At 45.0% G+C, this 226,950-nt stretch overlaps 6 protein-coding genes across 20 annotated transcripts; 3 read left to right on the forward strand and 3 right to left on the reverse strand.

Annotated features, from left to right (window-relative positions):
• Positions 1-6,696: 6,696 nt before the first annotated feature.
• PNPLA1 (patatin like domain 1, omega-hydroxyceramide transacylase) lies at positions 6,697-23,276 on the reverse strand. Its single transcript, XM_035123609.3, has 8 exons — positions 22,955-23,276; positions 13,515-13,747; positions 12,991-13,056; positions 10,990-11,199; positions 10,467-10,527; positions 9,214-9,450; positions 8,741-8,855; positions 6,697-7,494 (listed from the first exon to the last, which is right to left on the reverse strand). Exons 1-8 carry the CDS (start codon positions 23,154-23,156, stop codon positions 7,434-7,436), a joined length of 1,185 nt encoding a protein of 394 aa, XP_034979500.3. The 5' UTR covers positions 23,157-23,276; the 3' UTR covers positions 6,697-7,433.
• A 3,813-nt stretch (positions 23,277-27,089) lies between these two features.
• Positions 27,090-34,132, forward strand: RPL10A (ribosomal protein L10a). Its single transcript, XM_035123474.3, has 6 exons — positions 27,090-27,122; positions 29,377-29,448; positions 30,697-30,777; positions 31,185-31,333; positions 32,847-33,019; positions 33,932-34,132. The coding sequence occupies exons 1-6, from the start codon at positions 27,118-27,120 to the stop codon at positions 34,100-34,102; spliced, it is 651 nt and encodes a 216-aa protein (XP_034979365.1). The 5' UTR covers positions 27,090-27,117; the 3' UTR covers positions 34,103-34,132.
• A 140-nt stretch (positions 34,133-34,272) lies between these two features.
• On the forward strand, positions 34,273-63,490 carry LOC118088167 (uncharacterized). Of its 7 annotated transcripts, none has more exons than XM_060277004.2 (16): positions 34,273-42,743; positions 42,972-43,080; positions 43,466-43,527; positions 44,894-44,970; positions 45,365-45,461; positions 47,615-47,690; positions 48,760-48,787; positions 52,690-52,830; positions 53,910-54,041; positions 54,834-54,981; positions 56,153-56,202; positions 57,416-57,466; positions 60,887-60,984; positions 61,092-61,196; positions 62,180-62,302; positions 63,240-63,490. In XM_060277004.2, the coding sequence occupies exons 2-16, from the start codon at positions 43,055-43,057 to the stop codon at positions 63,397-63,399; spliced, it is 1,374 nt and encodes a 457-aa protein (XP_060132987.2). In that variant the 5' UTR covers positions 34,273-42,743; positions 42,972-43,054; the 3' UTR covers positions 63,400-63,490. The 7 variants fall into 7 exon arrangements, with proteins under 7 accessions (XP_060132987.2, XP_088529453.1, XP_088529454.1 ...); XM_088673327.1 differs by having other exon boundaries at positions 34,273-41,498; positions 42,131-43,080; XM_088673328.1 differs by having other exon boundaries at positions 34,273-41,498; positions 42,621-43,080.
• A 3,944-nt stretch (positions 63,491-67,434) lies between these two features.
• Positions 67,435-114,304, forward strand: MICAL1 (microtubule associated monooxygenase, calponin and LIM domain containing 1). Of its 4 annotated transcripts, none has more exons than XM_088673331.1 (24): positions 67,435-67,658; positions 84,585-84,879; positions 87,499-87,706; positions 88,687-88,803; positions 89,398-89,499; positions 91,064-91,219; positions 92,697-92,797; positions 93,006-93,263; positions 94,904-95,019; positions 95,677-95,803; positions 96,214-96,298; positions 99,365-99,512; positions 101,240-101,427; positions 101,692-101,801; positions 102,069-102,119; positions 103,564-103,738; positions 104,016-104,101; positions 104,289-104,931; positions 105,952-106,031; positions 107,504-107,605; positions 109,657-109,750; positions 109,878-109,974; positions 111,031-111,104; positions 112,887-114,304. In XM_088673331.1, the coding sequence occupies exons 2-24, from the start codon at positions 84,616-84,618 to the stop codon at positions 113,048-113,050; spliced, it is 3,546 nt and encodes a 1,181-aa protein (XP_088529457.1). In that variant the 5' UTR covers positions 67,435-67,658; positions 84,585-84,615; the 3' UTR covers positions 113,051-114,304. The 4 variants fall into 4 exon arrangements, with proteins under 4 accessions (XP_088529457.1, XP_034977330.1, XP_088529458.1 ...); XM_035121439.3 differs by lacking the exon at positions 67,435-67,658 and adding an exon at positions 68,072-68,312; XM_088673332.1 differs by lacking the exon at positions 67,435-67,658 and adding an exon at positions 70,156-70,322.
• Positions 114,305-114,969: 665 nt separating this feature from the next.
• SMPD2 (sphingomyelin phosphodiesterase 2) lies at positions 114,970-131,881 on the reverse strand. The gene is made up of 11 exons (XM_035121447.3): positions 131,729-131,881; positions 126,540-126,713; positions 124,989-125,085; positions 124,652-124,728; positions 123,342-123,435; positions 123,124-123,213; positions 121,075-121,157; positions 120,626-120,758; positions 119,717-119,821; positions 116,129-116,285; positions 114,970-115,780 (listed from the first exon to the last, which is right to left on the reverse strand). The coding sequence occupies exons 2-11, from the start codon at positions 126,587-126,589 to the stop codon at positions 115,437-115,439; spliced, it is 1,230 nt and encodes a 409-aa protein (XP_034977338.1). The 5' UTR covers positions 126,590-126,713; positions 131,729-131,881; the 3' UTR covers positions 114,970-115,436.
• A 4,966-nt stretch (positions 131,882-136,847) lies between these two features.
• On the reverse strand, positions 136,848-223,746 carry TEAD3 (TEA domain transcription factor 3). 6 transcript variants are annotated; one of them, XM_035124334.3, is made up of 15 exons: positions 223,564-223,746; positions 173,154-173,408; positions 157,803-157,867; positions 153,485-153,547; positions 153,293-153,355; positions 151,769-151,798; positions 150,222-150,233; positions 149,512-149,649; positions 148,672-148,715; positions 147,395-147,456; positions 145,753-145,886; positions 144,734-144,907; positions 143,424-143,564; positions 142,879-143,031; positions 136,848-141,492 (listed from the first exon to the last, which is right to left on the reverse strand). In XM_035124334.3, exons 2-15 carry the CDS (start codon positions 173,287-173,289, stop codon positions 141,379-141,381), a joined length of 1,329 nt encoding a protein of 442 aa, XP_034980225.1. In that variant the 5' UTR covers positions 173,290-173,408; positions 223,564-223,746; the 3' UTR covers positions 136,848-141,378. The 6 variants fall into 6 exon arrangements, with proteins under 6 accessions (XP_034980225.1, XP_034980228.1, XP_034980227.1 ...); XM_035124337.3 differs by lacking the exon at positions 153,485-153,547; XM_035124336.3 differs by lacking the exon at positions 153,293-153,355.
• Between the last annotated feature and the right edge of the window lie 3,204 nt (positions 223,747-226,950).

Consider the following 226,950-nt stretch of genomic DNA (forward strand, 5'->3'; position numbering starts at 1 on the left):
GTTGTTGTTGTTGTTGAGTTGTTTAGTCGTGTCCGACTCTTTGTGACCCCATGGACCAGAGCATGCCAGGCACTCCTGTCTTCCACTGCCTCCCGCAGTTTGGTCAGACTCATGTTGGTAGCTTTGAGAACACTGTCCAACCATCTCGTCCTCTGTCGACCCCTTCTCCTTGTGCCCTCAATCTTTCCCAGCATCAGGGTCTTTTCCAGGGAGTCTGCTCTTCTCATGAGGTGGCCAAAGTATTGGAGCCTCAGCTTCAGAATCTGTCCTTCCAGAGAGCACTCAGGGCTGATTTCCTTCAGAATGGATAGGTTTGATCTTCTTGCAGTCCATGGGACTCTCAAGAGTCTCCTCCAGCACCATAATTCAAAATCATCCAGCTCTCACTTCCATACATCACTACTGGGAAAACCATAGCTTTAACTATACGGACCTTTGTTGGCAAGGTGATGTCTCTGCTTTTTAAGATGCTGTCTAGGTTTGTCATTGCTTTTCTCCCAAGAAGCAGGCGTCTTTTAATTTTGTGACTGCTGTCACCATCTGCAGTGATCATGGAACCCAAGAATATAAAATCTCTCACTGCTTACAGGTATAGGAATCCTTAATCCTTATTCCATGCAGAGCCCCTCAGCCTATGACAGCTCTTCCATTATTTTCAGTTGAGAGACCTAATCCACATCTCTCCCTCTCCGACATGTCAATCATCCATGAAATGCAGCAGCTTGTCAGCGTTTGCCATTGGTTAGTTTGGGAGTCTCTCTACATTATATATTTTCATCTGAGCCCAAAACACTGACATAGCTGGGGGCCCTTTTGAAATAGCGTGTATGTGGCTTTCTCAGCAAATAACTAAATAAGTACATCTGAACAAATAATGCAAAAACCTAAATAAAAGTTTCCTCTGATCAAAATGCCAAATATCCTCTTAGCTTTTAAGGAAGACAAAATACAGTCCTAGCTTGGAGCCTCTCATTCATATCCTCTCTTCTTGTCAAACGGTTCTATTGTTTTCACTGAGGACCTTAGGGAGAGCTTTGAAGCGCTTGGCAAAATTCCCGATGCTTGTAATGGGTTATAGATTACAGTTTATTTAAAAATAGCACCAAGATCGTATTCGCTTTGGGACCAATAGCAATAGGGAAGCTCTTTAGCGCCTGATAGACACAGCCAAATAATAGTAACAATTATAACACCAATGTTATAGGGTCATGGATGTGTGCCCAACACCAATGTTATAGGGTCATGGATGTGTGCCCAAGTTTGTAGCTCTCTAGATGCTGTAGCATCACCTCTCCCATCACCCCTGACCATTGGCTGGAGCTGATAGGAGTTGCTGTCCAACAACATCTGGAAGGCCACAGGTTCTCCACTCCTTTCACCAGAGGTTTAAAACCTTTTTGAGTCCACAGCTCCTTTGACCAATTCCTTCTTTCTGCAGCTCCCCTGTGGGGAAATGCACTCTGAGCCCCAGAAGCCTGCTTGCCTGCCTGCCCAGTCTCCCACTTGTCTGACCATTCCCAACAGCAAGAGCTGATGGACAGGCTGGTTGGCCTCCCTCACCCACTTGCTTAGTTTCTCCAGCACCCCTTAGCTAGCCCCAGAGGCACCATTCACCTGGGGAGCTTGTAGCCAGCGATGCTGCAACAAACAGCCACGCAAACCTTTGGGAGGCAGGGACATGAGAGGGCATCTGAGGAGGGAGGGAGGGAGGGAGGGAGGGAGGGAGGGAGGGAGGGAGGGAGGGAGGGAAAGAGAGGCAGAGGCCTGCGGCATCCCTGACCACCATTCAAGGCACCCCAGGGTACCACGGCACACTGGTTGAAAACCACCACCTTACATAATCTCACTTTTCATTGGAGGCCATTCTTGCATTCTTTACATGATGATTATGTAATACATGTGTAAGAAGAAATTCAGTGTGTGCAATATTATAGACTGGACCTTTTGTTATAATCTATTAACATTATTTTGCAGTTTTTGTTGTGATGCCTCACATTTGGCATATAATCCAGTCTCTCCTTCTAAGTAAATCTAGGCTGTGCTGTCTTCTGACTCACCGATGATGACATAAACATTTATATATAGCTCTTTTGGAGTGTTCGGAGCACTTTATATGAATTAGCTCATTCATCTTCACAACTATCCTAAAATAAAAAAGGGTGAGTCCTATTATATGAATGTTGCTGGTGGAGCCTGAGCAAATGCTGACATGGCAAAGGCCAGCTAGTGATCTTGTGGCTGAGCTGGTTCACACTTCAAACCAATGCTTAACACAAACACATAAGGGTGCAGGTCTCCAGAAAAGAAACAGCATCCGTTGAGCTGCCTCCCTCCTCCAAACAACGCACAATCACTAAACCCAAGAGCAGACCTTGGTTACGGCTCATTATTTGTCTGGAGTTAGGCACACCAGAAGTCTGGGTTTGGATGTCACACCAAGTCAAACCATGGATTAGCTCACACCAGCAATCCAGTGGGAGGATTAGGAGAGGAGTACAACAGCCAATATCTCTTGCAGCTCATGCATTTGTTCAATTCTGCTGGTGAATCAGCCCACCACAGAGAGCAAGACAGAACACTCTGCTGATCAGCAGAGGAGCACAGAGTCCAATCCTGCCAGGACTCCTCACTTACTAGTCACCTTATGTCACAAATATGTCAGATAGTGGGCAGGTGGGTAGCCCCACCCACCTATCAAAGATGGCCATGAGGTGTGGAGAGATAAAGTTCTGGCCCACCAGACCAAAACGTTCCCACACCTTGCTCTCTATGATATTTTATGCAGGGAACTGTCATCGCTTCATTTGCTCTTGGGCAGGCATGGATCTTGATGGTAGCCTGTATGTTGACTGTCCTTCCCTGTGATTTTTTCCCAGATATTCCCTGGTTCTGGGATTCCCCCCCCCCGCCTCCTTGCAAAGTCTAAAGGGAAGTGGCTTACTTGGCCCCTCTGCTAGCAGAAGATCTTGGAACAGAACCAGGAAGCCATGCTTTCTCTCACAGGGGTGCCTGAAGTAACCACACTGTACTGCACAGTGGTATGTGTTGTTGGGATCCATTTCGACATTGCTGAACTAACTAACCATGTGGGCAGCTTCCCAGCAAAGAGCCGCCTGCCCTCTGCCACACAGTCCTAAGAAGAAGGGAAGGACTTTAGGCATCTTGAGAAGCTGCCAGCTGCATGAGGGACAGGATGGAAGAACCGGCAGCTGTTCCGTTCTGTCACTCTTCGATGTGATTGGAGGCCAAAGCTCTATTGTAGAGGGATCAAACGAATGTTTAAAAAACTTCCAGTCTTTTCATATGTGAATTCATACTGCGGAATAGGGTATCCTGCAGAACATGACATTGGATCCTGCCCTTCAGACACCTTGCATTTTATACTAAGCAATAGGCATGGATCTCACTGGAACTTGTTTTCTAGGGAACTGGGAGCAGGGTTGTGTTTTTAGGACTGGAGACACACCTCTCTGCCACTGGATCTGCACTGTAAAATTTATGAGCTCATAATTTGAAGAAAATTTAAACTATCTCCAATTTATAGAACTGATAAAGGGGACCAAATGGCTCTTCAAATTCTTCCACAAGACTGGAGCACCCACTTGAAATCTCCCTACAAATAAAGGCATCCAATCCAGACCACAATGTGTCACAAGAGAGGGAACATGGAACACAGCCAGCAGACAACATGCCCTCAATTGACTCAATCTTCAGAAGTGGTTGGGTACTTCTGGTGCCTTCCTCCCCAGGGCCATTTTCTATCAGGAGAGGTTCGTGGTTTTGCTGCTTTCTCATTTACTGTATGATTGAATAATACTGCAGATCCATTGGAAGGCCCTCCATTTTTTTTCCACGTGAGAAATAATGCAGAAAATGCAGACCACGTTTCGCTGAAAGTACGGGCAAGTGGGCATTAACAATGGCACAGTTCTTGTAAAATGGTTAAACTAATAGGATGGTGGAATGATTTCTCAACCAACCTTTGCCAACCTGGTGCCCTCCAGATATTCTGGACTAAAACTCCCATCAGCCCCAGCAAGCTATAGCAGGATTATTGGGGGGGGGGGGGCGGAAAATTTAAACCATAGTCTCTGGAGACATCTGCTGGATTAATGGAACATAGCAATTGTCAGGTAAATTGTGGGTAGTGATGGTGACCTAAGATTTTTTAAATGTAAATAATAATAATAATAATAATTTAGGCCTATGGTATGTTCCCACCCCTTACTTACCTTACTGTAATGTTACCAATATTTAAAATGAAATTGAAACCTGTGTTCTGGTGAACATTGACCATCAACTGCCAATATTGTCAATATTATATTGCTGAGCATACAGCAAGATGCCAGAGGCACAAAATTAAATTCCACTTCCCGTACCAAAATAGCTTCAGTAACCCTGATGGTGCTCACTAGTTTGATGCCAAACACAATATAATTGCTGTTTGTGGTTGTTTAGGGCCAAATTATACATTTTGAGGGAAACAATTAAGTTTCTGAACTCATTATTTCCTCATAACATTACAGGGACTGGAGCATTTATGGGGAGCAATTGGCAAATTTGTGTCCAAATTGGATACAAAATTGCCTCTTTTCCCAAGCAAAATACCCCCCTTTCAATACCTTTTTCTGTTTCCTCTTAACTGATTTTGCAATCTCCTCTGTACAGAAAAATAACAACCTTGAATCTGGAGTTTAGATCACAAACACACATGCAGGAAGCACCTTCATTTCACATTTGCCGGCCTTTCCAGATGCCCCCCATATCATCAAACTTCAAATTTCAAGGTGTGAAATGGCACTTGGAAAATGAGAACACCATACTTTAATTGGGGTACAGGCAGGTTCCAATGCACATTATGCTCCTGTGTGGACAAGCCTGGAGCATCATGCTTTGTGTGCCCTTTCCCCCATAATGGAACTTTTTCTCAACTGGCTTATTATTTCATTAGGAATTTAGGTTTTACAAGCTGGTTCCAGATGGGAGTTTATTACGAAATTGGCGCTGCTCATGCATACAACGGTGTGGTTTTTTTTCAGGCACCCACATGACATTATCAAAATTCCAGGCTGCATTTTTGAAAATCTAATCTGGATGTCCCCTTACTGTGAAAAATCAGTTAAGCAAAAAAAACAAAACAATCTGCTCTGTGTCTACCATCACTGTGAATGTGAGGCTGCCTTGAGTCCAACATTTCCAGCCATCGTTCACATGATGTTGCCCTCAACCAAAACCCACCCACCTTTTTTGTAGAGTTTATTTGGATTTCCCTATCCTGGGAAACACCAAAAGGAAAGCAAAATCCCACCATTGCTTGACTGCTAGGCAGGCTGCTCCTGTTTGCTTTTGTTAAGGGGATACCAGAAAGATCTATGTGACCTGTGGAAAGTGGGGGTGGGATGCAGAGTTTGTGTTTTCTCCCTTGTTTGGAGAGCGAAAGGAAAAGGAGGGTGTTCTTTCTTAAACCTGCTCACACCAAGCGGGTTTTGAATAACAGGTTAGGCTCTGTTGCATCATTAGCTCCTGGTATGGGTTGGTACAGTACTAGCTTTATCATGGTTCATTAAGCTCAAGTCCCATTTGAATGCAGCATATCATTAGCATGCATAAACCTGTTATTCTAACCATACCATATCTGCAAGGTTGTAAACCCCTTGAGTCATATGATGAGTATATTCTGCATAAATTCTCTGCAAGTTGGGAGTCAGGAGTTCATCCAGTTCAGTGTCGTCCGCACAGACTGGCAGCAGCTCCCTGTCAGTCCTATCTGCAGATGTCACTGTGGGTTGAAGCCGAGACTTTCTGCATGCAAAGCAAGTGGTCTAACCACTGAGCTACAGGGCCAGTCCCATTGAGCTAGAGCCCATATGCCTGGTCAGGCTGTTGGGCACCTAGGCTGGGGTTGTCTCCTTCAGAGTTACATATCTGACAATGGATGGAGACGCAGAGATGGGTCTTTCTTTCCAAGCCCCTCCAACTGTGATGCTCTCTGAACCAGAGAGAGATTGGATCTGGGTATCGCCTGCAGGCAAGGCCCATGTGCTGTGCTGCTGGGCTCTGGCACTCTGGAAGATGCTGCCATGTCAAGCCAGACAATAGCTCAGGGGCTGACAATGTACTATGGAAGGAGAAGGTTCCAGGTGCTGCTGGAGTGAAGTGGCCTCTGGGATGGGATGCTTGCAGGCCTCCAGGTGCTGCTAGACTGCTGGTCCCATCATCCCTGGCCATTGGTCTTTGTGACTGGGGCTGATGGAAGTTGTAGTCCAACAGCATCTAGAGGCCACCATGTTGGTTACACCTGCTCTAGGGTAGGAAAGATGCAAGGTGCAACTGTTGGCAGCTTTATTCCAGTGACAGCACACCCACTGCAAAAAAAATGCAAAATATAAGGACAATGTTTTAGGGACTGCCACTGCAGTAGCATTGTTTGGGCTCCCACCCCACAAGTCTGAGACCTTGGACCTAGTGGCAGATACTGGTGATCACCAACAAATTTGGAGGGAGTGGAGTTTGAGCCGCATGTGGATACCAGTTGCAGAGGACGCCCTCTTTATAGTTCTCCACCAGAACAGCCCATTACAGTCAGCCACTGGACCAGTTTGAATGTACTGCAAAACCATCAAAATATACTGCCATGTTTACGCTTTCTGGAGGTAGCACAGCAGCTAGCTCCTCAAAGAAGTTGCAAGAGAAACATCTGAGACACGGGAACATTTTAATGAATATTTAGAACACATGTGGGCAATAGACCAAGGTCTTGTCCGTCACTTTTACATTCTATGTCACTACTGCATGAGTTACTATATAGCACAGATTATAGTTTAAAGCAGCCTCCCCCAACCTGGTGCAATAAAAACCTTGAAAAACATAGAGTTTTGGGTGTCCCCCTTTGTTTTGTTTTCTGCACAGATTCTGTTTCTCTTTCTCTTTTTTGTTTGCATCTCACCATGTTTGGTGCACATATAGTTACCGTATGTACATTTTGAACTTTCAATAAAGATGTTACATGCACGAACACACACAAAAAGATCTGGCCTGCAGACTCACTCAAGGTTTTATGGGTTTTTCTAGCAGTTGCCTACAGAAATGAAAATATATATTTAGTTTTTTCTTCATGGCAGCACCTTGAATGATTTAGAATCAATACAACATGGGAAAGGGGGGTGGCCTGTCATTCTCTTGCCTCTGAGCCCATACATTGCTGAGCTTTGTGGTGTCAAGGACTATTTTATGCAGTTTGTAAAAATCGGGGAGGGGGAAACTATCACCCGCAGAATTTTGACAGGCAGCACACTTTCCATTCCTGAAGACAAAAGAGCTGGATGCTCTCTGCAGCAGTTTCAGATCCTTTCTGCCTTCTGTGAATCGTCTTTCATGCTTTAGAGAACAATATGCTTTGTTAATACTTTGTTCCGGTTGCATCTGACAAACCATCACTTAGACCTTTTGAACTGTCTTCCAAGCCAGCTGATCTCTTCCAAAACACGCCACAGCCTTTAGAAGAAAAGATACAGGATAAATCAAGGGAAAATTGGGAGCTAACACATTGCAAGCTTTGAGACTGGAGCCAGAGTCTGTCTATTTATAATATGACATTTGAAAACACCCTCATTTGAGGTACACACCTGCACCTACGATTCAAGACAAGATAAAAAAAGCTGAAGTTCTAAAGACCAAAGATAAAGAAGTTCTGTACTCACTAAGGATTTCCATTCTCGGGGTCCTGTACTAAAAGGCTTTGATCCCGGATATCAGGGGACCTTCCTACAGGGAACCTCCCCCCATCCTGTTGACCGGCTCTTCGCCTAGTGAGAGCAGCAGCAGTGGGTCAGGTGGGGGGAATGAGGAAGTTAGCTGTATGGAGGAGGCAAGGCTGAGTGATGTTGGAGAGCCTTTGCGCCGCCTTGACCAAGAGGTGGAGGGGAACAGGCAGCCCCTTCTGGCACCCGAATTGAGGTGCGCTACTAAACATAAGGTCGGGAGGAGGCGTTTCAGGGTGCCCAAGCTCTTATGTTGGTCACGCAACAGGAAATGTCCACTCCTGGATTCTGCGAGTGACCAGGAGGTCATGTTTTCTGCTATCTCTGCACTGTAAATACTATGCACAATAAAACCTTTAAAGACAAGTACGGACTTGGGCGTCCTTACTCAAGAGTAGCCGCAACAACACCCTTACACCACCTATATCTATCAGTTTGGGCCAGACTACATTCCGCATACAAATGCAGGAAAACCAATTTGGGAGAGGGTGACTGGGAGGTAGAGAAAGAGCAGGTGTGGAAAGGGTCAAGCACATGCCTGACCCTCCCACCCCTTCTCCACACATAGATTGACATTGTTCTAAATCTTATAAATTTCTTATAGAATTGCAGGCAGCCAAATATCAACAATTAAGAACCACCATTTCCTCTAGCCAATCAGAGGCTGTCTGCATGGCTGGGTTGGTTGGTTTTTTAAATAAACCATACTCTAGACCAGGCACCCCCAAACTGCGGCCCTCCAGATGTTTTGGCCTACAACTCCCATGATCCCTAGCTAACAGGACCAGTGGTCAGGGATGATGGGAATTGTAGTCCAAAACATCTGGAGGGCCGAAGTTTGGGGATGCCTGCCCTAGACAAAGAAATACCTAAGTATATTTCTGATCCAATCAACACAAAATTCACTCTTCTTGCTAAGTCATTGCTGAGACAATATTTTTTTTAATCCCATTCAAGAATCTCATCTAGGAAATCCTTACCTTTTACAGAAAGACCACGCCACTCTTGTAGAAAGTTTAATGGATGTAATTTGTTGCAATATGAATCTTGTTACCATACTTAGGAATTCGGGCGTTTTCTGCATTTGTAAGATAGCTGACGCCACATCCGATGGGGTATGAAAATAATAGTAATGAAATTAATGATTTATGGAAAAGAAAAATCAGATTACACACACAAATCTCCACAATATATTTCCCTAGCAGCAGCTATTAAAGGACTGGGGAAATCCAATTATCCAAGTAAGGGGGACATGGCAGAAATATATATAATGATACGTTGTGTGAAGACAGTGTATAGCATAATACTAGGACCTGGTGGTACAATATGTTCAATCTGCACTCTTCTATTTTGGTTTGGAAGAGTTTACTTGTTTTGATGGCTGTGTAAATTGTTTTACTTGCTTTTATAGTTGAACAATTGTACTATTGCAGTCTGCATCTGGGTTTCTTACCTTTTGAACAATGCAGGGACAGTTGTGGCAATAGTCTGCTGCCTGCTCTATGGACTGTACCATTCTTACAATTAGAGGGCTTGGAGAAGTCTTTGGGAACTGTCCTGATAGGTGTGCTGAGGACGTCCACCCTTGGTTGTTGGCAGGAAGCCGCTTCACCAGCACGGAACAACTCTTTTTTATTGAAGACACCAAGAAATTCAACTGTTTTGGCACGAGAGCAGATTTCAAAAATATCTGACAAGAAATAACCAAAGAAACAATCAAATACCTAACAAGAAATAATCAAATATGCAAAGGCATACAAATGGCGTTTTTAAGAACAGAAAAATATCTAAGGTGTTTACAAGCTTTATTGGCTATGCCCTTCCCACAGACACAGGTAAAAGTGAGAGCATATTGCTTATGAGACCAAATCTTCTTAAAATGCTAGAAGCAAACTCCAGAGTTACTTAGAACTCTTCTCCAGATGTAAGTCTTCAAAAGGAGGGAGTAACAGATGTTGCATAATGAGCAAAATCTGCTGATTTTGGGGTGGGGTGTGCAGAGTTGGTTGGTTGAGATTTTAAGGCACAGATAGTTACTCATAGGTGGCTATTATGATCAAAATGTCAGCCTGGATCCCCCCACAATTTAATTAGGATTTATGCAGAAAATGTGTTTTTTTTAAAAAACAAAACAAACAAAAACCCACCAAAACCCTCTCCAGCCAAGCAGTTGTCTGCTCTAGCTGAACGACCTGTTTGCAATATTAAGCCCCCATCTGGAAGCAGCCAGAGATAAGTGTTAAATGCTGTTAAGTCCATAATCGTCTTTCACACTTGTGTAGTTCACACTGCAGAAAAAGTTACAGTCCAGAATAAACAGAACAATCTCCTATGTATAGAAGAATAATACCCTATCATCTGGAGTCTAAATCGCACACCAGCTTCAATATGGGTTTCTCCTAGGCCAAGTGAAGAAAAGGGGGTGGTTTTATAGAGTCTGGACAGTGTACTCTTAATTCACTGTGCCTGTGAAAACAGAATAACGTTCCCCTCACATTAAAGCTGTGTTTGCAGTATAGAAATCTCTCCAGAAATATATAATGCTGTTTACTTGTGTTTAGAGGCACCACTTTGAGCTGAAGATTGGAGGGGCAGCGATGCAGCACATGCGTAATGTTGTCCCTGTGACATCACACGCGTGTCATCAGGAGGCGGCGCATTGTCAGGAGGAGACATGTAACACTTTATGAGCCATGTAGCACTTACTGTTTCTGTGCAAGAAGAGAAGGGCATCCAGATATCCTTGTGAATAAAAGTCATTCAAAACCTAGGAAAAGGCATGCAATGCGTCAAAATAATCTTGGACAAATTGGACTGTTCCAATTGTCAGTGCTGTAAGAGAAGCCTGGTGTTAAATGTAAGCACTAAATTTATTTAAATTGTATTTAAATGTTAAGAAATATTTATCGTATGTAAGTTGCATTCTTTGAAAGTGCCTCTTGGCATGGTTAAAAGTGCCCTTTTGAATTCATTCCCCGCCAGTGAAAAACCCTTTTAAAAAGCATTGCATCCAAATGTGGCAATTACTGTAGATCAAAGTCTGGCAATCTGAACACAAAACTTTTCATAAAATAAATGCTTGTACTCCAGTGACTCTTTGCTGGCATCCCCTCTCCCTTTCGCTGCTCTTCCCCACCCAATATTTGTAAGCCATTTCTTAATTCTACTCCCTCATCTTTCTTGACAGACTGATGGACAATATAATAACTAGACGATTGGGGGAACCTACCTGGCAGTTGGGTGGAAATATGGCATAGCTAATTCTGCACAAGTTCTCTATGGATATCTGAATGGTGCAGTTTGCGATATGAAAGCCGTAGAACATTGCTGGGCAGTTCCGAGGGCAGATGTCAGTCTCTCCTGTAAAAGGAGACACCGTGATGGCCGTCTCCAAGTCGGAACAAGGCTGCAAGTTAGTGAAACCTCCATCAACGTACCGCTGCAAGAAAGCAACAGGGATGTTTCAAGATAATTGTGTTAGGCGAATGCAGCACAGCTGAAACAGAATGACTGCTCGTTCGGACTGGCGTCAACCTCCCCAGGCTGGATACCAGGGGTCTCCACCTACCCCAGCCAATCCAGCCTGGAGAGGTGTTGCCAGGAGATTGGCCAGGTAAGGGGAGGGATCATGCAGCACACACAATAGAGGCGAATCTTACCTGAGAACCAGCAGTCGGCTTCAGAGCTTCTCCCACCCTCCACACCCTCATTCAAGTCTTATTTTGCAGGTTAACCTCTCTTTTCCGCAGGTACGCAGGCGCTGCTACATCAGGGCCGCTGTTGAAGGGGCGGAAAGGAATTTCCCTGCATTGGCAGGTTTTGCCTTTCCCGTAGCAATATGTCACAACTTTGGCGGTTTCAGGTCTTGGGCGGAATCCTAGTCTATTATCGTCCTAGGTGGGGGGGCATGGAGTGGTGTCCACACCCCCTTTGCGGCGGCAATACCAGGGTTGCCCCCCCTTAAAGGGGTCTTGAGGGGAGGAGGGGAGGTATTGTCCATGCGCCAAAGGGTTGTCATTGCTCTCCCCTCCAGCGGCGGCGAACGGGGGGCTCTCTGCTTGAACATATGTTCTCCAGAACCAGCCCAATCTCCACACATTCTGGATAACCCTGAAGTCTCCCAGATCTCCGGCTGGGGACTGGGAGGGAGAATGCCATATGCCTGAGCCAAGGTCTTCCTACATCTGAATCTTAATAAAGTTGTGGCCAATTTCAATCCCATAGCAAGTTGTCATTGAGTCATTATGCCGCTCGGGGGTTGCCTGGGATTTGGGGGACTCTGCCTGTCCGCGCAACTAGTACTTTGAAAGGCAACAGAAAAAAAAGCTGCATTCTAATACTGCTATTGTTGATTAAATTGCTTGGATCTCTAATAACAAGTCACCATCGGACTCTTTCTTTTGTTGTGAAATGTTTTTTGATGACTCAATAAAGGTTTTATTTTTTTTAAAAAAATGCTTGTGTTTTTACTTGAGTGGATAAAAATTGATTTTAAATTTATAGACCACCTGGTGGTTAAAAAAAAAGAAAAGAAAACCTCAAAGCGGTTAACAAAACGATAAAAGAAGAAAATGAAGATAAATTTGCAGCAGTAGTTTAAAGCGTGCAAAAAGTTAAAATAATAAAACAAGTTAAGATTCACATCCGCTTTCTAAGCTCCTTGTATAAAATTATGTAAACTGAAAGGCAATAGCTATTTATAGAATTCATATATCTGTGGTATACTTGAAGGCAAGGCTTTTTTGGGGTAAAAAGTTAGGTACTGGCTGGCACTCAAACCTTGCTGTGGGTTCCAGCACAAAGTGACTGCCATTACAACACAAAAGAAAAGAAGTAACCGTGCTTCGTACCAGGGAGTACCAGAACACAGAAATGCACTGCTGGAAGATCCACCTAGTTCTCAGTCAGTCTTCATGGTACAGTATAAGGACATTCTGCTGTTAGTATACCAAACATAGTTTGCATATTCTCCAACACCCAGGGGATGCAAACAGGGACACTTGTTTTTTAGGTCCCGAGCTCTTGCAGGAGCCAGCTGACTCACGCCAGAGCACTGGACCAAAAATCGGGACATTCCGAGATCTAACCAGAAGCCAGGATGGCTTCTGTAATTCTAGGATGTCCCACTTAAATCGGGACGGTTGAGCAGTATGGGTTTTTTGAGTGTATTAGACAGCATGAAAAGACAGAATAACCAGCCTTCCCTAGGATGGTGCGAAAATAAACTCACCACACCTCGGAAGGAGGGAGGGATGAAGCCAGCATAGATTGGGATAAAGCAGCTGCAAACCAATGCCTGTGGGAAGAGAAAGAACATCTCTGTGTTGTGGAGGCATTAGATGGATAGAAGCAATTCTATCATACTGTATTCTTCATTTAAAGGGACAAGCTGATGAACTTTAGTGGCTAAGCCAGAAAGTCCTTGAAATTCAAACCTTGATTCTGCTATGAACTCACAAGGTATTTTTATTATTACCTGCCCCTCACCCCATGGTCCCAAGGGTGGATCACAACAATTAAAACACTTTAACAATTAAACACTTTATTCATTACAGGATATTTGAGTGTTACACACACACACACACACACACACAATCAAGCAGTATATACATTTCATGAAATTATTATGTTTTAAAATCCATTTTATTACCTTGATGTTTATTTAAGTATTATTTTAATCTTAATTTCATCCCATACAAGTGGAACTGTGTAATTACTTTGAAAAACAAAAACAAAAAATGAACATGGATTCACCTGGATAAGCTCCTCTTTGGAACTGTACTCAGAAACCACAACATTTTGGCCATCTACCAAACGGGTGAGAGAAACATAAAGCCGCCCTGTGGCCATCTGGTGAGAGTTCTCAGGCAGAATTTGGTGCAGTCTTCTCTGCAGGATACGAAGCACACTGCAACCAGGGGCAAGGGGGCCAATTATGGGTTTCCTGGTATCTTGTGCAGCCCTATAGAAAAACCTTTTTACATCATCTGGCAGTGGAGAAAAAACAAGCATTTATTAGAAAATGGCTGACAGGATTACAAGAATCACCTGTTACTAAATTATGCTCTCAGTTGTTTATAAGAATAGTTATCCCCACATTCCCTCCCATTCTTGCTGTCTTGACAAATGCAGAGCTGGGACGAGGTATCTGCAGATATCACTTCCAGGTCTGCCCTTCTTCTGAACTGTTGAACTTAACACGATGGTGTTAAGGGATGAGGGAGATGGGTCGCGATTAGATATGAACTGCTGACTGAAGCCTACATATGAAAATCCATGTTTTTTAAAGCATGCTAAAACAATTAACAGGTAGCTGGAAGGGACAATTAATCATGCACATGCCACAGAAGCTAATTTGTGTTCCATGTGGATGAACAGAAATAATACAGAGTTCATTCACAAAACATTATAATGTTCCTTCATGTTCTCCCACAACCAGTATTCAGACATATACTGTCTCTGATACTGGAGGTTGTTGTTGTTGTTTAGTCGTTTAGTCGTGTCCGACTCTTCGTGACCCCATGGACCATAGCACGCCAGGCACTCCTGTCTTGCACTGCCTCCCGCAATTTGGTCAAACTCATGTTCGTAGCTTCGAGAACACTGTCCAACCATCTCGTCCTCTGTCGTCCCCTTCTCCTAGTGCCCTCAATCTTTCCCAACATCAGGGTCTTTTCCAAGGATTCTTCTCTTCTCATGAGGTGGCCAAAGTATTGGAGCCTGAGCTTCACGATCTGTCCTTCCAGGGAGCACTCAGGGCTGATTTCCTTAAGAATGGATAGGTTTGATCTTCTTGCAGTCCATGGGACTCTCAAGAGTCTCCTCCAGCACCATAATTCAAAAGCATCAATTCTTCGGCGATCAGCCTTCTTTATGGTCCAGCTCTCACTTCCATACATCACTACTGGGAAAACCATAGCTTTAACTATACGGACCTTTGTCGGCAAGGTGATGTCTCTGCTTTTTAAGATGCTGTCTAGGTTTGTCATTGCTTTTCTCCCAAGAAGCAGGCGTCTTTTAATTTCGTGACTGCTGTCACCATCTGCAGTGATCAAGGAGCCCAAGAAAGTAAAATCTCTCACTGCCTCCATTTCTTCCCCTTCTATTTGCCAGGAGGTGATGGGACCAGTGGCCATGATCTTGGTTTTTTTGATGTTGAGCTTCAGACCATATTTTGCGCTCTCCTCTTTCACCCTCATTAAAAGGTTCTTTAATTCCTCCTCACTTTCTGCCATCAAGGTTGTGTCATCTGCATATGACAGGTAACATCTTGTTATGAGTTTGATGAGTTTGTGGGTGCCTTGACTCCCCTAAATTGGTTTAATGGGTGTTGGAGTTTAAGCAGTGCTTGGAGTATTAAGGTAAAGGTAAAGGGACCCCTGACCATTAGGTCCAGTCGTGACCGACTCTGGGGTTGCGCGCTCATCTCGCATTATTGGCCGAGGGAGCCAGCGTATAGCTTCCAGGTCATGTGGCCAGCATGACAAAGCCGCTTCTGGCAAACCAGAGCAGCACACGGAAACGCCGTTTACCTTCCCGCTGTAGCGGTTCCTATTTATCTACTTGCACTTTGACATGCTTTCGAACTGCTAGGTTGGCAGGAGCTGGGACCAAGCAACAGGAGCTCACCCCGTCACAGGGATTCGAACCGCCGACCTTCTGATCAGCAAGCCCTAGGCTCAGTGGTTTAACCCACAGCGCCACCTGGGTCCCTGCTTGGAGTATTAAGCAGTATCAAAAAAACAGTTTTTCCATGCGCAAGAAATTGCCTGGGAGAAGATGAGCCATTAGCAGGGAACAAAGACAGGGAGATGGACTGTTAGCAAAGCCAAGCCTCTGTGCCTGCCAGCAAATGGGGAGAGCTCCTCCCTGAGCTCTGAGATAGTGAACAGAGACAGAGACAAAAGGAGAGCATTGGATTTAGGATTTGAGTGGACTGTGACATCATCAAGGGGAAAAGGTGTCAGGCTGTTAAACGCGGAAAGCTGAAGGCTGCAGCTATGGGAGAAACAGGACCCACTTGGGATATAAAGCTGGGAGCCCCTCCATCATAGGCTCAGGTTGTATATATGCATAAATAGACCATATATCATAAAGACTCATTCCCAAACGAAGCACAAACCCTGAGTAAGCGCCTGGAACCCCTGAAATCTCACACTGCTTGGAGACTGAAGTGATGTATAGGAATATATAGGCAACATGACCACTGGTAGCCTTAGTCTCCCTGAATTTGTCTAATCATAGGGTGGTGATCTGAAAACAGGCCTTTTCTGTTTTCCCCTGTGCTGTGGAATGCTCTTCCCTCTGCCATACGTGATGAAGCAACCGTTAGTTGCCACAGACATCTCGTGATAACTTTCCCTGGCCCATAAGAACGGACCCTGTTTTACATGTTCAAATCCTCTGGATTACCGCTTTATTTGCTTTCCTGTGCTTTTATATTGCTATTATACTGGTTTTAGGGTTTTTTTTGTTTTCGTTTGAATAATATATTGTTTGGATCTTTGAGATACTTTTTGAACTATTAAGCAGTTTATAAATGCTTTTAGATTAAGGGGAAAAAACACAAATGTTTGTCTTGTAACTGGTAAAGGCATAGAGCAGAGCTTTCCAAACTTTTCAAGCTGGTGACACACTTTTTGAACATGCATCATTTTGCCACACAGTAATTCAGTTTTGCATCACTTCATGACATGGTAATTCAGTTTATCTATCAAACTGGAGATTAAACGAGCCCTTTCCAGCCCCAGGAGGAGCGCAGGGAGCGTTCGTGTGACACACACTGCAGCCGACACACTAACGTGTCACGACACACAGTTTGAAAAGCTCTGGCATAGAGTGTCTGGCACAGTGTCCCAAAACTAAATGAACTCAACTACCGTATACACGTGTTTGATATTGTTTTCAATAAGCTTACATCACGCACAAACTTAGGCACTTCTGCATTTCTTTGCTGTAATAGCCCGAGGTGACCAAACTGGTTCAGCTCACATGCTATGTCTGGGAGTTGCTTTAGAAAGATGGAACATGTCGCCAGACAGATTAGATTGATCAAAAATACCTGTGTCCTAAGCGCACTGGGATCCCCAGGAATTAGAACAGTTAAAGATGTTAGAGTAGATATTAAGGGAAGGTGACTTAACGACTAACGCATAACAAGTTCATGTAGGGTCGTGATTTGGCTAAGCTTCAGTCACTGAAATACAGCTAGAAAAGCAAATTCTGAACTTTAAGTTCGGAGAGACGTTGACTTTTTTGTGGCCTGGGGTCAAAACTAAGGCTGCCATCTGCACTATACCATTCAAGCAGGAACATACCACTTGAAACTGTCATGACTTCCACCCAACAATCATGGGAGCTTTAGTTTTTAATGGCTCTGAGAGTTGTTAGGAGATGCAAGAAATTCGGCAAGGGAAGCTTTTCCTACGATGCTTAAAAACACCGGGATGGAGTGGGAGGTTGACAACCCTGCAAGCTGATCGACCATCTTCTAGTCCTGAAGGGGGTGATGATAGCCATTTGAATTGAACGCAGCTTATTGTGTCTTGCTGCATATTGAATATATCCCTGTATTATACCTGTACAAGCTCAGAGAGGGAACCAAGTAAAGGTTGATCTAGGAATCCCAAAGCAGGGCCTGGTTCACATACCAAACTGTTTCTAGCACCCCTTGCACCCTGCGTCATCCTTTGCCCATCTGCTTATTGTCCTCCCCGGCTATGCCAGAGGCCCCAATGATGTAAAAACCTTGAGAGGGGGGCATTTCATAGAACTAACAGAAAGACAGAGCAGCCTTGTAAAATGAAAACATTCCCCGGCAATGTAAAAAGGTAAACATCCCTGGCAAGGATCCTCTTATCAGAGGGAATGATGCTTTAGTTGCCGGAGACACGGAACTTACCCAAGGGCACCGGAGCCAGCCAGAGATATGAGTTCGACAGTAATTGACGACATGTATAGATGATGTGTGGGGGAGGATGCGCAGAGCACCAAGGTCCCCTATAGTCCTGTTTATGTTACCCTTGCCTTTGCGTCTATGTTTTGGACCCTTTGCGTCTATGTTTCTGACCCTTCCCTTTGTGTCTATGTTTTAGAACAAATTCCAAGGAAGGGAGGAAAGAGTCAGAAAAAGGTATAAGAACTGAGTTTGAAAAACCATTTTTTTGTACTTGCTTTGTGACTTCGTTCACCAAGTGCCTTTGCATGCAAATAAAGCCTTTCTCTTTCGAAGAGGAACCTCGGAGTCTTTATTGGCTGCTTCCTGTCATTCCTTACTGGGCGCAACGAAGGACCCGGCTAGTGCAGTAAGGCTGCAGTCCAAACACCCGTGTACAACTCATGGCTGGTGTCCCTTGATGAGTATAAGTATCCAGAAGGAAAAAATATGTGCCTGGCTGGGAGACCTGGGGCATGTAGTTGTTCATATAGCAAGGACTGGATTTTATCTATGTTTCATGGCAACTAACAGACATAAATGTCCCTTCGATTCATTAAATAAGCAAAAGAGTAAACTCTGAGAAGCTAGGGATGCTCATTAAAACATTGCAATGTAACTAGGAGCCTTTTTAAACTGAAGAGTGGGTCGAAAATACTTTTAAAAAACTAAATGGACAAATGCCAATACTCTGGGTCCTGGGTAAATAACAGACCCTCCAAGTGCCCCTATTTTCCAGGGATAGTCCCAGATTTACAGAAGCTGCTGTGGTTTCTGATTTGATCCCAAAATGTCCTGCTTTTCCTTAGGGTGTCTCTATTTTCATCAGAGAAATGTTGGAGGGCATTGAGTTATGTGAACCCCCTCCCCCGAGCCAAGGAGATAATGAACTATACAACCTTTGAAGACATCTGAAGGCAGCCCTGTATAGGGAAGGTTTTTAAATCTTTGATGTTTCGTTATGTTTTTACTGTATTTATGTTGGAAGCTGCTAAGAGTAGCTGGGGCAACCCAGTCAGATGGGCGGGGTATATAACAAACAACGACAACAACTTTTGTTATTGCATAGGACATCCATATTTTTATCGGATAAAGGTTGGAGGTTTAATAATAATAATTATTATAATAATTATATGATGAGACCTGAATCCCGACTGGAAGGGATCCAAATGATCTGCTTCTTCCAGGCGTGCCTGGAGTTGTTCAGCATGCCTGGCGTGCCTGGAGTTATTATAAAATATCTTATCTCTGGTTTATCAAAGCAGCTTACTTACTATAAGGGCAACTGAGATGAAACACAATGAAGGAAGATGTAACCCCATTTTGATCATATAGTTTGCCAATTCTGATCAGGCAACTCTGACTGTGCAGCTCAACACCAAGCTGGGTCCTGCAAATTCCCCAGATGCTCTCTCTCTCTCTCTTTTTGAAGATCCATTAGTGCCTTCTTGCCAAAGTGTAATGTAAACTTTAGACAGGATGCCCTGCTAGCTATCAGTAGCAGAGAAGGCTGGATGGCTGGCCTTGTCAGGAAGACAGAATGGGTCTTATCAGAAAATGATGTACTACCAGTTTGACGCACAGACCAGGCAAGACAGGAATTCAAGCCCCCACACTCAAGCCTGCTCAAGGCTGGTACCAGAGTCGCCCAGAGCTTTACATTGACAACATGTGTATGATAAGGTGCAGGACAGGAATCTTCCTGTATATGTAACCCTTGACCCCTTTGACTTGTACATTTACAGAGTGGATTCATGGGGAGGGGGTAGAGGAGCCCCAAAAGAGGATAAAAACCCCATGCAAACTGTCTCTTGTTGCTCTTGCTGTGAACTGATCATGCAGTGCCTTTCTGCTAGCAGAAATAAACTCTTTCTCTGAAGAGACCTCAGTGTCTTTTGACTCCTCCCTCCCTCCCCGGGAGCAACACGATGTTCCCCAGCCTTTTGGAGAAAGGCTACATCTCCAAAAGGCTACATTTCCTGGTGTATTGGCTGGGAACCAGCGTTCCCCGAGGCTGCAATTTCTGTGCAATGTTTGTGTTCTTGCCAAAGGATGTAGGCAGCTACACCTGCAGCAATTGCAAGTTAGTTGCCCTACTAGAAGACAAGGTTGCCCTACTGGAAGGCAAGGTCCAGCAGCTTCAGGCCCATGTATCCACGCTCCAGGGAATTAAAGAGCTGGAGCCTTCTTTGGATGCAGCAGAGCGCACTGTCTGCACCAAGGAGGAGACAGGGGACATCCCTGAGGAGGTCAGTTCCCCAACACAGGACCCAGACATCTGGAGGAACGTGACTCATAGAAGCAGAAGGCCCAGGGATCGCTCTGAGTGTTTAGAACTACACAATTGATTTGAAGTGCTCTCCCTTAACACGGAAGATGAGGAACAGACTCCATTTGAAGAGCTCTCCCTCATCACAGTTGATCAGGAATATGAAGACGAGCAGCAAAGTCAGTCCTCCGGGAATATGCAGGTAACCGTGGAAGGGACAGCACATGGAAGAATCCTGACCAAGCCTATGAAGAGGTGTGTAGTGTTGATAGGGGATTCCCTACTGAGGGGTACAGAAGCAGTGATCTGTGGGCCTGGCAAGAGAGGTGTGCTGTTTCCCCGGGGCCAAGATCAAAGATGTAACAGAACGGCTGCAAGGAATCATAAAACCCACTGATAAATACCCCTTCCTTTTGGTCCATGTGGGAACCAATGACACTGCAAGCCATAGCCTCCAGAAGATCAAAAGTGATTATGAGGCTCTGGGCAGAAAGTTGAAGCAATTAAATGCACAAATTGTCATCTCATCTGTCCTCCCAGTTGAACGACATGGCCCTGGGAGAGAGGGGAAAATAGGGGAAGTGAACAACTGGCTTCGCAAATGGTGCAAACAGGAACGGTTTGGATTCTTAGATCACGGTCTGCAGTTTCTTGAAGATGGACTTCTGGCTAGTGATGGGCTGCACCTCACAAAGGTTGGGAGGAATGTTTTTGCTATGAAAATCAAAAACCTCATCAGGAGGGCTTTAAACTGACTTATGTGGGGGAGGGAGACAGTGGTCCTGGAGGTAGGAGTCTATCAAGTGCTGAAGATGTTCATCCAAATGTCAAGGACCAAATGGAGCAAACAGCATGCAGACCTAGTGGTGGGAGGAAAATATCCTCAAATAAGAGACATGGGGGAATGATCAATGGTCTTCAATGTCTGTATACTAATGCACAGAGCATGGGAAATAAACAAGATGAACTTGAGCTCTTGGTACAGCAAACTAAATACGACATAATAGGCATCACTGAAACCTGGTGGGATGAGTCTCATGACTCGAATGTAGTAATAGAGGGATATAATCTATTTCAGAGAAATAGACCAAACAGGAAAGGGGGAGGAGTAGTGTTATATGTCAGGGATGTGTATAGTGTGAAGAGATCCAGGATTTAAAACTTCAAAGCCAAATTGAGAGTATCTGGGTCAAAATTAAGGGAGAGAAAAATAACAGTGATCTCATTGTGGGAGTTTACTATAAATCCCCAAGCCAAACTGAGGACACAGATGATGCCTTCCTGGAACAGATGACCAATCCTGGAGAGTAGTGACTAGTGGGGTGCCACAGGGTTCTGTCTTGGGCCCAATCTTATTCAACATCTTTATCAATGACTTGGATGATGGGCTTGAGGGCATCCTGAGCAAGTTTGCAGATGACACCAAATTGGGTGGGGTGGGGTAGCTAATACCCCAGAGGACAGGATCACACTTCAAAATGACCTTTACAGATTAGACAACTGGGCCAAAGCAAACAAGATGAATTTCAACAAGGAGAAATGTAAAGTACTACACTTGGGCAAAAAAATTGAAAGGTACAAATACAGGATGGGAGACACCTGGCTTGAGAGCAGTACATGTGAAAAGGATCTAGGAGTCTTGGTAGACCACAAACTTGACATGAGTCAGCAGTGTGATGCAGCAGCTAAACAAGCCAATGCAATTCTGGGCTGCATCAATAGGAGTATAGCATCTAGATCAAGGGAAGTAATAGTACCACTGTATTCTGCTCTGGTCAGACCTCACCTGGAGTACTGTGTTCAGTTCTGGGCACCACAGTTCAAGAAGGATGTTGAGAAGCTGGAACGTGTCCAGAAGAGGGCAACAAAAATGGTCAAAGGCCTGGAAACGATGCCTTATGAGGAACGGCTTAGGGAGCTGGGTATGTTTAGCCTGGAGAAGAGAAGGTTAAGGGGTGATATGATAGCCATGTTCAAATATATAAAAGGATGTCATATAGAGGAGGGAGAAAGGTTGTTTTCTGCTGCTCCAGAGAAGCGGACACGGAGCAATGGATTCAAACTACAAGAAAGAAGATTCCACCTAAACATTAGGAAGAACTTCCTGACAGTAAGAGCTGTTCGGCAGTGGAATTTGCTACCAAGGAGTGTGGTGGAGTCTCCTTCTTTGGAGGTCTTTAAGCAGAGGCTTGACAGCCATATGTCAAGAATGCTTTGATGGTGTTTCCTGCTCGGCAGGGGGTTGGACTGGATGGCCTTTGTGGTCTCTTCCAACTCTACGATTCTATTACGGAGGTCCGAGGCGTCACCACAAAGTCGGCGTTGGCGGCCCCAGTGCGCATCCTGCCTGTTTGTAGGAGGGACTGGCCACCCCGATAGTGAGTGGAGATGCTGCGGCGGCGGAGAGAAAGAGAGCAGCCACGCGGGACGCCCAGAGGGAAGGTACGCTCCAAAGGGACTTTGTAGGAGCTAAGAGGACTTGATCAAGTCTGAAATTATACCTGAGCACTCACAATTTTAGCTTTTTAAAAAAGATTCTTAAAGTATTCAGATACATGAATGCTCCTGAGTAAGAGAACAATATCGCAAAGTTAAAAGCTCTAGGTCAAACAGTTGGACAGATACCCTGGTGCAAATTGATCACAATATATTTTTCAGGGCTATCCAATCCCTCGAGTAGGTGTTCAGAAATCTGCAGTCAGTTAAAAGAACATGTTGGGATATCTGTTTAATAAATCATTCTACTGTATATCTATCAAAATTGGGTTTTTTTCTTGTTGGATATATTTGCATGGGAATCTGAGGTATTATTCCTGTCTTTATGTAACAGTGCACTCTCACAGCATTACCTCTATATGCTGCACTGAAAGAAGAAAGTTTGACTTCAACTTCCAAGTCCCACCCAATAAATTTCACAGTGAATTACCTAGTTAACAGACACAAATGCATATAAGTACATCTAGAACAAACCAAACCAATTCAAGTGCTTACCCAGATTAAGTTCACACACCACAGCTGCTGCTATGATTGAGCCAGATGATGCTCCATATATTTTTGGCGCAGACCTCAATATTCCAGGGGCTTGTTCCAAGAAGCCCCGGATCACACCTATTTCATAAACAGCAAGAAAACCACTAGCTCCAAAAGAAAATGAAAATGGGGCACCAGACATTCTTAAACCCACTTCAGCCATCTTCAGTAGAACATATCCAGAACTGTCAATCTCTTCTTATGCAAGCTCCCTTTTTATCTAAGCGTCATCAATGCAATCAGGAGAGAATGAGTAGGGCAAGATACCTAGTGCCCCACATACTGCTAGAAGAATGAGTCTTGCATCAAGTAGCCGGAGCTTGTCTTGCATTTCCTTTGCAGTCTCCACCCCACCCCACCCCCATTCCCCCCACCCCTGGATCATCTTCGAGAGTGTTTTTCTAAATTGGATTTTCTCACAATCTCTTCTTAGGAACAGCTCAATACTGAATGAGTAGAGATTTGAGCAAGGAACTCAGATGCAGTAGCTGTTGTCCAATGGATTACACAGAAGGCAGGGCTAGGTTATCTTTGGAAACTTAGTGAATTAACTCTGCACTTTATAATCTTGGAATAGTATTGTTATGAGTTTGGCGGGGGCTGGGATAGGCTGAACACCCTTCTAATTCCTGGATCCAGCAAATGCTAAAATCGAAGCAAGGATTAAAATTACTGAAAGGCTATTGCTTTCGTCTGTTTACTTGCCTGTATGCTAACTGAAAATTTAAAAAAACCATGCCTCAGATTAACCTCATTGGGGCAATCTTGAGTTACCAGTGGTGCAAAGGGAAGGATGAGCAGAAAGGTGAGTATCAATACTGTACAGTGGCACCTCGGTTTATGAACACAATTGGTTCTGGAAGTCTGTTCATAAACTGAAGCGTTCATAAACTGAAGCAAACTTTCCCATTGAAAGTAATGGAAAGTGGATTAATCCATTCCAGACGGGTCCGCGGAGTACTCAACCTGAAGCGTACTTAACCCGAAGCATGGGTGTAATTGGTTCCGGAAGTCTGTTCATAAACTGAAGCGTTCATAAACTGAAGCGAACTTTCCCATTGAAAGTAAATTAATCCGTTCCAGATGGGTCCGTGGCGTTCATAAACTGAAAATTCGTAAACCGGGGTGTTAATAAACCGAGGTTCCACTGCATTCTTATTCAAATTGTCCAGTGGCTTATAGAGTCAAATAGGAAGCTTATTCCCAGATTTCCCTACAGGTGAGCAGGAGTACTTCATTGGCTGTGGACTGTAAGGAGGATGTGGCGACAGCGAGGAGATATACCCAAAACCCACAGCAAGAACCTTTGCTATCCCACAGACCATCCCCTGCAGATGAGCTGGAATAGTTCCTTAGCTGAGATAACCAGAGGGGCTGAAAATCCTCATTCCAAAGAAAGACTTTTTCCACATTATTTTTTCACTACTATGCTTCTCAATTTAAAATCAATGGATTGTGATGCTCCCGCTGGAAAAAGTGCAGGGGGTCATTTATGAAGAATTTCTGCTGCCCACTGGAATCAAGAGCTGCAGGGGATAAGGCAACATCAGGAGCTTTTGCTGGATCTCAGCCCCTCTCACCCCCAGAGCAAACTCATTTAATGAATAGCTTAATTCATAATGTGACTTGGGCTTGACATAGTACAAAACTGTGTAATGTTGCGTTAAAATTCCATTAGATGTTCTTCCACAGTATTACTTACATATACACAGGGTTATTTTATGAAAAGATTGTTTTTCTCAGAATTAAACTGCTTGTTCTAGAACTATGTGGTTTGGGTTAAAAACTGTGAAGCCTTGATACGTCTCTCCTAGTTTCTGTAATATTTAATAAAGATTAGATCAGGCTTGGGGTTGTACTCATGCAGTGGGACTTCCATTTCATCTCCTCTCCCTGCATGCCCACAAATTCTGCTCCAGAGGGTCCCCCACCCCTTCCAAACTGATTTTGAGGCGGTGCCAGAGGGTGCTGAAGAGGACAGGAATATGAGGGAAATCTGTTGCACACATGGAGCTACGCCATTGGATGTGGCCAGGAGTATGATATTTTAAGACAGCTTAAAGAAGTTGTCTGATCACAATGGAAACTGGTGCTAAACAAACCAACATTCATTCTTTTTTCCGATTGCAAATAGCAGGGGCCTAACTCTTAAGGGAGATCACTGCAGGGGCAAAGGTTTAAGACTCTTGCTTCCCCCTCCCACAATACCACCTTCCATCTGGCTCGGGGCCCTTCCCCTGCCCCCCAACCAGTCATTTCTTAAACAATAAAAATTCTGCATTGCCAAAGTAAAGTGAAATCTTGCTTGGCCTTTATTTTCAATGCATATTGACAAGATAAATCACCATAAGGAAAGACTGATGTCAACAATCACACCGGTTTGTGCAGACATGTCACCTTCAAGTCCCCCTCCCAAGAAAAGACATGTTATGAGAACCCTATTCATGTGTGCTAAAAGTGGAGATGGAATGTGATGCACTGTATCTAGCATAATCATATAAAATTATTATCATTTTCTCTGTCTGCAACCTACACTTGTTTATATTGCTTACCTTAATTAATGTAATAGCATGGGCGTACCCAGGATCAAAACTAGGGGGGGGCAAGGGGAGGGGCCAAGGCACGGAAGGGGAGGGGCCACAAAGTGGGCGGGAACAGCGAACTCGCGCTCCGCCGGGCTGTGCCCCTCCCTAGCAGCAGGGCTGGTGGGCGGAGGCGGAGCCCAGCCCAGCGGAGCGCGAGTTCAGCGTTCCTGCCCGCCGCGCCGCGCTCTCTGGTTCCCCGCCGCGCTTGGCCTTGCCTGAGGGCGCGCCGGGGAGCTGGAGGGAGGGTGCGGCGCGGTGCGGCGGGAATGGCGAACTCGCGCTCCGCCGGGCTGTGCTCCGCCTCTGCCCACCAGCCCTGCTTCTAGAGTAGGGCAGCTGCCCTAACTTGCCGCATGGTGGGTACGCCCTTGGGTAATAGTATGATTTATAGTATAAGTTTGCTGCCTGTGAGTCTTGTGACAAAGCAACAAGACTAAAAGCTTTGGGATCCGGGATCCTGGTATTGGGCTTATTTATTTTATATAAAAAAATTTATATACTGCTATTTCATTTTTTAAAAAATCAAAGTGCTTGACAATAGGACATAAAACCAGACATTGACCCATTGAAATCAATGGACTTTCCACTTCATTAGATGTATGCATGTACAGTGTGTATATATCTAGATCCAACACGCACGCACATCAAAAGGTAAGGAGAGAAAATTTAAGTTACGAGGTTCCTGGGAAGCAAAGCCCATGCAAAATTGCAGACTTGACAAAATACAGATACCGGTAGCGAAACCTACAGCCGACCTGCCAGGAAATCCTTAATGATCCACCATGGTTTGTATCTCAAACCCGGAGCTGTGTCACCTCCTCTAGAGCAGGAGCGTGGACTTTAGGCTCGTTGGTTCCCCTTTGCTTCTCCTTAGTGCCCCTAGGCTCGCCAGTGGCAACCAAGTGTCAAACAGCGGCTCACAAAGTGGGAAGCGAAGGGTTCGTGCAAGGCACACATTGCCACTGTCTTCAGTCCCAGAACTGGAGCTCGCACACAAAAACCTATTCCTGTTTGTCCTCTTCCACCCGGTTTTCCTAATCTCGGCAGCCTAATTTAAGAAGGGAAACAAGATAAATAAATAAATAAAAATCCTCCCAGTAGCACCTTAGAGACCAACTAAATTTGCCATTGTCATTAAGAAGGGAAGAAGATGAAAGGCTTTGGACTGCGGCGCACTACAATCTTCTACGAATATCCCGATGCACTTTCTGCCTGCCCTACTATAATCTAAATTTCTCCAGCTCCTTGAATTTCCCGGTGCCAATGGCGGAGTGTAGGGCAGGTACTGTATTTTAATGACCGGCTCTTTATTTATAGCTCCTTGACTGCAAGGGACAACGAGCGCAAAATCCCAGCCTGTTCCGTACAGAAACTCCACCCGCGCCGAGCCCCACCCCCTTCCCTCCCTCCGCCCTCAAATGGCCGCGGCAGACGAACTCACGCGGTTAAACCAGGCGCGTGTCTCGCGAGACTTCCTGGACTAGTTCTGGCGGAAGCGGAAGGAGGCGTGTCTTTTCCTTCTTAGAGCGAGACGGCAAGATGAGGTGAGTTTGAATGCCGTTTCAGGCCTTTTGGTTATCCGTCGCCATCCGCGCTTTCAGGGCTGTGTTCGAAGGGCCGCCATGAGGCGGAGGTGGAAGGCGGTTCAGCGGGGCGAATATCGAGGAGGATGGGCTCTGGCACGAGAGGCGTTCGCGTAGGAGAGGCTCCCAGGGCGGAGTCGCAGGGATTCATGGCTGCCTTCGACGTGGCACCGTTCCGGCTCCTGTCAGAAAGTTAGAAGGGTTGTTTTTAGAGGCCCGTAGGTATTCCTACAGGCTGTCTAATCCGGACCTCTGAAACGCCCTAGAGGCTGAGGGTTGTAGGGCCGGCTTCCCTTCCAGGGCCTCGATGTTGGAAAGAAAGCCCCCCCCCTGCCAGAGTCTCCGAAAAAGGCCTGAGTCTGATGCGCTAACTTTCATTCCCCAACCCTGGATAAGGGGTGGGGGGAGTGTGCAGCACACATTGTAATACCAGTATGTGTTGTAATATGGGACCCATGTGGTGTCACATGCTCACATTCACAAGAGAAGGAATAATAAATCCCACCACCACAAAACGCAATACATGGATATACACATGGGCAACATAGGGTGTGGACTTTGGGGGAAAAACTTTTTCTTATGCCAGTTAGCCTAATTTGTGTATTTTGTGATGTTCTGGAGTGATCTAGTTTAGCCGGTTTATTTGAATTGTATTTTAGCAAACGAAACTTAATTTTTTAAGAGGGTTAATCATTAGCAACTGGTAGGAACGTACAACTTTGCGAAACCATTTATGAATCCACTCATGAATATACAAAATCGCCTTTTTCTGAAAATATTCTGCCCCCAATAACTTGCTTCGTCACTTGTAGCCTTCTGCATTTAGTTACATTAGTCCTAAAGCATTAACTGTAAAAGTAAAACCTATGTTAAGAGTGCATACTGATTTACACATTCTTTTTCATTGTCCTTTCAACTGTTGGTAGAACACATGGCCCAGCAGTTTTTGATAAGAAATGTTAGGAATGTGAGATTAAAGGAAGTGCTACATCAGAAGGCAAAAGTAACTCTTGAGAAACAGTACAGTATAAAGCAATCCTAAAGCTTGATATGAACCCCAAATATGCAGCCTGGTGGTTGAGAAAATTATACTTCCAAATACTTGCCATTTCTGTCTTTATGGAAGCCAGGAGGGGGAGGGGATCATAGCTCAAGTGAAAATGGTAAAGGTACAGAAGTCTAAGCAAAATATTTTAAAAAATCCTTCCAGTAGTACCTTAGAGACTACAGCAGACCAACACGGCTTCCTACCTGTACTGAAGTCTGTTCTTAGTCTTGGCACAGCTTTGAATACTTAGGTATTCAAGTTCTCTTATCTGTATTGTGTTAGCCATCCTCTATTTGTGGTTCAAGTTATTAATTCTATGGATTGATTAACTGGGAACACCTTGTTTCAAGGAATTTCTGCAACATTTCCTGTGCCCACCTTAGGCAAATGAGTGGCAAAATCTAGAACAGAGCTAAGTGATTATTGCTGATAGGTACCGTGTTTCTCATATTATAAGACATGTCTTATATTTATTTTTTCCTCAAAAAAAAACACTATGGCTTATTTTCAAGGGATGTCTTATTTTTTTCCTCCTCCTGCCGCGGCCAGCATTGCTGCTGCGCCTACCACTATGTCTTATTTTCGGGGTATGGCTTATATTCCTTGAATGCTTAAAAATCCTGCTATGTCTTATTTTATGGGTATGTCTTAAAATATGAGAAACGGGTAGATATATTGAACAGTGAGCACGCCAGAATGGCCACCCCCAAATTTCACAATTGCTGGGGAAAATGGTTCTCTAATTACTCACCTCAGCATGACCATTGGTCAGGGTGATGGGAGTTATTGTCCAACATCTAGATCGGGGGTTGGCAACGTGCGGCCCATGACCATTTTACCTGCCACCGAGCTGCCCACCCGGTGAGTTCCCCGCAAGCTGCGATAAACTGGTGCAGCTCAGAGACTCGCTGGGCGGCATCGGAAATTGCATCTACACAAGTGCAAATACTGGAAATCGCTTCTGCGCATGCCCATGGCTTCTGCGCAGACACAATTTCTGGCACCACACTGCACTGGTACGGCCCATGGACAGTCTCCGTGGGAGTGATCCGGCCCATGGCCGGTAAGCCTTGCCGACCCCTGATCTAGATGGCCACAGGTTTCTTATTGCCCTAGCCTAAATAAGCGTGTGCAACATGGTTACATTTTTTTCCCTTTCCTCTGCAGCAAAGTCTCCCGTGACACGCTCTACGAAGCCGTGAAGGAGGTCCTTCAAGGGAGTCAGGGGAAGACACGCAAGTAAGAAGTTTCCTGCACCACATCAAAAAATACTTCTGTCTGTGAGAGCCCAAGCAAGAAAGTGGTGGTTTAAATAGAACTTAGGTTGCAGAAGTTGCATTCTGGTGCATCCCCTCCCCTTTTCTTCTCAGCAGTAAATCCACAACTTCTATGGTTATGCAGAGGAGTCCCATTGAAATTCAGGGGCCTACGTTAGCCATGTTTCCAAACTAGGGAACATGGGGTGCTTTCTGCGCCTTTGGCAGAGAGGGCAATGCAATGTTTAGCAGATAGCTTGTACAATGGTCCTTTCTTCCCTTTCTGTTAACTGAGGAGTGAAAATATGACCTGAGAGCATGTGGCTGGGCAGTTCTGCAGCTGCTAGCATTTGGTTGGCAGCATTGTTGAATCTTGTTTGCATTAAAACTGGAAGGTGCTTCCCAGTGTCTTCTTGACAGTGTGAATAGAGGCTTGCAGCTGTCCAAGCACATGAGTTGTCCACTTTTCCTCTCTGAATCAAGAGGAAAGACACCTGCATAGCATGGAGTGGGGCATTTGGATAGCTGTTGAAATAAGGTAAATTTAGGGGAAGCAACACAAGCTGCTCCCTCAAGGAACTGTTTGCTAAATTTATAAGGACTAGAAACATTTTTGTTTATTTTGTATGTGTTCATGCGTATTGGTGGATCATACTATGAACAGCCACTCTTAAAATTTCTGTGGTTTGCACTGTCTTAGTTTTTGTTTGTTTTGTTTTTGTAAATAATTGTAAACTACACTTTCATAAGAACTATTATAAGGCAGTGTAGAACACGAAAACAAAATGTTACAATAATAACATCAGTAATAGCATGCCTAGAAAATGGTTTTTTAAAAAGTTCCATAGGCCTGATTAAAGTGTACAGTATTTAAAAGATTCCTGGCTCATGCACCTTCCAAGAGCAGTAGATTATTCCTTGGGTAGGAGCAAAAGAGAGTAGGAGTGCTATCTTTGCTTTTTCCCCTGACAGGAAAATGCAGCTAAAAACATACCCCGATGATATATTTGTACTGCTGGGTGAATCCAGGAGCAAGAATAAACAGTGCTGAATAATTGAGTAATCAACATGACATTGTTTCACCTAATAAAAACAGGAGTTTCTTGGTGATTGAACTGCAGAAGTTAGGAGAATATAAGTATCTTGCCCACCCACTTCTCAAATAGTACTTGGGTGTACAGTTTAATTCATCCGTTGCTTAACTGGTTTCTTTCTTTTCCTGTTTCTTTAGGTTCTTGGAGACTGTGGAGTTGCAGATCAGTCTGAAAAACTATGACCCACAAAAGGACAAGCGTTTTTCTGGCACTGTCAGGTTTGGCACTGTTCCTGTACCACCCAGCCTTCAGCCTGCACCCCTCTCCCTGTTACTTCAAGGCTCTTAATTCAGCCTACCTACTCTGCAGCATGTTGATTGAAAAGTACATGGCAGCTGGGTGCAATGCTGAATTGCCCGGGTAGTTCAGATCCCCCTGCTGCAAAGTGGGTGTGGCTGGACGGACCCCTACCCTGGGTCTTAAAACATGAGGGAAGGTGTGGTGAAGCTCTTCTGCTGATCCCACCGATCACTTTATGAAGCCAGATTAGACGCTGGTGGGCGAAGATGTTCTAGCTGGCTGTGGTAAGGCTTTTCAGCCATTGTGCAGTGCATCCCTTTAGCGTTTCATATCACTGGCAGTTGTGAGGTGGCTAATGGTTATGCTTCCTTTCCTCTTCCACCAGGCTCAAGTCTGCTCCACGGCCTAAATTCTCAATCTGTGTATTGGGGGACCAGCAGCACTGTGATGAGGCCAAAGCTGTTGACATCCCTCACATGGACATAGAGGCTCTGAAGAAACTCAATAAGAACAAGAAGCTTGTAAAGAAACTAGGTGAGCAAAATTGGAAAAGGGCAAAATTGGAAACATCAGCAAATAAGACTTAGCATGTAATGGTAACGGGACCCCTGACCATTAGGTCCAGTTGCGGATAACTCTGGTTGCGGCACTCATTTCGCTTCACTGGCCGAGGGAGCCGGCATATAGCTTCTGGGTCATGTGGCCAGCATGACTAAGCTGCTTCTGGCGAACCAGAGCAGCGCACGGAAACTCCGTTTACCTTCCCGCCAGAGCGTTACCTATTAATCTACTTGCACTTCGTGCTTTCGAACTGCTAGGTTGGCAGGAGCATGGACTGAGCAACGGGAGCTCACCCCATCACGGGGATTCGAACCACCGACCTTCTGATCGGCAAGCCCTAGGCTCTGTGGTTTAACCCACAGCACCACCCGCATCCATACTAAGACTTAGCATGTAGGAGTAACTAAATATAAGGCAGGGTTAAGATACCCTTGGTCTTTCAAGCAGAAAATTGCACCTAGGCAAAAATCTTCCCCCACCTATCATAAGAGTTGGAGGGTACCCCAAGGATCATCTAGTCCAACCCTCTGCAATGCAGGAATATGCAGCTGTCCCTTACGGAGATCAACCCCACAACCTTGGCATTCTCAGTGCTGTGCTCTAACCAACTGAACTATCTACATATTCTGGCTACCATCAGAGCGTGTCTTTTTTTTATCCAGTGCTGTCAATGCACAGATAAAATTCCACTTGTGCAGTGTTGTTGCTGCTGCTGTTGTCATACACCTCCATAATCTGTTCAGGTGGTTGGGAGAACTTGTGGGACAGAATTTGGAATTGTGCTGGGTCAGGAGAGGGTGATGAAGTCTTGTGCGAGCAAAAGTCTGCCAAGCAACATTGGATTTTTTTGTTTGGTAGTGCTCACTGTCGAAAGTGGGGAAACGATAAGAATGGGAGAAACAAACCATGGTCACAGTCTCCTACATAACATTAAAGCCAGCCAGCCACTCTATGCCTTGTTTTCCTAGAAAGTTAGGAGCAAAGCTGAGATAGTTCAAGCTCTGTGCACCAGCACACAGCTCTAACACACATGCCAACTTGCCTAATAACCACAGTTTGCAGCTAGCATTATGTGCAGACATGGCTATTTTGGGTAACTTGTGATTTCTGAGCATCTCATCTAACTGGTGCAGCAAGCATGCTCAGAAGTCTTCTTGTGCAAACAAAACTCCTTACAAAGGCCTTTGGATCAAAGGCTTTGTTTTCATGATCTGTAAATTAAACTTTGTCATACAGTTGAAAATGAACTAAAGAATATGGAACCCAAACTGCTTCTCTTGGGATCCTGTTGGATATGGTTAGGTTAGTTCTCGTTTTCTTCGTTTCAGGTTTTATTTAATCTCAGGTTTGAATTTCCCTTAAAAAGTAGGTGTATACAAGGAAAGTATCTCATTGGTGGTTTTTGAAGATGTCTGCTTTGCAGACTATTGAGGTGAGTCTCAGATGGTCTTGATGCCATGTGCTCATCCTTCTGTTTTTTTTACAGCCAAGAAGTATGATGCTTTCTTGGCCTCCGAGTCCCTGATCAAGCAGATTCCTCGAATCCTGGGGCCAGGACTGAACAAAGCTGGCAAGTTTCCTTCTCTCCTCACTCACAATGAGAACATGGTGGCAAAGATTGATGAGGTCAAATCTACAATAAAGTTTCAAATGAAAAAGGTAATTTTCTTTAATTGCTACTTTCTGATGTAGTACTGAAGCTAAAGAACTTGATACACCTCTTTACTTGACTGAATTTGGTTGCTTTTCCCTGGGTAAGGATTATTTACAGATGCACAAATCTGGCTTATGAATGGATGAATTTAGAGTACTATTGTACTCCTATAAGGCCCACAAAAAGTCAAAAATCCACAATACAGAAGGAGGCTTATTCCAGCTCAGTTCCTGATTGCACTGGCTCAGTCTCTCATTGTTAATTAGATTTATATTCCGCCCTTCTCAAAACTTCTCTGTCATCAAATTTAGTGGTAGCTGATGCAGGTTCCTTTTCCTGCTCAGTGGGGCAGGTGATTGGTGGTGGTTTTGCCTTTTTCATTTTGTGAGATTATTCTGCTCTTTTAGATGTAGCAACCATTTTGTGTTGTGTTATGCCCCTGTGGCAGCCATTTTGTGACTGGCCCACAGTGTTCTCTAGAGTTTATTCCCTAGTAACTATTTAGGAATTAATCTATACCCAACAGAACAGGGTAAGTACAGTGGTACCTTGGTTCTCGACTTAACCCATTCCAGGAGTCTATTTGACTCCCGAAACGGTTCGAAAACCAAGGCACTGCTTCTGATTGGCTGCAGGAGCTTCCTGCATTCAATTGGAAGCCGCGTTTGCGGTGTTCGGGAGCTGATTTGTTCAGGAGCCAAGCCGTTTGAGTACCAAGGTATCACTGTATTGGGACAACCCCCCCCCCCAAAAAAAAATTCTGCTCACTTGGGTGAGGGAGGCCTTGCCCTAAAACTTGTGACATTTGGGGTAACAAATTGAATGGATTTTTGGTATGCTTGTGTTTTCCCAAGCCCTAACCGCTTTTATCTTATTTTGTCAACTGAATGAGTAAATACTTTACTGTGTCCTCTCAGGTGCTCTGTCTGGCTGTGGCTGTTGGGCATGTGAAGATGACTGAGGATGAGTTAGTCTACAACATTCATCTGGCCATCAACTTCCTGGTCTCTTTGCTGAAGAAAAATTGGCAGAATGTGCGGGCCTTGTACATAAAGAGTACCATGGGGAAACCCCAGCGCCTTTACTGATGAAAATATAATTATTTTTGACTACCTTAACATGTGTGGATTTTTGCTTTATAAAAGTACCTGGAATCTCTGAATAGTTTTCTTTTTCTGTTAAGCAGAGATTCCCTTGCATGCTAACAGTGTTGGGAATGCACAGAACACTTGAAAAGGCCAAGGACTGGTAGCACACAGGTTCCTTTCCAGCACGAGAAATGTCAAGGGGTTTGTAGCTAGAGTTAAGAGGGCAGGTTGACCAAGCTTTCAGCCAAATGGGGCTGAGACATCACAGATTGTTCTATAAAAAAGCATAGGAGAAGGGGCCAAATATAATGGCCTTAAATGTGAGAAATATCTGTGGGGGTGCAGGGCTGCATGGAGAAACAACAAGACACAACAAATTAATAGTACCCCACTTGAACAGTTGATGAAGAACAGGTCAGTGGTTACAGAGTTGTAGTTACCGTATGTACTTGAGAAGGGTTTGATAATGCCTAGTAGTTCAGAGCTATGGAATTCAGGAACAGGAACAAAATAACAAGTGAATTGAGATGAAATTTCAAATCACTTTGAACTCTTGTAGGTTTTTTATTGGGGACTCCCATCAAAACATTTGAGCAATTGTTTCTTATTTGATTTATATACTGCCCTTAAAGATCTCAGGGTGGTTTACAGGGTAAGAATGGAATGTAAAAGCACAAATAGTTAAAACCATAACAACAAAATAAGGAACCCCCCCCCAAAAAAAATTAAACGCTGTAGAATGTTAATCAGCTAAAGGTGTGATAAAAGAGGAACCTTTTTGTCTGGCACCTAAAGATACATAATGAAGTCGCCAGACAAACCTCCATGGGGATAGAGTTTCAGGGAGCTGTTACATTAAAAGCCCATTCTTTGGTTGCCACCCTCCATGCCCCTGTGCTGTGGTGGATACACACAAAGAAGGACCTTTGATGATGAATGCAGAGTCTGGGTCGATTTATATGGTTAGAGGTGGTCCTTGAGGTATTGAGGTTCTGAGCCATTGGGAGTGGAGGCTGAAGGTGGGAAAGGAAGTTGTTTCTTAATGTGCCACTAACTGTCTCCACCACCCTATGGAGCATAGAGTATGGTATTTTGTTTCATCTTGCCATGATTAGTATGATACACTTACAAATTATTCCAAAAATTTGGTTTCCAGATTCTTAATCATCTTGGTTGCTTTCATCTGGACACTCCAATTGCTCAATATCCTTAAAATGTTTCCAGAAGAGGACATGCAGCCTGACCAGTGCAGAATAGAATGGAAATATTATACAGTACTAGTGAACTGGACAGTAGGTGATAACTGTCAATGGGATCTCAATGGGATACTCTGAGTAGACCCATTGAAACAAACTTGTTAATGGGTCTCCTCTTTTAACTTTGAATATTTTTAACTTTGAATATTTTATTTACAGTATTTTAGCCTGCTCTTCATTTTGAGTATTTTCCGTTTCAGAACGGAACAAAGTAATAATAAATGGGATACAAAAATTACAAAATCATATTGACTTGTCCAATAAACTAATTAGCACTTCTGTCATAAGATAAGCAAAACTACAATGACAAAAGTTAAAATTCATACTCTTTCTAAATAGGTAAAATGCAAATTCAGGACATTCAAATATGAAGCAACCAGCGGGCTTGGCAACAGTTCCAGCCTCATTCTTCACTTAGGGCAGCCCGCTGTGTGCCAGCAGCCCCTCACTGTGGCTTTAAAGCAACTTAACACCTTTCACTTTGTAAAAGAAAAAATAGTTTCAGAATCAGTTTAGAGTTTAAAATTGGCAAGATCTCTGCAAATAAATACTGCTTTGCAGGGTTACAATGACCCAGTAAGATAGTTTTCTGCTAATTGGAAGACACCCTGGCCTAGGCAGATTTCTACACAAATTTGTAGTACAGTGCAGTAACATTGCAAAAAATTCAAATTTGTAAAATGGGTGGGGATGTTTCTGGCTCCAAGGGTTCTGTGCATAGCTGCCAAGTTTTCCCTTTTCTCGCGAGGAAGCCTATTCAGCATAAGGGAAAATCCCTTTAAAAAGGGGATAACTTGGCAGCTATGGTTCTGTGTATACACGAAAATTGTGTATATTTGGCCTCCCTGCGAAGTGGGCCTAGCTTTATGTTGCTTTCGGTTATTTGCTCAAAGTCCCAACATATGTACATGCTATGGAACAGATGAAAATGCATTTGTACAGTACTGCAAAAATAAGTTTAGCAGACCTCAGCAAGACTGAAAATCTGATGGGTGTTTGGGGAATGCAGGTTCTACAAATACATAAAATTATTGTGTCATAACTACATCCTTTTAAATAACAGAGATTTGATGATATTATCAAGTCTTAGTTATTTCTATTATAAAATACTATGGATATATTTCACAATGCCGTCAGGTTTTTCTTAGAATTCAAACTGGCATTTGCAGATAGAAATATGAACTCAATGCACCTTTGTAGTTTGTGTTCAGATTCATGCCTATGTCGGAAGGGAGATTACACAAGGTCTACCTTTGAAAACAATCCCATATGATCAAATTTCATACTTGGCATCAAAGAATAAGTGAGATGACTTGTGGGTTTTCAATAACTTATGTCTATGGAGTCAAGAGGTCTATTGCCAAATTAGATTTCAAGAATAGGCTGGTGGAAACCTACACACTGTTATCATCTTTGGCTTCAGTTAGAATTGTTGCTGAGTACAACCTAGTTTATCAACAGAGCATGAAAATCTATTTCATCAACTTAAATAGGGTACCTATGAGGAAAGCTTATATACTTTTGAGGTTTCAGTTAATACTATTTTGTCATTTTGGATTAAAGAATTAGTCATATTTCATATAATCGGGCACCGTATAGAATGGGAAATGAAAGATTTATAATGTTTCGTTTTCCAGTACTGAAACAGAACATCAAGAACAAATTCATCCTTCAACTGGGGACGAAGATTGGGATAATATGCTGAAATTTAATAATCTTTTTTTCAAATAGCATCCAGGAAGTTCACCAACAAATGACAATTTTTGCATTGAATTATGACAAAACAAAAAATTACAGTTGCCCATATCCATGTACTTGAAATTGATCCAAAATGCAAATCCTAATCAGTTGTGTAATTAGGATGTTCAGTTTCATCTTGTCTTAATTTTAGCCTAATTGTATGACAGTCTTGTTACGGCTGAACAAAAAGAACATAAGAGCCTGCTGGATCATGGCAGTAGCCCACCTAGTCCAGCATCCTGTTCTCATAGAGGCCACCCAGGTGCCAGTGGGAAACCCACAAGCAGGATTCAAGCACAAGAGCCCCCTCCCCTCCTGTGGTTTTCAGCAACTGGCATTCAGAAGCATTGCTGTAACTCTGAAGGCAGAGTGTATAGCCACCATGGCTAGCAGCCATCAACAGCCCTCTCCATCAATTTGTCTAATCCAGGGGGTCCCAACAAAATTTTCTCGAGGACCCCTCATCGAGCCGCTATTGTGACAAGGACCCCCATTAATTGACTTACTTGCTTGAACATCAAATGCATTATCTTCCTCTTCATCTGTAGGCCTTTGTCATTTTAACGAACCACTTTTTAACCAACGATCCATTTTTAACTACGCGAACTGTAGCTTCCGCGAAAAACAACGCTTTGTTTACAAACACTACTGTTTCGCAAAGAGGCAGCGCGCGCCAGGGAGGGGAATGGAGAAGACAACGTACCTGCGCAGTAGCGCACAAATGAAGCCGACGCGCACAAAGCATCTTGGGGTGGTGAGCGTTTAGAATGCGCACACTGCCTCTTTGCAAAACAGTAGTGTTTGTAAGGCGCCACCTAACGGCATACAGCAGAACTACTGCCTCTATCTAATTCTAGTTTTGCGCTAGACTCTGTTCATGCAGGAAGCAGCCAAAACAAAAAATCTGTTATCATACGAAATATATTTAATATATTTTTTATTCTAATAGCATCTTGCGGACCCCTCTGGCATAGCTCGCGGGCCCCTGGGGGTCCGCGGACCACCTGTTGGGAACCACTGGTCTAATCCTTTTAGAGTCATCCAAGTTGCTGGCCTTTACTGCCTCCTGCGGGAGCAAATTCCATACTTTAACAATGCACTGTGTGGAAAAGTACTTCCTTTTATCTGTCTGAATCTTCCAACATTCGACTTCATTGGATTCCCTCGAGTTCTAGTGTTATGAGACAGAAGAGAAACTTCAGCTGTATACATTTCAATTATATATTGTGCCTACATGTAGAAATAAATTTGGGGAGCTGTGCCGATAGGGAAGGTGCAGAATCTGGAGATGACTATTAGAAACATCCTATTTCTTATTTGCGTAATGTCAAAACTGTACATTCCATGTGTTCTTGCTTTGCAGGCATAAAAGGGAGTAAGATGCAGAAGTTTCAGGGCAACCCAGCAGCCCCTTTTGCTGAGCTGCTTCAGCAGGGCACCTTCGCTTCTGATTTGACATGGTCTTGAGCGTGTGACATCAAGGAGCCGGTGAAGCTCCTTTCTGGCCAGTCAAACAATCTCTGCTTATCCTTATGCACAGGCATCACTGTAGCTTAAGTCTGATCAAAAGCAACAAAGCTGCTTTGAGAATGGATGGGGGAGGGATGAGGTTAGTTGGCAAGAGCAGCTATGTTGTGGATTAGTTCAGTGCTGGAGGTGGAGGGGTGGAAATTAGCCAGAAAGCAAGGCTGCCCTTAGCCACTTGGTTGCCTGAGGAAACGAGTTGACAGGGGTCAAGACTAGCTTGCTGGCTATGTAAAATGTGATGCTTGCAATTCAGTTTTTAGCAATTCTGTATTGAAAATAATTTACCATAAACCTTTCTCTTAAAAATCTGCCCATTTAATTGGGCACATTTTAAACTGGCTTATCTTAATTGAATTGATTAGTCAGTCACACACACGTTCTACAGTTCAGTGATGGAATGTCAAATTCTGGATGCAACATCTGTTGAGGGTTCATCATTACTTAGATCAGGCATCCCCAAACTGCAGCCCTCCAGATGTTTTGGCCTACAACTCCCATGATCCCTAGCTAACAGGACCAGTGGTCAGGGATGATGGGAATTGTAGTCCAAAACATCTGGAGGGCCGAAGTTTGGGGGTGCTTGACTTAGATAAACCCTGACTGGGCTTACCATGGACACAGCTACAGTTTCAATGTCTTGAATTATGCTGATGCAATTTCTGAAATGAAATGATACCCTTTCTGGAGGCAACAGTAGACTATTGGGCCCTCCCAGTTAGGTTAGTATCTGAGAGACTCTTTCAGTTCTTGTACAATTTGTTCTCCGACTGCAGTATGGCATTGGGGCAGGATTTTGCAGAAATCCAGGGTCCCACTTACTTAGCGGAATGAACAGGAGGGCCCCAAACATAGCAGGGCTGGCTTTACCCTTTCCAAGCAGAGACGTTGGAACTGAGACAGTCTCCTTGTCAGTCTGTAAGCTGCTCTAACATATGGCTAGAAAGAGCTGAAACCATGACAAGCACGCAGTGTTTACAAGGCTGCAGCCATCCGGCTTATAAACAAGGGGCTTCTCCAACGAACAGCAACAGCAGCAAAAGTGCATTCCAAAGACTGCAAGCTTGGCAAGAGGAAGTCTGCTTTGAAGGAGAAGCACTGCAGCCTGGTCTTCCTTAGCGGGCAGTTTTGTTTAGGGGCAGACTGTCCCTGTCTCTGTCCAGCTTAGGCTCTTGCACTGCATTCATCAACGTAGGGGAGGAGCACCCTCTTCAAAGGGATTTCCTTCGGTGCTCATGCTCAGTCTTTGCGGCTCAGCACTTGACAGTCCTTACATCCCTGTGTCCAGGTAGGTCCATTGTCCTTATATATTTGCTGCACAGGTGGGGAAACGAGCACAAAGGGGGAAAGGGTCAGAGAGCACTTGTGGCCATTTCACACTCTTAATCTGCCAGTGTCCCGGATCCCTTAATTTAACAGTAGATCATGTGCTTTGAAATGAGATGTGGGAGAGAAGAAATTTTAAAAAAGCATTACTCTGTCGAAAGGGCATGATGCAGTATTAATGAAAATATCATTGCCCAACCTGGTGCCCTCTGGATGTTTTGACCAAAGTTGTCATCCCCCAGACAGTGTGGCTGCTTTCAGACACTTTAGTAGACCTGGATGTGATCTAGGAGGCCAGCTGAGTGAGCCCAGACACACCCAGCTGTCTGGAAGAAGAGAAAATCCTAAACAAGAAAAACAATGGAGTGGATCAGGGTTGGGGAGAACCTGTGATGCTCCACATGTTGCTGGAATCCCTGACCATTGGCCATGTTGACTGAGGCTGATGGGAGTTGGACTCCAACAGCACTGGGTGGGGGTGGGGGCAAGAGATCTCTCTGTGTGTTATAGTTGTGGCAATGAGAAGAACGAATTGGTAGCAAGCAGGTGTTTCCTGCTTGGCAGGGGGTTGGACTAGATGGCCCTTGTGGTCTCTTCCAACTCTATGATTCTATGAATTTCCAAGGATAACTTTTGTTTAACTTGGATATCTGACATCTAGTTCTTTTACCCTCCAAACCAGAACTGGATGTCAAATAGATGTTGCCCTGTTCTCATGCTTTATTTTCCTCCTATTTCTTATGTGCTCTAATGGTTTACACATCTCTCTCATTTTAATTATTGTGTTTATCTTATGCAGTATTGCTTTATTGTACAACACATTGTGGACCATGCAGTCGAAATACTGTAAATAATAAGCCTCCGCTCTCAGCTCTCCTGAAGTCTCAGCATGTGGCCCTTAAGAGTAGATTCTCATGGCCAAATCCAGCCAGCTTTGCAAAAAAAAAAAAAAGCACCTGTTAAGTTTGTGGAGAATAACAATATCACTGCAGCCTGTGTCCATCTGATTTAGAGGTGGGGAGCCGACACATTAAACATGATTACTAGTATACAGGAAGATACCTGTTTTGAAGTGAACAATCTGATGGTGGAAATGACAAATATCTGACTTCCTACTTATCCCTTCTCTGTTGTCTTATGAGTTTGGAAGCTTTAATGTTCAATGTGGCTAAGGATCCTTAGATGGAAAAGAGCTAAAAGCGTTGCTAAGTCAAGCAATCCCTTCCTGCTTACTGCTTTTGGTCCTGGACTCCCGACTCTGTGCCCTTGGCCTGGATTAGAGTTGCTTTCTGTGGGAAAAGCTTCAGAGCGGGAGCTCCCAATAGCACCTGTGTTTTGCAGGGATGATAAACAGGCTGTGAGTAAAGAGCCATCATAGACAGGTGCTCAGGGGAGAAGAATGTCCCACTGGGCATGGCGGTGAAGGTGCTGGTGCAACAGCAGCGGCAGTGAAACCCCCTCCATAGCTTCCTCCCTCTCTCGCTCACGTTGCTGACAGCTGCTGCTTCAAAAGCCAACTTGGGATCTCCAAAAGGAAGAAGGGCCACAAGGTGAGAATGAGGCAACAGCTCTCCCTCTTTGCACACATTGAATTGTTGTTAGAGCAGTAGTCTCGAAAAGAGTCAAAACTGTTTGACTGGCTTCAACCAAAAAAAATATTTCACAAAACGCTGAGGCATGTATATTTCATGAGTGTGTTTATATGGTGGATTAGTTGCAGTGCGTAATTGCTCTTATATGGCTGCTCTGTCTGTGAATGCATGGCTGAGAGAGGCTTTTATGAAACCCAGCTCTGTCTAGGCATTCAGCCCTCCTGGTTTCCATTACATATTAGTAGTACATCTTGGGGGGGCGGGATACGTGTTTGACTGTGTATGTCATGGGTACAGCTCTGATTGTACATTCGCTTCATTATCTCTATGGTCTGGGGGCAGGGAGAGGATTAAGATGCTATTTGGCTCTATTGCCTTGTATTTTATGAGCTATTAAACCATGCAGTTTTAAGGAAGTGTGAAATGAGAATAACAATGAACGTGTGAGGGTGGACTCCTCCTTTACGAACCAAGATAAAACTTCCACCACAAGGCAGCCTTGTTGCCTCTCAACTGTGATATGTACTTATTGACCATCTCTTTCGGACATTTTATTTTTCATCTTCCAGTCTCTGTCTTTTTTTACCTAGGCATTCATTCACGTGTCTTCTGCGTTCATCTGTAAGGCCAGCCTTTTCACAAAACCCTCAGAGCTTAAAGGCTGTTGCAATGTTTCTCTCACATTCACAAACCTCCCAAAGTGTGTGCATGCAGCAGCTATTATGGTGAGCAACTTGAAGCAGCCTCCCATGCGATGGCAATTTTGTATGTATAATAAGCCCTCAAAGCTTGTCTACACACCAGCACTGAACTGAATTTGATTTGCCTGACAGCTAGTCTTAAGTGTCTGCTACACTGAATACATGTGACCATCAGTGTATGGGTGCTACTAGACCTAATATTTGACTAATTTACATTTCACCACTTGGTATAGCAAACATATATACCTGCTTTTCATGGTCACGACTTGTTTTTCTGTGACTTCCTTGTCTCTTCTAATGTGTTTCCTCACTTTCGTTTACTGCAAAACAGCATGGTAATGTGCCCAACTAAACTGTTTGTTTTCTACCTGCTTTGCAGTGTTTTGTTGTTGTTGGGTGGCTGGGACTTGCACAACTACAGATTTGCTGCCTGTCCATAAGACCAGAAAAGAAAACAATGGCTTTTACTTAGAACAACTCCTGGAGTGAGCGTTCTTCAGAGGTACTTGAGACTGAAATATTAAGCCTTCCCAGCAGATGGCCTGCTTTCTCCATCCTGGAACAAATTTCCATACCTCCTGGATTACAGTAGATAGTTACTTAACAGTAGCAGCCTGGAGACTGCAAGGCCCATTTGTCAATGTAGTTGAAATGTGATGAACACAAAACCTTTGCCAGAGGTTTGTGACTCATAGCTTTTTCTTTTCTTCTTCTGAAAATGCCTTTGCAGGGAGCTTCTTTGTCTAGTTTACCAGGGAGGGAGAGGTCACAACAAGGACTCTGCAGTCTTGGCTGCCAGCCACCTGGTCCAGGATGGCAAGTGGAGTGGTGCTGCAGAGGTAAAGATGCTGAGTCCATGCCAGCCAGGGTCCGTGGAGTAGGGGATGCTCAGAAGGGAGTGGGATGGTTGGGAAGCTGTGCCTGCAGCAGCAGCAGCAGCAGCAGCAGCAGCAGCAGCAGCAGCAGCAGCAGCAGCAGCAGCAGCAGCAGCACATTAAGCCAGATCACACTGCAGAAGGTGACCCAGCACCACGAAACTTTCCCTTTGACACATTACTGGCAATTGCTCCCAGGGTCTCCCTTCTGGAGTGGCAAAACTGATAGGATCTTGAAAGCCTGTGGCAGGGTGGGCAGAGAGAAGAGTTACTTGCCTGCTTGGATTGCACCTTCCTCTCCATGCTGGTGAGGCTCTGTGGTCATTAATCCAGCCTGTTTATCTTTCAGCAAAGAGCCGCTGATGCAGCATCGGGCAGAGCTGGATGGAAGCAGGCTGTCTTTGGATTCAGGTAAGGAAACAGAGAAAGCCTGGGGATGGAAGGAGGAATCGATTTCCCTGGGTAGGAGGAGGTGCTCTCTCACACACACACACTCACAAGGCAGTAGCCCGATGTGGTTTGTAAGCACTGCTCCAAATCCTGGAAGCTATGGCAGGATCTTCATTGCTGAGCAGCTGACTTAAAGGCTCACAACCCAACAGGATGGTGGGGTTAGTTGCACTTCTAGGAGGCAGCCCTCTGACAGCCGACCTCTTGCACAGGCTACACGCAAAGCAATGCTTTCTTATTGCATGGTTTATTGACTTGACTTTGAACAGCATCTCTGACGTCAGGTACTGATTCAATGCTCCATGAGCACCTCAGGCTCCTATTGGCCAGGGGAAAAGACAATGCAAACTCACTCTCACAGAATGGCATCCAGATATGGGTGCCACAATTTAAGGAGGATATTGATAAGCTGGAACGTGTGCAGAGAGGGGCAACCAAGATGATCAAGGGTCTGGAAACCAAGCCTTATGAGGAACAGTTGAAGGAGCTGGGTATGTTTAGCCTGGAAAAGAGACAGAGACAAGATATGATAGCCATCTTCAAATATCTAAAGGGGCTTTCACAAGCAAGCTTGTTTTCTCCTGCTCTGGAACCAATGGCTTCACGTTACAAGAAAGGAGATTCTGACTAAACATCAGGGAAATCTTTATGACAGTAAGAACTGTTTGACTGTGGAACAGACTCCCTTGGAAGGTGGACTGTCCTTCCTTGGAGGTTTTTAAGCAGAGGTTGGTGGCTATTTGTCATGGATGCTTTAGTCGAGGTTCCTTCATTGCAGGGGGTAGGAGTAGATGACCCTTGGGTGTACCTTCCAACTCAGTAATTCTATGATTCCAGGCCCCAGTTTCTGTTCTCTCTCTCCCATACCAACTACAATGGAGCCACCACTCCCTGGTCTTAGATCTTGGCTCACATGTCTAGTGTGCATTAACATTAAAATCCTTCCTCCCTTCCTTCCTTCCTTTCTGATATTGCATACACACAATACTTTTCGAGCTTTCTTTCCTGCAAAGAATTCTGAGCACTGTAATTTACCCCCCACAGAGCCACAATTCCCAGCAACCCTTAACAAACTACAGTGCCATTCTTTGGGGGGAGCGGGTGTATTTTGAATGTGCTTTAAAGGTATAGTGTCCTTGGGAGCCGCTAGCTATCTTGTTCCACCCTTGTTGTTCAAGGGACGGGGAGGTATACGTTGATGCCTCTGATTCTGTTGCTAGCGTTTGGTTTGGAGTTGACTGGGAAATATTCCATGCTGACTTCACTGACCCAGCACATTAGAAGCTGAGATGAGTACAAGTCTGACCTTTTGCCCTCCATTCTCTAGGAACAATGGCCAGTTCAGAAGGTGAATCAGAAAGGGTGATGGATGAGAGAAGGCATAGCTCTGATAGCACAAACCAGGTGAGCAGCACTAAGGGGACCACTTTACTTTTAGTTGACTTATTCTTAACAGGAAGTTCCCAAGTAGTGCCCATCTTAGGTGCTGATCAGCTCCAGAACTGCTTAGTTTCATACATAGCACTATGGGGCGTCCCCCTTCTCATAATCCAGCTGGAACCTGCCTTGTTCCACCCTAGCAAGACTTTCCCTTAAAAAGATGTTCCAGCGTGCTCTACATGGAAGGAGACATTTTCTTCTGCCTCTGCCCCTCACTACAACGGTCTCCACTGCATGAGCTTGGCATCACTGGGGTTCCTACCTGTGTCACTCCATCCCCTTCTAGGAGAGCCTAACCCAGCACCCCAGGCCTGTGTGTCCTCCTTTACACCTGCCTGCTGCTCTTTTCCTTTGGCAGCGTTGTGCTAGGAGACTCCAAGAGCAAGCACGCAAGGAGAGCACGAGGGGCAGGGAACCAACAGTGCACTTTGAAGATAGTGGTGAGAGTGATGAAGGTTGGTGAGTGCCATTGCTTTCCTCATTTGCTCTTCTCCTCTGGGAGTGTCCCCTTCCCTTCTCTCCCCCTCCTTTAGCTTTCTTTCCTTCTTTTAATGTTATTTATTGACATTTTCTAGACTCTCCCACCCACTTCCTTTTCTGCCATTCATTCTCTTTTGTTTTGCTTCTCCTCCCCACCCCCAATTTTTTTAAATTTGATTCTACAATTATAAAAATTTAATAACACACATCCATAGTTAAAAGATTCCTCCGAATCTCTGGACTTCCCACCTTTCTCTCCATGGGTTCTGTTGTTAATTTTTTTCTACTGCATCTTTTTCAGTAATCCATATTTTTTTAATAACTCCATTATCTCCATAGTACCTGTTACATTACAAGTGTTACTGCAATCCTGCTAATGGTTTCATCTGTTTACAGTGGTCTCCAAGATAAATTATATACTTCCCCCCATTCCTTATTAAAGTTTTGGCCTTCTTGGTTCCTGGGCTATCCGGGTCAATTTTGCCATTTCTGCATAGGCCAACAATAAATTTGCCATTCTTCTTTGGTAGGGACTTTATTTTCTTTCTTGTTTTGCTTCTCCCTTTTCTTTTCTTCTTTCTTTCTCTCCTTTGGTTTCCACTTTATTTATTTATTTATTTATTTATTTATTTATTACATTTATGTACCGCTTTTCCTCCAGAGAGCTCAAGGTTGGCATACATAGTTCTCCCCCACCCCCTCCATTTTATCATCACAACAACCCTGTGAGGTAGGTTAGACTGAGAGACTGCGACTGGCCCAAGATCACCCGGTGAGCTTCACAGCCAAGTAGGACAAGGATACCCCAGGTCCTGGTCTGACGCCCTAACCAGTACACCACACTGCCTCTCAGTTCTGTTTCTGTCTCCATCCATAAAATATCAACACATTCCTTTCTGAGCCCCAAGGAGATTACCTGGAGGAGTGTTTCTTCTGCTGCAGGTCACCAGGAACTCCCATTGATATGTTCCGCACAGGTCTTGTCCTGCCCTTCCTAGCTGCCCTGGTGAAACAGTTCCTCCCTCCCTTGTCTTTCTTCACCCTCAGCTGCTCGCCTTTGAATTCTTAAACTTCCTTGTTTGGTGTTTCCTGCTGAAAGTGACAGGCTGTTAGCAGCTAGAGCCTACCTTTGTTTTGTGTTGAATCCAGGGTTATGAGAAAATGTACACTGTTTTGCAAAAGTTAGCATATTTTGCTTGACTTCTAGGTTCAGGTGGCCCTTTCCATCATTTCCCCTATATGCTTCCCTTGTTTTTTGGTTGTTGTTTTTTTGTTTTTGTTTAAAACTGAGCAATAATAATCTGCGTTTGGAACTGCACCATTTAAAAAAAGTGTACTTGCTGCTCTCCCTCCTAATTTTATTGTCACAAAAATCCTGTACGGTAGGCTAGGCTGTGAGAGGCAATGCTTGGCGCAATTTGCCCAGGGAACTCCATAGCAAAGTGGAGATTTGAAGCCTGGCCTCCCAGGGCCTCGTTCCCCACTGTTTTATTTCCTGCTTTATTTTAGCTATGTCATTCTGTTTGTTTGTTTTTTCATGGCTGAAGAGCAATGGATGGGTGGTTTGCCTCTATCCTGAGTGGCAAAAATCTACATTGCAACTGGCCTTGATCTAGGCTATAAAGATCTTCACTATAAAGGCCTGGCAGTAGCTGGTATCTTGTAAATCTAGTGTTTGGGTGACCTGTAAATCAAGTGCTTTTGACTAACCTCCAACTCCGTATTAGCTTGCCTTGGGTTGGTGTTTTCTACTCAGAAACAGAATGATGTCATGGGGCTCCCATGGTGCCTTGATTTTCCTTGTCTGCAGGGCCGTCTTACCCATAGGCGCTAGGGGTGCGGCGGGGCACCCGGGTGCCGGGCTCTCAGGGGCGCCAGGTCGAGAGTCCGGGGCCCAAGAGTTGAGTCCAGGGAAGAGCCTGCCCGTTGGTTGGAGTGCTGCGGTGCGACTGAGCCAGCAAGGTGCTGAGGCGGCTGGCCGGCTCCGCCCTCCTGCGTGCCTGGGACTGGGCAACCTGGGGGGGACACCGGGCAGATCTTTGCATCCCAGCGCCGCATATGCTCAAGATAGCCCTGCTTGTCTGGCTCTGGTTTGACTCTGTTTCAAGGCTGATCTTTTGTTACCTAGACCCAGATCCCTCTGAAGATGTGCTGACTACCTCCGCAGTGGAACTTTCTGTGCTGCAAAGGCTGGGCTTGCATAGGTAGGAACCTTCCATGTATCTGTTTCTTGTGAGCACGAAGGGCTGAATGAAGCATGGCACCTATTCCAAGAAGGTGGCACGAAAATGATCTTGCAGTCAGATGGAAGCAAACAGCTGCATTTGGGATCATGTCGACCCAAGTAGACAATCTCGCAGGACATTGTAAAACCATGGGGAATCTTGCCATATTATTTCCCGACCGGTTTGCTTTGTATACCTTGGCACTGCAATCCCTTTGCCCTTCTTCTTGAACAGAAGTACTGTATTCCCATCTGGATCTCTTTGCTCAGACTTTTTGTAAATCAAGAGGATTAAGAATGCAACATGTTGTGGATGTCATGCAATTCTACTCAATATTGATCCAGAGCAGATTCCAATGTATAGTTAGCAGAGTAAAAACTTAAACACGTTGCAGGATTCCAAACAAACAAACAAACAAACAAACAAACAAACAAACAAATAGACCAGAGACAATTAATATTTCATCCAGCACAGCTTTACTGCAACTGAAGGCAAATGAGCATAATGGTCACAAATCCAATACATGCAGGATTGGCACTGTCCATAAGAAATCCAGTTGCAGCAGACTTAACTTAAACTTACAATAACTTATAATAAGTCTAAACCTTAACACCAAGCATACTATGTACAGAGCACCACACCAGAAGGAAAAGAGATAGAAAGAGAAAAGTGCAACCCAGGCTGCTTCTGGCCTTACTTTAATAGTCAGCATAACCTTGACAGAAAGAGATAAGAGAACTCAGCTTCTCTGAAGGAATAACCCAAACATCATGAACCTTCTGCTTGTTTCTTTCACACAGAGAACCCTCTTGAATTAAGTAGAATAGGAAAGATCACTACACATCAGATCAATACTTCCTGCACTAAGAAATGCAAACTGACAGTGGATTCCCCTCTCCCCACCCCTCAGTTAGTGAGCATTTAGCTTCTTGTACAATTTCAGATTTAGACAAAGGCTGTCCTGGTTGGAAACCACAGGTCCTCCAACCTGCTGTGCTGTCTGTGCCCTGCCAAATCTCTTATGGCTCTGCTTTCTCTTCCTTCGCAGGGTAGCTTTGACAGAGCAGGATGTGGAGGTGAGTTGAATGCTCTTGTCTCCACATGGCTTGATGTCTAGTATCACTTTTGAGTGCCACTTTGAATGAAATATTCTGAGGCTTACTTAGCGAGACCATCGTCAGAACAGCAAATGATCATAGCAATCAGCTTCAACCTCGCAGTTGATTTGGGGGACTTGCTTTCCAGCTGCTAGTTGGGCAGTGGCTCTGGCCATTGTGATGCTCTGACTATTCAGTCAATCAGGTTGTTATTCTTCGTAGCCCGTGGCCATAACATTATTAAATCGCAAAACAAACAAACAAGATAACCCAAGAGTGAGTTCGAACATCCATTCGTAGAACTGCAGATTGCCAAAACTTAAAATTTACCCAAATCATTTAGCTTTCAAAATTCCCTTGGCAATTTACACTGTTTTATATAGCTAAACTATACACAACAAATTTGTCTACGTTGGTCAGCAGCCTTCTAATTTTGAAATCATTTAACAATTCTGGAATGAACAGAGAACTCTGTTGGAACCAAGTTGATGGACTATGCCGGAATGGCAAAATTAACTGGGAAACTCAGAAATCAAGAAGAGAAGAACTTTAAAAAAGAATGGTGAAAGTTCATAATTTATTTACGAGACCATTGTAAGCAGGTTAAAACATTAGGAGGATTTTAAACACACTTGTAAAGTAATGGAAAGTATGGATAATTTGGAAGGATAAAAATTTGGATAAGTGTTGATATGGAGTTGTAAATATTACCATTTGGGACCCATGGAAGAGATGGGGGAAAGTCAGGAGATTCAGAGTAATTTTGATAGTTAGATCTTGAATTGTTATTTGTCGCATGTTTATATTTTTTTAAAAATCAAATGAATATATATAATAAAAAACAACCACAGATAAATCTGTTGGTATGTGAGGGGTGTGTGTGCAGTTCCACCCATCCTTGGGTGAGAGTCTTGGTGGGGCACAGCAAGCTGGGTGAGAGCCAGATTGCTTGGAGGAGCAGTACATCTGTGTGACTGATGGGTGGCTGTTTGTATTGTTATTCACATTGTTCTGTCCATGAATGGCTTCATTGTCTCCTTGGGTTTTTTCTATTCATTTTTGTTGAGTGGAAGGAGTGACTGGTGTTAGCGGGTCGGTGACTGAATGGGAGACATTACCGTGTTTCCCCTTTTTTAATACGTAGTCATAAAGTAAGCCATGGCAGGATTTCTAGGCATTTGCGAAACGTAAGACATACCCCGAAAATAAGACATACCTCGGAGAGGCTTGAGACCATGTGGGAGGGGGTGCATGAATTGAGCGCGTTGCCAGGCGAGCCGCGCTGGGAGCCTCCCCGCTCTTCCCAGGACTTTTTTCCACTCGGGCCGAGCGCCCGGACAGGGAAACCCCCCCGCGTCAGGAGCGCTGCTGGCCCTTTTCGCGCTGCCAGGGCAACGGACGGCGGCGGGAGCGCTGCTGGCCCCTTCCACACCTTTAGAGCGTCGTGGGCTGCATGGCCCAAGGGTGAGCGGCAACGGGAGGCCTGCGGGCCCTTCCGCGCCGCCGGGGCGATGGGTGGCGGCGGGAGCGCTGCTGGCCCCTTCCGCGCCTCTGGAGCGTCATGGGCTGCATGGCCCAAGGCTGAGCGGCAACGGGAGGCCTGCGGGCCCTTCCGCGCTGCCGGGGCGATGGGTGGCGGTGAGAGCGCAGCTGGCCCCTCCCGCGCCTCTGGAGCGTCGTGGGCTGCATGGCCCAAGGCTGAACAGTGACGGGAGGCCTGTGGGCCCTTTCGCGCTGCCGGGGCGACGGACGGCTTTTTTTCTAATCGCTTTTAAAAACAAGGCGCTGGACTGGAGGGACCTTTGGTTTGGTCCGCCTGGGCTCTTTCTGTTTAAGCGCGTGCCGGGAGAACAGTTCTTCAGAGAGGCTCTCCCGGCTTCCGCCTTGGGCTCTGTAGCACCACCTCCCACACAGAGGAAGCATGAGAAGCGCAGCTGCCGAGGGCCCCGCTGACCCCCGCAGAAGCCCTCACGCCCCTCCCTTAAAGCCATGTTGTGCCGGAGCAGCCCGGCAACGTCTCGCCCCGCTCCCAATCCGCCTTGCCACCCACGAGTGGGCCATTTCAGATTCCGCCCCACTCCCGCCCTGCCTCCTCAGCCGCTGTGCGACCTAACCCCCGCCAGCCAGCCAGCCAGCCAGCCGCCCAAGCCTGGCTCCTTGAAGGCTTTGCCTTAGCAAAATCCCTGCCTAGGCTGGAGCTGGGGGAGCCTCGCGCCATCGCTTCACACGCCCGCTCACGGCGAGCACCAAGCTCCCCCGGCGTGGAACCTGCCCGGTTCCCGCGTGCGCAGGTTCAGGCCGCGGCTTCGGCACTGAACGGACAGCGGCGGGAGCGCTGCTGGCCCCCTTCCGCCCCACCGGAATGTTGTGGGCTGCATGGCCTCGGCGCCCGCGGAGCACCCAGCAGCGGATAGACTTTCCTCCCTTCCTGTATTCCAAGAGCCAGTCTCTGCAAATTCCACCCTTCCTGCCTGCCTTATAAGACCAACGAGCAACAGAAGGTACCATAATAAAATAAAATAAAAACCTAATGAAAAATTAAGACATCCCCTGAAAATAAGACACCTTGTGCTTTTTTGAGGAAAAAAAGTTATAAGACGGTGTCTTAAAAAGGGGGAAACACGGTAGAGTGATTGGGTGGATGATGTGTTTGGGTGTATTGGTGGGAGCAAAAAGGGACAAGTGATACTGAATGAGTAATAGGTATTTATGATTTGTGCAGATGCAAGGCAGAATTTAAGTCTCACATGTAGTATTTTGCAAGTCAGGGTGTGCCTTGGTAAGAGGCAGGCTGGAGACGGAAGGGATCCCTGACTCTAAAGATGTTTTTAAATGTCTTTAGTTTTAGTGATTTTATTGTTTTATTGCATTGCACTGCAGTTTCTCCGTTTCATTGTTTGTTATATATATCACATTTATTGTTTTGTAAATCACTTAGAGACTGATTTCAGTATTAATTAATACAAATATTATATAATGCACAATGTTTTCAGTATGGCTGATGCTCTGACTAACCACCTGCTGCCCTTGGCAGAGAAAATCCCGCACAAATCTAAAGTTGTCCATAGAGCAAGTGTTAAGTTGATCAGCAGCTCATTGCACATAGTTGGTAAATCTCTACATTCACAACTGCTGATCATTCCCAATCCATTTGCAGCACATTCCAAGGGCTTTGCTAGAAAGTATAGCATGGGAAAATGCACTGTTCCCAATGTGACGTCGTTAAGTCACATTTTCCCAATAGTTAAATCACAATGTATTATTGCTGGGAAGGTGCAATACTTTCTTCAGTTATCAGGGCATGTCTTGAACAATTATGACTTTGAGATGTGCCTGGAAGATGGATTCGCAAGACTCTACAGGCACCTGCTTGATGGTCATGATGACACCAATAACAATGGGCCTCCCAAAGTCTTACTGTCTCCACCCAGTGCCCAGCCTGAATGTGTGTAGACATTAGACTAGAAACATGGCGCTCCAACCGGAGTTGACTGACCAGTCTCCAGGCACAGCCTTGAAGTGCTTCTTATCAGTTTAACTCACACAGAGAGATGTATACACAACTGGCAACCTGATTTGCCCTTCATCCACCCACCCCCCATTGGCTGTCGAGGTGAAACTGACAAGAGCCTGGAAACTTCAGGAACACATTTGCATAAAATTGAAACATTTAAGCAAACTATAGATGCGTGTTTCTGGAACTGGCCTTCCTTTTCTCACAAGCCAGGCCATAAACATTTCCCCTAAAATGTTTTGTTTTTGCAACTATGCTGGTGAGTTTCCTTTCCTTTTTTCTTTGTAAACCTATGCTTGCATTTGAATGCCGGCTGAGTTTCCTGAGAGTCGTTTGCTATGTTTTGACCTGCCCCCTTTCTTGGCAGGCAGCTTTTGCACACCTGGCTCTTGCCTTCCGCTGTGACGCGTTCACGCTGAGGCGGCGAGTGCAGGTGGAAGAGCGAGCAAGGAACACAGCTGAGGAGAATATTCAGCATGAGCTTGGGGAATGCCGGGCGATGCTGCAGGTCAGTGAAGCCATGTCCCAAGAACCCTTGGCTATTTGGACCATTCATTTGCTGCATTCCTCTTAAAGCATTGAGACTAAATTTGGCACGAAGGTTCCTGAGATCTTGGTGTTTTGATGCAGTTGGCTGCCATTTTGAATCAAGATGGTGGACTGAACCTTTCAAAGCTGCACTGATTATTTTTGTTTCTTAGAATTCTCAAGCAATGCTGGGTATGAGGCTGCTAGTCTGTTGCAAGGTACAAACAGGATCACTGTTCACTATAAACACTTTAGGGGATGTGGTGCTTTTTTTTGCATGTGTCATGCTGTCTTGCATCTATACAGTACACAGCACATAGTCCAGTGAGTGGTGCTGTCTCCTCCCCTTTACTGATCCTCATGGTCACCATATACCTCTTTTCTCAACATTTTTAAGTGGGTGTCCCTCACCATCATTCAGTGTGTCATTTAAAAATCATGTTACTTGCACTATTCCACCAGGGTGCAATTGCATAAATCTGAAAACTGCAAAGTTACTTCCGAATATGGTTGGGTGATAGCTGTCGGTAAGCAGCCTAAGTTAATTGCGCTTAGTTTCCGTTGAAATAAATGAGACTTGAGTAATGGTTAACTTGATCCCATGGATTTTTGATTGGGCCTAATTTCAACTATCTTCATTTCGATCCAGCTGTTCACAGAATATCACAGATATTCACAGAATATGAGGTCCTGCTGGAGGAAAAGGGGGAGGTGATTTTGATGGATTCCTTCTTCCCCCTGAAGACCCCATGGCCACCTCTCCACACTATTTTGGAGGTCCCCCAATCCTCCAGAGCTGTTTTTCCCCCAAGGGGGGCAACAACAGAGAGGAGGAATCAGCGAAAATCGGCTCCCTCTGCTTCCTCCAGCTGGAGCACCCTGTGAACAGAGATTGTCTAAACCAAACATCAAACTGCTGGTGAATATGTCTAATGTGTAATTAATGATCCATTGCTTGGGATTGCATTTTTTATCAGGTCTGGTGAAGAACCCAAGTTTGGAGTTAGGCTGATATTCCAGTTAATCCAATATTTTCCATCTTGTGTTTTATCTCTCCAGAAGCTGGATCAGGCCTGCCTGGACTCCAGGCACAAGGAATTGGTAGAACATTTGCGAAGCAGTCTTGCCGTCCTAGAAGGAGCAATTGAACGGGCAACGGGCGCAGCGGAGAAATTAGGATCTGTCCATCAGGTCAGTTACCAGGCTAGGTGGTCAACATAAGGCAAAGGACTGTGCACTCTTCTACAAATGTGTCTTTTTGCCAGTGTAGACCTGAGATTCACACTATCGGTTGTTTTAAAGATTTACCATAGGCATGAGGAAATCTCATTTAGCCCTAGATTCAATTTCCCTTCTAACCAACCTTCTTGGGCGCCACATGCCACTGCAAAAGTGGGCAGAACAATTGCTATAAATTTTACCTTTGTACAGCAGGCTAATTTCTGCAAACACTTGCACACCCCCACGACCCTCCATCCAGACAGGTAAGAGGTGTTTTCAGAGTTCAAGGACACATTCCAGCCAGGCAAAAACACTCAAGGAGATTGGGAAGCGGGGCTCATGAGGGATGGGACTAAGGAGGGAGTCTGGCCTGTGGAGAATTCTGAGGGCCAGATTGCGTTTGGCTTCTGGGCCTGAGCTCCGCCAACTTACTGTATCGAGATTTTGAAGCTCTTTTTATTAAAAGGACTCTTGTTGTTTTCTTTCAAAAGCTGATACAGCACAATGGCAAAGAGAATGTGCTCTGGAGGACCAGGAATCCCCCAGTTTAATCTGCTATTAACTCTATAGGTTATTAACTCTGTAGGCAATCCACCCCCTTGCACCCGAAGAACCTCCATGGCCAATCTGCAATACAGAAATAAGTAAGCCTGCAGCAATATCTCCAGGTCCCTTCCCAAGAGGATTGTGCTGGCTTTTGGTCTCTGAGCTACCTTGCCCCACTGCTTTGCCTTAAACCACCCCTTGCCATCTCTCCCACAGGAGGCCCGCATGAGCCGGGCCACAGAGGTGATGGTGCAGCACGTCGAGAACCTGAAAAGGCACCACGTGAGGGAGCACACGGAGCTGGAGGAGATGAAGAGGCTCATTCAGCAGAACTCTCGTAACCGGCAGCTGGCAGAAAACAGGGGTGAGTTGGGGCCCGCTTTCGTGCAAAGGGTGGCTGTGCGGTGCCTTGAGATGTAAACATAATGTGAACAAATGCTGATGTGCGGGCAGAAGGGGCATTAGCAGGAATAAGAAGACACCAGGCACTGGAGTCAGTACTCAGAAGCAAGTTGCATGGGGCTTTTTTGGGTGTTAAAATGGATTGTAGGTAACAGCACACTGGTGAAAAGCCAACACTTACAGTGCATCAATTCAGTTGAACTGCAAATACATGAGAGGTGATTCTAGAGAAACAAAACCAGCTCTTTGCTACTGCTGCCATGGAGGGTCCTTCCCTGGCAACTTGCATTACATGTACCAGTGAAGCCCTTTGAACTGACTTGAAGCTTCGTTCAGCTGCCAACAGAAGAAGCTGCCTTATACTGAATCAGACCATTGCTCCATCCAGCTCAGTATTCTCTACACCAACTGGCAGCATCTCCCCAGGGTTTTGGGTTAAGGTGTCTTCCAACCTGCCCTGCAGATGCCAGGATTGCACCTCAGACCATCTGCATGCAGGTGCTCCTATCCTATAGGGAAAATATGGGTGGGAAGTCTTCATACTTGACAGATATACTTAATTTTTTTTTACTAAGACCGTCTCCCCGAAAGATCTCCCAACCAGAACTAGGAACAAAAGACATACAGTTAAAGAACAGGGTGCCCTTGTGTACATTATGAGCCTAGGAATTTGTTTTCAGTATCTTGCAGTCCTGTCAAACAAAGTACTTTCCTAGTTGCCCTTTCTGTACTTAAGCAGTCTAATTTAAGGCGGGTGGTTTTTGTTGTTGTTGTTCAAAATATTTTCCATTATATTATGAAATCATAAATTATCCACATTATCCACAAATTATCCAAGTTACTGCAGATTATCTGCAAGTTGCTACTAAATTCCAATCTACCTTCTGCTCAAGTGTGTGTTAGAGCACAAAGCAGTTCAAGGCAGATGCAGGGATTGCCTTTATGAACATGGGAGGCCTTCCCATAGTCAGGCCATTGACCTCAATATTGTCTACACTGACCAGCAGCATCTCTCCAAGGTTTCTGACTGGAGACTTCCCCAGCTCTACCTGGAGATGCCAAGGGCAGAACCTGCGACAAAGCATGTGTCGTACCACTGAGCTACAACCCTTCCCCTGTTTTTGTCTCCCTAGACGATAGTGAGCAGAGACTGAAGCATCCTCCAATGCGAATGTTCCAGCAGGTAAAGTGGCAGGGTGGGTGGGGGGACTGTGTGCAGCTCCTCATGTGTTTCATGGAGCACAGGACCTGCCTTCTAGAAGCTGTGCTGCTGCTGCTGCTTTCCCTGAGATCATGCCAGTAGGCAAATGGGTCACTTTGGCCCTTCAAGTATTGTTCAGTTCCATGAATGGGCCCTTTTACAAATGAGCTCTTGAGCAGAGGTCTAGCTGCCCTAACCATACTAGCTAGTTACAGGTAGGTAGCCGTGTTGGTCTGAGTCGAAACAAAATAAAAAAATTCCTTCAGTAGCACCTTAAAGACCAACTAAGTTTTTATTTTGGTATGAGCTTTCGTGTACATGCACACTTCTTCAGGCACTTCTTCACTGAAACAGAAGTAACCAGACCCATATGTATATTCAGAGGGTCGGGGGGTGATGGGAATGGGTGATGGGCTGATAGGAGTGGTAAACCTGTTGATGACTGTTAACGACTGTTAATGACTGCAGTTGGTCTTGTGGGAAATAGCAAAGGCTGAGGTGCTAAGGAAAGCTTGAACATGTATAATGAGATAAGAATCCTATGTCTCTGTTCATGCCAGGTGTCTCCATTGTTTTAAGCTTGGTAATGAGTTGCAATTCAGCGACTTCTCTTTCCAGTCTGTTTCTGAAAATTTTCTGTAATAAAACAGCTGCTTTGAGATCTTGCATAGAATGTCCTGGGAGATTGAAGGGTTCTCCTACTGGTTTCTCTGTCTTGTGATTCCTGATGTCAGATTTATGTCCATTTATCCTTTGGCGTAGGGTTTCCTCCCTTTCATTGCCTACAGACAGCCACCCAATCTCAAACAACTCCTTACCCACAATAATACAACCACCAGACTTAACATGGACACTGGTACCAGAGCCTGCAATAAACCCAGATGCCAACTTTGCTGCCACATACACCCGGACAACACCATTACTGGCCTCAACAACATCCAACATACCATCTGAGGACTATTTAATTGCTCATCTTCTAACATTGTGTATGCCATCAAATGCCAACAGTGCCCTTCAGCTCTCTATATTGGACAAACAGGCCAAACCCTACGCCAAAGGACTTTCCCATATATTCAATAACCCAACATGCTACAAGTCTCTTTAATGAAAGCTGAACATTCAGGTAATATGCATTCTTCACAGGCCTCCCTGTAACTACTGCTCTGCTAATTAGGATTGTTCTTCTGTGTCCCAGGGATCAGCTCGCCGTAGAGTCAGCATTGCAGTTATTCCCAGGCAGCTGATGGTAAGGAAGCCCTCCCTCTATTTTTTGCAGTGAAGCTTTTTGCAGTGAAGGATATGCCTGATGCCTGATCTTTGTGGCTTGCTGGTTTGCAGTGCACCAAAACACAGTGACGTCCCACATGTGAACTGAATTGCCCATTAAGCATTCCAGACATGAATCTAATTCCACCCGGGCACATTCTGGAATTCTTCCATGAGTTTATTCAAATCTAAGTTGAGATCATTTTTGTATTGCCTGAAGGTAGAAAAGCAAGCTTTTACTAAGCCATGTTTATTAAAGCTTACCAGTATTGGAGTTCCGGTTCCGGTCGCAGGAATGGCTGACCCTTTTTCCATCTTTCCGACCTTCATAAGGAATTTGGCGGTTGCTAGGGGAGTAAATGGCAACCTCCCCACCTCTCCGGGGGTTACGGAGAGGGCCGCAGGCCCGCAGATGCCCCTAAACCCACCCCGACCTTTCAAGGGGCGGGGGGGCCAGGGCTGAAAGCACTTATGGAGGAGCGGAGCTCCCCGGACGCCGACCTGCGTAGCGGGATCTCCATGATCAAAGAAGATAATTGGGCTTAAATTCATGGACGTGCTTCAAAAAGGAAGGGCAGAAGCTCTGTTTATTGCCAAGGAATTTTCGCTGCTGAGCGTGAGGAGTGAGGGAGTATATCATCGGCAAGAAAGATTGATTGGGACGCCACGAGAAGGGAAGTGAGTCTTCTTTATTCTTTCATACACTCTACGAGTTATTTTATACCTTCCCGGACGTGATGTCCTGTTTGTTTGGAACAAATGAGAAATGGAACTTAACTGTGTGAGTTAGACTCTATAAAACTATTGATATGATATGGTTAGAAGCTGTAAAACTGTTGAAGAGAGGGCCCCCCCTCCAACTGGACAATCGGAGTGCGGCTGGAAGCGTTTGGATTTATGAGGTGTGACGCACTTGGAATTTGAACAGCGATCTGAAGTTAAGTTCAGCTATAGGGCAAGGAGAGCTATAAATCTGTTAAGAGTTTCTACATAATGTGACAGCTGTGCCTATGCCCGGAAAGCTGTAAATTTTACTATGATCGTCTGCAAAAAAAAACGTCGAGAAGAAAACGAAAGTGATCTGAGCTTTTCAAGATGGCGCTGTTTTGTGTTGAAAGACCTACGCAAGAAGAAAGCACTCCAGACAAAGAGGATTTATGGGGATTTAGGGGGAGGCCGGACTGATTAAAACTCACACAGGAGAATGAATATATGGGAAATCTCATTTGATGCTTATTTCAGCAGCGGTGGAAAAATCGGATGAATGGATGAAAGAAGAAAATATTTTAGTGACTGCAGGGGAAGATCGAGATTATCATGGATTATGAGTGACTATTTGGACTTTAGAATAAAGAGGGCAGTAAGCAGTTGCGAGAAAACCCCAATTTTTTGAAGCATGGGAACTCCAAAATTGTATATGATTTGGTATAATATTCGGTTTAATTGATATGGATTTGTATAATTTGGAATAATGGATGTGACATAGTTGTATTTTAATTGGAAAATTAATAAAAATAGATTGTAAAAAAAAAAATAAAGCTTACCAGTATTGAAGGCTGTGTAATTCCTAAGTGCCGTTGCAATGCATGATGGGAAATGATTCTGTTCATTTCCAGTCTGTTCTAATTCCAAGCAATGCACCCTTTAGGCCTGAAAGTGACCTGAAAACATGTTGGTAGTGATGATTCGGTATTTGTGTTCTTATTATCAAGTTATTATCAACATTGGTATGCGTCAATCCCATTCATTTTTTGGACATTATTTCCATAGTACCACATTCAAGACCAGCCTTGGGCTGCTCCAAGACGGGCATGTTTATGGAACATTTGTGCTGATTTGCTTGTGCAATATCTGCAATAGAATATGACGCTGACATCAAGTGGTAGTTATCCCACAGTTCCAGTGCTTTCCCCCGTCCCTTTTCTTACTGCATTTTTTGGGGGGTTTTAAGCACAAGAGCTCTGCATTGCAATGTACTCACTTTCACAGGGGTGAGTTATGAAGGTGTTTTTTTTATTCCATGAAGGACATATGCTGGCATCCACTTGAATGGGTGAGAGAGGTCAGTGCAAAAGTGCTGACAGTCTGGAAGCGAACTTGCTATAAGGATCCCAAGTTCTGTTCCGGGTGCAATATATGCTATTCTAACAAGCCTGGGACAACAAGGCACTATGCAGGAGTGGTGCTTTATTTCCTGTTGCTGCAAGTTTGCCTATTCTCCTTATCCACTGGCTGTGAAGCTGAACTGGAAGGCCTTCTTTACATTATCTTCTTCAGGATTAAGCAAAATCGCTATACATACACAAAGGAACTAGTGTCACCAAAAGGGACACAAGTTCAAGTCCCTGACTGGCAAAAACGAGAAAGAAGAAAATGCGCATCATGCTTTTGTCTGCTTTCCATGTCCATGTGAGTTCATGTGACTCACTTTTTATCTGACTCTTTGCTTCATGCGGCTTTTTGTTTTCATTAAAGTTAACAATCACTGGCAAAAGTGCTTTGTGCCAGCCTCTGAGGCTTCCAGTGAGCTACAGATTCCTAGCAGCGCTGTTAACCACAGGGAATCAGCAGACATGAGTCATCCCCTCCTCCTCAGATCCTGGGATTCAGAATGCCACATTTTGGAATTCCCTTTAGTTACTCAAGTTTTCAGGCTTTGAGGGCTAGGAGACTCCCGACTGCCAGTATTTTGCGGGAGGGTTTTTGAGTGCAAACTGGGAAATTATAGTTTCCACAATTAAAGTGGATTAAAGTGCTCTCACTCTAGTGCCGTAAATCCAGTTACAATTTTGCAGTTAGGAACGTGATGAGGAAATTAACTGAAAAGTGCGGAGTGAATAAATAACTAACAGGAAGATGTGTAAACACCCTGCAAGAAAATCAGGATGGATGCTTGTTGTTTTATAACCACCCCGCAAACAAATCAGAACAAATGCTCAATAAATATTGGATATAGTTTAATCCCTGTGTAAGCTTTGTGCAAGAGACCAGGGTTCAAATCCCTGCTGAACTTAGCAGGTGAACTTGGACTAGTCACAACCTCTCCGTCTAACCTACCTCACAGGGTTGTTGTGAGGATAAAACTGGGGGTGGGCGTGAGAACCATGTACGCCAACAGGAGCTCCTTGCAGGAAAGGTGGGATGTAAGGAAATAAAAATTAAAAAAAATATAATAAATAGGTTATCTGGAAAAGCTCTTAGTACTACCAAATCAAAGCTGTAGTTTCAGAATAGTGGAGTTACACACTGCTCACGCTCCATTATTCTGTTGATCCAGTTTTCGATGCTACCGAATTTTGTTACTTTCTTCCAAGTCCCCAGAAGAATTGATGCAAGTGGCTCAAGGCTTCCCAGCCTCTCTTCATCTTTTGCTCACAATTCTCCTTGATTCTTATTGCAGCACTTTCACAGCCCTGAAAATGAGCAGAGCTCTGAGGGGGAGGCAATTAAGTCAACGGCGGCGGAGGAGGAGGAGGTGGAGGAGGAGAACCCAGACAGGTAGGGATGGGTTGATGCAAGAGGCAAAGCTTGATTCAAGTGTGCGGAATAGTCTTGCTTGGTCGTTGGCATGTCCAGTGTGGCTATCTATCATTTCCTCCCCACAGACAATCGCACAATCTCCAGGAAGACTCTGCTGACAATTACTTTCTCCTGCATGCAGCATCTCCCAGGTTCTCCCAGCAGAGCATGGCAGGGACAACCAGAATCGAGTATGATGTATTATTATTATTATTATTTATTAATTTTGTGTACCACTTTTCCTCTGAAGATCACAGGGCGGTTCACAGCATAAAAATGCAAAATGAGAACACAAAATATGTAATGAAACAAGTACAAAGCAAAACCAATAACCCTTCCCCCCCTCCAACAAACACATTTAAAAGGCAATAGAATGCCTGGTGCCTAAAGTAATGAAGGTACTAGGCAAGCCTCCCTGGGGAGAGCATTCCACAAACGGAGCCACTGCAGAAAAGGCCTGTTCTTGTGTTGCTGCCCTCTGGGCTTCTTGTGGAGGAGGCACACGAAGAAGGGCATAACATGTTGTAGACAGAAGCCACTACACAGAAGGGAAAGCAGTGTGATCTCTCTGCCTCCTGGAGGGAGCACCTGGCCTCTTTAAATGAGAGCAGACACCTGAGTGATGAGGACATTAAACTATGAACTGAGACCCAGGGTTTGTTTCCCAGATAATATGTTTTGGCTATGCACTGTGCAGCAGGCATTTTGCTGCAAGTGCATTGCTGGTTTCTGCAGCAAATAGGCCCATGTTTTTAAATACCGGCATGCACACACCTGGGAGCTCCCAGCACATGTACACAGGTGCTGTGAGGATGGCACTTGTCAATCCACTCTATTTGATGAGAGAAACACTGGGTATTGCCATGTAAAGTGAAGCTGTTCTTTGTGTCAGGGGACATGCCAATTAGTCTCTCTCTGTATCAGGGCCCATCTCCAAAATGGCTCTCGGTCTTCTTTAATTACCTCCTTGGGAGGACAAATATATTTTAGGCTGAGTCAATCTGCTGTTGCAGAGATGGGGGCCCAAAGAAGCTGCTTGAGTGATAGAGAGACTCCATTTCTCTGAAGTTTCATCCAGCCTTACCAGAAATGTACTCCATTGCTGGCTGAGCTGTGAGCCTCTTTTTCTGGGGTGAGTTGACCACTGCAGGATCCTCACTGTCTTTCTTCTCAGGAGGGAGTCAGAACTTCGGTGCAGAAGCAACATCAGTAAGACTGCAGAGGAAGAACCCAAAGAGGAATCAGGCAACGAGGAACTAGATGAAGAATGTGAGGAACTGAGGGGAGAGACACTTCTGTAAGGGAACAATGCTTTCTATGCTTGCCATCCATAGGACTGTTCTAGCCCTTCTCCACGTGGGAAGTTTTCTTTGCAGTCTGAACGGAACTTTCTGTAATCCACAGTTCTGGTTGCCATGTCTCAAAGAAGAAAAGGGGGGAAAGGATATTGTAATGCTAGGAAAGGTGCTCTATTGAACTTGGGGTGTTCTATTGAAACAGATTGGCCAGAAATTTGGAGCATGACAAAGGGACATACTCTCCCTCACATCACAAAATTAGTTTATGGAATTTGTTGCCACTGGATGTGGTCATGGCCCCTCTCTTAGGTGGGTTTAAAAAGGGGATGAGACAAATTCATGGGTGAGAAATTCTATTAGTGGCTATTAGTCATGAGGACAAGATTCAGAGCCTCCCGATTCAGAAGCAGCATTGCCACCAAATGTCAGCTGCTGGGAATAATCTCAGGAATGGGCTTCTGTCTTCATGTGCTGCATGTGAACTTTACTGATGTATTTGGGTTGGCTACTGTGGGGAAACAGGATTCTAGTTTGGGTGGATCTAGCAGGTCTGTTCTGATGTATTTTCATTTCTGGGAATTCAGCATTCTGTGAGAAACTCAGGGTCCTATTTTTGTAAAAGAAATGTAAAATGTTTAGCCTTTATGACCATGGATTCAATAAATTACATGAAATCATACAAAAATGTGTGTAATTGTGCACATTCAGTATAGATCGCAGAATGCAGCTGTTTCAGGAGGGATGTATAAAGAATTTGTGTTTTTACATTTTACAGAATTTAGTGCTACCTTAGTGTTGTTAAACGTACACTCATTCTTATGAAGGCTACAAATAATGGAAGCCAGAGCTTACTGGGCCTAGCTTATGGCAGGGCATCAGATTGATAGCTGACTGATTGCACCAGGTGATTATTTTCTCTCTCTTTTTTCCTGGCAGGTGCAAAGGATCTAAAATGGAGCTTTGCAGAGCCTGGTTCTCTATGCCCACCTACTATTGGGTTTTGTTGTGGCTGTTTTTTCTGGGGGTTGCTTGCCTCATTCTGATCAGGATCCTGGAGCTGCAGAAACAATACCCATTTACAACCTCTGATTCTTAGAGTCACATAAGGAGCAGAATAACCATGCCAGGACTTTGCACCATCAAAATCCTGGACAGTTTACTTTTGAAAAATAAAAATAGAAAGGAGGCCCTGTTTCATGTGTGACCAGTGAACACTGCCTGGGATGTGGTTCTAACAGGCTGGCTGGTGTGAAAAGAGCTGGAGAAGTCTGCAGGCGGGACGTCATCTAAATCCGAGAGGTGATTTTAGCTGCTACTACTCCATTGGTGGCCTCTGCATAAGCCCAACGAGCCTAACAGTTGTCTAATAGAGATAATGCTTACAACTCTGCAGAGAACTCCAGCTAAGACATTTCTCCTGTCTTTGGAGGTTAAATATCCTTCAGAGTCCCTGTGAAGTGGCAGATATATTAGAGCATTAGGTTTGTATAGCGTTGTTCACACTGAGGTTCACCAGAGAGCAGTTTGGGACTATAGGGCTCAGACCGCCTTTGTATCTTGCTACAGTGGTACCTCGGGTTTATGAACACAATTGGTTCCAGAAGTCTGTTCATAAACTGAAGCGTTCATATACTGAAGCGAACTTTCCCATTGAAAGTAATGGAAAGTGGATTAATCCGTTCCAGACGGGTCCACAGAGTACTCAACCTGAAGCGTACTTAACCCGAATCATGGGTGTAATTTGTTCCGGAAGTCTGTTCATAAACTGAAGCGTTCATAAACTGAAGTGAACTTTCCCATTGAAAGTAATGGAAAGTGAATTAATCCGTTCCAGATGGGTCCGTGGCGTTCGTAAACCGAAAATTCGTAAACCGAGGTTCCACTGTACTTCATTTTAGCGCTGCTCAGTTGAAAATGAATCCCATATTTATGGCCTGGCTTGTGAAGTATGAATGAGAAATAGAAAATGGCTTCACTCAGGGCTGCTGACAGGGGTACTGGGGGTATGCATGTACCCCAAGCCAGCAGGGGCCACAGATTTTTAGCTTTCACTTTTTTAAAAAAAACATGGCTTTGGCCCTCAACAGACAGCACCATTGCTCAGGAGGCTTGTTCACTTAATCACTGTTGCTAAGTGACCGGAGGAAAGGAGGTTGACCACCCCCACCAGGGAAAACAAGCTCCTTGTTGCTGCTACTGCTGGCAGTAACGCTACGCCAAACCATGGTTTCTCTGTCAGTTGTGCAGCAGCAGGAGGAGGAGGAGAAGAGAGGAAGCAGCAAACTGCACTTGCACGCTTGTTTGTTCACTTAGCTCATGGTTAGGCTTACCATTATATGCAAACAAGGCACGTCAGCAGTTTTCCTGCCCTTTGTTTAAAAGGTTGCCCTCATGTTTTGTTTGCATTGCAACAGCAGCATGGTAGAAGCACATTGTTGCAAGCATGGCTCTGCGAGGCTACAAAACGTTTTTTAAAGAATCCGTCGTGAACTTAGATCGTTTTAGCCTCCAGATGGCCTTACCGGGGGACCCTCCTTAGATGATGTGTATTGCTTCAAAGTGTGATTTTTAAAAAGCCCTGTTGTGTTTGGGGAGCCCTCCTACTCCTGCTGTGAGTGGGGCTCTGAACTTCTGCTCCTGAATGTACCCAGACGTGAACACTGAAAAGGATTTGTTGTACCACGACAGCTGTTGCACGGTCGCAGTGCATACAGATGGGATGATGTGTGGCGCAGCATTTCTCTCCGCCAGCAGGTGGTGCCGATGAAGGGCATTGCTATGAGAAAGGGTATAAACTTCCTTATTCACTACCGCAATCCTAATCGTACTCATTTGAGAGTGTGCCCCATTGAATTCAGTGGGACTAACTTCTGAGTAAGCATGTAGACGGCAAGAAGGAAAGGAGAAGAGAGCACCTCTCCTCTGCCCGATAAATGCCATTGCGCCAATAAGGAAAAGACAATAAAATTGGATGGTGAAGCAAGTGCTCATCTTTTGTGAAGCACAGTGCCTCTCCCTCCCTTTGAAAGCCAAAACAAATCTGGATTTATTATCTAGGAACATGGGATGGAGAGGGGAAGTTGAAAGGATGCAAGGCAACCCTGTAAGAAGTCGCTTAATGTGACAGGTGATATTTACCTCAGGAAAGGATGCATGCAGAGGACAGGAAGAAACCCCCGGAGAGAGTCACATGACCTTTCAGGATCACTGACATGTGTCTCTCCTGCAAACACAACACACCTTCCTTCAGCTGCAATCTGGGGCTGTGGGTGGTGGAGGCTCAAAAGCATGACTCTGTTAAGAGACTCACTCTCTCTCTCTCTCTCTCTCTCTCTCTCTCACACACACACACACACACACACACACTACAGTATCAACAATGCTCACCAAGTTTTGTATACAGAGGGAATGATTATTACTCCACCCAGAACAGCCCAGTGCCCAAAGGTTGTGTGCCTCTTAGGAAACTCCTCCAACCAGCTCAGTACTGTCTACACTGACTGGCAGCAGCTTTCCAGGGTTTTTGGACATGGAACATTCCCAGCCCTACCAGGAGAGAAGCTTGGACCTTCTGCATACTAAGGTGCATACTAAGCAGATCCTCTTACCAGAGCTACAGCCCTTGAAAAGCAAAGTTAAGAGATTCAAAATATTTGAATATTTTGAAACTGAGAAAAAGAGATGATCACAGAATTGGAAAGGGATCCAAAGGGTCATCTAGTTCAACCCACTGCAATGCAGGAATTGCAGCTAAACAATCACAGAAGATCTGCCTGTACTTCTGGCCAGAGGGGTTTTCAGGTGCTGCAGTCTGAATTTGGCACACCTGGCAGCAACAAGGGCTAAGACAGTGGTTGTCAGACGTTTTTCTCTAGGCCACACTTTCAGAATGAAAATTTGCTCGTGCCACACTGAATTTTTTACTGGAAAACAAAAAGAAACAACTCCTAGTAGCTGAACATAGAACACAACAACTTTATAACATGTTCATGGGATATCCAGAAATTATAAAACAATGCAACTACATAATCATACTGCTACTGAATATAGCTACTGAATCATTACTAAAATATAATATTGATTGTCCTTGAATCTTCCTGCCACACTTGCCATCCTCTCCTGCCACATCCTCTGAGAGCCACTGGGCTAAAGGGACTGGTGCTGAGTGCTGTTAGTCCAACTGGCAGGTAGGGAGCTTAAAAGATTGTTGCAGGTGCTGACACAATTAAACAAAACAGGAACTGAAATATACAACCTTCAAGCTAGTTGGTACCTCTTCCCTCCTTCCTGTACTTCCCCTCTGCCTCTGGTCGGGCACTAAATCAGCTAGACAGGAAACCACCATCTAAATGCAGCCTTCAGGCAGAGAATGAGCAGATAACCAAGAGGAATGAGAAGCTGTGAGAATAGAGGGGCATTTGGAGCAAACAAAGTTGATGCTGAAAACGGCAGGAGACACAGGTGAACCTAAATACCACGTTAATTTCATGGGGTGCCTGTTCTTGTTGTAATGTTATGCACCGAATGTTCTTGTAGCACTATGCACCACAGCAGGGCCAGCCGTACCATGGCACCCCCATAGTTACCCTGCTGCCGTCAACTGCGGTGGAGGCCACTGCCATCGTTGAAATATTATTCAGCTGTCCTGTTGACTTATGTACCTGGAACAGTGAGGGCACAACCATGTCCTTGCCTCAGGCAGAAAATGACTTGAGCCAGCCCTGCACTACAGCAAACAGAGGTGCTTTAGGTGCTTTATTCTCTTTTCAAAGCCACTCATGATTATATATATATATATATAATTCTCTCTCTCTCTCTATATATATATATTCTAATTTGGGCTGGGTGAATCCACACTTGCTTATTAGCCCTCAACTTTCCTAGTGTCTTTTGATTGCGGCAACACAGCCAACACACTGTGCATGTTGTTTTCAGAGCATGTGTTTCACGGCGCAGGACTCACATGCGAACACCCAGGCCCTGCAATTCTCAAGCATCACTCACAGACGAGCAAAAGGCGGTGTGTGGTGAAATCGAGGTGGGCTGTAACTTCATGCGTGCCATCAACCAATCCAGTGGATCAGGACAGCATTTCCTGTGCGGCCACCACACGTGTGAATCAGCCCTAAGGAAAAGGCAAGAAGTAGCGCTTGAAGGAATTGCTTCCCTCCCTGCTCTCTGGGTCACAACTGACGCTGAATTTCTTGCCCCAGACCACCGGTCCCGGATAAAGTCGAAGGGCACAGGATGAAACACCCTCGCTGAAGCTAAGCCGATCTGGGATCCCGACGGTGCCTGCCCTGGAGGTCGTCTTGGGAGTCCTTTGCATGCTGGCTTGAGGACCGTGGAAGAAAGGTAGGATATTAAAAAACGTTGCACCGGCAGAGCGTTTGAGGGGCAGCTCGTTTCCGGTGGGAGGGAGCAGCGCGCATGGGTAACACGTGAGGCGAGTGGGCTTCACTTTTAACTCTACATGTGTGACGGCTGCACGGCATAATAATAATAATAATAATAATAATAATAATAATAATAATAATAATAATAGGAGGAGGATCGCACACCCAACTCCCTATGTGCTTTATGTCAGCATTTGTAAACGGATCCCACGCTAAGCATTCGCTCATTTATTTGTTTTTCAAAAAAATCCCAGGGACGGTCGTAATACCCTCGCTTTGGGATTATTATCTCCCTTGCTGCAGTCTTCTTTAGGTTGCTCAAGGTGTTTTTAAAGTGCCCGGGCAAGAAGCTCCGCCTCCGGGCTATGTGGCTCCTGCAGACTCGCAGCCCGAGCGCGCGATGCTGCCGTCCTCTCTCCTCCTCCGCCCTGCGGAGCCGAGGGAGCAGTTGAGCCGCGTTTTCCGATCCAGAAAGGCAGTGAAGGGAGGGGGGCAGTCTCTGCTGGGGAGGGGTGTCTCTTCCAGCAGCCTAAGCACAAGCCACTCCTAGCGGGGAGAAGCTGAGGAGCCCCGGCGACGGCGGAAGAAGCGGAGCGCAACCGGGAAGGAGGAGGTAAAGTGGGGACGGAGCCCAGGGGCGCCCTCGAACGGCAGCCGGGCTGTGTGCTCGGCAGCCCCAGAGACCGGCGCTATCGCTGCGCGCTTGGCTCAACCGACCGGGCAAGGCGGGCAGAAAGGAAGGAATTGCCGTGCGCCTCGGGTGCCAAGGCACGACGGGCCGGTCTAAACGCGAGTGTTCGTGGCAAGCAGCCGCGGCTCAGCCTTGGAAGGCGAGAGCCAATCCTGGGTGCCTCTGAGCATGTGCAGAGTGCGCGGCTGCCCTGTTCTCTTCTTCCTCCCTCCCCGGCCAGTCATAACTAGGCCCTCTTTGGGTATGCACTGAGCCGTGGGCGCTAAAGGTAGAGGATGCGGGAAACGGCTTTGAGAAGCGACCTTACGCATGGGACAAGGAGCTCAAAGGAGAGGGACGCCCCTGCGGTCGGAGCTTTGGGTAGGAGGGAGCCGCTTGCAGCTTAAAACTTTGATCTGGGAGGGGATCCCCGCCCCCTTGCCTTCCAAAGCAGCAGAGACTAACCAGGAGATAATAGGGCGCGGGAGTGTGGGGGAATCTTAGACCCTGGGCGCTCGGGAGAGGTACCCATCGCAATGGGGACGGGTAGGACTCCAGGCTGATAGTTGATGGGCGGTAGCCCAATAAAGGGTATAAATAAAGCCCAATAAAAGTGCGTGATCTGCGAGCTGCGCCCCAGCATTCTCTGCGACCTCGCAAGGGATCCTCTTGGATTCTGCGGTGTGGATGATTGAGGGCTTGGACCATCCCTGTTGGTTGGATTACGGGCTCGGCTTTCTAGACCACGTGCCTAGGGAATGGGAGGGGTTCTTTGAGAGCTCCAGCTGGCTTGTATGTTGTGTAAGATGACGTCTCTGTATCGCCTTACTTTTTACCACTGGTAGAAAGGGCTCGGTTCCTAGTTCTTTCAGTCCCGAAGTAATACTAAGAGTGCGAGTCTGCATTTGCAGCGATGGAGAACGGGCACTTTGCGCATCTCGTGTTAGTAGCGAGGCTGTTAATTCACACTGGCTTTCAAATTGACAAGTCTTACATTTTTTTATTCTACAAACTAGCAGTTGCCTCTAGCAAATTAACCCTTGCCCAACATCTTGCCTACACCTTTTGCCATCAGGGCAAATGGTATTAACTGCATCTCCACAACTGAAAAAGTTGTCAGCTGAATTTCTGCCTATCCTGTAGAAAGTTCATTCATCCTCAATTTGGAGATGAGTATAATTTAAAATTTTCCCAACAATGAGAGAAGATGCAACTATTGGGCTTCCCACCCTATTCCTTCATTGAACCTTGTGACCATCCTAAACCAAGACCTCCCACCCCTTTTGCCCCATTGCAAGTGTCTTAATTTGTGCAGGTAATGCGCATGTGCTATCTGCACCCTTTAGCACCTACGTGTGCTTGGCAGTCTTGATAACCATTGCAGCACCTTAACTACCGGTAACAGAGTTTACATTTCCTGGTTCTCATGCTTACTTCCTCCTTGGCTTAGGCAATTTTAATTGCTGAAACTAAGTTAAGCTTATCTTCCATCTCCTAGGTCAGGGGTCCCCAGACTTACCAGCGTTTGGGCTGGTTCCCACCGCGCCGATCGTGCGGCGGGCCGGAGGGCGAGGGAGCGCGCGCCCGTGTGCATGCGCATGGGCGCTTGCTGGCGCAGCGGCGCACTTCCCGGGTGGAAAAAGCGCCGAAAATCCATTGTGCGCATGCGCGTGGGCCTCCCCCGACCCGGAAGTGCACCAGAAATGACTTCTTCCGGGTCGGGAGAGGCCCATACGCATGCGCAGAAAGGATTTTCGGCGCTTTTTTCCCAACCCGGAAGAGCGCTGCCGCGCTGCGCGCCGTAAGAGCGGGCGGCAGCGGGCGGTGGGGGTCGTCGCGGGCCGGATTGGCAGGCTAATTGGGCCGCATCCGGCCCCCGGGCCGTAGTCTGGGGACCCCTGTCCTAGGTGCTTTGCTGAAAACAGGAAATGTTGCCCTCCTAGGTAGTGGAAGGTAAAGGGGGAAAGGACCATAAAACTTACTTCTGTGTTGTATACCTACTTGTAGCTGGTTAGGGATGCATGACTATGAAAAAGGAGATTGGTGTGTAAGGCAATAAGCAGAGAGAACTGCTTCTCTCTCTCTCTCTCTCTCTCTCTGTGTGTGTGTGTGTGTGTGTGTGTGTGTGCTGATAAAGTGCAATGCTGAAATATGAATGCAAATTGCAGATGCTGCTGGTTCCCAAGTAATAAGCCAGATTGGCCCCTTTCTTTTTTAGCAGCCAGGTGGCATGTCTTTTGTGCAGCAGATGTGCAGATGACAAAAAGGGATGGCTGTAGGGCTCTCTCTAGTTCTTACTCACATCACCTGTACCTCTAATTGTTTAACTGTCACAGCAGCCTAATTCTCTTGCAGGAAAAAAACAATTACCGTAAGTGCAACTCCTTGCTGACTCAAAAGGAAAATAGTATGTCTGTGTAGTCCTTGATGTTGTTCGTTACAATGCAGAGTGTAGCCCAGTTCCCTGGGGAGGCATATCATACAAGCCTGTCCCACGTTGCTGGCTTTTTCATTAAGGACAGAATGCGCATTAGAGTGGTCTTGAGGGTCTTTCACAGCAGAATTAAATAGCATGTGAAAAATGTACCATTCTGTCTTCTGGAGGAGAGCAAAAATCTAAAAGTTTGGTTCCAGATCTAGACTTCCAGGAATTCAGTCACTGAGCTTACTCAATTAAGTTGTAGATTGTTCTTTGGTTGAACCAGCAGCACTAGAAGCTTTCGGTGGTTCTTAACTCTAGATGTTGTCCTTTCTGAAAGCTTGCTACATTGTTTGTAAGTGTTTCTCTTTTGAGTTTATATTATGAGAATATATAACTGAATGCACTTCATTTCCATATAATAATTAAAAAGGAAGGAAGGCAGTGGAGGGGGTGGGGTGGGATGTGCTCACATGTCGCCCTAAACAAAGTGGCTTGTTTTCAACAACCCATAGTTAATGTTAACCTCAGTTTGCCAATTTAGACAAAGTGGCAAACTAATGTTTCTGAATTACTCCTGACTGTGCAGGAGTAGGGGGGGGGGGGAAGCATGCAAACACAAATCATGCTGCAGCTAGTTCAAGTTTGTGCATGTCACACTGAACTATGGTTTAGCAACATGGTTTGTGTGTGTACATCAGTTCTATTGTGACCAGATTGGCTCCCTAAATGAACTGGGAGGGAAACCCAGCAAAAGGTCAACATTTTTTGTCAGTTACTCTCTGGCAGGAAATATGAGGAAAAACCTAAAAGCTCAGAAAGTATGAGGGGTAGTTGAGGAAAGTTCAGAATGTTCTATTTGTTTCCCTTCAGCTCATGCCCTTTTAACTGTTGCAAGTCTCACGCAAAGCATGATTGCATAAGCAATAAGTATCCTAAGCCTGCCCTACTGGATAATCTGTGACATACAGACCAACCTGCTCCTCCAGCAACTTCTACCCTTCTTATTGTGACTTCAATATTCTGAAAGACTTTATTCTTCAGCAGTATACAAATCCAGTGTGCAGGGCTCATCAAGGCTTTTTAAAAATAAAAATAAAAAAGTGTCAAGTAACTTGCAGTGAAGCCCTGCCATTTCCTCAACTGCTTTCCAGTGTGTGTGCAAAAGCATCCTTTTGTTACCTACATCCACTGTTTTCTGCAGCATCAACACATTCTCCCAGGCTATTCTCCCTCCGCTTATCAACACATACTGTCCCATCGATAATGCTAAAAGGTTTACATTTCACATTATGGCTAAATTAAGTTGGTGTGATGCTTTCACTGATTGCATGGGAAATCCTTCAAGATCTTAAGTTTTACTTTCATCCAGCATGTGCTTATTTAAACCTTGCCCAACCTGGTGCCCTCCAGATGTTTGGGGCTACTGCTCCCACCAGCCCCAACCGGAATGGCTGCGCTGGCTGAGGCTGATCAGAGTTGTGGTCCAAAACATCTGGAGCCTCTCTTATTCCATCTGCATTAAGTTGTCATATTATGCCAGTTGACTTTCTTGGTGTGATCTACACATTGGCATTCATATATCTGACTGCGTATCATTCATGGAATGGGGTGAACATTACTAGTGTTATTGAATCGTGTGTACACTATGTTGGCATCTGTCTGCTGTCTTGAGGGACAATGGAGTGCTCTAGCAAAATGCTAGAGAATCACAGCACCTGCTGTGGCTGCAGAGACTGGGAACTTGTAACTGCTGCCTCTTGCCTTGTTTTTGCTGCATTAGCAGAGCTGAAGTGACCTTTCTGAGGTACCAGGTGTGAAGAGATGGAGAATGCATGATTCTGTGATCCTTGGAAATTACGGTACACAAATGCAGTGTCCCCCTCTCTTGGTATATTCCTTGATATTGCCAGCTTGATGCTCATTGCAGTCGCTGGGAATGTGAACACTTTTTAAAAAACTTAAAATAAAATAAGGCCATTGCTGCAGGGGGATAAGGTTGTGGGGACCATTTGCTTCATATTTCAATATTTGTAACAATTCATAAAGTGGTGTGGGCATGGGAGGAAGGGTTGTGTTGCTGGTCACTAATTATGACAAAAAAAAATCTAATGGGCATCAGTTGATATATGTGGAGCCACATTCCATTCTACTTGGTGTATTCATGAATAGCATGATTCCAGTCTGGGAAAGAATGCAATTTTCCTAAGTATAATTTGCTGAACAGAACACTAGGGAAATGTGATATTTGGAATTGCAATCTAGTGCAGAATGTCCGAAGCAAATGGTAGACAGGTGCAGTTTACAGTGCAAAGTCTCAGGCACCGTGCTGTGCCACCTCTTTTGTTTTGCTTCCGTTGCCCAAGGATTAATAATTAATTATGCCTTTTAGCACTCTTTTAAATGTCTTCCTAGGTCAGACCAGAATACTTTGCATTCAGATTGCTCCTAGCACCTCGGGGTTTGTTCCAGTATGGAAGTAACATTGCACAAAGGGTTTTCCAACCATTGTGAAATGGTTACTCCTCGTGCTTGCTTTTTTTTTTTTTGCAGCTTCCATGCAATATTATTGGCATCAAAATACCAGCCTGTATTGCGCACCCTGCTTTTAACCTGGATTTACCCTTGGGGAAGGGATCCAATATACTTTTTAAAAAACACCCAAACAACCCATCTGTAATAGCGGGAGAGGAGGAGGAGGAGTTTGAATTTGATATCCCGCTTTATCACTACCCGAAGGAGTCTCAAAGCAGCTAACAATCTCCTTTCCCTTCCTCCCCCACAACAAACACTCTGTGAGGTGGGTGAGACTGAGAGACTTCAGAGAAGTATGACTAGCCCAAGGTCACCCAGCAGCTGCATGTGGAGGAGCGGAGACGCGAACCCGGTTCCCCAGATTACGAGTCTACCACTCTTAACCACTACACCGCACAAGAGTATGTTTACTGTGTTATGTCCCCCACTCCTATCCCGAAGCACCCTAATTCTCCTTCACCTCACAGTCACATGGGTGTTTTGACATGTCTTATGGCCAGATCTTGTGAAATTGTCAATTGAAAGACTGATAATTGCTGTGATTCATGATGATGTCCTTGGTCTAGAGCAGGCATCCCCAAACTTCGGCCCTCAAGATGTTCTGGACTACATTTCCCATCATCCCTGACCACTGGTCCTGTTAGCTAGGGATCATGGGAGTTGTAGGCCAAAACATCTGGAGGGCCGAAGTTTGGGGATGCCTGGTCTAGAGTCAGTGGTCAATCTTCCATCATTCCCTCCTACCGCTCACCAGAGAAGTATATTGTCTGTGATGGTTACAATCACCAACCAAGGGCTGTAGATAAGGACTGCAGAACCTTGACAGTTGCTTTTTCTTCTTCAGATGTTAACATTTCGGGATGGAGAGAAAGTGCAAAAAAGGGGAAATGCTTCCCTCAATCTAGCTGCGCCTGCTTTCCTTAGAGTGAGGGCCTGATTTTTAATGTGCAAGATCTACACTGCTTCATAACATGGGTAAACTAAAGATGAAATATTTTGTAATACAGTCCCAGAACAAGTTTGTAATCTGTTAGATGGGGAATAAAGCTCAGGCAGGCTGGTAAACAAGTTTGGGTAGTGAATTTTTGAGTGATAACAGAGAGGAGGATTTGGATGTTTGTTTTTGCAAAAACTGAAATCAAGCTCTGCATAGGTTTAGTGAAGAAATGGTAGCTAAACTGAAGCTCAGTCCAGGCAAGACAGAGGTCCTGTTGGTGGTTTCTTCTGCCCTGGAAAGTGGTGTTCACCCCACTCCAGAGTGGGTTGCAATCCCCTGTAAAGCAGGGGTGAGGAACCTGTGGTCCTCCAGATGTTGATGGATGATAACTCCTGTCACCTCTGACCATTGTCCATGTTGGCTGGGGCTGCTGAAAGTTGGAGTCCAATAACACTGCAAGGGCCACAGCTTCCCTATCCCCTAATCTAGCAATCCTAGAGTGAGCAACGGGTGCTTAACATTTTTTTTTAAAGATGTTTCTTCGCCCTCTGGATTAACCAGCACTTTATACTTTATGAGCATCAAAAGGATTCCACTGTAAATAGGCCTTGGCATCATTATATCCATTCCCCAGGAAAAAACCCCTGTTGATATCTATTCTATGGGCATGTGTGGGGTTGCGTAGCTTCCTAGAATTGAGCGCTTGGTTCAAAAGAAGCTGATAACTCAGAACTGGTATTGCCACAGACTCTGTAACCTTTTATCTTAAACTCTGCTCCTCACCCAGTGCATTTGAAGCAGATTATTCCCCCCAAAGTGTTCTGGGAACTGTAGTTTGAAATGGATATTGGATAAGATAGCTGTGTGAGGCGTAAAGTTCCCAGAATTCTTTGGGGAAAATAATGTGCTTTAAATATATGGTGTATGTATACACAGCCTCTTATCCCTCTCCCACAATGTCCTGCACTAATTGCACAAAAATAAAAGCAGGTTAAAGGTAATGGTAAAGGGACTCCTGACCATTAGGTCCAGTCTTGACCGACTCTGGGGTTGCGGTGCTCATCTCGCGTTATTGGCCGAGCTTCCAGGTCATGTGGCCAGCATGACAAAGCCACTTCTGGCGAACCAGAGCAGCACACAGAAACGCCGTTTACCTTCCCGCTGTAGCGGTACCTATTTATCTACTTGCACTTTGACGTGCTTTCGAACTGCTAGGTTGGCAGGAGCTGGGACCGAACAACGGGAGCTCACCCCATTGCAGGGATTCAAACCACTGACCTTCTGATTGGCAAGCCCTAGGCTCAGTGGTTTAACCCACAGCCTAAAAGCAGGTTAGGGTTGGCTAAAGGAGAAACGACTTTTGAACTGGGCTGAAGTTAGCTTTTTGTAAGGCAGCCGAAATGAAAGATAGCCCAGTCTGCATCTTAGTGGTTTGCTGTTTTTTTTTTGTCTGTTGTAGATGTGAGTCACCACAACTGGGAGTGTAATCATGCCAGTTGTGTAATCACTCTTGATATGCAGGTTCTCTGATGAAATGTGTAGTAGCCGAGAGGTGCAGGGTCTGTTTATTTCTCTGTATAGCTGCTTTCGATTTTGTTTGTGTGTAATGGTGTTGTGTGCTTTTGAAAAGATAGGTTCCTTCTTTGGTTAAGGCAGTGGTTTGGGATTTGGAAGGTCATTGCTTCAATCCTCTCTTCCTGTCTGGAAGCAATTACTCAAGATCACTTAGCACGGATCACTTACTCCTTCAATCTTCTCTTGAACTTACACCTACAGAGGCTGAGGAGTCCAGTGTCAGGGCTTGTTCCTCCCCTGGGCAGTGCTTGCTTGTGGGTGAAGAGAGGGTTGTGAGTATGCAGTCTGGGGGTGGCAGTTTTTTTCTATCAGAATGGTTAATGCAAAGCACAGGGATGTGGGTGTGGAGTGACCATGAAGTTTCAAAATATTTGGAAGGATCTCAGAGTAGGGGTGTGACTTTCAGAGGTATTTAGTATGCAGAAGTTCAAAACAAATGCATGTGTTTGGCAGCCCTGGAAATCAAGCCTCACACAGTTTGCCTGGGGCTTTAGACAGTCCTATTCAACAGTGGTTGCAGGATGGAAGCATGATGAAGGCAAATATCTGCAGTGCTCTTTGTGTCTTCCTGCTTATGTGTGCAGTATTGACAAACAGATCGTTTTCAGGTCAGATTGCTGCTCCTGCAGTTTATTGCTCCAGTTGGGTCTCTTTGGAATACAGTGGTACTTTGGGTTACAAACACATCAAGTTACAAACACTTCGGGTTACTGACTCCGCTAACCTGGAAGTAGTACCTCGGGTTAAGAACTTCGCCCCAGGATGAGAACAGAAATCATGTGTCAGCAACACAGTGGCAGCAGGAGGCCCCATTAGCTAAAGTGGTGCCTCAGGTTAAGAACAGTTTCAGGTTAAGAATAGACCTCCAGAACGAATTAAGTTCTTAACCAGAGGTACCACTGTATATTGAATAGAGACAGAATCTGATAGACACAAATGGTATCTCCAGGCCTCCCTCTACACTTGCTTGATGCAGTCAGTGCTGCAGAGCCTTTAAACAAGCTATGCTGAGCATCCCTGTCTGAGGGCGCAAGCATTTCCTCATTGGTTAAGGAACCAGCTGGTTGCTTAGGATATTACATAAATAATCCTGAGGTGCAATTGGTTAATGTTCTTGAGTGTCTCCCTTGATTTCTGCCTTCATCTCTAAAGCAGGTTTTTCTATATCAGTGCTATTGGCGCAAGGGTGGGTGGGGCAATGGATTCTGAGATGTTCTTAGCACTGCCCAAGGCTTTTGCTTCAACACAATGTTGCATGCTGTGATGATCATATGATTACTGTCACTCCACTTCACCTGAGTAAATTTAATAACCTCATAATATTATTCAGCCTATGGTACCGTGTTTCCCACATTATAAGACACCGTCTTATATTTATTTCACTCAAGAAAATAAGCCTATGGCTTATTTTCGGGGGGTGTCTTTTTTTAAATTTATTGTTACTGTAAGTACGGTACCTCCTTACTGGGTCCTGCTGGCTCAGGGCTCGGGACGCGCAGCAAGCCACCTCCTGCTGCTGCCGGATCCCGGAGGCGGCCTGCTGGGTCTGGTTGGCCTGCATGGCCCAAAGCTGAGTGGCGGCAGGAGGTCCGCGGGTCCTTCCCTGCTGCCAGGGCGACGGCGGAAGCGCTGCTGGCCCCTTCCGCGCCGCCGGAGCGTCGGGGGCTGCATGGCCCGAAGCTGAGCCCCGTGCTGAGGCTGAGTGGCGGCGGGAGGCCCGTGGGTCCTTCTGCACCGCGGGGGCGATGGACGCCAGCGAGAGCACTGCTGGCTCCTTCCGCGCCACCGGAGTGTCGTGGGCTGCATGGCCCAAAGCTGAGCGGTGGTGGTAGGTCCGCGGGTCCATTCGCGCCGCCGGGATGACGGGGGGCGGGAGCACTGCTGGCCCCTTCCGCCGGATCAAGGAAGCGGCCTGCCGGGTCGGTGCCCAGCAGCGCCGCGCAGAGCACCAGATCGAGTAAGCGGCCTGCAGAGTCAGCGCCCAGCAGCCCCGTGCTGAATTGAGGAGGCGGTGCTCCGCGCGGCCGCTTACTCGATCTGGTGCTCCGCGCGGCGCTGCTGGGCACCGACCCGGCAGGCCGCTTCCTTGATCCGGCGGAAGGGGCCAGCAGTGCTCCCGCCGCCCGTCATCCCGGTGGCGCGAAAGGACCCGCGGACCTCCCAACACCGCTCAGCTTTGGGCCATGTAGCCCACGACACTCCGGCGGCGCGGAAGGAGCCAGCAGTGCTCTCGCCGGCGTCCGTCGCCCCGGCGGTGCAGAAGAACCCACGGGCCTCCCGCCGCCACTCAGCCTCAGGCCATGGAAACTGGCAGGGATGGGGAAGGGGGGAGTGCCTTCCCTCCTCCGCATCCCTCCGTGTAACTCTACCCTGCTCGGCGAGCGCTTGCACAATGCAGCCGCTGCTTCACCCGGGCCAAGTGCTGCTCGGCTCACACACAATAGCGCTCTCCTTTTCCCGCCGTGCCGGCCTGTGCAGTTGCAACGCGGCACAAGTTGCTCCCAGCGCGGCTTGCCTGGTGACACGCTCAATTCATGCACCCCCTCCCACCTGGTCTCAAGCCTCTCCGAGGCTCTAAAGGAACGCAACAAGGTATGGCTTATTTTCAGGGGGTGTCTTGTATTTCACAACTGCTTAAAAATCCTGCCCTGGCTTACTTTATGACTACGTATTAAAAAAGGGGAAACACGGTATATGCATGGAGAGCAGGACTATTGTTGCCTCCTGATATCTACACCTTCAGTGGACTATAGAAAGAAGAGCATAAGTGCTTATATATTACCTGTAGGGGAATTATGTGTGTTAGGGGTTCCTGATCAGGTGGCCAGCCTACGCATGTAGGTTATCCTGCCCTGTTGTATGTGTGGTTAATTGACTGAACAACTCTGTAGTTTGAGCCTCAGAAGTTCACCATATGATCACCATTGTTTACTGGGCTTGAAGTTCATTCATACAAGAAACTACAGACGTATTGCAACCCAGCGTATATCACTTGCTTTGTGCTTTTCAAAAAGTCTTTATATATATTGTCAAATGTTATTATCATGATTTATTAAATTTGTATACACTACCCTTCATCCGTGGGTCTCAGGGCGGTTCACACCACAAAACCACAATATAAAAAAATGCAAGATACATAACAAAAATAAGATAAAAAACCAAACCGATAATCTCCCCTCTCACGATACATTTGAAAGTATATTGGATGTTAGTCAGCCAAAGGCCTGGTTGAAGAGGAACGTTTTCACGTGGCGCCTGAAGGTGTATAATGAAAGCGACAGACGAGCGTCCCTGGGGAGAGCATGCCACAAACAGGGAGCCACTGCAGAAAAGGCCTGTTCTTGTGTTATCACCCTCCAGACCTCTTGTGGAGGAGGCACATGAAGGACCTCAGATGGGATGTCTGGTGATGGGATGTAGCCAACAAAGTTAGCGCAATAATTTCCACCTGTGCAATAGTACTTCCACTTCCTCTTCCTCTTTTCTCCTTATGCAACTCCTGTGCCCCTCTAAACAGATTTTTTTTGGCAGTGGTGGGGTGGGTTGCACAGGGAGTGGAGTGGGACAAGAAACTCTATTGCATAGGAGGAGGTCATTGCGCTAACAGGATGACTCCGTTAAATGCAACCAGATATCTTTCAATAAAAGTTTTTATGTGGATCTCAAATACTTCGCTGAGTTGAAACCTTAGGAAAGAGTCTCTGGGAAAGGGTCCTATATGCTGTTCAAACAACTGGCAAAGACAGTTACTGATTAAGCCTGGGCAGCATATCATTGTCATGATTCAAAGTCTTGAGGAAAACAAGCTTTACTGAAATCTTCACAAAAGTTTATGCTGTAAAATATTTCTTTGTCTTTAAGGAAACTTCCATTGTGCGTTTTCACTAACAAGGTCGCTCGTTTCACAAATTTGTTTCAAAATTTTGGTGGGTGTTTTTTCCCCACAGTCAGAGAAATTTATTGCATGGCGGTTGGGGTCTGGATCGCCAAGTGTTCAAAATGTGAGACGTATGCTTTCAAATTGCAAGTGTGTCAGAAGATGCTTAATCTTTAAGTTTCAAGGACTGAAAGGAGAGGGCATTGAAACAGCCCATACTTCCTTAGATAGCGAGTCTCCGGGCTAATATCCTGTTTACTAATACTTGGCACTGTTGGTTCCCTCCATACCCACCCCCCTGTGTAATTTACAAGTCAAATGTACCCAGACAGTTTCCTGCCTTACATGACTCTCACTGGGGAATGAGGAGGCCTTAATCATACATGGGTAGGGATTATAGTCTTGGTTTGTTCTTTGTGTTCACTGTCTAAAGAAAAACTTCCAGTTCTGGTTGATGTCAGCATAGGCTTATTGATCTTAAATGTTTGAAATGTAACAGTTAGCATTTTTTTAAATCTAATTTTTTGGGGGGTTGCTTCTAGGGTTAGCCTGTACCCTCATGCATACTTTTCCAGCAGTAAACACCACTGGGCCTACTTCTGAGTAAATCTTGCAGCACAGAGCACTTTTCAATGTTATACCGTATATTCAAATCCTCCTCCCCAACCATAGCCAAAGCATAACTCCTGCCAGAAGAAAATGATTGAAAGAGAGGAACTCATTGGGTTGCCAGACTCCTGTCTATTTCATGTCTAGAAGACAGAGCACAGAGGAAGTGGGAAGGAAGGCAGGAATGAATGATGTAATAATCCTCCCCTGCCCCCTTCATTTTGAGGGAATAACCGCGTGACACACTGGAGATCTGTAAAAGTGGTTCCCAGGACAAGCAGCATGCTTGACAAACTATGCAAACATTTGCATGTAATCAGGAAGTGTCAGTGAAATACACTTTCTTTGTATGTGTGCGTGTCCAGGGTTGGTATTCGTTTGTCTCAAGGGACAATGGAGTGCACCTCTAGGGGTGAGGTCAAACCACTACATTAGCAGCACTAAAGTGACCTCTTTGGGATGCAAGCCTGGGCAGTGGGTAGTTACTGGGATGCCCAGAAGACAACACACAGACACCCCGCATTGCTGATATGGTCCAAAGGAAAGCAGAGCAATATGTTTGGCACCAGCTTGGCTGCAGGAATTGCCAGAAGGAAGTGTACAAGTGTACAAATGCCTTAGGAACTCCACTCCGGATCTGTGTAGGGTTTACTGCTTAGTCTTCCAAAGATATCCCACAAGGCAGCAGAGGTTTAAGATCAGAGTCTTCCTTCCCCTAGTTGGGCTACCTGCCCTGGTTGGCGAGTCCCACCTGCACCTCACTTCACCCTACAGCACATGCAGAAACTGCCTTCTTGACTGTTGGACCCACTATGGGTTTCATCTGCTCAATCCACTGAAGGCTTTCTTCACATGCAGGGGAAATCCCTAAGTCACAGAGGGTTTGAGACCCATCGGCTACCCTCACCTAGTTTAGCCGGCCAGTTGAAGCCATTTCATGGGGTGTGGCCACTGCTGCATGCTGACAGCCTCTAGGAGTCACAGATCAGAACTGAGTGCAGGGTGAGGACCAAAGATGGACAAGGTACCCTAGAGGGAGCATTATGTGTTCCCCACACACCTCATGGCATTCTACCCCCCCAACACCCCATACATCCCAGGGTAAGGTAAAGGGACCCCTGACCATTAGGTCCAGTCGTGTCCGACTCTGGGGTTGTGGCGCTCATCTCGCATTATTGGCCGAGGGAGCCGGCATGCAGCTTCCAGGTCATGTGGCCAGCATGACAAAGCTGCTTCTGGCGAACCAGAGCAGCACTCGGAAATGCCGTTTACCTTCCCGCCGGAGCGGTAGGTATTTATCTACTTGCACTTTGACAATGTTTCAAACTGCTAGGTTGGCAGGAGCTGGGACCGAGCAACAGGAGCTCACCCCGCAATGGGGATTCGAACCGCCAACCTTCTGATCGGCAAGCCCTAGGCTCAGTGGTTTAACCCACAGCGCCACATCCCAGGGTAATGTGTGGTAAAGAGTAACTCTTGCATGTCCTCTCTGGGGAGAGGCCTGTGCATCTCATGTGGGGGAATTTTTTTGCACTAAATCAAATTATTTCCTTCATATATTTACCTAATGTAATCCAGAAAGAGAACATGTGTTTTCTTTGCCATACCATGAGAAATCAGACTGGGTTTGTTCTGGCTGAGTGCTATGATGCCACCAACCAACCTCCCCCTTTTTTGGTTCATGTGGGGCAACTCTGGAGATCTGTGAAAAAAGCAATGGGAGTCATGTTGGTTCCAAAATCCACAGTTGGGTAAAAGCATTCTAAGGACCAACAAAAATGTTACAAACTTTGTAGTGGACATAGCTTTCAAGCCCAGAGTCTTTGTACAGCTCAGCTGTTAACAATGAGCATAAAGATGTTTGTACAAGATGAAACATATATTAGAAAAAATGTACTGTATCTTAAGAGTTGGAAGGACTCACAAGCAGAGCAGGACATCCACTGCTACAACACCACTGATAGGTAACTGTCCAGCCTCTGCTTAAAAACCTTTAACTAATGAGAGTTCACCACCTTCTATGACATGAGATCTGCAACGTTTAATGTTTAACTAAATGCAGCCATGGAATATGTGAGTGCTAATTTGATTAGGGAAGAAGCACAGAGGTGAATATTTTTAACTTCTTATGCCTGCACTGTTTGCCTGATCTAAATTGCTCTCACACAGATGTGTGTGTGTGTGTGTGTGTGTGCGCGCACACACACACACACAGTTGCTATTTGTTCCATTCAGAGAAAAATACTGGCATGATACAAGTTCCTGTATCACACACACAGAGCAAATAGGTGTATTGGGGAGGTCAAGTTCAATCAGGAAAATATGGGGCAGATGGATTAAACACCTGCACCAAAACAACACTTCCTTGATCAAATTGGCTGCCCACTGACTTCATAGCTGCATTAAGTAAAAAAATAAATTAATGCCCTGGTGCTAAGAAGTCAGCATTCTAGGCAAGGAAAGCTGACTGATTTCAACGAAAGACAACTTTCTCCATGCAATGCATACCTGAAATGCATATGCAAAGCACTTGAAAGAAACTTCATTAGCAGAAGTTACACCTGTCAACTGTTTTATCATCCTTTCTGTGGGCAGAAGGCAAGAAGGAAATAGCTCTTTCTCCACGGTTAGTAAACAATTTATATATATACCAGTATATAATGAGATCTGTGTGCACATTGGCTTCCGCAAACCAGAAAGAAGTCACCTTTCTCTTTAGACACTGCAAGGAATTTCCCCAGCTTGTGCAGTCTTCTTTAGCAACAAATGTGGTTGAGTGGGCGCGCAGGAAGTTGCTAACCACGAAGCTGGGGAAAATTAGTACAGAACGCCGAGCAACACTGTGTTAGGAAACTTAGGGCTGTGGTTAGAAAAACGTGCAGGCTGCTTTGTAGTGCTTCCAAATTACAGCTGTATCATTGACAGCAGGTAAACACATCACTCCTCCTTCTCTTTGAATATGAATAAGCTGCAACTGCCTGTAACATTCTTCTTAGAAATATATAAACTCCTTTTTTGAAAATCAGTACACATGTGCAGATTAATCACCTCATCAGTTTCCTTGTTTGCTACAGTCTTTTATATTCCTGCCTTCTTTGCTAAAGTCTGTATATCTTGCATTCCAGAATTAATATTAAAAAAGTCAAAGAGCAGCCAAATCTTGTGTAACCTCCAGTCTTCTGTAGATCTGCTGTTTAGCACAAAGCAAGCCTGAATTAAGACTTTTCATGCATACTCTGTAGTCCAGACTTGGCGGGTGGGATGCAAATGGAATAAGGGGGAAAGGAAGTGGTTCCCCCCCCCCACTTCAGATAACTTCCCAGCTATTTATCTGGGCCCGACATGCATGAGTCAACTATGGTGTGCAACATTTTCACACTGTCTGTGAAAGGAGACAGACCTTTGCTTGGAGGTAGAGCCTGGATTTTTCCTAATGCTGTTGAGGGGGAAATGTGTGCCCTAACTGGGAATAATCACGTTTTTATGCTCTTTCCATTTTCTGTGTGAAATATGACTTATGACTTTTCAAATGCATAGATAGGTTTCTTTGGGATTTGATAGTCTGTATATACCTATCTGTATATACCTCCCTGCAGGAGGCAGTGGAAGACAGGAGTGCCTGGTCCATGGGGTCATGAAGAGTCGGACACGACTAAACGACAACAACAATATACCTATCACAGTTTAACATTATCTGACCTCTAGAGATGTTGTTATAACTCAGGGGTGGGGAACTTCTAGGTCGTGGGCCAATATTGGCTAGGTAGGGGGTCCAGTTTGGCCTGTGGGGCCATTTCCCCCAAATCACGCCCACTTGTAAATCAGCTGGTGTGCTCGCTATTTCTCTTGCATCTATTAAGTTGGGCCATGGAGTACAGGAAGATGGCCTGCCAGGCCAAAGAGTTCCCCCACCCCTAGAATAGCTCATACAAGATACATTGCCTCCAGACTTCTGCATCTGCTCATAGTGCATGCATAACTCTAATAAAGATGACTTTCTGTATTGAGATCTGCTCTCATGCCTAAGCCTCAGCATGTCTTGAGTTCAGACATAATCCTTCTCCTGAACAGGACCTATATATAAGGCTGCATATGGGTGTAAACAGATAGGTATGTTGCATTCCCCTCCATCTCCCAAGGGGGAACAGCTGGAAGCAATGAGTTATGTCTTGCTGTTAGGTGTTGCCTTGCAATGCCAAATTCCTGATCTCTCCAAAGAGCAGGAGCTGTCGATGCTTACCTGTTGCTTTCTTTCTTTTCCAGGCTTCTTCTTTGCCCCTGAGTTCCCAGGAGGATGAGCCGGCAGAATGGGGAGCAGTCCAATCTGTCTCATTCGCTCTTTGACACTTTTCTCCGTGCCAAGCAGTGCAAAGAGGTGCTGGGAAGTTTTGAGGCGCTTTGCAGACACCTGGGCCTGGAGCATACTGGCCAGCTCCAGTTCTATCACAAACTCAAGTCTTGTCTCAACTACTGGAGTGCCAAGGCTTTGTGGACCAAGCTAGACAAGAAGGCCGGGCACAAAGACTATGATCAGGGGACAGCATGCGCCAACACCAAGGTAAGGTGGCAGAACTGTGGTTGCTATGCTGCAGAGAATAGCCTACTTCAGGGTTGGGGGAACCTTTTCGGCCTGGCGGGCCACATCTTTATCTCCTCCACCCTGAGGGGCCAACTTTTGACAGGTCATTTGTGCTGTCCACCTGCCAATGTTTGCCCACTGGGGGAGATACTACACAAAGGAGGATTGAACCCTCTATGCATCAGCTGATGTGCCAGGAGTTCAGTCCTGTTTTTTGCAGCTGTGTCTCTACCTGAATCACACCTGATGTCACAAATGACATCAGATGTGGGGCAGGTGCAAGTGGTTTTAGAAAAATGGCCGTGTGGGCCAAATAGGAACACCTGGTGGACCAGGTTTGGTGCATGGTCTGAAGAATCTGCAGCCCTTGTCTACTTAATGGTCATCACATGAGATGCTGGACATTCCAGGCCTCTCCCCTGGTGGCCAATACCAAGGACCATCTTCCCATGTTTCCCAGATGCTGAAGCAGGCCTATTTCTTCAATGTGTGCTAAACATGTGTCCAGGACAGGTGATCATATCTGGCTTATTTTTTGTATTCCGTAGTTGCTGTACCTCTACCTCCAATTCCTGATTTGTTGCTATACGTAATGTAAACATTAGTTCTGCCTACTCCTACATGCATTGCTACAGTGTTTTATCATTGCTTCCTAGTTCTTCCTTTACAGAAGTAGATCATCTATTGTATTCCTGTTATCCTAAAAGATAACTCGCACTGATAATGGTTGGGTTTCCATTGATTTCCAAATGTGTAGGCAATTGTGCTCCTGAAGAACCCTTTCAAAGTTCACTTTAAACATTAAAACCAAGATTTAATTGCATCGTCACCAACAAACCGATCATCACAAGGCACATAAGCAAACGGAGATGACTCAGTATGGTTTCTTCGCAAAACCTCAAAACAACAAAACGTAAATTAAAATTAAAAGGAAAAATTGAGAAAGACAGTGTCGTGCAAATCTTTCAAAATATGTAAACACTTGGAATTGTGAAAGCTGAAGGAAAGAAAAAAAAGAGAAGAGAAGCCATTCCTTTATATATATTTTTATTTATTAAATTTCTATCCCACCCTTCCTCCCAAAGGAGCTCTGTTAAAAGATTCTGCCCATGAAACCCTGTAGCTCAGGAGAACCACCTTCCCAGCTTAACATCACACCCAGGGATGCCTAATATAATTGACAATCCAGCCATTTGAGAAATGCAGGGAGCCCTTGCGGTCGAGACTCCGACTGTTACCACACGTAAGAATGTGTTGCAGGGGGATTAAATGTTCTTTCCTTGTGCTAAATCATATGGCTAAGTAACCATGGGACAGAAAAGCCTGCTGAATGGTAAATTGGTACTTTGTATTGTTTCCTAATTGTCTTCCCTTGGGAGCGAGCTTCTGTTTCAGAAACACTTAACATCTTCCTTGCACTTAAGCAACAACAGGTTGTTGCTGGGAAAACATGACTCTTTGCTGAGCTTGTGGAGCTTTGGGAATGTGAAGTGCTGAACAGTCTGGACTGCGGTTGTTGAACATCGCCACTGATGATGAGTGACCCTTGGGCCCATGTCACTTTGTGACTCTCTACTCTGTCCAGGGCTGGCTCCAAGTTTGAAAGAACTGGAGACAAAGGGAACTCTGGAGGGCCTTGCTGGGCTTACTTAGTGGCAGCTCAAAGCATTGGATGGCAAGGGGCCCTGAGAAGCTCTCTGAGCCTTTGCTGGGCAGCTAGGCCTAGTAGTTGATTGAACTTCCCACAGTGCCCTGTCCTGGAACAAAGCTATGCCATCTTGTGGGAGATTGCAATGTTGTGGCTAGGAGCATAAGGCTGAATTTCTTTTTAAGGGAGGGGGAACACTGGCAGGAATGGGGTTGACCTTTGGCAGCTGCCAAGGATGCTTGGAGCAAGGGCTGTCTTCCTTCCAACCCCATGGATTCAAATTGTCTTTGAATGGAGGCTAAGCAGCGCAGCTTGAGGTGATTGCCAAGATAAGCCTTAAACCTATGCTCTGAGAGTAGGGCTCAGAAGTATGTAGCAGATCTCGGAATGCCCTGCAAAAATAATGTTTGGATCTGCAGTGACTTGTTGGGGTGTACAGGCAAGATGGGCAGCATCGGGCCTTAGGTGGTTTGAAGTGTCAACATCTGTTGCAAAAATCTTGGTGGATGGTTAAGAACTTCCTGTATGGCTGGATCTGTTGCAACAAAGCATGATTCAAATTCTGACTGTCCACTCATGTGATTGAACGGCTGCTTTGCTGATGGAGACTGAGACAAGTCACTCTGTGTGGGTTCGCCATACTTAAGTTCCTTGCTAAAACAGGTTTTTAAAAAAAAATCCATGAGGAAGCTGTTTATAGTAGTGACCACGGCAATGGCAAAAAGCAGTTAACTGCAGAGAGGCTCCTGGGTCTTCCTTTGTCTCTGAAATGTAGCATTGTCCCCGCCTGCTCTTTTGACATAATGCCAAGCTCACAGTCACTCTTATTGATGTCTGTTGCCTGCCTGTGCCCCAGAGGCTGCGGCCACGGCAGCTTCCAAGTGTAAGCACTGTCTCCTTTTATGGCACCACTTTATAAACTTACCACCCAGTGATAATTCTTTCTGCAGTGCCTGATTATTGGGGCAGGCCCTTGTGGCCTCCGCTCGGCGATTGAACTGGCCTTCCTTGGAGCCCACGTGGTGGTGGTGGAGAAGAGAGACTCCTTTTCCCGGAACAATGTGCTGCACCTTTGGCCTTTCAGCATCCAAGACCTGCGGGCTCTGGGAGCTAAGAAATTCTATGGCCACTTCTGCACAGGCTCCTTGGATCACATCAGTAAGTAATACAGAACGGACCAGGGCAGGGAAAGTATCTCCAACATCATGGAACCCTGGCGAGAAACCAGCATTGCCAGCAAAAGGGAGCTAGTAGTGGTGGGAGTGAGTACGATGGAATAATAATAATAATAATAATAATAATAATAATAATAATAATAATGGCTTGGTCTAGAAAATGTTTACTGAAAAAGTCATTTAAAAGTGCATTGAAAGGTCCAGCATCCCTATGTAAACTGAACATTTACTGCAAAATGTTGCATTTCTGCTTTCGAAAGGGCATTCTCAGGAATTGGTTCTTACTAGATAGCTCTAGTAAGGCTTTAATCTCAGGGTTGTGAGTTCGAGCCCCACATTGAGCAAAAAGATTCCTGCATTGCAGGGGGTTGGACTAGTTGACCCTCATGGTCCCTTCCAGTTCTATGATTCTATGGTGTGTCTCATAAGGAGGGATGTGTTTCACTGATGGAACTGCAATGGGTACCCAAATTAAACTGTACATCAAGAAAGTAACTGTATATCAAGGTGGCATCAATTTAGAAAGAACAGCATTGGATCAGTGTTTCAAATAAATTAATAAATTGTGTAAATAAATAAATTGGTCAAATTGCCAGTGTGGCAGAGGAATTAGCTGACTTTAACGATCATTCCTGTCTTTTGAGCTTTGCTTTCACTTCAACACTATTGGCTTATTGGAGTTTAGCTTGTTGCACACTCCTCCTCCCAGCCTGCTTCTAGAAAACGCTCCAAGGTGACATATTCAATAGCTCTTTGGGGCTCAGTATCCCTCTTGTTGAAGCTGGGGAAGCCCATGATTTTCCAACCCCATGACATGGAACAGGCTTCTTTCTGATATTGAAAGAACAGGTGGCTGGAAGGTGGAGCTGGGGTTGCCTGAGAGCAACTTTGAAATGGGCACAGATAGGCTTGTTTGTTTGTTTAATTGGACCAACTCTGCTAATCCTCTCCTCTGCCTTGCAGGCATCCGCCAGCTGCAGCTGATCCTGCTGAAAGTTGCCTTACTCTTGGGGGTTCAGGTTCACATCAATGTGCAGTTTAAGGGGCTCGTTCCACCTGCAGCAAATTCAGATGGACAAGGTAAGAACGACAAAAGTCCCAAGCCTTTGGAGTCCTTAAGGGCAATGCACCAATCCACACCCCTCCCACGCCACTTGTTTCTGCAGGCAAGAAGGTAGCTCAGAACATCACAGTGAAAAACTGTTTCATGGATGAGTTTGTTTTCTGTTCTGCCTCCACTTTCAAATGTTCATTTCCCCCTTACTTTGCCATAGAAGCAAAACCAGAAAGAAACCAAGCCATTAGACACACCCTGCAAAAAAAAATGCTCATGGTTCTCACATTACTCACAACACATGGCTCTGAGGCACGTCTTGGTCAAGCTGTTACATTTTCATGGGTGTCATCTTTTGACAAACGGCTATGGGTCCCTCCACAAAGGCAATCCCATCTCCAAAATTGTGAACAGATGCAGTTCTTGAGTTTCAGACCAGGACGTTATGGTGCCCTTAACACATTCCAAGACAGGATTGGGTTGCTTTTAAGACAGAGACCTGCAGCTTCTCCTGCTTTGTTCCTGCTTTCTTTATAAACATGGAAGTCTGGGGAAGGGTCTGGTGGATTTGGCAGACTTTGCAACAGGGATCCTGATGATTCCACCCTCTGTTATTGCAGTCAGTGGCTGGAGAGCAATCCTACATCCTCCTTCGTCTCTCCTGAACCAGTGTGAATTTGACGTTCTCATCTCTGCCGGCGGTGGCAGGTTTGTGCCAGAAGGTAAGCACAAAGGCCTTTGGTCAAAATTGTGGGAGAATTTACTTTGGTGTTTTTGGTGCTCCAGGTGTCTTCTCAACAGCTCCTTAGGCCTCTAATCACATCTCTCCTCAACACTTCAGGAAACTTGTGCCTCTGGCCTTGTGATGAGCAGGTTCCCCCCTTCCCCTCTACTGAGCACCTCCAGCAGATAGAATAAAGGGCAAAGCTACAAGTTTTCTAGGAACAAACAGGGCATCTCAGTGCAGATGCAGTCCAGTTTGTAGATATGGTGCCTAGCCAAGTGGAAGGCCAAAGCATTATTGCAGATTTGGGGGATGGTAGACACTTCCCCAAACCCCAGCTTTTATGACACTCAGAATTCAAGGGAACCCTGCTTTCCTATATTTTTGGTTATTTGGGGAAATGTTTGTACAGTATTAATATTTGCCCTGAAATCTGCAAGCTGAGTGAAGTAGAGTAAACTGAAATTGCCTCTTTTTGTGTGTGTTTAAATGGATGTACTGTTTTTCACTTCGTCAGTTGGGGAGTTAGCCTAGAGGCCATGAGTTTGACACTTAAGGTTTTGGATTCAGGTAGGTAGCCATGTTGGTCTGATGCAGTCAAAAAAAAAAAAAGTCCAGTAGCACCTTAGAGACCAACTAAGTTTGTTCTGGGTATAATCTTTTGTGTGCATGCAGGTATCTGAAGAAGTGTGCATGCACACGAAAGCTTATACTGTACCCAGAACAAACTTAGTTGGTCTCTGTGGTGCTACTGAACATTTTTTTAGTTATTATTTCGACTTAAGGTTTTGCTTTCATCTGCTCTGCTTCTCCTGATCTCTCCCAATACCAAATCAAGGGATCCTCAAGAGGGCTTTAGGTGCGTCGGCAAGAGCAGCTGCCCAGCCTACCACAACGCCAGCCATTGATAATTGCTTGGGTCATAAAAAAAAATCTGAAAGGCATCTTGCCTTGGGGCAGGAGAGGAGATGAAAAGCAAAGCAAAGGGAGAGGGAACATTCTCTGTAGATGCTTTGGCACCAGGAAGCTGGCTCTGGTGGTATCTTTTACTGGGGCTTGCCCAGACCATTTTCAGAGCTGACCTGCCACTCCACTCCAGTATTTCCTTGCCCCTCTCCTTTCATTTCCCACACCTTTATAGGAGTGCTGCAGTATTTTTCAAGCCCTGCCCACAATTCCCCAAACAGAGAGACCCAATTTGGTTTTCGTGAAATGCTGCCAGCATTTCAGATCGTAATAACTGAGTACAATTGCCATCCTGCCATGATGCTGAGCTTTCTCGCAACGTTCAATTAGAATTCCTCATGATGTATCCTTGAGAGCTGGTAAATACCATTGCAGCTCTTCAGAGATCTTGATATTCAATGGAGTTGGGGCTTGGCATTGGCTACTCCACTACTGACAATACAGTGGCTAGTCTGGACACTTTTGGGGTGTTACCATATTTCAGATGAGGGAGCAGGCCCCTTGTTCTGCTCTTCTATCCTTTCCCTAGTTCTTTCACGATCTGCCAACCCTTTCCTTTCCTTCAGGACTAGTGCTCTTTGTGTGTTTATCTCCAGGCTTTAAGCGGAAGGAGACCCGTGGGAAATTGGCCATTGGCATCACCACCAACTTCGTTAATCACCACAGCAGGGCTGAGGTGGAGGTGGCCGAGATCAGCGGAGTGGCTCGCATCTATAACCAGAAATTCTTCCAAAACCTCTACAACAAAACAGGTCTGGGGCAGATGTTTCTTACTACCTACATACAGTTAATGACACTTTCCCCTTGTGCCTTCAATAAAATCTATGTCATTCTGTAGTTTGCAGTGAGAGAAAACAGGGAAGCCCACACAACAAATGAAAAAGGGTCAACCTGTCTCAAATACCTTTTTGACCAGTCCTGGATCCTTGCCATTTTGGATACATTCCAATAGAAGCTGAATAAATTATGTAAATCTGCTTGTTTGGGTAGCTTAACAAATCAGGCTTTCTTGGCATGGGATTTTTGGCAGATAGAATATTTGTTTCCTCAAGTGCCAACTATATAAAGCTCTGTGAGCACAAAGGAATAGCTCTGTTGGATCAAACCAAAGACCTGCTTTTTCAAAAATCTTGCTTTTTTACAGTGGCCAAACAGATGCCTTTGGGAAGCCTGCACACCGATTCTGAGGGCAATGGCCGGCCTCCCCGACTGTGGTTCCCCAGCAATTAGTATTTAGAGACACGCTGCCTCGGGTCTTGAAAGCAACATGCAGTTGTGGCGGAATAGTGCCTGATGATGATTCCAGTTCATCATGGGTTAATCTATTACTCCCATTATAGGCAGGTGTTCCCTGGGAGGCGGAGCTAGATGACATTAAAAATGGCAGTTGGGAGTTGGCAGTTGAGAGTAGAGTGTCAGAGAGGGATGCAGGAGCTGTATTAACAAGTCTGTGTTATATAAAAAGAAGATATGTGCTTTTAAGAACCAAAGAAATTCATGTTTATAAGTTAAATAATAAAGTTAAATGTGCTTAAATGTTCACTGACTTGGCAGTGTCTCAGTACCTTCAGAGGTGTGACAAAGAGGAGAGAACAAAGCTTTCCTGTGGAAGAGGAAACTGTTTGCTTTTTCTCCTGTCATACAAAGGGCTGGTTAGCGAAGCCAAAGGAGCCACATAGTTGCCTAAGGGAGAGGCACCTTGTAGCAGTAGGGATCCCAGGGAGGGAGACCCCACTGGTGGCAATAGGTTTCGAACGCAGTGCCTGAGGTACTCTGGAGACGAGTCCAATTTGGACACTGGAGGTTTTTCTCCTGTTTGTAGAGAAGCACAGGGAGAGCCTCTGTTGTTAAAGCAGTGAGGGGTGGGAAACTGGGGATCCCTCACAGCAGCTATCATGACTAGTAACTATTGATAGGCTCCCATGAATTTAAAGCCATGTAAGCCATCTTACATGTATCCAATGTAGTACAAAGTACCATGTTACATCAGCAGAAAGCTTTCCTCTTGTGCAATGGAAATTCCCTCCTCTTCTCCCCGCTGTGTGCGTGTCCTGCGTCTTTTCCAAATCTACACCAGAGTGTTGGGGGAACCCCTGGAACAGATTTAGGGGCACAGGGGGAGGAGAGGGCGGAAGAACATTTCTTTGCCCAAGCAGAAGTCCTTGTACTGATGGAACCTTTGCGTAGCGCTAGGCCTTTAACCTTCTGCTTGTGTTTGAACAATTCTAGGCATTGACTTGGAAAACATTGTCTACTATAAAGACGACACTCACTACTTCGTCATGACAGCCAAGAAGCAGAGCCTGCTGAAAAAAGGAGTTATCTTAAATGTACGTATGGAGACAGAAGCTCCTGCAAGTACCATGTGGGAGGGGATGATGACCCCAAACCATCTTTTGAATTCACATGCTTTGGAGGTGAAAGATCCTGCCAGGCTGAGAGCTGATTGACACACCCATAATCTTGAACTCTGCAACATTCCAACAAGATTTGTTTACTATTGCTGTGGAAGATATCTTGGTCTCCATTCATTTCTAGGACAAGTCAGACGTAGAGAGCCTGCTGTCTCCAGAGAATGTGAACCAAGAAGCTCTTCTTGCTTATGCCAAGGAAGCTGCCAACTTCTCCACCAATTACCAGCTGCCTGATTTGCAGTTTGCACTGAACCACCGCAGCCGCCCAGATGTTGACATGTTCGACTTCACTTGCATGAGCCGCTCAGACAACGCAGCTCTGGTGCGTGACTGCAATGGCGCCAAGCTGCTCATTGGATTGGTGGGGGACTGCCTGGTGGAGGTAAGTGTCCCCATAATGAAACCACAACAAGCATATGGACAGAGTCCTTTTCACAATGGGAGTGTGGGTGTGGTGGTGGTGCTTCTCAACCATCCTCAGTTGCAGTTCTCATTCACTTATCTTCCCATGTGAGCTGACCTACTCGTTCAGAAAAATCACATGGCACACTGCCTTGAGATTAGTTACAGGTAGGTAGCCGTGTTGGTCTGCCGTAGTCGAAACAAAATAAAAACATTCCTTCCGGTAGCACCTTAGAGACCAACTAAGTTTGTTATTGGTATGAGCTTTCGTGTGCATGCACACTTCTTCAGATACACGGAAACAGAATGCCTTGAAATTGTACTGGTTCAGTGGGGAGCAGGTGGCGCTGTGGTCTAAACCACTGAGCCTCTTGGGCTTGCTGATTGGAAGGTCGGCTGTTCAAATCCGTGCAATGGGGTGAGCTCCTGTTGCTCTCTCCCAGCTTCTGCCAACCTAGCAGTTCGAAAGTATACTAGTGCAAGTATATAAATAGGTACCGCTGTGGCAGGAAGGTAAATGGCATTTCCATGCGCTCTGGCTTCCGTCACGGTGTTCCGTTGCACCAGAAGCAATTTAGTCATGCTGGCCACATGAGCTGGAAAGTTATCTGGGAACAAATGCTGTCTCCCTTGGCCTGAAGTGAGATGAGCATGCACCCCATAGTTGCCTTTGACTGAACTTAGCCGCCCAGGGGTCCTTTACCTTTTTTTTTTAACTGGTTCAGAACTGGAGAGTGTTTTGTTAAAAGCGCCCTTGTCTTTAAAAAAATTGCTGCCAGTTGGCAAATGTAGGCTTAAACAATTTGTGGGAAGTTTGTTGTTACTGTTTTACACAGGGGAGCATTCAAATATATAATCTCTTCACTGCTTTACTTTGGGATTTTTCTGACACTGTGACTCAGCTTTCATTCCCATTGATTTCTATGAGTATTTATAAACTTGCATTACAGTAAATAATGCTGTACCGATTAGAAAAACCACTTCCCTCTTCCATGTGAACCGCTGCAGAAAATGTGTTGAAAGTTGAAATGTTCTTTAAAGGATGGGAGCTAAGCAGCCTGCTATCTTGTTTTAAATCTGCATGTTTCTCAGACAGACTGTCTTTCACCTGGACTTAGCAGGGAGCAATGTTACTTGACTATCTGGGCCTGAAGGCAAATCTGTTTCTGGATTTTGTGAGGCTTGAGGTTAACCTTTGGCCGGGGACAATATGCACTGGATTTTTTTGTTAGTTTTTATTTTAATAATCCTGCCCTTCTGTTTGTCTAGCTTGGAGGGTTTATCCAACACCTGGGAAACCTGCTGTCTCTGATCTAGCACTTTATCCTTTGCACTAATTCACTTCACTATGCAGTCCCCTTTATTTGGCAAAACAGAGCCAGCCAGCTGACATTTGGTGTGAGTGGGGAGAGAGAGCCCCCTTAGTGCACACATTTGCCAAAACAACATGCCACTGTGAATTAACCATGACTTCCAGAATCATCCTGGAATCCCAATTTCCTGTTGCGTTTTTGATGCAGCTGAGCTACTGGCCAATGTCTGCTATATGTCATTGACTCATTTTGCTAAGAGACCCCAAAACATCTCTTTGTTCTCTCTCTCTCTCTTTTTCTTTCCCAGCCATTCTGGCCTTTGGGCACTGGTGTGGGCAGAGGGTTCCTGGCAGCTTTCGATGCTGCCTGGATGGTGAAAAGATGGGCCTCGGGGATGCCCCCTTTGGATGTGCTGGCTGAGAGGTGAGCACTCTGAGAAGGGGCATTCTCTGCCCACAGCGATGGTGGGGTGACTGGCGGCAGTGGTGGTATCTTGAAGTCTATAGATGTTTCAGGTTATGCGTTCAATGTAGGGAGGAGAGATATTGATACAGTAAGCCAGGACTGCCTATTTTGCCTAGAAGTAGTGCTCCAGAATCTTAACCATACATAGACAGTCTTTTCTGAAGGGGCTTCTGCTTCATGCTCTCTTGTCCACTCTTTTAAGAACTACCCTGGTAGCCATAAGACACCAGGAACTGCACATAGGCAAGTGAGCGAGCTGGTGGAGCCCATTTCTGTTCTACTGTCCAGCCTCAGGAAGTTTTCAGCATCATCTAGGAGACTGCAGGGCCGTGTGTAACTGACCTGGAGCATGGAATGGGGGACAGGAATGGGCGTAACTGTCTGATGTAGTGGGAATCTGAGAGCACAGGAGAACTTGTTGATGCTGCTCACGCCACAGACCCAGGCAAGGGGTGAGGAGGGAGTGCTGTGAAGATGAGAAGGGTGAGAGCATGTCGATCTTCCTCTTTTGCCTGAAGGCTCCTGAATGCTGAAGACTGTGAGTGCCATGTACACACAATGTGTTTTGGTGCTGAGGGATTAAGAGGGGGACATTCCTGCTTAATCTCCACACAGGGAGAGCATATATCAGCAGCTGTCGCAGACCTCACCTGACAACACCAACAAGAACATCAGTCAGTACAGCATAGATCCTACCACGCGGTACCGAAACATCAACCTCCAAGCCATCAAGGCCTCTCAGGTATCGCTATACATATAGGGGGGTGGAGAAGAACACAATATCTCCTCCTCTTCCTTGGGAGTTTTCTGGTTATTCTCTTTGCTCCATGCACTCTTCTTTGCAGCTTTTAAACACTGGCACCATGCCACATACATGTTCCGAAAGTAACAGAAATGTATAAGAACACTGGCATCCGCTGCAATAGGCCTTGGAGAAGAGACTCCCCAGCAAGACGTCCTTTTGTGCTGTTCTGGCACTGAAGGCTGTTCTTTGCTGAGTAATGGGGTGTGGTGTTTTTTTTCAAGCTGGTGCGATAAGGGCCACATAGGAATTGTTTGGGCAGCTGCAGTCCTGGGGGAATTAGCTGGGTCCTGTTCTGGATCCAAGCTGTGGTCAGTGATAGGAAATTAACTGGGTGCACCTGCTTTCAGGTTCGCAATCTGTATGTGACAGGAGAAATTGAAATGGATATGAAGAAAGGAAGAAGCCGTGGCAGCCCCGAGATAGTCGGCAAAGGCAAGTGTGGGTCACGTTCTCCCCTGGCTACTGGTTGCATGGATCCACCTGAAAACAAGTACCAGACCCCTCCACACTTGTTCATTCTCGCAGTTCTCTCTTTTTAGATGAATTGGATTTCTCTGCAGCAAAGAGCAGATCCTCCTCTTCTGTTTATCTACCCATATTACATCTCTGCTTGCTGTTCCTTCACTAGGGCTCTGCTTTACCCCCCCAAACAGCATATATTTGGGTCAATATTGCTGTCTCTCAGACTGGGATGTGGAATAGTGATCCCAAGCAATCACTCTAACAGACTGTTCCTGGTTCTCCATAGACAAGACAATGTTGCCTTTGCTAATAACAAAACAAATCAAGATTATGTGACAATGAAAGCTGAAAAGGGTGGCTTCTACGCATTAATAAAACGAAGCAATGTGCATATATTTAGCTGTTTTGCGAGTTCCACTTTTGCAAGTTATGGGCAAGGCACCATAACTGCCTCCTGCCCACCAGAAGTCCAGTTCTAGTAATCTATTCCAGACCCCTGCAATGTAGGAATCACATTGCATCGCATCAGGAATCCCTGACTGATGGTCATCCAACCTCTGTTTTAAAACCTCCACCACCTTCCAAGGTAGTCTGTTCCACTATTACCATCTTACCATCCAGACATTGCTGACACATTTTCAAACCTTCCTTTGCCTCCATAAAGGCTGGAAATGTCCTGTTTTGAAATAATGAGGCTTGAGATTCTGGAGATACTCAGTTCTGCATGTGCAGAATCAACACCACTCTGCACATAGATTAAACATAAAATTGGGAGAGACTCAGTTGAGTCTGGAACAGGAGACCCACTGCCTGCAGCATCCCAGACAGATGTTTGTCTGGCTTTGCTCAATGGTCTGTTATTTGCAAAATAGTCTCCGAAGCCAGGTTTTCTTAAGAGAGACAGGAATCAGTGTTAAGTTCATCATTAAGTTCATGCAGTGTTTTGGCATAATGCATAGAGTTCACAAGTCAATGCCAGCAGATTGTTACTAGTATATATAAGACCCTTTTCTTTTTTTTTTGCTGGGTTTTTGTTCTCTTCATTTTGGTATTTGTTGGAAGCCACCCAAAGTGGCGGGGTATAAATAATTAATAATAATAATTAATAATAATATTAATATAATAATAATAATAATAATAATAATTAATAATACTAAGCACACAGCATACACCTTAGGAACAGAGTAGCAGAATCCAGTTGTCTTAATAGGGTTGAGGAAACTTTGGTCTATTATAGTCAGCCAACCAGTTGACTCTGGACTCTAACTTGGTTAGCTCTGTGCAACATGGCTGGCTTGTCTTGGGGCTGGTTTGCCTCTTGGTTGGCGAGAAGCCCAGAACTAAGGCCTTGCCGTATTTTTGCTGCACTGCAGGCATGCCAAGGTCCCCTGGAGAAAGATGATCCAAATCTTTCCACAGTGAAATTCCCTTTTATTCTGGTGTAAACTTGGGTGTAAAAGCTTCTGCCTCCAACAAACTAACAATGCTGAAACATTTCTGCCTACTGTATAGGCACCCTCTGTTCAACTCCCAGGAGAAAAACACACATTCTCACTATCTCTTACTCCCAAACTATCACTTCTGTGTGTGGGGGGGGGATCCCCTGCTGCCCAGTTCTTAAACAATGGAGAGAGTGTTTCTCTATTACATTTTGCTCCAATTGTAGCATTTTCCTTTTCAGCTTTCTATGAAATAAACTAAAAATGCCACAGATCGCTCTGCATTTCCTGAACTGTTTTTCTGCCTTCTCTTATGTGTGTGTACATTTCTCTGTCCCTCTGGCTCTCCCTTCCCTCTTTAAATTACAGCTCTCTTGTTTCTTCTCTGTGTTTTCTCATATTTCCTCCCACACTGTCATAGTTTTCCATGACCCAGTCTGTTCCCCTTGGCCTTGCTCTGCTTATGGAATAGCCCTTGTGATGGTTAGCAAATAACTGTGTGTTTTGGGAGGTGGGGAGATCATGTGACTTGCCCGCTCACTGTCACCCTAGTTAGAAATAAAGTGCTAGCTACTAGGAAGACTTCTCTGATTCACTTCCACTCTGCTTTGAGGCTGTGCGTTGATGGATTCCAAGCTAAGGATGTTGTTACAAATGTATTGCATGCTGATGTGTAAATCAGTGGTGCAGATGATGGCAATGTGATTGTTGTGGGTTCCTGTGCGGCATCAGAGTAGGGTCAGTGGTGCCAGGCTAGCCCAGTGCTGTCCTGCTTTTAATGGAAGCAGTACAAAGTATACTTTGGTGGTTCTTCCTATCACAACAGAGCTGTGGTTTAGGCAAAGCAGTCGCATTTCATCAGCTTGAAAGCTGGCTGAAGCTCCCTATTTAGTTAGACTTGGAGTACAGCAATCTGCCCTAATTCTAAAGTAGCACATACACAGTCTCATCTCTGTTGGTAGCTATGTGTTAGGTTTTTTCCTTTTTCTGAGCTCTGATGGAGGAGGAAAAGTTCAGACAATAAACCCTGATATGCTGCCAGACTAGGTACATTCTGTGCATTACAGAAATCCTATAATCCAGGGGTTGAGAACCACTGGCCCACAGGCGAATCTTGGTCTGCCAGGGGGTCCAGTTGGACTCCTGTGGCCATTTCCCCTCCCAAACCATGCCCACTTGTCCATCATCTGATGTCACTGGGTGATGTCAGTGGTGGGAGGCGGTTTTCAATCCAGCTTGGTGTTGCTTCACAAGTGTAACCCAAGCAGGGAATGGATTGCTGGAGCTGCTCATCAGCTGGTGAGTGGAGGGTTCAGTCCTGCTGGGTGCTGCTTTGCCAACCCCTTTCCTGTGTGTCAGCTTGGCTAGATGGGTTGGACTGCCCACCTATCAAGTTACCTGATGCCATCGTGCCATCAGAAGATTAGAGTTGGCCCCTGGAGGAGGGGGTGGAAGAAGATTGGGCCGAAAGGTTCCCAATCCCTGCTTGTCACTAGGTACATCTTGGGAATTGGACCGAGTGGCTCTCTTTCATGTACTTGGTTTGCTCCTTCTCTCTCTCTCTTCTCGCCATCATCCTTCATTCATCCTTCTCCAGATTCCAACAGAGCCTATGAGGAGCTGCTTAGCTGGTGTCAAACTAATACAGCAAATTATCGTGGCATCAAGGTAGAAGACTTCACATCCTCCTGGAAAAGTGGCCTGGCCCTGTGTGCCCTCATACATCACTTCCGACCAGATCTTCTGTGAGTGAGCCTTGCGGGAGGGAGGGAATGCTTGTGGGCACAATAAAGGCAAATTGTATAAAGGCATAACAATTAGCCATTACTGTACCACTCAGGAAATGCTACTCCAGAGTGATTATACTGTCCATTTGTAGAAAAAAAATGTTTTAAATTGGTTGTGCAGGTCAACTTATTCTGTGGCTAGGTGCTTTTTTTCTAAATCACACACACTCACACTCAGCAAACTGTGTGTATCCCAAAGGTCTAAATTAAGGGCTAGTCCATATATGCCTGTACATCACTTTATTTCTTAATTCTTTATAACACAGCTGAGAGTGTGAACGGACTGCAGTGAAATGTATGTACGGTATTACGTACAAAGTGATATGCAGAGATTTGATCTGTGGTGGCCCATGCACACATGCAAGTTGCCATTTGATGCTGGAATAGCAGCTCTGTGTGTGAGCCACAGACCTAGTCAGCCTAGAGGTCTCCGTTACTGACCTGGTGATTTGCTCCCATTTTGGGAAGCTCAGCATCTATCCCCCACCCTGCCTCTAGAAATCGCCACATGGTGCTGCTGCCTTTGTGTTGCAAGTGGAACTCTCCCACTCTATATAGTTCTACTTCAGAAAAGGTCCCACAGGAGAGCCCACTGAGCTTCAGATGTCAGGGACAAGCTAGGCCAGGCATGGGAAGACCTTGTGGCCTGCAGGTAGCTTTTGCCCTGCTGGTCTAGATGTGTCTTAAGGTACCAATTCTCGAGCCTCTTCCCCGCAGCAACTATCCTTTCCTCCCTCCCTCTTACCAATCATGGAGAGGGCAGCCATAAATGTGGCTTAAAAATATGCCTCTGCTCATGTTTATGCTGCCAGAGAGCAGGGATGGGGAACCTCAGACCCAGAAGCCAAACACCTCTCTCCAGGTCTCTCCATCTTTCCCCACACGACACCTCCTCTTCACCTACACCTTTATTTTGCACCCTCCTTGAGTCCCTATGCCTGGCTGGGATGTGTCTTGAGATCCGATCAGGCCTCTCACTTACCTGGATGGAGGTCAGAGAGGGAGGTGCAGATGTGAAGAAACCAGCTACTGTACAAAGATATAATTTTCACTAATTGCTCTACCCACTTTTGCTGCTGGTCCCCCTGCCTGCCACTGCCATGGGATTGGGACATTCCACCCAGGCTGTGGGAAGGGAGTGTGGTCTTCAGTCTGAAAAAGGTGCGCCGCCCCACCCACAAAGCAGTCTCTGCATGTTTCTCAATTCCTAGAGGGTGTTTCAGGGGGTTAATGGCCACAAAGCCACGGACTCCCCAAACTGGGAGTCTGTTGCTTCACAGTCTTGCCAGGATGGCAGCAACATTTCATTTGCCTGTTTTTGGTGATCAAGAGAAGCAGGGAGTCTTCCTGTCCCTGCATAGTGAAATGAGATGGGAGCAAGGTTGTTAAAACAGGGGGTGGGAGGATTGCTGGCTGACACCCCATTACTGGAAGCAGTGCTGTGTGTGGTTTTCTTGTTTTGTTTAAAGTGAAACGGTAATTTGTGTGACTGCCTCCTGGTGCCCAGTAACGCACATGGCAGCCGTTTCACACAAGCACCTTGTCATGAGCTGGGAGTTGTGCTGCTATCGTTTTTAAAGAAACCGTCACCCACTTCACCTTCTGCTTCAGGTGTCTGGTTAAAGTTTCTCTCAGTCTGGGCTAAATCCTGTCAGTCACATTGGCTTTGTATCTTCCTTCTCCAGAGACGTCAACGCTCTGAACCAGAACGACCCCATTGGGAACCACCAGCTGGCCTTAGACGTGGCAGAGCAAGAGCTAGGGATCCCTCCGGTCCTCTCCAGCACTGAAATGGCTTCGATGTCCGAACCTCAGAGGCTTGGCTTGATCACCTACCTGAGCCAGTTTTATGACGCCTTTAAGAACTCTCCAGGTACAGAGTTCCAAGGAACCCCGTCCTGGGGATTCTCCTACAAGGGGAGCCTCACAAGGGGAGTGGGGAACCTTGTTTCCAGGCCTCTCTCCCTGGTCCTTGGGGGCTCTTCCCAGGCCATTCAAAGGTTCAATCTGCAGCAACTCCAGGGAGTTCGGGGAACCCTGGGAAGCTGCTGCCACAGTCATTGTAGGTAGTACTGAGCTAGATGGGCTAGTATCTGGCAGCTTCCCAAATTCCTAAACACTGCATTCTCTCCTCAAGAACCAGAAGAGAAAAGTTCGAAGCTTCTGTCGACACGTGGTACCAAGGGAGCTATCCTCTTCCTCAGCAAGCTTCAGAAAAGTCTCTCTCTCTCACGTAAACGTGCCCTGGTGAGTCTCTCTCCGCAGCCATTGCTAGCCCAACACCAGACATTCCCAGCAGTGTGTGTGTGTTTGCGGCTTTTGTGCTGGCTAGTGGCCCTTTGGCAGCTGGTATGATACCTTCCCAGATCACTCTAGCCCCCCCCCCAGTTTCAGATGTCCCTAGTAAGAAGCATAGGGTGGGGGGGGCAGTGGGGGTTACGTTTATTGCAGGAGCAAAGTGTCTTTGGCTTTCTGTCTTTTCTGCTGCTCCAAAGTCATACTTTTTGATTGCAGGAAAGCTCTGCAGTGGATGACCAAAGCAAAAAGACCAAGCAAGAGGCTGGGGTAAGTTCTGCTGTCATTGAACTTAGGGGGTTCATTGGTACTAGACAAGTTTTGGAGGATGTCATATATGACGATTCCACATGGAAGGCACTGGCTTGAAAAAATGACCATGAAATCTGCATGTGGATAATAGTATACCAAACGCCTGTGGAATTTCACTGCCTGCTGGGAAGCTTTAGCCATCTGCAGTTTCCCACTGCATTAATATATAGGGGGTGGGGGCGGACTCTTGAGTGCAGCATCTTCACACATTATGGTTACATTTTGGGTTTTATGTGAATTCCTACATGGAAATGCCTTTATTGCAGGAATCTGGTTATGTGTGAAGTTAACCTTAGATATGTCTGGGTCCAGAGTAGTGATGGGAATGGATATTCATTGCTTCTGAAAATTCATTGCTTCTGAAAAATTCCATTTTTAATCCAGTGTGTATTTCAGGGAGTTTCATTTAAGGAAACTCCATAACCCTCCTTATTCAAGTCATTGCTATTGAGACTGTAGATTTTCTGACCCTTTAACACATGATGGGAAATCCAGTGCATGCAGTTTATTGACTGCAACTGCCAGGTGACTAATATAACTTTAAGACTGCAGTTCAAAGACTGATCCCAAGGGTCAAATTCCACCTGTGAAAATTGGAACTCAAATGTCATTTGGGAAATCCCACCCTGCCTCAGTTCCAACTTGAACTTTGCTGTGGCCCATCACAAATTTATTTTTAAGTGCCCAAGGAAACATTGATTTCCTCTCTTTTCACACAAAACGTTGCACCAGAATTCTGGCTGGTAGGATACATTGGAGGCAAATAACAGTTGCAAGGAGGTTGGACGCTGCCTATGAAGGCTGACCACTTGCACACACTCAGGGTGGCTGCTAAATGTCCCTCCGTGTATCAGGATGCAGGCTGCTAGCTCTCATGCTGAAACAGCTGGTGGGCCTGGAAGAAGCCAGATGTCACTGGGCAACAACCAAGATTTTTATTGCATTCATCTGCTGCAGTTACATACTGGCAGAGAGCCTGGCAGCTCTCTTCTCTCGAGACTCAAGCCCTCCCTTTTATCTGACAGAAAGGAATGGCTTGCTGGACCTTGGAGCCATTGTCTTGTTGAGGCTGTTTTCTTGGAGGAAGGCATTGGAATGTAACATGTAATGCTGCCTGATATGTTACCTCACTCGGGATGGAGTGAGGTCATCACTAGATGTCGGAGGCAGAGAGGCCAGAGGGCTGTTACCATTACCAGGGTTGGGGGACCAACAGCTATCCCAGATGTTGTTGGATTACAGCTCCCTTCATCCCAGCCGGAGCTCAGGGATCATGAGAGTTGTAGTCCAACAACTTGTGGATATTTGTTAATGTGTCTCATTGGGTTGAACCATGCATTTTGAGACCAAAGCACAAGATGACTTGGAACGTGTGGTCCTAAAGGTGTTGGTCTTTTGGCAGAGCCCTGTCACCTCCTCTATGAGGAGCAGCGATGCCTGCTATTTCTGCGGAGATCGTGTGTACATCCTGGAGCGAGTCAGTGCAGAGGGATGCTTCTTCCACCGCGGCTGTTTCAAGTGTCACCGCTGCAAGACGACACTGCGCCTGGGGGACTACGCCTTCAATGAAGACGACGGTGAGTGGAGTTGAGAATAGGCAGTTGGTGAGCCTGAATGGCACAGCCGTCAGCGCAGACAGGGACATTGTTTGATTTCTCTGAAATCCAAACTGGCTGCCTTTCTTTGCATTGTGTCTCTACTTCCTGCAAGTGCATATCAAGATTCATTTGCGCCATTTGCTTTTATTCTCCTTGAGATATCTGAAATTGCCCTGGCAGTGATGTTTATTGGCAGGTCAGGTGAATGCAAGCAACATACCCTACCTGATTACGGCTATCTTGATTTTACTCCTAGGTAATTTCTACTGCATGCTGCACTGTCCTCCCTCCAAGGACATGACTACACCCAGCAGCACAACCTCTGTCAGAGTAGCACGTAAGGTGAGTGGGATGGATGTCTTTTCAGAATTGGAGGCATTTCGTGCTGACTAGCAAGGCCACTCCCTAGCTGATAATTAACCTAGCAACTCTGTCCAGGAGCATATTCCATGTTACTTCCTGTCACGCTCATGGGCAACAGCCCTGCAACTTGCTTGCTTGGAAAACTGGCTTTTTTTTGTCTCCCCAGGATTCCTCCAAACTCCTCATTCCTTCAGATAAAGGCATTCTGGACTTAGCTGCTGAGGACAATAAGATGGCAAAGGGTCCGTATCAACCAAGCCTGGATGAGAACCTGTTGTCTTTCGAAGATCAGCTGCCAACAGGTCAACCTACAGAACTTCATAAATCAGCTGCTGAAGCCCACAGCTTACTCCCAGCCAGAGTAAATGGAGGCTCTCGTACTATGAACTCATATTGGCATCCACATCGTCAGCCATTAGTGGAGGAGGACAAGACGTTGGGGGGCTCTGTTTCTGAGGCTGATTTAGCTTCAGAGGTTGTAGACAAAGGCAGAGATGGAAACAAGGCCAGTCCAAAAAGAGAGAGACTTGAACCAGATAATTGGACTGGCAGCCAGTCCCAAGAAGAGACACATGACAGCCTGGTGACAGGAATTCAAGGAACTGATATAGATCCTTTTCTTTCCGGAAAGGTGCCAACTGCTCAGAGCCCCAAACTAGAACAGAGGGAGTGTGAAAATCTCCCAAAGAAAAAGATTTGCTTGTCAGCCCTGGAAAAGCTTGAATTGTCCAGACTGAGTCCAATATCTGCCTCATTTCACTTTCCAGATATGAAAATAGAAGAACCGAGCTTCAGCACCATCTCAGAAGGTTGTTTTATTTATATATCATATGCCTTATCCCAAAAGTTTGGGGCAGACCATAAACATGGGATGAAACCTCAGCAAAACTGAACAACATCAGAGCCATTGAAATGGCTCCCCCACCTTTGATTTTAAACCTAAGCCTCAAAGGCCATGCTCAGTTGTCACCATGTGCTCTTCCCTGTACAGCTGCATATGGCTTCAGAGCTTCCTGAGTAGCATATCCTTTTGTGTGTGCTGCGAGATGTTTATCCTGCTCACATGGGATTTCTCCACCGTGCAATCCCATATTAAAACACATTATTCTTTGTGACGTTGAACATTTAGCTTGTTGCTTCTGAGACGGAAGCATTTGGGATGTTCAGCTCCTCTTAGCAGATCAGAGTTGCCTCCATTGTGGCCCAGAGAGCTGTTTACTCTGGTCCACTTCCATGGTAGTGTCTTCTAATAAACCCTCATCCTTTAAGATTAGAGTAGGTGGTGGCTGCGGCAGCATTCTCCATATTGCCTGCTTAATCCAACTCGCATAGCTTACCAGACCCATTTCTGTTCTTCGACATGTGTTAACCCTCCCATATTGTGCATTTCCTGTTATCTTTCTTAACCTCTGTCCTCTTTCTGGAGACCATAAAACAGGAAGCACGTGCCCTGCTCAATTAATGCTTCATAAATGTTTAAGGGCTATACTACCAGCATCCACTGGCCTCTATGGAGTAGTTTTGTTTTGGGTCTCAGACCACTGCAGTACTAACTGGTGATGAAGAATTTCATTGTTAGCAGCGTTGGGCCCAGATTTTGAATGGTGCAGAAGTAATTCCACCTTCACTGCCCATAGAAAAGAAGTGAACATAGCATCAATGTGCCGTCTTCTCCACTTCATTATATAAAACCAGTTCTTCTCTTAGATATCTCTAGCTATAAAAGATAGCTTCACTCCACCCCCAGACCCCAAATCACCCTTTAATTTATGGCGTCATTCCACAAGTCACTGGAATGAAATATTTTTCTCTTGTCCTTTTTTTGACAGATTCTCTGGAGATTGACAGTGACAGTGAAGAGGAGGAAGAGGAGGAAGAAGCAACAAGCCAAGATTTTGCAGCATATATTGTGAGTGTAGAAGCCCAAACTTCAATTCCACCACAGCAGACAAGCACAACTCAAGCCACTTTCAGGACCATTTTCATTTTCAGTAACTCAGGAGGGCTGTGTTATCATCATGACATCCAAACATAGCATAGCTGGGATAGCTCAGTTGGTAGAGCATGAGACTTTTAATCAGTGTCATGAGTTCGAACCATGTGTTGGGCAAAAGATTCCTGCATTGTAGGGGTTTGGACAAGATCACCCTTGTGGACCTTTCTAACTCTTTAATTCTCTGCTTTTAACAGCAGGAAAGCATTTTCTTTCGGTTTTTAACATAATCTCTTCAGCAAATCATGGGATTCCTCTCACCACCGCATCTCTCAGAACCCTTGGGTTAACTCCTTCTTTTTATCCCCCCCCCCAAAAAAATTCACTTTTCTCCCTCGTCGTAGCTCCTTTTTTGTTGTTTTCTGACTTAACAGGCTTATTTTCTCCCTTCTTTTTCTCTCTCTAGCCCAGGCATGCCCGAACTTCGGCCCTCCAGATGTTTTGGACTACAATTCCCATCTTCCCTGACCACTGGTCCTGTTAGCTAGGTATCATGGGAGCTGTAGGCCAAAACATCTGGAGGGCCGCAGTTTGGGGATGCCTGCTCTAGCCCATTATTTTTTGTGTTTATATATTTTTTAAAAAATCTGCATCCCATCATTTGGTCTTCTCCTATACTGTCACAAGTTTCTCCACATCTGTTACCCCCCTTTTCTCTTTCCTTACCCTACAGGTTTCTCTTTTCTTTTCCTTTTCTTCCCCAAACCCCTCCCATTGCCCCATCTCTTCCAACTCCCTGGCAACAGGCCACAAGTCTTTCACACTCCCAGCGCTTCACATCAACGAAGGGAGTCTCAGAAGTAGTTGGCCAAGTGGTGTGGCTGGTTGGAAGCTCCAGTAGGGGCCTTGTTATCCATGGAGCTTGTCCATATCCCCAATTTGAATGGGTGGTGCTAGGCCCTAAATTTATGACGCACGCCTGGAAAAGGACCACAGACGAATATTTGGAATTCCCCCCCAAGGGGGCTGCAATTGGCTTGTGGGTCTGTAAGAACAGCAGCAGATATCTGTACAGTATTCTGAAAGGATGGCTAACAAGAACCTCACAAAGCCCTGAAGACAACCCTCTCCATTGTGCATTCTGGGCATGGTCCTGTCTACTCAAGAGGTTTTGACTGGAGAGTGAGTCACTCTGTCAAGACTTAAGACTCTGAGCGTTAAGTTGATCTTGATTCTGTGATAACAATTCACTTGTCTTTTCCCCAGTAATGTCATACCAGGCACCTTGGGCTTGTGTATTTATTTTTGTATCTTCTTGTAAAGGGGTTGGGTCACTGTTGGCTATAGCTGGAAAGTATGCAGTAGTCTAGCCCTAAACTGTGGCTGCAGTTTAGATGGGCAGCGGCTTTTAAAAACATCTCATTTGATTCTTGTTTGTGTGGCTGCAGCATTTCCTGAGCTTAACTGAAGAACCTCAGTATCCAACGTGGAAGAAGACACTGATGCGGCGAGCCAAAGAGGCGCAAATGAAAAGGTTTTGCAAAGCGCAGGTAATACTTGCATGCTCCGCTGGTGGACGGGCGCTGATACTTTTACAGGGATCGTCCCAGTAAGGAACGGGGCTGCAGAAATTAAGGGTGGAACCTGCTATTTCACATCTCAGGCCCCGAGGACATTAGGTGTCTCCAGAGCATAGCTGCCAAGTTTTCCCTTTTCTCGCGAGGAAGCCTATTCAGCATAATGGAATTTCCCTTTAAAAAAGGGATAACTTGGCAGCTATGCTCCAGAGATTCTCACTGTTATTATAAACAGCTGCACACTTTATGTGGTAAATGTTTGCTTGCATATATCCAAGCTATACCACCATTTCCCAGAGAAAATTCATTGTGTAGACATCCAGCTGTTCCAGGAAGGGTTTCCAGTACATGAATGCTTAAAGATTCACTTGGGGTGGGGCTTATCCCTGTGATTTCCCTCCTCTCCTCCATCCAACCCCCCCGCTGCGTTATCCCTGTGACCCGTTCATTTTGCACACAATCATTCCCCCAATGTGCGTGTTCTGTAAAACTTTGCCCTATCCCAACCCTGACTCCCCTACCCACGTGTATTATGTGATATTCTACCCAAAGGCACGGCCCTGTAAAAGGCCCATATTCAGTTGATTCTATGCTGCGGCCTATTCGCCCCCCCCCATCCCCCACCTAGGCAGGCCCCTAAATCCACTCTGCCTAGTTTGCAAAGCAGAGGCAAGATACTGTGGAGAGGGCAGGTTTCATCCCTATGTCTCCCCCCACTCTGTTCTGACCCATTACCTATCCCTGCCCCCTATTCAGCCCCTGCATCCCCCCCAGGGGGCAATGTTGGGCCTTGTTGCTGCAAAAGGCCTGTTTTCAGTTGGTTGCTGTGGAATTTTGTGATGTCATCTGGTGGTGCGGCTTTGCAGGCAGCAGTGGGCAATCTGCCTTTCTATTGGATGCTGCTGGAGTCTTCAGAGCTTCTGCTGGTGATGTCTAATTTGGGCACCACTTTTTGTGTTTAATCATTATTTTAGGTATGAAAGGTTTGCTTTTTTGGAAAAAAAATTATGCCAGATCCCTCACTGATGGGCATGGAACGTTGTGGCCAAATTTGTTACATTACAGTTCAGCGGTTACGGAGAAGGCTGTGACCACTTTGGACCCTCTTCCTGTTCATTGAGATGTAAACTCTCACTTAGCTTCCCCCACTTTTCCTCTTGTACCCTAGTTGCTCCCACTGTTAAGGCCCCACCCCATATAAGTAGGTTAGGCTTCCTGAAACTGGAATGTGATGCACTTCAGAACACTGGGAGGATAACTCCCATGAGCCTCAGCCCCAGAAGATTGGACCAGGTTCTTAATTAATTAATTTTTATACTGTTTTACTGGTTTTTGTTGTCTTTTTTTTCACACCGCTTAGAGATGTCAAAATAGGGTCACAGTTTAGAAATGCTTTCAAATAATAAAACATCTCAAGCAGACCTGCTTGGGGAAGGCTGTATATAACTACAGTACTGTGTACAGAGTTGAAGCTCACAGGTGCAGGATGCTTGGGTTATGTGGAAATGTTGTGCTGCTTCCTATGCCAAAACACCTTCTGTGTGAAGCCCTAGGTTGACTATTTTGCCCATTCAACTAATGGTATACAGTATTTCAAAATTTAATTTATGTGAGCGTAATGAGGGCTGATGATAGTGATAAATCCTTTGTGAGTTATTTCACAACAGTTGAGAGGTTCTAAACTTTGCAAATATATAGAGAGCAAATGGTATGCACATATAAAGTTAATGGCAGAAATATTCAAGAGACTGTAAAATGACTAAATTACACTTATAGTACATCCCCCGTTTCAAGTGCAGGAGGGATTGGATCATGCCCTTAGATTTTTAATGATGTGACACACGGTCATTTTTTGCTTCAGACAATCATAAGCACTGCCAGGTTTTGCCAAAAATGTACTACTGCTCTATAAGAGTTCCTGCCAGTTATTCCGAGAAGCTATCCACACATGCTTGGGTTCCTCTTTCTTACACTTTGAAATGCTTTCTTCGTTTGACCAACTCTTTATTGCTTGGGCATTCCAGTCAATCCAGAGGCGGCTGGAAGAGATTGAAGTGACTTTCCGAGAGCTTGAAGAACAGGGAATAGAGCTGGAGCGATCTCTGCGGGAAGAGGGAGGTAAGAGTCTGGGCTTCCAGCAAGAGAGATGGGGGTAAGGCTGCAGCCTATGGATATAATACGTGCCCCCCCCCAATGATAATCTGCTGTAGTCCCAGGATAACTTCTTCCCTCCTTTATCCTCCAGGAACAGATGCTGAACTAAAACAATGGATGAACCAGCTGCTTTCCCTGGTCCAAAAGAAGAACAGCCTGATGTGCGAGGAGTCTGACCTCATGATTGCGTAAGAGACCCTGCCTCTCATAGTTGTTGAGACCTGGTACTCATGTCAGTTCTGATCACAGGGGAGTTGGCACAGTGCTGCTCCTTCCTGTGCTATCAGAGAAGGAGCTGGATGTGGTCCTCACAACAGCAGGAAACCCTTGAGTAACTGAATTTAGGTGTGCAGTATTGGGATCGCCTCCTCCCGTGTAGTGCTAAGTTTTTCACGATACTCCAGTGGCATTCTTCTGGTTCTTGCACTACCTTGAATGCCATTAACAACCCAACCTAGTTCAGAGTGCTGGAAGATGGTGTGTCAGACAGACAGCATGAATAGAACTGCTGTGGCAATCGGGGATGGGGAAGTGAGGTTAAGGGGCTTAGAGTTGCTCTTGGACTTAGTAGCAGATCTTAGTCCCCTAAGCTATTTCAAAAGTTGTTTTTGTCCCCTTTCCTTACTTTGTTTTAAACAGCTAGCTCGTTTGAAAGAAAACAAAAACCAGGCCCTCTAAAGCTAACACATACAGCTGGCAGAATGTGACATACACCAGCCTTTCATTGGACTACAGCTCCCATCATCCCTGGCCACACGAGCTGGGGCTGATGGGAGCTTGAGTCTAGCAACATCTGGGAGGGTGATGCAGACCAGCAGTGGGAATTCTGAGAATGAACCCATGGCAGCCTGTGGATGCAAAGTTGGCACTGGACCAGACCTTATGTTGAAAGTCTGCCATGTGTATATAGAAGAACTACTCCCCTGGTAATGTTCTGTAGATAGCCAATACTTCTGCAGTTTACAAAGGTCTTTCTATCTGAGAGAGAACAGGACCTTTCCCTGGGAAGCTCCAGTTAGACAAGGCAGACATGCCTTATTCATTACTACAGTAACTCATGCCCAATAGTCTGTTCTTAATGAGGCTTAAAGTATATGGATATTTGAGATGACAGTATACAGAGGAGTGTTACTAACAAAGGGAGAATCAATTGGAAGACTTCTCAAGAGTAGATCTTGTATACTATCATGAGCTTCTCAATTATGGATGACCAAAGTTCTCAGTTGTTATTTTTTACCCCATAGGGTGCAAGAGCTGAAACTAGAGGAACAGCAGTGCCAACTGGATCATGAGCTGCGCCAATACGATAATATGGATGGTAAGAGAGATTATAAGGGGTCCAGGTTTATACTGGGAAATGTAGAGAAACCCAAGAAATGCTTGCCAAGCTATTTTTTTGTAACTCCTGCCCAGTTAACTGGGAGCATGTTTTTATTCATTCACAGAATTGATTACTGTAAATCAACTGATTGAATGAGGGGAGGGAAAGGTCATTTATGATGGATACACGAAGCAGAAGCTTGCTACCCTGCTATTTACTACCGTGTTTCTCACATTTTAAGACACTGTCTTATATTTATTTTACTCAAGAAAATAAGCCTATGGCTTATTTTCGGGGGGTGTCTTTTTTTTTTTTACTAACCGGTAAGTTGCTGCTGCTGCTCAAGCACCGACAAAGCACCCAGCAGCACACGCCGCATGGAGCCCCGAGCCAGCGGGACCCGCTGAAGTGCCGACAAAGCTCCCGGCAGCGCTGCGCAGAGCGCCCTGAGCCGCAGGAGGAGCACTGTGGCTCTCGGCCTCTCTGCCGTCCCGTTCCTGTCTCCGCCACAGGCGCCACCTCCTCCTGCTCCCTCCCGGGGTGTCCCAGGCTTCGTCCGCTCGGCAGCGCTCCATGCAAAGCCAGGGGCAAGCGCAATTCCACCAGGAGGTTCCCTCCGCGGCACCTGTAGAGACCATAGAGGAAAGGCGCGCGGCAGACACACCACTTCCGTTACCCTCACCCACTCCTGCTGAGGCTCGGGGCGCTCTGTGACAAAGCGCCCGGCAGCGCCGCGCAGAGCGCCCCGAGCCACAGGATTCAAAGTGCTACAGAGCACTGCTGGGTCCCGCTGGCTTGGGGTGCTCCGCATGGCGCTGCTGGGCGCTTTGTCGTCGCTTCAGCAGGGCCCGCAGCACGCACTGCGTGGAGTCCCGAGCCAGCGGGACCCAGCAGTGCTCTGTAGCACTTTGAATCCTCCTCCTCCTGCTGCTGCTGCTCGGGGTGCTCTGTGTGGCGCTGCCGGGCGCTTTGTCGGCGCTTCAGCTGGTTCCCGCTGGCTCGGGGCGCCACACGGCGCGTGCTGCTGGGTGTTTTGGCGAGGCCCTCCAGAACTGCACTTACGGTAGCACTACGGCTTATTTTATAGGCACGACTTAAAATGTGAGAAACACGGTATATCTGATTCTCTTAGGGTCTAAGCTAGTTGGCAAAGGAACCCAAGTCTCTTGCATCAAGCGGAATTGTTTTAAGCACTCAGTTATGCCTGCTGTATTCTAGTTGAGCCAGTTAATCAGTTATCCAAGTAAATGAACTCTGGCATCTTATATGCACCTGCTTCTAACGGAAAACCTGCGTACCATTGCATAAAGCAGTGCATGCGATTCCTGCCCACCCCCTGCTAATTTAGCATGTTTAATTATTCAAACTTCGAACCAGCTCCTTTGTTCTCATGATCTGTTGTTAGGGTTAGATATTTTCATCCTGTGTATAGAATGTTTCTAAATACACACTGGTGATGGAGAAGATGGGGTATATGGATTAATTTGTCCTAAACGGAATGCAATTCTGGGAATGTAATAAGTGAAATCAGGCAGACAGCTTGTCTCCATTAACTGCTGAGAAGAATTAAATATACAGACGCTAAACAGGGATTTCATTCACAGCAGGGGTGAGGAGCCTGTGACTCTCCAGATTGTTGGGACTGCAATTCCTGGCCAATGGGCAGGGATAATTTGAGATGCAGTCATGTAATATCTGGATGACCGCAGGCTCCCTGTTTTCTATGCCATAGTAGTGACTGACTTGGGGCCACATTTTTTTGTGTGTGTGTTTTTAAAGAGACTTCAAAAACCTTAGAAGACCAGCTGAAAGAAAAAGAGATCTTGTCCCAGTTGCTGGAGGTTGTGAACCAGCGCAGTGCCCTAATCGAGATGCAGGAGGAGAAGCGCCTCAGTGAGCTTTACGAGCATGCGCCAGCATTCGGGGACCTTGGGAAGATTTGAGAGTTGGCTATATTGAAGCTTTTGTCTTTGTGCAGAAGCTAAATTTTAACACAAGTTCTGTTTTAACACGTATCTGCAGAGGACTGTGATCTTCAACAAAGATCTGTCTGAGGCGTCCCAGCAATAATGAAGGCCAAGGTGTTGGCTGCAGCTCTGTGCTAGAAGCATCAGGCAATTCAGTGAGTTCATTCATTAGCAGCCTAGGTCAGCTGCCTGGGTTGAGTCCCTTGCCCCCCCCCCTGCAGATTAGTGTTTGGTAGCTGAGGTGTAAGGAGAACAAGCCTGACCTTGAGTGTTTTTAAGTAGCAAGACTGGAAATATGGCAGTTTTTTATTTTATTCTTTTTGCCAATAAGTGATTTAATTATAGTGTGTCTTAAGATTGTCCTCCAAATTCTTCTTTACATTGGCTACAGGGAGACAATATGTACATGTAACTAACTATAGCTGCCTGCCTTCTCCCCTATGACAAAAGGCCTTGGCGTACCAGGACAGCTCCTCTTTCATGCCATTTCAGGCAGCTGCAATGTTTGCCCCTTGTGCTTCTCAAAGATCTAGACTTGTAGAGATGGGTAGTAAAGGGGGGGGCTGTTGGTGTGCAAGTGAGCATTTCGGCCTTCATCCAAGCTCCAGCAGGCCAATATTACTTGCACCTCCCACCCCAAAACTAGCTTGAGATATTTGAAGGGGCATAAGTGCTAAATAATTTAATATATAAACCAGGTGTAGGGAACTTGTGCTCCACCCAGTGTTGTTGTGAGTCCAACAACACCAGCAAGGCCTTTCTAATAAAAACTATAATAAACAGTTTACAGGGTATTACTAGGGAGGGGCACAGACCTGTCAGTTGAATGAGCAAGGCTGCATGCAGCCTGCCAGGAACTATAATAAAAAACAGTACGGCCGCTGGAGAAGTGTGATCCTGTCACAGTATCTGGATAGGTATATTTGCCACTCACACTGTACTTGCATGTGTAATGGATTGCCAGCTATAAAACCACACGGGTGTGGTCTGAATAGAGTATCCCAAAGCAATAAAAGCACAGCCACAAGACAAGAATTATGGGCGCTATCATCACCATAAACTGCTCCTGCAGCAAGCCCCTTTACAGAACAAGGGTCAGACCTCTGTGGCTAAGGAAATGGCTTCCTGTTAGAATCAGAAGGTTGCCATGCCTGAACTGCTGTTAAGCCACAGTTTTTTTTACAGGCTGTGTGCTCCTCTTTCAATAAAGATGCATGGAGTGAGCTAGAAGTGTTATCCTGTCTTTTCTCATCCCAGCTAATTTAACGCAAGGGGGGGGGGAAACCCCACAGGTATCTTCTGAAGTTTTCTTGGGCTCTACTAAACTTATGAGAAGACAACTGTGATGCCTGCCTTTCTCTCACTAAATGAGAATGACACATAATGAAAGATACGCAGGTAATGTGCCCAGATGGGAGACACCTGGATGAAAGCTGCTCTGAGCCCCTTTGGGGAAGAGTAGGCTACCAGTTAAGCTTATAAACAAACACTCACATGCTTAAAAAAGATGCTGTTCTAGGCTGGACATGATTACCTACATGCTTTCAGAGACCTGTCTGCTATCTGGGCTATTTGCATGCTGCCTCTCACAATGTTCTCAATGGAACTGTGGTTGACAACTACGTCTTCAGTAACACACCAAACACATTTCTGCCTGCTACATGAGAAGTACTTTTTGCCAGCTTGGCACAATGAAGGACTGCGGCAAGCCCTTTACCATCACTCCCCCCCCCCCCCCGGCTAAACTCCAAAGAAATGCAAACAACATTGATCTACTTCATAAGAGCTGCAGGAAGTATGATGTCAGTGAAAGGATTTTGGTACATTCAAGTGCTAAGCAAGCAATTAATAAAAAGGGTTTCAAGAAAAACCAGCAAATGCTACTTTCTGCTCTGTTGTATTTGAAGACTGATTTATTCTGTTTTCAATTCAAAAAGGAACTTTGTATAAACTAGAAACGCTATACACATTTTAACTCGTCTGCTCTACACCAGGCTTTTACAGTACTAATTCAGCCGCCCGACTTGGTTGGAACAGCGTGGTTTGGTTTGATAAATGCTGGTTTCTAAACAGCCACAGCTGAACCACATGCACTTGAACTGCTTTACTTTCAAAATTCCCTTCGGCACGAATCATACTTGTGCTAGAATCCCTTCAAGCAGAAGGTCAGAACTATTCGTAGAAAGTTTTATTGCCCTAGAATTAAGCTAAAAAAACAAACAAAACTTCTACGGCAATTTCTGCCACGTGCTTACAAACGACTAACTCTTAGAACCTGGCGGCAGGGAGGAACTTACGGCTCCTGGAAAAGCTTTCAGCACAGTCTCTTGGTCCCTGTTGGCGTTCCGGCAAGCGATAGGCCTCACCCAGAGCTCAGCTTGTCCTGGAGTGTCTGCAGCCCCACCCGCATCTGCTCCTCTGTCCCCTGCAGCACCTTCACCTCGATGGTGTGGAAGAGGTAGAGCGCAGCCGAGATGAGCAGCACCAACACCCCCAGCAGGCTGAGCAGCGAGAAGGAGAACTTGGGGAAGGGCTGCACGAGGGCTTCTCCAAACATGGAGCTCAGGCCCATGGTCGCCTGCATGAGCAGCAGCAGCATGGCCAGGATAGCCATGCGGCCACAGGAGTACTGCTGCCGCTCGGCCGAGTGCAGCCCTACCCGTACCTCCATACGGGCTTCGTTCAAGACGTCCACCAGCACCGGTTCTAGGAAGACAGACGGCAACAGAACTCAACCACAATGCGCGCTGAAGCAATAAAAGTCCTAACCTATTTGTGTCCATGCCCAGTCGGTGGTCTGGAGAGGCAGGCCAAGACTGCTACTTTATGCAGAGATACTGGCTTCTTGACTATGGTAGTGCATCCCTGCAGAGAAGCCAGGGGCCCTAGCACAATGGCCACACTCTTCTCTCCAGGGAGGTTAATGGGCGGGAATAGGCCTTGAAGGAGCACCACTGGGGATGGACCAGGCAGGCTTTGCCACCCCTCCCCACTACCCAAAGGCATGCGTGCTTGCTCCCTCCTGTGTCAAAGAAATGAAACTGGGGTACTCACCAACTCTAGGATGGTTTAGGTCTTTCCCCAACCCTCTCTTGTACACAGATAGTGTGGCTATGACAGCTTCATGGTCAGAATAAGGAATGTCCTTGTTGGGAGCTGTTCCAGTGGTTGTCTCATGGCGGTTGCATTTTACTTCATAGTGAGACAAACCCTAAAAGAAGGGACGTTAAGCAGGAGAGCAAGGTGCTTATTAGGCACATGGGTTTTAAATAAGTAAGTTTCCCAGAAATTCTAGGCTGTGGACTACAGGTGAAGAGGGTGGGAAACTATCTTCTTATTAGAGTCCTCTTTGAATGGCAGAAATAATTTGGAAGAGTCCTCAAGGATCAGCTAAAGAATTCCTATGTCTGTTCTATCATATGCTTATTTGACCATGTAACTCCAAGGAAAGCTATTCAGCAATGTCCTCGGGCAACTTGCTCCCATGGCTTGTTCTTTCAGCAAATTCATCTTAAATCTAAACTTTTGCCATTTAAAATCTATTGTCCTACATCTACAGTGTTGGCAACAGGCGCATTGTTGTTGTTATTATTATTATTTATTTATTTATACCCCACTCATCTGGCTGAGTTTCCCCTGCCACTCTGGGCGGCTTCCAACAAATACCAAAATACATTAAAATATCACAGATTAAAAACTTCCCTAAACAGGGCTGCCTTTAGGTGTTTTATAAATGTCAGGTAGTTGTTTATCTCCTTGACCTCCAATAGAAGGGTGTTCCACAGGGCGGGCGCCACTACCGAGAAGGCCCTCTGCCTGGTTCCCTGTAGCTTTGCTTCTCGCAGTGAGGGAACCGCCAGAAGGCCCTCGGTGCTGGATCTCAGTGTCCGGGCTGAACAATGGGGGTGGAGACGCTCCTTCAGGTATATAGGACCGAGGCCATTTAGGGCTTTAAAGGTCAGCACCAACACTTTGAATTGTGCTCGGAAACGTACTGGGAGCCAATGTAGGTCTCTTAGGACCGGTGTTATGTGGTCTCGGCAGCCGCTCCCAGTCACCAGTCTAGCTGCCACATTCTGGATTAATTGCAGTTTCCGGGTCACCTTCAAAGGTAGCCCCACGTAGAGCACATTGCAGTAGTCCAAGCGGGAAATAACTAGAGCATGAACCACTCCGGTGAGACAGTCTGTGGGCAGGAAGGGTCTCAGCCTGCGTGCCAGATGGAGCTGGTAGACAGCCACCCTGGACACAGAATTAACCTGTGCCTCCATGGACAGCTGCGAGTCCAAAATGACTCCTAGGCTGTGCACCGCGTCCTTCAGGGGCACAGTTACCCCATTGAGGACCAGGGAGTCCCCCCCACCGGCCCGCCCCGTCCCCCCAAAACAGTACTTCTGTCTTTTCAGGATTCAACCTCAATCTGTTAGCCACCACCCATCCTCCAACCGCCTCCAGGCACTCACACAGGACCTTCACCGCCTTCACTGGTTCTGATTTAAAAGATAGAGTTGGGTGTCATCCGCATACTGATGAACACCCAGCCCAAACCCCCTGATGATCTCTCCCAGCAGCTTCATATAGATGTTAAAAAGCATGGGGGAGAGGACGGAACCCTGAGGCACCCCACAAGTGAGAGCCCAGGGGTCTGAACACTCATCCCCCACCACCACTTTCTGAACACGGCCCAGGAGGAAGGAGCGGAACCACTGTATGACAGTCCCCCCAGCTCCCAACCCCTCTAGACGATCCAGAAGGATGTTATGGTTGATTCTATCAAAGGCTGCTGAGAGATCCAGCAGAACTAGGAAACAGCTCTCACCTTTGTCCCTAGCCTGCCGGAGAACATCAACCAGCGCGACCAAGGCAATTTCAGTCCCATGATGAGGCCTGAATCCCGATTGGAAGGGATCCAAATGGTCCGCTTCTTCCAGGCGTGCCTGGAGTTGCTCAGCAACCACTCGCTCAATCACCTTGCTCAAGAATGGTAGATTTGAGACTGGGCGATAGTTGGCCATATTTGCCGGGTCTAAAGATGTTTTTTTAAGAAGCGGTTTAATAACCGCCTCTTTCAGCGGGTCTGGGAAGACTCCCTGATAGAGGGAAGCATTTACCACCCCGAGGAGCCCATCGCCCAGCCCTTCCCGGCTCGCTTTTATTAGTCAGGATGGGCAAGGGTCAAGGAGACAGGTGGTCGGTTTCACTCGTCCAAGCAGCCTGTCCACATCCTCGGAGGTAACAGATTGAAATTGATCCCATGAAACATGACTAGACAGGGCTCAAGCACTCTCCCGCCCCAGCCCTGCTCCCACGGTGGAGTCTACCTCCCTCCGAATCTGAGCGACTTTATCTGCAAAAAGCATTGCAGGAGATATTGGGGCCCCTACCAGGCCCCGATGATGAAGGGGGTTTGGATAGATTGCGAACCACCTGGGACAGTCTCCTGCTGCTGTTTTCTGCAGATGCGATAGAAACGGTGAAGAAGGTCATTTTTGTCATCGCCATTGCCATTTGGTAGGCTCGAAGTTGAGCTCTAGCCCGTGTCCGGTCTGATTCAGAATAAGTTTTCCGCCACCGGCGCTCTAGCCGTCTCAGCGACTGTTTCATCGTCCTCAGCTCCGGGGGAAACCACGGGGCTGTCCGGGCTCCATGCAATTGGAGAGGGCGCTTCGGAGCCAGACAGCCAATAGCCCTGGTTAACTCCACATTCCAGTGGGCCACCAGGGAATCAGATGAAAGGCCATCGACATGGGATAAAACATCCCCTACCACTCTCTGGAAGCCAATTGAATCCATTAAGTAGCGGGGGCGGACCATCCGAATCGGTCCCACCTCCCTGCAGAGGGAAAGGGTTGCGTAGAAGTGCAGTTGCCATCAGCTTTGGGGTAAGATTTTGATACAGACTGAAGATTATTTTCAGGCTCAGCGTCAATCTGATTTTCTCATGGGTAATGGACGTGCTCAGTTCTTTTCACCTTTTCTCAATGCTGTGACCTTTAACCATCTTTGCTACCCTCTTCTGAATTCTCCCCAAAATCAACATAGGGCCATGGTTCTCACAAATGTCCACCTCAAACAGAGGAATTAGTTACCACTGTAGTTTCCCTCTTACAGGAAAGGCTGGGTATCTCGGGCAACTTTCCATGCCCCTGTGTTAGAGTAGGAAGGAGCAACAGCTGTGGTCCAAGTATTGCCCACATGTTTACAGAGTTCAGGAAGTGCAAGCTAATCTAACTCCCCAAATGCAGCAAGTCCTTGCAGAAGTGTGCTTAGTGCTTTGCTCATTTTGGTTCTAAAGCTTTAAGCTTATATCTTGAAAAGCCAGTCCCAACTGTTACAGGGAAAATGCCCAAAGACAACAACAGCAGGAAATCAAGCAAGTGAGTTCAACCTGGTGCCAAGAGGTTGCCTGAGGCCATACCAGTCTCTGAGCACATAGTTTTGGAGACTATTGGACAAAGAAGTCTCCAACAGCAACAGAAAACCAGTTCACTTGCCCAGTCCAGACTGAGGATACTGACAGGAGACAGACCTGTCGAGGTCGGAGGCTAGTGCCAAACCATATTTGACAGCCTTTATTGCTTAACTGCTTTCTGAACTCTGTACTGTCGCAGTCTGCTTTCTATGCCTTGAACTTGCACATACCTTATACAAAATGTAGTCAATACGAATCCCATGGGGATAGCACCGCAGTTCTTTCTTGCTTGTGAAGCAGTTGGTGGGCAAGAGTGTAGAGCCATCCTCACTACCCTAGGAGCAAGACCAGAGTCTGAATTCTCAGTTCTAAAGAAACCCATAGGTGGGGGAACATTTTCAGCCTGAGGGCTGCAATCCCTCCTGGCCAACACTTCAAGGGCCATATGCCAGTAGTGGGCGGGGCCAGGGACAAAAGCAGATGGAATACCTAATGCACATTTGCGTACTGTAGGCTTATTTCTACACACTCTCTCACATCATCTCTACCCAGACAAGCAATGTGCATTATCAGAGCTGAAGGACACATTCCAGCCACACACTTAAGTATGGCAGCACAGGCAGTGAGGGGTATGGCTTGGAGGGTCACTTCTGATCACTGGGCCTGGAGTTTCCCACCCTTCTAATAAAAGATACTAGAGCATCTGCAGCAAGCTGTGTTGTGGAAGAAGCTGCCAACTGAATCTGGCTGACAGTGCAGCCTGCAGAGCTCGGAGCTTTCAGGAAGGCAAGAGAAAGAGAGAGCCGTGTGGATGGAAGAGGCACCTTTAATCTGGTTGGTGTAACCCAGGCATCCCCAAACTGCGGCCCTCCAGATATTTTGGCCTACAACTTCCATGATCCCTAGCTAAGAGGACCAGTGGTCAGGGATGATGGGAATTGTAGTCCAAAACATCTGGAGGGCCGAAGTTTGGGGATGCCTGGTGTAACCTATCTCTTGACATTATTACCTGAACAAAGGTAAGGTTATAGTTTCCAGTCCCCAAGGGCAACTTTATTTTCCTTTTACTGAGTGACCAAAGGAGGGAGAAACACCTCTCCTTTCTGGACCATTTCATAGGGTGGTACCCAGAGACTCACCTCAACCTTCTCTGCGGCAATGAAGGAGTCCTGAAGGCCTACCCAACCTCGCAACAGCCTGATGCCCACGTCTTCTGGGTGCATGTTCAGATCCGCACCAAGCAGCACTACATCGGCTCCTTTTGAAGTATGCCTGGAAAGATGAGAAGATGCCACAGACTGAGAGGAAACAAGCAGCCCTCAATGATACTAGGATGTTTTTTTGTCATGAGAGATCTAAGCTGTGTTAGACACGAATTCTACCACACACTCAAAACCATGGCTGCATCCTCTCCCTCTATCCACCCATTCATTGTGTCGCTGGAGAGTTAGCATTAGATGGACTGTGTGTGTTCCAAGCCAGAGCTCTGAACTACTGCCAAGGAGGGAAACCAGCTAACAGAGAGAGGGACAAAGCGTGCACACACAAACCTCATGATAAAGATTTTTGGAGCCTCCCCATGACTTACTGTATAAACTGGGCAAGTTCCCAGGCCTGAACTACTCGGTGGGGCAGGTAAGCATCCTTCTCCCGACAGTACTCCGCATGGAGCTTGGGAGGAAGAAAACAAGACACACATGAAATTCACACTTGTATAGTAATATACGTGAAATCGTAAAGCAACAGCCTATGCACTCGCCTTGCTGCCCCACTTTAAAACTGATCGGGGAGCCTGTGGCAGAGATCAAAAGCAACAAGATAAGAATTCTTTAACAGACAGTGGGATTTCACAGTTTCAGAGACACACACAGATGATCCAAGACTTGTCAGCAAAGAGTACCATCTGGTACAGATATAACGCTAAGCTACTGTTTCACATTACTGGTATAAATCTTGGGCTTGTGTGCGCACTCTTCTTCTGCTCCAGCAAGATCACAAGTTCTTGCTTCCACTTTCAACTAACCATGCTAATGTTTGTTAAGCCCAAACATTGGAACTGTGGTTAATCTTCACATTGATTTAGAGAAACTAGACTACAGATTGAAGTTGAACTGAGTCCTTGGACCAGGGATGGGGAACCTGTGACTCCCACCGAATGTTGGTGGGCTACAGCTCTCACCGCCCCCGACTATTGTCTATTCTGGCTAGGGCTGGTGGAGTTCACCAGCATCAGGAGGGCTGCAGGTTCTCCAGCCCTGCTACATTTCAGACTTACCAGTGTTTGCCCAAGTAACTGAATAACAAGGAGCCACAGTTAGCTGAAAATAGAAGTGAAAGCTTCTATTTCCTCTTTGTGACTATGCCAGAGAAGAAGACGGGAGCTCGCGATTCCAAAGCTTATTCACATTAATGCCAACCACAGTTGTGTCCAAAATGCTGGTTCTGTGAATGGACGAACTACCGTGAAGTCCCTTGTTTCTGTTGGCAGGGTTTGTTATCTCCCAAAAGGTGCCCCAGAATAATATCCTCCGATTGTGTAACCCAGGCTTCACCAAAGGAATGATCTTGAAATGTCGTTATACTACAACTCCCAGCATGGCCAAGTTTAAGTAGACCTCAAAAATATTTCCACATGTAGCTTTCGGGCTTCAGCAGACTGGGCAACACTGACATTCCTGTGTTAGTACCAGGCTTGTTAAATCATACTGCTCATTAAGGCTGCCTCCTGTAGGAGTTTCTCTCACCCATTTCATTGTGCCGGCTTTCTATTCCTCCTCAATGCTAAGATAATTTAGAGATAGTCCCACAAGCAGAAGTTAGTTTATTGATCTTTGGGACTGCACTCACCGCTTTCCTGGCATTACATAGAAACTTTATTTGCATTAGCTACTAGCCAATAGCAATAAAATAAAATACAATATGCTGAGGATAAAGCTAAATGCTTAGCTATACAAAATACGTTCTAGAGGTTTACATCAATACAAATGGCAGAATTGATACATAATCCTTTAACCACTTAATCCTTTAACAGGTAGATTCTATTCATCTATCCTTTTTTAAAAGGTTGTGTGTGTTGTTGTTTTTTAAGAAGGTGCCACCCAAGAAAATAAAAAACCTTGGCTGTTCATGGACACCCCCTGCTGGCAAATAGGCTGTAAAAACAACCAGTATCACTTGTGAAGTCCAAGCCAGTACAGTCACACCTTGGAAGTCGAATGGAATCCATTCCGGAAGTCCATTTGACTTCCAAAACATTCAACAACCAAAGCACGGCTTCTGATTGGCTGCAGGAAGCTCCTGCAGCTACTTGGAAGCCACGGAAGCCCTGTCGGATGTTCAGCTTCCAAAAATAGTGCGCAAACCGGAACAGTCACTTCCGGTTTTGCAGTATTTGGGAGCCAAAACCTTCGAGAACTAAGCTGTTCGAAAACCAAGGTATAACTATAATCACAGGATTCATTCAGCAATCTAAGCAAATCGGAAGTGCTATCCTGTGTTCCTCATGTAAATCTTACTCACATCTAGAGACACAGACACACACACACACACTGATTATCTCTGTAATCTTGCTCCAGGAGCTGAATAAGTTTGTAACAAACAAATAAAAAACTACACCAAAATAAAGAAAACTGCTCACATGAGTCACATAGATGTTGAAAACAATCTCCTGTATCTTCAGGATCACAAGCCCCACCGATTTGCCACCAAACCAGTCTCCATGCTGGAACTGTACAGAGAAGAAAGTGGAAGGCAGTAGAAGAAACACAGGCAACGCTGGTCACAGTGAAAAGAGCCTTCGAAGAAAGGTGCTCCTTGGCACGTTCCCCACCCCCAAGCAAGGCATTGCCCACTCACCATGTAGGGGTAGCCATTCACAGAGTATTGGTACAGGAAGGTGTCCAGGATTTGGTATCTGGAGAAGATGCAGAGCCCACTGCCAATCACTCCACTGTGAAAGACACAGGCACCACAGGCGTCAGCTAGAGGCTCCCATCCTCCATTTGAAACCAATAGCTGGAGTTTCAAGGGGGCGAGACTTTACAGAAAAGGGCTGGCATTCGGGACTCCTCGGAATTATTCCTGGTTCTAGGGACGAAGTGAAGTCTTCTGACACCGTGACGGAGTCAAGACTGAAAAGGGATGCTGCCGTACCATTATTCGCTTCTGTAACAGCACGCAAGGTCAAGCCACAGGTGCTCACCAAAATGTACGTTTAAGAAGAGTTTAATGCCGTGTCTGCCAAAGAAGTGAACCATAAGGTTTGGGACGCATCTATAATCAAGTGGCCTGTACAAGGTCTTTAAAAGTCAGATTAACGAATGTCACAAAATTTTATTGAGTTTCCCCTGTGTTCCAAGCTGTGTCCCCTACAGATGAAGGTTGTTTTCACAGGTTGGTCTGCAGGTTGGTTTCACACCAGGTATATGCCAACATGCACCCAACCCATGCACCATGCTGCCCATGTAGCGATCCAGTGCGCAGCCATGGGCTCTGTTTCACAAACCAGCAGGATCTCTTATGTGATTCACATGCAAAAATGTGCACTGCGTCAGGAACTAAGGGATTCCAGCTGTATCTTGACCATTCCTCCTCTCGTCTAATGCAACACAGCTGGTAATCTAGTTAGCCGAGGACGGGGAGCAGAAACTCAGCTGCCTTCTCTCCATGTGACACAAGCAAGTCTCAGCACCCCGCTGCATCTACCCACTCCTTCAGTAAGCAGTTCTACCTGCAAGCTCATTGACCTCATTCTCAGAACAACGGAGCGTAAAGGTTCCTGGTGAAAGTGCATAGAAAGGACACAGCCTTAAAAATAGACCTGTGGGCTATTCAGTCAACATGCCACATCTGGAAGGCAAGGATTGCTAAGGGAACAAGGGCAATTAAAGAGCAATTATATGTCACAAGGGGTGAGGCTTCTGCACAAGCAACAAGGCACCTGTTTCCAAGAAAATATTATTCTGATCAGCAAAAGACCCAACTTATTCCAAGGCCTTTTATGCTAACCTGTCTGAGCTCTCAAGAAACTAAAGAGTGGAAATGATTTCCTACCAATGTCTGAGAGGGTCCTCTCTAAAAATCATATAAATTGCACATCTATGTAAAGTCAAGCCTATAATAAATGAGCTGAGCCATTGACAAGGACTATTCAAGCTACTTTTTACCTTTTAAAATAGTGGGAAGAAGGGTAGCGGGCAAACAGCTTCTTTTTCAGCTCCCAATAATCTTTCTCGCTCCACACCTGGAAAAGCAGAGAGGTTGTAGTCACAGTGACTGCAAACCAAAGAACAGAAGTGGGAATTGAATCAGTGGGCTAAGTTGAAGCTAGGCGTGGGGAGGGGGGGGGCTAATCCTTCCCCTCCCCTAGTATCCCTCCTCCCCGATTAATCATGTTTATCTAACACTGCAACAATGTATAGAGCTTCAAGATCTTGCCATGCTCTGCCCACAACCATCCAATATGCCAATACTAGATGCACTATAACAGATTTAAGTACTCACCTCCTGCAAGAGCGCCAAGTCATATCCCTCCTGGTTGAGGACATTGCCGATCAATTCAATGCGCTGCTGCCGTAGTTTGCTCAGGTAGCGAATGGCCCTGGAAGGGATAGGAAGGGAAGGAAACTGAGTGAAACATCAGGTTCCAACTAGGCTCACTGCTCATTTCAAGCTTAACCCTTCATTACTTACACCTGGTAAAGAAGGCAGTATCATACAAAGAGCCAATGGAAGCACTCCTCCCAATGCAAAAAGCACATCTGGAGGAGCAATTTTAATCAAGAGTACAGTAGGGAAGGAAATGGTTAAAACCCCTCTCATCATCGTGGCAAGCAGCCCTCCCACAGCAGCTGTTGCTGCCCATTAAGGAAAAGATATGCACATTAAATGCAAAGAAACATTGAATGCATTTATGTACAAGCAGCACTATAAGAAAAACTGGTCAGACATAAGACAGAGTCAGGCCTGGCTGTTTCATGCCCCCCAAATGAGGTCATAATGGGGTGGAAGATTCCTGGGGCAATACAAGGGACTATACATTCACAAGTGAAAAAAGGAATTAGCTGAAAGTTTTTCTCCATGACTTGCTAGCAGCTGCTTTGTTTGTTTTACTTGTTTTACATGGGAGAGAAATAAAACAGATGGCCTCCCTCCTCAATCCTGAAACAGGGCACAATAGACTCCATCACCTGATAATTCTACCACCTAATTATATTTATACATGAGCCTGTGCTGGAATTAGAAGGACATATGCCTGTTTTTGACTGGCTGAAATGTGTCACAGAAAAGTGATCACGTTTCTTTTTTGCCTGAATGGAGAAAAGAGAAAGAGAGAGAGAGAGAGAGAGAGAGAGAGAGAGAGAGAGAGAGAGAGAGAGAAAGAGAACGAGCATGTGCATGGTGGTGTAAAACGTCTGACTTTTGTGTGGCTAGAATGTAGGACACTGTACAAAATTGAGGGTCACATGCATTGTTCCATCTGTTTATTTTTCTGGCCTGCCCACTTGAGTATCTGCCCCACCCCCAAAATTTGACTGTTGGGGGGGGGGAATGCGACCCTCAGCATGAAAAAGATTCCCCTCTCTCTCCATTTAAGCACAGATGCATATTCAGCCAAATCACTTCATCATTGGCTTGGAAAAGAGCAGACACACAGAGAGATTTACAATACCCTGTTTTATTTACATAAAAAAGCCCAAGACACAAGAGCTTCATCATTTCCTCTCTGCAAACAGGGAAACAAACAGGTGAAGAATGTGTTTGCCTATGTTTTCTGAGGATCGTAACTCAGAAGACTCAGCGACTCCTTGATCAGAAAACATGAATGAACCTTCGCCAGTAGTCATGCAGATCAGAGCCAACCCTCACCTGCCTTAAACAAACACAAAAAAATGTTCTGAAGAAGTGTGCATGCACACGAAAGCTCATACCTATGACAAACTTAGTTGGTCTCTAAGGTGCTGCTGGAAGGAATTTTTTATTTTTAGTTTCAACTACGTCAGACCAACAGGGTTACCTACCTGCAACAAAAAATAGAGCAATGGGAAAACTCACCAGCAATTGAGGTCAAAGACACGCAGTTGCAACTGAGGGCCCTTATCCATCACAGTGGGGACAAGAAAATGCAGAGGTGGGTTCAAATGGGGCTCTGCTGCTGCTCTCACAATGCTGACAGGTTCTGCCTCCAGCTCTCCGGCAAGCAAGGTGTCAGACGTTGGCTTTGCTCCTCTGCCAGAAGAACAGGAAGTGTGACTGTAATATTGCAACTAAGACAAATGCGCTGGCAGCTAGAAAACAAGGACGGATGAAGCCTTGGTGGCGCTGATTCAACAAGCAGCACATGCTTTTGTGGACAAGGCCTATAATGCCTCTCTCTGCTAAAGCCCTTTGGGCAACATCATCTGAAAGTCCTTGATAGGAGGGAGAGGTGCAAAGATAAGATAAGACCAAAAGATTAGCAGAGTCCAAAGCATTAAACTGGGGACCCAGGTGGCGCTGTGGGCTAAACCACTGAGCCTAGGGCTTGCTGATCAGAAGGTCGGCAGTTCAAATCCCTGTGTCGGGGTGAGCTCCCGTTGCTTGGTCCCAGCTCCTGCCAACCTACCCTGTTTCTCATATTTTAAGGCATACGCATAAAATAAGCCATAGCAGGATTTTTAAGCATTCAAGGAATATAAGCCATACCCCGAAAATAAGACATAGTGATAAGCGCAGCAGCAATGCCGGCCACGGCAGGAGGAGGAGGAAAAAAATAAGACATCCCTTGAAAATAAGCCATAGTGTGTTTTTTTGAGGAAAAAATAAATATAAGACGTGTCTTATAATATGAGAAACACGGTAGCAGTTCGAAAGCACATCAAAATGCAAGTAGATAAATAGGAACCGCTACAGCGGGAAGGTAAACGGCGTTTCCATGTGCTGCTCTGGTTTGTCATAAGCTGCTTTGTCATGCTGGCCACATGACCTAGAAGCTCCCTTGGCCAATAATGCGAGATGAGCGTGCAACCCCAGAGTCGGTCACGACTGGACCTAATGGTCAGGGGTCCCTTTACCTTTACAAGCATTAAAGGGACACTCTCAGGTCAAGCAAGGACCATCTTTTGCATTTTTCAACCCTGAAAGCAGGAGTCTTTTGCTTCAGTGCTGTCACTGCCACCAAAACGTGCCAGTCCCTTGTCAGTGAGTGATAAGCATAAACAGACAGAAAGCACATGCATACAAACTTAGCTTTTCCAAGGAATCTGGGTGAAAGTTGGAACCGGCAGAATTAATCTGAATCTTGAAAAGCACATAGAACTGAAAGAATTGGGAAAGGGTGGCACTCTTCCAATTTCCTCTTTTAGCTCTGTGTACTTTTCGAGGGAGAAAAAGGTAACCACCCTCACCAAGGGAGGGGGGCGTGTGACTTCAGAAGCTATGCAGGTACCACTGCATGCCACACTGATGACTAACCTAACACACCACAGGGCTAGTCCTTAAAAAAAAATAAAAAAAGCATTATGAGTGATTCCACAGGCCTACCCACTTTTTAAAAATATCATGTGTTTACTCAGTAGATTCTAAAGCTCTTTCCTACTGGCAATCCCTCCGTGCAAAGTTCCAAGGACAAGAAGCCGTGTGCTCACAGGTCAATCACACCCAATCCAAGTCTCAGTTCTTGAATTTTCTTGAAGGATCTGTTTTCAACCATGCTGGAGAATTGGACACCCATGACCAAACCTATAGTATTTACTTATATCCCTCAATATCACAATTCCTCACAATCATTTATAAGGTTTTTACCAGTGCTTTTTATTCTAGAAAAATAGTTGCCAGTACTCACCGTGAAGTTCATACAGTAAGTGCCACACTTTTTAACCCAGAGAGAGGTATTGTGTACCCTGGAGTACCCCCTGAAAATAAGCACTGGTTTTTTACTGCCCTTGAGGCTAGGGATTTGTGTCTCATTGGATTGAATCAGACTCTCAGTATGGCTTGCCCAAGAACCCAGGAGGGAGTGTATGGCAAAGCAGTGGGGGTCTGCTCTCCAAACTCTGCTTCCACCCTGCCCTCAAACCATTCCCTCCCATCTTCTTTGAATGCATTGTCTTACACTTGTTCATCAGGTGGAATGAGCAAGAAAGGGAAAGTAGCTTTCTTGTGTTCACTGCCAAGATGAAATAAAATGGCTGTGGTAAATATTTTGAGTTTTCAACAATATACAGACAGCAAGAAATGACAACCACATGTTGAACATGCACTGCACATCCTCATTTACGCATGCTTTCGCCAAAAAACGGTGGCGAGTTAGTGACGCTGACTGGCCCTTGCTTCTGGCTAGTAGCTTTGATCTGCATTCTGTTTCCTGGTTTCTTCAAAGGGAAGAACAGCACAGTAGTACCTCGGTTTAAGAAGAGTCCGGTTTTAAGAATGATTTGGTTTACGAACTCTGCAAAACCGGAAAGCGTGTCTTGGTTTGAGAACTTTACCTTGGTCTAAGAATGGAATTTGAATGGTGGAAGTGCACCGGCGGCAGAAGGCCTCATTAGGGAAATCGTGCCTCGGTTTAAGAACAGTTTTGGTTTAAGTATTTCATTGCCTCTCAATGCTCAATAGTGAGTCAGGCAGCCTAACCCAATTTTCTCAGAAAGTACATGTATATTATAAATATGAGCACAAGCCAGTTTGCTTGACAGATTAGTTGTTTCTGGACTAGTAAACAGTCCTATCCTAGGATGGACCATCTATATGTCTCAATACTCCCTTGGAAAGAAACATGTAATCTGATTAAAAGGTTCACTCCTGTATACCTTCACGGCTAAATAAAGGTAAAGGGACCCCTGACCATTAGGTCCAGTCGTGACCGACTCTGGGGTTGCGCGCTCATCTCGCATTATTGGCCGAGGGAGCCGGCGTATAGCTTCCGGTCATGTGGCCAGCATGACAAAGCTGCTTCTGGCAAACCAGAGCAGCACATGGAAACGCCGTTTACCTTCCCGCTGTAGCGGTTCCTATTTATCTACTTGCATTTTGACGTGCTTTCGAACTGCTAGGTTGGCAGGAGCTGGGACCGAGCAACAGGAGCTCACCCCGTCACAGGGATTCGAACCGCCAACCTTCTGATCAGTAAGCCCTAGGCTCAGTGGTTTAACCACAGCGCCACCTGGGTCCCTTCACGGCTAAATACTCTTACATTAAAATACCATAATTTGAGAATTTCCTTTAAGTAAGGCTTGAGCAAATTGTAAAATACACATGTCAATCTATAATTCAATTTATGTGTAAGTACCTAGCTCCCAGAAAATATATTCATTGTGATCATACTGAGCCTGCCTTATCGCCAAGAGCTTTGGGAGTACAGCAGGCATCCCCAAACTGCGGCCCTCCAGATGTTTTGGCCTACAACTCCCATGATCCCTAGCTAACAGGACCAGTGGTCAGGGATGATGGGAATTGTAGTCCAAAACATCTGGAGGGCCAAAGTTTGGGAATGCCTGGAGTACAGTATAGCACTTCCATTGTGCTTCTTGGTGAAAATTTACTGCCTTTATTTCTTCAGTCTATAGCAAGGATGCTTTAATACACAGCAATGCCAAACTGCATAATGCAGGTGTCAGGATTACCACTGCATATCATTGCAAATGTTCATTGATTTCTCTGTTCAGCTACCACTCAGTCGGAAGCATGTGACTGCACTACAACTACTATTTGCTAGCTGTGCTGTGGAACTACGTACAATAGACCACAGCTTCTTCATGCATGCAATGACTTACACACAAATAAGGCTGTCATGTGCCTACCTCCCAGTGGTATTCATGTAATTCCTTACACAGTTTCCTTATAAGAAGCTGGCAACAAGGGAAGGAACACCAATTGAAACAAAAAAACCCAAACTGGAACAAAGAAAAGGGGAATGAGGGAGCACTGAAATGTCCACACTAGCACAGACCAGTATCAATATCTACAGGCACATAAATTAATTGCTAATAAGCTTTTTTCCTGATTCAAAATAATAAACGATATGGCATCCATTCAGCAACTTTTACATTCTTGGAATTTAGGGAGCAGTGTTTTAATTTATCTTAGCCTATACATTCAAGTTGTGGTTGCTGCATATTAAAAATACTGCAGAGCTGGAAAGGGTTCAGAAAAGGACAATGACATGGGGGTGGAGCAACTTCCATATGAAGGAAGGTTATAACATTTAGAGCTTTTGAGTAGAAGGTGAGGGACACAGCAAAATTATAACATTACTCATGAGTCTGGAGAAATAATATTTTATTCCTCTTTTAATAATACTATGTAACCCAGGCACATCCAATGGGGCTGAATAGTGAAACAAAATGAAGAACTACACATAGCCCATAGTTAAACTACAGAATGCAGTATCAGCCACTAATTTGAATGGCTTCCAAAAGGAGCCTAGGAAAATTAATGAAGCAGAAGGCCACTGACGACTACTAGGCATGATGGCCCTGTACTAACAAGGTGTAGCTATGACCAACGTTAGAAGAATTGGAGACAATATGAGAAACTAGAGTGTATGCACATATCTGTGAGATTATATCAGAGATTATGGGAGCTGTGCAAAGGCACCGAGAAGGCCACAGGTCCCCAACCTCTGTTCCGATTGCGGATAATGCAAATGAATAAAGTCGCATTAGCTGTCAAAGCATCCCAGGCTAAGAGAAGATTGCCTTAAAAACACATACTGTATATATATTTACTTGTATGCGTACACCCCCCGTTGTTTTCCCCTTTGGGGGGGCGGAGGAAGGAAGAACCCAAGGCGGCTGCAAAATACTAAGAGATTAAAAGTGGGGTGGGGGTGGGGGGGAGAACAAGCCCAGCAAAACAAATCCCTAAATCACACTAACACAATGTGGCAGCTTGAGATAAATTCTCCGGATTGCGATCCCTTCTCTTGGCCGGATTTCACCAAAGGAAAGGCGACTTGTCACTTTAGGATCTTTTCCCTTAAGCCCTATATAACCTTAGACGTCCCACGGGAAGGGGCCATAATTAATCGTGTCTTCCGGGCTTCGATCCCAAGTCGATCTCCGAGTGCAGCGGGAGTCTTCCAGCAGCGCACTTTATCGATCCACTATGTTAAATCATTGATCGCTCCGAGGCGAGAGTTGCCGGCTCAGGCACAGTTTCGGTTAAGGCAGAGCAAGGCAAGGCAAGGCTCGGCCGGAAAGAAGAAAAAGGGGCGCGCACCGGGGGTGGGGGGTTTGGGGGAGTCTTCGAGAGCCACTACTCACCTGGCGGGAGACGCTGTCTAGGCAGGCCGGCCGAGCCCCACTTCCCACTTGTTGCTTCCCTTCACTTCATTATTTGAGCGGAGACGTTGCCTAGCCGGCAGCAGCAGCAGCAGGAGCCGGATTCCCGCAAGGGCCAGCCTCGCCTCTAGCTGTAAGGCGCGCAGTGCATCCCGGGGTTTGTAGGCCTCCTTCCGCGCAGCAGCCTCAGCTTCAAGGCGCGCCTCCTGCCCTGCGAAACTACAAGTTCCAGGAGGTGGCGCTGTCGGTTCGGAAAGGAGACGCGTTTGCTCGCTCGCTAAGAGGGGGCTTTAAAAAAAAAGGGGGGGGGGACTGCAAGTACCGAAATGCTTTGGGGCGGCCGGTGTCCGCAACCTCTCTGCTGTCGGCAACTGTTGTGCTTTTTGAAGAACTTGCAGCAAAGTACGGTATTAAAAACTGCGCTGCCTCGGCGGAGAGCGGTTGCAATAGAATGAGATACGTATGAGAATGCACGGCAGAAAATGGCTGTGCTTGTAAGAGTGAGCGAGCGAGGGCGCATCTTCACTTGTCAATCATTAGAAGCCTGTTTTTGGAAATTAAACATAAAAAAGGCATTCCTTACTTGGTGGGTTGTTGTTTTTTAAAGCCCATTGTCTTTTCAGGCATTGCGATGGGGTGAGCTCCCGTTGTTCGGTCCCAGCTCCTGCCAACCTACCAGTTCAAAAGCACATCAAAGTGCAAGTAGATAAATAGGTACCGCTTTGGCGGGAAGGTAAATGGCGTTTCCGTGCACTGCTCTGGTTCACCAGAAGCGGCTTAGTCATGCTGGCCACATGATCATAGCTGTCAAGTTCTCCCTTTTTAGAAGGGAAATTCCCTTATGCTGAATAGGCTTCCTCGCGAGAATAGGGAAAACTTGACAGCTATGCACATGACCCGGAAGCTGTATGCCGGCTCCCTTGGTCACTAAAGCGAGATGAGCGCCACAACCCCCGAGTCGTTCGCGACTGGACCTAACGGTCAGGGGTCCCTTTACTTTTACCCCAAACTGTGCCTTAATAGAAGTTTACATAATTTTGTGACTTGAGAGGGTTGGAAAGCAGGCCCACTAGTGGGCCCTGAGGGTAGGAAGTTCAAGAGCCCCTGTGCAAGAGCATAACAACAACAAAAAAGAGTTTGTCACCCTGATTAGAAGAAATTCTGAGCATGGTCAGTTTCACATTTGAAACGTAAATCATAGTCCCATAGTGATTACAGGAGTAAATGGTGTTTGCTTCTGCTGCCTTGAATTAAATGCATTTGCATGGGAACTAGCACCATTTTGTTGTAGAAACATCGGAGTATATACCTGAAGTAAAAATCCTATATAATAATATCCATGTTGTCCCTGCGTCCAGTTGTCCCGTGTGTCCCTGGGTCACTGCGCATGTGCCCCAGGGATACAGGGATAGGACGGAGGGACAACGGCCAACCGCCGCTCCGCCAACCGCCGCTCCGAAGCCCAGTCTCATGCTGGAGGTGCGCGGCGAGGCGGCGGGGGAAAGAAGCGCTCCCCCCGGCAGCCTTGCCGCGCACCTCCGGCATGGGACGGCGCTTCCTCGGCCGAAGCGGCAGCCGAGGGAAGCCGGCTTTGGCTTGGCGGCGGCGGGAAGAAGAGGAGGAATTCCTCCTCTTTTTCCCGCCGCCGCCAAGCCAGTCCCCAAGCCGAAGTGCGGCGCGGCAGGGGCTTTTCGCTGTTTGACTTCCCGGAGTGAAGGGGGAGGCAAACGGCGAAAAGCACCCGCCGCGCCGCGCCGCACTTCGGAGCCGAAGTATGGCGTGTCGGGGTTTTTCGCTGTTTGCCTCCCCCTGGGGGGAAGGCAAACGGTGAGAAGCCCCCGCTGCGGGGTTGCCGGCTCTGTCGGGTGGGGGGGAGGGAGAAGCAGAAGATCTGATCGGTCTTCGGCTTCTCCCTTCCCCTGCCCAACAGAGCCGGCATTTGGCTCTGTCAGGTGGGGGAAGGGAGAAGCAGAGGATCGGATTGCTTCTCCCTCCCCCCACCCGACAGAGCCGGCAACCCCGGGATCTGTGCTTTCTGTCGGCGGTGGTGGGAGGGGAACGAACGGAGAGAAAGGGCTGCTTTCTCTCCGTTCGTTCCTCTCCCCTCACCACCAACAGAAAGGGCTGTCGGCGGCGGAGGGAGAGGAAGGAAGGAGGAGAAAGGGCTGCTTTCTCCTCCTTTGTTCCTGTCCCTCTGCCGCCGACAGCAAGGACAGGTCCGCGGCGAGGCGGGGGGGGGGGGGTGAGAAGCGCTCCTCCCCCCCGCCGCCTTGGCACGCAGCGCCGGCATGGGACGGAGTTTCGGAGAAGATCTCCCGCCCCCCCCCCTCGCCGCGCACCTCCCGCATGAGACGGGGCTTTGGAGACCTCCGAAGCTCCGTCCCATGCCGGCGCTGCACGAGAGCAGCGTTCTAGCGCCCGTTTCTAAACGGGCTGAATTCCACTAGTAGTAAAATAAGCACCTGTAATGACTAGCTGCCAAGTGGTTTCTAGCCGCAATTCAAAGTGCTGGTTTGGACCTTCAAAGCTTTACATGGCTCAGAAACACTACCTCGAGCACCACCTTTCCACATATGAACCTGCCCAGGGAAGTTCCTGCTGTTGAGCTCCAAGTATGCCCACCTCTCATCACCTGCCTGTTATCTTTCCTGGCCCTGACTTGGACCCTCAAACCCAGCCGTAATGGTACCACTGGAAGTACTCGCAAAATACATGGCTGGCAGGAATCCTCCTCGAAGAGATACTTCTCTTCTTGCTCTCACAAGAGAGAAGGCCCTTTCAAGACAATGTCTACTGAAAAAGGATGCTGCTTTCGACACAAACTATTTCTTTATTCCTGTGCCCATTTATGCAAAACCAAAATGCAGATGGGTGATGCAGATTTCTTGAAAACAATTAACAGCCTAGGTTCTGACCTGCCGCTGATATGTGATGAGTTTATGTGAGAAAGCATGAAAATTGTGAAAAGCTGAACCTGTCATGAGTGTCACAGCAAGCAAATGACCACACACATCAACACATGGCGGCTTCAACCTAATTTATGGCCGCTCTGTATTCTCTTTCTGGGAATACAGTATACACCTCATGAGAGTAGCTTCCACTGTGCATTCTTAGATGTCTTTTTTTATTTTTTATTTGCAAAGGTAAAGGTACCCCTGACCATTAGGTCCAGTCATAGACGACTCTGGGGTTGCGGTGCTCATCTCGCTCTATAGGCCGAGGGAGCCAGCGTTTGTCCACAGTCAGTTTCCGGGTCATGTGGCGAACCAGAACAGCGCAAGGAAACACCGTTTACCTTCCCGCCGGAGCGGTACCTATTTATCTACTTGCACTTGACGTGGGACCGGACGACGGGAGCTCACCCTGTTGCGGGGATTTGAACTGCCAACCTTCTGATCGGCATGCCCTAGGCTCTTCAGATGGTTCTATTTCCACTGTTTCTCCTCTATAAAAGAGTAAAATCTATGTGGATTTGCATTTAAGGCACCATTTTTGGATATGTGATTTTCTGAGTGTAGTATGTAACAGTGGAAAGAAGACATAGTTGGGTTGCTTGAAACCTAAGAATCCATATTCTTAATCTCTCTCTTTGCTGACACCTGTTTGTCACTCCCCCATACCAAGACCATTAGTACTGTTCACTGAGAGTTAATTCAAAGCAGCAGAGTTCATACTTTAGCTAGTCAGAGTGGCTGTTTTATTGTTCAAGGTGAACATAAACACTTGAATAAACCCTCATACCACCACTTTGGTCAAAGGGAGCAAACAGTAAAATTCAGACATTCCAACGGTGAAATTCCATGACACTGTCTGCATTCAAACCATGGTTTGGAGGATTAGGAACAAACCATATGTTTGAGTGCTCTCTTCTTCCCCACTTTCTTCTTCCCCTTTTGAGAACAGCTTCTGCATTACTCCCTGTTCTAATCAAACTATGGATTGCTATTATATCCAGCCTAAAATCTATGGTTTCAGCAAGCTTTAATAAACCAGGATCAAACTAGGTTACAATTCTAATTTGGATGGCTCACTCAAACTCTATAGTTGCACACAAGTGGCAAAATATGGCTTGATTAAACTACTGTACACCTGTGAGGCGAGGAAAGTAGTCAAGCCCACAGAGGATCATCCCAGTGCAACCAGTCACAATTGTAACTGCATACTTTGAAGCTAATAGGTATGTATTATTATCCAAACACATTTCTATTTATTTCAAATACCCACACAAACATACGTTTTGCAAAACATACATGGCTTCCATTTTGAGAAGGGGTAAACGAAGAACATATGAAGAACAGCTGTGAGCCTATCCCTCACACCTTTGCAACCTGCCAGATTCACTGGCTTATTTGTCTGTCAAAACTCTCCAGCTCAGCTGTGAGCATTGCAATTTCCCTTTGGGCAGCTGGCAGTTTTTAAATGTTTAAAACAAGACACATACACAAAACAGTGCAAATTGCTTTGGGGATTGGGAAAGCCTCTTGATGACTTCACGAAGTGCCAGTTCTGTAAGCTTTGGAAAAGATCAGTGTGTTTGGACTGAATACAGTAGTCTTGCTTCCAAACTGGGTTCAACATATTAACTCCCAAGTATGAAAGCCAGACCCGAAACCCTACCAGCCATAACTTCACAGCCACAAAGCAGACGTTAAACACGGTTATTACTTTTTTTTAAAACAGCTATTTACACAAATGAAGGCTGAATGCAATACAAAATCCCCCACTTGCCCAGTGAGATTGTAGACATATATAAATACACAGACCAGTGTGGATTATGGCCTGGTAAAACATTATGGACAAGAGGTGGAATTAAAAGCTGCACTCCTCTCATCATTCAATCTGGGCAAGCAATCAGCTTGCTAGGTGGAATGATACGCAGTTACAGTCTCCATGTGTGGAACTTTTCCTGACACTCCCCCCCCCAAAAAAATTTAGAAGACATGGGGGGAACACATGGGGATGAGAGTGCCAGTTGCACAAGTCCCTGTGGAGGACTTCTGCTGACAGCGGCTGATGACGTGGATCCAATTGCAGCTTCTTATTGCTGGTGCAATGCTCATGAACATACAAGAGAAAATAAAGGGAAGAATGCGAACAGGTGTTTGAGCCAACCCATGAACAAATAAGTTTAATAGTTTTCAGCAGACCATAGCTTTCTAGAAGCTCCACTGTCTCATCTACTTGAAGATGGACATACAGTAAACACAACAATATATGATACAACCCATCACAGCTGGATTAAAAAAAATACACAAAATATAATACATAAAAATGGTTTTACAATGTGGACTGACAGAGCTCTAAAAAGGTGACCATAACCCTGGTAAGCTTTACAAAGTCTTTAAAAAAATAAAACAGTACTTCATGTGAAATTCATAAATACATGGGATGTGGGGTGACATGAGACTTGGTGACTTGAGTTTTTGGGTACCAGTATTATGTCCAACTAAGAGAGATTCGTGAAGCTGGCATTTCTTTAGCCTTGCTGCCATTCTCTGAGGGACACCCAGATGGGCAGTGGTTTGTATTTGTGCTCATACTTGTGGCCAGCGTGCAGGGGATTCTAGAAGCAGGAAGGCTGGGGAATGGATCTAACTACATGTTGCACTGAAAGCAAGAATGGGATGGCACGAAAGGACTGAAAAGGGGAAAGATGAGAAATGTAACATAGTCCAGTTTTGGAGGAGGTTTATTCCAAAGACTCCAGCTGGGTTGAAGATTGTGGATAAAATACAAGAAACAGTTTTTCTATAAGGAAGTTGGGGTTTAGGCAAGACTAAGGCTCTGCTCCACTTCCCCCATGTTGTACACTGAAGTCTCTGCCCCAGGGGTTTATATATGCCCTCCCTTAAAAAAAGTATGTTTAGCAGAAAAGGGAAATCTATTGTACATAGGTTAAGGAGAACAGGGAAAGTTTTAGCCTTAATTCCCAGAGTTTTTGATCTAGGAATGAAAATAAACATGCTACATATAAACTAGCCAGCTCTCCTCTCCTTACAGATGCAAAGGCTCTGGCTGTAATCATAAGCAATTCAACATCCTGCCTCTTTTAACTCTACCTCCTCCCACTATAATAGCAATAACTGTTATTCAGTTCCAAGGATGCTGTACCTCTCCCCCCGCCCAATGCACAGGGGTCTCAGAAACGTACCTGAACTTCAAGCTGGCTTTCACAAACTAGCCAGTTCTTCCTAAGAGTAATAATACACCGGAGAAAGAGTTGTGGCACTAGAGAGACCAGTTTGCCCAAGACATCACATACAGAGATGCATGGGACCATCAGCTTTGCCAAGGGCGATGCAGTAGGATTATCACATTGGAGGCAGGGGATAGAAGAAGTGCTCACCTGAATTTAGATTACAACTGATTTTTAGAACTTTCTGCAGCTGTTGCTCATCCCCCAGGAATGCAACATGTGTTGCAAAGTAAGGCACTGTTCCTGAGCAATTTGTGACTTGCTGATCTACCAAACCAGTCTCCACGTACCATTCCCATTACCACCTCAGGGGTCCCACATAACACACAGAGGAGTGTTCATTTCAACATTCTAGTGGAGTTTTCCAGAAGTTCTTGGGTGGCATCAATTCAAAACACTTCACAGGAAAAAAAATCATTATATTAATTAAAAATGTCCTTCAAAAAGCTGGGAAACAATTCTGTCAGTTGTTCTCATGGTGTCACCTCTCAGCTGCATGTTGTACTCAAAAGGCAGTCCGAAGGCTCCTGGGAACATTCTTAGCCTGCGTCAGCCAGACTTAAGTTTGGGTTAGCCAATGCCTTTGTCCTTTATCCACAGTCGAAACATGGGTGCTAAATCAACAATGCAGTGGTGATACAGGCCAGGCCTGAAGGAGAGGCCCCAAGTCAGTTATGAAAAGCTAGACATCAAGACTTTACGAGGCATCTCCATTACATTATCTCCTACCTTCTAAGACAGACAACAGAGAAGGGTGGAGCTCTAAAAAAACCTGACCCTTACGTTCCAATGAAAGGCACCCAGTACTTCAGCATCACCACAATCTGCTTTTAGCAGAATTTTTTTGCCCACAGCCAACACACCCTGAATTCCTAGCTCCCTTCCACTGTCTCTTTGGGAATCTCATTGCACAAATCTTGATACCACTATGAAAATGATCCTGGTGGTGAAATTTCTTCTTACAAATTGGGTCTGGTCCTACCATTAGATAGAGTGAAATGGTCTCCTCAGGCAGCTGTGTTGATGTCTCATGGAAATGGCAGAAACATGTGAAATTACCAGGGGTGGGAAGATGCACCTGTGGGATTTTCTGCCTCAGGTGCCAAAATAACTCAACCAGCCTTAAGAACTATGCACTGAGGGTGGGGGGAGCATTTGCTGCTCAGCCTCAGAGAGCAAAATGTCTTGAGCCAACCTCCATTTAAAGCTATAGTCAAATACCCCAAGCATTAAAAAAATGTAATTGCAAACTCAAGTCTGTGCCTTCCAATTTCCTCGTAGAAGTGGAAACCTCAAATTCTCTCCTTGCTTGCAAATGGCTTTTCTTTTTCTTTTGCATTGTATTGCACCTTTTTCCAATGTTTTGAGGCTTCTCCATAGGAATCTCACCAGGCCCATGGCAGCATAGGGTGGAGATTAGTCTGTCTAAGTGGGTGGAGTAAGAGTATACCAGACCATAGCTGCCAAGTTTTCCCTTTTCTCGCGAGGAAGCCTATTCAGCATAAGGGAAAATCCCTTTAAAAAAGGGATAACTTGGCAGCTATGTACCAGACTAAAGAAAGGATGGAGCAGCAAGGAGAATTTTTTTGAAAAAGAAAATCAACCAACTTAAAAGCAAACAAATCACCATGTAGCCAGGGAAAAGCTGAAGGACAAAACAGAAAAAGTTCAATGGTAAAAAATAAAGGAAGGAAGGCACAAACATTACATTCTGTTAGTTCCTCTATTATTTAAAACTACAAACTAGCATTTAGACAAAGTATAGCTGAAACCTATGGGCCTGAGCCCCGGAGGTGCCATGTACAGTGAGGTTACTGATATCTTGGCACTGTTCATGTAACAGGATTCCTATAAGCACCAATTTAAATCATAAGCCCACTGTCTTAGTCTCCAAGCTTAAGGTATTGGGGCTCATGTTTATACTTAAACCCTACACAGAAACTTTCTTCAGCATTTCCAACAGCAAACAGTACAGCTTTCAAATGAAGAGGGATTCTGTATGACATTATTGTACTTTGTTTCATCTTTCAGCACCTCCTTGGGTTTAGGCTGCCAGAATACGCAATTTACGCTTTGGTGTTGTTGGTTTTTTTAAGCAGCCTCCACAAAGATATCCTAGGTGGGAAGTACATAATCCAGAGGAAAGATTTGCATCGTGATATTTAGATCATGCCCTTTCCTGGATGACTACCACAGATGAACAGAGAAGCAGAAGGGAAATTAATACCTTACCAGAACAATGCCCAGGCAGCAAGAACTTTGGTCTAAGCTTATCTCATGCTGTTTTTGACATGGCAGATGTAATAATAACAACAACAACAATAATGCTCCATCGAGAGCTGGTTAAAAATCCCATACAAATTCAGATTTCCCCCCCAAGTAACTCAACCTTAGCCAGCCCTAATATTTTTCCAGTCATCTCTTTGCTCAACTAGGGTCAGCCTGCTTATCTGCAACCCTATGATTGCAAATCTATGATTTCCTGAATTGCTCTCCTCCAGCTGAGCAGCCCTCCTTCCTCTTAATACATACTCTAACCTTTTAACATCCCACAGACAGATATCTTTAAGTCTCTCCATTCCTTGTTGGCACGCGCGCGCACACACACACACACGATCCTGCAACCCTACTCCTGTCTATTATCCAAACATCTGGCACATGGATGTAAAATCACCACATTCCTGCCATAATCAACTCCTGGCGCCCTCCCACCACCACCACATCCTGCAATAGAAAATGCCCAGGAAAATGTTGGAACAAAATCGTTTTCTTGCAATTAACCCATGGGTGGCATGTGTGCCACATGACGCAAGCTGCCAATTTCCTGTGCTGGCTCTGCACGCAGCCTGGGTCAAAGAGATGGAAGAAAACTCTTCATCTTTTTTGTCGGTGTCTCGAACAGAGTGGGATCGGTCAAATAAACAAGGCAGCATCTGATTCCCCATCCCTTCCCAGAACAGACATCCTTAGCAGCCCTCACAGAACGCTTTTCTCTAAATGAAACCACCCAGGTTTTGAGGACAAATTGGCACGGGATATATAGGCACATCCAGGTATTAAGAAGTAGTTGGCAGTCTTGTTTCACTAGATGCTGTTCTAGTGTTGTGTGACGGGAGAGATATCCAGAGGTACCAGGCCTTGGCGCCAATGTCTCCTGAAATACTGATGACCGAGCCCCCAGGAACAGTCCTCCTTGATACAGCTCTCCTTCTGCTATATGCTTTCCTGTCACGCTTTTCTTTTTTTTCTTTTTTAAAAAATTGTTCCTAAGTAGAAAACATCTGTGATTGTTATACAGTCTTTTTGGCATTGCTTTGTGTGTGTGTTGTGTGTTCATTTTTCAAAAGACTTGCGTCAAGGCATCCTATTCGGGTGGCTTCTCTGACAAGACGTCTTCTCTTCTTCCTCAAATTGCCCGGTCACCCCAAAGGGGCCTCTAGTCTTTGACCAACTTGTACACATGATGCTGGGCTCCGTGCTCGCTGGTGGATACCTCAAAAACAAAGGCTATGCAGAGCAAGGTTTCCTGGGTATCTCTGTTCGTAACAACCTGAGGGAGGAAGAACACACACATACCGTGAGATACGGGAAGATGGACTGGGAAAGTCAGACATTGAGACCAGAGAAATGGCATAGTTTTTTAAAGCTGGGTTCCAATAGTAAGAGCTCTCATATTGTATTTTGTACTCAGGTACAGAAGCCGAGTACTTTATTTCTTTCGAAAACTACTGTATCCCACTCTTCAGCGGAAAAGGGAGTCCCAGAGTGGAGTGGCTTGCACATCACCATCTAAAGAGTCATGACACAAAATGAGATTTGAGAGGGAGGTGGAAATTACAACAGCTGCAAAGAGCACGCTTGTTTCAAAAGCCACCGTCTCTTTTAAAATATGGAAGCAGAAGATTGAGCCTTTCCCTATTGCAATTTAAATATACGCATCACAATCAACAAACATAATACAGATGCAGTTATCACCCAAGTACAAAATAAAGTATGAGAAATTGCTCCCCCTTTCAACATGTGTGTTTATTATTTCGATCCTCTTTACTTTCACCATCTATCCACTTGATTTCAGTAGGACTTATTTGCTGAATTACAAAATCTCAAAAATCGAAGTCACAATTCTAAAGATAGTGGTGATTTAAGATTTAAGTGGTAACTTTTAACACATTGCCTATAACCTGCCAAGTGGTGAAGATAACTTTACCTGAAGATAACTTCTGTACCTGAGAATGAACCTAAGACACTGGTAAAATTAAGCTCCTCTCTACTTGCGAGGATGAGACAGATGCCCACCTGACCAAATAAAAATATTTTGAAGGGGGGGATTAAGGACTGCAAAAAGTTACTCAACTGAGCCAACACATATAATGGATGGCAGGACAGCACGTTAAATGAGGAACAGACTACATGAGCTTGTCCTTGCCAAAGGATCTCACATGTGCTGAACAAAATATTTTCCTCATAAGAAATGTCTTCATGACAAGCCATCGCCTTCTTCTGACATTGAAAGGCAGAACAAAAAGCAACAGGAGGAAAGGAATGCAATTGTTATTTTGGTTGGATCCTTGTTATTGGCAACCATCTGTCTTGGGGGACAATGGAAGAGTGTGCCTAAAGTCAAACCATTGGAGAGATACAGCGCCTGCTTCTAGCTGTAGGGGCGAAGATAGGTTTTATTACAAGTAGGGCAGATGAAGGTGTCTGCTTTTGCTGCTACAGGCCCAGATTTAGTCATTCTTACGGGTAAACTCATTGAAATCAATGGACTAACTTGTAAAATTTATTTCAATGGGTTTTTACGCCAAGTATGACCAATTTTGAAACTATCCAGTTTGTTTCTTCAGCCATGAAAAGCCTACTATGAACATCTAGACAGAAGTTACTCCTTGCACCAGCTGGAAAGGATTCAGGATAGAAGGAAAGTGTTATTTACCTGCAGGATGGTGAAATTCTCCAGGACGCTGTTCATCATGTATTTTTCTGGGAGGTGTTTCAGTTTATGGATAAAGTTGATCATATACTCGCACATGGGGGACCGATGGATTCGGTACACACACCGTCCGTTCTCCATCCGGGCAAATTCCGTCTGCAGAAAAAGCATCAATAAGGTATAGACCCTAACAAAGAAGCCACTGAAGGTGCAATAATATGGGAGAGATTTATTTATTTATTATTGTTTATAGAATGGCATTCAAGCATGGTGTAGAACTGGGTAGGTGGCACACCTTAATTATCCTTAATTAAGCAGCAGGGGAAAGGGAAGAGAGGACTATATTGACATTCTGATAATGCATACATTGCTACTTATTACACGTGTGGACTGTTAGCACTTAAAGAGTCTCAAAGCACTTTCCCTTTGGGCTGTACGTTCTTCCCAAGAACTTAACTTCCAGTCCCACATTAACTGCTATGTTCTTCACCCACTCTGCAACATTCCCTTCCTGCTGGTACCACACCCAAAGGAAGCGCAGGACTCACCTCCACCTTCTCGACTACTTGCTTTCCGAAGGAGCACACTTTAGTGGAGACTGTGATGGTCATGTTTTCTGCACTGCTATACTGACTGCTTACACCATAGAAAGCACCAGGACCATCCTGAATGGTGCTGTTCAGATCCGCCTAGAGCAAGGGCAGGAAGGAGGTGTTATAAATCAAATACGGATTGTGGCTTTCTGCTTGGGGTGTGGAGGTCTCCGACCCAAGAGTTACGGGATGCATTCACTGAGGGGAGTGAAGATGCCAACAGAGAAGTGTATTCATGGTGATATTGCTAATTATTGACATAAGTATTTAAAAATAGCAAGCTGCTTTCTAACCCTTATCTCATTCATCCTCACTGCCACTCTTTGCTGTTATGCCTATTTTGTAGATGGAGAATGGAGGTTCACCGTGACTCGGCCAAAGTCCACAGCTGAGCTGGAATTTGAAATGAAGTCTCACAAGCATTCCATGCTGGACTACATTGGCTTACGTATTTTTAGCTAAGGGCCGAGAAGACGAACTGAAAGTGCTTAGTGTGGGACTACAACAGCTTTTAAGATTTGGCGGCAGGGGAGAGTGACAGCTTTTAGGCAATATTAAGTCACAGTTCCAAAGGAGGCTCAAACCAGGCTGAATGCCACAGAGTGGCATTAAAAATGCAGATGGTAGAGCAAAGCCAATATAAAACACCTGCTGGTATTGCAGTATGTGCTATGGGAGTCAAGCTTGCTTAGCATATAGGTAAAGGTAAAGGGACCCCTAACCATTAGGTCCAGTCGCGGACGACTCTGGGGTTGCGGTGCTCATCTCACTTTACTGGCCGAGGGAGCCGGCGTACAGCTTCCAGGTCATATGGCCAGCATGACAAAGCCGCTTCTAGCGAACCAGAGCAGCGCACGGAAACACCGTTTACCTTCCCACTGTAGCGGTACCTATTTACATGCACTTTGACGTGCTTTCGAACTGCTAGGTTGGCAGGAGCAGGGACCGAACAACGAGAGCTCACCCCATAGTGGGAATTCAAACTGCCAACCTTCTGATCGGCAAGCCCTAGGCTCTGTGGTTTAGACCACAGTGCCACCAGGCAAAACCACATCAAACATGTGACTGCCTACTGCTGTGTGGAGAATCTGAAGCCAGAAAGCATTCCCCCTCCTATTGTCAAACAACATTCACATTCAGATAGGAGAATAACGTAACCATGATCCTCTGGTCTAATTTCCTTAGCCGCGTTGTCCGATGAAGAAGTGCCCAATAATGGTATTTTTCAGAGGTATTGTTCGGGCTTCAGGCTGCATGATTCTTACCCAGAACTTGACCAGGAAAAAGGAGTTCTGGGGCCCCCTCTCATAGAGCTCCTTCAGGCCACCTTTCTTCTCAGGGAACTTGTCATAGATCTGGCGGATGTCCACTGCCTCCAGCAGTGGGTCGCTGTACGAGGGGTTCGTCTGTCCAATGTGCACAAAGAGGTGCTTGCTATACTGTAGGGTGGGAAACACAAAATGCAACAAAATGTGGGAGCGGAAGGTAGTGTTCTCCATTACAAAGATTCAGCCATGACAAAGGCAATCAGATACTCCTGCTGAGACTGCACTGCAAAATTCAAAACTCAGCTGCCTTGTTGCCAGCTACCACCATCCAGACCAGGAGCAGCCAACATGATGCTCTCCAGATGTTGTTGAGCTCCAACTTCCAACAGCTCAGGCCAGCATGGGTAATGATGATAATAATAATAATTTATTTTACTCCGCCCATCTGGCTGGGTTTCCCCAGCCACTCTGGGCGGCTTCCAACAGAAAAATGAAATAAAAGAATCTATTAAACATTAAAAGCCTCCCTAAACAGGGCTGCCTTCAGATGGCTTCAAAAAATCTGGTAGCTGTTTTTCTCTTTAACATCTGATGGGAGGGCGTTCCACAGGGCGGGCGCCACCACCGAGAAGGCCCTCTGCCTAGTTCCCTGCAACTTGGCTTCTCGCAATGAGGGAACCGCCACAAGGCCCTTGGTACTGGACCTCTGTGTCCGGGCAGAACAATGGGGGTGGAGTTGATGGAAGCTGCATGGCACTGGTGACTCCAGCCTAGACAAAAGGGCTGTAAAAATACAGCCAACGTGATGTGTGTCTACATTACACATAACAGCACAGGGAGACCAGAGCTTGAGTCTCTGGCAGCATTTATTACATGGGGCTGGTAAGTGAATGCCAGGCTTTATGCAGGTCAGAAAAGAGGGCAGTTTTCTGCAGAGACCCAATGCATTGTAAGAGCTGAAAAACACCACTGCCACCAGCTCCTGCAGCACCAAACATTTTCCTCCTAAGAGTTACCGTTTCAGGGTCACGCTGCACTTCCATAAACGCTGAATACTCAAGGAGCCGCAGTTTGGTGGAGGCGATTGTGCGGTCCTGCCAGACTGGCACAGCCGAGGCAGCAGGTGGGAGAGGAGCCAGGGGCTCGTAGCCTGGAAAAAAGAAAGTGTTTTTCACATTCTTGAGCACTGTAGGGGAAGGTTTCAGCTGCAGAGATGACAACCTTTTAATGCTCCCCCATCTGGCCTAGTTGCCCATCCTTCCAAGAAGCCAACGACTATTTCCTTCCTTATTGCCCAGATAGCAGTTACAATGCAACAAGACTCTCTAAAGTTGTAAAGATTCAAATTTAAATTTTAGGCATTTCATATTTGTAATAGCTCTGGGATGCCCCTGCATTTAGAAAATGGAAGAACTGAAATGGATTTATTTTCCCCTGAACGTTAAGCAAGACTGCTTGTAAACAAAAAAGGTGCAATCTCTTAAACTCCAGATGAAGCAAAGAGGAATGAAGCAGACTAGATAAAATACAATTTAAAACTTCCAAGTACTACAGCAATCCAGGAAGCTACCCTTCTACTACCATGGAGGTGTCTTTAGAGGAGAGCTTTCCAAACTTTTCATGTTGGTGACAGAGTTTTTAGACATGCATCATTTCACGACACAGTAATTCAGTTTCACTAGCGAACCGGTAGTTAAACCAACCCCTTTCCAGCCCCAGGAGGAGCGTGGGGAGCATTTGCGCAACACACCTACACACTGCAGTGGACACAGTAATGTGTCGCGACACAGAGTTTAGAAAGCTCTGCTTTAGAGCATCAAGAAGATCACTGGACAGAACAGATGGGCTTCCTGATTCACTGCATCATTTCCTGCTACAAAAATTGTCTTCCATCTACACAATCCATCTCATGGATGACATTCTGTGGGTAATATGAAGGGATCAAAGGGCAGCATAGAGGCTAGTTAAAATATAAAAGGCTTTGTTCAAATAATTAAATGCAAAATATCATTTATTGAGTCAAAAAAAAACTGGAAGCAGCTAAGGTGTAAAAAGGGGCATTTATTTATATTTTATTTCAGCTCTTTTGCCATATTTCCTTGCAAGCAAAATGTGACCATGGTTGGGAAGACAAGGCGCTCCATGATAACTTTGCTTTCATCTCCATCATACAGAAACATCCTAGGCAAATGTTAAGGTAGAATCCCTCTCACTCAAAGCAGGCAAGATGATGGAAGACCCATGAGTAGATCATCCTCTTTTCTTTTTGAAAAGCTTAGCAAGTGCCACGGAAGGGGGCTGAATTAGGCCAGCAACAGCAAGGCCTCTCCACTGCACTGCTTTTCCCCAATCTAAATTGCACCCCGAAAGCTCTATGAGGGTGGGGAGAACATACAGGTACCATCACCGCTAATGGCAGGATGGAAAGAATAAACTCTTTGGAATAGACAATAAGGCATTCAGTTTCTATGAATGAAATCAAAGAGATTCACCATCATGGCTGGGCCAAGAAAAAAGTTCAAGTTCTCAGTGAGGTCCTGAGGAAACAGCTAGAACTGTCTGTATGAATAAACAGGACTGGGCGCTGGTAGTGGCAGGGGAGCCAAGAAAACATTATGAGGCAGAGCATCAGTTAGTTGGAGAAACAAAATCACTTACTGGCTAGTGATGGAGGCATGGGTGGCTGGATGGGGTAGGCTGGTTGTGCAAAAGGTTTAATGCTGAAAAACAAAATAGTGTTAAGTATGTTAGTCAGAATGTCACATTGTTCCTGTTATCTGCGCACACCCCAAGTTACTCGAAGGGCAGATGTCTTGCAGAAATTATCAAGGTAACTCTATGGTGGCCTCTCATATACCTACATCCACCAGCCATTACAGGGCTACCCCTCATTTGCCTTCCCCACTATTTCAGAAAAAAGAGCAGTCTATCTGCAGGCCTAATGTAACCAACCCGTAGGAACCTGACCAAGAAACATTCCACTATATTATTTGTTTTTATTTTAAAATAAAAGTATTTTATTTATAATTATTTCATAAAATTTATATACAACTAGATTTTGTAAACTGCTTTGAGGTTTCCTGTGAAGAATAACAAATATATTTAGGAGTTTCTGGATACCCGAAGGAAATAATTACAGTGGTACCTCTACTTATGAATTTAATGCGTTCCGAACGCACATTCATAAGTAGAAAAAAAATTGTAAGTCGAATCCCATAGGAATGCATTGGGAGAAAAAATTCGTAAGTCAAAAGCACCCTATCTAAACTGCATCCAAGATGGCGGACGGAGCGCCGTTCGTAAGTAGAGGTACCACTGTACTTCAAGAGGGTTTCTGGGACTGCAGTTTGTAGTGCATTTTATTATGGCTACATAAACAGTGAAGCATTCTCACTGGAGATGCTGACTTAGCGAAATAAAGGAAGGGCCATTTGTGTACATGTTTCACATGCAGAAGGTACCAGGTTCAATCCCTAAAATCTCAAGATACCAGCTGGGAGAATTCTTCAAACCCTGACAGTATACAGTTGAGGAATTGTTTATTTGAAACACCAACACGCCCCTCCCAATGAATATTGCGTGTAATGTCAAAAATCTACCACATCAGATAAAGAAGTCTTGATCTGAACTCTCTCTCCGATTTCCCCCCCAGTGTGGCCCTATATGGAGGAGCTTTCAAATAAATGATTTCCCTACATGAGACTTGAATTGGAGCAATCCCCACATGCAATTATGCATACCTGAGTTGACCCTATGGAAGATTATGAACATAGCAGTTTAGAAGTGGAGGCATAAGCAATCAAGTTGTTTGAGAGAGATTTTGCACAATGTGGCATCGATTTCTGTGGAACAATTCAGAAATGCTATGCGAGTACCCTCCTCTAACTGCTAAGCCTTGTAATTATCCACCAAACTAACAATTGCTTTTCACTTACTCCTGAGAAGGTCCAGACTGTCCTGGGATAGGCCCACTCCAAAACTGAGGAAACAAAAAATGAACACAGAAAACATTGTCATGCATATTCCTACCATCAGACTTCACAGCTACTGTTGTTCAGGTTCATCAAAGTTGTTTAAGGGGTTTTATTGTTACAGAATGGCAACGGCTAGTCAGTTTCTTTAGAATAGTGTGGAAATACCACCACACAGCTGAGGAGAGTCAAGACTACAGCTGGGAGTTTCACACCAAGCCAGTACATGTCCTCCATTCTCCTGTGAGCCACTAAGGGGAAAGGGTGGGCCAGATTTGCTACTATTTGATGGTGGTGGTGCTGATGGCATGTGGAGATAAGAAGAATTAGGGCAGGGATGGAGAACCTATGGTTTTTCCAGATGTTAGTGGATTACAACTCCCATCTTCTTTGACCGTTGGCCATGCTAGCTGAGTCTCAAAGGAGTTTAACAACAACTGGAGAACCACTCCCATATGTGACAGCGAAAGGAGCAGGTGTTGGAGGAAGAGCATGAGTTAGGTTTTCCTTTCTTTTCTTTTTTTAAGTAAACTGGGCAAAAATGAAAATTAGGGAAACATGGATGTTGGGTATGAAATACGTAAATTACGCTTATGATGTCTGATTTAAACTAAGCCTACTGGGTCAGGAACACAACAACAGATACGGTAAGTAAATAAATAAATATCCTCTCTGGAACCATCTCTGCGCTAGTCACCCAGCCCTATAAGAGAAGCTGCTGTCTTGCAGAAGCATCGACTCCATGCCGTCCTCCTGGGCCTGATCTTCCTAACCAGGCAGGGAAAGTGTTGGAACACCCCTTACCCTGGGAGCAGCAGAGAAGACAGCCTGAGGGAGTGGAGGAGGGGGGCTGAGCTTGTTCTGCAGGACACTGGCAGATACGATCTGTGCCGATGACATGGAAGCCATGCTCTGCAGAGCCTTGTCCTTTGAGACCTGATCCTTGAAAACAGGACAGAAGAGGAGAAGCAGAAGGGAGAGTTACTAACACTGGCCTTGATGGCCCACTGAAGACAAATTAATGGGGGACAGTTAGCTGCATTCAGGCTTATCAAAACATACTAGCAGTGAACCATTCAAGCAAGCTGTTTTATGCCATTTCCCCCCTCTCTCCCCCCCCAACTCATTTTTCCAGAGATCTTACTAGTCATAGATAATAAATCCTTTAGAGCAGTGCAACAAGTCTGTAGATCAAAGGAGGAGAACACAAGCACCCATTTAAGGTGCTGGTGTTTAGCCAGTTTTGTGTCCAAAGTCTCCAAAAGATGCTCATCTCAGCTATTAATTTTGCACTTCCAGCACCCCCTGCACCTCATCTGCACTCTCTAATACTTTTCCTAATACCTATCCATGGGGATTTATTTATTTAAAAGCTGTATGGCCCCTCCTTCACCAGTATAGATACCAAGGCAGCACACAGCATACAACTAAATTAAACACTCAGCATAAGGATAAAGACAATCACCAAGCAGAGAACACTTGATGGGGCAGAAACAAGACTGAAGTGCACTTACCAAGTTCATAGCCTGTGTGAAGAGGAGGGAGGAAAGAAAAGAAATATGGTTAGTGCCTCTGCTGTCATAATGGGCACTGCAGGGAGGGGGGGAGTTTGCATAATCCATAACAGGTATCAATAATGGGACTTCAAAGCATCACAGGATGTCAGACTTCATTTTGTAAACAAACTACATCTGTCCCAGGCCGCTTTCTAATGCAGCCTGTTTTACTGAATCCACATGATGATCTGGGGCACGTGGCACAATGGAAATGAGGAAGAAAGGAGTGGATGGTATGAGGCTTATCTCAATAGGTAACTTCTTCAACTTTACAAATCAAGGAAGATGTGCAGGAAGTCAGAGCAGACCGCCCTGTTCTGTGGTTCTCCAAATCTGATGCAGGTCTGGGCACTGACGGCAACATTCTTTTATAGATTGCAGAGTTATTAGTGCAAGCAATGCACTAGATCTGGTCACTGCACTTTCCTGTGCAGAGCTATACAAAATAAACAGTGTGTTGCTGTATATGGACAAGCTTAGGCTTCCTGAGTTGCATGCACATAACTCTCAGAGTAGTGCCAAGAGGAGTAAAAAGTGCCTGGGTAGTTAAATGATTCTTTGCTATTTGTGAGGGGCTAATTTGCACAGTCCTAAGCCTGGATGTAGATAATTGGGCCAAAGGATCTTTTTGCAGTTTTCTCAGTTTACCTTTGGTTCTCCCTTTAAAGACTCAAGGTGGTAAACAGGACCTGCATACTACTGATTTGCCCAGTCTTCTGGCATTGCAGAACACAAAACCACACTGGTCAGAGTTAGCGTGGTTCAGCGATACAGGGCAGAACTTATGGGCATGCACTTAAAAGGTCCTCTTAAATAGGTTTGCAACAACAGTACTGCAAGGGCAGAGTTGAGAGACCTATTTTCTGAGCACTCCCTCCCCCTAGTCAGATACTTTACTTACTAGGCAGTACCACTGATGACTGCTTGCATTTCTGTTCAGATATGCCTTAAATTAAAAGCTTTGACGTGCTTCTAGGTTTGTGCCTGTCAGCTGCAGGCTTAGGGGGCAAGATACATTCGCCCCTCCCCTTCTTAACAAATGAGACCATAACGATATAATAATTTTTAACAACTCAATAACACTGCCATGGGCATTCTTCGAATATTTGACAAAATCTTGCCATAATCTAACAAGCATCAGTTGACTAGCATGTCAGCCCTAACTCTCAGGCAATGTATTGTCTGTCTTTTGTGGAAGACATGTTATTGACTAGAATTAAGATATACCAGTATGTAAAAGTGTTCTACAGTTACATCTGGTCATCATATAATGTGTGCTACTGACTACAAGGACAGATCCTTTTAAAAAGATATTTCCCCCCATTCTATGCTGTTCTTCAACTGTGAGTTTTTATTATTATTAAGCTGAACTGAATTTTGGGTGTGGGCCACTTTGTGCACACAATTTAATCTTCTTATAAACCAGCCAATTATTTTCTTAGTTTGGGATAGAGGAATGAGGGCATGGTGGGAGGGACGACACACTATTTATGAGTTTTCCCAACCTGGTAATGGCAGCTCCTGCTTTGTGGACTCTAGAAAAGGAAGGGAGAGTATTTTGGACTAAATAAATTTGAACAGCTGAAAAGATTGGAATTTCTAGGTACTTTCCGATGCATAGGCCAAACCACAAGAATAGACAGAGAACCAGAATCAGTTCAAAATACCCTTCAACCACTAACCCTTCATTAAGACCCCCTCCCCCCTCAAAAACCAAAATCACAATACACAGAACACACAGAGGAAAGGGTAACAGGAAAGGTTAGCCAATCTCCAGTTAGAAGAAAGAAAGAAGAAAAGAAAAGCCAACCACAGAAAGAAAGGCAATCACAGGATAAAAGCTCTCCAGTTTTATCCCTGCTCAACTTCCTTGGCTCCTGGTCCCATGTTCTTGCTCCAAGCATCCTGAATCAGCAAGAGCAGGCCTATGATGGAAGACATTCATCTCTGGTTCTGTGCATCTCCATCCTAATCGGCTTGTACCATTGCACTGGCCAACTTACCCAAATATCCTTCCCAGGTATTAAAGATTGTTGGCCATATGACAGAGATACTGGTTGCACAAATTCCTATGCCTGCTATATGAGCCTCAACTGCATAAATCCATCAGAATTTGTACATACAAAACTTTGGGGTGTCCCCCCCCCCCGTATACTTCCCCATCCTCATCCAGTACAGAATGCGTTCCAAAAGTCTGGCCCTTGTGCTTTGGGGTGGGGTGGGGGAATGTGTTTTGGTTTTGTTTCATTGCAGCCTTGGTCTGCTACTTTAATGTTCAACCCTGCTTGATGCTTAATTGAAAATCAGTAACACTTATTTGAAAAACAATTTAAAAACAAAACAAAAAGCCCTGCTCCAGAGCTCCAACGCTACCTAGAAAATCTTAATGCTACGGAGTGGTAGACAGTGAAGTGGCACAGCAGAAGGAAATGGCTTCTTCTGTTGAATGGAAACAGAAGGAGAAGGGTGTTCTGTCTTATGCTTCTACTGGGAGATACCCTTCCACTCAGTTGTTGCTCAGCAGAAGTGGCTGCTTAATACTACGACTGCACATTTCATGAGCCACCATGGATCCTACCTGGCTTCTCTGATTTAGGCAAGGTTCCAGTTCCTGTAATAACAGTGGAGCACTTACATGGATATACCAAAGATGGCAGGTGGACTGGGGAGAACTCTAGAAGTTCTCCTTGCTATGTCACCACCTGAAGGCTCCAGTTGTGACTGGAAATGCACTCTCCAAGCTGGCCAGGGGCAGCTTGACTGCCTTGGGGAAGGTGCACTGGACCGTTTAGAGGTAGGTGGCTTGTCTTTGCCAGATCCTGCCACACAGAAGTGCTCTATCGCTTTTTCCTTCCCATTCTCTCTCTCTCACCTCAGCAGCATTCCGAAAATTATCAGGTCCCAGGAACAAAGGGAGGGGAGCAAAGACACAACAAGGGGGAGGAAAAGAGTGGCAACCACAGAGCGCAGCATGTTAGTTGCCAGCATGGCCATGGCTCAAAAGGTGGGAAAGCCGGGGAAGCGCGTACCTTCAGCTTCGACTGAATCTCACGAGATTTCCGTCTGGCTAGAACCTGCAAGTGGCTAGAGACCTGCAGAGAGAAAAGCAGAAGGAGAGGGGGGAAAAACAGCAGAGCCGTCAACCAGAGGAAAGGAGAGGAAGGAGAGGGGGCTGCCCATGCTCACACACCACGGACGCATGGGCAGGATCTCCAACGTACCTTAATGCCAACCTGGTACTCTCGCACCTTCTTCCGAGCTAGAACCTGTATGTGGCTGGACACCTACGCCCCGCCAAGTCATTCAAAAAGGAAAACACAAACAGAATGAAGACATGATCCCACATTGTTTTGCGTGACAAGAGTGCTTCAAGCACCTAGGTTGGGGACACACACACACACACACACACACACACACACACAGAGTCAAACAGGCCTCCTAAGCCATGTGAGGTTCCAGAGGAGAAGGATCTGTACTCAGGATGAATGACAGTTAATACAGACTGGAGGAAATTGCTACAGACCCACTGAATGCCATGGACTTGAGCATAGTGTGCTATATTTGGGGATTTTATCCTTTGCAAATAGCATGTAATAGCATAGCTTACTTTCATGAGAATTCTATGCACTACTGATCATTGTGCCTTTAGGAACCATTCATGCTTCAGTCTATGAGCCATTCCCAACATGGTGTTTTGCTGATCCAGATCTGTACCCACATGACTCTTCTCCATAGCCATGTAAATCCAAATGCACTTCTTCAGTTCTCCAAACTGAATTGATATACACCCCAGGATATCAAGCGTTGAAAACAGTTTCCATCCAGGGTCTCAAAAACCTAAGTGCACAGTCCCCTGGTTCTTAAATATTTTTCAGCTCTTCATTCAGAGAGCAAGACAGAGGTACCGGTAAGTGTTAGAGTGGAATTATAACCACCAACAGCTTTTCACAGAAGATTAATCATATCTTCTCCTGCCGTAAAAGGTAAAGGGACCCCTGACCATTAGGTCCAGTCGTGACCGACTCTGGGGTTGCGCGTTCATCTCGCATTATTGGCCAAGGGAGCTGGCGTACAGCTTCCAGGTCATGTGGCCAGCATGACAAAGCCACTTCCGGCAAACCAGAGCAGCACATGGAAACGCTGTTTACCTTCCTGCTATAGTGGTTCCTATTTATCTACTTGCATTTTGATGTGCTTTTGAACTGCTAGGTTGGCAGGAGCTGGGACCAAGCAATGGGAGCTCGCCCGTCACAGGGATTCGAACCGCCGACCTTCTGATCAGCAAGCCCTAGGCTCAGTGGTTTAGCCCACAGCGCCACCTGGGTCCCTTAGAAGACGTTAAACATCAAGGGACTCAAACAAGCTTGAAATGAACCTCAGTATTGCCACTAAATTAAGCAAACAGAACCACAAGTCTACCTATTGTGATCGCTCTAGAACAGGGGTAGTCAACCTTTTTATACCTACCGCCCACTAATGCATCTAATGATGGTAACATTTGAGAGCAGAAATTGTCTATTGGACATGTGACCATGGCTCTGAGAGCTGTGTGAACATTTCGGGTAGAAACCAAATTTCTTTTGGGTTTAAACCTGACTCCAGAAATAATATTCAAAGGAATCACAAGACAGAGCTCTTTGTTACCAAAATATAAATCAGAATCTTGCATATGCTCCACAGAAAGGAGATTTTACAAATCTGAAGACTATATGAGAAGACCCAAGACTACACCAACAATTTGTCTATGTTAGAGACAACCATTGGAGACTGGTGTTTCCTTGCTGTGCAGGCTGTTGTCTAATTTCCTTTGGGTGGATTTAGTTTTATATCAGAGCACTGTTCCAATGATTTAGCATTACTAGTCACATGCAGTGAGTCAAACAATAGGAAAAAAGACAAGTTAAGTGTACTTTCTTTCACAATGGAGGCTATCCATGCTTTGCCATTGAAAAGGACAACTCTCATTTGCAAAAAACATTTCTTAGAGTGTGCTACTAGCAAGTCAGAGCTAGGGGCAGCCTTCACAAACCTTGTGTGATCCAGATATTTTGGGCTACTGGCTAGGGCTGCCAGGAGTTTTAGTCCAAAACATCTGGAGGGCACTGAGTTGGCAAAGGCTTCCCTAGATTCACCAGAAAGTTTTAGGACTGCAAGCCTTGAAGCAGAGGCAAGAATGACCGTATAATAGATACATATAATATAATGCATAGCTCCTCTAAGTTTAATTCCATAAGATCTGCTTCCATCCAGTCATAACTACTGCCTGGTAAAATCAGTGCAGACATGGACCTGATATTTCCAACTTTGCCCTAATGAAGGAAACAATCCAGAAACAAAGAAAGGGGAGCTGATGATATCTTAATTGATGGATTTTAAAAGGTTTCATCCTTCCCAACAATGACTTTCATTAACATACCATACAAAGTGGTGCAGCAATCAAACTGCTAGTACATTTGCTAAGCAAAGCAAGATCTGGTATGGTATCAAACTGGATGGGGGACTGCGTGTTGAGATTCCTGCATTGAAGGGGGTTGGACTAGATGACTCTTGGGGTCCTTTCCAAGTCTTAGGGTCCTTTCCAAGTTTGATTTGATAACATAATACACTACAGGTAGCGAATGAGAACTAGGAGTTCCAGAAGGAATCTTACGCTTGCCCACCATTGAAGTCTAGGCACCCTGAGCTTCTCTTACATGTTTGTGGGGAGGCCAAGATACAAGGAATAACTCTTTGGCCATGCCTTTGGTTGCTGTCCAATTGCTCATCTGAGTATTTAAGAACAAGCCAGCATACAGGGTACATCCCACCAGGAGGCAATCCTAGAGTTACACGAGAGTGTGTTTCCCACACCTTTTGGAAAGATGTTACGTATAAGCCTTTGGTCTGACACACTGCCAACTGCTCCATGAATTCTGAAATTACAAATTCTGCAACCATTTAATGGGTTGCAGAGCAGGAATTTGTTGACTATTACAAAAAAGAGGGACACCTGCCATTGCTACAAAAAAGGAGTGCCTTCATGAGGATTCTTTCAGGTTCTAGGCAAAGTCTTTGCCTACGTTTGCACACCATACTAAGCCAAACTATGACTTAGTGCAAATGTGCAAACATGCTGACTCCTAGCAAGCTCCTCTCCAGGCTTCTTAGGTCTTAAAAGTATTGTCCAAACCTGGGGTCATGGCTAAGGTCTACCATTCTTAAGCACATTATGTAGCCAAGGTTTGTCCTGTGGTTACAAGCTGCGGTTAAAGAAGAAATACTTTAGACTAGGGACATCCAACTCCCAAGAGACTGCGATCTACTCACAGAATAAAGTGATCTACCCCTTTTTTGGGGGGGGGGGGTTCAGGTTGAAGTTGCTGAGCTTTTTTTAAGGAGGAAAGACAAAGTTGCTAACCTTTTTTAGAGGGGCACATAAAAAATGTTCAGCTTTATTAAGAGGGGGGAAGGGAAAAGTCGCTCACCAATAGATTGATCAGGAAACAAACGGCTTCACACTGAAAACTCTGTCTTCCGTTCTAGCAATCATGCGCAAATGGAGGACGGGACATACAGGGTGTTTCAGCCCAAGGGCTGCATTTGGTCTTGGCCAACCTTTCAAGAACTGTATGCCAGCAGTGGCTGTGACCAAAGTTGTTGCTGCCGCCTCATTCCTTCTCTCTCCCTCTCCTACTCTCTCTGCCCCGCCCCATACACAGTAATGGTGGTGGTAGTGGGGGAGTTAACTTGATGGAGGACAACCCGAACATGAACACAGCATGATAAGAAGAATTAAGTAAATAGATCTGTCACCCAATTGCTGACTGCCTGGGTGGGAAAAACAGCCCTTAGGTTTTCACTTCTGCCCTGAAGATTCAAAAAGCACCCACAGCCAACTGGAAAGATAGAAGCTACAATTATGCATGCATAATTGTTCCTAGGGGCCAACTTCTATTTTGAAAGAAAAATCTTCCCCTTCACCACTCCCAATGCTATGCGGCAACTCCTATCAAGCTCTACCTATGGTCCTGCTTCAGGATTCTTCCCAATCTAGTGGTGGAGACAAAATGATTATATACAGAGAGAGAGGGGGAGAGAATGTGTGTGTGTGTGTGTGCTTGCGATGCATCAAGGCACCTGTGAGTTACAGTTGCCATTACACACCCCTTGGCTTTATTCAGTAACTTCCTACCAAAGATCCCAATATATTGAAGCCAAGGTCGATTCTCCAACTTTTAAGGCAACTATCACCTATGTTAGGGGAAAAAAGAAAGTGAAGCAGGGATCTCAACACTACCCAATAGACTGGAGCCAGAAAAAGAACTTTGATGTCCCAGACTTCTCCAACATATTTACTGCTAGCTCTGATGCCTCATCACTCTTCTGAGTGGTACACTGAATTATGACAATGGAGCAGGCAGAACACACGCACACACACACACACAGCCACACACACACATGTGGGTGATTTCACGAGGCCACTTCCTCCTTCAGTCATCCTATTGCAAGGTTGTTGTGTGTTTTTTTAAAGGAAGGGGCAAGAGCTAGGTACATTTTTACCTGTTTCCTTGTCCTTGTTTTCCCCGTCCGTAACTTGATGTACCTTGCTATCAATTCATTGCGACCTAAAGGGATAAATGAATATATAAATGACATGACGAGAGAGCTGGAGCTCTGCCTTCCTTCTCCGACTACCTGCTGAATAAAGGCCGTCCACTCGGAGAAGTCAGAACCACCTTCTGGAACTCTTAACTCTGAGAAACCAAGAACCACAAAATAACCGCAGCACGAGGCCTAGCGCAATGACATTTTACCAGAAGGTGGCACTAACGCAACAGTTCTCCGAATGAAGGAGGTTAGCCAGAAAGGCTGCGCCCGCAGCCCTTACTGTTTATATACTGAACAAGGCACCTACCGTACAACAGCACACCACGTGGATGGCAAAGGAACACGAAATTTAATGGTGTGAGCACAGAAAGCAGGGCACAAACACGGGACACCCAGAAACCTAGCAGGGAAGGCACCGCTCCCATTGTGTCAGCTACAGAATTTCCTCCCACTATGCTGGGAGAGGCCACTGCTGAGGGCCATGCTGGGAACCTGGCACACTTCTTTCCCAAGTTCTCACACGTGTGCTCCACTCCAGAACCTTACAAGGGTCCTTTGGCCATGATCCCAATGGAAAACAAATCAAAATATTGTGACCTATCAAAATATTGTGACCTAATCAAAATATTGTGACCTATCAAAATATTGTGACCTATCGGCTACGAAAGACTAAGATATGGAGCACGCACGCACACACCCCTCTCCCAGAGTTTTGGGTTTCATTTTGTGACACTGCACAGGACACGCAAACCCATGGGATATTTTAAGTGGTGCTGGCCTTTTAAGAGAGAACTTCCCAACCGCCACCTCCTCCTCCTCCTCCTCCTCCTCCTCCTAATTTGAAGCAGAAGAGCTTTTGCTCCACATTTTACAGGCCAGCTGTGGCCAATCTAAATTCAAACGTCAGAGCAGCTGGGAGCTCTCTTTCCCCCTCATCCCCTCCCCTCTGAACATGGTGGGGGTGAGGGATGGGGAATGGGGTGGGGAAGCACGCCAGATTTATTTTAATGGACCAGATGGTGGTGGCTGAGGCTTCCTGAAATGCCCTTGCAGCTAACTTAGAAGATCTCTAAATAATAATATATTTATTTTTTCCTTAGAAAAAAAGAAAAAGAAAGCTGGAGCAACTGTGGCTGCCCTGTCGATGCCAATGCCCTGTTATTCGTTTTATGACAGCCACTGGATGTCCGCTCTGAGAACAGGCTTCACTCTTTGAAATAAGACACAAAACAGCCCCTCACCCACTCCTTTCCCTCCCCACCCCAACACACAATCCCAGTCTTGGACAGACAAGGCCAGGTGCTCTACAGGGTCAAGCAGCACCACGTGAGAGGGACAGAGGAGGATGATACCCTATACTGTACCGGAGTAACAATGCCCTTATAAAAAGGCAGCTGGCTCAATGCACATCCCTTGATATCTGTAGTTCCTGGCACGCCTTTAAAACAAACAAACAAACAAACAAACAAACAAATGAAAAAGCAGGCCCCAGAGGCCTTGGTCTTTCTTATTGGGGGACCCAAATAGCTCCACAAACCACTCAAGTGCCGGTGTACTCTTTACAACCAAATCAGCATTTCCCCCCTAGGCCCTACACTAATGTGGCATTATAAGCAATTCACAAATATTTTATTTAAATTCTGGCACTGTCTCTCGCTTGTGCATGTGCGCGCACACACACACCTGATTCACAGTTGTGGAAAATGAGGCACAAAACTAAAACAATCCCCATGAAAGCCTAGCGTACCACTCATAGCACTGATAGATAGTCTCATTCTCCACTCACCTGTGCATGCTAGAATAAGATGGAGTCATGAGGGGGGGGTGCTAGAGGGCCCAGTTTTATAGACATAGAAAGTGGTGTTTCTGGTGTGATGAAGATATAAATGTTGCTGTGCAACTCAGCAATTCTTCAGCCTTTTAGACTAGCAAAAGTATTATTCAACATTGTCTGTCAACTATTTATTGATTCCAAAAGGTGATGGGTTTCCAGATTAGACTGTCCGTTAAACATTGAAATAACTGCACTCAAAGGTGCCCAAAGTCAATTCCAGAGATTGTGGGCTGCCATAGCTAACTAGTTCTTAAAGCCACAATGAAGTTTTGCCTCCAGTCTGGGCTATTGTAGGCAGCAGCACAGCATGGGAGCGGCAGGCAAGCTAAGGGGCTGACTCTGTGTAATAGCCATGCCTGCAAGTCCTCCTGCCCTTGGTCCAGGTGTACTTCAAATGCCTTGATGCTTGCGAGGGTTTGGCCACCCATGACCCACAGGCCATTCTGAGAAAGAGCTATACAAATAAACTGGGAGATGCAGGCAATTTTGGCTAAGCAGAGTTGAACAAAACCTCTTTTTCCTCCTACTTGCCTCCCTAAATTTTGTATGCATAATTCATTAACTGATCCTTAACTAGAAAACTTCATTGTTTTTGACTGGCTCTCCCCCACGTGGGATCTGACATCACAATGGATCAAAGGAACGCTTCTTTTCAGAGGGGAAGTGTTTTAATTGACTCAGGATGTCCAGGTCCTGTGCTGACTTAATCGTTGTTTCCATGGATGCAAACTGCATGCCCACCGCTTGGGAGAAAATAATTTTGCCTGTTTAACGCTCTACAAACTTTTGCAATTCAATATTTTCCCTGTGGACATTTTGCCCCCTTGCTTTTAGAATTCAACATCTTAAAAGTCAATTCAGAGTACAGTACTACCAAGAGGTCCACTTTTGTTTTCTTTTTTTAGAAAAAGAATCTACCTTTATAGTATTACCAGATAGTCTCTCTTACACGCCCAAATCTTATTTTTAATGTGATACTGAAAAAAGCAAAGTAACATGGCCAGAAAGACACAGTTCAAGAATTGAGTGCAAGGATACAGAATCTGGGCTTGCTGTGATTATTCAACAGCTTAGATGAATTGCTTGTTATTTGCTGCATCTCATTCCCCTTTCCTCTTTGAGAGGGGTAAGAAGGAGGCAGGGTCCCTGTCAGCAAAACTCATCCAGGTCTGTTGTCAACTAACTCTGGACTTATTTAATACTTGCAACTGCTTCTAGCAGCAGTGCCACTCCATGCAACCACACACATACTCATGTGTGTTAATAAACACACATGGGATCTGAGCCATTCCAAAACAGAAGACCATAAGGAAGGAGACCAAGCCAGCACAGACTGTGAGATGGGGAACTAGGCAGGTGGGTAAACTGAAGTCTTTCTAGATCAGCATTTTAATGGTTTTAGACGTGGGTGGCGCTGTGGGTTAAACCACTGAGCCTAGGGCTTGCCGATCAGAAGCTCGGCGGTTCAAATCCCCGTGATGGGGCGAGCTCCCATTGTTCGGTCCCAGCTCCTGCCAACCTAACAGTTCGAAAGCACGTCAAAGTGCAAGTAGATAAATAGGTACCGCTCCAGCGGGAAGGTGAACGGCGTTTCCGAGTGCTGCTCTGGTTTGCCAGAAGCAGCTTTGTCATGCTGGCCACATGACCCGGAAGCTGTACGCAGGCTCCCTCGGCCAATAGAGCGAGATGAGCGCCGCAACCCCAGAGTCGGTCACGACTGGACCTAATGGTCAGGGGTCCCTTTACCTTTAACCCTGCACTGACAACTTTCTGATGTTTATTTTATGAACAACTGAAATTTCAACTAACTGATTGCTATACTGGTTGGGAAATGAATTAATGGACTGACTCATGGTTTCACAGCACTACTTGGATCTCTTGTCTTGACTTAATATCGATCAGCATTTAAATTCTCCTCTTTTAATAGTGCAACCAACCCTAGGCATGTCTACTTGGAATTAAGTTTCACAGGGTCCAATGGAGCTTGCTTCCAGGTAAGCAAGTACAGGATCATAACCATAGTACATTAATTGATCATTTCACTGGCTGGATGGATTATAATATTGACTGGGTTGTTTATTTCACCTTCATAGATGTGACATCTGATCGGTTACTACACTGCTGGAAGATAAAATGGAAAGAAGAGACACTAACTTTACTATGAATGAAATATCAACTCACTTCACTCTATCCATGCTGCTGAGGCCACTAATTCTTTCCCCAACTTTGGCTTAGTGTGGGGGAAAGGGAGCAATGCAATTACAAGGAACGTGGGAGAGATCCCTAGTCACAACCATGCTATGTTTGCCACTTTGATAAATAACAAGGCTCCAAACTCCCGCCATTATCTTTCCCATCAGAGCAGCAGCAGCTAAATTGTGATTTACAACAGTGGTCAGAGCTGGAGATTTCAGCCATCTTTTTATCTTTCGGCATGTACCATGAACAGAGGCAGCAAAGGTCTCTCCAACTCAAGAAACAAAAATACCTTTGATGCTCTTCCCAACTAGGCATTGGCCGGGCAGGCACAATCAGTGTTAGAAACTCAAGATATATAAGCTAGGTGCCAAATAGTTCCTTAAATCAAAGTTACAGTGGCCAAAAAGGAATGTCTTGTTGCCATTTGGGGGCCAGATGATTCTAAAGTCTTGTTTTTCAAATGATGGCCTGATTGTGATTGATTCTCAGTCAAATATCTGGCCAGTTCAGAGGACGGCCTTGAGCTAGGTTAAGCACTTTGAGAACTTAAAAGAAGAAAAGTCACCTGATCCAAAGACAGTCCCCTATATATTTGCATATTCCAACCTCTTTTTCTTATCTGTGACACGGATCATTCATAACGTAAGAATATTCTTCACAACTATGAGCACCGCAGTGGGGTGGGGTAAGTGAAGACAAGCTACAACAATTAGCTATAATGTTCGCTGCCCCTGCTCAGGCTGCACAGAAAAAGCATTTTGGTTTCTGAAACTCATTCTGATTGTGCAGATAAAATATAACGGATAGAATTCTACAGGATGGGGCGTGAGTGCGTGAAAACAGTCAAGATCCAAGGAGGCATGCACCTCTAGGCAGTGTAGATGTCAGGCACCATTCTGGCATTTTCGCTTGGTCGCAAGTGGCCGAAAGGCAGGTGCAAAATGCGCCTGGCGCCTAGCTAATTTCAAACACTGGGCATGACACAGTCAAGCTACTGGAAAAACACATCAGCCTATTCCCGAACTTCTAAACCATAAATGAAGTTTTAAGATATTTAAGCACAGTAGAGCAAAAGGTCAATAAAAGAAACCAAAATGTTGAATTCACTCAGGTACTTGGCTCAAATTATACAGGGGTAAACAGAGTAACTTACAGGAATTGCAAGATCAGTTACTACTAGTAGCACTTCATCAAACACACAATACAGAGACAGAGCTGTAGGTAAATACACCTGAAAGTTCTCTAGTCTGGACAAGAACAGCTTAGGAGTAAACAATGGGTGTTAAGACTCTAGTTCTGCTATGCAGCAGGGGGTGGGTACTAGGGAGGTACAATGATGGGGTGGAAACAAACAGCTTTGGTTTTTACAAAGCAAGCAGGACGGCTGTGTGTGTGCTTTGATGAGCATAAGGAAATCCTTAAATTGGGATCCTGAAAAGCAAAGCATATACCCAGGTGATTGGCACAAAACTATTTTTACAATTGATGTCAAGAACACAAATCAGTGCCAGTTGTTTGCTGCTTTTTAGGTCTGGGCCACACTGGGAATAGCAAGGGCACCAGGATAGGGAAATGTCTCCAAGGAAACTACTGACTCTGGATGAGTCCCTTTAACAAAGGAATGCCAATAGCAGACAGGAACCTTTAGGATCCTGGATGTAGAACAGAATTGCGAGTGCTGTTTACAAGAAAACTGGAAATAAGGTGTTTGGATAGGAAGGAAAGGCAACAGAAAGAACTTCTAAATTCACCCAGCACCTTCACTGCAACCAACTGATGATTTGCTGGAGTGCTCGTCATTTTAGTATGTAGATGAACTGATGGGAGATAAAGCCAACAGGCATTAGCAGTCTTCCTCCTGTTCACAATGCCCCTTCCATCCAGCCTATGGCAGTGTTCTTTTCTTTAACTTGTTGAAATAATTTTTCAGCTCATCTTATTACTGTATAGTTTCCTGATTATTCAGTGCTCCAGATCCCACAGGACTTTGCACATATTAATTATACCTGTGAAGGATCCCTCCCTGTGGATGTTTGTGCTGTGCTGCACACACGGGCATGGGTGGTGGTGTTGAGAGGAGCCCATGAGATCAGGGCATGGGCTGCTCAGCATGGCCCCCTATTCCTTGCTTCCATGTTACTGAATATGGGAAATGAAACAAACTTCATAAGGACTTAGAGAGATTGTTCTTCTGAAGCAGTCTGATGGTTTTGTGCCTTTCAGTCTAAAGCTAAACATTTCTAGTCCATGTCAACACATATGGGCGGATGAGTAGAACTACCGAGGCATGCCAGTCTCTAGAGCACACCTGTTGATATTACACTCAAAACAGTCTTTTAATGACAAGACAAGTAACTGACTGTGATCTAAATCTAAACACAATGAAGACGTCTTTGGTAACTGTCAAGATAAGGCGTAACCTACCCAAATAATTTACCTATGTCTAGGGTGCCAGCCTGCAACCACTGTGCAATTTTCTCATTCTCTTGCAAGCAGATCAGAACCGTGCATACACAAGCAGCTTTTCTCACAGAAACGAGGCACAATTACACACCTACTTCTACATAACACATTCTTCCATAGCTGCCAAGTTATCCCTTTTTTAAGGGATTTTCCCTTATGCTGAATAGGCTTCCTCGCGAGAAAAGGGAAAACTTGGCAGCTATGCATTCTTCACTGTTGTAAATCACTGTGGCCAAGTAGAGACAGAAGAATTTAAATATGGGAAAGTCCTGCTTACGCAAAATATTAATTGTACATGCCTGGAGAAGTCAGGCCACAATCCCCCACGTGTTAAGAAGCAAACTAGATGTTACATGAGAGATGTGTGCAGCCGTCTGACTTCGTTAAAAATGAATAGAAGCCTTAAAAACCTGCAATTAGCAATAGTAGAACTGGGGGGGGATGGGGGGGGAAGAGGACTTTACGGTCCAGCTACCTGTACTATTTTTCTCCATGAGCAGAAGTGGGGGGAAATGAATGCAGAATAAAGGGTTACGCAAAGTTCCCCACCCCCCCCTCTTCCTATCAAACTGTCATCTGCTGATGGCTGCTTGCTGTTCACGAGAGCAGCAGCTGCCCTTGGTGTGTCTCCTGCGTACCATATAGTTTGGCCCTAAAACGCAAGAGGAACCCACCTCACAGAGTTGTTGCAAAGTGAGCACACTAGAAGACTGTAAAACCGTCTTTAAATTAGAAGCTGTATATAAGCCGGATTGAAAGAAAAAAGCAGTGGCGGTAGCATGCATATGCAAAGAAACCCCTTTTGCAACTCTTCTCTCCCAGTGTCATTTTGTGTTCCTATCTGTGCCGTGAACATAAAGAGTCAACTGAGAAGCTCTGTGCGTGCGTTCTTCCCACTCCAGGGCACCTGCCATGGCTAATTGTCTCCCTCTGGTACCGGCAGGCACTGCAGACCTGCCCCTGCTCAGCTGTCCCGGTCCCGTGATTCACCAGAGGCTGTGCCATTCCCTCCGAGGGCACGTCCTCCTCCAAATTACTACATTCTCCAAATTCCTCTTCCCTGACACCACCACGTGAACCAGTTGGACAGCTCTGTTAAAAATAACCTAGTGGGGCAACCTTCCAGCCAATCAGCAGCAGGCAGCATACCAGCCCAGGCGGAGCGCAACTCAAGTTACACCTGCTGTCTGGGGCAAGTGCACAGCCTCCCCTGTGCCTGGCTGAGCTCCCTTCCTAACCCACCGGAGGAGAAAGAAATGCCCCTTGCCATACACAGACCAGACCCTTCTGCTCTCTCTCTCCCTCTCTGGCTCTTGCACACTGGCCACCGTTCAAGTGCTATAGGTTACCACAGGTCACAGCTCTCCCTCCTTCCTTTCAGCCGCTCTTCACAGCAGCTGGGAGATCAGCCCCTGTGTCAGTAACCGGCTCGCTCTCAGCCAAGCACGACCCATTTATCGTAGGCGTTCGGCTCGCCTCGCCAGTGTTCTGGGATTCCTGAGGCATCCTGCTTCTAGCACCTGCTCTGAAATGAAGCTCTCTTTGACCTTCCAGAAGCCCTTGCGCTCCTGCCCCCCATCTCATCCACCCACCTACCCAAGGCTGGAAAGCTACGGGTGGAATGTCTCGCCACCAAGTTCAATCTAGACCAAAAAAACAACAACCCCAACCCCACAGCTGAAGAGCACAATTCTGTTAGTCTAACTCTAAGAGCACCACAAGCAATGATGTTTTAGCAGTCTGCTGCTAGGCTTTTGGGTACGAAGCATGGCATATTTTTAACAAGCAGTTGGGGCCTTTTGCAGAAATAATTTCTAAGAACTGTCAGTCGAAGCACTCAGCAAAACCAGGCCGCATTCACAGAACGCCCTTTGTGATTATCCTGGATGGCTACCCTACTTCTGTATGGATTGCACACACTTTGTGTATCAACAACATCCATTCCTCACAGAAAGGAATTTGCTATTTTAATGTGTTTATATATAATCTTTATTTAAACATTAAAAATTACACATAATCAGATACATCGTTCTGTTATGAAAGAAAAAATATTACACAAAATAGAAAAGAAAAACAAGAAAAACGAGAAAAAGTAGAAGAGAGGGAAAATGATGGAAAAAATAGAAAGTTTAACGAAACATCTTATCAACAACATACAGTTTTTTAGGAAATACAAACTATCGTCGACATTATTTTAAACATATAATTCCAGTAAGCAGTCCTTTTATCTTCACCTTGTCTATTTCTCCTCACTACTCTTATACTCTTATCTGTGCCTATTCTCTGGTTTTATTCCCTGATTTGTTTAATGACTTCCTTCTACCACTATGCGGTTCCTAATTTCTCATATCTTAAAATTTCTGCGTCCATTCTTGTTCTGTAGGAACCCATTCTCTTACCTCTGTGGAATTTAATCTATGCTCAACCAAGAGTAATCATTGGAAACATACGTCATCATGTAATTTTTAAAAACATCCCATTCTTTTAAATTTAGTTTTTAATTTTCTTTATGCCATTACAGCCACCAAGATTCTTGTAGCAAAATATTGGAAGAGTAATGTAATACCGACAAAGGAAGAATGGCATTTAAAGCTATGTGAATATCTTGAACTAGCAAAACTAACAGAATCAATAAGCAATCCTTCGGGAAATAAAAATAATAAAACTACTGTTATTTAAGGCAGAATGTACGCACCTATGGTATGCGTGTGCGCGCATACACACACACTGGGAATGGGTGGGCTTGTTCATGTGAAAAACAGTTCCAGAGTGGATAATATGCTCCACTCGAAGAAGGAGCATATTGCTCCTGCTCCGTCTTCAAAGGAACTTCACTCCTCAGACCCAGTTCACACAGCACTTTTTTTACTTCATGCCATCAACTTTCCTTGGGTTTGCGTTCACATAGGGAAATATTAACCCATGAACTGGGTGTTCTCTGAGACGGCCGGCAGCAATTCCCAAGATTTGAGGTGGCACTTTTCCCATTTCTGTCATCACTAGTACATGAACTACATTCATCCACATACATCTGTAACCCGAGGTACCATTGTAACTGTGTGCCCAAGGAAGTTTTGAGACCAGGGAGCAGGTGTGGTGGTGGTGATATTTAGTGTGAATAAGTCCTCATGTGTGAACAGGAACTAAAGTGCAATAAGGATTCATAAACCTGGAAGTTGCTACTTGCAAGAGCAGAAACATGTAACTTCACAGCAGAAAAACTGAGTCTTGTCTGCTGCTTTCTATTTAACCTTACTTCCATATTTATAAGCACGCAAAAGCATCAGGTGAAAGATGGTCAAGAATGTGCATCTTTATAGCATGTGGCCCAGTAGATACAGGTGGATGACATGCACCTGGCAAACTGCCAAGGCTGAATGCCTATATTTCCAGGTCATAAAGCTGCCCATCTTCAGCCATTTTACAACTGTTCCTTAAAATGCAAGCAGAGAAAAACTAACATATAAAGCAGCCATTGGCCACAACACTATAAAAATCAGGACTAAGACTTTACAATAAGGCAAAAAAATTTAACAATCCAGATTAACTTTTAATTCAATTATTCAATATAAATAAGGAGACAAAGGCAACAAGTAGTAGAGTAGACATGCAACTCTATTTTTACTTTGTTGCCCGTGACTGTTTGCAATGGTAAGCTGTATTTGTTCCTGATAGGGACTGTCCTTCCAAATACTGTACCACAAGGCCAGCTCCGACTCATTCATTATGGACAGCAAATGTCACACACATAAAATGAAGTTTAGAACAAAGTCCTGTGAAGATGGAACTCACAAGACCCTCTCCAGCCTGTGCCCTGAACATATGGTGCTGTCAGTGTTGCTACTTTACATTTTTTTTACCTACTTTAAAGTCCACATGAGTTTGTTGCAAAGTCTACCAGGCAAAATAGGAAATCTGCAACATTCCAGGCCATAACAGATCTGTGGCAGAGCCCTTGAGTGATTCAAGCTTTCTTCTAACCAAGTAAGGTTAAGGATGGGGACAGGTGGGGATCAGAGATCCAGTGGTCCTTTTCCAACCCAGCTTCTCCCATTGAGACAGGTCTTGGAACAAGCAGGCTATTGGTATTGCAGCCAATTAAAATAGAGACTTCCCTCTCCTCACTCACTTGAAAAGGTAAGTGCAGATGGCGTGTCCCCTTTCCTTCCAGTCATACTCTGGGAGAGAGGCCAACTAAAAAAAACCAACAGCCTCTATGCTGCTCTACTCTTATTGCACATGCAGTCAAGAAGAGATTTCTAGAGAGTGAAGAAAAGCAGAGGTGGGGCAAAGTGTAAAACAGGGTTTTTAAAAAAAAAGACAGGGGGAGAGAGCAGGCGAATTTTAAAAAGGCAGAAGCAGAACAGGGCTGCTGTTCCTTTAAGGGATTGCCAGATGTCTCCAAGTGGCTGGAAAAACCAGTTTGTACACTTGGGCTTGATGAACAAAGGCCAAGCTCCCCAGCGGCACTCCAGCTATTCCTGGAGAAATCTAAAAAATGTGCCTCTTCAGAAACCTTCCACCCCTGCCTGTCAGAGAGACCCTGGGCCATGTTGGGGGCGCAAAAGGGGAGGGGAGGTGCAATGTGCCATCTCCCCTTTAGGCAGACTCCTGGTAAGAAGGCATGGGAAAGAGTTATGGCAGGAGCACAAGTACTTAGCTACGTTAAATATATAAGTAAAGTGGATAAAACAGGGGTCATCCATTTGTCACCTGCAGGCACACATGTGCCACCACCAGGGTCTCCTCTCCCAGCTGAAACCAGGCTTGAAAGCAGCATTCTGTTGTAGCCAATATATTAGGTTGTGGAATGTGCTTGGTTGTGTCTTCAACAGCTTCTCTGGTTTGCAAAAGGGTCTACAAGTCCAAAAATGTTAGCAACCCCAGGGCTAAAATAACTACTCGGGCCAGATTTCTACATCAGGTGTATGCATTTAATGCCAGGGCTCAGCACTAGAACATGTGAAGAATAACAAAAGACGCCACTGAATACAACAAGTGGGTAACCCACTGAATACAAAATGGGTAACCACAACCCATTCACCTACGTTTAGGATTGGGGCAGGCTTTCTAGGATATGGATACCTGCAGCACTCCCATTTTTAACGGTGAACTGCTAAAGCTTACAACATAACTTATCGATTCTAGCCAATCATTTTCAGCATCCATGCACAATGCTGAATATGTATTCTCCCAGCTACATGGGAACTGCTTATCCATGAGCATTTTGGACAATACTGAAACTGCACGACTGTCCATCTGCATGGAATTGGGAAGCCTCTCTCCTTCCATGGTGCAAATTCTGTGGGAAGGAGTCATGATTGGAATCATGTCAATGTCAGAATCATAGAGTTGGAAGGGACTATGAGCCCATCCTCCTGCAGGGCAGGAATTTTTTGCTCAACGTGGGGCTCAAACCCATGACCCTAAGAATAAGAGTCTCGTGCATTACCGATTGAGCTATCCTCTCTAGGGTTATCACAGTCTTACAGGAGTTGCACACAGATAAAGCAGCTACCGCACGGCTGGGAGACTAGTGCCCCTGGAGGAGAACGGCACTTACACTTGGGGAGGCTCAAACGTTAACGACAACAACAAAAGGACAAACAATTATGCACTTAAAACAACAGGCAATGTTCTCTTCCGATCCCTGACTCATTCAGCATGCTCATTAATCCAGTGTTTGTCAACAGGATGATCCATTCCTATGGAGATAGTGCTTTGAGGTCACAAACATAGAATTATGACATCACAGCAGGAGCTGATGAGTAGGAAGCAGCAATACGTGTCTGTTTACAACATTTCACTCTGCAGCAACACGAAACAGTTTGGGTGAAACTGTGCCTGAACCCTACGATCGCCACTGCCACCTCAACCTGAGGCACTGGCATGAGGGAAGATATTCAAGCCCTATCTGGCTATTCAATCTCCTCACATTTAAGCGAGACACAAGGGGCACACTGCCAAGCTTCACTCCTGCAACATGACATCCCTAGATGGTTCAGCACCTTCCACAAGTTTGAGGGCAACTGCCTGAAACAAGGAGCCTCTTCCCTTCATGGAAGCACCCAGCACAATCACGACCAGAGACAGCATCCCACTTCAGATCCTCACCCTCAAATGTGTGGAGGGCTCTGAACTGCGACAAGTTAACACAGTGCAAGGGGAAGAGCTTGGCAGTCCACCCCTACCTCTCCTGCTGTGTGAGGAGACTGACAGAATTACTTAACCAAGCTAATTATGGTGGCAACATGGATTTATCACATTCAAACCAATCAGGAGTCAGGGGCCTTCATTCTCGCCCTCCCTCCTTTACCTTTTAACTGCTTCTTAGGTGTGGTGGGCAGACATTTCAGAAATGTATCATATCTCAATGACAAAAGGACCAAAGCTGCCCTTTCTTCTTCACCTCCTCACCTTGCATAAAAGTAAAGGTAAAGGTAAAGGGACCCCTGACCATTAGGTCCAGTCGCAGACGACTCTGGGGTTGTAGCACTCATCTCGCTTTACTGGCCGAGGGAGCCAGCATACAGCTTCTGGGTCATGTGGCTAGCATGACTAAGCTGCTTCTGGCGAACCAGAGCAGTGCATGGAAACGCCGTTTACCTTCCCGCCGGAGCGGTACCTATTTATCTACTTGCACTTTGACGTACTTTTGAACTGCTAGGTTGGCAGGAGCTGGGACCAAACAATGGGAGCTCACCCCGTCGCGGGGATTTGAACCGACAACCTTCTGATCGGCAAGCCCTAGGCTCTGTGGTTTAACCCACAGTGCTACCCGCGTCCCTGCATAAAAGTATCTAGAACAATTCAGGATCTACAACCCATTCCTTATGGGCCTTTTTGTCTTTGTTACCGCCCATTTCACAACAGCAACTGATAAGGCATAATCTCCTCTCCTCCCTCTCTCCCATTCCAGATGAACCATTTTACACTGAGTGCTGATTGCAACAAGATGCCAGGGGCCAGCCTGAGAAAAACTCCTATCCATATGAGTCACCTACTCATCTGAACAACCTAACATTGGAGCTGTGATGTTGTGTGAGTCTGTGGCTCCTACGTAACACAGCTTATAAAAGTAGAGCACTTCTGTTTTGGAGGCGGTGGCTTAAGATGGCTATTGGGTTTTTACTGGATGCAGGCTGGTTATCTCAGAGCTTGGCATAAAACCATGACAATTAAAATCTGCAACAGAATGTGTATATGTTTATACAAACTCAAAAACAGAAAAGGAATTTCAACAAATTAATATCTGACAACTGAGCCTTCTTCGGTTAACCGAGCTCTCACGCTACACAGGCACTGGGAACACGTGGCCCTCCAGATGTTGCTAGATTCCAATGCCCATCAACCCTAGTAAGTAGTCCAACAACATCTGGTGAGCCACAGGTTCCCCACCAATGCATACAGTAAAATATCTCTAAGTATTTCTGATTGTTTATGGTAGTTTATTGTTGTAAGTCATTTTGGATAGGGATGGCCCAGGAAATCAGTCTAGGAATATTTTAAAATAAAACAATAAGTAAGCATACCCTGGGGGGGGGGTAAGCTAAGGGTATGAATTTGTAACGTCACCAACTTAATGAGGGCACATTGAATGCACAAAGAAGTCAACTGCAAGATGGGAGAGTTTGTTCCATTGGAATTCCAGCATGTTTCTATAAATGCCTACTCAGGAGTGAGAATGTATAGGATTGCAGCCCTAGCCTATCTCAGGTCATAGTATCATAATGAGAAGCAAGAAAATCACAAATGCAGACCCTGTTGTGGCATTTAATAAAACCCCAGTACAAGCAAGGCGATAAATCTAAAAAAAGAGAATAGAGTGTTTTGCTTGCGAGAAGATACACCACCTTTCACACCCAACGGCAGGCATGTGGGATCCTCAAGCAGACGAAAATCAATCTCTCCTTTGACAGGAATGAGCTTACCAAACCAGTCAGTCAAGCCAGGCAGAGAAAAGAGTGGGAGGGAGAGGAGAGATGAGGCATAAGGGAGTGGGAGGGATATATAGACCTAGGGAAGTACAAAGGAGATGTGAGTCAACAATCTAGGGAAGAAGAGTTCAGCACTACCCTGGAGTTCTTTATCCGCTCCAAGACAACCACCTCCACAAACACTTCATCTCCCCTCTCTCAGGATGGTCTTTGGGTAGTCCACCTCCTTTATTACCAGCCAAAGCGATCAGGGAGATAAAACACAGCAGGGACCAAGGCAGGCACACAGACTGGAAAGCAACATTCTGAGGTGCCAGAAGCAAAAACACACTTTTAGCATCTAAGGCCTGTGTGTCAGAGGTACATATTTTGAACTTAAGAATGTTTATAAGAAGCAAATTCCTACTCCCCCACCTGGATTTCCCTAGCCAGCAGCTGAAGAGATTTGGTATATGCCTGCAAAACAAAACATGGTAATAGGGTGGCTATTACACCATAATATTTTAGGCTTTAAAGAGATGATAAATAAATAACAAAAGACATTTATGGATCAAATCCTCAGACACAGAAGGCAATATGGTATAGCGGTTTTAGTGTTGGACTAGGACTTGTGAAACCCAGATACAAATCCCCATTCAGTCACAAATCTCACCTTGGGCTAGTCACACTCTCGATATATTTGTAAGGAAAAGGGGAGAGGGAAAAGATGAAAATCACACTGAATGACTACAAGGAAAGGTGGGTTAAGTGTGAATAAATAAATATCCAAAGCTGTGGCCATCTGAATGTACAATGTACAATGAATGTGTGTCTTGCATGGAATCTGGTTCAAGGCACATGAACACAGAAGCATGACATGGTCTCACTCACCATACATTTTGCCCTCGTCCGAGAGAATAATCTTCCGCCGGCCACACGGCGGGTATATTGCCAGCGCCTCCTGGAAGCTCTGTTCAATGTCTGGACTCCACACTCCTTCGGCATCATTGTCCAGGCTCTTGTCCATCCCCTCCTGTCCATCTTCTCGCCCCTCCCCGGGGCTGCCGCTGGCGTTCCAGCTGTTGGACGCTATTGTGATGGCTGCTCTGGGCTCTGACCCTGAGCCCCAAATGGCAACTCAGCAACCTAAGGGCAAGAAAAGTTTGGTGATTAATCAACCATGCCTGCTGACTCCTAGTTCTCCTTTATAATTCTATCTAGACTATACAACTATACTCTTTAAAACAAAAGTAAATGGAGAATTGTGAAGGATCAGTCTTTTCTCTCTCTCTGTTGCTGGGGGCTTGATCATCCTTCAAAAGCATTATAATCATGCATACTGTATTTTGAACACACACACACACACAGAGAGAGATTGGCATTAATGTCTGGAAATCAATATGGCCAAGTGTGGGATTTCTTTTAGTGTCTGACATACAACAGGTTTTCTACATATACATGTTTCACATCTCTCTGTGTTGATGTTCTCCAAGCCACAGAACATACAATCCCAAAACCATTGGTTCATTCAAAGCTACCATACACTGTGATATTCTTACAACAATCTGAGCATTTGACCAAGGAAACGAAGAGACACTGGGTGACATTCAGTGATGTGTATCCATTTATACAGTGGGACTTCTGATTTCTTTTCTCACTTCCCCAGCCCCCAAAATCTGTTTCAGAGGGTCCCCTAACCTTCTGAAGTAGATTTGGGGGGGAGAGATGGGAGAAAAAGAAAGAGAAGCCATTGCATGAGACGACAGCTGCTCATGCTATATTAGATGTCACCCATCTTCTTACACACACACACCAATCCCTAACAAGTTACTTGAGCTGAAGCAGGAATTAATTAAACAGCCTCACTTAGTGTAAGCGAGAGTCAGATAACCCCATGGCACACAACACAACATTTTTGAAATGATTATTTCTTTGAACCCCATCACACACAGCATAATACCTTTTTCTTATTATTTATTTGACTTATTAGTCTCTGACTACGACTGACCAAAAGCATAACATAAAATCAGAAAACAGTGCATTACAATAAAAATCATTACAATAACCCACAAAACAATACGACAGAAAACTTTAGAAGCAAATAAATAAATAAATAAATAAATAAATAAATAAATAAATAAATAATATATGTTCAAATGCAGGCACACTAAAACATGTGCTTTTTCTCAATTTTAATCAGGTTTTTCCACAAGTGTCTTTTTAAAATGTAAAAAATGTAACTGAATATAATACTGGGTCATAGATATTAAATAGTGGATTAAATACTGATTTGAATGCTGAATCATAAGCATCTATCAAACACAGTGGCTTGTATAATAAGGCTGGTGGGAGGAGATTTTCCTGCCCTCACCCTGCAGTACCCTGAGTTTCCTGAAAAGCATCTTCTGAGAGTCAGAGGACCCTCCAGAATGGGGTGGGATCACCAGGAAGGAGTACAGTAATTGCTCCAGTTACAGGTAGGTAGTCGTGCTGGTCTGACGTAGTCAAAGCAAAAATAAAATAAAAAATCCTTCCAGTAGCACCTTAGAAACCAACTAACTGGAGTTATTTCTCCAGTTTCGGAGCTCTGTAGACAGAAAGTGTCTGCACTCAATTTGAGGTGATTGTCACCCCATACCACAGTCTCTCCCAATCAGGAAAAGTGGGGGTAATCAGGAAAGCCCCTGTCTATTACTACTTCTGAGGAACCAGGCCATTTTGGTAAAAGCAACTTTGTCATGCAAAAAACCATGAAGAAAAAAAAGATCTCATTTCTGAGGTTAAGCATTATAAAAAAGTTACATTGTCACATACAGTGGTACCTCGGTTTAAGTACACAATTGGTTCCGGAAGTCTGTACTTAACCTGAAGTGAACTTAACCTGAAGCGAACATTCCCATTGAAAGTAATGGAAAGTGGATTAATCCGTTTCAGATGGGTCCACGGAGTACTTAAACTGAAAGTACGCAAACTGAAGCGTACTTAAAGCGAGGCGTGACTGCATTGTATTTATTATTGCCAGCTTCCTCCTGGACCCGGGACTAAAAAATAATCACAGGGACCAGGATCTGACATCTAATTCTCTAATAAATATTGATGACTCTACCTACCAAACATAGCAATTTACTTTTCATTTCATGGAGAGACATTAATGTGTCCAATTACCAGTCCTTACCTTTAGTAAGTTCTAAACACTTATGGTCTGATGCTGTGCAAGTTAACTTTAAAAGAAAATTCCACTTCCAGTGAGAACTTAAAGGTAAAGGTAAAGGGACCCCTGACCATTAGGTCCAGTCGTGGCCGACTCTGGGGTTGCGCGCTCATCTCGCATTATTGGCCAAGGGAGCCGGCGTATAGCTTCCAGGTCATGTGGCCAGCATGAAAAAGCCGTTTCTGGCAAACCAGAGCAGCACATGGAAACGCCGTTTACCTTCCCGCTATAGCGGTTCCTATTTATCTACTTGCATTTTGATGTGCTTTCGAACTGCTAGGTTCGGAGGAGCTGGGACCAAGCTTCCAAGCAAATGTTCACAGGGTTGCAGTCTTAATCTTGCTTGAGTATCAGAGTATGTGATCTCACTCAGTATCAGAGAGAAATAAACAGAAACCAGTCTCTTGCTTCTAAGCAGATATAATTCCACAGTGCATGTAGGCTGCATGACTGCAAATTTCTTGTTATGTTCTTAAGTTGTATGAAGATTCGTTTTAATTGCAAACCAACATGTTTTAATCATTCTAGCACTTAGTATGCAGGAACCAGTGCTAGAAACTGAGATATGAAAGCTAGTAGCTAAATGGCACCTTAAACGTAGGTTATGGGCACAACAACGGAATGTCTAGGCATGCTTTTTTTATAACAAGAATACAAAACAGAAAATGAATGAACTGCAGCTAAAATATTATGCTCACTTTTCCACATGCTCTAGTCTTTCCCCTGCCCACCCCCCTAATATTCTTAAGAGGGTCTCTTCTCCAGTCTTCAGAGAGTAGCTGGAAGTGGCGAGGCAGAAAAAGTCCTCCTTTCCTTCCACTCTGCAGTTTTAATCTGAAATCTTAGGCGCGGTACTGCGCCCAGAGCTCAGAAACTCACTGCGCTAATAATGAAATTCCCTGTCGCAAAATGCGCCTAGAACAATGGAAGTTTTGAACACTGGCAGGAACCCCTGAATTCAAAACTGAAACTTGACTTACAGCACAATCCTCACCAAGTCTACTTAGAAGTCCTGCCGAATTCCATAGGGCCTACTCCCAGCTAAGTGTGGACAGGGTTGTAGACTTAATGGTTTAAAGCTGGACCTTTCCTTGGCTTTTCCTCCCCTTATTTTCCAGGACACAATGATTTGGCATCTCAAGGAAAGAGGAGAAAACACAGATAGAGACACACACACCCCTCTTCCTTTGGGACTCATTACTCAGAGGTACTCTCAATGGCCCAAGTCTTCCCTATACCTTTCAGAAACATCTCTCGGAGATGTGTGCTGGGCGCTGACTCCCGTCCCCAGCCAGACTGTGCCAGGGGCTTTGAAATAGTGCTGCCACTTCCACTCCCATTGCCCTTTGCTCCCCCACAGCAGCTAAGTGTTTTGCAACAACATGCTCCGCGGCAGCACCCACCAGCTGCTCCTGGGGGAGCTGAGAACACAGAGTGGTGTCTCCTTTGGCTAGAGAGCTTCCCGGACAGAGCACAACAAAGGTCTCCAGTACAGACATCTCCTTTTTAAGAAACTGCCGACAACGAGCTTGGCTCAAGTGTTTCGTGGTGATTCCGCCCCTCCACGCACACACACACTCCCCAAGCAACTTCTTTCCTGCGGCTCCGAGCTCTGTGATGTCACCCAGTCTCTCCCTTGCTCCCCCTCCCCTCCCCTTCCAGCCCACCCCACCCCTTCTTTGGGAACAGTGTAGCCAAATAAGGAGATCAGAACTGGAGCAGCTAGCCAAAGGGGAAAGGGGGAGGGATGGAGGGGAGGCTTGCTGTCCGCACACGGCTCCCAACACACTCTTATTCATCGTCAGTCCGTCTCTCTCTCCCTCTCTCTCGCTCACTCTCATACATACACAGAACTGCGAGGGGTGCCCAGGGATCAGGCTGCCAGGGAACATTCAGGAGGGCACAGGATATGCCAGAAAAGTTCAAGAGCAGGCAAAACATGTGTTCGCAAAATAACTACAGAAGACGCTGCGGGTACATTAAAGGAAGGTAGTAGCTCTCAAGCAATCTGGGGCATAAGCTTCAGCCGCCAAGTTGGTTTTGCTAAACACCAGACAGTTTGTTCCATCTCAACAAAAACCACACATACACACACACACACACACACACACACACACACACACACACACGCCTCCCTACACAAGTCCCAGACACAAGTGCAGCCAAGTCTCAACGTCCTATTGCTACTCATAAGATGAGTAGCACAGGGTCCAGATTTTGAGTCCTCTCCAAGACATCCTCTGCATGCCTACAACTCCTTGACTTGCTCTCACTCTCGCTTTGAATAAAATCACCACCATTGCTTTGGCGGAGGCGAGGCGGTGGCAGCAGGGGGGTGGGGTGAGGAGTGTGATTGAGCAAACAGGCAATGGTGGTAACAGCTGCTCCACTGACTTGCTCCTGTGTTGGGCCCTTTGCTGGGATGTGGGCCTTAGCAGCTGCCCCAGCAGTGCCAACCAATATGACTGGCTCTGCTAACAATCCCCCTGTCCCACAAGTTTTCTCTAAAGTGTGTACAACAGGAACTTATGGAAAGAAAGAAATTCTCAGGCAATCGAATCTAGAAAGGGACGCTTTCAAAACATTTGTTGACACCTGAGATGAAGCTCCCTCTCAGGAGAAAAGTGTATATACCTAGCATAGTTTGGATGGCTTCTTGATCCAAGTAACCTGCCCCAAAATGAACAGCTGTGTCACCATTCTAAAATACATGTGCACATCAAAATAAGCCAGGCTTTCCAGCTTGTTGGGCATGGGCAGCGTGGTTTATTTCTTCCACCAGTGCTAGGGGATGAGCAAAGCAGGAATGACTGGGCAGCATGCAGAACAACAAGATCAGCCAGAAATTTGACTTGTTGTGATGTGTGAATGCAGACAGGAAAAAGGTTGGCAAACACATCTGCAATGGAAAAGGTAATGCATAAAAGGTCTTCAACAGCAGCTCCCTCTCACATGCCATTAAAAAGGTGATTGGGAATGTAAGGATGTACACTCAACAGTGTGATGGGCCAGATTTAAACAGCTCCCATAGTAATTGCCTTTCACACCCTCCCCCAAAACCCCTCTACCAGCACCTAGTTATCTGCCCTGAATAAACAGTGATTCCCTCATCCCAAAAACACTCACACACCGAATCAAAAGGTTAACGGGCATCTTGGAGGTCAGTTTTACAATGATTCATTATGATTTGCGCGAGGAACTCTGAAGGAATCCTGCACAGAAAACGGGACCACTTTTTACACAAACAACCTCTCCAACAAGCACACCAACTTGGTCTGGGCCTAATCAGAATAGTAAAATGAGTTTTGTGCTTGTAGGTGTACTTGAAGCCAGGGAGAGGGTAGGAGAGGGTTCTGTTCTGAAGGCAAAGATTCCTAGCATTGGAAAAGAACAAGGAGATAGATTAAGATGCCTATTCCCCCCTCAACAGATACGCTAAAGATTAGTATTAAAGGACTTTGGGGGGTGAGGCAGAGTAGAGAAAGCAGTGGGGAATGCTCTGGGGTACTGCCCTATCAAGGGGCATTTCGTGCAAGTCATCACCATATTCACAAAATCCCAAAGCCACTACCTTTCCTGGCTCCCATACATTCATTATCCTTCCATTTGAATTTAGACACACATTTCTCGCATATTCTGGGCAATGCAGAGAGCTGACAGGCGACTTTCAGTATAAAACTACACTGCTACTGCTATGTCCAGGCAGAATACCCATAGGAAAAATTAGCAGTTTGCTAGTGTTAGTCCTACGATAGCAGTTTCACCACTCCCTCCTGTTGTTATGAGGGCAATCTAGCCAGCCAGGACATTGGAATTAGCATATGTCTATAGCATACACAAACAGTCCTGGTGCAATATTCATAGGTCTGCCTCCGGGTAGACCTATCCAAATCATAGGTGCATGTTCTGAGCATGCTCAGAGCTGTTTCCTTGGAGTCCAACCCTTCCTCATCGTTCTTGGCATGTTCTGGTAATCAGAGAAACAGCAGGGAGCATTTCCTACTTTGTGAAGTGTTTTTGTTTGTTTGGTTCAGTATTTGTTTTGTGACAGAGATACAGAGACAGAGAGAAGGCAAGAGTGGTCACAGCATTGGCCTCTTTTTGTAACAAATATTTGGCTATTTTTTTACTTAAATTGTTTTGCATTTATTTTTGTGAACAGGGGAATTGGGGGGACAATTGGCCGATGGCTTGTGTATGTGTTGCAAAGTGCTCTGTATTAACCAGTGACCTGCATTCATTCATGAGATGCTGCTGCAGCAGCTGCTGGGTGAGGCAGGACATGCTGATCTGAGCCATGTGCCATTTCAGAGTATTTTTCATACTATTTCAAGAAGGGGGGGGGTGCGCGCAGACACACACACACACACCCTACTCTACCCTGTATATGCAGATATCTGCTTCCAACAAGCCACTCCCCTAGCTTAAGTTCGGAAATCTTGAATGCTGAAAGGAGGAAAATGCTGCTTTTGGAAACACCAGACACACTCTCTTACATGAGAGAAGCTAAATGGTTGTACTCAGGAACTTGGTTGGGGGAAGGACACTAAACTTCCCTCCTGTCCCTGGAAATTCCTGGATTTGGGGGGTGGCATTGCCCCACTCAAAAACATTGTGATTGCAACCAGCTAGATTGCAGCAAGATACAATAAAACCAAGTGCAATTTCATCTGCATAGACCTACTCTCATTATATACACTACTCTGTCTGTATATTCTATCTACTTCTCCCATTACTGTACTCAAGTGAAAAACACAGAAACACAAAGACAATACAGTTCATCTGGAAAATCTTACTCTTAAATTCTTTTTCATAACAGGGCGTGAAAACCGTACACTTTAGATATGAAGCCTTAACAGCACCAGAATACTGAAAAGGAAATTTAGGATTGCTCCGAGTATGGGAAGGGCTTTGAAACTACACAACATTGAAACTACACAAACAAGCAAGGCCTGTGGGCAGTTAGCTGTGATAGGTAGTTTAGCAAGATTGACTGAGAGGAGTTGGAGCAGCAGCAACAGCCCCATGGAATGTCTTCCAAATAATTTTCATTAATGTAAAGCAAAATCTTTGTTTTCAAGTTCCTTGAGCACTTGAATACTACACTAACCACAACAGCAGCTGCCACAGGACTATCTAGGAAAAAGACTTCATGATACCAATTGCAGAGACATAGACTTGGGGCCTGGTTAACCCACTTTCAAAGAGATTCCAATTAGGACTTTTTACAACAGCTTTGAAGTTTCAGCTCGAAAGAACACAGGTTAATCAGCATCAAGTCATCATTATGCCACAATTATGTGCCACCACATGAATTACCTCCCCATCAGATGTAGGGGGAAATACCTCTCCCGTGTTTAGAAGAAGGAACAGGAACACAACAAGGGTGATGCAAGTATCAGAGGGGATTATATATGAATCTACCTTGCTCAGTCTACTGTCTATTTGAACTGGCAGATGTTCTCCAAGGCCCCAAGCAGAAGAAGTCTCTCTTAGGCTTGCAACAAGAGATCCTTTTAACAGGAAATGCTTGGGAATGAACCTGGAACTTCTTAATGCAGTGCATAGTTAAACCATGGGACTCACTCTCACAGAAGGCAATGGTGGCCACCAACTTAAAGGTAAGGTAAAGGGACCCCTGACCATTAGGTCCAGTCATGGAAGACTCTGGGATTGCGCTGCTCATCTCGCTTTATTGGCCGAGGGAGCCGGCGTACAGCTTCCGGGTCATGTGGCCAGCATGACTAAGCCACTTCTGGCGAACCAGAGCAGCGCACGGAAACGCCATTTACCTTCAGTACCTATTTATCGACTTGCATTTTCCCGTGCTTTCGAACTGCTAGGTTGGCAGGAGCAGGGACTGAGCAACGGGAGCTCACCCCGTCGCGGGGATTAGAACCACTGACCTTCTGATTGGCAAGCCCTAGGCTCTGTGGTTTAACCCACAGCGCCACCCGCGTCCCTATGGCCACCAACTTAGGTAGCTTTAAAAGAGGATTAGACAAATTCATGGAGGAGAAGGCTCTCAATGGCTACTAACCATGAAAACTATGCTCTGCCTCCACAGGCAGTGATGCCTCTGAATACCAGTTGCTGGAAACCCCAGGAGGGGAGAGTGCTCTTGTGTTTGGGTCCTGTTTGAGGATTTCTCATGGGCATCTGGGTGGCCACTATGAGGTCAAGATGCTGGGTGGGCCTGATTCAGCAGGCTGCTCTTCTGTCCTTAGCCATCTCCATGCAAAGCACGTAGCACAACCACTCAGCTATGTTTCTTGCTCTTCCACAAGGGGCTGGAAAAGAATAGCAGCAACATGATTTGGGACCAAGCGGGTTATGTGAAGCCTTCTGAAATCTACTCATAGCTTTTACAGCAGCAGATAGCTAAAAACATAAGCTGCAGATCCTGTAAAGCTTGGTCCCTGCTAGTCCAAACTTTCTGTTTCCTGAAGGGTGGGTGCTAGCAAGCAAGCAAATCAAGAATTAATCCAAGCTCCACCCAAACCTTACAAAACAGCAACAAAAAACCAATACGGAAACTGACAGTGTTGGGTATGTTTTCCCCACAAGTGTTTTGTGCTGCCCATTTTGAAATCAATGGAGAGCAGAAAGAACCCCCAAATGATTATAATAGAGTGGGGGGGGAGATATGCTGCTTCCACCCTCTCCATCATGTCCCCGTCCCCACTGAAAGAGCCACTGCGCTCCACAAACTGGATAGGCATTCACAGCCTCTCAGTCTTCTCTGAAGATCATGGGTGTAGCCGGGGTGGGGGTAGTTGCCCCCCCCCATCAATAAAAATACATGAAAATACATAGCAAACTGATATTCTCCCCCCCCCCTAACAAAAGGTCTGCCCCCCCAACAATAATCCTGGCTATGTCCATGCTGAAGACCAACATCCTTGCAACATTTTACGTTGCTTCACTATTGTGCCTCATTCTCTTAATAATTATTTTGCACTTCCTTCATCAGGCTTATGGGGCTTTCCCTTTAATAACACTTAATTATTCAGTTACACCCATGTCCCATTGCCTGACATACATGGTGCAGCTTGCCTAAGGCAGAGGTCATCAGCATGGTACCCACACATACACAGATGGCTGTAAAGGCTGCCTCTGGTGCCCAGAGGGTCTCTCCCTCTGTCCGAAATCAGGCATGAAAGCCGGATTCTTTTGTAGCCAATAGAAAAGGTCTTGCTGCATGCAGTGTCTACGACAGTTTCTCCTATTTGCTAATGTGGGCCGCAAAAGGCTGGTGACTGCTGGACAAAAGAGAAGGGACCCTGAGATGGAATTGTGTGAAGGAGTTAAGTATAGTTTATGCTAAATGATATTAGTAGATAAAAATAAACAAAAAGTACCTAGGTGAAGAGAAGGAAGTGTACAGTTGCACACATGTTTACGATAAGGCAGAAAGGTATGACAATAGCCAGGACCTTGGAGACTGCAATATCTCTGTCCAGGCCAAATCACACAAAAAGTTGGTCCTTCTCTGATGAGTGCAGTACAGAAACGGTGACAGGCACTGCTTGAGGCATTGACTGTGCCCTCTTCCTTGTGCAAACTTCCATAACAGTTTATGCCTCACTGGTTGTGATGATGGAGCCTTGAGTCCAACTTCTGGAAGGCACCAGGTTGGCAATTCCTGGCCTACATATTACACCTTCTAAAATATATATTTTAACAGGGGAATTTCCCAAACCTTCAAACTTTTATACCGGATCTTTCTGAGATTCTTGTGATGGCACCATAAATGGCAAAATGAAAGAAATACATACTTTGAAGAGCTCTGGGCATATAGCCTCAAGGAAAGCTCTCCAGATTTCATGTTCTGGGGAACATTTATTGTCTCTAAATCCATTTTCTTTGGATTCCACTTGACTAATCAACATTTTTGGAAGGAGGGGAAGTCTTAAAGAAATATTGCTGCATTGTTCAAGGTTTGTCCAGCATGGTGCATTTTCATGAAATCTGCAGTGTAATGTCACTGGATACATTCTATTTTGTGGTTTATTACTTTTTTTATAAAAAAGGTACAAAATTTCTTGAGATTGATTTGCAAAAATGTTCATCTTCTTGACCAACTTTCCTCCATTACTTGAACCTCTTTCTTATATGTGTGCATTTGTGTGTATAGACACACATACATAAGAAGTGGCTTGTGTGCACAGGCATAATTCACCAAACACCTCATTAATTAGTTCTACTGAATTTCTGACCTTTCTCCAAAAGGGTGGGGAAAGTTTCTGATCTTATACAACCCAACATTCACTTATCCCATTTCAAAGTTTCATCTCCTTTTCTTGGCCCATCACATGAATGACTGATTATGGGGTTAATTACCTAACCTGGGAGAACTATCCTTCAATTTCATATTCCACAAGAAAGGACAGCGATCGTTCAATGGCAAAAGAATGAGGAGTAGTGTGTGCTTAGAAACTTTATGTCAATTATTAAAGCCTGCATATAAACAACACACCAGTATTTGCATTTGAGTTACTCAAAGCACTTCATAAACATACAACACGGCACGAGGACATCTAAGACGATGTCATATTTTTTGCTGCTACAATGAACAGCATGCATCCTTGTCCAAAGCTGGGGGAATGAAACAGTTACCCCACCAGTTCTCTCCAGTGGCTGGTTAATCAAGTGTGGGCTAATCCTATCATCACTCTTCTTGGATACAAAAGCTGGTTCTGGGGAAGCCCTTGCTGTCCTCCCCAACTCTAAACTAATGAGGGAAGAAGGGAGGTCATACCTGACAATCTAGCTTCAGAGATGTTCTACAAAAGCTTTCCCTCAACTTGGTGTATTTCAAACATTTTAGACTCAACTTCCATGATCCATGATCACTGGCCATGCTGATGACGGAAATTATACTTCAAAGCAAACATTTAGAGAGCCCAAGATTGAGGGTAGCTGATTCTGCAAGTTACAAGACGCCTTGCTGCTTTTGAGTCCTGCCTAGGTTCAGTGCAAAGTCACCCTTTCTCAGGCCCTAGAGATGGGCAGGGCTTGCCAGTGGTAAATGCACTATAGACCCTTGGCTATAACTTAGAAAGAAAAGAGAAAGATTTACCCACATGGCTCGTAAATTCTTGATCATCCTACTCACACACAACCCCCTCTCCACTCCAAAACAAACCCTCTAGAGATACATTCTTGTGATTTTACTCATCTCATGCTTACAAAATCTTGTATTTGCAGCAGCTAACAATAACCAGGTGTAACGTAGCTGTCATGAGTCCCAGTGAGCATGGGTAAATTTTGCAAAGACACTGGAGGAGGACAAGGTCACCATTAGACGATTCCTTCTCTAGATCTTCTGCATATAGAGAAAGGAGACCAAAAAAAACAAACAACAGGCTGAAGGAAGGGTCACCAAGAATGTGGGAGTTAAAGTTTTTCCACTAATGATTCAACAACACAACAGAGAGTAGACATTTAAAATAAGATAAAAGGAAAGCCCCAAGAGACAGAGGTAGAAGATTAATATACAATAAGGAGCATGAAATGATAAAGGTATATCAAAGGAATCACATCTTTCCAGGTGAGTTAATTTCATTTGTTGTGTTGGAGACATAGGCCAGAACCTACACAGGAAAAAGTTCTGGAGATCGGCCTTGATAAGACTCAAAGGAGGTGGCATCCAATAACAGTTATGCTGCAGAGCTGAAATCCCAACCATCACACTCTTGTTTCTATCAGCAGTACAGAAGAGACAGCTTGTCATCAGGCCTCCCAAGAACTCAGAAAAGATAATTCAGGGAGCTGAGAAGAAGGAGTGAAAGTGAACGTGAACATTAGAGCTGGATATGAGACTATATTATGAGGCATCCTGTCTTTGTTGGTTGAAGGAATTGTGGTTGAGAGAATTCACATATTCTAGACTTAGAAGGTCATGACAATATTTTTGGTTGGCACGCTTATTTATGGTATGAAGAGGTTAAAGTTCATAAAGGATTTACACATCACATAATTAGGGGAAAATGTATATTTATTAGAGGTAGAAATACTACTTTGGCTCTCACCGTTGGAAGCTATAGTGGTAAAGAAAAAGAAAAAGATAGAAGGGTGGACAACTTATAAAATTTATTAAAACAAGAGGGAGGAGAGTATAAATTAAAAGAATTTAAGGAATTATCAGGGAAATTAACAACATGGATACAATATCATCATTTTAATCATCATTTGGGTAACAAATATCACAATTGGAGAGAGATCTGTTGGAATGTAATGTAAAAGTGCTATCTAAAATGTATAAAATGTTGGGAGACAAAGGATGAGCAAGTAAAATCCTCAATGATACATTGGGCAATAAATATTGGTCATAATATAGATATGGAAGCATGGGGACGATCGTGGAATATGGATATAAAATTTACAGCATGTTATGATCTAAGAGAAAATTATATGAAAAGGATATATCAATAGTATCTAACACTGAGTAAATTGGCAAAAATGTATGAATCTAAATCAAATAAGTGTTGGAATATGTAAAGAGAAAGGTTCTTTTTATCATATGTGGTGGTCTTGTAGTAAGCTTACTGGGAAATGATATCTAATGAATTGAAAAGGATGTTTAAAATAACATTTTAAAAAAACAAAAAACACCAGAAGCTTTTCTTTTGGGAATTATAGGGACAGAACTACCTAAACTGTATAGAAACTTATTCATGTATGCTACTACAGTGGCAAGAATGTTACTCACCCAAAAATGGAAAGAAGCAGAAGGAAGAATGGATACAAAAACTTGTGAAATATGCAGAAATGGCTAAACTTTCCAGAAGAGTAAGAAATCAGGATAACAAACTTTTTATAAAAGAATGGAGATGGTTTATTGAATATTTACAGATAAATGGTAAATAGATAAGAACACTGGCAGGATTCTTGTAATACTCTGCAGTTTTATAAGAGTATATATTTAAAGCAGACGAATGAATGAGCAAATTAAGTTAATTTGGATATGCAGAAGATATTAAAAATAAGGAACGGCAGAAAGAGGGGGAAGGAAGTCAAGTTTTGAAATGTTAAAAAGATTGTAAAAGTTGTGAAATGTATAAACCCGAAAAAGCATGCATGAGCACACACACACACACACACACACACACACACACACACACACACAAGCCATCTTGCTGCATCTAGGCTCAGTCCTTATTCATTAGGGAAGGAGGAAGAGAGATGAAGCATTCCCCAAGTCTGCCCAAGTATATACAGTGGTACCTCTGGTTAGGAACTTATTTCGTTCCAGAGGTCCATTCTTATCCCGAAACCCTTCTTAACCTGAGGTACCACTTTAGCTAATGGGGTCTCCTGCTGCCGCCGCCACACAATTTCTGTTCTCATCGTAGGGTAAAGTTCTTAACGCAAGGTACTACTTCCATGTTAGCAGAGTCTGTAACCCGAAGTGTTTGTAACCCAAGGTGTTTGTAACCCGAGGTACCACTGTATGCCCATGCTGAATTATCCCAATTTATGCGATTTGCTGAAGTGATGGCTAAATGATTTAAAAATGGAGGTGGAACATTAACACGTGCACTCCGTTTTGTGAAAATGCCCCATTCTTATTTGATCAGAGCTCTTGGGTGCCTTTGAAACTTGACATCTGCATTGCTGTTTCCCATTCACCTCATCTTCCCCATCATGTGTTTGTGTGCTGACTGATAAATCTGGTTTAGGGATGGGGAGGGATGAAAATGGGTGGGAGACGAATACTGTTAAGAGAGCTGTATGTATTTGAAAATACCCAGGGCCATATCCAACACTGCAACTCCACTGACACAACAGACTTCTGTGCATGCAATGGAACTCTCTCTTCCACTCCTGTCCCCTCAAGCCCCTCCCCCCAGCCCATGCGCCCTCAAAACCAGCTCTGCAGGGTTGGACGAAATCTTGGGGAAGCTTGGAGGAGAAGAGGAAATTGAATTCCTGTTGCACCAGTAAAGGTAAAGGTACCCCGACTGTTGGTCCAGTTGCGGACGACTCTGGGGTTGCGGTGCTCATCTCGCTCTATAGGCCGAGGGAGCCAGCGCTTGTACACAGACAGCAAGACTAAGCCAAATCAGAGCAGCGCATGGAAACAGCGTTTACCTTCCTGACAGAGCAGTACCTATTCATCTACTTGCACTTTGATGTGCTTTCGAACTGCTAGGTGGGCAGGAGCTGGGACCGAACAACGGGCATTCAAACCGCCGACCTTCTGATCGGCAAGCCCTAGGTTCTGTGGGTTAAAATTTTAGATCAAAATGCTGATAGTGTTTTCTTTATCTTTTTAACACTGTTCTTTTTCCATGGGATGTAGAAAGTTCAATTATCTCAGAGAAAACCAGGAGGAACTACTTCTTCTGAAATGTCAGCAGGTAAGACTTCCAATCAACTCTTTCTTCTGCTTGCCTGCTAGGGGTAATTCCTACTGTACACAGTTTTGCTAAAGCAAACTTATCCTGGCAACTTGAGTCTGCAGTAGGTATTTATCACAGCCAGGCTGGAGCTCTTGACGTTTTTCCATTCCTTGCCACAGTTTACTCTTATTTGTTATGGTCCCAAATGTGCAACGAGGCACATGCTTTCCTAGAGCGGCACAGAAGAGCAACATCTGCATTAAAGCATGCATGGCAATGCTATTTAAAGAACTGCTGATGTAAGCATTTCTTAGCGCAGTTTGATTTTACTGTCTTCTGAATGGGTTGCCACTGCTTCAGGTGTTATAATTTGGTGAATCAGTGTGTATGAATACTACTACTAATAGTAGTAGTAGTAGCAGCACTTTGCCTGTGACTGATCTGTTAGCCAGCATGGGGATATTATTTATATTGAAGGTGCAGGACATAAATCGCTTTGCATATAACAGTTCTGCAAAACTTATGTGATGGTAGTGGCACTCAGTGTTGTGGTGGCTGTTCCAGTCCCGCACCTTGAAAGTCCAGAAAGACAAAGACCACATAGGAACTCTTTCTGGCCTATCTCAGTCCGCATCAGCCCTCTGGAGGCACTCTCATAGAATCAGAGTTGGAGGGGACCCTGAGGATCATCTAGTCCAGGCATCCCCAAACTTCGGCCCTCTAGATGTTTTGGACTACAGTTCCCATCATCCCTGACCACTGGTCCTGTTAACTAGGGATCATGGGAGTTGTAGGCCAAAACATCTGGAGGGCCGCAGTCTGGGGATGCCTGATCTAGTCCAATCCCCTGCAATGCAGGAATATGCAGCTGTCCTTACAGGGATTGAACCTGCAACCTTGGCGTTGGTCAGCACCACGCTCTAACCAACTGAGCTATCCAGAGAAACTAGCACATTGTGTAAGCCTGGCCATGCAACACTTTCTTGTTTGGGTATAAGCAGAGAGGGCAAACACTCCTTGTGGTGGAAGGCCTCCTGTCATCCAAAGTTGTAGAAGAAAATATATAGTTATAAAGGAATCCATTCAAAACCTGTCCAGTCCTCACTTTTACCTCTGCCACTGATCAGTGGACAGATCAATAAAATGATTTAATCATCTATCTACATATTGGCATGTAACCACTGGTGGGGCTTACTCCTTTACAACCAAAGTCCTCTTTTCTAGTCTTCAATTTAAGAAACCATTTTAAAAAATAATGTCACTTAACACCTGAGGTTTAGCTAGAGCAATAGGCCTCTCATACACACAGCTGAACCAAACTGCCCATTTAACCCCTTCTTCTCATCAGTGACAACTTGACTCAAGGTCTGGTACATAAATCAGATACTAAGGGAGAGAGTCATCTAATCAGCTCCATCAGCAAACACTCTGAACAAGGACTTCCATTTGCACAATGGGGTTCCCCTCCATCTCCTCCCTGCCAAATTGGCTCAGGGCAGGGGGGTCCCTGAGAACCATAGTCAACCAGTGTCCATTCTTTTCTTTAGTTCTTTCGTTTCTCAGCAGCAAGACCATGAGACCAGCTAGAACCAGGTCAATTGTTATGGTCCCCATATAGGAACTCGCCTTTTCCCTCCCTCCCCCATCCCTTAGGTCTGCATTTGAAGAAGGATAAAAGTTCATCAACATGCCTCAACAAGGAAGCTGCTGCCTTAGAGCTACAGAAGCAAGCTGCACCTCTCTCACTTGCAGAGCCAAAATGTTTCAGCTTACAGGTTGGGTGTGATCTCCCCCAGCATAAAGTTTCCTCCTCTAGACACCACACACACAACAACACTGAAACACATGGGGGAGGGAACAGAAACCAAACTGCCAATCCTTGTTTGCGGAAGAGTCTGAAGACAATGGAACTTGTCTTTTCTTGAGCATTCCTAAGACACATACCCAATCTATTCAGCTTCCGGTCAGCGAAGGAGAATTCTAGGCCTGGCCATAGGGCAAAACTATTCAGAAGAGCAACCTGGAGCCGACAGAAATAAGCAGGCTTGTTCTCGCTGTTTATTCTACATAAACCTTTGAGACATTAGCTCAGACTTGGGAGTACAGTAAATGTGATGAGTACAGTCGTACCTTGGTTGTCAAACGCCTTGGTACTCAGGCATTTTGGCTTCCGAACACCGCAAACCCGCAAGTAAGTGTTCCAGTTTGTGAATATTTTTTGGAAGCCGAACATCTGTTTTGGCTGTCGGCATTGTTTCCAGGGCCAATCAGCCAATCAGAAGCAGGACCTTGGTTTGCGAACGTTTTGGAAGTCGAACGGACTTCCAGAATTCCATTCGACGACCAAGATATGACTGTACTGGTAAATTCCTTCTCCTTGTCTCCTTAGTATCACAGGTTCAAATCTGCTCCAATTTTCTCATTTTTAATAGTCATCCCCACAGTTTAATGTCTGAGTATTTACAGGAGGACTAGCATACAAAGCTTGTACAGTGGTACCTTGATTCTCGAACGTAATCCATTCCAGAAGACCGTTTGACTTCCAAAATGTTCAAAAACTGAGGCACAAAGGGCTGGCTGCAAGTTCAATTGAGAAAATTGAAAAACACACAGCGGAAGCTGTTCAACTTCCGAGGCACGTTCAAAAATGGAAGCATTTACTTCCAGGTTTTCGGTGTTCGAAAACCAAAATGTTCAGCTTCCTAGATGCTTGAAAACTGAGGTACCACTGTATTTGTGAATGAGCGGAGAAGTTTCATTGATGCTCACAGCCATGTAGTGTTTAGTTTATCAACTGCCTCCCTATATTTCTTAAATGGGGGAAAAACTAAATCAAGCATCAGATGAAACTGAGTTATTGGCAAGGCACAAATATGTAACTGCCCCCTACAAACATGCAACTCAAATATTTGTTAGTTTCTTGTTAATGTCATTACAGTAATGTTTCATTTTCATTTTCTAAGACTTTCTATTGGGCTCTATAGTAGCAAAAGGTCAGGATCAGAATGCCTTAAAATAAAATAAAAAGCAATATATTTTAAAGCTTAACTGCCAAACTGTCCTTTGTGGGAGAACTCTGAGCATTCTTCAGCAGAACCTGAGGTGTCTCTAAACGAAGTTTGAAATTAAACACACACAGTGCCAAGTTTGAAATTAAACACACACAGTGCCAAGTTGAATAATTGAACTGAAAGTGTAACCCAGGCATCCCCAAACTTCGGCCCTCCAGATGTTTTAGACTACAGTTCCCATCATCCCTGACCACTAGGGATCATGGGAGTTGTAGGCCAAAACATCTGGAGGGCCGCTGTTTGGGGATGCCTGTAACCTGACAACACTATATGATGAAAGTTATTCAGTTCGATTCAAGAGGATCTGTGACTGCTGACTGGTAGATACTCCTTTTCCAGTTTGATGAAGGAAGGAAGGAAGGAAGGAAGGAAGGAAGGAAGGAAGGAAGGAAGGAAGGAAGGAAGGAAGGAAGGAAGGAAGGAAGGAAGGAAGGAGTCCCGAGCATCTATTTTAGGGGAAGCAAAGAGACCCTAGTAATGCCTCCGGCTCTGCCATTCTCAGGGAGCCTTTATTAGTTTATTGCATGTATTTACAGTTCAAGAGGACCACTCTGCTGCCAAATTCAGCTCACCAGTGCAACTGCAGTAGCCTGTGAGCTTGGCACCTCTCACACTCGCCCCAGAAGAGATAATGAAAGGTTGTCTACAGGCAGGAGGTGGTCCATCCTGGATGAAAGAGCACAGGACACAACCTTAGCCCCTAAGAGATATTAACAAGTAGGCCACAGTTACAACAACTGAGATTAAGAATGAGTTGTTCACAGCCAAAAAGGTACAAGTGCAAGTTTATAAACTTTACTAATTTTCTAAAGCAAAGGTTTCACAAACCCCATTGTGTACAGTATAAGAACTCAAAGAGAATGTTTCTGCACCTGGAAGAGACGGCTATCCATCAACCCCAGAAACTAGAGAGGGCTGTGTTCATGTTCTGATTATGGACTTCCCATAGGCATCTTGTCAGCCATGGTGAGAACAGAATGCTGGACTAGATGGGCCTTTGTTCTGATACAACTGAGTAGTCTGAATGTCCTTAAAACCAGCTACAAACATTCGACTTTCACAGTATTAGCAATCCTATTTGCACAGAACTGCCGGGCACCAGTGCTGCCGTGCATGTGAAGGCCACCAATGGCAGAGGTTCAAAAATAGCACAAGGGAAAACGAGCTGAGCGACTAAGCCAGCCTGACCATCTATCAACTCTGTATTGGAATAAAGCACGCTCTTCTACAGGAGCTATTGAATGCCCCTTTTCTACACACGGGGGGATGGGGGACAGCCAAATAGTCTAAAAAAAGCTGGAAACATTGAAATCTTTGAAGTCAATTCTAATTCTTAAGGAACAAGAATCAAGAGTTGACCTACCACTCCCATAAGAGAAACCTTTCATAACATAGGGTCTTCATTAACTCAGAATTTTATATTACAGTATAAACACACGTCATAATTTAATCCAAACTTTTGTACTACCTGAGTCTGCAGCTCATTACAAGCATTTAAGACACAAAAACATACACCAAAATATATTCTTTTCTGGATTATTACATATTTTTAGCCTCACAACAATCCTGTGAGGCATGCCACTGCTATCCCAATTTACATACAGTGAGTTTAGGAAAAGCTAATTTGGTCTGGGGCCCATTCCTGAAGCAGAACTTGAAAACAGGCCCTTTAAGTTCAGCTCTCAGTCAGTGTCCTTCCCACTGAACTGCACTGTTGTTGCCAAACAACAGCCACATTTCACATCCAGAAAATCTGCTACTCAGCAACTAGAGTCCTTGGGGTTCTGCTGGTTCTGACAGAGAGCTCCTAGTGGTGAATCACAAAGATTTCATGGCATGGGGTGTGAGAAAACCCACTCGGCATCTCCCCCCTCCAAGAGAATCCCTGGCCTAACAGTGCTAAGGGTTTTCAGAAAGCAGCTCCCTTCCATACCAAGCATTTCAGTTAGGCAAGAAAAAGTACAGTCTCAAATGCAGGTTGCGGACTCTGACAGGAGGAAACAATTTGCAGGCACGCAGAGGCCTTTGCAAATGTGCTTCTAATTTTGGGAAGGAGAGTGTTTGCCAGGGGCATTCTCCCATGATGCTACATCCGACAAAGCATGACTCCTCGATGCTCACCCGCCCTTACTCCCAGCTCCTGCATGCTTGTTTTGTCTGGGCGCTAATGCGTTTTTATCCAGCCACATACATGGAGGAAATGTGGAGGGGGGACGGACACAATGAAAGTGGAAAGGGAATGATTTGGTCATAGAAACACCTGCAAAAGGTTGCACAGCTCAGATTGGCCCTTTGGCCTATGAGCATTCATTTCTCCAGGGGTTGCAAAGAACAAGAACAGCCTGCCTAGTAGGCAAACATCATTACAGACATTGCAGGCACTGGCTAGAGACTCTTTCCAGAAACAAGGGCAAAAGAAGCAGTAAGCCCATTGTTTTCCTTTATTTTTACTCTGAAAACTGTGAGCAAGTGAGATCTGGTAGCTTAACTGTGCCTGAAGTTCCACGTAGCCAACATAGCAGGTATTAAGCACACAGCCGCTCAAGAAGCTGTCAGCAGCATGAGCTTGTAGTCGGAACAGCTGCCCTGTAGGAAGTCAGCTGATCCTTTGATGGCAGGATACAGTTGAGGAAGGGCCCATAACAGAGTGGCCTTGGGCCACACAAAAATTCACTGCAGATCCCGTTTCACCAGTGCTGCTTCAAGCACCGGTGAAAAATGTTGCTTGAAAGCAACACTGGGAAGTGGTCTCTTCCAATGGAGTTTAGATCCCTGCATATGGATTTTTTCAATTGCTCAGCTATTGTAGCTTCACCCATCCTGGTGTCCAAATGATGAAGCTGCAATTGCTTCGACAGACTCTCAAAAGTACAAATTTCACCATTCAATGAGGTGAACTGAAAACAAGACATAGACAATCTGGAAATTGTTTTAGACAGTAGCTTGTGATCTGAACTAAGGTCTACTCATTATCAGTTTTGAGCCCTGCCTCAAGCTGTGATTTGGTATATAGTGACTGGACAACACTAACCACTTATTGATGAATGCTTGTGATATTTAATGTAGAAACTCTGAGTACCCTTATATCACTGATCAAGACTTTTTAAGATTTCCGGACCATAAAACTCTCTCCACAGAGTCTTCCTATCTGCCTTATTTCGCAATGACTCACTCTCAAATACAGGCCAGATCGTCTACAAGCTGCTTGTGACATTAAGCTGTTACCTGACCTCTGTACAGAACTGAAGAACAACCAAAAATTGTACAAGCTTTCATGACTTCCCCAGTGCTTCAATTGACATAAGCAACCACAGCACATTCTACAAGAGTCAGGTGGTTAGTGCTGGAATGTGCTTCAGAGATCCATACACAAATTGCATGGATACAGGATTCACTAGATCTAAGATGTACCAGGGCCACTCTGAAAAAGCTCCTCCCTTGGCTTCCTTAGGCAACCTGCTCTGTTCTTATCATTAACTACTTTTTGCCCTCCCTGCCACCAAACAAACTGGAAAGGATAACAACTCTGTTTCATTTGCTTATGAAAATATTTGAAATCCATATAGGCTACAAATATTATTTTCTACTTGCCACTTCTTCAAGATGAGAACATCTATTCTCTCAACCTTTCTTTACATGCTCTGAATCTTCTCCAATTTCTCTGCAGCTTCCTTAAAACGGCATACCACTGAATAATTTTTGTAGTAGCCTACCCAATGTCACTAGTTTACATGTCATCTTCTACCTCAAAATATTTTGAGAAAAGCACTAATGTTAGCCACCTTAAGGGCTGCCTGGGTAGCAGAATAAATTTCACGATAAACAAAAGCAAACAATAACCAGTGGCTCTCCAAATCTGCATAGTCCAAATCATGCTACACAATGGAGAAGATTGCTGGTTTAGCACAAGGTAGATTTTAATTCTTTGAATCTAAGGGAGTTTCCTTTTCTCTGTCTCTACATCGATATTCCATATTTATAAATTCTAGCCTTGTCACCAAATCAAAAGGCAAAATTTATTCCAAAAAAGCTACAAATACCCACTAGCCTCTGCTTTCGTTACTTGTATATTTTGTTCACATCATTTCCTCAGCATATCGAGATCACTTAAAATGTTGGTCCCTCCCACATGCCAAATGGTATAAGAACACTTGTACACTATTAATTAAAATCAAATAAGTGAAGAGCACCAGACTCATGGCAGAAACAGAGTTCTAATGGATGCCTCCTCTCAAAGATGTAAGGACACTGAATTAAGAGTTATCCACCGGGATTGCGTATCACCCCTGACCAACACGCAACTCAAAAGGATTAAGCATCATTCATTGATTCCTTTAAGAATTACAGAATAATAGTTGCAAATGCCATCTGTCCCCAAAAGAAACTGGAAATATTTAAACTACAACTTTTTAAGTCTTGCACTCTGGTGCCCTCCAAGCCTGAAACATGACTGAGCAGCAAGGCCTCTCGCCCAGTTCAGGTAAGTCAATCTAGTTATGGGTTTAGCACTCCAGCCACATCTGTTATAAATACAGCCATACCTCGGTTTAAGTACGCCTCGGTTTGAGTATTTTCAGTTTAAGTACTCTGCAGACCTGTCTGGAACGGATTAATCCACTTTCCAGTACTTTCAATGGGAAAGTTCGCTTCAGGTTAAGTACACTTCAGGTTAAGTACGGATTTCCGGAACCAATTACACTCAATACTTTGGGTTAAGTACGCTTCAGGTTGAGTACTCCGCAGACACATCTGGAACAGATTAATCCACTTTCCATTACTTTCAATGGGGAAGTTCGCTTCAGTTTAAGTACGCTTCAGTTTAAGTACTCCACGGACCGTCTGGAACGGATTAATCCACTTCCCATTACTTTCAATGGGAAAGTTGGCTTCAGGTTAAGTACGCTTCAGGTTAAGTACAGACTTCCGGAACCAATTGTGTTTGTAAACTGAGGTACCACTGTAATGGTTCTCGGTGCTGCTCATCCAACTGCACAGGACAGGACCTTGTGTAGCCCATATTTTGCTTCTTATAATTTTTTTTATGTCACAGTCCTATGTATAATTATATAGCCATATGTTGTCCACATGCCATAGATTCAGAGTATGGAAAAAGAGGAGACTCAGCTAATGGAATGCTACAAGGGGCTACAACTTCCCCCCTTTCTAACTGGGATTGGCATGCCAGTGAATGGACTGGTCAGATACTGTCAGTTGACAACGCATTATGTGGCCACAGTCAAATGCTCCATGAAGCCTGTTGCCTATTTAGCACAGCTGCCTTTAAAAACTAACAAATTCTTTTAACGGTTGTTGTTAATTAAATTTACTTCTGTTTTATTTTCTCTCTTTAATCATGTTGTAACTCTAAGTTGACACTGGTGTTCCAAAATAAAAGCCAAAGAAAAGAGCTGTTCAGTCTGCTGTTCAGTTAGTTATACAAACCTTCCTTCCCATGAATTCTCTCCCCACATACTTTTATTTACACCCTGAAACATATTGTTACTTCAGGTGACCCTCTGGGCTGCTTGTACATTAGGGCTGGCCCTGTGAATAATAAATATAGCTTACTAAAAGTGATGGTCTGTTTGCTGATGGCGGAGCTAACCCAGTGAGTTAGCTCCCAAGTTTAAGGACTTGTTGGGAAGCAATTGGGAACAAGCACTGATGATCCACAAGCAGTGTTTTTTTTTACTCCTCTCATTGCATCTTCTTGTAAATTCTAGTGAAGGGACTACTGCCAACTTCTCTTTGTCCCATGGAAAGAGACAGCGTCCAGATCTACCCATCTGAAGTTCATATTTTTAGGAGGATGTTAACCAAAGTCTGGCCTGATGTTTATCGGGAATGGGAGTAGCTGCACTTAAAATATATAAAAAATTAAAAGCAGCAGAGAGCACTATGGGGGATTTCTCTCCTAGCATTTCAACCATATGGATCCGTGCTGTGCACCAGATAGATATCAGATCTAAACTGGACACAACAAGGAATTCAGAGCTTTACAGTCCTTAGGTTAATTCAGATCCCTGCAGAATATGGAAACTGAACCAGTACCACTGAGCAGACAAGACACCCTTGTTGACTGCAGAAGTAAAAGCAATGTTCTAAGAGGAAGTGAAAGTTGTTCATAGGTCATTCATCAAGCGTTATTTACAACTCATTGAATCTTACAACTCATTGAATCCATCAAGAGTTTTTGTCTTCCACTGTATACAGATCTTGGATGGGAGAAGCCTATTGAGGAGGAAAGGTGAAGCCTGCAGCATCCTTCAGTTTGCCCAGCCCCTTGCTCCCCTGTGAGAAGCCCTGATTAATTTCTCTTTCCTCTATCACTTCCTGTTCTTTCCGGCCTGGCACAAAGCTCAGGAAGCAATCCAAATAAGAAACCGCAAGAGGCCACGTGGCCGGGAAGCCACAAGGGACACCACGGCATCAGTTGGCAGCCTTAGAAGGACTGCGAAGTTGCGTCAGCATAGAGAGAGAGACCTAGTATGGGGGGGAAAGGCTTTCAATCCCACCACATTCTGTTTTGACAACAAATAAGCTGAATTATTTCCACCTGTCAGCTACAGGCCAAGATGAAATGGATCATCTGGGGGCGACTACCTGCAACTGAAGAAGTGTGCATGCACACGAAAGCTCATACCAATAACAAACTTAGTTGGTCTCTAAGGTGCTACTGGAAGGAATTTATTTCTTTTGTTTCGACTACCTGCAACTGGCTTGAGATCAGGGAAGACCAAAGCACTTTGCTCCAAGATGGAACAAGGCAAAAGATGGAACAAGGCAAAAGGGTGCTGCCCCTTCCACTGTCAAGTATTGTGGCCACTTCCTTTTCCACTTCATGGAATAAGGGATTATAGTAGACAACACAGCACTTCCTTTTAGCATCTTTTAAGTTTACTCCTGCCCAGAGCAGCTGACCAGGTAATAGCCCGTGGGAGGTGGAAACATGAGAACGCTCAAATGTTTGGCACCCAGCCAAATATGTTGCCCAAGCTCTTAAAACACATGTCTTTCTCCAGTAGCCATCCAGGAGCAGGTGGGAGTGGGGAAGGGCACATTTCTGCTTCTGAAGTGGGTCAGTTAAAGGATCTGCAGTAACTTCCTCCTGCCTCTCTCCCTGTGAGACATGGGGCATATCAAAATGCTTAATGGAGGGAGGGTTTGGATGAATTCAAGAAGTACATGGAAGCCATAGAATTCTAGAGTTCTAAAGGCTTGCAGGGGGGCAGGAATGAGAGAGAAAAAAGTTTAGGAGAATTGTGATTTTCTCCATTTCTGCATGAAAATATTCAAATCTATGATGTATTGCTAACACCCAAATAATACAAGCCAATACAACTGTGTTCTACCTTCACCGTCAGATGCAGAATGCCATGTCCTGTTTGCAGGCTTTTCTCATGGGCACTTGGTGGAGATCAAGATGCTGGACTCGATGGGCCATTGGCCTGATCCAGCAGGCTTCACTTAAGTTTTTATAAGCTTTCTTGTGGGTTACCACAGTGTCAACTTCTTTTTTTGTCAACTTTATTCCAACTGGCAACTTAGGTACTTTAGAAGTAGAGCTGCAAGCTGGTGCACTCTAATTCTGAGTATTCAGTGTTAGACTGAAAACTGAAGAGCATGCATTAGTTTCCAACGGGGAAGAGGCAGTGTTTTGGTGCCCAGCCCAGCTCTCTAGCCTTCCCCATTATTAGCAGAGGCTAATTACACAAAATAAGCTATGCTAATCTAAATGATTTGCATAAATATATGTAAACCAGCACATAATTCTCTGTTTCCTGGAGAAGAATGTGGATTTATTTATTTTCATTTATTAGTCACTTCCCATGAAACATTCCAGGGCGATTAATAAAAAAAAAAAACCACCAGCAATAAATAACACACATAATAACATTTTCAGCACTGGGATAAAAATCTCCCCTTAAAAGGTTTCTTGAAAAAGAAAGGCCTTCAATAGGTGCTGAGACAATAGAGACTATGCATGTTCCAATTCAAAGTGGGAGGGAGTTCCAAAGATGAGGTGCCACCACTCTAAAGGCCCTGTACAGAATGGATGTTGTGGTAACATTGTATCTGCAGGAGACCCTCTTCTGTGGACACTCAGTGATGTGCTTATATAATGGGCAAGGCAGTCTTTTAGGATCCATACACTTTTCTCGAGAAGACTACATCCAGTTCAAGTTGGGTGGCAACTCTCACACAAAGACTAGCCTCTCATCGAGGAACCATCAGGGATATACTAATTATAATATCTAAAACTGCATGGAGGAGACCAATCCTGTTACACAGCTTTGGATTTCTATAATCTCATCTCAGTAAACTGACCAACATGTGAAGCTGTAAGGCCAACATAAGCATAAATTTAAATGTACAGTAGTGCCTCTCTTTTTACATTATGTGCGCTGGTTGCTGGTTTATTTCTGGGTCCAATTCAAAGTGCTGGTTTCTGCCTTGAAAGTGGCCAAACGCTTTGAGAGCAGGATGCCGATAAAGACTGTCTTCTCCTGTACAATCCTTCCCACTCACTGTGGACATCGGGGGGGGGGGAGTCTCTTGTGTTTGACATCCCTAGCCAAGGCACAGCTGGCAGCTACAGCCTTGGAACTCCCTGCCCCAGGAGACTGGTTTGACCCTCTGTGGTTTCCTTTTTCCTTTTGTTAGGTGTTTGCCCAATCTGCCTGATTTTGTGGCAGTATTTCTCTATTATTGATGTGCTGCTGTTGTTTTATGGCACTTACGAATAAAGAGCAGACAACAAATATTATACATATCTGTAAAGTGTGTTTTGACTGTTCAGAGTGTTTCACATAAATTAGCTGTTATGCTTAAACTAATCCTGTAAGGTAGGCCAACAGTACCGCATTATCCTCATACTGTAGAGGTTGGGGAGGGAATCCTCAGATGGAAAATGCGTCTCACCAAAGGCTACCTAGCGAGTGCAACTCAGACACGGGACTTCCCAGTCCACACTCATAACCACTACAACTACGTTAATTCTTATTGAAGACAGGAATGTCCTGCTTATATGAAGAATGAGCTAGGAAACGGAACTGATTTAGTTATTTCTACAAACCCTACTAGATACTGGAAAACCGAACATGGGAGAGTTGCACAGGCACCAATGCATCCTATTTAGCATTTAAGTTTAAAAAGTTGGCCTGTATCAGCTATTTCTAGCATTGTCATCTGTCTGCAAGAGGTTCCAATGACAGGATGCCATCATATACCTATTGAAAGTCGGTGACATTTCAGGCCATTGAAATCCTGCACCCTGTAAAATGTGCTTAAGCCCATTGACTTTAAAGGAACTCAGAATGCATAACTCCACGCAGGATTCTGCATCCTAGATGTCTCAGACATTTGAAAGTCTTCCAAAGTGTGTGTGTGTGTGTGCACGAGCGCACACGCACAAAATCTTTAGAGATCTAGCATCCTCCTCCAAGGATGCAGGATTCCTAATATCACTATTCAATTTAATTACAAGCCTATTCTACAGAAGCAGCCTATTGTGATGAGAGGCATGCATTGGGTCCCTTCATACGGAACCATATAATCTGGTCCAGACTGGGCCTCCGTATAGGTAATATCCACAACAAACTAACTGGAGTAAGGCAGAAACAAGAGGGATCATACTCTTAATAATATTGCTAGAGTTTTCCCCATTCAGACAGCAGATATAGATACTGTATGCTTGTTAGGATCAAGCCACATATTGCCTTGAGCTTCACATAATTTTTCACTTGCTTTTTCTGTTGAAAAGCAGAATTTAGAAGTTGCAATCAGAAGGGGGACAGGTGGGGCAAGGGGGTATTTAACTCTTCCCCTGCTGGCCACTTTACCTCTCAAATCTGCACCATCAAGGTCCCCATATCTTTCCCTATGTGCAGAAAAGCAGCTTATGAAGACAATGCTTGGTTTATAGCTCCACAGAACTCTGTCTAACATGTAATATGGCCTCTTGGGTATTACACAAGTTTTAATCTCCTTATAGTCAATTGGTAAACTTCAGTGGATTTTGTTAGGGCAGGGCAACCACCATTTACAAACAACACAAACTATTTAGCTTGAAGTGGTAAACCTAGTCTCCCCTTGACACTCACCATTTTATGTAATCCTAAAGTGGCGCAAAACCACAATCCTTCCCAGCCTTTTGTTGCTGCTGTTGCTGTTACAAACCATTCTCCCTCACCAAACACACACTTAAAAACCCTAAACTGGCAACTGCAGCCTATACATAGTTATTTGGAAGTCTGTCCAATTGATAGCAATGAGACTTCCATTTATTTATGAAACGTAATGTGTATATACCGCTTAATTTTAATAAAACCTCAAAGCAATTTACAAAAACAAAACAGCAACATTACCAATAAAAGATAGATAAAAACAGATATTTAAAAACCTTCAACAGCTAATTAAAAAATACAAACTGAAAACAGAGCAGCACATTAGTAACACTTCTAGAATAAGGTTTCCTCAACCAAAATGTTTTAAGCAGCTGCTGTGCTAGAAGGAATACAGCAAAGGCTCCTGCCCGATGTTAATAGACAGGGGGTTCCAAAGTGCAGGTGCCACATTAAAAGACAGATTTCCTACAACTGAGGAACAAGTATTATGGGGTGGCTGTAACAAGCCAGTTCTGCAGATTGAAACAGTGGAGTGCGCCCATATGGGGTAAGGTGATCTTGCAGGTAAACTGGTCTCAAGCCGTTAAGGGCTTTATTATACTAGGAACAATTTGGCCTGGCAGCAAATTGGCATCCAGTACAGATCTCTAAGCAGAGGTGTAATATGTTGGCAGGGTCTCACTCCTATCAGTAGTAGTGCTACAGCATCCTGCACTCGCTGCGGGAATCCAAATCCAGCGCAAGTGAAGCCCCACATGGAGTGCACTGTGGTTATCCATCTTAGAAGTTGCCAGGGCTACCGATGACAAGTGCTGTGGTTAACCTAAGCCCCATTCAGCCAAGTGTGATTTTAGTTATGAGTAAACACGCAAGAGGATCAGGATGTAAGTCAAGTTTGTTCTACATATATATGCAAAGCAAAGCTATAGACGTGCCATGGTTTAGACTTGCAGGGAGCACAAGCAGATCCATGGATGTTCCGGTTTCTAAGCAGGGTTTGCTACAGAGCTGGTGTTACTGTTTATGTACAGGTGGGGACCAACTGACATCGTTTTAGACCCAGAAGAGGGCAGAACAGGGACGTAATGGGGGTGGGGGTGGGCTTATGCATGCTCCGTTGACATTGGGGGGGGGTGCATGTGTGAAAGCAACCCCCATGCAAATAGAAGGTTGCCTGTATTGATATCTGGCCTTTTAGGGTGAATTCCTCACAGAGAGACTTAAAGAAATTAATAAACATTAGATATCAAACAAAAAAGTTCTAACAAAACCAGCAGTTTAATGAAAAACACAAGAACTAAAAACATGAAACAATGTTTAAAAGCCACCAAAGTGTGGTATTATATACATACCTCCTATGGGAGTAAATTTCAATTATATGGGACCAACATTGCAATATACCCACCCGTTGTTGTTGTGTGTTTTTTAACCCATCCATTAAAAATGTTTCAAAAATTAAACTTCAATACATTTAAAAGAAGCTATTATGCTTGCCAGGGAGCCAAGCTCCCCCTTTTAAAAAGAGGTGGCAACGCTTCTCCTAAGAGTGATGATCCTTAACTGAAAATCCTCTGTGGACAGCTGGTGCATACTGCCAAAGTTACGCTGGAGGTGGGTGGGAATTAATCACGAAATTAATTCAGAATGAATACCAGCTCTCTGTTTCTGGCACAGCAATCACATCCATGGATTAAAACTGCTACTCCAGCTTTCTAAAGTTTGCCTTTCACACTTCATTCTGTTATTTTGTTACAGGAAGATGCTCAAAACTGCTGCATTGTTAAGACTGAATAATTTCACCTAAACTGTCCTCTCAGCCACCAATCTAAATGAGAATTCACCACAATCCTTTGGAAGAGGGAGAAAGTTCAGCTTTTAACCATTTATTAACTACCCTCATCTAAATGAAAGGGTGTTTACAACATGTTAAAGTCTTTTAAAGCTAACCTTAGATTTGTCCCATAATGCACCACATCGGCACCCTCACAACGGTCAACAAACTCAGAGTAGAGCCTATGAAGACCCTTAAATCAGTTTATGACTCATGTTCAAGGAGATCAACTGAAGGGCAATCCTAACTAAGAGGCCAGCCCTGTTGAATTCAATGGGGGCGTGCTTCCAGGTAAGTGGGGTTAAGATTGCAGCCTTAATTAGGCTAATTTCCCCTTTGTACACAGCAACACTTTAGAGGCAGGTTTTGCAGGCTCCCATCCAAGCTTCATGACCAGGCCTGAGGGTACCAAAATCAGGCAGAACACTGAGCCAATGGATCTTCATAAGCCCATTCTGGATGAAGGGTAGAGAAACTGGCACAAACTAGTAAATTCCTATAGAAAAGGAAAGCTAATGGCAAGCCCCACTTGAAAAGACACCTTTCTCCAACCACACAGTCTCAGCAAAATGAGGTTGTTTATCTATGGATTGCCTGAAATTTCCCATGTCACATGTTCTGCGAATGCTTTTCACAGAACCTCAGCTATGTCATAATTAATTCAGATGTGCAGATGCATAACATGTAATGCATATTTCATATGCAATAAATCATCCTTGTGTGTCCTGGGCAAATGCAGAAGTTCTATCCAGCACCTTTCATATCAAACACTTCACTGCAACTAAATGGTAATGCACGTGAAGCTTGATGTGTCTCCTTGACATGGGAAGGAAATTCATAAAAAGGTCACATACTCTTTCGCAATACAAACTCAGTTCAGACACTAAACAGACTGACTTAAACAGCTATCTGTATATTTCTGCAATGTTAAGCTTATGCTTCTAAAGGGGGGCGGCAATTGGAACATTCTTTAGATGTTCATAGCATATCCTTTTCAGATGCTCCTGAAATTACCAATACTATAGCCTGTCCAAAATCTATAAGAAGCCACTGGGTGAAGCTATGAGGAAACATGGAGTTAGATGCCATCAAGTGGATGTCAGTTGCCCCCATCTCTTCAGTGATACCTAGAATCTGGCAATAGTGGGGGGTCAGGTATGGGTGAAGTAACTGAGGCTGAATAACTGAAAACTCTAATGGCCTAAGGAGATTGGAATGGACTTCATTGATGGGTACAGACTCTCTTTGGTAAAGGACAGTTAAGTCCAGTCGCAGATGAATCTGGGGTTGCGGTGCTCATCTCGCTTTACTTGCAGAGGGAGCCAGCATTTGTCCGCAGGCAGTTTTTCCGGGTCATGTGACCAGCATGACTAAGTCGCTTCTGGCAACTTCTGGGTATTCGAACCACCGACCTTCTGATCGGCAAGCCCTATGCTCAGTGGTTTAGACCACAGCGCCACCCGCGTCCCACAGACTCTCTTTACTCACCCCTAACTTTAGGTAGTTTATGAAAAAGTTAACAAGCATCAGTCCTAAAACAGTTCCTTTCGTGGTAAAAAGTGTCCATTTATTCCTACTTTTTTTCTTGTTCTTTAATCAACTGATCCAGAGAACCTGGTCTCTTATCCCAGGACAGCAACATTTAATCTGAGCACCACTTAGAATCAAGACCAAGGTTGTCTCTCCCCTGATCGGTTCCTTTATCAGCAATTCTAGAGTGCAATCAATTAGGGTAATTTTACTTTTTTTTGCTGTGACTTGAACACACATTTACTCGAAACAAAATTAAAAAATTCCTTCCAGTAGCACCTTAGAGACCAACTAAGTTTGTCATTGGTATGAGCTTTCGTGTGCATGCACACTTCTTCAGATACATTTACTCATTCTACAGCAGCGTAAACAAAGTCACCCAGGATGATAACACTATCTCCTTTGGATGCTTCACTGATTTGAGATCACCCCAAGCCTTTTGGTCTTTGCGTGTGTGATAACACAGTGCTAAATTACTTTTGGGCCTGATTCTGCCACCCACAGTGATTCTGTGAAGGAGTTTGCCCCTTTTGAGATTTCTAGTTTATTTGACTCTTATGCCTTTCCTGCTTCTGGGAGGTGGGGAGAAGTGGTTAGATGAGCTGGCACGCAAAACACCGCCCATCCTCCACTAACTGGAAGTCATTCTCTGCCTGTGAACTCTGAGCATCTTCTCTGGAAGTTAGTGACTATTGTGAACAGCTGGATCTAATTTAGGAGGAGATGGGAGGAGACAGTCATCAAGCAACAATAACATATCTCAAAGCTCTTCACAAACTTATAGAATTCACAGCACTTCCCAAATAAGAGTGCTGCTGTGGATTTACGAAACAAACTGAAGTACAGAGAACTAACAAACAGTATCTGGATTATATCATACAGATTAAGCTGCAATCCCATTTCCATGTATGTGAGAAAACCTCACTGGACTCAAGTGTGCCTTAGCACTGAAGCAGAGAAATACAAGGTAAGAAACGGCCTTGAAAAATAAAATTGGTTTATTTCAGCTTCTCTTAACCCCCTCCTACTTCCAAGTAAGTTCAACTAGAACAAATCACCCAGTTCAAAACAGGATGCCCACACAAGATAAAAATGTGCTAGTCAACATTCAGAGGATCTATTCATGCTAATTGTGTCATGTTAGTGCAAGAGCAGTTCTGCCAGATCAGACCAAAGGCATCCTTTTCTCACAATGGTCAACCAGAGCCCACAAGAAGGACCCGAGTGCTACAGCACATGCCCCACTTGTGATTTCCAGTGGAGGCAGAACACAGCCATCATGGCTAGAAACCACAATTTTGTATAGCCTTATTCTCCAAGAATTTGTCTAATCCTCTTTTAAAGCCACCCAAGTTTGTACCACCTAGGGCTGCCATAAGTCCGGGTTTTCAAAAAAAAGAAAGAAAAAAAGTCCAGGATTTGGGCCAAAAAAGGCATCCAGACGGATTTTTGCTGAATCAGCAAAATGTCCATGAAAACCCATATGTATGGCAAGTAGGGCTCTCTTTCTTTTAAAAAAAAAGCCTGCTGAAAAGCTCAACAACTTTGACCAAAAAGACACAAAACAGAACACTAGTGCCACCACTATATCTTTTGGGAGAGAATTTCAGGCTTTAACTACTTTGCGGTACCTCCACATGTCTGTCCTGTATCTTCTAACATTCAGTTTTATTGTCTGGCCCCTGGGTCCTAGGATTATGTGAGAGGGAGAACTTCTCCCTATGCGCTTTATCCATGCACAATCTTGTACACCCCTCTCATGTCCCACCCCCTCTTGCTCTCCTTTCCCCCGAATACCCAAATATCACAATGTTGTAACTTTTCTTTTTGCAGTTTTAAATTTTGATTAACTTTTCACATTTCACATTTCGAATTGTGCATCTTCTATGATACCATACATTCAATCACTTCCCTCCCACCCCTTCTAGTGATCATTTAACTTATCTACCATTCCTGCATATTTTGATATATCTATCTAATTCTGTTTTCCTATCTTACGTCACTTCAGTATATATTATGTTGTTTGCCAGCGTTTTCAACTGCACACAACTGTTTTCAAAAATTCGCGGAATTTCCCCCCCCCCCCACTCCTCTACAATGTTATAACTTTTCAAGTGGCTGTAGCCCCTTGTTCGTTTTAGTTGTCCTATTCTGAAAGGTGACGAGAACTGTACACAGTATTCCAAGCATGGTCCATTTGTAATCCCTTTCCTAATGAACCCCAATGGGGGAATTCACATTTCTCATAGTTGCCACACATTGGTGCCCGTTTCCACTGTCCTATTCCGTATGACCTCCAAACTCTTGCCCCTGTTCAAATTCATTAGTGCTTCTGTGTAACAAAACAAAGTACAACAGAGCAGGAGTAGGGAACCAGTGGCCTTCCTGATGCAGCTGGACTACAACTTCCATCATCTCTGACCATTGGCCAATCTGACTGGAGCTGAAGGAGAGCTGAGAGTTTGACATATGGAGATTTTCCACCCCTAGAATACAGCACAGGCCCCAGTCCCTTGCCTTAATGCCTATGATGGCAGTTAGCTCAGTTGGCTAGAGCATGGTGCTGATAATGCCAAGATTTGATCTCCCCACAAAGCTGCATTGGAGGGGGGTTGGACTAGATCAGGGGTCAGCAAACTTTTTTCAGCAGGGGGCCGGACCATTTCCCTCAGACCTTGTGGGGGCTATATTTTGAAGGGGGGAAAATGAACGAATTCTTATGCCCCACAAATAACCCAGAGATGCATTTTAAATAAAAGGACACATTCTACTCATGTAAAAACATGCTGATTCCCGGACCATCTGTGGGCCGGATTTCAAAGGTAATTTGGCCGGATCCAGCCCCCGGGCCTTAGTTTGCCTACCATGCACTAGATGACCCTTAGGGTCCCTTCCCACTCTACAATTATATGTGATCTCATCTCCAAGAACTACCGTGTTTCTCATATTATAAGACATGTCTTATATTTATTTTTTCCTCAAAAAAAACACACTATGGCTTATTTTCAAGGGATGTCTTATTTTTTTCCTCCTCCTCCTGCTGCGGCCGGCATTGCTGCTGCGCCTATCACTATGTCTTATTTTCGGGGTATGGCTTATATTCCTTGAATGCTTAAAAATCCTGCTATGGCTTATTTTATAGGTATGTCTTAAAATATGAGAAACAGGGTACCAAAGAATAGCAACGCTATCTCTCTGCTAAGGGGGAAAGAAGAGGAAGAGAAATGGGTGCACTTTTTCCTTAAGAGTTAAGAATTGATTGACTGAGTTTCTGTATTTGTGCTTGCTCTTTAAAATGTTCAAACAATTAATGACACTTGTGTAACAGAAGCTGTTCCACGGGCGTAGCCAGCGGGGGGCAGGGGGGCAGCTACCCCCCATCAAGTAAATAAATAAAAATACAGTGAAACCTCGGTTGTCGAATGTAATCTGTTCCGGAAGCCCATTTGGCTTCCAAAATGTTCAACAACTGAGGTGTGGCTTTTGATTGGTTGCAGGAGCTTCCTGCACTCAAGCAGAAGCCGCGTCAGAGATCTGGCTTCTGAAAAATATTCGAAAACTGGAGCATTTACTTCCATGTTTTCGCCATTCAGGAGCCAAAACATTCCAAAACAAAGATGTTTGGGATCCGAGGTTTGACTGTACAACTAACTGACCAATTTCATTGCACATAACTCGGTTCTGCCCCCCCCCCAAGCCTGCCCCCACAACTAAATCCTGGCTATGCCCATGAGCAGCTCTGCACCAAGACTGAACTATTTTGGCCCTGAAACTGTATATATTCAATCAGAGTTTTTACTGACAAGTGCCCAAATTCAGCAAAATAAACTGATTATATACAAAACTTTTCTATACCCGAACAAAAACAAAAACCACCCACTGCTTACATTTCAAGACTACTTTGTAGCCAAATAAAGAAATATGAGATGCAGCAAAATATAGACATTAAACAAAGAATGGTTTTAATATAGACATTAAACAAAGAGGTGCCGGACCTCACAATGAACGCTTCCCTTGTTCTCTTATAATAGCAATGGCACCCCACCTGCAAGGTGCTCGAACTGAGTTCTGCTGGGGGGGGGGAAACTCTGGTTTTAAGCACAGAAAGACTCAGGTGAAGAGTGGGTCAGACGATCAGAAACCTAAAACACACAATCAAATATCACTTAAGCCAGTTGGCCGTGCATATGTGTTATTCTACATCTATACAGCCAATGGTATACTCATCAAATAACTACTGTACTGTAAGGCAACAAAAGTAATTTACTGCAGGTATAATTGACTACTTAGAGGACATTTTTATGTTTTGTAACTGAGAAAAGTATGGTATATGTGTTTGACTCCTGAAAACATGCTCAAACACATATACCCCAGACTGAAAACTCTAGGTCGGACTGAGATCCTCAATATCTACAATGTGATCAATAAAAATGTTAACCCTGTGCCAAGCTATTGAGAAGCAGCCGCACTAAAACAGTTTAGGGAATGTATCTAAAGAAGAACCAGTTTATGAAAAAGCAGCTTATTAGAGCTAAGTGACCGGGTGTGTGTGTGGCAAAATTACAAATAAATTGCCCAAGGGTTCAGTAGAACTCAGACACGGAACATATAAAACTGAATTGTGACTTTTCATTAACCTACTACCACAAAACTTGGACTTGCTACCAAAGAAAGACCTGGATGTTAGCCAGGAATCATTTCCATCTGTTAAATGAGGACTATTTCATATATCACAATATTCCTACAAATGTAACTGTGTAGGGCAACCAGAGTTTATCATGGCATGTGCAGCGTGACACAAAAATACGGTATACGCATGCCATTAAAATAAAATCCCAGAATAATATTATCATGGTGTTAAAAAACACAATAGGTAAAGATGCTCTGAAAGAAACTTCAGGGGTAATTCTAGAATGTATGCACAGTAATCAAATCAGGACACCTTACTAAAAACTTAAAATTGTTCGTGTTACAGTAGTCCATAAATTGGCTCCTCTGATATGGCACCTTATATTAGGCACATAAGCACATTTACAGCACAGAGACAAATTCTTAGTTTGGCCTCTTCCACTCAGCTGCAAACTACATAGGCATGGGAACCAGCTGAAGCCAATGGATCAAAAGATGCAGCAGATTGTCAAACCTGTTTATACATTGAACTAATTTTACGAACCATTAGTCTCTGCACTGGGTGATTGGAAGACTGAAAAATTAAATAAGTAGGCAAACGTTAACCCATGAGCATATCTTAATGGAGAACTGATTAAACACAACTATTAAACACAACTATTGGGGGAAGGGTGCCCAGGTGCTATTGGACTACAACTCCTTCCATTTCCATGCTGGGAGTTGGAGTCCAACAATATGTAAAAGTGCACAAGTTCTCCACTAAGAGGTGTGGTCAGAAAGCCAGCTTTCCCTGATTTCTTTTGAGACCATGGCTACTTCTCACTAGAGTAGTAAAACCAATAGCTTGAGAAAACAGTGAAATTCAGCACTGCGTTTTTGGAGCAATTTGGCTGCATTGCACTCACACCACCTCCGAAAACCAGAAGCTAAAGCTTCTTTCAAACTCAGACCTTCAAATTCAATTTTTGTTGAAGACCTTAACAATGTGTCCTGCATCAAGGAGGAATACAGAAACTATCTAGCGTTGATGCCCCTGTATTGTAGAGAATGAGGCCTGATTCATGGGAGGGGTGTGTGTGTCCGAGACTGTGAGAGGCGGTTTACAACAACCTTGCAATGAAGTGCAGCTCCTTCACCCACGTATTTGATGGTGGTGGTGGTAGAAATTGAGGGCAATTGATGAACGGCACTTACATGATGTAGTTCCAAGTACAGTGGTACCTCTACTTAACAAATAACTCTACTTACGAATGTTTCTACTTACGAATGGATCTCCGTCCGCCATCTTGGATGCGGTTTAGATAGGATTTTTTCTACTTACGAATTTTTTCTCCCAATGCATTCCTATGGGATTCGACTTACAAATTTTTCGACTTACAAATGTGCGTTCGGAACGCATTAAATTTGTAAGTAGAGGTACCACTGTATCAATATTGTGGACTGGTTGGAGGAGAGAACAAACATAGTGGCTTATGACAATCCTGCAATGTAGACCACTGGTAATATCCCCAAGCTGAAGAAGAGGAGGAGGAGGAGGAGGAGTTTGGATTTGATATCCCGCTTTATCACTACCCAAAGGAGTCTCAAAGCAGCTAACATTCTCCTTTCCCATCCTCCCCCACAACAAACACTCTGTGAGGTGGGTGGGGCTGAGAGACTTCAAAGAAGTGTGACTAGCCCAAGGTCACCCAGCAGCTGCATGTGGAGGAGCGGTTCACCAGATTACGAGTCTACCACTCTTAACCGCTATACTACACTGGCTCTCAAGATTGCTGGGAGACTTACAACTATCCTGCATGATGTTTTTAGATAAGGGATGGGATTGATAGCTGTTAATTTCACAAAGAAAGATCAAATGGATGACGATCATCCAGATTTCTACCGTAATTATTGCACGGTACATGCAAGTTACCACAATGCATACAAACAGAAGAACACCTGCATAAGATACACAATAAACTTCACTTGATATCTAAATGTGTCTAAATCAGCACACATTCATGTTCAAACAGCACAGCAGACACTGTCCTGTACAAAATATACCTTGGGGCAGTAACAGTAAATTTAATCAAATTGCCACCTCTACCACCTCCTCAGCCTTTCCCCAACCTAAAGTCAGCACTCAACTGAATGGACACTCTGCTTCATTCACTTGCATTCAGACACATTGTGCTTTTCCACTCTTGCAGTGTAAAATGGAGAAATTGCAAATTAAATCTGAATGCCAGAGGAGATACGTTACTCTAGTGTCACTTTCTATAGCTTATGGCAGGAGTGTGGAACCGATGTCAAACAAAGAGTAATGTCCCCTCCTGGCCAGCCTTCCAAGAGCTGCATGCCAAAGGTGGGTAGGTCCAAAATAAAAGGTGTTATGGGAAATGTGGACAGGATCAGAGCTGGGAATGGGCAGGGTCACACATACCCTCACCACTTCACATACCCAGCACCCACCATTTACAGTCATACCTTGGATCTCGAACGGCTTAGTAGCCAAACAAATCGGATCCCAAACACTGCAAACCCGGAAGTAGGTGTTCCGGTGTGCTAATGTTTTTCGGAAGCCGAACTTCCGACGCGGCTTCCGATTGAGTGCAGGAAGCTCCTGCAGCCAATCAGAAGCCACGCCTTGGTTTTTGAATGGTTCTGGGAGTAGAGATGTGAAGGCCCGGAAAAAAACTAAGAAAATTCGGGGAAAAACAGGTTTTTTCCGTTTTTCCCCTGAAGCCTTTGTTGTTTCGTTTTTTCAAAAATTGGGAAATTAAATTTTTTTAAAAATACCGTGGAGAGGAAATATGAATAATTGTTAATTCTGGATTTTTAAAAATTGTTCTGTGGAGTTTTTTTTTTTGTTCCACATAAACTACTAAACAGTTCAGGAGATTGTTGCTCCATTTGTTACAAATACAAATAAATATTATTTTAAAAGTAAATTCTGTTTGTAATAAATGTTTGGATACACTATATTTTTAATATACTAGTTGTGATAATTTTATGCCCTTTAAAATTGTCCATAGTTATATTTTATGTTTCTAAAGTAACAGAATGACTTTCAATCTGGAAAAGAAAAAAAGAAGTGCTAATGTAGCATTTTTTTCACTTTTTCTGAAAATTTCCGGTTTTTTCCGAGCTTCCAAATTTCCAGAAATTTTACATCTCTATTCGGGAGTCAGACGTACTCCCAGAACAGATTATGTTCAAGAACCAAGGTACCACTGTATGCTCATATGCACACACGAATATACTCTACACACACATTCACTCTCACACGCAAATTTTAGGGGCTGACCATTTCCTGTCGTGTTATATCAGGACATAAAGAGCACTGTTAATTGATGGGTGACTGGAAATCTTTGAAGATATTAAGAGATGCTACATGACAGAGCAATCCAAACTGAGCCGGACAGCATCAGGGCAGGGAAGAACAGCGTCACCACTGCCGAATCCACGGCCCCAGTACTCATGGCAGCTGCGGCAGAAGGTGGGGAGGGGGCAGGCAAGGCCTGCTTTATAGACTTTGTAGCAATCACACCCAGGTTAATCCCAAAACTGTCAAGTGACAACAGTGGACCCTGAGGATCCTGGGCTGAGTCAACCCCTCCCTACCTCGAGAATGCCCCAATTTAGGATTTTCTGTGGGCTACTGCCAATGGGGAGCTCACAGGTGGAATGGGAAACTGCTCGTAGGCACCTCGCTCCTCAGGCAGAGGCCAGTGGAGCTGTTTTGGGCTGGGTGGAAGGAGACTGTTTTTGAGTTTGTTTAGCAATGGGATGGAAGAGGCTAAACTAGGATGGGCTCCTCCTCTATTTCCACTGCAGATTGTCCAGTCCCAAATATCAGAATTCTAATGAGAACCAAGCCTGTTTTAACACCTCTCTCCCTGCTTCTCCTAGGTAGTGTCCTCTGCAATGAGGCAGCAAGCCTCAGAAGTCCTCGGGGATGTCACTGCAGCTGACATCCACAAGTCCTATGGCAGAAACAAAAGAGAGCAAGTAACTCCTTTAGAAGGTGATGTGTCAAGTGCTGAGGATTTTTTTTTAAAAAAAAACAACAACCAGAAGGTGCATTTCCAAAGCATATGCAGCCCAGTCGCTCTGCATCAAGCAGAAACACACACCCCATTTATATTATATCCTCATTTCATATGAGGATCAGTTCATCCAAACTGATGGCACAAGCTTGAGATGCCTCACACACACACCCCAAACACATACACCACAAGTGTGAGGCACCCAGAAATACTTTTGTATAATCTATCAAATTGATAGAAATTATGAATTTACTATTCTACAGTTAATAAAACATATTAACTTTTTATTATGGAAAAAGCAGTTACACCACGACATCATGCCTCACCCAATAGTTGTAAGAATGTGAATAAAACTTATTATAGGCTTTGAAGAAAAGTAATCCTGGGAGTAGCAAAAGGTTTTCATAAGCTTGAAGGTGGAATGCAAGTACAGAATTCACCACATGGAAAAGGTAGGCATTAATATTTCCCATGTACCGGTATCATATTTCCCCTATATGCCCTCTATTCCATAAAAGATTTGGGGGAAGGAGGCTGAAAAATGAAGTGATGACACATGCTGACAATACCCATTTTTTATTTTAAAAAACAAACATTAATGCTTTGCAGCTGCCTTATGTCTTTATTGAAAGACCTCTCAACACTAGCGGTCAGAATTAGGAAGCTGCCTTACACCAGATCAGACCCACTGATCCATCTAGCTCAGTAACTAGCAGTAGATCACCCGGGTTTCAGGCAGAAGTCTAACCCAGACATCCCTGAAGATGCCGGAGAATGAACCTCAGACTTGAGCTATGGAACCTTTCTCCAAATCAAATAGATGCTGGAGGCTTGCTGAGGAGGGATTAAAAGCCATTATGGCAGGCATCCCCAAACTTCAGCGCTCCAGATGTTTTGGACTACAATTCCCATCTTCCCCGACCACTGGTCCTGTTAGCTAGGGATCATGGGAGTTGTAGGCCAAAACATCTGGAGGGCTGCAGTTTGGGGATGCCTGCATTATGGGCTCTGTCCCTCCTGCAGCAGGAGCCCACTTCCATGTGGGTGCTCCATGAGTACTCCTCTTAGGTTTCTGTGCTGGTCACAGAGGGATGAAGTGCTCCATCCATCTTCCACCCACCCATGCTCACGTGCATGTCTGCAGCTCTTTGTCACCTATGGCTACCAGGCAGGTGTTTAAATACACCACTGGAAACATGTGAGGGTTGGTATCAAAACTTGTTGTTTTTTTCTTGAAGGGGGTAAAATTTATGGAAATAGCAACTGGGTCCCTTGAGTTTGGGGAAATATTTTCAACCTCAGAAAGTTTGACAACCTCAGAGAGATTGACAGCAAGGAATGTATTGCAATATCATAATTTTTAAAATTACATTAAAATTAGTCTCCTAGTGTTGGATGATAGTTGTGCTACATGACATTCACTTCATTTAAAGCATTGCAATGATTAATATCAAAGAGATTTAAAATTTTAAAAATGCGCAACACCATATGGTAAAATCCATATAAGCAAGTTTAAAATAAAATGTTCCTTCCACCGCTCTACCACAGGTGGCAAAATGGTTAACACCAATGGTTGCATTCAGACACAAAAAGAAGCTTTGCCTCAAGTTCTCACATTCCCTCCTCTTTTCTGTTTCACATTAACAGCAGTTTAATGTCTTGTCTGAACCCTGCACTGCTGTGAGGGTTAACTATGAGTAGTAAAAAGAAGCCAGCTACATAAGTTATTAAGGGAAGTTATGGTTTGAAGTGGGCTTGTTTCAACTCACCATAGTTAAGATAACCACCGTTTTTGCAGGTTTAGACAATGCAGGAATCTGCAGTTAATCTAAAACAGAAATGAAAGCTTTCAAACTCCTCTTTGGGGCCACAATGGAGGGAGGTGCATGAGCCCTGGGGAAGGCTCGTTCTCACAACACTAAATTATGGTTTGTGTTATATCCAAACTAGTCCATTGTCTAGAGCCGACTTGCCCAACTTGGTGCCCTCCAAACACCCTTGGTTGTTTTGGGCTTCAACTTCCCTTACCAAGGTTAATGGTAAGGGTTAATGGGAGTTGTATGCCAGAACATCTGGAAGATACTAGGGGAAGACGGGGAAGACTGATCTATCCACAGGCAAACATAAACACTGCCTAGTATGTTCCTGCCTGGCATTAATATCTTACAAGCAATATCACACAACTAGAGAAATCTTTATCAACGGATTTAACCTGCTTAACTTTGCGTAAGAACACAATAGCCCTGTTTTTAGATTACGTGCACATGTTGCAACATGTGTCATATGGGTCATACCTCCTGAAAACATTTGCTATATCTATACAGTGGTGCCTCGCTTAACGAATGCCCTGCTTAACGAAATTTCCGCTTAACGAAAGGATTTTTCGAGCGGAGGTTACCTCGCTAGACGAATGTGTTTTATGAAAAATTCGTCTAGCGAATCGCGGTTTCCCATAGGAATGCATTGAAATTCAATTAATGCGTTCCTATGGGCAAATAAATTTTCAATGCATTCCTATGGGATTCGCTAGACGAATTTTTCGCTATAAGAAAAGACCCGTGGAACGAATTAATTTCGTCTAGCGAGGCACCACTGTATCTAAAATTACTTGCTGCCCAAGTAATTTAAGACACCTTCTGAATCAATTAAATTATTTTAACTGATTAACCCATAAATCAACTAAGTGTTTCAGCCTTTGTTGTTATTGGAGTTTTTCTATTATTATTATTATTTAACATTTGTAAGTGTTTTAATCATGTTCTAGCATATTTCGGCAGAGACCTACCCCGGTAATGTTATAATGACGTGTGTCACATACAAGCAGTGTTTGTGGACCAATGTGGCAGTAAGTAGATATGTATTCTGGAGATCTGGATTAAACACAGGACCCTAGTAGAGCATCCTGTTCATGTCACCCAAAGGAGGAAAATCTAAATAAGTTAGCACTGACATCACCTAGCTGAACTTCACCAATGACTTGTATGGGGGTGGATTTAGATTACTGCCAGGTGTTCGTGAAAATCCTAGTCTTAATTCAATGCTTTTTTTAAAAAAAAAGAGAGGAGTCAAAAAACCACTTCAAATATTTTTGCCTTAATTATTTTCACTGGAGAGTGCTGGGGTTCCACAGAGTTCAACTTGTCCTCCCATAATGTTTAACATCTACGCAAAACTACTGGGAGCGGTCACCAGGAGATCTTGTCTGAAGCGTCACCCGTACACTGCTGATACCCAGCTTTATCTCTATTTCTCATCAGACAGGTGTGGCTGTGGTTGTCCAGAACTAGTGCTTAAGCATGGTAATGGACTGAATGAAGGTCAACTCGATCCAGACAAGATGGAAGTATTGTTGGCTGGTGGTTCATCCACCCAGGTGGATGGTGTTCAGCTTGCTCTAGATGGAGTTGCACTCTCCCTAAAGGATCAGGCTGAGTGTCTGTAGGTACTTATTAATCCAACATTGCCATTAGAGGCTCCAGTGATCTCTGCAGTTTCAGTTTATATCCAACTGTGACCATACCTGGAGGGAGATCACTTGGCCAAAATTACCCATCCTCTTGTAACCCCGTTCATAAGTTATTGCAACACAATGCTGTCTTTAAAAATGCAGTTCGTCCAGAACATGGCCACAAGATCATTAACAGGAACCGGACTGCCTTGACTATATTACACTGGTCCCCAGTCAGCTTCTGAGTCCAATTTAAAGTGTTGGCTTTTACCTTCAAAGCCCCCCAAACCTTGGGACCAGGCTAACTGTAATATCATCACCTCCCATATGCATCAACCAAAACTTCCAAAGCTCTACTCCAGGTGCCAAAGGCAAATGAAGTGAGACCTGCAATCACCAGAGAGGGGGCCTTTTTTCCATCCAGATGGGTGAGGTATAAATAATAAAAGGTTCATCTAATTACAGAATCTTCCCAGGGAAGCTTTTCAGCACCATATCTGTGGTCTTTTCACCACCAGTTGTAGGCCTTTATGTTCACCTGGACCTTTTAAGTAACGTTGGTAATCTGGATCTAATTTTTTAACCCATTTCTAATTGGAGGATGGGGGTGGTGACTTCTGTTCTGTTGTATTTATGTAGTTTCTGCCCTTTAACGGTTTCATGTTTTCATTTGTATTAAAGTGGTTTTTTACTTAATCATTTGATGTTGTGTAGAACTTTGTCTTACTGGATAGCATACAAATGTCATAAGGAAGATGGCCTTCTCAGCAGTAGCGCCCTCCTTGTGGAACACCCTCCTTTCAGATGTCAAGGAGATAAAGAACTACACAACATTTAGAAGACATCTGAAGGCAGCCCTGTATTGGGAAGTTTTTAACATTTGATGTTTTATTACATTTTTTTATATGCTCTAAGCATATGGTTGGGGAAACCCAGCCAAATGGGCTGGGTATAAATAATAAATTAGTAGTAGTAGTAACAAGCAAGCAAACAAGCAAGCAAACAAACAAACAAAAAAACCTATAAATTTTGGTTGAAGAGGCTGGGATCTCCAGATAGCAACAACAGTAATTTATTTTCCTTCATACTACAGTATTGTACATCCCTGCACAAAATACCCTGGAATAATGGTTAAGCTCTCTTGTTTGATTTCTGTCTGCCACAGAACTGCTCAACATTTATTCGTAACATTTATTCTGTTGCCCAGTGTTACACCATTAGGAGGCAGTATCATCAGACTTACCCATCGCATTTCACAGGACTTACTTCTGAGTAAATGTGCAAAGCTCAAACTGCTAGATATTTCACCATGTATATCTAATTTCTCTCATCGTACAGTGCCCCTCATTTGATAGCACAAGGCTGTATAAGATTGTGCATCATCCTGCAGACATAGGGAACCTCTGGTGCACATGCCAAATTAAGCCTGGCAGGGGTTATTTTGTTGTTTTGCTCTTAATATTGTTTATTGTTGTGGTTCTCAGCTGTCTTGGGAGCATTTTCTTTTTTTTAACTTAAGGGCAACATGGCTTGCCATGGGTAACAAGGTGAGTGTTAAATTATAAGGCTGACCATCTTGAGTGCATGCAGGAAGCCACAGTGGAAACAAAATGCTGGACTGTAAAGGCCTCTGGGCTGATGCAGAAGGGCTCTTCTAACGCCCCCCCCAAAAAAAAATCCTTACAGTTACACCATGGTCTATTATTGCAGAAGGTAGAGGACATGTGTGAGAGCTTTCAATCATTTTGAGTGCATTTGACAGGGGAAAGAGTCAAATGTCTTTGTCCCCACTCAACACAGTTAGAAAACTGGAGTGCTCACAGCACCACAGGCCATAGCTCAGTGGAGGCCCCAAGTTCAATCCCTGCCATCTCCAGGTAAGGCTGGCAGACACCCCCCCCCCCAATTTGAAATCCTGGAGAGCTGCTACCAATCAGTGTAGACCAGGCAATAAGAATGTCCAGGCTATGGGCCATTCAAGAGGTTGATAGTTGAACTGTCCCACTCACTAGTCGAAGCTGGCTCAAAAAAGTTCCCCGTCCTTGGTGCATTCTCAAGCATAAACTGAATTCTTCCAAATGTACTCACCTGTGTCTAATGATTGTGTTTCTAGAGAAAAGATAACTATTCAGACTGTAGATTAAATGGCCTTACTTGCCTAAGGTTAGCCACTTTTCAAAACACATTATTTTATTGGAATTATTCAATGAAAAATGTATAATACAATTTATTTATTTTTTGCATAATACACATCATACATGCCAGTCAATTACAGGAAAAGGTTGCACACTTTTTCACTGGTTCTGGCTCTCGTATAATATGGCTTGTAGACATGAGCAAGCAATGTGTTTATCTCCATGCTATGAAAAGTGTCACCTGTTAATGTCTGAAATCAATCTGACATAAGAAGAACTCTGCTGGATCTGACCAAAGGCCCATCTAGACTAGCATCCTGGTTTCACAGTGAACAATCAGATGTCTGTGGGAGATCCGCAAGCAGAATATGAGGGCAATCTTTTGTTTAATTTTGATCAGGCATCCCCAAACTTTGGCCCTCCAGATGTTTTCGACTACAATTTCCATCTTCCCCGACCACTGGTCCTGTTAGCTAGGGATCATGGGAGTTGTAGGCCAAAACATCTGGAGGGCCACAGTTAGGGGATGCCTGATTTTGATTGAAGCCTGCCCTTACACTTTGCCTATATAGCAGATAAATACTAGTTTTTTTCTAGTCCATTGGTACCCATACACCTGCCTCCGATATCTAGGCCTATCACTGTTCAGAACCCCTGATTAAGGTTCAGTGAATTCAGCATTTCTTCTGCTCGAAGGTAACAGAGATACACATGGAATTAGATTATATGAAGGATGCACCTAAAATATGGAATATACATTTGGTAAATCTATGCCGGGGCCAGGGGGAGCCATAATGGCCCCAAATCTCAAGCTAGTGGTATGATTAAAGAAAATACATTCTGGTCTTACATATTTTTGTTGCAAACCACACTGATTTTTTAAATGAAATAGTGGTCTATAAATATATTTATAAACAAACAAACATCTGCAGGGTCACAAGTCCGTAAACCCCTGCCATAAAGGAACACCAAGTATTTCATATAGACTTTGAAGAACAAATCTGCACATGGCCTTTTATGACCTATGAAAGAACCTAGTAACCAGCACCCTACGAATCACATCCAATTCATTATGCATCCCACTCAAGAGTTTGCTCATGAAGCAAACCAGATAACAGCAAGAGGGGAAAGCTCTCGTCTGACATGTCTACATTCCCAAACACAGCAAAAGTAGAGGAGAAGACTCCAGATCCTTGGCACATAGTCTCTGCTCTCTACAGAAAGTGCAATTAGGGATGGTCGGTTACTGTCAATAGGACTGGTGGTTTCTATAAGACAAACACAGGTCCCACAAGGAAACTGGACCAAGAGCTGTCAAACTTGTTTCACAAAATGTATCAGATTGTGGCAACTGTCGTCACTTCTAGCTCAGTTTGAAGTCACAGACTCCTAGGCAAAAATCACACGTTCCCTGGCAGTTTAAAATGGTTGTGCATAGACTATTATGGTCTTACATTTGGGGATGCTTAAGACCAAAACTCTACATCTGCCTGAAAGTAGGTTTAGCATGAGCATGTAGGCTGCCAAAGAAACCAGTTGCTTTGCTCCTCCTCCTCTGATGATGCACTGTGTAAACTAAGTCATGATTTGGCTTAGCACATTGTCTGAATGGGGACTCATGATTTGTCTCACTGTAGACAAACCACAAGCTGTAACTAAGATTTGTACTTTGGTTTACAGCTTGTTGCTCTTCTGCAGGAGAGAGACAATAAGTATTCTACCTTTGGAAATATTTAAGCTACCGGTAGCAGCTGTTTGACTCCCTTTCTGTAACTGGAATATTAATAAAGTGGAAATAAGTTTTAAATGGTGTAGCAGGCATGTAAAGTACCAAATACCAACTATCACCTATCAAAACATACAGCAACTTGTCTACAGTAGCATTTTAATGTGTTTTAACTTTCAAGTTTAAGCAATACTTTTAATCATGTGTTAAGTAATGTAAAAACTTTCTAACTGAAGCTATACATCTTATAATATGAAAGCCAATATGCCTGCAAAATTAAAATAGTGTAATGAAATTATGGTTCCACATACAAGAATTTCACAGCTTGAAAAGTTTGTTTTCTTACCAAAAGGTAGGAAATTTGTGCTTAAGTTTAGTAAGATTTACAGTCACTTCTTCAGGTTCGAAATTGGATTTGAAGCTTGCTAATGTGGGAAGTCAGTGGATTTCAGATCCCCGCGACACATAGTTTCAATACCCGTGTTAACCCTCCATAAAGAGAACATTTCTGGAGACAGAGACTCACAGGCATGCATATCATTATGAAGCCTCCAACTGACCTTTTATGACTAGACCTTCAGCCTTTATAAATAAAGTATGAAAAAGCTATAAATGACCCAATAATCACCATCTTGCCTTGCATGTTAATATACAGACACTTCTAAGGTTGAAGAGCAGGGTTACAAAGGCAGCACACAGGAGTTGTTGGTGCTAAATATAATTACTTTGAAACAAAAGGGAGGGAACTTCAAACTTGTTCTTCAAACTTAGGAGGTTTGGGGTGGGTGATATCCACTGTAGTAAAAACTCAGAATAGCTCTTTTCTGCTTCTATAATACAAATACATAATAATAAACCATAATATTTCTAGAACAACACACCAGCCTAATGGCTTTCTGGAAATGAAATGTATCACTCTGAGTTTACTAGTAAACATTTGGAGGATATCTGCTAGAACTGTAATTGCAATTATTAAGCACTCACTCAAATCAATATACAGTATTACAGCATAATCCTAAATACATTTATTCAGAAGAAATTCCTGTTGTTTTCAGTGGGGCTTACTCCCAGATAAGCGTGAGTACTGTTTGAGTTCCCCCCCCTACAAGAAATTTGCACTGATTTATGAGGAAATTGGGGCACATGCACTTGACTGTATGTCTTGCTCACAATCACCATGGGAAAGTTGAAACCTTGCCCACAACCCCTTGCCTCAGTTTTCCAGGACAGGTAAGCGCCTACCCTCAAAGCAAGCAAAAGCCCTATTATCTTTATGTTTCATCATGGCAAAAACTTCACAGCTTAAACAGCTTAAAAGACAATGGTGGAACAATCTCCCCAAAGCAGCATGTCTATATTTGGGAGGTTATATTTCATGCAGTAGCATACAGTGCAACCCAGGTGCTGTTTTCGAGATATCTATTCCCTTGAACGGTGTAAGCTCTTGCATGTCTAGGCCTGCAGGATCAACCATACATCCAGCCCTGCAGAGCCATGACCAAACAGCAACCTGCCTGCAAGGCCTCACCATCAGAAAGTGGCCTGGAGTACAAAGTGCCTCCCTCCTAGGAGTCCCATATACAAGAGCTCCTCAATAATGCTTTGCCTTATTCGCAAGAGGCTACGTATATGACCTAGAAGAAACTCTCCAGTTTCCCTCATTAATGTTCCCTTGCACATCTACAAAGAACAGGCAAGCGGCAGCCTCCGAAACATTGCAGCCATTGAGAAAACTATTAAATGGAAGGGAGAAAGGGCCTGACACCGTCCGGCTGCCCTGGTGCAACAACCAAAATACCATGGATTATGACAGACAATAGGAAACCCTCAAGAGACCTCTCTTTTTAGTTCTTTGCCCTCTGATCTCACAGCTTCCCTATTTCTTTGTTAAACCATTAACACTGTAGGTCAGCTGCCCAGAACTAATCAGTCAGAACTGGATCCCCTGTTATGACTGATATAGTGTGGATATTTAACACACTGGTCAATCCCATCCCATCTTGGGTTTTCAATAGTAACACAGTTATCATATTCTCTCCCTTCCCTGCTCCCCAGTTAAATTGCTCGCCCTTCTCCCCACCCTCCCCTTCTCTCTTTCTTTTTCTCACACATCAGTACTATAAACTTCCAAATGTAACTTTCCACAATACAACATAAATCTACACATACAACAAATCTACAAAAGCATTTGTTTTTACACACGTGACCAACGAGTGAGAAACACAGCATTACGCACATAACACACACAAAGGTAATTAATTGAGGAAATGTGTTTGTGCAATCCATGAGTTGTCAACACAGTGGCCCTATGGCCTAGGTTCAAGCTGGCGATAGATACAGGCACACTGGGGAACAAATCCTGCTTTAAAAGACTTCCTCTTGGATGTTAATAAATAATATGAATATTATAAGATTTTTAAAAACTCACAACATCCGTAAGAGCAACACTGTGATGCCAGAGAGACCAGAAAGATTATATAACCTATTTTTATACAGAGATATATGCTCCATTCTAGTTCTCAATATACAGTCTGGATCACACACACACACGAAAGCCCTTTTGGCAGGCGGACAGGCTCTGATTACAACCAACTGGGACGGACAAAGCATAACTATATATAAGGAGGAAATTAATCCAGCTCTGTTACAGGCCACGGACTTCAAAACTTGAAACGGAGCAGGAACCATGACTCGACGTCAGGCATCTCTGAGTGTACCCCCAAAAAGGACAGTGTAGGATTTGGTGTTTTTCTTTTTTCTTTTAAGGGTTTGGAGCTCCCAGCAAAGCTCGCTGAGAGGAGGGAAACTTGCCCCCAAGGAAAGAGTAGCTGCCCAAGACAGGCTCCATAGACATAAACTGGTAGATACAATGTTTTTTACCAGAGGAAAACCGCAACAAGGCATGGCTGAAACCCGGGTGTGCGGGGGGAGGGAAGAGAATGGGCTTCCTCCCCCCTTCAACATTTCTCTTCCTAGCGTGACCAATTCCATGGGGGGGGAGGGGGGGTCGCGGTTTGGGTCTGGGGGTGGATAAATATGGGAAGGGGCAGGGGGCGGGGAAACTCCGCCGTACTGTCCCCGTCCCCCCACCAGTCCGGGACATCTGTGTGGAGAGGGGGGTGGGAGGCGCAATAAAGACGAATCCTCTCCTTCCTCTCCCGGAGAGTTTCCAAGGCCGGGATGGGAGCGCTCGCCTGCCCGCTCGCTTGCTTACTTACTCCGTGCTCCGTCCGGGGAAGGGTGGGTGGTGGTCCCGCCGGTGCAGCTGCTCGAGGCTTTGGGTCGGTTGGGTGAGGGGGGAAGAAGGTGACAGGGAAGCAGGAAAAGGGGGGAGGCGCGGCTGGCTAGCTAGCTGGCTGGCTGAGGAATCCGCCGCGCACCGAAAGGAGCTCTAGCCGGGCGCCGAGCAAGAGCGACGGGAAAGTTTGTGCGAAGGAGGGAGGAGCAGAAACTTGGAAAGGGAGAGAAAGAAGGGAGGGAGGGAAGGAAGGAGAGCAGGAGCCGCCAGCCCCCGCCCTTCTCGCCGATGGACAGCCTCCTCCTCCCGCGACCAACTCTGGGGGAGGAGACCTCAGGAAGAGGGTCGTCCCCCCACATCGCGCCTTCTCTTTCTCGTGGGGGGGGGAGTTTTTCTGCCGGAGGCAGGACGGGAGGGAGGTTGGGAGGAAACTGGATGCGTTTACTGGAAAAGGCTGGATCATTAGGGCCAACCACCTTCTTCTAATAAAGAGTGGGGGGGGGTATCTGTTTGCAAGGGGGAATCATGTCCGGTGCGTACATAAGGCGGAGTGGGCTTCGTGGTCAAATGTTGAACGGGGGCCCAAAGAGTTATCTTTCTTCCTTGAGGGAGCAATGCATGGCTTGTGAGACACAGCGTTTGACTTCAGATGCGAAGTTCCAGGTTCAAATCCCCCCTTCACTAGGAAGTTCAGCGTGTGACCCTTCGCACTGACACTTAAACAGCCTTAGTAGGCTGTTGGGATGCGGGGGGCGGCGGGGGGGAGTGGAGTGAGCGAGGTACAGTATACACACTCAGGACCGAATTTCTTGGAGGGAGGCTCGTCTCTAAAATGTACTTTAAAAAAAAACGGGAGAGATCCAGGCCTACTTTTGAATGTAGCAACAGGCGCATTTGCGCAGCACTCCAAGGCGAGTTTGCTTTTCTTGTTATCATGCATGGGATTTGGAGGCTGCAGGTTTGGAGAACTTAGCTTCTTTCTTTCTTTCTTTTTACTCTTGCGTGAGAGGAAGTCGTGGGATGAATGGTTTCTTTGGGGTAACTAACAACAAACTTTCCAGAAGGGATGAGCTGAAGTTGTGGGGGCGCCTGTCTGCCCCCTTGGCCCCTCTCCGAGGCGCAGCCCAGAGGAACGCCTAAGCGCGGAGGTCGTCCTGGGCAGGCAGAACCTGTCTGCGAACAGGTTGGACGGGTGGCGACCGCCTCGTCTCTCCTTCAGCCCCGGGCAAGGAGGGGCAGGGAGAGCGCAGGGGGGCTAAGCGACCCGCCCGCCTGCGTCGGGGGCGGGCGGAGGCGGAGGCCAGGCTGCATTGGGAGTTGCCCTCCGCTGGAGGAGGCGCGTTGCCTCCGACCAGCAGTCCCTCCTGCCCTGAAATCTCAGCCTCAGCGCTCGGCTGCTGACGTCACGGGCGGAGGAGCGGCCTTCTCGCTTCCCCAGCCGGCCATCGCGGCTCGTCTGCCGAGCCTCCCGCTGCAGCGACTCCTAGGGGTCACGGGGTGCAAAGGACGCCGCTCCCTCGGAACCGCTCGATTGCAAACCGACCAAGCCGCAGTCGGCAATAGAGGAAGTCGGTCAGACTTTTCAAATCTTATTTTCTTCCTCCCTTCGCCAAGGGGCGGGCTGCAGGAAACGGATCCGACGTGGGGTGGGGTGAAGGGGGAAACAAAATCTCCTCGCGCGCGCTCTCCTGCTTCAGCGACCGCCCGGCCTTTTTTCAAACGAGCGAAAAAACGCGGGTTATAAAACGCAGAGGCTTAGGTACGTCCCAGCCAGCCCGTGATCGTCCGCCTTTCCACCCTCAAGTGTCCCAGAGTCTCCTGCGCTCTCTTTGCACACCTCTGCCCGTTCTCCTTTCCAGACCCACAGCCCGAAATACATCTAGCCAATGCATCCCCCCCAGTTCCTTGACACATCGCTTTATAAAACCCATCGATGAGTTCTATGGAAGGCCATAGCTGACTGGAGCCCGGATGCCTCCCTTGGGAATATTGCAGACCGCTTCCCCTGAACGACCAACTTTTATAAACAAAAATAATTTCTCTTTTCCCTACAAGTCCTTTTATTTGTGGAGGCAGAAGGAAAGGCAAGCAACTAGTGCTAGTACTCTTCCCACCTGCTCCATAAGAAGTAGATCATACACATGCCCTCCAACATTTCTCCTATGTAAATATGGGTGTTCTTGTCAATAATAATAATAATTTTACTATTTATATCTGCCCCATCTGACTGGGTTGCCCCAACCACTTCGGCCAGCTTCCAACATACGTAAAAACATAATAAAACATCTCTACTTATCCTCCACTTTTGAAACTCAGTTTGCTTGGAGAGGCGTCTCTTTTGCTTACGTTATGTTGTTTCTAACTCTTGGAACAGGATCCTTCCTTGCAATGCTACTTAGACCTCTTCAGGGGCAGAGATCACAAATTTATATAGATTTATCTAGGACCTCTTCACCATCTCCTACCGGCTCAGAGGCCTTCCCCTAGTTAAGAGTCACCTCAGTGACATTGATGGGTAATAGATTAAGGATAAAGGATGCACAATCAACATGTGGAACTTGTACAATGATCTAAGGTGTGCTCACATGAGGGGCAGCAGGATCACACACATTGGTCATGCCACACTGTCGTACTAACTGGTCCAGACCCATGGCAGCTGCACATTCAGCTCTAATGAGCAGAGGCCTTATGCATGCACATGTAAGAGCTCCTTCATGCAGGTAGTTCTGGTTGCACCTGGGGTCCTTCACAGTAACACCAAATGTGAAGCCACTGATTACACTGGGGTTTTTTTGGGGGGGGGGGCATGGCCAGCATGTACATTCCTCTGCCCTTCATGCATGTGATAATTGCATGGGAGGGTGTTGTGTGTGAACGCCCCATTAGTAACAGTCACTGGTTAGATAGAGGCTTTAAAAAGTTGTCTGCTCCAGGCCCCTGTGCCTCATGGATCATCTCCTTTTAGACTTCAACCCATTGCCCATTTAGGACGTGGGTGGCACTGTGGTCTAAACCACTGAGCTTCTTGGGCTTGCCGATCAGAAGGTTGGTGGTTCGAATCCCCGGGACCGAGTGAGCTCCTCTTGCTGTCCCAGCTCCTGCCAACCTAGCAGTTTGAAAGCATGCCAATGCAAGTACAGTAGATAAATAGGTACTACTGAGGCGTTTCCTTGCACTCTTGTTTTCCGTTACAGTATTCTGTTGCACCAGAAGCGGTTTAGTCATGCTGGCCACATGACCCGGAAAGCTGTCTGTGAACGAACGCTGGCTCCCTCGGCCTCAAAGCAAGATGAGCACTGCAGCCCCATAGTCACCTTTGACTGGACTTAACTGTCCAGGGGTCCTTTATCTTTTTCTTACCTTACCA

Source organism: Zootoca vivipara, chromosome 7 (genome assembly GCF_965207765.1).
Source record: "Zootoca vivipara chromosome 7, rZooViv2.hap1.1, whole genome shotgun sequence".
NCBI lineage: Eukaryota > Metazoa > Chordata > Lepidosauria > Squamata > Lacertidae > Zootoca > Zootoca vivipara.

Coding starts and splice junctions, on each gene's coding strand:
- LOC118088167 (XM_060277007.2), top strand. CDS start 43,055: ATGGCAAGTGGAGTGGTGCTGCAGAG. Junction 43,528..44,893: donor CAGGCTGTCTTTGGATTCAG/GTAAGGAAACAG, acceptor TCCATTCTCTAG/GAACAATGGCCAGTTCAGAA. Junction 56,203..57,415: donor CAATGCGAATGTTCCAGCAG/GTAAAGTGGCAG, acceptor TCTGTGTCCCAG/GGATCAGCTCGCCGTAGAGT.
- MICAL1 (XM_088673331.1), top strand. CDS start 84,616: ATGAGCCGGCAGAATGGGGAGCAGTCCAATCTGTCTCATTCGCTCTTT. Junction 87,707..88,686: donor AGGCTCCTTGGATCACATCA/GTAAGTAATACA, acceptor TCTGCCTTGCAG/GCATCCGCCAGCTGCAGCTG. Junction 104,932..105,951: donor CTTCAGCACCATCTCAGAAG/GTTGTTTTATTT, acceptor TTTTTTTGACAG/ATTCTCTGGAGATTGACAGT.
- PNPLA1 (XM_035123609.3), bottom strand. CDS start 23,156: ATGGCTGAAGTGGGTTTAAGAATGTCTGGTGCCCCATTTTCATTTTCT. Junction 13,057..13,514: donor CCAAAGAGGAGCTTATCCAG/GTGAATCCATGT, acceptor CTCTTCCCACAG/GCATTGGTTTGCAGCTGCTT. Junction 11,200..12,990: donor CTCCCTCCTTCCGAGGTGTG/GTGAGTTTATTT, acceptor GCTTTCTTGCAG/CGGTACGTTGATGGAGGTTT.
- RPL10A (XM_035123474.3), top strand. Junction 30,778..31,184: donor CGTTTTTCTGGCACTGTCAG/GTTTGGCACTGT, acceptor CTCTTCCACCAG/GCTCAAGTCTGCTCCACGGC. Junction 33,020..33,931: donor TAAAGTTTCAAATGAAAAAG/GTAATTTTCTTT, acceptor GTGTCCTCTCAG/GTGCTCTGTCTGGCTGTGGC.
- SMPD2 (XM_035121447.3), bottom strand. CDS start 126,589: ATGGATAAGGGCCCTCAGTTGCAACTGCGTGTCTTTGACCTCAATTGC. Junction 123,214..123,341: donor TGAATGGCTACCCCTACATG/GTGAGTGGGCAA, acceptor TTCTCTGTACAG/TTCCAGCATGGAGACTGGTT. Junction 119,822..120,625: donor TTGCCGCAGAGAAGGTTGAG/GTGAGTCTCTGG, acceptor TCTTGCTCCTAG/GGTAGTGAGGATGGCTCTAC.
- TEAD3 (XM_035124334.3), bottom strand. CDS start 173,289: ATGGACAAGAGCCTGGACAATGATGCCGAAGGAGTGTGGAGTCCAGAC. Junction 157,868..173,153: donor GGACGAGGGCAAAATGTATG/GTGAGTGAGACC, acceptor TTATCCCTTTAG/GTCGCAATGAATTGATAGCA. Junction 144,908..145,752: donor TGCAGCGTGACCCTGAAACG/GTAACTCTTAGG, acceptor CCCACCCTACAG/TATAGCAAGCACCTCTTTGT.